General features: G+C 42.0%; 2 protein-coding genes across 3 annotated transcripts; one reads left to right on the forward strand and one right to left on the reverse strand.

The window, feature by feature from the left end:
• Positions 1–30,780: 30,780 nt before the first annotated feature.
• GOLIM4 (golgi integral membrane protein 4) lies at positions 30,781–58,879 on the reverse strand. Of its 2 annotated transcripts, XM_042881101.1 has the most exons (16): positions 58,640–58,879; positions 46,708–46,782; positions 45,881–45,930; positions 45,023–45,076; positions 44,363–44,513; positions 43,101–43,183; positions 42,596–42,679; positions 39,638–39,802; positions 38,968–39,300; positions 37,800–38,038; positions 37,260–37,339; positions 36,687–36,796; positions 35,564–35,731; positions 34,772–34,840; positions 32,992–33,072; positions 30,781–32,646 (listed from the first exon to the last, which is right to left on the reverse strand). In XM_042881101.1, exons 1-16 carry the CDS (start codon positions 58,824–58,826, stop codon positions 32,485–32,487), a joined length of 2,091 nt encoding a protein of 696 aa, XP_042737035.1. In that variant the 5' UTR covers positions 58,827–58,879; the 3' UTR covers positions 30,781–32,484. The 2 variants fall into 2 exon arrangements, with proteins under 2 accessions (XP_042737035.1, XP_042737036.1); XM_042881102.1 differs by lacking the exon at positions 42,596–42,679.
• Positions 58,880–83,752: 24,873 nt separating this feature from the next.
• Positions 83,753–243,214, forward strand: LOC122185341 (multiple epidermal growth factor-like domains protein 6). Its single transcript, XM_042881036.1, has 35 exons — positions 83,753–83,841; positions 97,110–97,244; positions 97,522–97,631; positions 98,776–98,880; positions 171,730–171,852; positions 189,052–189,174; positions 197,938–198,060; positions 201,160–201,282; positions 203,373–203,510; positions 205,652–205,774; positions 206,205–206,327; positions 207,022–207,132; positions 209,035–209,166; positions 210,527–210,655; positions 211,007–211,135; positions 212,084–212,218; positions 213,071–213,205; positions 213,450–213,575; positions 215,232–215,360; positions 217,516–217,647; positions 219,487–219,615; positions 221,666–221,794; positions 225,950–226,078; positions 227,005–227,133; positions 227,814–227,942; positions 228,089–228,217; positions 229,098–229,226; positions 233,502–233,630; positions 234,599–234,724; positions 235,181–235,309; positions 237,075–237,203; positions 237,422–237,550; positions 238,193–238,318; positions 241,042–241,170; positions 241,658–243,214. Exons 1-35 carry the CDS (start codon positions 83,753–83,755, stop codon positions 241,735–241,737), a joined length of 4,353 nt encoding a protein of 1,450 aa, XP_042736970.1. The 3' UTR covers positions 241,738–243,214.
• Positions 243,215–258,192: the final 14,978 nt, after the last annotated feature.

Consider the following 258,192-nt stretch of genomic DNA (forward strand, 5'->3'; position numbering starts at 1 on the left):
GTGGTTCTGTGGTGTGTGTACGTGGATTAAATACACAGGAGGAAGAGTGAGGAAATGAATCTAAACAAAAGCATAAATTTGCCTTCAGAGGTGATTCTGTATGAGATCAGCTACTGCAGAGAGAGGCAGCAGGTGAACTCATTCTGTTTCAAGCCAGAGTGTTGCCTTTACTGCATCCTGCTCAAAGCTAACCTGTTGGCTGGAAAGACTAATGCACAGAGATGGTGTGCTGCCCTTGTCAGTGATGGCAGACACGTGCTCTGTGAAGTACTGCCAGCAGACTTGATGTCAGAACTGGAGCAGAAAGACAGCATTAGGTGAAGTAAGGTCGTCTTGCCTTTTGAATATGAGAGCGGAGAACACCGTCTCTACCGAAGCCAGTAGGTCTGATTTGAATTTGATAATTGTATGTGTGCTTCATGGATGTAAAATGCTTGTTACTCAGAATTCCCCATGTGATGAGGCCAGCACAGCACTCACACTTATGTAGCAGCAGGTACAAATACATATCTCAAGGACAAAGCATTGTAAAAACAGTCTAAAGAATGCTTAAATGCCCCTAGTGCTGCTGAAAGGTGAATGTAGCATAGCCCTCAGGACTGCATATTTTCCTTCCTTTCCAAATTTCTTGTATCTCTGTGAAATCTTTATGACAATGTGATACAACAAGTATATTCTCTGACTTTCACTGCAAGCACGTTTCCATTGAATTTCATTTCTTTTGGCAGGCCATGTCAGTTTCTAGCTACATCTCCACATTCTTCCTGTAAGAGAAGTGCTAAGGGAAATAATGCTTTTTCTCCTTGCTTCTATCATAAGGCTGCCATTTTTTTTTTAAGCTGAAAGCAATTGGGAACAAATTATTAACATTTGCTGTGTAGAGTTGCACGATTGATGCATTTTGAACGAAAATGGAAGGGTCTTACTGTGCTTTTCTCTATGATTGTAGAAGGCTCTGTTTTCAGTTAGAAAACATCTTTATTATCCTTGCAGGCAGTGAATAACAAGGCTGTCAATTGAAGCACTTTTTTTTGACAATAAGATAGTGAAAGAATACAGATTAACAAGATCAGAGATATCAGGAACAAGTTCTGCCTGCTCATACCCATTCAAAGGTCTTGGTTCTGTCTCTGGTGTCTGCGAAGGCAGTTGTCTGAGTTTTAAACAACCAAATTATATGTCTCACTTAACTGCATTGCTTTGTGTGTTTTTGTGTTCTTTCAGTCTGTTCTTCACATGTGTAGGGCTAGGTGGTTGTTTGCATTTTGTCCCACAAACAGTAATATCGGTGGGAATTGTAGTGCAGAAGAATATCCTGTTAGCATTAAAACCAAGGAAAGAAGGGGTAGGAAGGGGCTTTGAAAGAGATACATTAAGGTCCATTTACACTGGAATTCAGTGATGTCTGTGTAAGAGTAGTTATACCATGTTCTCTTGTTTGTCTTTGCACATTACTTATGAGTGTAAAGATGTGCATGTACGCACACACTCAAATGTGTGTGTGTATATATATATATGCAGATACACATCTGTAAATACACGTATACAATGGATTGGCTGTGCAGGTGGATTTCTGTAGTTTAGTTCTGTGGATGCAGGCACAAACATGTTCAGTATATGAATAAAACAGATGTTCATGGGAGGCAGGAATGTACTGGGAGGAAGGGAGGGAAAGGTGCAAAGTATTTCAGACAAAAGTCAGGCTGTGTAGTATGAACAGCTTGAGAACTGCTGGCACTGATGATGCCAGACTGAAGAAGTCAGATGTATTATGAGTAGTGTTCCTATTCCATGCTTAAACAGATCATGTCTGTTTATCCTAAATATCTAACATATGATGAAGCAAGTTTATTAAAGGAGTGCTTTAGTGACTCCTAAGTATTTCCTTATTACCTGATCTATGTTGCAGGGAGTTTGTGATGCGTGAAGCAAGATGATTTTTTTTGATCTTAATTCAAGCAATCAAGCAAATATACAAAAACAGCAACAAAAACCATAACTACTTGCAGTTGGCAGCAGTAACATAAATACAATTTATGGCAATTTTGTGGCATCTGCAATGAAGGAAGTTGTGCAGGAGAATAACCAGAGACAGTGGTTAAAATGACAAAGTGCAAGAGGAAGCTTACAAGACTGCAACAGGAAATTGTTTATCAAAATTAATTTAGAGTGATTTTTCATATGATTAAAATTATCTGATGAAACTCACGTTCAATAAATTAGGAAGCACCTAATGAATGTTGTATTCCATTGGGATTTGTTAACAATTAACATGTGAAAAGATGAAGCATGAGATTCGTAACAAAGATGTGGATGGAGGCAAAGGGAACTGTCCTTCTCAGAGTTTTCATCTCTGGGTGGCTCCATCATGTGTCTGACACTGTTTTGGCAGTTTTGGATATGACGTTTCAATTTGTGAGAATTAGACAGCAATGGCATTTGGACAAGTCAAGGCTGACAGAAAGCTCATTAAAATGGATGGCATTTGCCTATCAATTTCAATGAGCTCTAAACCATGGCCTCCATAAAAGAATTCTTGGTTCAGTCTCTTATAAAAAAAAAAAAAAGAAAAATCTGGCAGATACTTTTTTCCTTGTCTGCACATACAGGTTTAACTCTGCCCTCGCTGAGTTCCCTGGCAATGCTCTTAGGGGCTAAAAGGTTAATCATAAGCTTGTGTGCACCTGTGGGCTAGGGATGCAGTAACTTTGTTCATTATAAAAAGCTGTGTTTGGAGGTTAAAGTGGAAATATCCGTTGTTTCAGTGAGAAATGTAATAAGAGAAATCATTACACTTAAATGAAGAGGAGTACTGCATGCCACTGACTTCACTTGGGATCTGAGTTTGTTTTCTCTTTCATACAGCCATGGATAAGATGCCAAATGCAAGAGAAGGCAAGAAACTTCAGAGAAAAAAAAAACCTCAACACATTACTTATACATGATCTTTCTTTAGCGTCAGAAAAAGTCAACTTCATCCATAAATTCTTGACTGACATTTTATGAGAAAAGCCCAATTCAATCGTCTCCCCTAAAACTGAATAAAAACGCCATTCTTCATTCCGTAAGCATCTCTTTCTATGATCCAAAAACCATAAAATCAATGGAAAAACTCAATCTTTTGGCCAGATGTTGTCACCGTGGCTTATATAAGCTCTTTGTTTTTCCAGAAGAGAGGAACCAAATTTCAGTGGTGTTGCTTGGTTACAGCTTCTCCAACTCCCTTGGAATTCATGGCTTCAACACCTTGGAAAAACAGGCATATATTGTTTTCACTTCAATTATTTATGCAGTTAGTTGTTGATTCCTTTTTGTCTAACCCTTATGCACCATTTCACGAACTCTGCTTCTCCCATCCAAGGCTTTATTTTGCTTTTCTTGGCTTTTCCCTGTAAATGCTCTCCAAGTCCTATCACTGGAAGTGAGGCAGTTTATTGGAATCCCAGGTGGGCAGGACAAAAAGAAACTTGTTGCCTAGGTAACCCGATGAAATAACCAGATAGTTTGTTCAAGTATGCCTGCTTATGTGCAGGAACACAGATGAGCATATATATGCATTGAATATTGCTTTCCCTTTCTACTGCTTCCTGTATCCATTCAGATCACACTAATTAAATGCTCAAAGAAATTCTCTCAAACATCCAGCATGAATACCATGAATTCCTGAAAATAATCAAACCAGCCAAGATCAATATAGAAATTTAACTTTCTACTGTACATATAATAGCATTAAATTCTTAGATCTAATTTTGCTGGTGGATCAACCTAATGGTCTGTTCTCACTAATCAGTATCAAGCTAACACTAAGTAAATTAAGAGATTTACATGAAATTATGTTGAGAAACTGATTTTTAGATGGTGTGGTGCCCTTGCATCAAAAATGTTATAACGAAGCAATGTCATTTAAGTGTTCTTTAAAGACTGTTAACATAATTTCAGTTCAGAAGAAGTCAGCAGTTTAAGTGCCCGGGCTTTAAAGCCAGATGGCTCCTCTGTTCTGATCTTAAGGAAGTTGGTCTCTGTGATCATATACGGGTGCTGAGCCCACTGCATAAGCAGAATTTTTTGCTCTTGACTGCAACAGTGTCAGGATTTCATGCTCTGAGCACTTCAGTTAGTTCTGTGTGAAAGGGAGTGGGATGATTTTACTGCCTCTCCCTGACACTTTGTCTGTCCACTCTGTTCAATTAGACTGTGAACTCCCTGGAGCAAACTCTGTTTACTGCCTTCTGTGGTGCCCAGCACAACAAGGCTTCTCGTGGCCTACAGCAGCCATGATATCTTGAGTTGTTTCTGCCATTAGTCAGGTCTCAGGAGGGGACAGGTTCATGTATATTTCAGCAGAGCACCAGCTGGATCTATTGGACACACAGAGAAGAGTCAGATCAGTCACGTGCAGGTAGGAGACGTGTGGCTGAGGTGGCTGCATGCTGTGTGTTTGCCCCACTCTGCCACTTTGAAAACAAAATTACTGCCGAAATTGGGCAGAGTGGGAAAAGCCATGTCTTTCTGCAGGGATGTTTGTGCTGCTGCAGTTCTAGGCAGAGGCACGTTGTTGTGCACAGGTGGTAGGGATCTGTAAAACAGCGCTTACAATGGAAACGCTGACATCACCTTAACGTGTCATTTCAGGGAAAGAGCACAGATATTTTTTCCTGTGCTTTATGAGGAATGCATTTGCTGTGGAAGTTCTGAATCCCATTAGACTGTGATGTGGACTAATGCCTTTCATTTTATGTAGAGTTAAGTAAGAAGGGCCAAAATTACTGTCTTGTCTAATTTAAAAATGAAATATTAATTTCTATTCTGAGCAGGTAGAGAAAAGATGTGCTTCAGAGACTTGAGGAAACTCTCAATATCCTGTCCTCTGCCCACCCTATAGTAAGGGTGGTCTGTGTAAGATCTACATTTTCCACAAAACCTATGCGGGAAGGTTATTTTGTTAAATTTCAGATAATGAATTGACAGTTCAACATTTGGGAATTTCATTATGACAAAAGAGAAGAGGAAAGAGAATTCCGAAGGAAAAAGAGGACAGGAGATGCATTTTCTGTGAAGAAATTGCAAGGTGGGAAGACAACCCTAGAAGTCTGTGACTATATGGTACTTTCCATTCAATATCCGTGGGCAAAGAAGTTTACTCTGTAATTTTTTTTCACATTGATCCTAGTCTATTTATCCCCTCTCCTTGCAGTAGGATGGTTAGGAGCTCAAGTGAGGAAAAAGCCATGTCTGCAGAGTGGGAAATGCACTTGCAGATCAATAGAGCATGATGGACTGCTCTATTATAACCTTAAACAACACAGCACTGAAACTTGGTTCCCGTAACCACTGCTAAGAGTCAAAAAGCTGTCAGTAAACTTCAGCAGGGACTAGTCAGCATCCATAACTATACTGAGCTGCTGCAGTTCCATCGGTGGCATGCTGCCAGCATTTCCTTTCGGCGTGAGAGAGTCAAAGGAACGTTGTATCAAACACATTTTAAAGTGAATAGCTTCGCTTATTCAAAGGATGTGTAGCTTTCAAGTTATAATGAAAATTTAATATAGAAATAAATCCCAAACTGATATGTAAGTTTCCCTAAGGGGAAGTGTTTTCATTCTCAGATGCAAACTCAAAGAAGGTAGCATGGAAGTTCGTGTAAAAGAAGGCTGAGTGTGTTCAAGCGGTGCAAAGACATTTACTAGAGAAGAGGCATGTCATAAAGACCTTTAATGAATGGCACATAAAATATGAGACTCTCTGAGTATCTATTTTGTTTTCATCTGGAGTTCTGGCATTGTTTAACAAACTGGTCAACAGCCGTTAGTGAAGGAGGGGACCATTTCCACAGAGGCAAGCTAACGGGCAAAAATGTGACAGTAATTTGGAAAAGTGAAGTCACGGAGTGAGCACCCCTGAGATTCATCTGGGTGATGTTGTGACAGGGATCCCCTGCCTGCCTTCAGTCACCTTCTGGAAAGGCAGGCAGCTCGGTGACAGCCACGAAATCAGCACAGGAGTTTGTTTGGTGTGCTTAAGAGATCAGTAACAGCCGCTCCTAACGTGACTGCGTTGCGAGGTGACAGTGTTTCCCTGGAGACACTGAATCCATACGGCCCCAGCCCGGGCCCTGGCAAGTCACCTCTCCTCAGAGGGTGCTGAACTACCACCCTGTGCAGGGGAAAAGATGGGAAGATAAGCACTGGCTGTGCACCAGTAGCCTTATGCGAGATGCGAGGACTTTATGCAGCAGCAAGCCATGTCGGAAAGGTAGGAGGATGAAAGAAGAGAAGGGAGTGCAGCCATTGCACAGCTGCCTTGACGTGCTTTGACAAGAAAGATAGTGTTACAGGATTGAGTGTCTTTTTTAAAATGTACCAACCTGCGTTGCTGGTGGAGATTGTTGTGCAGTGAGAACAGAAAAAAATGCTTTTTTTTCTTGGTTCCATTGGATGATTACTGAAAGACAAAAGGTGTCTCAAGAAAAAGGTGTAATTTATTATAAAAATGTGCAAAAGACACATTGGGATGTGGTGTTTGTATGGCTGCAACTTAAATCCATGATAAGCCGCACGTAATGTTAGTTAATTTGCTAGGTATGTACAATTATGTGGATAATAACTAATTATGTTAATTGCATCTTTTTAGGGGGCAGTTTTATGGTGTGTAACGCAACATAATTAATGGTACAGTTAGCAGCATTGTAACTGTAACTCACAGGTGTTTGTCACTAAATTATGCTCAAACTGCTTCAAAGTGTTGGATTATGTCTTATAATGCCTATAAAAATAATTGAAGGGCAATAGAGTGTGAAAACACAATGTCCAAGTCCTATAGAATTCTAAATTCAAAGGGTTCTTTTAATAAGCCTTCGCATACAAGCTACACCTGCTACATAGCAGTAAATTGTCTGCATCTTGAACAAGGCACAGCCTGAATTTTGAGTTTCTTGGTTTTAAATGCCTATGCAAACTGTATTTGCCAGTTAACCCTGCAATTCATTTCTGTTGATCAGCTTTGGCGTGTGCAATTGACTGAGACAACGTAAATAATGGGTGTTTGTATCGTGCAGGCAATGAGATACGTGTCCCAGTGGTTGGGAGATCCATCACCACCTCTCTCAGAGTCTCTGTAAAATCAGTGGCTCTCACCCAGATATAAGAATTCTTCACTTTCTGAGGGCTTATCACCCTTTCCTTACTTCCTTTTTCTGAAAGACGATCTTAGAATCCAGCAGATTTCAGTCCTTCATGCGATTCGTGTTTTTCACTTCCATAGTGGTAGAATGGAAAGGCCTTGGAGCACTTTGCTGTTGCATAGCAATCTGAGCAGACATGTTGCTCGGAACAGGAGCACAACACCTTTCCATCACGTGTCCTCTAGCTGAGCTAGACATCAAACTGTAGCCATCACCAGATGTGTTCCTACTGTGCATGTCTGCAAAAACGACACAGCCCTATTTCTTGTTCTCAAATCTTGCTGACCCAATGTATCAAGAGTGCTGATGATTTACATGGAAATTAGTCATTGTTTGGTGGAAAGCTAAGCCTCCTGGGGGCTCCTGAGTCCTTAAAAGTGGTTGGGGGTAACACTATTGGAAACTAGACCAGATCCCAAAGCTACTCCAATCGCCAGTTGCAAGAGTTTCCTCAGCTTACATCATCTACTGCTCAATATCTCACCCATCCTCATGCGTATACTTCTCACCACTGAGCTTTCCAGTTGCTGTTTTCCATGAGGCTACATCGAACATGTGCAGGAGTGCCTAGAATGTGTCTATATCAAGCTGCCAGTTATAGCAGGAGAAAAGTCTTCTGACCGACAGTCCTTTCTTAAAGACCAAATACCTAGAATAATACGCAGGAGGGATCATTTTCACTCTGAATATCTTTTGGCAGTGTATCTTCAGAAGTACCACAGCTATAGCTTGTCAGAGTATTCAGTGGACTTTTAATATATTCTACTCTTGAAGTCAACTGCATTAGAAAATTCAAAATTCGGCATTTTGTTGCCTATGAAAAATTTGCTGAGACTTCAGTGGGGCTGAAACAAACCCTTTTCACTGACACGACTGGCACTGACATGTTGATAGCTGGGACTTTCATTAGTAAAGATTTTTCCTGTTAGTTTTTCGAGTTTAGTTTTTAAGTTTCATCTCCAATTGTCTTTTATGGGATTCTTAAAACATAGCTAAGTGTCTCTGCTTAACAGACATCATTGATGCCTCCCTACAGACCCCAGGAAGAGAGAGAATGGAGGAAGGTTATTGCCATTGAGGGTTTCCATTACTGAAATTAATTCCTCTCTCATAAGAATTTAGATCTATGATTTATGATAACCGCCAATTTCTCACTGCAGGCAAAGTGAGAGGAAATGACTCAGCCTGGACAGACATCATGAATCTCATTTTTTTCCTCTAATGCTTGACATAATCTGGTGCGCTGCTCCCAGAGGTGTCATTGGAGATTCATATCCAGCCAAAGGGCCTCACCATCAAGGCAGAAAATTTTGTTGCTTTCATGCATTGTGTGGTCTGTAGTTGTTTGGAATTGCATCCTGCCTCATTCATTGCAATTTCTTTTACATCAATTGTACAGCAAAATGGTCAGGAAAACAAAGAAAGGAGCAAAAAGCAGTGTTGCCCTTGCTCCCTCTGAAAGATCCTCTGACATAATGTTAGGGTATTAAACTCAGTTTTGAGATGAAAAATGCTTCCTTCTGCCACTTGTTCCAATAAAAATCTCACCGCCCACCTGATTTGAGAAGTGTTATCTATCACATATTGATTCTGCAAAGTTATGTTTTATTTTCTATCACTGACACAGAATTTGGTGAGTGGGCTTCTGCCAAAATATCAGAATAGAAATCATCTAGCTACAATATGTTCGCCCACATTCCAAGGGACCAGCAATGTGTACTCGTGCCTCGACAGAGGAGGCAGTGAGAGGAATGTTTTGGGAAGTCTTGTGATTCTCAACAGTTACTTGAGTGCATCCTAACTTTTTTTCCCCCGAAAGCTTTGAAGAACAACAGAACTTTTCTTTGAATAAAAAAGTATTTTTCTGTATTTCTCTGATGTGACTTTGCTGAATGCACAGGGAAATGAAAGCAGAGCAGATACCAAGAGAGGACTACATATGAGCTCCCCTTCTTTTCTTTTTTGCAAATTGTAATTCTGTAAATCCTCTTTTCATAGGGTTGCTGTGTGTGAATGCCTGGTGACTTGCAGCACTGTACTCGTATGAAAATGGCCTATGTGAGGATGATCTCTAAAAATGCCCACCTACATAGCTGTTCTTTTCAGAAATGCTGAGCATGCTCTGCTGCTTCTCAGTCCCTTGTGGGTTATCGTGGCTGCCCTGGTTGCTTTAAACAACAACAGTGCAGAGAAACCATAAAGCAAGAAGGGAGGAATAATTTCACATGTCAGTACTGTGCTCTGCAGTCAGCGTGCGCTTCCAGGCAAGAGGCAATGTTTGGTTTTGATGATGTTGCAAAAAGGCAAAAGTGTTAGGAGGTCAACGCAGTAAGTAGCTACATGATTATTTTCCAATGAGTCTGTAATGCTAAGTTTTAACCAGCATGCTGTTTAGCCTGTCTTTTACACTCGATATGAAACTGTCATTACCATCCTCACTAGACCATTTTAAAGCTGCGTTTTTATTCTCCGTTTCTGCTCCCGACTGTAATTGTTTTAATGATGCTTTCTGACAGCTGATGCTTTCAGACAAGCTCTCGCTGAGCATGTACACTAAAAGTCAAATTGTAGTGCTGTAGGCACACACTAAGTTAAAATTATTTTTCTCAAGCATTCCATGGTAAATTTCTAAATTGCAGCTGCCAGTCTGCAAATTATTAAATATCTCTGAAGCGCACTTGCAGAAATTGCACCATTTGGAGTTTGTAAAACACACTTTTGGAGGTGTTATTGGGCATAAACTGGCAAAGCCTATACACACACGACCTCAAGATATACAAAGTTTTGCTCTTCTTTGAACTTTTGATATTCTACTGAAACTTACTTAAAGGATTAAAATAAGCATGCAGCAGAGGAGTCATCTTGTCCTACAATCCAGATCCACAAACACAGGGCTATGCAGGAGAAAATGGGACGTATTGTGATCGTAAAGGTTAGTGTTTTCCAACAAACTGCTGCTTTTATGTAACTAAATGGTATTTGTGGGAGAGGTTCCCTCTAGGTACCAGAGGGAAGTGCTGTACCTATGGTTTGACCAGAGTCACCAGGCTGTCATCTGGTGCCACATCCTGCCCCTCACTGTTCTGTGCCTTCTATTATTGTCAAATAGTTTGCATTTGTCTGAACAGAACCTGTTACTGGTTTAACATCTCCTCTACAGTTCTTCAGGTCTGACTACGAGCAATCAAAAGTTCTGTACATCCTATTCAAGCTGCTGCTCCATTCTCAGTGACGTACACACTGTTTCATCAATTTTATCACCAAGCAGAGGATTCATCAGGCAGAGCTGTGACTCAGGGCTATCTTCTCCAGTAAGTGTTTGCCTTATCAGTCTGATTGCAAAACTACAGATGAGAGACACTGACACAGAGTAACTAAGACTGAAATCTCTTCTTCACCTTTGAACCTGTTGTGTTTTGCTTCCCTTATCTCCCAAAGCTGGATCAGGTCACAAGACTATATGCTATGATGTCAGCATTGTCAGGGACTTGACTCAATGGCCCAGAAGGCATTTGAGAACTGTGCATGGGACTGGGTGCAATGGACAAGTATGTGATAAGTCTTAAGGAGGCTGTATGCATTTGCTATAAAATGTCACAGCCAGTACTGCTCTGAAAGGTAACAGATATTCTGTGTGCAATATTTGAGGCAGTGCATACAAGTAATCGTGACTCCAGAAAAGGCAGTGGTAAACTGCACCTAAAATGTGAATCCCCACAGCACTACCAGCTGCTGGATGTGTGCGTAGCTCAGCTGTAACGGGATGGAAAATGCCCTGAAAATTTTTAGTGGAAAGGCAAAATGGGCAGAAACCTCATGTTCTCTAACGCTGTGGCAGGTTTTCCATGTTTAGATTGAATGCATCATTTGCCTTCAAGATATTTTGTATGTGAGATGGTCTATAAATATGATTTCACACTTACGCATGCAGAAATTCATGCCATTGTATCCTCTCTACCGTGTGTCCTTTTGCTGTTAACCAGATGGTTTTAAGGCAGAAGACGGTGAAACCATGTATGAATGTTTTTGCTTCTGCAGTAAGGCCAGAAATATAAGACAGTACAGTGCCAAGAACTGGAAAACATTACTGATTCTTTTACTTCTTTGTTTTGCCTTTTTTAAGCTTCCTTCTGATCCCTTCAAGTACCTCAGCTGGCATGACATAGAAGAACATGATGTTCAAGGAAATCAGCTTCATTGTCCCCGTGTGAGAGAAGGTAAAGAGCAAAAAGACACGCATGGGTTGAAGCCTCATCTCTATTCTATTGTGTGCCGTTAAATGTTAGAGATGATGAAGTGGGGTATACCGCTCTTTTGAAAAGAGGCAGGATCTCAGCCCATGTTGTACGTCTTCACTGTTTTTAATTGCTGGGAAAATAACCTTTGTATCTTTGAAAACAGGAAAGGGAAGTCAAAACTCTTAATTTAAAATTTTTCAGCATTGCAGTGTTTATTATTACCTCTCATAAAATCTCATTAACGTAACGATACCGTTCTGAACACTAAACGTATATGCCAGACAAGAAACCAAGAGTGAAATCCAGTCCTGCAAACAGTGGCATACCTTTTATTCTAAGGTTAAATTGGCCCAATTACAATCTGAAGGTGTAATCAAACACGAGGAATGAAAGGTGAATTTTAAAACCCAGTGTTTATATGTTCAGGGCTGAACAATGGGAAAACATTCCAATCTGCCCTTTAGTTGGAGTTTTAAAGGTATGCATAAGCTGTAAGGATTTTGATAGACCCACTGACTTTTTGCCTTCAGTAACACAAATAAGTTTTTGATAAGGTTATAAAGCCTATTTGTAGACGTTGTCAATGACTGGCAAGCTGGAAACATAATTCTTTCTCAGTACAATTAAAGTACAAGTGCAGCTCTCTTATGTAATCTCACTTGAAACATGCAAACAAATACATAGAGTGTTTAGAACTCAGATGCCTGTCCTGTGCACAACCATTTAGAAAAAAGCTTTTATTCTGAGCTCCAGAACAAATGTCAGTTATTAACCACATGCTGGATCATCACGACCTTACATTGCTTGCTGAGTAATGGGCCCAGAAATGGCAGAACAACTTCACATTCATTTACTTCATGGAAGCCTGGAAACCTATGCACCTATAACACTAGATATATTTCTACATTTCAGGTATAATTCCCAGGCATGTAAGTGATCTTTTAGCAAGGAATTAAATGCTGGTTCCATATCAAACCTACTGTTGTAAATCTTTTCTTTCTGAGCAGGGCCTTGTGAAGAAGAGCTATTTTTCAGAGGAGAAGAACATACCTTGAAAAAAAGAAAACAAGTAACTGACACAGAGAAGTGGCAAAAGAAACTGCAAGAGAACTGGGAAAACTGTGCTGTAAAACTTTCTCATTAATTCTTTGCACTATGGTAGTAAATAAGGCAAAGTAGTGAAGCACTGGCTGCTCCTTGCAGTTAGTCAATTTAAAGCTCAGGTTGGCACCACAACACTTTAAACCAGAATGTTTTCACAAAATGGAATAAACACTGGAGAACATTGTAGTTTGGATTTTTGAACCAACTCTGCTCTGGTGATAAAGCTCTGTGCTCAGGCATTTAACAGCTAGTTAAATCCTTTGCCAAAAAATTGATGAGTGAACTGCTAAAGAATGAAGTGGTTCCATTTCAGCTCATCCTCTCTATCCTCACACCAGTCCGAGCAGTTATTCTGTCTGGAGGTACTGCATTATTGCTGGCTCTCATCAGCAATAAGTTATAGCCTCTCTGAGTTCAAGGAAGAAGTCATGTAGGAACTTACTTACACAGTGTTCTGGTTCTCACCTCCCTGTGCACAAACACGTGATGGAGAATACCAGTGTTTGGCTGATGCAGAGCATTATTTTCCAGATAAGATTATATATTGAATGTATAAGCCGTGATCACATAGTTGTGCACGCACACATCCCCAGTCACAGAGAAAAGAGGCACCTGAAAGAAAGATTCACATGACTGAGGGGGATGGGAGGGGAAGGTTCAGGCATAAAATACTGTGTGGGAGAAAACAGAAAAATAACGAGGTAAAAAAGTGAAAGATTATAGAAAAGACTGTTGGAGAGTGGGTGGAGGGAGTGGACCAGTGGAGAACATGACTATAGAGAGAGATGGAGACTGCTATCTGATTGGCAAAGCTCCAGCCTTTCCCATTGTACCGCTTCAGGTGACTCTAACTTTCATAACATTATGCAGTGCAGTGCTGTGACTCAAAAGGAAATTTGGCACCGCCGTTTGTTTTTAATTGGTGGAAGAGCAGCATGATAAAATAGATTGACCTTTTAAGGATTTCTGACATTCAAAAGATTTAATAAAGCTACTAAAATGCAGAGAAAAAGTAAGTCTCTTCTATTTTTTTCCCTCGCCAGGAGCTGAACCTCTCATTTCAGGACCTGGGTGATTTTTACCAGGTGGAAAACTCCAGAAGGATTCTCCAAAGATTGATACGGGTCGAAAAACTTTGGTTGGTGGACAATTCTTTGACAGACCTAAGTGCCATACGGTTGCCAAGGTAGACAAGATGTCCTGCTTATCCTTTTTTGTATTATAGATATCAGAACTGTTATTTACTTAAGTAAAGTCTGGAGCAAACCCTTGAAAACTGATTAAATATGATATTTTGGGGATTATTATATGGGGAAAACATCACTGTATTTCTATTCTGAATTCACATTATGCTGAAATTGAAGATACTCAGTAAAAGGTGATGTCTGCTTTATTTCTGGTGGATAATGAATTCACGAGTCTTACTAAGTTCAGTGATATTTTTGCTAAAAGAGATCTTGTTAAACAGTGAGGATATGGTGAGAGGCCAGGTGTTAAGATTGCAACTATTTTACTATGCATCCATTGCTATTTTGATGTCCTGTGCCTAAGAATACTGAAAGTTATAATACAGAGAACAGGAATAATGATGCATCTTTTATAAAATATAATGAAAGCTGAAAGTGTAAAGTATGGGGATCTATCTTGCAGACCTTGGTTAGCAAAAATAACACAAGCATAAAACAAGTGTGAGAGCAGGTCCTTCAGAATAAAATTCTTGTACCCCTTATTGGAAACTCTAAGATGCTATGACTTCAGGTAAATGAAGAACCATCCCTGTGTTGACTTACAGGTATGTACTGTTATAGACGTGATCAGTGATGTCATATGCTTTGTACTTTACAGATGCAGAGAGCTAAATGTCAATAAAAACTACTTTACATCCTTCAGACAGCTGCCAAAGTTACCTCAGATTCAGCACCTGTCACTGGCTGAAAATAACATTATGACACTGAGTGGAATATCAGACTTGAGACATACTCCGCTTGAATCCCTTATACTCAAGAGGAATCCCTGTGAGTTTCAAGAAAGCTACAGGCAACAGTAAGTCTTACCATCTCATGCACACTTGGACATTCACACCCTTGTTTTATTCTTCCCAGCTGATTTTGACTCCAAAACCCTGTTGCTAAGAAGAAAAAATTACACTTAGGTCAGAAAGGGTAATGAAGTGCATTTCTTACAAACTCCAGTGATATGCGGAGTTGGCATATCTTCCAACTACAATCGTTGAATCTAGTCAGCCAGCTACAACTGACATGGGTGATATTTTTGAGATAAACATATAAACATGTTCTTTAGAAGTCCTTTCTTCCTAGAAAGGTAAAAAAAAAGTAGGAACATCTTTGATGGAAGCTTTTCTGAATTTCCAGTAGGCTTTATATTTCAGTCTTGTAGACGTTCCTTTACTAATGTGATGGTAATGCTTGTGCTTTTAAGCATAGATAGGCAGATATCAAAGTGCCAGTTAAAAGTTACATTTGAAATAATGAATTTCACATTTTATTTACATATAAAAGATCCAGAGGAAGAAACACTGAAGAGCACTTTTTAACAATTACTATTTCCATGCCCCCAGTCCTACCAGCGTTTAAGTCAATTACACGTACATAATTCTGGCACTGCTTTCACTGGCAGTGTTGGAGGACAGAGAGAATCATTTTCAAGCACTGATAAAGCCCTGACACACGTATTGAGAATGAGAGAATGAGCCCTGAAATCCATGCTCACCTCAGAAGCTACAGAGCAAATGGCACAGCATGTGGGTTAAGGCCCTGTGTAATAATGCTTTCAGGAAGCATTTCAGACATGATTCTTCTTCTAAGGAAAAAATGGAGTGGTCTTAATGACCAAGATCAGCAATACTGATATGCTGCTTGAAAGGAACGGTATAACAGGAGGTGCAACCATTTATTTCTCTTTGGCACCATGCCCACAGAAGTGCAGAAACCTTTGCAGAGAGCCCAGTTTCTCTATCGCAGGAGGATGAAAGTTGAGCTGTGCATCTTGCAGTGTGAATCCTTGATTTTCAGCAGTCCAGGAATTTCAGTGTAGGCCAGCACCGTGTGCTCTCTTTTACAATTAGACAGCTGGTTTGGTTCTACTCCATTCAAATTGTAGATTCCCGGGGTGCTTTCCAGAGTTTGATGATATAAAAATTGGACAGCAGAATGAAAACTGAAATTTATAAATTAGTTCTTTACCAAATAAATTCAGCAACAAATGCCAAATCAAGGTTTCCATCAACGCAATCATATCTGAATATCACTGAATCCGCTGATTGTTTTTCATCAGAGCCTACTTCATTTGCAAGACCTCAAAGATATTTGTCTCAATTTCTATTATTCTTTCATCTCCTTTTCAGTGTATTCTCCAGTTTGCCAAATCTGAAGGTACTGGATGGTGTCCCAAAACTGCCAGAGGACTATTCACCCCCAGATACCAGTTTTTTCCCCAGAATGTGCACTGTACTCTAGCACTGTATTTGTGTGGGATCACAGCTGCGCTAGAATCACCTTACTTAAAAGAATCAATAAATTCTGTACATGAAAACTACTCTTTTTTGGGGCATTGAATCAGAAATACTACTTTTTTGAGCGTGTTCTTGATACCACAGTCATCAAGTGAGTATTGATAACTGGATTATAAATAAGACATGATGTGTATGCTGAATGTCATGGGTTTCACATATTTAAAATATTGGCTGACTTTCTGGTCTAGGAACTCTGTGTAAAAGATAACCCACAATTATTGACTTGCATTGCATTCACCAAACACATGTCCAACTCTGGACCACGTGTCCATTCTGGGAAGTGATGCAGGGATCAATGTCCAGGTTGCTAAGGGAAAAAACTGAACAGAAGAACCACTGACAAAGTAGAGCACAAAAGAGGAAAGAACTCTGTCAGCTGATTGCTGGTGTTGTGTAGGAATGTCTTACCATTTACTAAAGGTTCCTCTACCCAAAGCTACAATGAGGAAAAAGAGCTGTAGGAGCACAAGAGGGATTTGTCATGGCTCCCCGGGGTATCTGAATGCAATTATCTGTGAGAGGTGCCTGTCCTTGTCTTTGATTCATTTCCTGCTCAATTTTAGCTCTTCTTCCAGGCAGCTCATGCTGGTGCACAAATAGCTATGTCCTTAATGGCTCAGGAAGAGAATGACAGAGTCCTAGAAAATAAAGACAATTAACAGAATTGCCTAATTCCAGAGACAGTCGATAAATTCTCTGCTGTGTATTGGCTGCAAGCACGGTTTGGTTCAATTAACAGAACGAAGAATAATGAGCGCCCAGCCTTGCATGTTCTGAGTGCACAGAAAGGCTGCAGCTCAGTCTGTGTTGGATCAGGGCAAGAGGAACAGCCTGGGAAAGTACAGCTCTCCTGCAGCTGAGCGATCCAACCAGTCCATCCCAGCAATGCACGACCTAAGATCACACGATTCTGCTTGTGTAATAGTGTCTAGCTCAATGTATGTCCTAATGCTGTGCAAGAAAAAAGGCTGTGGGCTGCTGCAGAGAGGTGTCATGATGAGGGATCACCTTGATACAGTTCGACAAGCTTTCACAGATCCAGAGAAGAGGCACGGTTTCCACAGAAACAAGAAGGCATCCAGGGCTCTGAGACAGGCAAAGTAAAGCTGTGTGTGCTGTGCGAATGGGGCCAGAAGAGTGTCTTTCCCACAGAGAGGTAAAGAGCAGAGAAGTCGAAAACTCTGAGGAGTTAGGCTGGCATGCTGTCTAGAGTCTAGAGATTAACCCGAAAATAGGATAATACAGCGATCAACATAAAACCCAACTGCTGTATTTGGAAAGTGTGAAAACAGGACCTTCTCAGCTGAGGATGGATGTGAGAAAGCACCACCTCTGAAGGAGGGGAGGCCTGGGGGCCGCCGCTCCCACCTTACACCTGTAATCAGGAATGGGTTGGTTGTCTCCATTGAATTCCCTCAGATCTTTGCTCTCGTGACCTGAGCCCTGGGTCGGTCACAGGCGGAGGAACAGACACTGATCTGTGATTTCCCGGTGGAGAGATGGTTCCTCCCTCGTCATTTTTCCTGTCATTATTTGAGTTGTTCGGGCTTTGCAGTCCCTGAGGATCACAAGATGATATCCCGGCAGTCCTGCTGATCTTATTTAAAGCGCATCCAGGAACAAGAAAGCACTGGTAATGTTTGAGTCACTTTGCTGCAATGAGATTTAAATGAGATGTTCACTATCAGCCATATCACATGGGAAACTGGGGAGAAAGAGCAATTGCATTCCAGCTGTTTGGCTGGACAAAAGCCACAAGGCAAAGGAAGCACGCTGGATGCGTTTCAACATCTCCAGTCAGCTAGAAACCCCAGCAGCGAGAACCTTTTGAAACTGGCCAAACCACGGATAAGTTAATACATATTTTAGGCTCTAAATTAGATTATTACTGTCTAGCTTTCTTTTTCTGCCAAACTTACGTTCAGCTCAGCTTTGACATTCCTTAAAGGGAAGTTCTAAGCCTGCCCCATATCGGTGTCCCAGGCTCAGCACCGCTGAGGATGGATTGCATGCCATGGTCAACACTTGGCTTGGAAGGATTTGCTGCATCTGCTATGAGGAGAGGAGATTGTTTTGTTATTCTCTTATCTCAAAAGATGGGCTTTTGGCTTAGAACATGTAGGAATCATGAGAAATACCTTACCAAACCCAAAAGGAGATGGGCCAGCAGCAAATTGGGTTCTCCTCCCTTGTTCTCCACAGTTATGTTATGGAATGGTCTAATCTAAACCTAACCTATGATTCTGAGAAAACCTGGCAGTAAAGGGACAAAAGTAGAGCTCTTATTTCGCTTGAGCTTTTCAGATCTCATTTACTGCAATTACACTCTGAAATCTAGAATAATAGCTACCACTTTGGAGCCAGCTGTAATCTGCTATTTCTGATTATCTCCAAAGCTTCAAACCTGACTTTTCATGAAAAGTTAGCAGTTTTTCCAAAATTTTGCCTAACATTTAGGAGAAATGCTTCCTGTGACTTCAGAGCTCCAGGAGTGCAGCTTTATTCGGTGTGGAAGGAGGGAAGGGGAGAGGGAAGTGCTTACACACCAGTGAGCAGGTTACCAGAAGGGGCATGGTGAGGCTGCTCATTTCTGGGAAGAAGAACACCCCCCCATTTCCCTCGAGGACCTCTTTCTGAAGATCAGTCTATGTTCATTTGTGTCACCCTTTCCTTCCTGACGGATTAAAATCAAATGCCTTCTCCTTTGTGTGATGCAGTTTTCCATCACTGCCATTTAAATTTTGCTCCTCAGTAAAGAACCTTTATCATTTTCGATGGTTTCCTGGCTATATCAGCATTCCAACTAAAAATGAATTTAGTGAATATACAGACTGATATTTTAATCTATCTGGATACGTGCATGAGACACACAGAGGCACATCGGCAGGAAGCATGAGTGGAAAAAAAAGCTATTAAGATGTCTCTGAGCATTCATTTTTCATTTCTAATCTATCATCCAAGATACATTTGCTTTGGAATGGCCAGATATCTTGTTGCATTATGTGACTGGACGCGCTGAAGATAAGGAAAGAAAGCCATTGACAACATATGCTTTGGATAAAAGCAGTCATAAAAGCAAATGTAACAAGCATACCAGGGACAAGTCAAGCATGGATAGTAACAAATTGAGAATAACCAGAAATTTCATGAATAGTCAAACTACAGGAAACTGTGCAGTCAGCCCTGGGGAGTGAAATCCAACCCCCTTTTTTTTTTTTTTTTCCCCCTCCAGAGATCATTTTGCTTTTATTACGTGTTAACATGTTTCTCACTTCTACTCTATGTGCAGTCTGTTTCATTTGTGATGCATTACTACACTTACTCTTCTCAACCTGAGCTCTGAGCCAGTTCAAGGATGTTTCTGTTGAGATGAACTGACGATGAAGTCAGACATTCCTCTGATGCAACTTTAATTTTCTGTACTAAATGTACAAAGCTCCATCTTTCTGAACACAAGAGAAGCCAAACAAGACTCCATCTGCCCTGGGGGCTCCGAGCCCTTTTTCACCCCATACTCAGCTCTCAGCATTACACATCTTTGAGCTTCATTCCCTGGGGACTTATCCTTCATCTTTCTCCGCGTTAGCTCAGTGTGGCAGCAAAAACCTTCATCATGTTGGTCTGATGCTTCCTTTGAGCATGATACGCCAGCCTAGGATGCCTTTGGTTGCTCAGGATGCTGTGAGCTTTTTGTTACATCTCAACCCCAGCTGTTTGCCTCCTTCACCATATCCCCAGTTCCACCTTCAGCTACACCGCTGTGCTTGGTGTGTTTGGTACGGTGAAGACAAAGCAAGAGTGTCGGTGGAGCAAGAAGTTCTGTAGATTTAAATGCATCAGTAGAAGAATTGGAATAAAACAGGCCTCCATCCTGTGTGAGCTGTCTCTCATTAATCTTTCAGAGCTTTTGGTGAGTTTTTTGTGGCTGATTTAGGGCACAAGAGTATTAAAGAGTGAGTGCAATCTGGAGGACATGTAACATCAACAGTATCTAAAGGCAGGTTAAGGAGCTCAGACCTGCTGCACTTCACTCTGTTTAATGTTTTACTATTGATTCTAACTTGAAGTATTGGCATTCTGTTTCCTCTTCTGGTTTGGTTTAGTTTTTTTTTAGTGTCTTAGTTTAAACATGACAACAAATACAACTCCGAAAGCACAGCTTAAGTTCAGAAAGTGTAGATCTGTGCCTGTAGAGAAATTGGAATATAACATCAATTTAACTAGAGAGAGAAGCAGTCAAAGGGGTTGTCATGCCCTGTGTGGTACATAAGTGTTCTAAGTAGCTGAGTGCCTAATTGTTATGATGGTGATGGGTTGATGGTTGGAATTAATGATCTTAGACATCTTTTCCAACCTCCACGATTCTGTGATTGTATTTGTCAGCTTGAACGTGCTGGACTAAATCTGAGACAAATTTCTCTCCTGATACAGTCCTGTTTATTGTAGTTGGATGTGTTTATCACACAGATGTCTGCCTATTATTGAAAAGGCCACAGCTGAGCCTATCCTAAACCTGCCTTTCAATTCTAGGTCGTCCTCACATTCTTACTGAAGAGTAATGTTTGAGTGTTGGAGGGGTTCAGGTGCTGGCTGCAGGATAATTTCAGCACAGCCTAGGTGAGCTTATCAGGACCAACCTGCCTGAGTCCATACCCAGGAGGTGGGCAAAGGCTGGATATGTACTGAAGAGGCGTTTCTGTTCCACAGTGTAATGCTTTGGCAGCCCAGAAGATGTACTGCAGTGTCTTCTTTGTGATGGTGATGCAGTGCCCAGTTATCTTCTCACCTGCGACCTCAGAAGTACCTGAAAAGGTAATGTCTTCTGTTGTATTAACAGTGGGAAAAGTTTAGATGAGTAACTAAAGCCTCAGATATCCCAAATACCTACAGTCACAACAAAATATAATGTGACACAGTAAGTGTGTGTGTATTTAATTAACATCAAGCAGCTTGGAAGTATGTGCAGCTGGAAAGGGCAGCTATAATGCAAGAACAGGATCAAGGCCTTAGGAATTTGGGGTGGACTGGTTAGTAAATACATGGAAATGGTTATTTCTGAAAGAAAAAAAAATGGTATTTTTGTAGCTAACTGCAGGGGAAGGTATGATGTGACAATATTAGGAGAAAAAAATATCTGAGTTTCTGCTTCTAACGCAGAGCAGATAAAGGGTTATGATGTGAATGGACGGTAGGGAAGGAGATTGCAGGGGTTGTGTGCTTTGTGTAAGTGCTTGCTTGTGGAGCTCCCTGTGCTCTGCTCTCCCAGACTCGTTGTCCTTGCTGAAGTTCCTCCTGATGGTCTGAGGACAACTGCCAGCACTCAACTGGAAGCAAGTAAAGAGGCAGTGTGGTGCTAAAAAAGGTGAGCAAATTATCATGCACCTTCTCATAGACCATAAAGTTTGGGTTATTAATTACTGAATGTGACTTTGTTGGAAAAAAGCAGCTGGAAAACAAGTTTCTTTACAGGAGATATATTGCTGAAGGTTAGCATTCTCCTGGCATTTATCCGCTTTCCAATAATGCTTTCTGCTTCCCAACATGGGACAGCGTGCTGAAACACCCTTTTTGGCCATTGTGCTGTGAATTAAGGGTGCATTTTGTGCTCTGCGCGTATCGCTTCTTCTGTCTGCTGCAAATCTAAATCTTTCAGAAGCAGGCTGCTGCTGTGTTCCCATTCAATCTCCGTTTCTTTTTGTTTCTAAATACAAGCTGACTTTGGAGTGAGTGATTTCTGGGCTCAGGAAGCACGCTGTGGTAAAGAGGTACATTTGTGAAGCCTTTTACCTGGGAGAAGTTGTGCCCTGGGAATAACAGATGGCTGTTCCTGTGCTGGTGATGGATGGCCATGGAATCTCTTTTTTCAAAGCACTGCTAGGGCTGGAGTTCCCTTAGGAGAGGTCTGAATTAATCCTTCTTTCTCCAGCCTTCCTGTGTAGTTTTAATTAAGTTACAATTCATCACTTTCTTTAGAATAAATTGTTTTTCTAATTTACTTGGAGATGCATCCTTTAGTCTAAGATAGGGCTGCACGGATGGATGGTGTGCTATTTGCAGCAGAACCAAGGTACAATCTTTCAAAGAAAATGAATGGGGTTTCTCAGATATGCTTAGCTCTTGTTCTTGTCTAGAGACTGGTGAAGGGCAAGTCTGCCTATCGCCAGCCCTTTCACAGCTCATTCCCAAAGCAGGGGGCTTTGCAACTCCCTCAGTACTAATTGTAGTTACTCGCTATTAAATCTCCTTTTATTACTTTCAGGGTCTAACTCTGTTCTGACAAAACACAGTGATTGGAAGTGAAAATATTCACAGAATTGGCTTACCTGTTAGACAGATATCTCTGTGAACACCAGAGATTGACATAGCAATTAATATTTGGGGGGCTAAATAATATGATCTGAATTCTCCAACAAGGAGAACAGGAGAGAGCAGAGCTGCAGCTGCCAATGAACTGCAGTGCTATCGTCAAAAGTTGAAACGAATGAGAAAATAAAAAGATGTTTTTTTCTGTGGATTGAGCTACAGCAAAAAGCAGCACTGATTTCACAGAGAAGTGCTGACTTTTTTTTAGCAATAATAATCAGCTGCAATCTGATGCTCTTTCTTTCCTCTTTAAGCCCATTGGGTCTCCCAGTTGACTGCGCTGTCAATGGCACGTCTTAGAATTAACTAGATGTTCCTCTTAAGGGTATGCTGACTCATCCTGTCTTCTGAGTGGTCTTTTCCAGCCTTAATGAATCTATTAGCACCTATCATGATCTGTTCCTACCAGCTTTGCACAGTGATGCTCATCTTCAAATAAAGCCATCTCAATATCTCCATTCCCTTGTTTGGGGGTGGGGGCGGGTGAGCTCTTCCTGTTGCTGGTCTCGTGGGTGCGTTGGTGGAATTTGTTGAGGATGGCATAAGGCAACTTGTGGTGCTTATGACGGGAAGATTGTGGTGGACCACTGCAGAGAATTGGTGGTTGGGTATGAGGAAAGATTTCTTCTTAGAGTGATGCTGCACTGACACTGGCTGCCCAGGGAGGTGGTGGAGTCACCATTCCTGGAAATGATCCAGAATCATGGAGATGTGGCACTGAGGGATGTGGTCAGTGGGCATGGTGGGATGGGTTGGGGTTGGGGTTTATCTTAAAAGGTATTTCCCAACCTTAATGATTCTTACTAGGAAGGTCAGATCAGAGGATTGCTCAGGAATGGGCCTCTCTGGTCCAGCCTCACCCAGAGAAGAGCAGGTCCTGTGCTGGAAGGACTTCTGGTGTTGTAGCTGACTGACGTGGCTCACAAATGATCAAGATTCATGACTGGTTACACCTGGGATCTCAATTTTCATACAGTCTCTATATTAACAAGTATATTACATACAAACTGCACCGTGTGCAGCACTAAGCTGTGACTGGAGAGCAGTATTTAAGTGGTAATGTCAAAGAAATACAAAGAATAGGCTATTTTGCTCAGACATCAGCTGACAAGCTGGAAAGGCATTTAAGACAATTTTACCCACCACTTTTTCTTGATGAAGTGACAACCAGTGTAGGCTCATCATCCACTCAGCTGCCAATGGGGATCACGGTATTATACACAGGGAAACGTATTTATTATAGACTGGTCTGGAGAGCTTTTGTACTTAACTTGTACTACATAATAGAGACTCCAACCTGCTTTATTATCACACAAAGTCTTCTGTATTTCCTAAGCTTCTCACAGTAAAGCACACACATATGTATTTTCTTCATTGAGAGACACCAGAAATCCCACTTAGATCACACAGCAAAACTAAACAAACAAACAAACAAATTTATTGCAGGCTTAAATTGAATGCAGTAATACTGAGAAGGCATTTCAAAGATGGTGAAGCCCACACAGAAAAGTTACTCAACCAGCAGCTGCTGTCTGAAAGAGCAATTTTAAAGTATTTCCACATTTTTCATGCTCTTTTATTTGACCTTTAGTTCAAGGCCATCTGTGCTGAGCTACTGACTTTTCTTGATCCCCTGAGTGGCTGCTGAAGATAGGCTTCAGTGTACATAATGAGGAACAAAACCTGCTTTTAGAGCTCCCCTCTTCCAGATAAAGTGCGATAAAACTAATTTAGCCCTTGAAGGAGCAAGTCTATTAGGCTTCTGATAGCTAATTTGATTCCTGATAATTTATTGTGCCGCGTGAACTGGGAAAACAGATTCAAATGTCTTTTGGAGGGCAGTAAGAAATCATTATCAGGAAGAAATGCTATGGAAGAAGTAAATGGTTGAAAATCAGGTGGAGATGGATGGAAACGCCTGCCCAGCTGGGGCTGTGTGTGGGTTTGGCAGCCTGAAGGAGGGAGCTGAAGGCAAAAGCAGCGTCTGGGGAGAGGATAAGGCTAGGCTGGAAGGGAAGTGCATTCGTGTTTTGGGTTTATTTGTTGTCTTGAGACTTTGGGAGCTCATGTTTTTCACTGTCAGATAAAAAGATCTCCTTTGCGCAAGGAAATTAGAAGAGTAGGTGGTGAGCCCTAAATCTTTTTTTAATTTTTTCTGAACCTCAGGGATTTGTGTAACTTACTTAATGCTATCTATCGTCCCCATGGACCTTTATCTCTAGATATGTCCACAAAGTACTAATTTGTGTAGATCCCCTGTTGGCTTTTACTGTTGATGGATCTGGAGGATGGCAGTACGCTCCCGAAGTGAGCAGCCAGCATCAAAACAAGCCATTTGTATGGTAATCCAGAAAGAGAATTTATTGGCACATACTCAGCGTCTGGCATACGAGGGCAGAGAAATGTTCTGCCAGCAAGCCAAGGGAGCAGCAAAGCTACTCGTGTTTGCAGGACACCTTGCATATTAACATGTATTTTCCCTCACATTCAGCCACCCCAGCAGCTCAGTGAGTGCAGCACAGCCTCCAAACTCCCAGTCTTTCAAATATGCATCTTCTCCTCTCATAATGTATTTTGTAGCTCTGCAGTTGCTGCCAGTCTTATTTGATGACTGCCATGTGTTAAGAATTTTCCTAACACAAAACCAGCTAGCCCCATCTTTCTGCTTTGGTTAGGATCTGGCCTGGGACACAAATTTCAAGGCACATGGGAACCCTGGTCCTGTTTCAGCTTGTTGCTATGTCATAAATTTTATTTGTTTTCAGGCACGCTGCCTCCCTTCTCTGTTCCTCCTTCTTCAAGGTGGAGCAGTGACATTATTAGTGAATAATTTGTTTGCTTGAAGCATCCAGCATTGTCCAAGGTGGACATTGGGTGAGCCCCACACCTCAGGCATTTGAGCAGCTTGACCAAGCAATGCCATGTCCCCCCCTGTATCCCCACATACTGCAGTGTGAGCTCAGCCCTCCTAGACTGTCAGGTTGGTAGCATCGCATCCTCACTTATGAGCCATGAAATAAAGCTCATCTCCCCAGCAATTTATTGCCATGCTCTCCCATTGATTTTTATGGGAACTGCCCAGTGTGTCATCTCGGCATGTAATTGTTTTCTTTCTCGGACATCTGTGATTTCCAGTCCTTTGTTTAACGGCTCAAAGCCTATGGAGCATTCCATGGTATTTAGGTGGGAGGCATTAGCATAGCATGGTTGCTTTAATGCTCTTACATATTAATCTTTAATATGTTCTTATTGATCAAGGCCTTGTAAGACAGCAAAGTGCCAACCCACTCATTTATAGAAACAACAAACTGAAGCAGAGAAGGGAAAATAACTGCAAGTGTCAAGCAGTATTTAGCAGCAGAGACACAAACACATTTACTCTGATCCAGGAGCTGTGACACTCAGTTCATCCTTTTTCCTTTTGAGGTCTTTTTCCTTGGGGTTGAGGTGTCAGGACTGCCCGTGCAGGGGCTGCATCCCTCCTGCAGTGTGCTGCTGGGCTGGGGAGGTGCAGCCCTGGCTGCCCTGAGCCTTCACTTACAACCAGGAGAAATGTAAAGGATCTAAATTAGATTCTAGGGTTAAAAAGCCCTAAGGCTACTTGTTAATTTATGAGGGTAAATTGTTGGTAAGATTATGTGAGCATGTGGGAACAGCTCTTGGGGTCATTAAAAACAAATCCAGATTTATCAGCTGCTCAGATGTCAGTAAGCTTCCCTTACAAGCATGGACATCGTATCCTGTGAGGGAGTTAGAACGGGCAGGAAAGGTATCTGCCTTTGCTAATGCAATATTAAAGAGAAATCCTCTCTACTTAATCCTCTTATTAGGTATTGCATTACGTTGGCTGTTGGCATGCTTGCTGTCAGTAGGTAAAAGCAAGTCCTGCAGTGATCAGGTTCTTTCTGAGAGCACTGTAAGTGTTTTGTATAGCGAGAGATGGCACATTGATCCATTGGCATTGACGTTATATGAGAGATGATACCCATATGGACCCAAATCTTGTGAGGGATGGGGGACAAATACCTAAAAGTCTGACTGTCCTGCCTTGTGGAGGATGGGTGAGGTCAGTGGTTCCACTCTCTGGAAATGGGGCTGTTAAGTATTGGCCTGGTGACACAACATGTGAAAGAGCTTTGTGGAATCAGAAGGAATCAAAGTCCCTTCGCGAGGGTGGATGCTTTCTCTGTGCTTTTCTTGTGTGCAGTAATTCTGCAGGTTTTAGAGGCAGGGAGGCATTTGGGGTCTGAGCTCTGTCAGCAGCTGATGCTCTGCAGTGATATGGCAGCTTATGGTGGTGCTGAGCTCCTCTACAGATGGGGCATTAATTGGCGGTTGAATGATCAGCAAACAGAGACTGAGAGAGCTCCGCAGTGCCCTGAGCAGCCAGACTGACAGCTGCCCAGCTCCTGGACACAGCCAGCCCAAGGAAACAGCATTGGCAAGAAAAATACCATCCTTGCAGGCAAGTAACCAGAAAGCAAACTTTCTGAAAGCTAAGATCTGACTCTGTGCTGTACTCATGTTGATTTGTTCTCTCTGCGAGACGAATGAAGTGCAGAGCTCAGCTGCCTTCAAGCAAGCTGAGATCATAGAATCATCAAGGTTGGAAAAGACCTCCAAGGTCATCAAGTCCAAATGATACTGAGCGGCGTGAGCAAACAGCAGTGAGGTTCTGTGTCAGTGTGCACTTGGCTGTGGGAAGTTCTAATTGCCAAAAGAATTAGCAGATCATTGGATTTGCAATTGATCTGTGTCCACATGAACCAGCTGAGCAAAACATGGGTTCATCATACAGAAAAAGGCTTAAAATACAGGCAGGCCATGGTAGGTTGTAAACCTTACATGTGTGATGCTGTACATGGGGTCAAAAAATATCATGTCTTTAACACACCAAGGAGAGCCAGGTGACTCTTCTGGAAAGCTAGGGCTTCTGGGTCCCCAGAAGTTTCCTAAAATACAAACAATCTCTCTTTTCCCATGCTTTCCCTTCTGATTATCCCTTCTTTCCTTCACTCCTTGCAGCACTGATTACAATTCCTATATGGCAGATGTCCCACTAGCAATGCAGGTGAGATACGCACAGCTCAAATCTGACGTTTGGCTGAATCTAATGGTGCTGTTATCTGCAAAGGTCTTACATCTGTGGCGCTTGGTGTGTTGGGGGAGATCTGAGGCAGCACTTAGATCTCGCCATCCTCGGACACCAGTGGCACGATGCTCCCCAGCCAGCTTGTGAATTAATTTCCTAATCTCATTTTTACACTACTTGGGCTATTTTGTTCCGATAACAGGTAACAGTACAATTTGTTCACTAATTAAGGCTGCCTTTTCCAAAATGGCATCTATGACATTTTGCTAGGCTGGCATCTGGCAGTGTACAAAATTCCCTGTGAAGTTTAACCTTTCATTAAAGCTAACCTTCTTTATCTGCTTCAGTACATGGCTGGGTTCTTAAGTGCATCTTGCAGACAAATGTAACACGGTCAGCTTTGGCATGAACAGGGGCCCTTGCAGCAGTAGAACTGTGCTAACTTACTCCTGTTGTCAGCCAAAACCCTCCCTAAGAAGAAAGATGTTTCCATCAGACACTATACAAATTCATAGTCAAAATCAGCAGGTTATAGAGAGATGCCGGCATAAAATCACACCCAGAGGCGGCTCAGGACCTCAGTTCCATCCTTGGGAGATTCTACAAGCGTGCTGGAAGAAGCAGTGAGGGGCTTCCAGTGCTCACAGCTTGCTGTGCAGCTGGGCTCTGGAACTGAGCTGAGGAATCAGGGCAGTTGGATTCCCTTTCTCAGCTCAGTTGTGCTGCTTTGCCTCTGTTTTTCCCTTTAAGGCAAGGTTTGATGTTTTTTAAATGCTTTGAGATTTGCAAACAAGCTTTGAGAGCCAAGTATTCCAGTGAAAGGAAGGTGTTTTCAAGGAATCGCAGGTTAAAGACAGTAACACTGGTGGATTTTCTGTTGTGTGTTTTAGCAGGTAGCAACAAGTGATGGCGCTGCTCGTGCTGTCAACTGAACTCCCAAACGTAACAGAGCTGGTGAATCCCTCTAACATGCTAAAGCTCTAACAAAAGCTTAAAAATACATTATTCATGGATACCGGAGTCATATAACTGCAGAAGTGATAATGATGAGAAAATAATGAATAACTTTGCATCTGAACCTGTAAGAACTGGGGAAGGGAAGCCTGGTTGGGGTCTGACTGTGTGTCAGAGGCACTGGGCGCCATTTTTTGTCTTGGTCTGGGTACTTTGCTCCAGGTTTCTCAGTCCCTTCACTCTGCAAAGATTTCCATTGAAATAGTACACATTTATTTCCTGCTGGGAGCAGAATCAGAAGTTCGCAAAGTAAACATGTTTTATGTGCTCAGACTTGAAAAACTGCATGAAGGTCATCAGTGATGGCTCTAAAGCTCCTTTGTCATGGAAACGGGCAGCAAAAGCATATAGAACTTGTCAGAAACTTGTTTGTACTTCAGTGAGAATTGTATCATTTTGTTTCATTTTTAATCACAGTGAGTTTCTACAGCTTGCTTTAAAGCACAGCCGGCTCGCCCTTGAGTAAGCCTGAAGTTAGGCTGCGGTCATGGCTTTGGGGCAGGCAGATCCATGCAGGGCAAGTGCAGTTTGCACACTGCTGCTGCGTTGCTCTGCCCACACCTGGCAGCAGCCTCCAGCCTGCATCTGGTCCCAATTGCAGATGTTCAGATGTTCAAAGCCCCATGGCAAGGGGCAGTCGTTGCAGTGAGGTGAGTGGTAGAGCAGTCAGATTCCACCTGAGTCACTGGAGGATCTCTTGATCTACAGAATGAATCCTGCTGAGTTTTATTTTTTTCCATTGGGTGTGGGGTGTTTTTTTGTTTGGATGTTGTTTTTTTTTAACATATTTTATGGCTAGAGCAAAATCCTCTTGGCTGCTTTCTCAATTTATTATTAGGCAGGAGGAGATACCTTGTGGTGGCTCAAAAACTAGCAAGTCTGCCTTTCACCTTCATAAGGCCCAAAGGCTGCAGCTGCGGGGCATCTGCAGTTCATTTTTTCACATCGATCCATTAATTTATTGATCAGCAAAGTAGTCACTACTCCCTGTTATCTCAGAACTGTGGGGATAGCAACGAGGCAAGCATTTATATTCACATACACACACTGCGTATATTCACATACACATGAGACCTCAGGGTCTGGCACTGAGTGTTGTGCACCAGGAAAGGGGACAGAATCTGGCAGCTCAGGGTGCATGGTTATAGTTGTGTGGTTTGTGTTTATGAAAGCTTCTGGAAGTCGTGGAGCGATGCTGTGAGCAATGCCAACCTCCAGCAGCTGGGCTGGGAAGCCCTGGGAAAGCCCCACCACGCCGTGCTGTAGTGGGAGCTGGGTGTTACGGGTTGCACAGTGCTGTTGTCAGCTAAGGCTAAAACCCTATTCAGATTGTTGAGCTTTGGTCAAGTAACTTTTCTCTGGAGTGAATAGGCTCTTGGTGAAGGATAGAACAAGCTTTCATTAAGACTTTCTTGGCCTACTGACAGTAAATGTGAACTTGTTTTGCTTGCTGAAGTAAATATTGCATCTGCTGTGTACACTGGCTCATACAGCACATAATAGGAGCCCTTATTCTGCAGCTCCCAAGTATGGGCAGAGTTTTGTTGTCGCTCTGGACTTCTGCTGGAGTGACAAGTTAGCCAAGCAAAGCCTCACAGCCTGACAGAAAACAAAAGGGCATCGTCACAGCTGCTTAATAAACACACTGTGCCCAAGGGCACTGGTGGCAGCATGGCCCAAATTCCAGCAAAATGGATAAATGCTCATTTAACTCCATTCATCAGCAGAAAATTGCTCAAGCAATTGCTTTCTTGACTTGGGGAAGAGAGCAGCAGCTTATTTCAATGTGAGGACACTATAAAAGTAGAGGTAGTGTAGATCATTTGCATCTGCAGATGACTTTGGCTCATTCCACACTGTAGGTAGATAGATGAGTCTGTGTCCTCTGCCTCTCCAGCAGCATTAAAGCTGTCGTATACATTCCGTAACAAGTAATGCTGCTTCCATTAGAATAAATGAAGTATATATTGTGCAAGACAGAGCCCTTTGTGTTCCCCTGTTAAGCTTGAGTTTAATATTTGTACGTCCACCTCCATAGTCACAGCCTCAGCCTTCTGCCACAGGGTAATGAAGGAGCCACAGGATGAGGGAGGACTCTCCTCCTATTTGAACACACAGTACTGACTGGTTCCTACACCACAGCTTGGGCAGAGGACAGCTGGTCGTCGTCTTTCACTTGATAGAAAGGTTAAGAGATGCTGAAGTATGAACACATCACTTCACACTTGTGAAAAATCAGTGACCGTATTCCAGCTCATTGACTGCAGTCAAGTTTTATTATGCCTCAAATAATTAAATACTGCAACAGTGACATTAAAAATACAGGCCAATTTACCAAAATAATTGTATTCTGAGGATTATGTACATATCATACATTTTACAGTATCATGTAAACTTTTTTTATACATAAGGTAATTCTGATTTATGGTAATTAAAAACCCGAAGTACTTGCTGACAAAAATATTCCTATGAAACATAAGCACTGTGTCTGAGACATTCAGGAAAATTACCGAGAGTGGAAACCAACTATAAAACAGAATGTAATTGAGTTAGTAGAAAAATGAATTAAATTACATTCATATCAAAAGTTAAACTAAAACCATTGCTATGCATCGTTATTTAAAAAGGGAAAAATCCCAAACCCTCTCCTTTTATATATTAACACACACTTCCTAAGGGGAGCTACTGCGTGCCTCATTTCCAGCAATGGGGCATGGCCTAGGAAATCCAGATTCCCACTCTCCTTACAACATATATTAAATAACCAGGGTCTGTACCAATACAAACACTGTATATATTCATGCACTGTGATTATGTTCATCGTAGCTTACACCAAGGCACAATTTTTGCATCATTCCCCACCCCTTTTCCATTGCACCCAGGCATGCAGTGCTAGAGATGCTTGCTGTTCAAAAAGCTTCTGTGGGATTTGTCACTCATTTGATTTTTCACACTAGAGGACACAGAAATCTTTCCAGCTTAAACTTAAAAATAAATTAGTTCAGCATCTGGCATCAAATCACACCAACTCATTTTAAATGCCTTAACCCTCTCTCCAGTCTCCAGAAAGCATGTCACGAAGATGATCTAATTACAGCTGGTAGGTCACATTTTTAATATATTAGCTAGGATGACAAAATTGCTCCTTCTGTAAATCTTAATTCATGTGACAGCTGTAGTGTTTTGATTTCTCATGAAGGATCATCAAGTCTAAATAGGTTCCCAGCTCGCATCCCAGCATAGCACCGTTTACGTTATCTGCTATGTAGTGCATGTAATTGAAGTACCTAGGTAATAAGGTAATATTTATTAAAACAAATGCATAATTTAGCTGTATATAAACAGCTGCCAAAATGAACAGCTGTTCACCTGGCTGTATTTTGAAGGCTTGTAAAACTTGCATATTTTATAACTGTCCTGCATCTGTAAGAGGCTTGGTCCCATAAACAGCTGGGCATGTGCTCATCTTCAAGGATTTGAAGAATCTCATGAGATCATAATGAATGAAACTACCTGTGGGCCTTCAGGAGCACTGCAGGCTGTGCCTCAGACAGGTAGCTGGCCAGCCATTAGTCATGTGAGTGGTGTCAAGGGAGACAGAGCTGGACTGACTAATGCTGACTGGGCTTAGGCACTAGAAGTATTTCTTCAGATGTTCAGTGTAACTGAAATTAGACCAAGTGTCTGTCAGGCTTGGATGAAGTGGAAGCGTATTACAGATTGGCCTCTTAAAACATGCCCTGAAGGATGAAAAATGAAACCTGCATGATGGCTACTTATGTACATCTTTAATAGAAAAGAAATCCTAATCTAGAGTATCAAAATACTGTATTCATATAAACATATGAGAGCATCTAATAGAAAAGTAAAAAGAGTAAAACACAAACTTGTTTTGGGACTTAAATATCCCAAAAAAGTTTTTCTTAAAATCAGGAATGTGTCTGCTACCAAAAAGTGAGGACTACATCTCCCCTCGTCTCCGTGTTTTTGCTGCAGCAGCTCCACGTTCCTCTTCCTCCTCTTCTTCCTCTTCATAATTTTCTTCATGAACTTCCTTCTGATGGTTGTTCTCATCTTGCATTTCTTGCTCTTGATCCGTTTCCCCGTTATTCTTTTCATCTCCCTGATTTATTAAAAGAAAAATAATCAGATTCCGTGAAAGTGGCAGTTTCCTCATTCTAGGACAATGAGAGGTTAAGGAAAAGAAAAAAGGAAGCAGCTGGAGTTGTTGTTGCTGTTCTTCAGGCATAGGAAAAGCTTTCCAAAGGTGTCCAAGCACCAACCGTGGACATGGAAGTGGAAGGGTGAGCAAAAGTAAGTTCAGGTAAAGTGTGAAAATTCAAGGTCTATCATCTGAGGAAAGTTCCAAGCATGATAATGCAATGTCACTGTGACACAATCACAGCTGTGCCAAGTGTTTAATCCTCTCATGTCACCCACTGAGTTTATGGGTTTACACAGCACTTACATTTTCATCATTTTCACCATATGGCTCTTCAGCATTGCGTTCCAGTTCTCGTTTCTTCTCCTCAGTCAAATCTTCCTGAATCTGAAGAGCACAGAGCTGTTCAGTACGTTTTAGTCATCTTTTTTTTTCTTTTTTAAAGTAGCCTGTGGCATAAATGTGCTCATCTTCACAGAAGAAAGATTTTTAAAAAGAAAGGGCATGGAGAGGTTAAAGGAAAGAAAGCACAAATCAGGAAACTGCTCACAACTGCTCTTGGAAAACTTCAGAAGAGTAAACAGGGATAGGCAGTGAAGAACAATCTCTTTCAACCCTGTCCTCTCTTTTCTGTCAGCACTTTCCCTCACTTCCATGTCCTTTCATATTTAGGTGCAAATTACAAAGAAGTAAACTGGATTTTCTGTTGAAGAACTGTAAGCTTTTGTGCACATACTCTTCAAATGGTGACCTACAAGTTGGGTATGATGCTTCCCTAAGGCCTTTCAGCTCCCCCAGTGGAAAACAGCCACTTCACATAGCTGGAAAGTATTTGCTACTCACTGCTGCCTCCTACCCCTGCCACAAACATCAACGTGAGTGCTACTTCCAGCAGGGCTCCCTTTCACATTCTCCTGAACAGCAGCAGCAACAGCCAAATTATTTAGCTTTTCTCTCCCTCTCTCTGTCAGCCTTCATTGTAGCAGGACAGTGTGCTCAGCAGTTTCTCAGAGCAGGAGGTGAAAGCTGCTCGTGAACGTCTTGTTTGGGGTTAGCTATTGCTGCTAGCAGATGAGAAGCCATCAAACCTGGATCACTGAGGGATATTTTAAACAGATTTGAACAGCAGCAGCATATAATATTTCAGTCAACCTCATACAGAAACTATTCCTAGTTACAGCATCTTACCTCATTCTTGATTACCCATTCAGCTGCTGCTTACAATTAATGCTTCCAGTAGGCACGCTGGTTCTAGTCCTTTATGAAACATGCATCAAATTATTTCCTGTAGCCAAAGTAATTGCCAAATGCCAGCCATTCCCAGATCCTAATGACTGGTTTGATTTAAGTACTGTATTTTGAACTGTTGATTCTAAGTGCATCCCAGCTAATCCCCATTAGTGAATAATGAATAGCCGTTTTGTAAATCATTATGTATGAAGTAGAAAATAGCAATTGATTAGGTAAGTACTGAAGAACTGCAGAGCACATTACAGGGTAGTGCATGTTAATGGGCATGCCATTCAACACATGAAGGGAAAGTTCCCTTCCCTTCCTTTCATTTCTCCAGCTCAAAGCAATGTGCAAACAGCTTCCCACCTATTTGACTCCACCAGCAGAGCAGTAGGGGCTAACTTGCAATCCTTAGGAGGAGCACAGATAAATCAAAGTCAGTCTTAAACAGTAAATAATTGAGCAGGAAAGCAGTTTGCCCAGAACAGCAATGTGTGATTAGAGGTGCAGAGTTAATGAGGTTTGCAGTGACCTTCAAAGGGCTCGAGATTTGCAGGATTTTATCCTTGCATTGCCAATGGCCTAATCTTTTCAATTATTTCACAATTAATATTGTGTTACATGGAAGGCTAACAAATCACAGCACATAAGCAGCAATGACACTAACTGTGTCTGTGTCCACCAGTGCACAGCAGAGTAATAGCAAACACTAGCAAGGTTTCATAAAGTCAGAAACTACCGTTGGCAACGTGCTTTGGGTTCATTTTGCAGTTATAAAAGATACCAGCCTTGACAGTTAATGAACGTTTGCTATGCTATCTGATCCACATATGCCTTACATCTGTTTTCTTACCTCTTCCTCGCCCTCTTCCTGATACTGCTCATCCACATTATCTTCCTGCTGGTCAGGATTTCCTGCCATCTGCAGAAAGATCATGTGAAAATTCAGTTTTTGTGTACGTAGCCATTAATTTTAGAAGACAAAGGGTTAAAGATTCTTGTTCTAAAAGTGAAAACTTCACAGAAAGGCGTAGAAAAAAATAATAAGTTACAGAGCATTCATTAGCATTAATGATAGCCTGGCTATAAGATTTAGATTTGCCCTAAATTAAAAGATAGACAGCAGAATGATTATAATAAAAATCATTTCATAAAATTAAGCAATACTTCCCATGCTAATCAGGAATGAAATAGTCCCACCAATAAAGACCAGTGCCATAAAAATACAGCTTATCTGTGCCTAGAGGAGCTTACAGTTAGAACACAACTGGAAGGTGCAGCATTCAGTGGAATGGCCACAGAGGTAAAGGGATGCCAATGCTTACAGGTGATTGAGTGCTGATGGCATGGAGACAGCACAGCAAGGACAAACAAAACAAAAACACTTTGGAGACTGGATGAACAGGGGCTCTAGCAGTGCTTTGTGTGAAGGTCATTACAGAGGCCCCTCAGAATAAGATTACAGAACCTTGTTGGGCAAAGCTAGTCATGAAAGACATACTGGTGTATCACCAGGAGTAATTTCATACTTTCACCTACGTATGGTTTAAAATGGATCTTTACATTTGGAGCTGTGTTCTCTCATCAAGCAGTGCTGTGCTGCTCTTACAGAGGACCCACAGGTGCTTTCTTTCCCTTTACTGACCACTAGGTGTTCTTCCACTCCAGGATGCCCTTGTTTCTCACTGTTCTGCTTGTGCTTCTCATTTTCATCTGGTAAATTTTCTTCTCTCTCTTGTTCAGCCTCCTCAAATTCATCTTCTCCCTGGTTGTTAGGGTCATCAGCAGGGTTCACATCTTCCATGGCTGCCTTCTGTATTTTTCAGATATGAATGTTAAATACATATTCATTTAATTTCACAGCCAAATGCCATTTTACTTGAAAGCTACCTTAGCATGAGGTATGTTAGAGCCACATAGGCTGCTGGACTCTGTTTACTGAATATCTGAAAACTGACACAAAAAAAAAAACCCTAAAAATTTAATGTACACAGCTTAAAAGAGATGAGATCTTCTGATACCAGTCTGTTTTACAATACTGACCTCATCTGTGTTTATATGAATGAGAAGGAAAAAAACCCACAACGTATTTAGTCTTCACACTTTGCCATTCAAAAATGAGCATTTTCTTTCTGCTTTTCATTGCAGAAGTCTTTCCAGTATCTTTATAGCCAACAATATGAAGGTCCTCTAAAAATATTTACTATACCACTAAATTTGCTTATGGGGTGGGAAGGAAGGATGACAAGTTTTATTTTCCACAACACTATAAAAAAATTGAACTTGGGGAAGACATGATACTGATTCTCCTGCATCTAGCTCTCTGAGCAATGCATGCAGTGAGTGCTTTCAGTGCTGAAGTTCTGTTCTCCTTTCAAGAACTCACGCTTTGTGGTACCGACAAGATTTTGATCTAGTGACCACTGATTCCTGTGGAAAGGCTCCAGCTGGTTTCAGTGGTGATTAAGTTGGCTCTCATTCTCTCATCTAATCAAAATGTCACCAAATCCTTTATTCTACCTCATGCAGAGATCAGAAGAATTTACAAAAGCAACTGCCTTCCAACTGGAAAGCTCTCTTTCACTTCTTCCCAAATTAGAAGCAGCAACTTTAAATAGATCTCGGATGTAGTTTCAAACTGTCAGACTCGTCTTCCCAGCAGAACTCTGCTTCACCTTATTTCTGTAATGTGTAATTATGTTAGATGAGACTTCTGGGTTTTCATTTCAGTAGCAATTGCAATCCATAGCATCTTAATTCATACTCACTGGTTCATCAGCCTGATTTTCTCCTTGATGTTCTGGTTCGTGCTGCTCATTTGCATTGTTTTGATCCTCATCTTCACCTTCATCCCGGTGCTGGTTATCATGTTCATAAGCTGACAAATTTTTGATATTATTGTATGACTGCAGTTTCTAGGTAGCCCTTTTAAAGAGAGTTGTCATATAGCACCTTCCATGGGTGCTTTTAGCAGTAGGCAGTTTCTTCCTAAAAAGCTCACCAAACAGGTAATGCCAACAGAGCTGTTTTACTTGTAGAAGGAAACTAACACTAAAAGATCATTAAATTTCAAGGCAGCAAAGAAAATCATAGGCAAAGCCATATATGCAACAGAGACTTAAAGGCCTGTCTAAGGAGCTTAAGCAAAAGGACACCTTTCCTTTCAGAAATATGGATATGATCTTTAGTAAAACCTGTGTTTCAATCAGTTCCAACAGTGTTACTTGAGCTTGGGGCTTTAAACTGCTTATTTTTTCTTTGTTTATATTTCATCTGAATCTGAGCTGAATGTGAAATAATATCAAAACCTTGCATGAAAGGCAGTTCAGAAGGAACCTTACCTCCTTCTTCTTCCTGAATGCCTTGCTCTTCTTCCCCTTGCACAATATCATGGTCCATGTTATCATAACGAGCCTGCTGACTGAGAAAAGTAAATGCAAATTCATTATTTCAGCTTCAGAAAGCATTTTAGCTTCAAGAAACAAACAACCATACCTCATCTCTGCCTCTTCCAACTCCTGCCAGAATGTTTTCCAGTCTAGCTTTATATTAGCTGTTACTTTTTAGCATCACCTTTCCTGAAAGACAATGCTCTTTATAGAATGAGCACTCCCTATGCTAACTCCTGGGTACTTTCATTCCTACAGATTTCAGAGGCTTCCATGGTGAAAGGGGAAAAAACAAAACAAAAAACCAAGCAGCTCCCACTCTTAAAAACAGCAATCAGATTTATCCACAGAAAGGAAGAGTCGAGGCTAACTTGATTTAATTTCAGTACTGGATTTGCCTCTTTTCAGTGGTGCTGTGGTGGATGCCATAATACCCAGAGCACAGACCATGCAATGCACAGTCCATTACAAACATACAGAAAAGAATTTAACCTCAGTCGGCTCTTATAGAATTTTTCTCCTTGCTCTGCCTCTCTCTGTAGCTGAAGCTCCTTTTCTTGAAGCTGTTGCTGCCTTAACAGCTGTGTTTGCAGCCTTTGCTGGTGCAGCGATTCCTGGTGTTCCCTGAGCTGATTGGCTTCCTCTGCTCTTTGGGCTGCAAGCTGTTGCTGCTCCAGTTGCTGTTCGTAGGCTGGTTTGTATCTTTTTGTGACAGCTTTTGTCGGTGTTACCTGCCAAAGAAACGTTTTAGTCATAGGTTAAAATCCTATATTCAGTGATCAAAAGCAAGCACAAAACTTCTGACATCAAAAGTAAGTGGGAAAATTAGGCAGATTCTGTACGCAACGGAGAAAAGTTTAACAAAGTTATTTCATTACCTCTTGTCTTTGTTTAAATTTAAATCAGTTTTTTGAACAGATTTTGAGAGTTTTGGGGGTGTTTGTGGAGAACGTGGCAAAGAAGATAAAAACTGCAGGAAGCCACGCTTTTCCTACTCATAAATATAAAAGAAATCAGTAAAACGTGTATTCCTCTAGAGATCTGATCTAGAACATAAATCCAGCACTCAGTGGTTTTACTTAGAGCTGCACAGAGCAAGACCTGCCACTGCTCCACACTGATTTCCCCCATTTTTTGGTCTTGTTCACTTTGCAGTTTAAATTGCCTACTAAATGGCAGTGAACACTGGGATGGAAATGTGCTTATAGAGGGAAATTGTATCTGAAAAGGAAAGTCTGCAATTTGCTGAGATTCACCAAATTAGTATGGCAGGACACCTCCTCATCAAAGTGCTGATCACGATTCCCTTCCAGCTCAGGCTGTTCTACAATTCATGCTCATAAGCATGATCTACTTTCCATTATCTGCCACAGGCTTCAAATTTAAAATAGAACATTGGATTCAAAATGATTGCTCTTTTCTTCCACCTGTTGCTCTTTATCAGCAGAATTGATGTTAATTAAGCTGCATTTGGCAAGCACAGCAGTGAGTGTGTGCTGATCCTGTGCGTGCAAGTGCTTTGAATCCCAAATTTTCTATAAATGCTACACCAACTTTACCTGAGAACAGGCAAGTGAAGTACCAGGACCAGCGATGGCAAGCGATGCCTCCAATTAAACAGTGAATTAATTGACCAGTAGGTAAGAAAAGCGCTCCATACCTCTGATGGAAGACGTTCACCCAATATGTTGGTTTCTTCTTCTTTCTGCTCCTGTTTCTTCCACTCATGCTCTTCTGGCACTTGGTCCTGTTCCTCTTCTAAGTGCTGAGGCTGACCTGCCTGCTCCATTTCTTCCTCTTCAAGTTCCTTTTTGCGTTCTTCTTCAGCCTGATCAACATGTTGCTCATCATCCTCTCCAGCTTCTTGTTGCTCCTGAATATTCAGTTCTTTGGCATGCTGGCCCTCGTTAGCCCTTCTTTGTAGATGAAAAGACTCAGCTCTGTCATCTCTCTCCTGGCTATTTACTTCTTCTCTCTCTTTTGGCTTCTCACTCTGAAAAACATGTAACATTATACGAGTGCAAGATATTATAGATTTCATATTTTCAGGAGAGCTAAGCACCAGATACAGACACCTTTATTTCCACCTGCATAGTGAAACTGTAGTCAGGAGAGCCAACTGGCTGCCTTAACACATGCTACCCTTCCTGCCAGAAGGTATCAATACCTGATTCTTGGCTCTGCATACCTAAACAAGTTGTTACACAATACAACAGCATCATCAAGTAGCCCTATATGTATGTTTCCAATGGAAGTTAAGCACGTAGCTAGTATTTTTACTAAATGGAAACTATTTCCTACGGCTTGTGCAGCAAGTCAGTGTTTTATACCTCTTTATGCCCTCCAGCCACAGCTTTGTGGTGTTTTGGGAGCTCACTGTGGGGAGATGGCGGCCGCACCTCCGCCTGTTCGTTTGCTTCCAACTTCTCAGACTGGCGGAAACTCGGTATTTTGTTCAGCGTGTCCTTCAGCTGTTTGTATTCCTCTACCTGGGACTGAAGTCAACACATTAATTATGCCACGTCCAAATCAACTTCTTAATAAAACATAGTGAAAAACACCAGAGTCAGCTTGCTGGCAAGATATACGCAAGAAAGACTCAATATTCACATCACAGCAACTACTAGGAGTAGCAGGGATGAGAGCTTTTAAGAATGGTCGCTTCCATGCGCCTAACAGCACTGATTCATCATCATCTTTTCAGCCAAAGTGCACGTGCATGCGAAGAATGTTGGAAAAATCCCCATAGGACAAAGATGAAGATTTGTTTTTTTCATGCCAAGCAGGAGAATTGTCAGAAGGAGACGATGCAGTTTTCTTGGCAGACTAAAGCGAGGGAAACAGAGCACCCCAGCTTCTTTACTGGTAAAAAGCAGCACAATTCTTTTAGCACGTATACACATCATGAAAATGCCAAATCCTCACCATTTAGACAGGTGTTACAAAAGACAACAGACAAGATACAGAACGGAGGCAACAAAAGTCACAGAACACCCTTGGCAAAGAGAGTAAGGAAAAAGAAAAAAAAGACCAAATGTAAATTTCTTAAGTCTTTCTAAAATGTAACAGTAGGATGTATTCTGATTTGCAGTTTAACTCCGTATAGGATCAGAATATTTTCCTCTAGCCTTGAAATCCAGCATGAGAAGCAAGACTGGTTGCTGCCTATACAATAGGCATAGAAGAAAGCTTGTCACACAGTAAAACTTATTGAGAAATGCAAGATTTATAAAAGCTGACCAACTGCTTATGAGAGGCAGCGCCCCACAGCAGGGCACCTCTGTTGCTCCATGGAGATGGAGGAAGCATTTACTACTCTGAAATCTGAAGTGCATTTCACAAGTCATTTAAAAACTCAGCTTACAATCTGGCTCCTGTGTGTGTGGTTCAGTGCGTTAAGTGGTATCATAGCAATCAATAGTACAGCAGACAGGCACGATGCATCGATGAACAATGCATACTACAGAACAATATCCACAGTGCTACAGATTGACATGATGCATTGCATTACAGCTCCGAAGCGAGGCGCACCTCGAAGCATCCTCAACAGACTAAGGCAGCCGTTAAAACAGACGGGTCTAAAAGCAAAGCAGAACGCACAGTAATTACTTTCACCATTCCAGAGGGATACTTCTCTTTCCTGATTAACTGTTGGAGAATCCAATATGAAATTTTAGAGGAAAACATAGTATTTACTCAACAAAAGACAGATACGTAGGTCTTTGAGTTTTATTTCTCCCCCTATTTACTGACCACGCAGAGAGACCAACGCACTGGGATATTGAAACTATGCATGTCTAGATCAGACTTCAAGTGCTCCATCTCACCATACAAATCATTCTAAGCTGAACATTGTGATTCAAGGCCACAGCCTAAAAGGTATTAAGGCTGGCAGAAAGGCAGGATTTATAAAAATGTATAAAGAGTCTGTCTGGCTGTTTGAGCTATGGAAAAGGACACAGATTACAATGCCTTGAAGATTCAGGTCACAAATACATTAGTGCTGCATTGACTACTGATGCTTAATGTCTAGAATACACCTAGAAGCAGCAGGGTAATTTACAGAGCCGCATTTCTAAGCAATAATCCCTTGTGCGCCTTCTGTAGCTGATATGCAGGAGAAACTATGTGAGTGTGCTGAATACCTTCTGTTCTGAAAGGCTACAGGAGATCCTCCACTTGAAGGAGGTTCTCCACAGGATAAATGCCACATTCTGCTTACAGACAGAAAGGCTTTGTGTGACACAAAACTAAATCCAAAAGCAGGAGAAGTAAACGGAGCCTCCCTTTGGCTTTGGTAGACCTTAACTCAGGCTCTGGGTCTGCCCTGGGTGAGTTTCAGTTATCAGAAATACATAGCAGGTAACTAACGAGGACAGTGGGAACAGAGCTTACAGTCAGCTTCCAGCATGCTCAATGTTGGAAATTAAGTATCCTTACACAGTCTAAGAGAGACTTTCCTGGTCTCTCCCTGTCTTTTGAATATCTGCATGCAATGCACAAAACAAAGAGAACCCAAAAACCTCAAGTCCTTTTAATGCAACTCATGATTTTGTGGACCTTGAAAAGCACTCAGATGAAGAAAGTTCAGCCAGGAACAAAAGCAACTTCCCACTGCCTCACGACCTTCCCCCTCATCTTTCACCAGAGCCTTCCTTTCTCCAACATTACTCCCAACTTCCAGCCCTGTGACCTACACAGGTCGTACAGCTGACTGAATTTGCCATAGCCTAGCAAAGTTCAGGCTACACGGGCAGTTCATTTGAAACCAACATCTAAGACAATGCTGCTGATTAAAAAAAAAAAAGGAAACTAATTTGAATTTCAGATGGAGCTTCTATATCTCCATATATATGCCCAATCTGTCTTGCACTGATGTATATAGCCTTACTCGTACAGGAAAAGAAACTTGATTAGACATCAGCATCCAGGTCTTTAAAAGTGATGCATGTGAAAGTCAGAGAGAGATGTTAAACTACTAAAAGTTCTATCAGAGAAGACAGAAAGAAAGGAATTCTCCAGCTCCCAGAAGCGCAGAGATTCTCACCAATAACACATGCACTCTGGGGCCTACAAATACAGCTTTGTATCTCCTCAGAGGCCTGTAAGTTGCTGCAGCTTCTTTAAAGCAACCCTTAAACTCATGCATTTCTCTGCAGTGTGCAGCACTGTGCTAATTACAAATTCCCCATGCGAAAGGCTACATGCATAACGTTACAGTCAGCTGAACTAGGAGAAACTAGCTGGAAGGAAGGTTAGAGCTAATACAAGCTGCTTTCCTTTCTGACCTGTGCAGCAGCTAGTGCACTCTTGTGGTCTTCCAATGTCACTACAAGCTGGTTGTGCTGGGACAGTAAGTTCTTATGCTGTTGCTACACACACAAAAAAACAAAAAGAGCATGACATGTTTCACAAAGTTTATTCTAAAGGTAAGTCAGGAAGCTTAGGGGGTTCTGAACTACGGAGATCACTTGATGCAGTTCAAAATGCAGCACTGTCTTTGGCAAATGCACAATCCATTACTTACAGTCAAATTTCCCATTCAAATTTCTGCACTGAACACTTGTCTTCCAATTTAGTCTCTTAAGTATATATAAACATATATTTATTTAAAATGATCATGTTCCTTAAGTGCAGGTGGCAAAAGACAACAAATGCAGTTCAGCCATATTTCTCTCCCTTTTGCCACATTAGAGAAACTACAAGTCTTTGCCCATTTATTGCTATTAAATCTTGGGCTTTTTGTTCTATTTGCTAATTGTTCTGGCACCCCTCCTTCAAAAGAAAACCTACCTTTACATCTTGCAGCTGGGTATGAACATCTTGGTGAGCTTTTCTCAGCTGTCTGTTCTCCTCCCGTAAATTGTACAGGGATTCTATTTAAAAGAAACAACAGAGGTTAAACCCAGTTTAGTATTGTAACACTAAAGCACCACAACAGGAACTAACTACAAATATTCTAATATATTAGGATCTACACAATTCCAATATTAAGCCTGGATTAGCAAAAAGGTAGGATTTGCTTTCCTTACACCTCTCACTTATCCTATAAAGAATCTTACATTTGCAAGCAAAAAAAAAAAAAAAAAGCATAATATTTGGTTAAATTTTATTACAGTGCACCCAGCCTGCAACTGGAACTGTGCATTGTCATTCATTCTAGGGACTGCAGATGGCAAAATTCATTATGGTAATCTGAATCTTTAAAACGCAGAGAGGAAGCCACCCTCCCCTCTTCCCTCTTCCCCCACACTGCATCTGGTGAGTGAGTTTCATTCCAAAGGACTAAGCTATTATTTTGGAAGAGGTGCCCAGATGGCCAGCATATTTAAGAAGCTTTACGTTCTGGGCCCAGGGAGAGGGGCTTCTCTTCCCACTTCTTACATTATGTTGATGTGGAATACTGCAAGCAGACACAAGCAAGCTCTGCCCACAGTCCAAGCTGTTAGGCTGCGGTCCAGCTCAGCCCCAGAGCTTGCTGTGTGACTTCACTGGTGCAGAGCCAAGGCAAAACTAATACACACAGCCTCTGCCTGTGAAATACTGTGCAGACAAACCTGCAGACAGCTCCAAAATGAACTCATGTGTTAGTGACACATGGGAGAGAGTGGCCATGATGGGGAGCCCCTCATCCTTCTGTTTTATGCAACTGTATAATGAGGATTGGAGTGTTCTGCAAACTGCAAGAGATCTTTTCAATAGGAAACTGGGCACTAAGTGATAAAAATGAACACCTCATCTTCTAAGTATGCAGGTGCAACGTTTCAGAGAAGCTGAGAAATACAGAGAAAAGCAGATCTGTGAGAAATGAGGTACGCGAAGGCCCTTCATAAAGGGGCACAATTAGATCTCTGATAGAAGTGACAAAAATCATTAACTTCCTTTTATAAAGAAGAGATTTCAGAAAGAGGCCACAGAAAATCATAAAGAAAATGTAACTGATCGGTCTGACCCAGCTTACACCTCCTAATTAGTGAGAACAGACATTGTGCCTGTCTATCTCACATCACACAAAACACGACCGACACACACTTAAATATGGGCAGCCAATATACCCTTCAGCTTAGAGATCTCCTGCTCTTTTTCCTGCTGCAGTTCTAAGTATCTCTGCTTGTGATCACTGAACGTCCTGCTGAACTCTTCTCCTTGTTTTCGGTGATCTTCCTCAAGGTTAGCGTGCTGCTTCTTTAGTTCTTCATGTTGACTCTGCAAATACCAAGTTGGACACCTGAACAGCTCTGTATTAGCATATCTGGCTAATATTGACTTTGGCAGTTTATTGAATAAGTCTAAATGAATACGAAGCATTCATAACAGGAAGTTTATTACTCCAAGCATGCAGCCTGCGGATCCTCTCAAACACAAAATGATCTCTGTGACGAGCAGCCTCCTTTTCTAGGGCTACGTCACCTCACCCAGCAGTTGCACTGTGCCACAGGGAGCTGCTGAATGTGTCTGAGAAATTCCTTAGATGCCAAACTATGTGAAGTCTGATAAGTCCCTGCTCCATACAGGCAATTGCATTTGAAAAGATTACATTACCCAGTGGAAAGCCTGATTACTAAGAACCACAGTAAATCAGCTTTCAGCAGCACTGCTGTACAAGGAAAGCACCATCAGTGTGCTGACATTCAGGAATGAGTTGACTGAGGCCATACACCCTTTAAGCTGCAGAATACCAGTGTCCTGTGAGACTGGACAGCTCGGTCACCCACCTTCAACATCTGGTGCTGGACACTCAGTGCACTGTATCGGCTGTTTGAATCTTGCTGTAAAACAAACAAGCACACATTAGTACTAACCTGAACAGTACTGTCATTCTCCTAGCCTCAATACATGCAGTTATCCAGGAGTCATAAACCAAAGGACATAACATCATCAAGAAACAAATTAAGCTCTTCACTTGCTTTGAAACATAACAAGTGTGTATGTACGTACAAGCGTGTATATGTAACTATTACTACTTACTGCAGCAACTATGCATTTTTATGTCTTTTACTCAGCTCACAAAGCTCTCCCCACTTTCAGCCTGAAGCCTCCATAAAATACTAGCTCTACAGGTCTCTGGGTCCTGCCAGTGACAGCTTTCCTTCTGCCATTTGGTATCTAAAACACTTTATTGTTTGGGTTTCTTAATGATTTTATTACTAGTATTTATATGTGGTTTCCTGCTCAAAGACCATTTGTTAGAGTGCTGTCACTGTGCTGTCACTGTTCTTTTCCCTGTGGACTGAGCAATTTCTAACACCTGAGAGATTTCTAACACCTCTTTACTCCCCTGTCCCTTTAGAACTAATAATAGTGTTTGAACGACTATAATATAAACAGGAGGATATTTTCTAAAGTAGTTTTCTGGAAAGGTATTATTACAGCTTATTAGTTATATCTCTTACAGCAACTCACATAATTAAGAATGGCAGCGGAGAAACGCAGTGAGAGCTCCTTCAATGAGCACTTGCAAGACCTCTTTCTTTGAACAGCTGTAATTGCAGAGCACTGCCTTTTTCTTGCAGCCCACATAGCATCAAATATTACTGAAATCTCAGAAGCTGGTACTAGGACTGATGACTTACCCTTCCTTTATTTAGGGTTTCCTGTGCTTCTAGTTTATAAACAAGAAAATCTACAACATAAAAGGAAAAACACTCATTAAGAACAAAACCAAAAACTTTGGAATCTGTACTTAAATAACTTTTGTGTAGAAAAACTTTCCTACGAGCAAAATACAGTGCAGTTACAATTTCCAGATCTTCAGAAACAGAGGAACTTAACAAAATGCTCAAGTGCTGAAAAAGTATTTTCATTTAAAAAAAAAAAAAAAATCAGAAATAAAAATATATTTAAAGTATTTGTATGAGGTACAGGGGCAAGAAGTTCAAGGCCACGGGCACAAATCTGTCACACAGCCTCTCTCAGCAGCGTCATTCAAAAGGAAAAGGGCATCACGTGTGATTCTGTGATTTTTCTATCGCAGTAAAGAGGCGTAGTTTAAAAAGTGAGAAAGTCAAGACCAAGCTGAAGTATAGAAATACATTTAAAAAAGGTCCTTTTGCTTCAGTTTGGGATTTCACAGTGACAAATTACCTCTGCACATCACGAGGCAGCTGTCCAGCAGATGGCACCAGGCAGCCATCAGGAGCCCCACCAAACCACGTCATTGTTGGAAATGCTCTCAACCTTTGCTACAGCAGTTATTTAATTCATTGAGTCATCAGTTTTAAGAATAACAGAGACTTACATAGTTTGCCATGCTGTGGTGATCTGTAACAAGTCCTAAAAACACAATCTGCAGATCTGGTCCTACTGCTTTATTAAATCAGTAATTCAAGATTGAACAAAAGTTACTTTTTTCTTAAATACCCAACTTATCACAGAAATAAAGGGAAAAATGATGTTTTACCTTCTTTTGCTTTCTTATGTTCAAGCCTTTCCTTTTGCAGTGATTTTTCTAATCTTGATCTGTGCTCATATACAACTAAGAAGAGAAAATTTGTACACAGTTCAGTTCACAAGTGATAGATGCAAAGAAAAGAAATCCAACCCCTCCCAGAATATTCCACACACAATGTGCCCAGAAGATACAAGTGGAATGAGGTCACAGGGTGAAGGGCTGCTTACAACACTTGACCTTACGTCTCTGCATCTGATATTGAACCCAAAGTTTGGATCATTTCCATTGCATAGCCATAGAAAGCGGTAACTATAATTCATTTGTTTATGGGGAGTCAGCTACAGTTGTTCTACAGGAAAGCTACCCAATCCGTTTTCCTCCTAGGGTACAGACATACACATTTTCTCATTCTTTCCTTCTCTTCTGCCTTGTTTGTAAAGAGATGAGGACATAACCAGGACAGCCCTACCCCAGCACTGCCAACGGAGATCCTGCAGCATACAAATGGCCACGGGAGGGAAGCGAGACGGACGCACAAAGCAGAATGGCTCTGAAAGGTGCAGCAGCACACTAGATTTCTGTTTAACCCTAAGACGTGGAAAACTCAAGATCAATCCCTAAGTTCTTCTGAAAGCTTGGACAACTTCATTTTCTTTTTAATTGTAGAGCCCGGATAACAGTAGGTTTGCACCACGTGGCAGCCACAGAATCACAGAATCACAGAATCACCCGGGTTGGAAGGGACCCCAAGGATCATGTAGTTCCAACCCCCCTGCCTGGCAGGGCCACCAAACATCCACATTCAGATCAGGTTGCCCAGGACCCCGTCCAACCTGGCCTTAAACACGTCCAAGGACGGGGCATCCACAACCTCCCTGGGCAGCCCGTTCCAGGGCCTAACCACTCTCCTAGTAAAGAACTTCCCCCTAACATCCAACCTAAATCTTCCCTCCTTCAACTTAAAACCATTTCCCCTAGTCCTGCTGTTATCAGCCCTTTTGAAGAGTTTACTCCCCTCCTGGGTGTAGGTTCCCTTCAGGTATTGATAGGCTGCAATGAGGTCACCCCGCAGCCTTCTCTTCTCCAGGCTGAACAAGCCCAACTCCCTCAGCCTGTCCTCATAGGGGAGGTGCTCCAGCCCCCTGATCATCTTAGTCGCCCTCCTCTGGACCCTTTCCAAAATCTCAATGTCTTTCTTGTACTGAGGGCTCCACACCTGGACACAGTACTCCAGATGGGGCCTCACAAGAGCCGAGTAGAGAGGGACAATCACCTCCCTGTCCCTGCTGGCCACCCCTCTCCTGATGGAGCCCAGGATCCCATTTGCCTTTCGAGCTGCCAGAGCGCACTGCTGGCTCATGTTCAGTCTCTCGTCCATCAGGACCCCCAGGTCCTTCTCTGCCGAGCTGCTCTCAAGGACCGCTCCTCCCAGCCTGTACAGGTGCCTGGGGTTCTTCCGGCCCAAATGCAAAACCTTGCACTTTGCCGTGTTGAACCTCATCAGGTTCACCCGAGCCCAGCCCTCCAGCCTGTCGAGGTCCCTCTGAATGGCATCCCTTCCTTCCACCGTATCAACCGCACCACTCAGCTTGGTGTCGTCAGCAAACTTGCTGAGGGTGCAACTCTGTGTCACAGCTCAGCACCAACAGACCAACGGTGCCATCCCTTGAGAGCTGACACAAGCAGACCCCTTCCAAGGAGTGCACACATGGAGCACGCAGCATTTCCTTGTCACTGTCCCCAGCGACCTGTGACCCTCAAAGACCACCTGAGGCAACTGTTTGCTTACAACATTCCAAAAGACAGTTTCAGTTTATGATTTTATCTAATTGGTTTACTTAACAAAAATGTATTTCTAATTTGCATTTGTCAAAGGAATTGTACAAATTAAGGGAACCTGTGATTTTTCCTTCAAAACTAGGAAACTCATTTGCTGAGAAGTAGACCATTGGCGAACATAAGCCTTCAACAGGAAGCCTCAAATAGGGATTTTTATCTTGGCAGCCACAGAAAACTCCTCTTGCACCTTAAAAAGCATTCGTAATTCCAGCAAGATGCATTCTGCAGGCTCTTTGTCTCCTGGCTTATCTCAAAGTGTTTACATTTTGGCTTAGGTGACAAGGATTGATTAGCAATCCAGCTTCTATCTCTGCTTCGCTATTCATCATCCAAAGCCAAGGGCATCAGTCAAGATGAACGAATGTATCGACATCCTCTGCAACAAAACAAGCATTTAATGAATATTCACAAAGTGACCAGCAAGTAAGTTTCCAGAAAAGAAGAAAAAAATGGCACCATGACAGTAATGGTTTTATCTGAGCACTGGAGATCGTGAATGCTGAACTGCATTGCGAAAGAAGCAGTGGTTGTAGCATAGCAACTCAGGAGAGAAATGAAAATCCATCATGGTTTCCCCTCCCACGCAATCAGGAGTGGAAATAGGCTTCTTGGCAATTAGACCAAACCACAAATGGATCTGGAGGTAACATTTCTCACTGCACTGCTTTGTCTGCAAGCGGATCTGCTTCAGCTCCTCCCGGTGTTTTAACAAGCGTGGGGAGAAGCCCTGCACAATAAAGCCATAATGATAAGGGCAGGAAGAAAGGAGAAAAGGAATGCCACATCTCAGCTTTTAGGGACCACATACTTTGTACCTTTCACATCCAATTTTGGCTCTGCTAAGCTCTGGCTGCCCTGCCTTCACACGGCACTTCAGAGCAGTGCCATTAACGTCCCTCTGGGTGGCACATCCCTCTGTCACTTCTGTGCTGAAGCCTTTGAAACACTGGAACAAAGCTCACCGTGTCCTAAAATAGCCTTTTAGAGGGCCGAACAGCAAGTGAGGAAAGGGCTGAGGGGAAGTTCCTCTCCTCCATCACCTCCTACTTAATTTGTTGGTTTAAACACGTTCAGCAACACTTTTCTCTCATCCACAGCAAGGTGATCTAACCTCAGAGAGCAAAGCCCAGCAACAGAACCAGCGAAATCACAGCTAACTAAGACATCTTCTATGTTTAATAAGGAAATATTTAACAGTTCTTGAATTAAGACTTAAGACTTCTCCACCACCTTCTTTTCTTCATAAGGGGAAGAAGCTCACGATGTTCTCAGAAGCTTACATCACCACGACCGCTGCTGAACGTTAATTGCAACACAGGAGTGGAGCGCTCTGATGAAAGCAAGGTTATTTAATATTCATGGTTGGTCCCCTCTGCTTTGCAGTCAAACTACTAAGAAGAATACGCTGTTATAGGATACATAACAACTATTTCCAGTTTGCCATTATCGGCAGTTTTTCAGCTATGTCACTTTGGTATTTGGTCTGCCAGAAGTACGACCTGAGAGCATCCAAAGCACCCCAACTCCCATCACCTTCCACACTGAGAAACTGAGAATACACTGGGATTTAAACAAACACCATTCGACAAGTCTTATTAATTGCAATGTTATCATCTCTTCTGTAATTTTGCAGCCTTTCTCTGAGCTTAATGTCACCCTTAGTTTAAAACCAACAGATTCCAGTAGTCTTGGCAACATCCAATGGTATTTCATCTCAGACCGTGGTGGAGCTGAACGGAACCAGCAGAGCGTGCCCTACCACACTGGCACATTCCTAGCAATGCCATGAAGGTCTGTACAACACAGACATTCATTATAAAAATACTGTTACATTTCCAATTCTCATCACTGCAAGCAGAACTATTTAAAACACGAACCCATGCAAATTACTTTTCTGTTCAGAGAAAACCTATTTCAATTAGACGAGTGAGAGCCCCTTCAATCCGTACAGATTTTCTAGTCCAACGACAGTAATTAAAATTTAGATCTTGGATCAGACTTTTTGACGCTCATGTTTCATGCTGGGAGAACACATGATGAATACAGCAAGACTCTTGGAGCCTTGAGTTCTGCATGCCATGAAGGCAGCGAATCTGGCTTCAGACAGCGAGATCTGCCAGCGACCGTCTGCCCAGAAACATCCTCCTACAGCACAGGGAGCTGCTGGATGAGCTGCCTGCCACTGCCCTGCCCTACTGCAAGGGCTGGAGTAGAGCTGCATAGGCTTCCAACATAATAAACAGAAGAGTTGTATTTTGTACCGAAAGCAGACAGCTACAATATACCAAACAAAATATCCAAGCCATTTCATTTCTTATGCCCCTGTATGTTTTCTGTTTTTAATTTATAAACAAAGAGCTGAAATAGAAGCCAAGATAATGCGGAGCTGATCGTGCGTGAAGAACAAGCATTCTTCTGGCTTAATTACCGAACAGTTTTGTACACAGGCAGGGATGGACTGCTCTCATTTTGTTCACTGCAAGCCACAGCTAGTACAGCGTGCAGTATCACATTTATATTCCCTTTTCTCCTACACTCTGCAGCTTTCACACGTAAAGAACAATCAGATAACAGCTTTGTCAAATTACAACCAGTTCCCACAAAGGACCAGAATTTCTCCTGGCAACTAAACCATGTGCTGCTAATTGTACTTAGAAATAACCACTGCCTTGACCTAATTCTCCAGTCATTTGTGTTGTGCGTGGCATTAATGATTCTGAGAAAGCACTTTGTATTTAACAGTGGGATCTCCTGCTTCCAGCTCTGCAAAATCCAACTCAGTCCCTGCTGTGTTGCCAGACAAGAACCATCACTGATGCTCCCTGTGGAACCTGCCCTACGTCGGGGGCTTTTACCAACCTCTGTATGTTGAGTGTGGAAATGGATTAGAAAAGATATCAGAACGAATCGTGATCAAAGTTCAAAAGCACTCTGGAATGTATGCAGGCTTTAGATAAGGACATGAAACTTTTACAGGCTTATCAAACCTTCAGCTTTGCATCCTCAAATGGAAAAGAGGAAAACCTAAAGCACAACGTGCACGAGTGCTGCACATCTTAAAGGTTTTGCTTGCATGCAGTTGTGAAATGGGGCAGTGCTGGGGAATTTGGCACACTAATAAGAGCTCACCCCAGAAAGACACGCTTCTGTTTCTAAGAAATAGTTTTGGCCTCCGTTCAACCATCAGGATGATGTGAAAATCAATTTCCAAACTGAAGTAAACATCTAAATTAACAGAATCCTATTTCAGCCTGCCTCATGTGCTCTCTTAGAAGTAAGACCACCTCGAGGAAACAAAAAGGTTTGAAAACAAATCCCAAGCAAAAACCAAGCGAAGAGGTGGGGCGAGGGAAGGTATTTATCATGTTGGAGCAGCGAACATTTATTTTTAGCAGCAGCTATTCCAGTTTGAGAAGGATTATTAAACATGATTGAACGTTTAATCCCTAGCTGCCAGGCTCCAGACATGACTTTTATTTGGAAAAAGATCGTATTTTCCATCCCAGAGGAGATTTCCTGTACACTCCGAAGATTTCTTCCAGCCTTTCATGCCACACATGGCTGTGACACACGCAGTCACATTAAGATCTCACCTCCCATATGGCATTTCCTGTACTCTTGTCTATGCTGAAGTGGTTTCGTTAGTTCTTTTGTTTCGAGTACAAAACCTGTTTAGTGAATGTAGACTTACATTTTTAACTTTATTTTAATGATTGCATTTGTAAGATTTCCTTCTGCCACGCACAATTACAAGACTGTTCAATTCCTCTGCTGGTGAGTTGCCTGAATGCTGCTCAAGTTATCCTTTAAGCCACACGGGATGGTTAGCAGATGCCCTTGTAGAATAACTCCATTTCTTTGTTTCCTTTGTGTTTTCTTCCTTCCGTTATTCTGCCATTTCTGTCACAACGCAGGAGATCCCTTTGTAGAAAACACACAAACACACAGAAGAGCTCCAGAGACAACAGCTTCCTCCTTCACGTCACCTCTGACTGTCTGGCTCTGCTCATCCATCTTTCAGCTCCAGGAAACAACAGCCGGTTCTTGCTCTCAAAAATCATTTTGGCCTCCTTTCAACTTTATGAAGAAGTCCAGTGATTCTAGTGGCGTTAAAATCCTATGTATGTATATTTTCCATGTACATTTTTTCATATATATATATATATATATATATCCAGAAATTAGCAAAAACTGGCACTGAAGAGAAATGCTGTCCATTACCCACACAGCCCAACTATCCCAACTGACACCTACATCTGCTGGTTTATCATAACGGAACGTGGCAGAACGTGACACAACAGCTGTAATTATCACCTTACAAAACTGCTCAACCACTTCCTCCAGTTTGTTCATGAGTGCTGTAATGCAGGGGCCAGGAGCCAGCTTCAGGTGGATGCTCTGAAGAACTGCATACAGAAATGAATTGTTTGAGCCAGTGGTTCGTGATTTGTTTGTTATTTGTTAAACAGAAGGTCCCTATAAAACCTTAAAATATGCATCCAAGTACGAGAGATTAACTGGAACACTGACAACATCATTATTCAGTGTGGTGGCATGGATAGGAACAGATGCCCCCAGGAGCACGAGCAGGCTGCACTTATCTGTGATCGCCCCTGGCAATGACTGCTGAACACGGGGACCTGAGTCACCATAGGGAAACGAGGCCAACTTTGGACATCTTGGAGGAAGCAAAAAAAACAAAACTGTGGAAGAGGAGATAATATAGTTGCAGTTTTTTTTTTTCCTCAGGAACTTTGGTTTATTCTAGATGGCCAGAAAAAGAACAGAATTGCATCCAGCACAGAAGACTTGTTCAAAAAAAGAATGCTCAAACAGACTGCATTCCCCGGCACTGACCTCAGCCTCCATGGCATGAAAGTCATGCCTTTCACTCATTATTAAAGCAAACAAGAAACCCACCAACACAAGTCACCCTACAAAAGGTGAAAAGATTCCACCTTAATCATTCTGCATATTCTTTTTTTTCCCCAGTAATTTCAATTATTTAAGCTTTCATTACAATTAAAGCTCAGAACAGGACTGACATCTAGCAGAACAGATTTGTTATTTCTGTGCAAGGATCCTATTGCAAAATTACTGAACTATACTAGCCACAAATTGCTGCAGGTATCTTCACAGCTATATAAGAGATGCTACACTGAATACTCAAAGCTCAGAGTGGATGGAAACTATCATGCAGTCGCCCCACCCAGATACACTGACTGAGTATCCTGTATCCAGCTCAGCAAAAACATCCAGCCCGACGAGACAATGTGTCTGGCACATTATATGTAAGACATCATCTTACAATTGTAACTGAACCTCTCCGGGAGTGTGCAACCTCAGACATTAACTATTAAAAAAAACTGTCAATACAATTGCAAGTTCTTTTCCACCCTCTTCCACTCTTCCCACATTGTGTGCTTAGCACAGCAAGCCATCACCTGAACTATGCTGCTGATGCATTCTGCACACGTATGTGCATCTAGCTGCTGTGGGTCTGATGAAGTTCCAGCAGGTCACCTCCCAGGAGGGGCCTCAGTTTAGGCTGAGAGGCCCAAGAAGCACCGAGGAACTCCACTGGCTTTTCAGCTGGAGCTTTGCAGTACTGGATCAGACAGTTTTGTGGAAAGCCACACGTTGGCTGCAACTGTGCCAACTCTGACCTCTGAGTTCAGAGCCCCTGCTGGGTTGCTGCCCAAGATTACAGTACATCTCAGACTGCAGATAGCCTGAAGGCAGTGGATACATTAAGGCTCCAACAGAAAGATAAGGAAAACGAAGGTAGTAAAAGACACTAGATTTATGCTGTCATTAGGATTAGAGATTAAGACAGATTAAACAGATTAAAACAGTACACAAGGAATTACCTAATGCCCAGAGGATGCAAAGACAGAAGTTGGGAGAGCTAAAAACCCGTTTGTAGATGCATTAATCTCAAAGCAGTCCAAGATACGATCAGGTTTGTCTACAGCTGTCAACACATATCTGTTTCAGCAATGAAGCCTGCTCCTATACAGTCAGCAGCTTAAGACTTAGTTTGATGGCATCTTTGCAGGAGGCAAACAGTATCAAGTTTTGTTTTTATCATTTTAAGAAATATTAAATAAGATTGTCTTCATGTTTCAAATACATTAATGCTCTGAGAACGAGATTTAAAATAATCAGCTTACCAAGATCATCTTCTCAGCAGAACACCTCACAGATAACAATGGCTTTGGGTTTTCTTAGCAGCCAAGAGATTTTGTTTCATCTCAAAATGTAGCCTCTGGTTAATTCCCAATGTGAAGTAGCCCTACTTTCTCCTGCCAATCAGAACTTTGTTAGGAGGTAAAAATGCCAAAGTTTGACATTTTCTTCCATGGGGTCCTGGCGGATGAGAACCTGGACGTGAGCCAGCAGTGTACACTTGCAGCCCGGAAGGCCAGCTGTGTTCTGGGCTGCATTAAAAAGGGGTGGCCAGCAGGACAGGGAGGTGATCGTCCCCCTCTGCTCGGCTCTTGTGAGGCCCCATCTGCAGCACTGCGTCCAGGCCTGGGACCCCAGCACAGGAAGGACGTGGAGCTCTTGAGGAGGGTCCAGAGGAGGGAACTAAGATGATCAGAGGACTGGAGCAGCTCTCCAGTGAGGAAAGGTTGAGGGAACTGGGCTTGTTTAGCTTGGAGAAGAGAAGGCTGCGGGGAGACCTCATTGTGGCCTTCCAGTGCTTGAAGAGAGCATGTGAACAGGAGGAGGAATGGCTGTTTACAAGGGTGGACAGTGATAGGACAAGGGGAATGGTTTCAAACTGAGACAGGGGAGGTTTAGGTTAGATACGAGGAGGAAGTTTTTCACCCAGAGGGTGGTGAGGCACTGGAACAGGTTGCCCAAGGAGGCTGTGGATGCCCCATCCCTGCAGGCATTCAAAGCCAGGCTGGATGTGGCTTTGGGCAGCCTGGGCTGCTGGTTGGTGACCCAATGTGAGCTGTCTGAAGGCTATGCCTAAGATCCAGCCTCTAACCAGCTAACCTTCCCATGCTGCTCACATCAGCCATTGCTCCCATCACAACCTGCCCTTATTTCACGAGCACATATGCTTCTCAGCTGAGTCCCACAAGCTGCAGACACCTGAAAGAGCAGAACACCCGACAGCAACAGCCATATGCACCGCTCTTCAGACCAGTGCACACGCTAAATGATTTTGACACCTCTTCCAGCATCACTTTCCAGCTATCTGTACATGCCGTACATTCAGGTCGTTTTCTTCTCCCCTGGCTGTACAGAAGACTCAGCCTGCTTCACATGCTGCATTTATAACGCAATACCATGGAAAGCATAAAAATGCAAGACTGGCTTTTCAAGCAAAATCAGAAAACGCTGCTCTGTCAGGCATGAAGAATTGGCAAGTACCAAAAAGAAGCTTCCTATCACCGAGCATAGATTAAAGCCTTGAAAAAATGTGCAGAGAGAAAAGTGTAGAAGGCACAGCAGGGAGCAAAGAGAGCCTACAATTCAACTGGCATTGAAATCTGATCAGATAAACAAACTTAGGAATCACCTATGCTCCTTTAAGCATTTCACAGACCAGCTCAAACTTCACCCAGAAACCCCAACAGTGTTTCTCTTCGTGCAGCCAGGAGAGCAGCTCTTCTATAGGCCCAATCAGTCCCAGCTGAACCCAACCAGATGCAGAGGACAGACAGTATTTCACTGCCATCCCAACATCTCAGCCCAGCAGCCCTTCCGCCAGCCCAGCAAAGGATCCTCAAAAGGACAACTCCAGAAAGTTGCCTTTTTTCCTTTTTTAAGTAAATAAAAGCCTACTGATGAAATGTTTGCTCAGGAAGTACAAGTCAGGGGTTCAATTCTCTCTTCTGCTGGTAATGAGCTTTAAAGTCTTATTCAATCACCCAGAAAAGAGCAGAAAGCACTGAGGAATCAGCCACTGTGAATACACCCACTCTCTCCCTCCTGGCAATGCAATGCAAGTGAACCAGCCCTTCCAGCTACTTCCCATTTAAAAGATTTTGGTGCACTCTTCAAGACTCAACGTTATCTCAGAGAAACCGATTATGTCACATGGAAGAGATAAGCTGTGTTGCTCTAATTATAATGCAATTTTCCTAAAAGAATAATTCAAAAACAATCTCTCTTGTGTCACAAAGGACGGCAAAGAGATGTAGCTTTGGTCTAGGGCCGTTTTTGTTTAGTGACAGAAACACTGTTGACTTAAAATCCGGACTATTTACAAGTTCAAAGCGCAGTCAGATGCTGCACCTGCAAACACAAGGTTTTCTGTTAGCACGTCATGTTGTTTGCACATCCCTGTTCAGAACTAATTCCCTCCTGTCGCTCCATACGGAAGAGTTTAACAAAGCGGGAAGCGTTCAGAAATAGCTCTGGGTTTTCTGTGCTTGTGAACCTCCAAGTCAACTGGGCAGAGCCCCGAGGCCTCCGTGCTGCCACCACTAACAAACCCCTCCAGCAAAAACACCGAGGACGACCCAGAAGTCCATTCCAGAGTGCACCATACAAAATCTACCGGGATTCCTCCATGAACTGGCTGGGATAGCTGACGGTACGTTTCAAAAGGGGAACACACAAACTAACAGTCTGCATTTAACCTATATGATCCAAAGCCCATCTCTGTTTGCTTAGTTTGTTGCATGCTCCTCTTTGGCATTGCCAGAGCAACAGAGGAAGCTAACTTGTTGAATTTTAACCCGAGAACAAGATGTTCCTGTTTCCCCTTCAAATACTGTTGGCAAATATACAGAATAGCAAAAGTAGCCTTTTAGCCCTCTGCCACATACCCACCTCCCAGCCAAACATGTACACCTCGCTGGCAACTAAAATGAAAAGTTTTAATTATTTTTTGTTAGAGCGTTTCTGCTTGGAATTGAAAAACAAAGTAATGGAGGCCTCAGGTCACAGCTAAATACATTCAAGTTACAAACCATCATAGGATTATTCTATTAGACTCTTAATTCTGCTATCTCTGTATGAAAACTACACACTTCTAGGTATGCTCTTATGTCTGCTCCCACACAGACAAGTCTGGTTGAAGATCACCCTGAAGTTAAGTAGTGTTACAGTTGTTAGAGTAGTTCATTCATCTGTTTTACACAATTTTGAGGGGAAAAAAATCCTAAAGCTTTCTGAAACCTGGCTCTGGACTTTGTATGTGTTGGTCTGATAACCTCGCACTTCACAGTTAGACAGGTGCTGAGGTGCTGCACCCCCAAGAGTGCTGATGCTTTGCATATGTATTTGCCTCTTTGCATCTGATTCCCGCATGTCAGAGATCAGCAGCTTTTCACCAAGTACACAAAGCCCACATCTAATGCATCCTTAAACCAAGCTGCATAAGAACTTGCATTTATGCTACAGCTTTAAGCCAAGAAACTCAAGGTTGTTTCATTACCCATATAATTTATTTGAAATTTACACTCAAACTTTTTTTTTTTTTCAGGGAGTAAATTATTACAACATTCCTCCCTCTGTTGGAGCTATTTCCATGTTACCTGTCCTCCTGGAACTACAGCTTTGTGCTTCTGCAACAGAACAGTCGGTAAGCACCACAGAACACACCTGCACATAGTAGGGGGGGTTGAAACTCCATGGTCAGTGCAGTCCTTCTCAACCCAGGCCACTCTATGATATGATTCTATGAATAGAACAAGTACAGCTGGGACAGCACAGAGGCATGGAAGTCCCAGAAGTGGGGTGTTCTGTGCTGCTGAACAGCAGCATAGCTGCCTTTTTTACTCATGCCAACTTCAGTGTGCCGTGCGTGCCTTTGGGATTTGCAGGCACTCTACACAACGCATGGGAGTGAGGGATGCCTGGCTGCCTTCCTATACGACCTACTGCAGAGAACCGGCTTTAGCAGGGTATTGGACTCACGATCCCCAGAGGTCTCCTCCAACCCCTACGATTCTGTATCAGAGCTGTCTGATCCCGCTGGAGCTGGGGGGTCTCACCAAAGCAGGGCAGCCCCAGAGCCGGCAGGGAGAGGAGGGAGGGAAGCTCCCCAGGAGCAAAACTTGGCAAGCGGTGGGGCAGCGGGAAGCCAGGCTCACACGGAGAAGGGGGATGCGTGGCCGTAGGCGGGCAGCAGTACCTTGTAGCTGGGCCGACAGGGACTCCTGGTGCTGCTGGTACTTGAGCGCCGTGGCCTCAGCCTTCCGCAGCTGGCTCTGCAGCTCGTAGTACAGCATCGCCCCGTAGATGAAGCCGAACACCACGGTCAGCAGCACGAGAGTCTGGAAAATCCGCTTCTGCTTTCGGGAGCACATCCCGTTGCCCATGTCCCCCGCGGGGTCCCGGCGCCCCCGCCCCTCACGGCTCAGCGGCGGGAGGCGGCGGGCGGCGGCGACGAGGCGGAGACATCGGAGACCCCGGGTCCGCGCCGGGGGGGTGGGGAGGAGGTGGGAGCGGCCGGCCGAGCGCCTCAGCCCCGGGGCACCGCCGCGACGCCCCGGGCGGCCTCGTGCAGCCCGCGGGCCCCGCGCCTCCAGGCGGAACCGGCCCGCATGCTGCGCCGCCCGGGCGGCGGGAGGGGACGGCGGGAGGACGGCGGCGGCCCCCGGCGCTGCGGCTGCGGGGCTCGGGGCGGCTCCCCGCTCGCCTCGGGCGGTCCGGCCCGGCACCAACGCCACCTGAGAGGAACAAAGGAAACTTCCCCGGCCCCGCACTTACGTGTCACCTCCGCTCCGCCGCGGCTCCCCGCCGCGGGATCCCCGAAGGAAGTCCCGCTCCGGGCGCGGCCTCATTGGGCCCGACCGCGGGGTTCTCCCCTCCCTTCGGAAAGGCAGCGCCGGAGCGCATTGGGTGCGCGCGGTGTCCGTCCGGCCCCGCCGGGCGCTCCGCTTCCCTCCGCCCGCCCCTCACCTCACGGAGCGGCCCGGGGCAGCGGAGAGGTGGAGGGAAATGAAAGCTCACGAAGCTGGGACGGAGCTCCCGGCACCGATCCTTAACCAGAGCTGGCAGGACTGGGGTTCTGTCTGCTGTTGTATTTATTGCAAATTAAAAAGAAACACCCTGCTCGCCTCAGGCTGAGCTGAGTGTAATAATAAGCCAAATTATAGAGTCACGGAGTCGTAGAATGGCCTGGGCTGAAAAGGACCACAATGCTCATCCAATTCCAACCCCCTGCTTTGTGCAGGTCGCCAACCAGCAGCCCAGGCTGCCCAGAGCCACATCCAGCCCGGCCTCGAGTGCCTGCAGGGATGGGGCATCCACAGCCTCCTTGGGCAACCTGTCCCAGTGCCTCACCACCCTCCGTGTGAACAAATATCAAAGACATGCTCTGAAGTTATGTTTCTAAGCACATCCAACTCGTTGATTTGTGTTTTTCACACAGGAATAATTCTGGCCTTAAAAGAAAGCAACATGAAAGTGGTTTAAACATTTGTTATTCAAATATCCCGCATATACCAATAATAGCAGTCAGTACCACAGGCTGGTGTGACTTCTGCTGGAATGCATTTCATGTTTTTATTTGTTGCCTTTTAATGTAGTGGAATACCTTGCTTTCCTAATAACAAGATTGAAGATTGATGAGTTGAAACTCGTGAGTTGGGCAACTGGGGAGTTATTGTAAATGCTTTGAAATAGTGATACCTAAAAAAAATACAGCATTTTCTTTTCCCTTGCTTTTAGGAAGCTTCCTGAAAGTCTCCGAGTTACGTGTTGAAACTTTGGTTCGAAACTAGGAGTGTTTCAAACTGATCCATTTTCACTGAATATCCATTACTCCCTCAAATTAGTCGCAGTAGGCTTCATGGTATCCCCCAGAATGCAGCTCCCCTTCCTCTCCCAGAGTCCTTCAGACACATCCTGCACTCTGCTGCTTTGCCAAGTCATTGGGATGAGTACAATGAGTACAATTCTTTATTTTTGGACTGAGACTGAAATCTCTGAAGGTGCTTTATGCTGCTATACTGCAGTTTGTTGAATTGTTAAACTTCTTGGGTGTCCACTTGTTGCCTACATTACCTTCTATAGGGCCACCTTTAGTTTTGGTGGCTTTGTGCTGAGGAATAATTAATTGGCTATCCAGCAACTACATCTGCACGCAGTAGTCACTTTTGGTTATCATTATGGTTTATACCCATTGAATAGACATCGTAAATTCAAGAGGACACTCAACATTGTTATTTAAAAGCTATTCCAAATATTTTAATTGATTATGTGGTAAATCTAATTTATCTGCTTGTAGAAATTGGCAATATCATTAACAATTGCTGTGCGGGAAAAAAAAAAAAAGAAGAAGAAAGAAACGAGGGCTTCTCTGCTTTTTTCTAATCAAATATTACCTACATTCAGTAATAGCTGTGATACATCTCATCTTCTGCTCATGTAAATTGTGATTCTTCATGAGCAAACCAATTAATTAAAATGAAGAATTTATTGGGTGCCTGGGACCATTATGTGAAGCTATTAGGCAAATCTGAATTGGAAGTCCCAAAATAGAAAGGCTTGGACTTAAAAGAGACTGTAATATATTAAAATTACATTAGTTGCTAGGAGAGGAATAACGTTACTTTGACTAATTACTAAGTTACTGATACAATCAAGGAAAGAAGGGCTGTGGTGCTTCCTGAGCCATGTTGTACCACAAGAAGCCGGCTCAGTGTGCAGCAAGGAATTTATGGTAAGACATTTATGCACATTCTTTTTTTCTCTCATTTTTTAGCCTGGTTTTCTAAGAAAATGAGGTTTATGCAATCAAACCATCTGTCCATTTCTCCCTTGTAGGGCCAAGGACTTGACCAACTCATTGGCCAATTTCAGATAGGTTTAAGTGGGACAGAAAAATGTTGAGCAAAATTAAGCTCCTGCAAGTTTGGAGACATTAGAGGAGGGATATGTAAAGAATAACCCCATAAGTGCCCTAAGAGAAGGAGAAACAATGTGCTCAGACTCAACTGGATAATGGAGGATTTACCTGGAGGAGGGACATCCAGTTTCTCCGGAACACGGGTTCTCACTGTCAACCACAATGCATGGGAAGCTCAAGAAGGTTGGCCATAAGAGAGCTGCGCTTTTTACTCTTGCCCTTTTCCTTTGATTGTTTTTCCTCTTGCTGCAATTCTCTTGTGCTTTCTTTCACCTTTGCGCTGTCAGTCTTGACTATTTTTGTATCTAGGGATACCATTTTCCTAATAAGAATTGTTCAATGGAGAACAATGAGTTTTTTCCTGAATGACCCAGTGAACACAGCAGTGAAATAGATCAGACAGCGGAGCTTTATTGTTTTTTTTAGTGAATTGGAGATCTAAAGTTATACAAGTGTACAGTGAAAGTTGTCCTATGCATCTCACAGCCCAACCATTTAGTTGCCAAAACTTAAGGAATGTACTGGCAAGGCATATGTCATTGCTTCTCCAGCTACAAAGCACATTCTGACTGCAGATTTTAGGACCCTTTTGTCCTGTGACTGAAGCACTCTAATGTGTAACAAGATTGTTTTAACGCTCAGTGTCACTTGTTAGTTGCCAGGAACTGAAGAAACAAAAAGGTTGGACTTCAAGAAGTGGTTGCTTGTGGTAAAATTGAGCTTGCCCTTGTGTGAGGTCACAGTCTGTGATGTTAGGGGAAGTCACCAAAACCAAGCTTCGTGTATCTGTCTGTGTCTGAGTGTCCGCCTCAATAGCCAGGTGAACGCTGTCGGTTGATGGAGTGATCTGAAATGAAGACAAGGGGCTTTGTGTTTTAATACAGACAGTGCTGTGCTTCTTCATATGCAAAAATTACACCATTGGGTATCCCAGACTGGACACCCAGTTTTAACGTTTGTTTTCTGGTGCCTCAGTTCTCACTGCAAGACCTGAATACTGACTGCTTGTAGGAAAACACAGGAATGTGAGTCAGCAATCGCAGAAGCACTCCTTGTACCATGGTGTGCCCTTGTGCCCCATTATTCTCGAGCTGACTGCTGCCATAAAAACTATTCAACAGAAATAGCTTATGACAAATATTAGGACTCCAAATGAGTTAAAAACCATTTGTTAAATCACTAATTGACTTTAGGCAATGGTCAGATGATCCACCTTATAAGAAACTTGCAGTTGAAAACCCCAGCACTCCTGAGGGCTGGCATTTTCCACAAGAAAAATAGTAATATTTGAGCGGTGCTGGTAATAAGAATGTTTGTATGGTTGAAGGGATGATATTTTAGTTATTAGGCACTCTCTGACAGCACGTTATTTGCATAGCACAGAAGTGCTGCGAGGCAGGGATCTTTGTGTGCTTCGGTTCTGTTGTGTTTACACTACAAATCAATCTGAACAGCTAAGTGAAATGCAAACAGTGATAATGCTCAGTCTGACTCAGGCAGGTGGATGTGCTGTGCAGTGAGAGCAGCTGCACACAAAAGATGCACTGTGCCTCCAGTGAGTGCAAGCAGGCAGGAAGAATTTCTTAGGGGAGCACCGTGCAGATATAAGAAGCATTTTGGCACAGCAGCCCGGTGGTGTTACTGTGTGGAAGTGTTTGGTAGTGTGGGGAATCCTGCTTTCTATCTGAATGATTCTGAGGGAGCAATGGGTTTCCTCATTCTACTGTTTCAATAGATAGCAGTTGGACGGTCTGTTTTATGAGTTAGAGGAACATGCTGAACTTGGGAACAGTGACTACAGACATGGGTGTTTTTCTGATACACAGTAATCCCCAGTGATGATGTTTTCCTGGTGCATTTCCCATTGGGCTGGCCAGACTGGGAGCCATGGCAGATGGAGGAATAAATAGTTCAGTGAATTCTGAATTTTTCCATCCCCTGTTTTTTTTCCAGTCTTGTCAGACGAGTCTGTTTTTTTCACCATCTTTTGTTTTTTTAGTGCCTGAATAAAAGCCAGAGTCTGATATCCTACAGCTGGGAAACAGTCTGACCTTGCAGGAAAGAGAAATCTTTGGCACTGCAAGATAAGGACAGTGAGTGATGAACTAATGCATGTGTCATTGACATTGGTATCTGTGACAAGTTTGCTTTGTTTTAAGGACCTGAAATGGCACTTGTAAGTAGAGTTAGCATAGAACTGTTTATATTCTAGAGTTAATTCGAGGAGAGAAAACAAGCACTCAGGAATCTAGCTATAAAATCTGAAGACATGTAGACAAAGAACTTTAAGTGAAACTAAAATTCACTCGCTTGAACGGCCATGTTCACCTTCATTTCCATGTTCACAGGAGTGCCATCTCCATTAGTGATATTATCTTGGCCTCCCAGGTCTGGAAATAGATAGTTTTACTTTCAGGGTTATCTCTGGAATACAGTTTTATTCACTTCTAGTTTTGTGCAGTTCAAATGCACCAGAAATGCACTCAGCAGAGGTGCGGTGGGGCCAGCAGTTCCCTGCAGCATGGCATGAGAGTTCCCTGCAGCACAGCACTGCTGTCCCCGTGGCATCCTGCTGACTTCATGGGTAAGTGTTCCAGTGTTGTTGGAGAGCTCAGTGACGACTGCTGCAATTTGTGTCTTCTGGTCATGTCATCGTGGGTTATTTGTACTCCATTTTATAACGTGTATTGTGAGCTTTCTGTGAAGATGCTGCATAGATTCAGCAAAAGGTGCACTGAGCAATGTGGATGTAGCATAACTTATTAACTGTGTCTCCTGCAAGCTGCATCTTCAGATCCCTTGCTTGTCCCATGTTTTCAGGCCCCTTTTCTTGAGGTTTTGCAGATTCTGCACTCTCCCACACACTCCCAAAGGAAAAAAAGCGAGAGAGAAAGAAGAAAGCTGTGTGCATTTTCCAGAATCAAGAACTGATTCACAGAGCTGTCCTAAATTCCGAGGACCATGGTTGGCTCTTTCTATTCCTAAACCTATTCTCAACACCAAACAAACAAAAAGAAAAAAAAAAAAAAGAAAGCAAAAACAAAAACAGCCCAAACAAATAACCATCAACAACTCTATTAGCATTTCATGAGCTTATTTTGTTGGATACCTGCTGGCAGTTCCCACTCACTGCCACATCAGCTTTCCCTGCAGCTCTCCCTGCAGTTCTTCCTGCAGCTCTCCCTGCCTGCCCCGCTGCAAGGAAATAGGAATTCCCACAGAGGTTGGCTTTACTTTGCATACACACGTAAGTGAGGCTAACAAAGCCAGGAGCCTCCAAGAACCTTTTCTATGAAGGTGCTCCTGACAGAAGTAATTAACAGTTACACCAGGCAGGTTCTTGAATTAGTGTACAAATGACATCAGAAATTGATGTTTTTGTCTGTGAAGAAGTGTAGCTTGCTGTTTGGCTTGGGTCCATGCAGATCTGTAAGCTCAGGAAAAAAAGATCCCAGGAACTGTTTGGTTTTGCAGTGATTAATCCCGATGAGCTCAGTGTTTGGAAATGCTGCAAAAAAAGTAATATATATATATATATATATCTAATAATAATAATAATAAAAAGGGGAGAGAAAACCTGGAGCAAAGCTAGGGAAACACATAGCGGGTGGAGAGGGGAATGTCAGAGAGTCGGTGCCACCTAGTGGGTGCTCCAGGAGGGCCAGCACCATCCAGGCTGCAGCATCCCTGCAGGCATTCAAGGCCAGGTTGGATGTGGCTCTGGGCAGCCTGGTCTGGTGGTTGGCGACCCTGCACATAGCAGGGGGTTGAAACTAGATGAGCTTTGAGGTCCTTTTCAACCCAGACCATTCTATGATTTTAAGATTCACTCCCCAGAAAAGCTGCACACAGGTCAGGCCTTGAGATTAAGAAATCATGGATGAGGATGTGACTGCAAAGAAGCATCAATAAGCACCAATAATTCAGGGGAAGGAATAGCTGGTGGGCTGTAGGGGTGACAAAAGGGAATCAATGAAATCCCTTCACAGCCACTGCAGAGCTCTTTGCCTGCAGTGTGACACACAGCCCAGCCAAGGTGCTGCTGGGAGTGGCAGAGGAGATGTGATGCAGTGTGCATGTGTGATTTATTCATCATCATCTGCACTGTAAGTGCTTGGAGGCAATGGAGCTCGTAACGTTTTACAAGCATTTACACAGCACATTTACACTGCGAATAAAGAAGCACTGTGGCCACTAATAAGAACCTTTGTGTGGAAGTACTGCATTATAAATAACAAGCCTTTAGAGTAAAATGTACTTGCTGGTGTTATCAGCCTTAGATGGAGGATGCATATGATGTTCCTGAAGCTTTCATGCCAAGAGGTGGCTGGGTGGGGAGGGGAAAGCAGAGAGAGAAAAGCTGAAATGTTGTATCAAGGAGCATCTAAGAACATGGAAAAATCCTTCTTCCTCCCCACCAATTGAACACTTGTGAGGAGGGTTTGAATTGTGGGCAGTTTGCTTTGCGCCCATACAGAGCTGTGCTTACCATACACGAGGCTGATACTGGGCAGAGAAAAGAGATACCAGCTGCCTACTGGGACAGATGGCTGTTGGCAATCCACTCGTTTCAGCACATACCCCAAATCCCTGCAGTGCAACCCAATTCCCTGCTGTTTCTCTTTAGATATTTTGTGCTTTTTGGAGCCTCGCTTGTGCTCACCTGCTAGAGAATTGATGGCAGTAGCTGTACATGCGAGTCGATTGCAGCATGTTGTAACTATTACTCTTCCAATGGAATCTCCTTTTCAAACCGAGCCCCGTAGAAGTTCCCAAACTTATACACAGCAACCATAAAGAGCCTGGAATCTTGCTTTGGCTGTTCTTCTTGCATGTTGCATTACTGAAGAAAAAGCCTAAACACATAGGGAGGAAGTGACACAGACACATTGCATATGATGAGGGCACTAAGCGAATGGAAAACAGAAAGCAGAAATTTGGCAGAAGCTGTAGGAAGATTAAAGTACATCTGGAATAGAGCTCTTTTTCTCCAAGGGGTTAAAGAACCCAAATGACTGAAAATCAGAATACATCAGTGAATATTTTAGCTATTGAATACCAGCAATGAAGAGAATTTATTCCTCTTCTCAGAAGAGAAGCACATCATGTGATGAGTATTACGTATATGAGACAAAGACTGGAATGCCTGCAGATGGTTGTTGGTTGACATACTGGTTCTGTTAAGTTCACCATCAGATTATTGAACATCATATACTTAAGATTTCACTTTTACTTTCTTCTGATTTCACAATTTAATATGTGATCCCTTTGTTTTTCCTTGCCTCATGACCTGATGTATGACTAATGTCAATATGCAGCGATAAAACTTCCTGTTAGAGTCAATCCTGAGAAACTCCAGTGATTTTATTGTCAATCTGGACTCACACCAATGCTACAGAGGGGATTTTTTTTTTTTCATCTTTATTTCCACAGTAAAAGTAAGAGGCCCCAGCTGAAATACAACAGCCAAGCTGCGTTTTGGAGCAGTTTGAAGTGCAGAGCTGGACCTGTAGCACGCCGTCTGGATCTTTTTCTAATTAAAATACTCTTGGTCTACTGTTACAGAGCTGAGGAGCTTTTGATGTCAGACGCTTATTTTTCACTTTTGTGGGGTATTTTGAGGGAAGAGGGATGTCTGTGCTTTGGGGCCAATAAATGAAGTTGGAGAGGTAGGGTATAGTAAGCATAGATGAGATTGCATTGCAAGATTTTTGCCCGTTCCAGAGTTGTTCACTCTGAAACATGGAATTTTTGCTGCATTTATCACACTGATATTTGGAAACGTGTTACAGAATGGGCTGTCTGAACTTTCCTAGGCTGCCTTTTTTCCCTCGGGTCAGCGTGCTCCGTCTGTGAGGGCTCCATTCGTGTGTTCCAGAACAAATACTGAAACTTGTTCAAGAAGTTTTATATGATTTCCTGAAGACACTGGGATTAGCGAGGATGGCCCATCCTCTTCATCTGTCACTTACAGCCAATTATGCAAACATTTGTCTACGAATATCACAGACACTGAGACTGGTCTGAAACAAAGGAGGATTTTCTTTTCACAGAAAGTGATTTTCCATGTTTTCGGAGTGCGAATCACAGAGCCACAGAATCATAGAATGGTTTCTGTGAATAGCATCTGAGATACTGTGGTTCCACAACTAAGTCTGAGAGTCTGGATGGCCCTCCATAATGCAACTTTTGGGAAAAGAAATTGTTTAAACGTGATGGTTGGGTTATTAACTGCCTTCTCATGTCAACTCTCTGTTTATAACTGAGATCCAGAACATGCACTGATGCTCTCCATCCTGTCAGCATGTCAGTGGCAGTGAATGGAAACCTCTGTGCAAATCAATGGCACCAATGAGTTCATGCTTGCAAGAAATCGGTTCACTTTTTGCTCAGACAAGAAGCCCTCACTGTAGCACAGTCATGTAATACATTAAGAAGGAACAGTGTATTCATCTGCCAATTTTAACACCTTGTAATGAGAACATATACCGACAGAAACATGTCTTATGAATAAAGTGCTGAAGTGTTCTGACTCCCAATTAGCGCAGTTGTGCCTGCTGTTAGGTTGGTTTGTTGTCCTGATAGGTTGGTTGCTTTAACACTGCTCAGATGGGATTAAATGTTAATTTTCACATTTATTCGTTGCAGTTATGGATGGCACTGATGTGTGAATTTCTCAGCAGGCAGAGTAACCTGCTCACTGCAGAAGAAGCTGCTCTTCTTGACTATGGAAGGTGCTTCTCTCTGACTGACACGAGGTTTTTGGAGTCATCCTGCATCCAGGCCTTGGGGCTGAAGCTGGTATGAGATTCTTCCTTCCTCCCCTCCTTCCTGTTAGGCAGACTTAGCTCTTTAACTATGAATTTTTACAATTTATGTTCAATTTGCCCTCTATGAATCCTCAACAACAACAGCATGTGTCCTGATCCAATGTCCTGCCAAGTAGAATATGACCCTAAGGAAAAAGCAGGCAGACTTCTGCAAACCCTGCTTTGTGTGGCTATTCTCTCAGTGGTGTTTCAGACCCTGAGGTGTGCAGGAGAAGCGGAAGCCGTGTGGATCTCCTTCTGTCACAACCTCGATCAGAGAGAAAGTGCTGCTCAGTAACCTCTGTGTAGATGATGCTGTAGGCTTCCAGCCTGTGTCCACCAGATGGCACCAAGTTACTGATGCATGTAAAACCTTCTGCCGACTGTGACGGGCACTGCCGTGGTTCTGGTTCGAGTGGTTGAAGTGAACGAGACGTGCCTTGGCTTTATCTTTGCCTCACTTTTCTCCGGCAGCACTAAGTCCTTCTAGAGCTGAAGCAGTCTGTTTTTGTTTCAGACTTACTGCGATGAAAAGTTTTCCTTTGCTCTTCCATAAGGTGACTACAGAGATGGAAATAAAGCCCTGACACACAAAGTTCCTGAAAACAAAAGTTCTCTAAGGAAACACGTCTTCCATGGGTATACGTGAAGGTGGTGGGACCTGAAGGACTCTTCTGTTTGTGTGGATCTTTGTGAGAGGCTCTTTCTGCCTATCCTACCCTTCCACTGTGGCAGGGCACTTTTGTTGGAAGCCAGTGCCCTCACCCACCCCGGCTCCCTTGTTCTCTTGTGTGTCGCAGGCTTGCTATGGAGCTGAATAGGTTCTGTTCACTGCAAGATGCTGTGGTGTTAGTGCTTTCATTCTGTCAGAAAGGATTCTTTTCTAACAGCTTCAGTCAAAATTCTGGCTTAAAAAGCGCATCTGGTTTCTGTTGACTTAAACTGACTTGCACATTTGGAGATGCATGAAGTGGTCACCAAGGCATGCTGTCCTCAGAGTGTGGCTGTTTGGTACACACATAAGTAAAGCAAAACTTTTGTCTGTTGTGATCCCCCTATCTGGGCAGATTCCGGCATTTTATGTGGGCAGTGTGACTGAAGATGTTAGCTACCCAAACCAACAGCATTTAATGTTCCACAAAGTAGTAAATACGCTCTTCTTCCACGTGATTTGAGAGTAGGTTTTGTTTAAGAGAAGGAAAAAGGAGTTGTGAAGTATTATTTCAGAGCCAGTAAAGGGATGACAAATAGCAAACAGAAAAAAAATCCTTCCCCAGTTTCATCAGAAATCATCACAGAGTCCAAAGATGTTTACTATGCCACTAAATAAGGAATTATAACAGTATGTTAGCGTTCGTCTCAATTTCCCAACAGCTAATCACTTTCATGTACTAGTTACATGCCCTTAGAAAAAAGGAAGAACATTCTACTCTACTACACAAGGCAAGGACAGCAGGACAAGCCTCAAGCTATCTGCTCCGAGCATCCTGTCTGTGCTCTGAGCACCCTGTTCTGCTCCAAGCATCTTGTTTCTGCTTCTGATTTATTTGGACACGTAGCATAAATGCCTTTTGCTTCTCTCTGAATTAGAGATGATTTTTCTCTTCTTCTTCCCACGCATTATTTATTTACACTGTAAAGATTTTATCTCTCACTATGTATTTTTTCACAGCTGAGCTCATCCATGTGGGTATTCCTAGATGTTAATAAAATAGAAACGACACTTGACTTCCATGATTTTTATTGATATTTTTTCCCTGTCTATAAGATTTGGGAAACTTTTCCAGAACTTTTAGGCAGACTTTGCCAGAAGGTTATGAAGTGTTTGAAATCACCAGGATGATCACATCAGAGCAATGCCAAGTACAATGTTACAGGGGAAGCAAGTCAAGGAGTGCTAGTATACAGCTGATGGAAGCTGGGCTGTGTCCCTGGCAAGCCTTCCAGCTTGCCCCTCAGCTCTTCATCTTGTTTTCACTGCCCTGCTATCCTTACTTGTGGCTGAGTTGACTATTTTCAGTGCAAACTTGATTCACACAGCCCCAAGTCAGCACTGCAAGTGAAGCCCTTTGGTTTATGTTGCCTCATTATTTTCCTTCATGGCACACCATGACACAGGGGTGTTTTCGCAAAGCTTAATTGAAACCAACAGGTAATTGTCTGACCTGCACTCGTTAGAACTGACCTACGAGGTATCACTTTAGAAGACTTGGACTGCCTGTTAGCTTGCACACAAATATTTATGGCAAATTGCTTTTAAACCTATAGTAAGAGATTATTTCTTCCTCAGAATTTCACCCTTTAAAATCCAGGTTTTACTTCACAAATAAAATTGCTTCTGTTCATTTCTGTTGAACAGAAATTTTACTACGGCGTGGTCCCACATTGACCAGAATTGCTCCAACTGGGGTGTAAAGTCCATGGAGAATCCATGGAGATTCAGCAGGGCAGCTCCAAGCAGAGGCTTTGCTCACCCGCTCTTCTCATGAACAGCTTTTAAGGGAAATGTTTGTGGAGGAAAAATCCCACTAATTGTAACTGCATCGAAAACATATTTTTCTTTTCAATGGACATCTGTTGTGCTAAAGAGAAAATAGGGCTTAGAAAATACTGATGACTCTGTAGCTCAATATTATTTTCTCTGCATGTTCTCAGAACAGACCATGTTTGTCAAAAGTTTTGCTAAGCATTAGTAAGTGTTGATGTAAGTACAATATGCTGAAGTGTGTTTGTAGAAATCACATCATAATTCATAGGAATATAAGCACAGGGCATCCACAGCAATCTGGAGTTCACAGTGCTGGAAGGGAACTCTAATTGTTAGAAGAAATTATAAATGCTCCTGGAATGTAACTTCTGCAGTTTATTTCTCATCTCTAAACTCATTGACGGTGCTTTATTGGCAACTGAAGGCAAATCAGCAAAGACACGAGAAATGTGTTGAACAAGGTCAAGAACACTTGAAGGCAGCAATTTCTTTCCTTGATGATGTAAAGCATAGACATTTCAGCACCTCCGTAAAGGTCAGGATGATTCAGGGTCAGCCTTTAGAATGCTAGCCTTAAAAGAACCATAAACACAGAACGGCCCAGAGCTTTCTGGTGCTCAGCCACTTTATAGCTGATTACTCCAGAATGAGCACGGGTCGGCAGCAATCATAAAAAGCCCTGCTGGCTTTACACCTAAAGGCATGAAAACTTTATGACGGGTTTTTTGAATACCCATTTTCTCTGAATGTTGCAAACGTGCCAGAAAAGCTCTGTGCATCAAGCAATTTCTTCAGCATCCCGCAGTTAAAGACAAGTGGCATTTCCTACAGCCTCTGCAGACACTGAGCACAGCCCCGTTTCCTGGAGGCATTTTTTTGGATATTTTTTTGTTGTGTTTGGGTATCATAGAATCATAGAATGGCTTGGGTTGGAAGGGAACTCAAGGACCACCAAGCTCCAACCCCTCTGCTGCAGGCAGGGCCACCAACCTCCCCATTCAATACTAGACCAGGCTGCCAGGGCCCCATCCAACCTGGCCTTGAACACCTCCAGGGATGGACGGGGCATCCACAGCCTCTCTGGGCAGCTGTTCCAGCACCTCACCACTCTCACAGTCAAGAACTTCCCCCTGACATCCAACCTCAATCATCACTCCTTCAACTTAAAACCATTTCCCCTTGTTCTGCCATTATCTATCCTTTCAAAGAGTTCACTCCGCTCCTTAAGGAAGGCTCATTTCTTTTGCGTGCTCTTTCCACTGTGGAGATGTAGCTGTGTGTTGTCCATCTTCTTTCCTACAAATGGCAACAGGAACAACAGAAACCACTTCTTAACAAATGTTAAAACGATTCCCCAAATGCTACAGGAATGATGCAGTGTTTACACGATTGCACTGTGGTACATATATTTAATTGAAGTATCCTAGGAAAAGGTTGGTCGGTGAAGTGTGTTGAAGGTCTTTTATCTGCATGGATGCTTCACTTTGTCAGCTTTGATTTACTAATCTGTGGATTCTGGAGCCCTACCTAAATATTAATGGGATCGCATCTGCCCCATAGGGCCACGGTGCTAAAGCTGCAGTTTGCTCAGCAAAGCTGTCATCCTGAGCACTAAGATCAGATACATTCTTGGCATCCTGATCTGTCAAAGGCTTCAGATTAGGAGTTTGTTTTACATGGCTAAGGCTTATCAAACAAAATCACTGCACCAGGGGACGGGTGGAAATATTCACATTCTCTCAAGTTTGGAGTGGCATATCACAGCAGAGAGTGATTTCTAGAGAGCAGTAGTTTATTATGAGTTTCTTTCCCATCATTAGGCAATCTGAGTGCTCACATGGCCTTCATGAGTCACATCTCGACTCATTATCTTGGGAAATAGACCTATTATTTCTGAAAGCCACCCAGTCAATAAATTAGCTTGGAAGAAATGATAGTCCCAAACACCTTTACAATAGATTGCTGTCATGCTTGCTTCCTATCAAAGAGAAGCCTGAATTTTTGTGGTGACATATGGATTAACTGAGCCTTCCCCGCTGCGAGAAAACAAAAGACAAGTGGTGATGCATGGAGCAAGCTGATCTTAAAAGAGAGACATCAACAAAGGAACATGACAGCATGAAAAGACGGAGTACAGTCTGCTGTCCACATTCACAAAGTCACCCTGTTGCTTCAGCATACCTCTATTGTCTATTTTTTCCCCTCAAAGTAGGTAACAATGTACCTTAATTCAAAAAACCTGCATCTCAGCCAGAAGGAAGAGATGTCAACCAGAGTTCCTTCTGGTTTTGCTCACACGTTTGTGCTCGCCACTGAGCTGCAGTCAGCTCACACAGCATCAGCAAGGAGTCGTTCACCAAGTGCAGCTCCTGTCTTTGCTCTGCCTTTCATTTGTTCTTTCACATGTCTGAAACCACACTGAAATTTCAATGTGATGCAACGGAACGAGCTGATCTGAGATATTTTTATTTCATTATTTATTCATGACTATAGCCTTTTACCTGATGTACTTGTATTCGTTGCATCAATTTTACTTAACTCTGATGTATTTAAATAGCTCGCTCCATACCATTTAATGTGACCTTGTAATTGCCAATTATATCTTTGTGGTGCATCTTGTTTCTGGATAGAATGTAGAGACACAAAGCAGCTGGCTCTCAGCTGGTGTAGGACGGTGGCTCTGCTGGATCACATCATGTCTTTCACCAGGCACTGAGGATCAGTGGCTTGTTGAATGGGGGAGGATGGAAAGCCCCTGTTTGACAGCAGAAGCGACACAGGAATCCGTGCTGGGTGCCTGCTGGGAGTGCAGTGACATGAATTTTGTACTTCCTGAAGTGACTTTTTGAATTTCACTTTGGATAAATCACGATCATTAACTACTCCTCTTGTTCAGGTGAGCTGTATTTGCATGTTGATGTTCACCCCTGAAGGATCCGAGATTTTTTGTTCTGGTTTCTTCAGTAATAAATAGCATTTTCTTGATTTCCATTTTTATTGAGAAATAGCCATTTTATTTCCTCTCCCTTTAAAAGTATCTCTGTTCTCTGAAATACAGCATATCTGTATGGAAAAAAAAAGTCCATTGTAGAGATTTTGTCATACTGATTGTTGCTTTTAAGTATAATTTAATCCTCAAAGAGCAGCTATCAGAGCTCTTTGTCCACTGTCCTCTTGCCATTGCTATCCATAGAAAGAGACCTTTGAGGAAAATAAACAATTGGCTTTGCTAAATCTTCTCCAGACTGTCACAGCACAGAACTGGAGAGCTTGACCCATCCCTCACTGATCCCTGTTTCACTTGCCTTATTCCTCTGGTCTGTTTTTCTAGAAATGAGCAAGGGAGGCTGCAGGGAGTTCCTGCTCATTGCCTGCACCTAACCATGGGATGCAGGAGCAGAAGGAGCCTTGGATGACCCCACTTCCCTGCCCCTCACTGCAAACCTCTGTCTTGAGCCCACAAGCTGTATGGCAGTGCGACTCTGATGGCTTTCATATTTTCTATTCGTGCAGCCACAGCTTTCTGAGCACTGGCTAACACAGGCTGTATTTAAGCTCAGAGGGAGGAGAGATTTAGGATGAGTTTTGTCTTCTGTGTTTCTGTTGGATAATCTAAATGGCTTCCATATAGATATCAGCAACCTTATGCTGAATGTCCATTTGTTTTCAGTGCAGCAAGATTTCATGCTGCCTCTCTTTTCAGAGTTAAACAGCCTAAAGCTGTTTTGACTGCATTTACAACTCTTTTCATGACTCTTTTTAGGTCACCTGTGAGCAACGAGAGCAAGAAAATAAACCCAAAGTCCTATTTCAAATGTTGTACTAAGGGACATGGTTTACTGGGAAATACTGGTGGTAGGTGGATGGTTGCACTGGATAAACTTGGAGGACTTTTCCAGCCTTGGTGATTCCATGATTTTGTTTTAATATCTGAACCTTCAAATTCTGGTTCCTGTGCAGACTTTCAGCTAAGTGAAAGCAAGCCTTAAAATGAACAGAATATTTTATCCATTAAAAATCTGTCTGAAGACTATCACTGTTGTGATCCCCACCTGAAAGAGAAGAAGTAAGAAATGTTCTTCCAATGCAAAGATTCTGGCTCAGAAGTGCTCCAGCAGCCAGCGTAGCCAGTTCAGGAAACAAACTGTGAGAATTAAAAGAAAATCAATATGAAATCACTTTCCAAGCTGGGTTTTAGCACATTGCTGTAATTTCTGGTGCTGGGAGCAGCATGGGGACCAGCAACCAGGCACTGCTACCCATAGTTAAGTGACCCAGGAGGAGCAGCAGATCAGCAGAGCCATCCCACTTTGTCCCTATCATGTCTGGACCAAGCTCTGAATGTCAGTGGCATGCTGCCCGGGTTCAGCTTACCAGCTCTAATAAAAGCTAATTGATGTTAAGTGAATGTTGTCTACCATATCAGCTTTATGAAATTAAATGTTTCTCTCATATTTTCCTAACCAGATTTTTTACTTGTAACAGTAAAAAATGCTGTTACAAAGAGTGAAGGAGTAGGAATGAGATTTTATTCCTTTATAGGAAACAGTATCCAGGTCAAAAGTACATCGTGCCCGAAATCAGCTCTGCAATTGCTGATCAGCCAGAGCTTTCCCTGCATGCCTCATTGCTGGAGGTGAAGGTCTTGTAAAGCAAATTTAGGAGGCAACTTAGCTGATGTTGCATGAAGATGTTACAGAACCTGCCTGCTTCTCCTGCTCACCCATAGTGCTAACCTTGGTAGGTGTTATTTATATTACTTATAAATATTATTATATTATTGATATTATTCTCTTGAAAGCATCAGTCAATGAATGGTTTCAAGAGAAGTGTTTTAAAAATATATCTGGGCCTCGCTTTTATTCAGCCTCTGGGTGTTTCTGTGTGATCTAAAGGACAAACATTGCTCTCTTCTGAAGGGGAAAAGTGACAGCATGCTGGGATTTGGGGGTCAGACTGCCTGTTATTGCTGCTGTTATTTATATTAGCATAATGATAAGAATCCCTAAGCAAGGTCCAGGATTCTGTTGTGCCCAAACCAAAACCAAAAGATGATTCCCGCTTTCAGAAGGAAAAGGTTCATTTGTTGGAAGTCAGCAAACCTTAGTTAAGTTTCCATCTTCTGAAGCTATTTCGTGTAGCTGCTTACAGTAGAACCTCATTTTTAGCACATGAATTACCAGAGAAAAGATCATTGTGCTATTCTTGTACCTGAGGCTGCAATGCACCATGGTTATGGTGATAGGATTCTTAATTAAAACGCTGAAAAACAGCCAGGAACACAGGACTGAAAGGCATCACCTGGTGACCAAATCCAGCTCCCTGTTATCACACAAAAACATATTTTAGAATTTGTTTAATTAATTACAAAGTTCCACTGTTTAGCTCGCTTTTTTTTTCCCCTTGTTTTTCCAACTGCTTGCATTAGGAAGCTATTCTAGACACTCTTGTTAAACGCTTAAACATTCCTTCATAATTTCCTGCTTAAATATATATGTATGGCTAGTTTAGCTGCCTTATTCTTTTGCCAGCATTGTCTTTTCTTTTTGCCAACATTCTAGCTGTGTCCCTGATACTTATCCTGTCCCACCTCCTTTGCAGAGTGCTTTAAGAGGTCAGACACAGCGATCCATTTCTCTGCCCCAGCAGAGACATGAACAAGCCGTTTTAGCAGCAAACCAAAGTCTACCTGTGGTATTCTACAGAACTGTCTGACAGTTGATTCCATTTCTTTGTGTGCCATAGCAAAGCTTGCTGTTAGCCCCAAGGTGTACCACCTAACATCTTGTTTTTCCTGATTTCATCCTGCCAGCCTCAAAGTATTCTTGTTTTTCCAGCATGATATTCTTATTCTCTTCAACAGCATCTCTGAGCTTTTTCACCAGCAAACGCAATGAGGCCATGCCTGTTGCTTGTCCCATGATGCAGACAGCACTGCTTTTCTTCCCACCAGGCTCATTCCTGAGAGCCTGGACTTCCCATAACTGAACTTCCCATAACTGAAGAGTTCCCTTCTGACCTCCCCTCACAATCGCATTCTCCTTATCTTTTCATGTTCTGTAGGCTGCTTGAGGTCAAGGTGATGATGCTCCACATGCAAGAAATGCTTCACTGAAGCTGTCCAGATTAGAGTTTGCATCTAAAAAGCAATTATAAAAGAAGAATGTTGATTTAATTTGGCATGATTTTTCCTCATAATATTTTGGAATTTGAGTCCATGAACATTTAATTATAGGATCCCTGAGAAATAGCCCTCAGAAATTTCTGATTTTTAGACAGGTTTTGAAGTCAGTCTAAAGCACCTCTAACCAATGACACTGCCTTGTCCTGCATGTATCTAGCTGCTTGATTTATTGCTTTCTTGAAACTCAAATTAGTAAAGCAGGTTTGATCTACAGTACTTCATCCACTCAGCGGTGACTTTGTCGGAGCAATGACTGCACTTTGGGCCCTTGTCTATTCTTCTGAAACCCTTCTGTAAGTCTTTGAAGCATTGCAGACCTCTCTGGAAGTCAGAAATAGGAGTGGGCATTGCAGCTGGGAGTTCTGGGCATTGCAGCTGGGAATTCTATTCCAACACCGTTTGGTTGTGGTTGGTATGATCACAGCGTGACCTGTTAAGCTGCAGATAAACAGCCATGCAGGCATGTGTGAAATACTTGATTGCCACCTTGGTGCTGCAGCCCTGTGCTCGCTGTTTGAGGAAGCTTGGTCAGCGTAATTCCCGTACACGGAATGATTTTATTTGCATTGAGCAGCAAATAGTGCTGATGCTAATATCTGTCTCCCATGAGATTTGAAAAAGAAAACTTATTAAACCGTTTTCAGTTCATCAACTCCCCATAGACAAGAATGTGAAAATCCTGCCTTGTAATATGTAAATACCAATATATATGTGCACAGCAATATCAGGCCAACTCAACGTATTCAAAGAGCTGCTCAAGGATACTTAAGATTTCTTGAGAATAAAGGAAATGAAAGCCTTTTTATGTACATAGTTGTCACAAAGAAGAGTTCTCTGTGCCTTTCATGTAGCCACGCTTAGGAAAACAGAATCCTTCTATTGCCAACTTTTTTAATAGTTCGTTTATCTTTTCAAGAGATACTGGTTGCTAAAGGATAGGGAAGGATGGAGGGATGCTTGCAAATATCTTGTGCGGGTTTCCCTTTCCTCACATCTTTGATCTCTTACTAAAGGCAACTGAGCAGCGCTGTTTAGAGAATATGTGAAGGAATCCGAGTTTGACTCATTTTGATTAAAACAAACTCGAAGGGATTTTTAATTGTCTAGATCCTGTGGATCGTTGTTTTATGAGATGGTGAAAGGGACCAGGAGGAGGGAAGGAGGGGAAGAACTTCTTTCTATTAAAATATGAAGTTATCTGAATTTTAAATCACAGTATATTCTAAGAAAACTGAAAATAAGGGTCATCTCCTGTGGTTGCTACTCATTCCAAATCCATAGTGCTGTCCTCAGGTGTTAATATGAAAAGATAATCATGAAGCATTCAAATGTTTTGTTTAGATTTTGGATTCAAGTTTCATAACTCCCATGAAATCCTCCTGATTCCTCCCACTGGTCAGTGAGTTCACTGCATTCACCTTGGAATGAAAAAGCACAGGCAAGGCTCCTTGAGGCCATACATACGGCATCTTTCAAAGGCAAGAAAAACATGAAGAACGAGGAAAAAGCTCTCCTCTTTCATTTCATCCTTCCCTCCTTCTTTCCCTCCAAGCCACTACATTAATGAGCTGTCTGACTGATTATTCAGTCAAAGCCTTAAGAGATCAATGGTGACAGCAGCCAAGCAGATAATTCAGAGGGAAAAATGGCCAAGTACAGCTCTCACATCTCAGAACGAAGTGTGATCTCGTTGTGTCAGCAGAACCGAGAGGAAACTGATGCACGGTTATACACAGAGATGCACTGCGGAGTTTCGATTCTTCTGTGACAAGTTGTGTGAAAGTGCATTCCTGGGATTTCATTAGCTCCTAATTGGAAGCAAACCCACAAAAGTTGTATTCCTTTGAATGCTCCGTATTTTCGGCAGCAGCGATGTGCTCAGCACTGTGTCAGACAAAGAAGAAAACGCAGACTTTCCAAGGAGCTCACATCTGAAATATGTGAGCAAATCCAAAGGGACGGGGAAACCCTGAGGAGAGCTCTACTTCTGAGCACTTCTTGTCTTTGATTTATTTTGCAACTGCATTTTTGGCGATGCAGATTAAAGTTACCAGTCCCGACATCTGAAACCAAACTGCGAGGAGGCTGCCTACCCCAGAGGATAAATTAGAGCTCTTGAAGTATTAGCGCTGGTTAAGACAGTAGTTCACATACAGGAGTTCCTGCAGTGTTGTTACTGCCTGCTTTGTGGGGTTGAGTTCATCCCTTTGTGATCCCAGCACAGCCCTGGTGCAGCTGCACTGTGCTATGAGCTAACAAGAAGTCATTATGCAAAAGAGACTGATTTCATTACACTTTTTTTATTATTATCATCTTTATTTTTTATTTCTCTGTGGCAATCTTCCTAGAGAATAACAGAATAACACTTGGAGACCTCCTACCCCTCAGATAGACCAAAAATAGCTGAAAATCAGATGGTGTTGTTTACCTGCCATCGCTGGGATGACCTCAGGGTGCTCGCTGTATTTCCTCACTTGATGAGCTTTTAAACACTCCTAGCACGAGTTCTCCAGATTTGATTTCAGGGAGCGCACAGCACGCAGGTACCCTGCTGCATGTTGGAATGAGCTGCTGGTTCAGCTGTCTGCAGATTTACGGGTGGGTAACAGGATGGCCCAATGAAATTAAATTGGTAAAGAATTGTTAAAAATTGAAAAAAAAAAAAAAAAATCCAGCGTTTTCTCCTCGAAAATGATCTGTAACGTTTGCACTGCTCTGTGAAACTCTCAGGTGCCTGCACCCCCATTCTTTGCATCGAAATGCAGCTGGGATAGTTCTGCTGAGCCTCAGATCCATCTGGCCCTCACCTGTGCAGGGCAGGGAAGATGCAAAGTCTCCCAGATGTGTGATCTTAATCTGTGTGTGTGTAAGTACGCTGGATCAGTCGCTCATTGGAGTGTCATTACTCCAAATCCAGAAATAGATAGAAGTACTCCCAGTTGTTGTTGCCTGCCAACATAAAACATACTTTAGGATTATAATGTCAATAGTCAGTTCTTGCTGGGGTTTTGGTTAACTAATGTTAAAGTGAAAAGCTAAGAGATGAGGTCAGTGGCCTTTATATAAGTAATTGTGAACGTGGGTAACATTTTATTTTCTCCATCAGATGTAAGAGCTCCCTACAGAAATACATACTTGACTTGAATATCAATAGATTTCTACTTATTCTGTCTAAAAGAAATACCTGTTAATATTTTCTTTCCTTTTAGAGAGGCTGTACTGGGGGTCAAACTTTGTTTTTCATCTGTTTCAGCCCTTCCTGCCCTCCCCTCAGCCCGAATACTGAGCATGAATGAGAGCACACAGTTCTGTTATTTGGGCAAATGGGAAAGTAGAGCTGCAGCTTGTCAGAAGGATGGGGTAGAGGAGAGCATAGGATGGTTTGGGTTGGAAGGGACCTTAAGGATCATCTAGTTCCAACCCCAGATGGGAGATAGGCAGGATGGTGACAGCAAATTCACACCCAAACCAAAACTCTCAGTAGGAACGAGCACTGCACTTCAGGTAGCACTGTTTCAGTCAAACATGGAGTTAATTCTTCTAGTTATCCATTCCCAGACAAGTGGTGATAATCAAAACTGTCTGTGAGCGCTGTTAGCAGAAACTTGCTGTTATGTGATGTAGGGAAAAATATCAGGGAGTGACACAGTGCCAGAAAGCTATTGGATGTTAAGGCCCAGTGCAACACCAAGTATGTATTTATGCTCTGCTTTTACTTCCTGTTGAATAAAATAGTTTGAACTACGTTTTCTCACCTTACACAGCTGCTTTAGAGAACGTACTTCTGTAATAAGTCCATAATTAGGATTATCTGTGCAGGCTAGATCCTCACTTACTGCAGATTAGTGCTCTTCCATTCTTTGCAATGGAGCAACGCCAATTTGTTGCAGCAGAGGAAGCTTCCAGTTGCCTTAGTACACTGCTTCACATCTTTGAGGGCATTAACAAACCTTCTTTAATTCAGCCTTGCATAGAACTTGCTCTGTTTGGCCAGAACCAATTTAAAAATGGACCTAGTCTAGCACTGTGTTCCTATGAACTTGTAAGCAAAAGGAATCCTTTAAACATCTTCCATCGACGAATTAAATTTACAGAGCTGCCTTTCTTCTGTCAGGTGGTCTGGCTCTGTAGGCCACCTCTGTTTCCTTCTTAAATTTCAGGTTAGCCACAGACATACAAATATTGCTGTAATTATATCCTGGTTCTTACCACTTGTTGTGGAGGAAGGAACTCCAGTGAGATAGCTCAGAGAGGAAATATTTACCTAAAAATGTTTGTATCTGTAGAGCTGACTGCGAAACGTGGAGAAGAAAAGAATCACAAACCGTAGGGAATCTCAAGGTTAAGAATACGAGTCGGAAAGAAAGCATTCTGCATTTTTCAATTAATAAATCCTCAAAAAGGCTAAAGGTTAATCAACTGATGTTTTGAGCAACACAGCAATCAATACGTTTATTTTTTTTTTAATGTCCATTGGTCACGCTGGTCTGCCTTCCAGTTGGTGCAATGAAGGCTGCAGTCCCACTCTGAGACTCTTGTAGCAAAGTTCAGAAGTCCTGAGGATGCACCAGTGGAGAGTTTGCATCCACAAACAGGTACCATCTCTGCAGCTGGTTCTTTCCCAAGCCTCTCTCTCTCTCTCAGCATCCCTGGTTTTCATCTTGTGCATGGGAATTGAACAAAGTCCAAATCGGTTTTTGGAACAATCCTAAATCAGGGATACTGTGAAGACAAATGGTAAATGTCTGTTACCCCAGCTGCTAAGTTAATTACTGTAATGGGAAACATCTTGAGAGAAGCATTGCATATGGTTATTAGCAATTAACCCACCACTCCAAAAATCACAATTCCTGCTAATAACAGAACACAGCACAGCCTTTCTAATTACGGTCTCTGCACGAGAATTTCTTCCAATCAGAAGGGGATGTTAAATCCTGGAACTAACTGCGATTTAAAAAGGCTTGGAGATACTGAGGATTGGGCGGAAAAATGGAAATGGCACGGGGCGGTGTGACTCCGAGCTGTAGATGTGCTCATTCACACATCCACACTCGGGGAGAAACGGCAACTTTCACAATGTCTTTGAAGGAAAATAATCATCAATGAATGCTGATGGGGAGAGAAACACACTTCAGAATAAAGACGACAGTATGAGACTCCACGAGAGATGCCAGCTTCTCTGCAGAACTCATGGATCTCCACTCTGTTGTAAGCAATACGCCGTTCGATAATGCTTAGCAAAGGGCTGCACCTGAAAATGTAAGAACGTCCTGATCAATGAAAGAGGAGAATAATGGAAGTTACGTATTTTCCATCTGACAGAAAGTCCTGCAGTGCTACAGGAGGTGTTCTTTTTCTGACAGCTTTTATTCCATGCGATTGGCTCAGATTATAGCTGACCTGCAGAGTCGCCTGGGGGAAGCAGGACTTTGGCTGCTCAGTTCCAACGCTGGATTTAATTTGTTCCTTTCACCACTCAGGAACAGAATTCTTTCGCCAACACTGCTTTGGTGGTGGGCACGACATAGTTGGTAGGAATCAAGCTCAAAGATACACCATTTTGTAGCAAATAAGTTTCGTGGCTGATTGCATCTGGTTGGTCCTGGCAGGGCTGTGTGATGTAAAAGGAGTCACTAATTCTGTGCACACCACCGTTTTTCCCTGACGTTTCCCACTGCTCCCACCATAAGAACTAGAATAAACGAGTTTGCTTTCATGTCTGCATTGTCTGTATCAGGCCTGAAGATTTAACCGACTTGGGCTCAGTCAGATCAATTATCCCAATGGGCTTTTGAAGCTGCCTTCACAAATGCTGCTTCCCTGCAACTCTTACTCATGTGAACCGTCCCATTAAAGTCAATAGCCCTGCTAGATATTCTCAATTAAAACACGGCTGAGAACAAAACATTACATAATATTTGAAGAAGGGCACATCGAGCAGACTGGGTTTGCGTTTCAGTGTGGGATAATGTCAGTTCCTAAAGCCTGCATGCTGTCCTGTGCTGATCACGAGGGGCTGCAAACCACTCCATCCACAGAACTCAGCTGTATTCCACCCTTTGCCCCCACATGAAGGTTTCATCCACTAAACAGCCTTCACCAAGCGAGGCAATGGGAATTCTGCACTTCAATAGCCCCTGTTTGCATGCTGCTCTTCTTAGTAACTGGGTGCAGTAATTACTGTGCATCATTCGGTGCCATCACACACAGATTCAAAATACTGAATAATTCTTAATGGTTTATTGTTGAGTTCCTTAAGATAGAACAAAAATTAAATACTAATTTACCTCTCTTGGAGAAACCAGGGCCAGGCAATCAGATCCTTTGCTACTTGGCCATAATGCCATCCTGAAAGTGGTCCAAATCGGGATGATGACTCGGGACATAATTAACACTCAGCTCTGAGATAATGAAGGTCTATTATTTTATGAAGAAAGATTTCCTGGGCTTTAAGAAATAAAATGATTAGAAAACGATGTGCTCTGCGGGAGGTAATGAGATTAGCCCGACCCAGGGTCCTGCGGAGCTCCAACTGCTCCAGATGCAAGGAGGGGAGGGGAGGGGAGGGCTCAGCCGTGCGGTGCGGATCTCAGGGTACAATTCTAAGGTCAGGGAAGGGCTGCGTGTTTCCTTGCCACGGTGAAGAAATCTCTCCGCCTCAGGAGTTAATCGGGGACAACTTAAAACGAGATAATGGGGGCAGGGCGCTCCGAGCCCCACAGCGAGGAGCCGAAATGGTACGTGAGCATAAGGGCTGTGCGAGCCCGAGGGGTCCGCGGGGCTCCTCGCCGGGGGGCTCTCCGCTCCCAGCCCCGGTGAGGGGCGGGCTGTGGGCCGGGCCTCGCCGCCCCTTTATAGGGTTTGGAGGGTGGTGGGCGGCTGCTGCTGAGAGGGGCGCGGAGCAGCGCGCGATGGGAGCGGTGTGGCTGTGCCTCGGGCTGGGCTGGGCGCTGGCGGCCCGAGTGAGCAGAGCGGAGGAGCCGAGACTGCAGCGGGGCATGTGAGTGATGGCTGGGAAGGCGCTTTGTTCGAAGGCTCGGGGGCAGAAAGTTCGGGTGGAGACCCGGAGCTCTCCGGTGATGCTCTCGGGGCTGAGGTTTTCTTCTTCCCGGCGCTGCTGGGTGGCAGCGCTGAGCCGCGCGCGGTGCTGCTCGCTGCGGGAGCGTTACCTGCGGGAAGCGACGGAGCAAACCTCAAAGCCGCCCCGGGTGCTGCACGGACCGCGTGCAGGCGGAGCTGAGTGCCGTAGCAGCTGCAGCCCGCGGCAGTTGGCGGTGCGCGGACACAAAGAGCCGCACGCACGGCTCGCGGCGCGGACCGGCCCTCCCTGAGCAAGTTTGTGAGGTGTTCTCGGAAGTGAGCGCCCTTTGTTTCGGAATGTGAAGCGAAACGCTTATCTTTCCGGACAATTTCTTGAGTAGGACAGCCGGAAACGTGCACGGAATCCCACGGACGAAGTTTTATGCTCACTGTAAGTGGAAATATGATGGCTGGAAACTGTTGCGTGCTTTGTGTGGAGCGCTTCCCCCTGCAGAGCTCCCCTGCATTGTTAGCAGATCGCGGACGGCCCGTCCTCCCCACCCCCAAAGCGCTGAGAGCCGTCCCGAGGTGTTCCTACCTCCATCCCTGCCCTCTTTGTTCCCCCTTCTATTTATTTGTACTTCGTACTCCGTTCAACTCCATCCCACTCTCGCAGAATTCACTGGCTGCTTTTTGGTTCTTTCCCATTACTTCTCGCGTTGCAGAAGTGAAATGTCTGAGTCTGTCGTGCAACGTGTTCTCAGGCTGTGTCAGGCTAACACACATAAACGGCCTCCAGCAGACTCCTGGTAAACCTTACTCCATTTTGTAGGGCCACGCTGTGTAGAGAAGTCAGGTTAATGTGCTTGGAGCTCTCATGGAGTTTCTTTGAGGCTGCTTTCTCTTTCTATAAGCAATTCTTCTCCTGGAAGAGCACCGTTGGCCCGCACAGACCTGCGGTTGCTCCATCACTAACAGTGGTGATCCAGAACTTCTGATGCTGGAGGCGGTGCCAGCTGTGAATTGCCCGAACAAATTCTGTTGTAAATGGCACCACATGAGAGTATCTGCCGTTGTGTCAGAGCCGTTGGGAGCAGCTGTGCAGAAAAACACGGACCCTGCCCCCCAGCAGTGCCCTGAGTGCTTTCACAGGTGGGATATCCCTGCAATCACTCTAATTAGCATTGCTTTTGTTGAGTCAGAGCGAGTGTAAGTATTCCTCTCCTCCCCCTTTGCCCTGCTTAGAGACTTTGGTGCCCTCAGAAATACAAGAAGTCATTGCCTGCCCAGCTTGCACTGCCATGAATCATTCTGCTGTTTCAGTTTTGTTCTTTTGGCGTTGATGACTTGTGGTCAATGGGATAAGTACAACAAATGCATCCCTTGGCACATTCTGTGCTGGGTGCTTTCTTCCTTGCCATTTGCTGCTGTTTTGCCTGGGATCTTATGTGGCTGAGGGTAAGAAAGATATTTCTCCTCATAATTGTTCTTGTTTTGCTGCTGACTTTGAGTGTTTACTCCTAGCTAGAAATGCACAGGGTCTGTGTGCATGTTGGCTTTCTGCTTTCAAGCCCCCTGAGGAGGCATAATGCAGAACAGATCATGGGATGACTAACTCCATCAACCATATTTCCAGACAATTAGCCCTTGATGGTCTTATATTAGAACTTAGAGAACAACCAGGGTCCAAATACACATTTTCACTAGAAACCATGGCATTTAGACCTTGAAATGAGGAGTCAACCATCTCTCATCACAAAAAGCTTGTTGTTAATAGTTTTCTCTGCTGCCGTAAGCCCTGTGGTTTAAAACTGTGGCACATCATGACATTTAAGCGGTGATGTGTAGCTGTGTAACGCTGAACTTACATTCAGGATTGTGCCTAACAGAAAGCAGGAGTTATTGTGGGTCAGGGCAGAAATGGGAACTGAGACCAGAAGGCTTCAGCTGCTGTCAGAAGAGGAAAACCTTTCTTCAAGAAGTATTCACTGTGTGTTTTAGAAGTATAGATGCTTCCCCACACAGAGCAGGAGGAAGGAGTGGCTATGAGGCGAATGCCAAGGCCCTCACTTTGTGCACTGCTTGGGATCTTCCTTAGCAGGAACTGAGATGTGGCTCAGTGACTGGTTCCTCCTGCTCCCAGCTAACTGAAGTGAGGGCTGCTTTGCACAAAGTGCAACCTGTCCCCTTGCACACTCAGCCCAGTGCCGTGCTCTGTGGCTGGGCAGGCCCAGGGTGGTACATCAGGGGTCTGCTTTGGTTTTAAAGGATTTCACCACAATCTTTAAAACCATTTTATTCCTTTTTTTTTTCTTTTTTTTTTTTTTAATTCTCAGATGTTGCAGCTGCATATCATCATGCTACCCATAGGCAAGTCACTTTGAGTGCACCTCAAGGAACACCTGGATTTAGAGCTGGATTCCTGCCTTAGAAACACTTTCCAGGCTTCTTTAATTCTGCGTAGGCTCCTTGAGATAAATCATTCCCGAAAAGCAAGCTGTAACATTCAGCTTTGTATTGCATTGATACAGTGGTCAAGTAAACTCAGCCCATCTTCTGTAAAGGTGAATGTGTAACAATGGTAGCTGTTGTTGCAGTGCTTCACTGGTGGTTGTGGATGCTTTCAGAGTAGTGCAAACTGCAACCCTTAATTATTTCAGGCAAGTAGATGCAATTAAAAAGCTGAAGTCTGTGTTGTTGAGGACTGGAATGCATTTCACTGTGACTAGTGGTGTACAGGGTGCTTCCATACGAGAAGATACATTTAGATCCTAATTGTTGTTTGCACTGAATTTTAATATATTTGCAGTGACGTGCAGTTTGTTTGGCTATAACAAAGCAATGCAAGTCTTCCATGAGGTGTGTGGTGGTACAGAATCACAGAATGGCTTGGGTTGGAAGGGACCTCAAGGATCACGAATCTCCCAGCCCCCTGGCACAGGCAGGGCCACCAACCTTCCCATTTAATGCTAGACCAGGTTGCTTTGTATAATTTTTTGTGGAGCCGTGTTTGGGAGCCTGGAATTCTGTCACAAGGCTCTCTGGGTGATAAGGAAGAAGGCTGTGTAGTCATGTCTTGGTGAGACAGTATCCCAGCATATTTAGATGGTGTGTTGGGTTTTTAAGCTCCAGCGATGCCCATTTGCAGTTGTTGAGAGTTGGTTTGTGGGGCCTGACGTGTGTTCAGGTTTGAGAGCTGAAATAAAGCAGTGTGGTACAATTCCCTTCTGCTTCTGTAACGGAAAATCTTCTGCTCTCAGAGATGGCTGTTTTTAATCCTGCTGTCCCTCTTCAGTATCCAGTAGCGGTTGCTAGGAAAGAAAATAAATATGGAAGGGTTTCTCATCTTTGTGAATATGAATGTCACGCCGAACGAAAAAATCAGCTCTGCCATTCTAGCTGCTGCACTACAGCGTGCTGCCAGCAGATCGAGCTGTGCTGGTCGGCTCCCTGACAGAACCACAGCCACAAAAAGTTGGCGTGTAAAGCCTCTTTTCAGCAGAATTTCTGGAGGGAAATTAACTTAGAGTTTAGGCTTTTTAACAGATAGTGAAGGGCTCTCTTTCTGTACCCTGGTATGTTCACTGGCTGGAGGATGAAAAGAAGTGGATGACCGTGATTTTCTGAAGTTCCTTGCCCGAATTATAACACTTTATTCAGGAGGAGAATGAGATCAAGATACTTCCATCTGAACTCTGGCAGTGGAAATACGTGGTCGTAAAATCTGATAGCCTGAAGATGGTGTATTTTTGTAAGAGGGAACTGATCTGATTTACTGTAAAATATTTCCTGGTTACATCAATGCCTGCTTTCATAGGGAGATCTAGAAACTTGCTACCTGTGATCACAATAGCTTATATATGTATGTGTATACAATTACAATTGTTTGTGAGGGTGGGCAGTGATAGGACAAGGGGGAATGGTTTTAAACTGAGACAGGGGAGGTTTAGGTTAGATAGATATGAGGAGGAAGTTTTTCACCCAGAGGGTGGTGAGGCACTGGAACAGGTTGCCCAAGGAGGCTGTGGATGCCCCATCCCTACAGGCATTCAAGGCCAGGCTGGATGTGGCTCTGGGCAGCCTGGGCTGCTGGTTGGTGACCTGCACACAGCAGGGGGTTGGAACTGGATGAGCACTGTGGTCATTTTCAACCCAGGCCATTCTATGTACACATAGTATGAGCCTTAAGTCTGCACGTTTAAGGCAAAGAAGCCATTCCTTCCTCTCACTCCCAATGGGATTTGGGTTTAAGCTACTCTTCAGAAACACACCCTAAGGAGGGGAGATCTTGTCAGCACTTCTTCAGGTTTAATTAAGTGTCATTCTGAAATGTTGACGTGGCTCAGGTATTTATGCACACATCAGTCACAGTAGTGGAAAACCTGGTCTGACTCCTCCACAGAACCTCGGTGTTGGAAAGGATGCTTTGGATCTCAGAGAGTTAACAGCCCATATTGCAAAATCATGTTACTCACCAATTAAATACCTTCCCTCTTTGAACACAGTTAATGGATTTCCTCCTTCTGAAATCCAAGCCTGTTATTGCTTATGTTCTCTCTAAAATGTATTGCTTTTAATTTATTTCTGAGGAGAAAGAAATTTCCTTTCATTATTGCTGAATCAAAGCTTTTGAAGATTATGTACTGAGCACACGCAGTCTTGCTCTTTTTGCTTTGGGTTCCATGCTGCTCTTGGTTTGAAAGTCAGCATTAATTGTTCTGGGAGTGCACTGAAGACTTTCCTGCCTCTACAGTGCATGCTTTCAGCTGTGTTGGTTGTACAAGCTTGTATTTTTTGGTTGCCATTGACCTCTGGATGAGTGCTCAATCCATGCATTTGAAAGAGGAGGGTTAGAGGAATCTGAGTGCCAGAGTTCCCTTTTTTTGGATTCTTTAGAGGAAGTATCATGCCTCCTTCCTTTAATAAATCAACAGCAGCTTTTGGGCAGCAGACAACACCATGCCCATACCATGTTTTTTACATGGAAAATATATCCCAATAGCTCAGGCTGTGGCTGAGAAGCAGGCTTCTTGTAGTGCTCCTTATGGTTTTATAACAGAAAATGCATCTCAAATCACCCTACGCTTATCTGTTTTGTGCCTGGTCTTTTTCAGCCAGGCTATTCCTGCGTAGGAAATGAGTTTCTGTGCACTTCAACCCTTCACACCAGTCTGTGGTTCTGCCTCTGTGTGGCTGCTAATGCTCTGCCCACCTGACAGATGCATCATCAATTGCAAAACTGCCTGGTGGCAATCCTGCACCAGTGGTATCAACCTCAGTGTTTGTCAGGGCTAAATAATTGGGATATTCCAACTCTTAAGATATCAGCATGTAAGAATTGAAGTTTTCCTGCATGTATTACACATTACTTTGGAAGTAAGCTTTGAAGAAAAGTGGTTTAGTAAAAAAATCTGGCATCCTCCATGAAGGAGATGGCTGAGACCAAGGTAGTTTGACAGCAGTGATGCTTTCTGCTGGCTTCACTGGTTTCAGTGTCAAGCAATGCAGCATTCACTGTAAACAAAATCTGAGCTTTTCCTCCTCCTGGCTCAAGTGGTGTGATATTTTTTTTCAATGGCTTTCATTTTAGTATGTTAGCATTAGATCCTCCTGTGCTTTCTTGCCAAGAGAAACTTGAGCGTGCGTACCTGGCAGACTTGATGGGGTTACTTTTACTATTCACTCTTCTGCAGTGGAATGATAATTGAGCCTGGGTGTATTTCAAGTGAAATTTCATCCAGAAGTGCCTGCTGCTGCTTCGTGCCTTCCTCTTACAGCCGACTTCTGGACAACTGTGTGCTCTGTCTTAGTGCTGTGTACATGCAAACTATCTGTTAGCCTCCTCCTGTCTGACTTTCCTCATGGTTTGTTGTTAGACTGGAGCTGGATCCTTGAGGCACAGGTCCTTGAGCTGCTTGGAAGGCACTGTGCTGCTGGAAGGGTTTCTCAGTGCTGCTCCTGGATGCTGTCCTTTCCAATCTCTTGTTTAAAAATAAATAGCCCCAGCTTAGAGATGTGAGGAGGTATGCAGAAGGCAGTTAGCAACGCACAAGCCAACCACAAAGAAGACCAGAGGGGTTAAGGAGATGCTAACAGGTCATTTTGCAATTATTTCCTATTTGGGTAGCAAACTCTTCAGACTAAGCCTCACTCCAGCCTTGCTGTGGGATAACCTACTGTTCTGGGTGCACTACACAGCAATGTGCTCAGCTTCCCTGCACGTGAATGGATGTGGGTATTAGGAGTTCATTAGAGTTGCATGCTGAAGTGATGATGCTACGTTTTTCCATCCCCTCTGGGTCTGTGCTTTACCTGATGTCTTACCTGATCCTGCAGAAGCCAGCCAGAAAGTAGCAGAAAGTGGGAAACTGGGTGTTGCTGGGAATATTTGGTTCTAGTTCAAATAAATAAAACAACTCCTTGATTAAAGATGCAAAAAAAAAAAAAAAAAGAAAAAGTAACTGGGCATAATAATCAGTACATGTTTATCTTCTACATTTCTTGCTAAACAAAACAGATTATCCTACCCTGGGGGAAGGAGGAGGATAGTTAAGTAGAAGCTGAAGGACAGGCGCTGCAGCCTGATAGCAGTAGGAACTAAAAATCTTATTGTTGTTATAATAGTTGAGTGTGTAATTAATCATCTCATATTGATTTGCTTTGCATCTGGATGCGGTGCACAAAGGCTGGAGGAACTCTCGTGTTATTTAGCTGCTCCATCTAATCAGAGAGAGGATGTGAATAAGACACAGCAGTGCATTAGTAACCCGTGGGGTTAAGAGTCTTCTGTGGCAGACCTGCATCCACAGATCCCGAGCACAGCAGTGATAATGAGACCTAATCTAAATGAGCCCGGTGCTCCCAATCTATATCCCAGAGGGCACATAAACATCACAAATATTGATACGGGATCAGTAGAGAGCAGGGATTGATTAGCGGTCAGGGGAGCAGGATGCCCTAATTGTCTCTGGTAGTGCTGATTAATTTTATCTGAGAAATATGGGGAAATGAGCCTTAAAATAGTTGAAGGGTGGAAAGAAGAGCGTGTGGCAGTTTTTAAAGGGAAGAAATGTCTCTTCTGTCATTCCAGTCTTTGTGGACTATTGTTGCTCTTAACCAAAATATCTCCATATACAAAATTTATAACTATTTTTTGATTTGCTCTTTAGACCTTTTCATCATTTACTTCCTATCTTGATTTCTGCATTTGGGCAAAATTTACTTTTTCCTTTTCCTCTTGAGTTGCTCCTTATAACAAACCCTGATCGATATCCTGTTTGCACACAGCATCGTAGTGCTGAGCTGTTCCCTTCTGGAGCACAGCATGCTTCTGCAAGGCTCCTTCTGGAGCACTCTTACAGAGGAAGCTGCTGGTTCTTGTGCTCAGGTTGCAAATTCTTCAGCTGAGGCCATGCAGTCTGCGATGCCTTGCATGTAGGAAGATGTTAACAGCCTTCTGCTTTAGTGTGAAAGTGATGTCATTCACTTGGTCTCTGTGGCAGACCTGCAATCAGACAGCCAACGTTTTTTACTTCATATTGTTTTGTCTTAATTGCACTGTTGAAAGAAACCTTCAGGGATATCTGAATGTCTGTTTGCTCTCTCACTGCCATTGAACCGATCCAGCTTCAGCTTTCTGGTTTTTAAGCTGGGACAGGGTAGAAGGTGGATTGATGGAAGGAAAGGCTGACTTCCCTTGTCATTCAGGGGTCCAGGTGTTAGGGTTGTGCTATGCAGACTAAAACTGTCATGAAGACAATGTACCTTCTGGAATGGCGAAGCTGCTCCCATGTGCTCACTTGTCTTCCTTTCTCTTCACCCCTTCTTCCCCCTATGGAGCACACATGCCAGCAGTGTGCAGAAAGCTGCCTCCACGCTCCCAGGAGCAGATGGGCTGTGCTGGTAACTGCTCTTTCCTTGTTACATGGAAGCAGTATTGCACTTGATCAAAAGAACCAATCTATTGCTATATGAGATTACATCTGGTTGGGTGATAGCGTGCAAAAAAATAACTGCTCTACTATCCTTCCCTGTCTGCCAGAATCATGGGCAGGAATAAAACCAGTGTAAGTCACTTTGGAAATGGTAAATCTGGTGCTTCTGTCATCCATCCTCTGCCCTGAGTTGTGGGAACCCTGTGGGTCTTTCACTGGGGAGCTTGTTTGGGATGCTGCTGAGGTTCAAATGCCCTGAAATGCTGCTCTGTTTTTTTTTTAATGCTTTAGTCTGTGTCACCAAGCCTACAATTTTTTTCTTTTCCTGCCTTGTCCCCATGCTGTTCCCCTTTACTGCTCACAAGGTTAGTAGTTAGAATATTTAATCTTAAATTGCAAGACTAGAAAGGCTGTTCTGAGTGGAAGCTGAGACTTGTGTAGGTGCACGCCTTTGGGATTTGGTGCCTTCAGGAAAGATGCAAATGTTGTGGAATAAAACTCTTGGGATGGATGAGAGCAGAGTGCATTGAGCTTGTGGCTCACAGGCAGCCAGTGAAAGGCACAAGAGAAGTGTGAGTGTGCAGCAGAGCTTCGCTTCAGCCTCAGTGTGAGATTCAGGGGTGCCTTGAGCCAGGTTAGCAGTATTCCTACTTCACAGACCTCCACGTGGTTGATTATTTTGACTTCATTTTTTTTTTCTACAAACATGTATATTCCCCTTTCAAAATGTAAACCCAAGAATGAATTATATTCCTTCTGGAGATGCTTTTAATTCTCTGATCTTTTCCTGTTGTGCAGTGGCTCTTGCTTCATGTTGATCCAATTATCTGTTCATTGGAATCTTAAGTCCTGAGCTGTGTGTAGGGTGCCTTTGTTTAAAGGGCAGACTCTTAATGCAAATATTAAGCTAGAGCTTTCTGGCTTGCCTGACTCAGACTGAGGAGCTAATAATAGCCTTGGTGTTAGTCTTGGCTAACAGAGAGCACTGGTGTATAAAGGTGTTAAGGGATTGGTGTATCAATCAAATCAGAGAGCATAATAGACACGTGTTTGGTTTATTTTAACACTTAAACTCCCATTAAGAAATATTCTGAATGCAATGGACATGAGAGTAAAAGTGGAGTTCTCCTTGCCTAAATGTACCTTTATAGAATCACAGAATGGCCTGGGTTGGAAGGAACCTCAAGGATCACCAAGCTCCAACCCCTCTGCTGCAGGCAGGGTCACCAACCTCCACGTTTAATACCAGCCCAGGCTGCCCAGGGCCCCATCCATCCGACCAGGCCTTGAACACCTCCAGGGATGGACAGGAGATCCACAACCTCTCTGGCTTTTCATCCACTGGAGCTTCATTTTAGTCTTAGGTGGCACCTATCGAGCAGAGAGCCTTAACACATGACTAACTGTGTTTTGTGTGGTACTTCTGTTCCAGCAGCTTGCTTGTTTATGTGTTATCTATCAAAGAGCAGTGAGACAGAGGGCTGAACTTCATGTGTTGTGAGCTGGGAGCTGTGTTTGAGGAGGGGATGTGTGTTGCCCCTGGTTTTGCAAAGGATTCCATGTTATGCAACTGCTGCAGTTGAGCTGCAATGTAGCAGAGGTTTCAATATTTGCCTTTACGTTATCCCAAGGGCATGCTGGGGGAATGGCTTGCTTTGAATAAATCTTAATAAGCATTTGACTTTATGCTGCTGCCTTTCTTTATTCTGTGAGTGCTGTTTGTTCCTATTAACTGTATCATAGAAGTCAATACAGCCATTCCTGGACACGTGGCAACAGCACACGAGAGGAATTTATAGGATGGGCTCCATCTGTCATTACAACAATTGTCAGCTTCGTTCTTTTATTTATGGAAGTGTGGTGCAGACGAATGTACCTTTATCTGGAAATTTTTAGGCAATTCTAATAAAAGGAGATATGCATGAATTATCAGTACATGATGTTCCATTCACTAGAGGGAGAGTCATTTTAAAAAAGCCTGCTAAGTGAGACATGGTTGCTAAGTAAGGCAAGGGTTTTATTAGACCAACTGACGTAATGGAAAAAGAAAGCAGGCAAGATTTTGGGCATACAAAGAGCTGCTTTGGATGTGAAACAAACAGCAGACTGTGCTAAGAATGGGCTGAGAACAATTGCTTTGAACTTAAACTAAATACGCTGAGTGCTGAGGTAATGTGAGAGGAAGGAATAGCTGGCACACATGGGCTGTTGAGTAGTGGAGGTGACATGGAAGCAGAGCAAGGGTGGTTCCAGGAGGAATTAAGGCAATCTGAAACTACACTGCTGTCTTCTGCTTTGCTTTACAGTGTTGGCAGGCTCAAAGAATAGGAAGCATGGAGCCATCTAACAAACATCAATAACTGCAATCTCCCCACGGAGGAAGAAATATATGGGGTAGTGGGGAAGGGATCTGAAGGGGCCATGTTCAAGAAACCTTCTCTCAAGAACCTTAGGGATGGGATGTGGGGAAAGTGATGTGTCTTAATTCTGTGTCTTGCACTCAGTCAGCAGCAGAGCTTAAGTTCTCAGAGCTGACAGGAATTCTGTCTCCTGTGAAGAAAAGGACTAAAAGGTTCTCTTGAAAGCTGGGGGAAGGCCTTGGGGGGCTGATGGATCTTTCTGTGTTCTGGTGTGAGTTGTCTGGTGTGCTGTGGTTGATTGCTGCAGTCTGCAGGAGGATCCACAGTGATGGAAGCATGTATTACGTTCTGTGGAAGCAAGAGATGGAGGTTGTGATGTTTTCATTTTGGGAAAAAAACTGAAATATTATAGTTTAGGAAATGTCTGTTTAAATGGTCGCATTGCAGATGGTGTGCGTTGGTCCCACTGAAAGTGTGGTTTAGGGTAATGGAGATTTGCAGCTACTTCAGTGCCGGGGGGAATTAGGTATCTTAGTTCAGGGGACTGCTTTTTATCAAGGTAAGTTTATCCAGGACAAACGTACTATTTATGCCTTTCTATCATAAGATAGGCAGCCTACATAATGAAAGTCACGTTCAAAACTGTGCTCCAGTTGTCCAGTCTGGAACTATTTGGTTGTTTGTTTCTTTTTATTTTTATCAGCAGCACCTTTCACAGACCTGCTTGGGTTTCTCGTTCAAGGTGTTTTGCATGACTGTAGACCCCTTAGTGTTGAGTCTTTTCCAACAGCAGTGAACGGGTTGCTGCTTTTCATGCCAGCTGGGGAGATATCATCCAGCAGTACTAAAATGGAGAGGGGGGGAAATGATTCAATTGTGGTGCCTGATCTTTCAGTTCTTATATTGCTTGCCTTAGGTACGCCATAGTTCTGGTTGGCCTCCTTGTCGAGAAGCTGGCAGGTTATGCACTAGAATGGTGTCAATAAGATTATGATTTGGCAACCGAACCTTGGTCTGTTTTATTGAAGGTAGAACAAATAAAACCAGTGCTGATTAGATGAGCTGGCGGCTGCTCCTTCCTCTTGTTCTTCTGGTAACCAAAGTCACACCTGACACTTCTGCTACACTGTAAAGTGGCTTTGATCTAGGCAGGCAGCTATTTCCAAGTGTTTAACTCATTGGTAGAAATGACCCTGCTTATAGGATTTTCCTGTTCTGCACAGGCTTAATTTAATGATGTTGGTAAGCTACCTGAAGACCTGCAGATGAAAGATCTACTTCTCATTAGAAAAGCTTCATTGTGTGGTGTTCAGACATAACGAGGCTGCAAAGTACTTTGGGGCCCCAAAGTAAAAAGCCCAGTAAATCCTGAAAGAGATATTGCCAATATCCAGTGTAGCTAATGATAACTCTAACTGCCAGGCTGCTGTTGGGCTAGAAATATTATTTATTGCATTAATGGTGAAAGCAAGTTGCTTTCTATCCATTCTATCACAACCTCACGTTTATGCCTCTGTCAGCTGACAGTGTGTATTCTTCATAGCCTGACCAGGGCCCTCTCAAACTGGAAGAACTCCCCTGTTAGCTGTGTGGCACACCTGCTACATGTTTACAAATGCTAAATGAGAACAGATATACAAAGTTCATGGTTTTGTCTCTGTGTTTTGATCGTAGAGGTTTACATTTGCAAAGGCTCTGTGGCTAGAGCTCACTGCTCTAATGGAGCTTAATTATTACATTAGCAGTCTGCATGCTATTCCAGGAATAGCTTTATTTCAGTGTTGCTACACGAGACCACTGTATTGAAAGTCACCAAAAAGAACTTTGTAGCTTCAGCTGGACTTGGTATGCTCTATGCAGAATTATTTTCTGTTATTCAGAACTTTCTAATTTACACCAGGAGTAGAACTGAAGCAAGGCTGGCAGCATCTCTGCAAAACCCTCAGTCCTTTTGTAACCAGAGCTTGGTAGCAGGGTGAGGATTACATACCATCCTACAAAGCAACACTTTTGCTCTTGCTGTTTTTGGTATCCTCAGCAGGGAACAGCTATGCTTCCTCTTTAAATCTCATATGCTTCCCTGAGGAGGTAGATAGCAGAGGGGGGCTCTTACAGAATGCCCTTTTCCCACAACAATTGCTTAGATACATCTTATCTGCACTTGAATCAATGGAGCAGCTCCCATTGAATTGTACAGCCTGAATTTCATTGTAAGTTTTGTTCGGTTTACATGCTGTTTTCTAAGGCAGAATCTGTTTCTATTATTTATACTCAGTCTGGCTATCTGGTAGCTGCTCTGCAGAGGTCAGTGCCTGTTCCTACCCTGCTTTGTCAGCTCGATAGTGGTTGCTGTGTGCTCCATAAGGAGCAATGGGGCTCCCAGCATTTCTAGCACAGGCATGGATGGCCTCAAGCACCTTTCAGGCTCCCTCACCTCAGCCATCAGCTTTTTTGCTTACCAGGCACCACCCTTTGTCAGCAGAGCCTCATCTGAAAGACCATTGTTATCTATGGACAGCAAAGAGTGCTGAGTCATCCATCACATCCTGCTCAGGCACTGCAGGTCTCATTTTCTGGGAATGAGGTGCAATTGCATTTTGCTGGCCTAGCTGTTCAGAGGCCAGCTCTTGTGCAAAAAAATTGCTACCAGGATTGTGTTCCTGCTCGTGGCTTATGCAACCAAAACAGTAATGAAATCTTGGCTCTGTTCAGGTCTGTGACACTTGCCAGGCTGAATTCTCTGGGCTGATTTGTCAGGTGTTGATGGGTGCTGCTCTCTTGTTGCGATCAGTTCAAGGTGGAAAAAGTCACAGATCCACAGTATTTTTAGTAATGTTTCTAACTCTTAACTGTTGCAGGTAGCTTAGCTTTCTGTATGTTCTTCTCAGATTTTCAGATGTTGCATTGGAGAGAATGAAATGTGGTGATTTTTCTTTTCTTTTCTTTCCCCAAAGGCCAAATGTCTGCCCCGTGTTGGAGCTGGTGCTGGTGGGGCACCAACAGCCATGTGTTCAGGCCTTCAGCCGCATGGTGAAGATGTGGAAACAGGGCTGCACAGGGAGGAGGTGGTGCATGGGATACGAGAGGAGGTAATTAGTGATACAAATGAGTTCTGGTACTGACATTGAAAGCAGTTTCTTTGTACTTTGAGAGTTCAGTCTGTGTAATCTCCTGAGATATATGCAATTTGGTTATGGCCATATCACATCTTGCTGAGTCCTTAAGTCTGTTACTGGGTGGAAAATGTGACTTGAGTGTTTTGGATGTGTCATGGCCTTCTTGACTTATCAGTAGCAGAGTACAAAATTGTGATTTAAAGCTATGTGAATAAGCTGACTTGTTCTCTCGAACTGATTCTCTTTGAAGGTCTGGTTACTACACTGTGTACAAGCAGGTGTACAGAATGGAGCACCAGACTGTCTATAAGTGCTGCCCTGGGTGGGCTCAACACAACAGCGAACCTGGCTGCTTGCATAGTAAGTTGATGATGGCAAAACTGTGACAGAACAATGACTGAAGAGATCATATCCTTGGGCCTTTCTGCATCTTCTTTCTAGAAAGATTTTTCTTGCTATTTATAACTGGGAGTTCTAATTATGAAGAGGTGATCTATGAATGCAGAAGAAGCTGCAGTTATCTTTCCACCCTGAGGTTCTCTATCTGATGAGAGCCTCTTCCTATCAGTAATTCTTAAGCATGACTGGATGTTTTACTGAAACATGGAATTGAGTTGAAATGGTTGGGAAGCACTTTGTCCACTGTTAACAAGACATCAGTAAAAGACAACAATCTACTCACTGTTTATTTTTGCTGCTCCTTTCATCAATGGTTGTGTTTGCAGTTTAAAAGCAAGCATCTGTTCCTATGTATCTTTAATCTTTCTACCAACTTGAGGACTGCATTCAGAGATTGCTTTTGTTTTTTTTCTTCTTTATTCTTAAACCAAAACAAAATCCAGCCACCTGAGAGCCTATTAGTGTCTGTGTGAATCTGCATGTTTAGTGTGTGTTTCTTCTGTTGCAAGAAGTCAAAGGCATGCTTATAATCTTCATATTAGTCTCTGGCATAAAGGAATGTCACATATTTGAGCACTGGTGGCAGTACAGAATTATTTTCTTCTGAAAGAGCAGCTGAGACTTGTTGCAGATTGTTTAAGACACAAAGGTAGCCACAGTGTTCTTTTGCATTTGATACTCTTAGCAAATTTGGCTCAAGGAGGTGGAATTTAAGCTGTTCTAAGTGAATAATATTCTGAGTTGAAAGAAAGTACCTTCATTTCCTCAGATGTACATAACATCTTCTAATACCCTGGTGTTGTCTGCCCACTGCTGCGTTGCCCTTCAGCAGTTCATCCCTTCTGTCATTCTACATACTTTGAGTCCTATGAAATTGTTTTCTACTTTTGAAGTGTCTTCAGGTAAAACCACGTTGCCCTAGACTTATTTTCATTAGAATTAAATTTAATGCTATCAACATTATAAATACAGTTTCTGATTTTTAAAAGACTTTCATTTTATTTGGATGTTCTGTTGTAGTAGGCTATGAAAAGAGGAGGTAATTCTGGAGAATCCTTGGCACAAAACAAGCAAAACCCACTCTGCTTTGTTCTGTTTGTTCTAGTGCTGTGTGCTGCTGACACTTGCTTCAATGGAGGGAAGTGTTCTAAAGAAGGACCTCACATGTGCCATTGTCCTGCAGGATTTCAGGGTCCTCGCTGCCAGTATGGTGAGTCAAATATCAACCATTGCAAATGCATCTGTGATGAACAGTGTTGCTCCCTGTTTGAGTAAAATGCACATAGAGGAACACTTATAAACAGAAATACCTTGTTACCGTTGGCTGTTGTGATTGGGGCAAAGAGTGTCAGACATGGCAATTTCCTTCTCAGCCCTGTTGGAAAAGTCAGCAAGCATTATTGCAACAGGTTTGTGTTTTCCAGGCCCTGGTCATAGAGAACATTTATTCATTTGTAAGCAAACAATTAAATAAAATGCAGAGCCCTTCACAATGAAACTTCTGACACTAGGCTGCAGGATTTCAACCTCTGCCTTCAGTGTTACTCAGCTAAGCAGATCCTAGCAGTGGTACTCTGTATGGGCAGGAAAGAAATACATGAGTTTACACGTAGCTTGGTATGAACCAGTGTGACACCAATGGAGATTGCTTTGTTATGTAGAGCTGCTGCTTCGAGGTAAGCAGGATTAGAATCTCTATGGAGCCCATGTAAGAAGCTTTAACCAAATGCGGTATTTCTCAGCAAATTCTGAACTGTCTTCCCTAGACTTTTGAGTCTTCCTTCTGTTGTCTGGAAATACCTACAGCATTAAAGCACTTCTAACAGCAGATTATGTGGTCGTAGCACGCGGATAGCAGAGGTCAGATTTTCGGCCTGAGATGAGATTGTGCAGTCTCTATTTCACAGGTTGGTGGCTGCGGACACTGCAGAAACAAAGTGAGGCATCCTGCAGTCCTTGCTCTTTGCAGTCGGGTGGAACTTTATCTTGGTGGCTTGTCTGCTTTCTATTGATTCCGAGGGTTTGAATGGAATTTCAGCAGTCATCATTTTCAGGTTTATACAGTAGCTGCTATCGCAGCCTGGCAGGAGTGCGTTTATAAATTAAATTCTGAAGGGAAAAACCTCTCTTCTGAAAGAACATCACGGACATTTCACCTGCCTAACAAAAGTAAGGTAATTTAGAGTGCAAGGCTTCTTAACCATTGCAGGCATCTCCAGTCAGATGATTGTGAGGCTCATATCATATTTGTTGCAAACAAAACTAAAGAAAATGTTCTGTGGAGCTAGCAGCTTTAGCATCTGGGCTTTTTCCAAGGGCTTTTTATTGTATTTTTCTGGCTGAAGTTGGAGCATTGCTGTTTTAGGTAGCCTGAGTTTTAACGCAGCTGTGTTACTTAACTGTAGCACATTGCTTTTTAAATGGTCATTAAATCTCCTCTATCCTCCCTGCAGCTTTACTGGAAAATAAATAATTTTCCTTCCTACACTTAATATACAGGACAAGGTGATCTACCAAAGGCTTTAGCTTTGAGGTTTCAGTGAATCAAATGAGTGTCAGACCATAATGTACAGTTCTTGAATATAATCTAGATATGTTAATTGCAATGGTGTTACACTATGGCATCCTTTCTGGTAACTCTGGTTATTGGCCACTGTTGGTGCTGTGGCCACCTCTCAGTGTCCTGTTAGAGGAAAATCCATTAGCAATTGACGACACACTCATTTGATTGCATTCTGAGTTGTTGCAGTATCCCATCTGTTATCCCTTCAGCCCCTCTACTTACCTGCTTTCTGCTGTTCAGCACTGACAGCTGATTTGAAAGTTTAGTATATGTAAGTGTTCTTCATGATCACCGTGCTTGGCATTGTGTTCCACAGACAACAGAGAGAACACTACTGAAAAATAAAACAAAAAGAGGAGAGTTAATTAAAATTAGACCCCCTAAACAAAAAACAAGCAAGAACAACAACAGAACACCCACACAAACAAATGGAAACGTTTCAAAACCTTCCTGATCTGTTTTCCTCTGTTGCATTTAACGTTTGCCCCTAAGTTTATTAGTAAGTAGGTCATCCTCCTGGAGATCCAGCTGCTATGTGCTCTGCATGGTCTGTCCCACAGAAAGTTTGTGGCAGATCGTTGGGGATGACTGACGATGGCCCCCTGCATCACAGCAATGTGCAGCAGAGGTGATTATTCACAACTGTCACAATCAAATCTAATGACTTCTCAGGGTGCTTTAGCAGCCTGTAGCACAATGTTTTTTCTGATTAGATGCTGAGAAGGTTATGATTCCTGTAACAAACTCCATGTAATTGTGACTAGAAGAGATGCATTACTGCATCTCTTGTATACCTCAAAGTTTTATTATTTTATCCACACAAGCAGCAATAAAAACTTAGTAGGAAGATTTATGAGTGAAATGGTTGAGCTCTTCATATAGCCATTACAAGGATTCAGTAACAGATTGAGCTGTCTCTCTCTTTGTCTGTTGCAATTTGTCTTGTAATAATAGACTTATATCAATTACAATATAAACTTACGAGCTTTTTTTTTTTTTTTTGACTTGTTCAGAAGTTGAGATTCTCATTTCTCTTGAGCCCAGAAAAAGGGACAGAAAACCTGTAATAATAATTAACAAAACCCAGCGCCAAGAATTAAATCTGCTTCAGTGCTGGTTTCATTGTTATTTGCTAGCTGTCCTGGTAATCTCAGGCACCTGAGCTGGACTTAGAAATGAATTAATTTGATTTAGCTTTTTTAATTCAGCCTTGGAAGTTGTATTTGGACATGCAGCTAGTGAGAGCATTCCAAGTTCTACAAACAGGAGTAACTTCCCTCCTTGTACAAATAAAAGTGTGCAATGCGAAAAATAAGGATTAGTTTTGACTCTTAAACTGAGATCTGATGAAGAAAGGCTTATTGCTTTTTGGAGTTCCTCCTCCTCTGATATTAGTGCACAAAATGAAGGACCAGGCTTTGTTGATTTGACCAAAGCAAAAGCTTTCCATTACAATGACTTTGCAAAAAGCTACTGTGACTGGCAAGGTGACCAAAATTGGGCATCTCTGAGAAGATGGGTATTTTCAGATGTTTAAAAACAGGCATGAAACAACCAAGGCAGACTCCTCACAATGTGAGATTTTCTGTCTTAATCATTGGAGAAAGGCTGAATGCAAAGATGGAATATTCCAGTGTCTTAGGACTCAAAGTACAGATGCTTCAATTTCACAGTGCAGGACTTGCTGTAATGCAGGTGAAACTTAAATTCTTTACACTAGCTAATGTAAATTGCTAAATATTACATGCTTGGGAAGCAGTGTGGTCTATGAATGCAGTGCTTGCCTGATGTATGAGATAAGAGCTGTTTTTCACCTGTCACTGACCTTGGATATGAATTCAATAACTTTGGCAAATTATACCGCCGTGCCTCAATTTCTTTGTGTGTGAAGTGCTGATAATAATAGTTCATTTCTTTGTAAAGTGCTTTGAGACCTAAGTAATTAAGCATGAGATAATAGCATTGGAATGTGTATATAGAGGCAGAATGTCCACTGCACGGTTAGCTAAAATGAAATGCTTATGTGATGGATATTTATCAGTTCATTGACTAGCTGTCAATCTATTCCTTGACTTCGGTCACACACTATTAAGGTATTGAACTGTATAAAGATTTTAGTAAACAACTGTGAGCACCTCCTACTCTGGATGGATAAGAGTTTGCGCTACAGAACTAGTCAAAGAAAACACTTTTTATAAATATTGAATGAAATGGTATGAAGCCTGATGGATCTTCTTGCAACTTAAGAATACTCTTTCATGGTGAATGTTTCCTTCTCTATTTCTCTAGTAAATATCTCTAGGAGTTGCATGATGAATGCTCTTCCTGCATAATACTCGTCTCTTGGAGAAATGCATGTTTCCTTCTGTGAGACTGAGGACCTGGATAAGCTTTACAGGGCAGTATATATATATATCCATAAGGCTGTGCTACTCATTTTGCTTCTTTTTGAAATCACTTAAAATGGTAAAAATCAAACCTAAAGTGCCATGGATGTGTCCCCCACAGCGATGCCTTTAGATTTCATCTTTCCCAGTAGAACTACATCATATTTGTGGTTTTGAGGGTAGATTAATTCTTTGTCTGCTTATGTGGTGCTGTTGATTGCAAGGCAGATCTAGGATCCAAAGCCCTTCAAAGTAGTGAAACTTTAAAAATATGCCTTATTAAAGCACAATTGCAGGTAGCAAGGTGTTTCATCAGATGTTCACAGTAGACTTTGGCATGTCCTTTGTGCTGTGTGAGCACAGGGGAAAGGAGCAGCACAAGGAAATCCCTTTTGTTGGTGCTTTGCTGCCTTTCCTTGTGTGGAGGTTGTTTAGAATCCTTCGAGGGAAGGGACTGACTGGAACTGAAGGACAGGGATACTCAGTTTTTCAGTGGAGCCATGCAGCAGGCTGGACACAGAGCCAGCTCTTGCCTTGCGATGTCACAAGCTTGGCACCTAACGTGGTCGCTCCTACTGACAGTGTGAGAAGCAGTGTTAGGTAGGTATGTTTATTTAAGTATTTCAGAATGCTTTTTCCTGTGGGGGAAAAATGGTGGATGGAATTTGGCTTTTTCTAGTGCACAATCTTAATTTATGCTTTATTAGTGCAAATTTGGACAGGCACAGCATTAAAAACTATATGCTGCAGGCAGTTTTATGTAGTTAAAGTATTAGCAAGAGAAACTATGCTGACATACCTTTGGTGTTTAAAATTAGTATATTAATCAGAGCAGCTATTTATAGTTAGTGAACTGAATTGATTGTTTTTTCCTGCTATATCCTACACTGCTTAGAAGTAATTGATCTCATCTTATGTGCAGGAAAAACACTGTCTTGCTTTCTCAGTCCTTAATTAATTTACCAACTTGAACGACGTTTGAGACATGATGAAGTCTTCTGACATAACCTTTGAGCAGATTCTCCTCTTGGTGAAAAGTTGGAGAGCTCCAGCACATCAGTGACCTAATTGCCTTGAAAATCTCTGGATCAAATTTTTAATGATTTCTTATTTTTTTTGCTTTTAAACCTAAGCCTTAATATAGCAAACACAAACCTCGTATCAGCTTTTTAAATATTTTCAAATAGGAAAGAAAACACAGCTTTATTTTTTTTCCCCTATTTAAGATCCATCTTTAATGTACAGTGTGAGCTCCTACATGTAGATTCATAGGAAGTCATCTTATGACAGTGAGTAAATGCCTTCTGTTTTCGATCCTGTGGTTACATCCCATTCTCTAATGTCTTCTCTCCTTTGGCAACTGATAGATAGTCTGGTACTTAAAACAGATTGTGCTTTGAGTAATAAACTATATGCATATATAGTCACAAATTAATACAGAGGTAAAGTTGGACTTAAATACAAAATGCCAGGGCTGATTAGAAATATAGGACAGAAATGAGTCAAAAGTTCTTCCGTGCAGATGCTTTTGAAAGACAACTTTACTGCACAAAATAGCACAGAAGGTCCAAGCTATCCGTTATCTCTCAAGGAAAAAGTTATGGATGAGATAAAGTGACATTATCTGTTCTATTGACAGATAGCTGTTGATTCAGAGATTTAACTCCAGTTGCAAGCAGGACCTCATAAAGGATTTAAAAAGCAAAAGCGTGGCTTCCTCCAACCTTTCCATTTCTCCTTCTTTGCCCTTTCCCTGCATTCACTTCTCTCTTTGCATGCATCTCACCTTCATCTTTGCAGTCTTTGGGAACCCCTTTCTGCATTGGGAAGATATGAACCTCTACAGGTTTAAAAAAAAAAAAGCCCTTTAAAAAAAGCCACTAAAAAGCTTAGAGATAAAAGCTTTGTCATTTTAAAATGGGGATGGTAAAAGCAAAATCACAACTGGCTTCCACCTAGGTATGACAGGATGTAATAATCAGCCCATCTTGCTGACATGCCTGGGCTTTGCAGCCATTAGTGCTAGCGGCAGGCAGGAGGGAACAGCAAACAGATGTCAAAAGTAAATGAACCTAAGTATAACCACCTGAGAGCAAATTCACCTTTATTCTGGCTTCTGTTGGGCTTTCTCACCAGTCCTCAGATGTGATTGGGTTGCTGCGTGTTTCCAAAGAGGTACAAATAGCAACTCCTCACAAACGAAGCTTGTCCTCACAAACGAATGAATGTTTTACTTCCTACCTTGGTGATGTTGTTCTGAAGTGTTTCTGCCAACTGCTTCTATTTCTGTGCAGTGTTTTTTCAGAAGCTTTCAGTCACTTCTTCCCAAAAGCAGAGACTTCCTTGAACAGCACTTAAAGGGCTGTGAATGAGAGAGTCAAATTTAGGTAGCTAACTTTTTTGCTGACACATGAATATGAACCATTTGACTGGAAAAAAAAAAATTACAACAAAGCTATACTCTAAAAGTACATCTGCAGCTATTTAGTCAAGATTGGGCTATCTGTAAGTAATGTTAGTCATGGGCACTGGGCTTTGGAGATGATTTTGCCCTCGAAGGAAGCCCTGTGGTTCAGTCTGCCATACCTCACCTGCAATTCTCTCAAACTGGGTATTGATATTTGCTGTATTCTGCAGTCTGTGTTTTAAGGCTTAAGAGTAGATCAGTTAATATGTGCCCTGCAGGAAACTCCTTCCATCCTGTGTCCTGTCCTTGGGTGTCCTACGAGTGCTTTTTTGGGAAGAGCTATCTGCTCTGGGCCATCATCTATCTAGAGTTTTCTTTTCTTGGTTTTAATGACTGCAATAGAACTCTTGTAAATAAATACAATTTTAGTCATTTAACACATTCTTTAGCGCTGATGTTTATTTCATCTAAAAGAGGCAAAAGAGTTAATTACATTGTCTAGAAACAGAGGCAGAATCTTGCCAGCAACCACTCAGCACTGCTGCTCCCTTCGATAGAACTGAACTCACAGTCCTGGCAGCTGGATTTAATTATAAGTCTGCAACCCCGTGGTTTCAGCAGCAGCTGCTGAAGAATGGATAATGCAAGTAGCCTTCAAAGCCATTCACATTAGAGATAAAACCTTGTCATTCACAGAGACAGCTGACAGAACAAGTATTAAAATGAACAAAGATTTCCCCAGGGAGGTTGCAGTGCGAGGTTTGTTTTTTTTTTGTCTCTCTGGCACTTGCTCAGGTATGTCAGGTATGCTGTATTTTACCCTGTTTCCAAATATGCAGCTATTCACAAACAAGCCCTAAAATATCCGATCACCAAACGCATTGTACAGTGATGTGAGTGTTTGAGTGACTTCCATACAGCTGAGAAGTTGGGGTTAAGCATGGGTTGTGTTATGAGCCCTCAGTTAAACGGGTTTAAAAGGAAGCAGTACTGTGTCATGTTGTGTTTCTGTGGCATTCCTGCAAGGCAAATGCTTGCTTGACACAAGAGTAGGAAGAAGGCTAAACTTCTGCCAAAGGCACTTTAACGTTTTCCTCTTTTGTTTTTGATGTAATCAATGATATGTCAGTAATGGACTGCCCTGACTCACATTCTGTAGAGTCTTAGAATCACAGGATGGCCTGGGTTGAAAAGGACCACAATGATCACCTTGTTCCAACCCCCTGCTGTGTGCAGGTCACCAACCAGCAGCCCAGGCTGCCCAGAGCCACATCCAGCCTGGCCTTGAATGCCTGCAGGGATGGGGCATCCACAGCCTCCTTGGGCAACCTGTTCCAGCGTGTGTAAATAACGCAGCTGTTATAAAAGATATCTTCTTGTTTTTTTGTTGACACTTTCCAGTTCTCCTAGAATTTGATTTGAGTGTTGGAAAACTGTAACGGGAATTTCCAATTGCCTGGGAGAAAGTAGTAGTTTCCAACCCAGATGGGAACAAGAGCAGCTCTAAGTGACGTGGAATTCTGTGTTTGGTACAGATCATAGGCTTGGTTTCAAACCTGATTGGTTTGGTACCACTCAGCATGATGTCTTTTACATCTGAAGAACTAGAAGTCCTTTCTCCAGAAAGGCAAATCTGTCACTTCATTAGATTTACACATTAACTGTGGGTGCAGTAAGTTTAACTGTTTGTACTTAGGTTTCCTCTGTTCAGAAGGGCTTTCTGCTAGAAGGATTATAGTTGTGCAGTACAAACTCAACAGCTTACAGCCTTCAGCTCACTTCGGATGCTCCCTGTTGTCACTTTCCAGCATCACTGATCACAAATCCTTCCTGATATGACTTCCCATGCTCTCCTCAATGTTGAGAGGATTAATGGTTTGGAATACTGGAAATCTATTTTTATTTTTCTGACTAATGTGAAGCTCACTGTTCTCTGAAAATAAGCTGTGTTCCTAAAGTATGTTTTGCTGGGCACGCAAACCTACAACAATAACTCACATTCTATATTATGTGTTTCAAAGCTATCCTACACAACAATTTTTAGGCACTTTCTTAGATCCCTCTCTCTCCTTTTCAATAATAGCAAGCTCTGAAATGCAGGAATATGCTGCTTACTGAGCATGGCTTTTATTTGTCTGGACAGGTATCTGTTGTTTGTGCTTTGTCACCTCCTGCAGGGGATGAGAAGGCTGCAGATAAAATGTTCTCAGGAGATGGAAGCCCTCTGTTCCCGTGATTCTCTGAAATTCTGCCATTTCTATTTCTTGTCTCAGTCGTCCTTCCTGTCTTCCCTGTTTGCTTTTTCTCGTGTCCTCACCGCTTCTGAAGCCAGAAGTTGTGACTAAAACTTTGCATTCAAGCTATTCAAGATTGTGTTCTGCTTCTTCAGCAGCTTTCTAATAACCTGTTCCAAGTACAACCAAGGTGGGTAACGTCAGCTTTGTTTAAGGGCCACCTGCCATTCTTTTTTTTTTTTCTTTTAAGCTGATTGAGGTGTTCTGATGGCATTCATCACTTGTAGGGTACAGCAGTAAAGGGAAAGATGTCAGTCCTATCCTTTCACAGAAGGCTTATTTCTAACTGTTTCCTTTTTTGTAAAATCTAATTGCTTTGGGTTCAACAAGAATTCATGGGCAATTGCTTCTCTCACCCATTCTGCAATACAGCTTTTGTGTTCAGGGTTGCTGGCCTGAATCTGTTTTCTTTCATGGTAATCTCATACCGTTTGGAGCTCAGGAAAGCTGACAGGATTTGGAGGAGGCAGTGCTGATCTGTTACTGTTTTACATCTTTTACTTCACTTGCAGATACTATAAATCCTATTAATATACGACAAAAGATGAGTGATGATGGGCTGGGGGTGAAGTAGACCATTTCAGTGGACACTTCAGGACTCATCTTTCAGCTATCCTTCCATCTCCTTTTTCTACACAGCTGTCCCTCAGCATGAAATGTACCTGCATATAAAAATGTGATTTTGTTTTCCCTCACACCACCCCTCCCTTTTATTATTTCTTCTAAATTCCAATTTTGCATTTATGCTAGAAAATAGAAGCTATAACTGGGTAAAAAAAAAATCAACAGTGAAACCCAATATGTTAAGCCTCCTGAATACTTTTTTCCTCATCTTGGAACATTGATGGATATATTCTTGAAACTGTGTAATGCTTACTGAACTGAATAGCCTTGTTTGCTCACCTTGTCACTGACATGTAGGTGATGGTCTCAAAGCTTGGCTATAAAGTACATCACTTCTGCATCTTTGCACAATCAAGGAAGCTGAGAGTTCAATTCAATCCACTCTTCCCCGATTTCTCTGCTTAGTGGTTAATTATGAGCTGGAGAACCACTTTTGAAGGTCTGGTTTAAAATTTGCTCTACTAGGTTTTCACATAGCTTCTATATGAAGGTATTTGGGAATTGAATTTGGAATTATTTATGACTCTGGCATAGTAAAGGATCAATCTCCATTTGTGGTCATTTTACTTCAGTTTTACACTGTGTCTGAAGCTCATCAGAGGGCACGCTTAACTGTGAAATAACTGCATGTATGAACAAGACTTGTTAAACTCTTTGCCTGGAGGGCAAATTCACCTGTGGTATGGCTGTATATTCGGTGGTTGAAGTGGATTTGTACTTGACATCTCTAGAGACATCTCTAGAGAACTCGGTTACAGTTGATTTCGTGTTCCATCCCTGGTTTAACCAAGCAAACTTGAGATGGAGGAAAGGAGAAACTGTGGGTGCAGCTCAGCGTTGCTCTCCCCATCATTGCTGTATTTCAGATGGCTTTGTGCAGTGATCCATTTCTCGTGGCAGTTGTTCATTATCCTGCTAGCCCCTTGGCATTATCACTTATTCTGACGTGCACAATAAAGCAGAGTGTCTTCTGATGAACTGCTGGTGTATGTGATTAATATTCTGAATTTTTTTTTGAGGGGGCTGTGTCCCCTCAAAAACTAATTAACTGTGCTAAAAACATTTTCTAATGTTTTGTCATAATTTCTCAAGAAAATTAGATGGCAAATAAAACCTGAGTTCACCAACAAATGAAATGTGATCAGTCTGTAATGGGATGTGAGCAACATGTTGGAGGTGAAGGGGAAAGCTAACAGCTGACTTAAAAAGTGTGTGAAGCATAAAAACACACTGAAATTTCACAGGAGATTTTAGGTATCAGCCCAGAAACACTGTTCAAGCAGATTATTTGGACAGTATGTGTCTCTTGACTTCACATGTTCAGTTAACCAGAAGTTCTTGAAATAAATATTCTCTCAGTGGAAGTTTTCCTTATCACCTGGTGTATTGGTCTCATGGCCTGTTTCTGCATGTTTGTTTACATAAAGCTTTACAAAATGCAAACTTGGTACCTGGATCTTTCCTTTCTTTGTAATAGGCATATTGTAGCACCAAGAGGAAAGTGCCTGCTGGAGTAACACTTCCATGTTTATAAACAGATGAGAATATGAGAATATAGGGCAGCATGGTGCCGTGGCATTCAGAAATTGAATGCTTGAAATACAGTTCATTAGAGTGAAGGTCAGAGCCCAGCTGACCCACAACAGTTTGTTTTGTCTGTACAGCTCACTGGGTACAATGCTGTGAGTTTCTTTTGGTCTTCATCTTAATGCAGTTGTTTAGTAACAGTCTCCTGACTTATTGCATTGGACTCATTCCCTTCCAATATAATATTTCCAGACTTAGTATTTCTAAACAAGACTTTTTAGTCTGGGAGGCTCACTTTCATGTCACCATTTCAAAGGTTTTGTGGGGTCATTATTAACTTTATCCAGTGCTAACAGGAAACTTGTTAGGTTCTTAACAAGCAATGATGACAAACGTTTGCCTACAAAATGTACTATCTGTCTTGATAGATGTGCCAATTTTCCCATAACAGTAGTAACTGTAGGCTATGTGAGGGTGTAACTTCATAGCTGTTACGCACTGAGCGTTGTTTTTGTCTTGACCAGTTGGTATTGACTAGCAGAATAGGTCTAGACAAGTTGCCAGTAATGAAACCAATTTAAAGCTTTCTCATCTTGCTGTTTTACTTCATTGTAGCATACTTTTAATGGTGTGATTTTTTTTTCACAGACCTTTACGGACATCTTCAGTAATCTTTTTTTTTTTAACTGGAGATAGAGGCACTCCTGACCCTTTCTGTCCAGTGACTCTGAACTGATGTCCAGTCAACCTAGAAGGGTTGAAGTGTGCACCAGCTCAGGCAGAGAGGATAAATAGTCTGGGTAGAAGCAAGTAAGGGAGCTTTTCCTTAAGTGAATAATGATGTTACTTGGTACAGAATGGAAGTTCCACAATTACATAAATCAGGGGCTTTGTAGGCAATGGGAACAGCCTTGAACCAAAGCAGAAAAGTAGGGAGAGCAGCCAGCAGAGTGGATGATTGGTTAATATGTATTCTTAATATTTGACTGATTATCTTTTCATAGATTTTCTTTTTCCTGACTGAATCCAGGAAGTTGATGGTTTCTGATGCAAACTGAGGTTTCAAGTCTTGGCAGTGAGATGCAGCTACAGCCATCTAGTCCGGATTTTGGCCCAATGACTTGCTGTACTCTGCCCATCTGTCATCAGCATCCTTCCTTCTGCATCAGAGTAAAACTGGGAGTTTGACTTCAGAATGCTTGTTATGCCTGGTGTATCACTGCTCATGACAGTTCTGATGTACTTGTGTAGCAATTAATGGTAGTGCAGATTATCTTTTGGCACTCCTACATTTCATAACTTGTCGTTCTATACATAGTTTAAGTGAACTAAATACTGAATGTTAGAGATAGTGAGGGCTGGGACTGCAGAGGCCTGCACAAATAGCCTGAGAGAAAATGTACCGTATTGTAGGGTTGGCCAGGCAACAGTACTTCACTTCTGTGATTATCTTCAAGTTCAGAGTGGTTTTGCTCTTGCTTTAATCCAGAATGTGTTGCCAAAATTCAAATCTATATGTACCTGAAGATCTCTGTTGTTCTTCTTTGAGTATACGTGCAACTTCATCTCCTCTGGCAGTGCTGAATGAACCCCCAATGGTCTTTGTCCCTTCTATTATTCTCATGGATGAAACAAAAGACCAACCTGTTGCCCAGCATGACACGTCCCCAGCTCTGCACATGCCTGCAGCTGGGCTATCTCAGGGCCTGGCCAGCACAGCTCCTAGATCCAAGGGATGTCTGTCTCCCAGCAATGTCCCAGGTCAGACTTACAGAAAGCCCTTAAGATGGGATCTTGTTATTCTCTCTGTTCTTCTCTAGCGTTTACTCCTCCTTGTGTTCCATCTATTTGTTTGGAACTCATTTGCTTTCTGTAATTCCCAAAAAGCTCAACCCACCACAATGCTGATCTCACTTCAGCCTATATGAATAATGACTCTGAAGTTTCTGTTGTTTGTTCTGCAAAGTGACGATTGTTTAAATGCAACTTTAGATTCACAGCTCAATTCTGCTCCTGTTGATAGGAATGTCAAACTTAGCTTCTGTCAGTGGAAGGAGAAGTGGGCCCTTTCCTCACATCTTAGGAATGAGAACGCTCTCACAAGCTATTGCTTTATAAGAACAAACCATTACAGAAAACCTCTTTGTATTTTTTCAGTGACCAAAACATGTTTCCTGTATTCAAGCTGTAATAAGTTACAAGTTGAAACTTGCAATACCTTTGCTGGTTTTACTGAGGACTGCAGCATATTTCCAAACTGTTTTATAGGTGTAATGTTTCAGGATTTCACTTACTGTACTCTTTAAACTGAAAAATGTCTGTGTAGAATTGAGCTGTCCCAAGTCCAGCTTGGCAGCTGTTCCACTGCAGACTTGTACACTTCTCATTTTAAATCCTGTTGATCGAGTTATTCCATATTCCATTACAGATTTCTCACATAAATGACTTCAAATCTCAAAGAGGCTGAAACAACCGATGTGGCGGCCAATTCTGGATTGTGATTTTTCTGATCTTTTTTTCCTTTGCTGACAGTGAGTGCACATGTCAGTCCTGACTCAGCGACTGCCCTCCTCAGGCTGCTTTTTCCTTTGTGCATTAACAATATCAAAGCATATAACATCGTCACCTCAGCCCGGGTTGTTTTTAGTCTTTCGGCTTGACAGACTGGGACCATCCAGGCTTTGACTTAAAGTAGATGTTTAATGTAAAAAAAATAATGGCTTGGACTGACTCATTTCATTTCCTCTGTCATTATTGTGTGTGACAAATGAAAAAGCCAATAATAATCTTTTCAGGCCATTATTTAGACAGCTTTTTCACAAACTTTGCTTAATTCCTTCTCTGTTTTCTCTCCTCTCGATAGAGGGAGAAAGGACAAATATTAGATGTGCTCTCCTCACTTTACCACTTGCATAGTGAGCAACCACTTCTGCTAAAAGTCACTGTTTCTGTCATAGGGTAATTTACATAAAAAATGAGCAAATATTTTTTCAAAATATCTGTCCCTCTTAAATATAAAAACTGTGTCAATATTCTTCCAGAGAACATCGTATGGGGGAGAAAGATTTTTTTTTTTTGTCTTTGATTTGTTGATTTGATGCCTTCTTTTGCAAAGGGGAAATGGGGTCTTAGAAAGATATGCTTTAGCAGAAGCCATTTCAGAAAAATGCATGTGCATCTCTGCAGAAAGCTGGTGATGGATGACACTGAACTGAGTGATTGATTGGCACTGTGTTGCTTTCAAAATAAGTTCATGAAAAAATGAATTCTGCTCTTTCTAAGTATAATGATACTGGAAGAAGCTGCTTGTAGACCCTCTCTGAAATTCACTTCCTCTTGATTTTTTTTTTTCTACCCAAGTGTGTCAAAGTGGTAATTCTGTAGTTTTGTTCCAATTTAGGATCACGTGAGATGCTTAGTGAAGGTACTACTGTCTGATATTTGTGGCCCTGCTGTGTGTACACGTTGTCTGTCAGCAGATGCATAAATTTCAATGGAGGTCTGTGTGTATGCATATATGCCTGTCACATACCAAGGGGAAGAGAGAGTTGTTTTCCTAGATCTGTATATCTGATGACTTTTGATTCTTTTAAACCGAAAGGTCTTAAAGCTAAGGAAATGGTATTCCTCTGCTTTGCTTATATAGCTTAGTTTGCATACGCACAAAGTAAGCTCCAAGTGCTAGATGAGTTCACTAGTGCTAACCAGCCCCTGTGCATCCTGCATATGTACAACGGCATCCCTTTAAGCTAGCCTCTCTTTCCAGTTACTATTCTGAGAAATTCCTCCAAAAAAGAACCTTGTAACGTTTCAAGCAGAATCTTTCTTCAGAGGAACTGTTTCTCAGCCAAGTGTCCTCTAAGGCCAACGTTTCAGCATGAGCCTGGACATCAAAATCTAGACACCATTAACTGAAGGGCCCCAATTACTTTAATTGACACAGGCACATCTGAGGAGAAAGGCTGTTTCCAAGGTTACCACAATTTAACCTATAGCATTACTTCTTACGTATATTAAAAAGTCACTTCTTCCTCTGAACTCCTTTCGTGTTAGAAGTCAAATAGATTGTAGGAAGGGAAGAGGCTTTTCCAAGCACTGGTAAATGTTGTCCTAAGCAAAATGATTATTGACTTATGTAATGCTGTTGACACTTTGGTTTGCTTGTGGTTCACTTGCAAAGTATTGGTAGTTTGACTAGCTGTGAGTGAAGGGTTGCTTTCTGGATCATTGGGGGGATGGGCACTGGCTTTGTGCTGGAGCTAATCACTCAGTGTTGTCCCCTTTCCTCTGTCCTGCAGGCTCAAAGTTAGGCTCTAAAGTTCAGGAATCATACTGTCTGTAATTCCATATTTTCTTTAATAGCTTGATAGAAGAATACTGTCTGCAAGTAAGCTCAGCCATTAACTTTTTTTGGTGAACTTTGCTCCTAAACTTTCCTTCGTTTCCATCATTGTAAATCAGAAGGAACCTTAGCAATGCCAGTCTGAGTTCCCTTCGTGTAACTGAAGGGATAACTGGAGTGCTTGAAAACCAATCAGCAAATTTGGCAGAATCTATGCTCAAAAGGAAGGGGGTTTTCCTTTTGTGGAAAAAATTGTCAAGTACCCAGTTTGTATGTCATGGAACAAGTGAGAGAACCTGGTTGACTTTTGCTTGAGGCCTCGTGTGCATATGATCCAGCTCTCACTGCATCAGATGCTGGTTGGGCAGGTCCAGTACCGCTTACTTCAGGTTTTGGCACACCTGCATTCCTGCTCATCCGGAGGGCAAAGCAGCAAGTGGAAACCTTGTTACTGCTGGACATAAAATAAGAGAAATTCCATGAGATTCCCCGAGTAATTCTATAGCTGCAATGAGTTTAGATAAGGCTTGGTGAGACACACAGGGATAGCAGGTTTTTATGCTCATCAGTCAGCTGTGTGAATGTGTAATATTTGTTATGGGCGTGCTGTCGAGACTCTGTAAGACTCCAGTGAGGAATTGTTTGCAAGAGTGGTTCATCATAAATTTTGTCATGTATGAGTGAAAACAATTTTTTCTTATTAGACAGAACTGAAATATACATGGTTCTTATCCAGTGAACATCTTCTTTTGAAGCCTTTCTGGATTATATCTGCTTTATTAATCTACAGTCATTAAAGAAAATAAAAGGCTGTTCTGAGTCTGAAATCTTTTCATCAGAGAATTGGAGAATGCCACAATAGGTGTGAGGAACTGCAGATGAATTTCCGTTCTGGTCCATGGCTCAGGTGTTTAAAAGAGGAAATGGTATATGAGATTAATCTATAGTTCAGATCGTTGGCAAAGAGAAGAAGCAAGAGCAGCTTCTGAATAGCATAATGAAACTAAGGTGTTTAATTTTTTTAATATCTTCAAAAAGTGAAGCCAGCTCTAGGCGTGCAATTGCTGATGTAATCGTAACCGATGCAGATGTAAGAATCACCACAACTGATGTGTTTGGAGCTGTGGGACAAGTCTTTCCTCGCATTGGTTTTGTGGAAAAAATGAACTTTTTAGAATCTTTTAGAGCTCTGAATAGAGAACTCAGTTTGTCAGTGTTGAACTGGATTTTCTAGGTGCTTTGACGTGTAGTAGGAGGCTTGTGTGTAGGGCTAGGCAACAGCCAAGCAAAAAGACAGTCCACGTCTCTGAATGATGAAAAAGGCAAATGGAACATTTGGAAGACTTACAAAGGAAAGGTAGAGTCTTTTATTTCTCAAATTAAATGCAGTAGGAACATTCTCTATTAAATGAATTTGCTTCTTCATGGTAAAATTCAGTCACCTCTTTTTTTTTGTTGTTGTTGTTCCTTGCAGAATGGAGCACTTTTAATACATTGCATGTTAGATCAACTCCTTTAATTGAGTAGGTGTGCAGTGATCGTCCTCTATTTTTAAGGTGGGTCCTTGTCCCGGCAAGGTCGGTCCCAGCAAGGAAATGGTTTTGAATGCCTGAAAATGCATTGGCCAGAAGATGACTACAGCAGTGCAGCCACGCTGTCTGCACTCTTCCTAGTGGTCTAGTCAGAGGTTGGCAGGAATCCCATCTGATAAACTGCCACAGACATAACACATGATGTAATCATAACTTAAATTGTTAGGAGGCCAAAGAATGTTATTTATTTATTTTTAAATAGAGTACAGTTGTAGCTGGGTTTTCCAAAGAATACTGTAAAAATCTCATTGCCAAAAAAACAAACCCGCAACCAAACATCAACAACAAAAAAAATCTTCTCCTGGACTTGGAAATGATTAATTCTGAATGGAGCGCTTTGCGGTTTTTGGACACTGCTCATCTCAGCACTGTAAGCCTCTCTCTAGCAAATGCATTTGAGCAGCACACAGACACGTGTGTTTCTACAGGCACGCTCTAGGAATTGCTTGTCAAATCCATAGAGGCTGTGTAGTCATTCAATGAGACACCTCCCTGTAACAAATCAAGATTTCTCTGGTTCCAGTTTCCCCCCAAAAAATCACCAAAACACGTTTGGACTGTGGAGTTAAATTACCACCACTTGTTTTGTTCCAACATATTGAAAAATGGCATTAAATGCACTTTTCATCGTTTTTCTCCTCATTTACATTCAACTGCTGCCCTGGGATTTGCCAAAGATTTTTCATTTTGCTATTTCTCCACCAAAAAACCAAAGTGATGGAGTAAGTGGTTGTACTGCAGGATGGTCTGGAGCTGAATCCTCAGCTCCCCTCTGGTTGATGGAAAAACTCTCACTGACTGTAGTGAAACTGAATTTTCTTCCTAAAATCTGTATTTAATGATAAAGAATAAACCTCTTTGTTTTCTCTGCCGCCTTCTCTCCCCTCGCTTGGCTTTCCATCTTTGCTCATTTGTATTATGTTGAAATACTCCAGCTTGTGTGTTGTAGCAAGTTTTGTTTTGGGTGATGAAACTTTCTCAGAGATTCCCGTGCCTCTGGAGGATTTCTGAGCGGGAGCATTCTTCTACAGCAGGGAAAGGCAGGTACTTGTCCAAGGCTTTCACGTTGTCAGCCCAAGTTGATATTTTGCCTTAGTAGATCTTATGAACCTTCATTGGTGAGCACTTGCCCTGAGCAAGTTTTTTATTTAGCTCTTCAGCTTTGACTAAAATTCAAAGGGAATATTTTCCTGACTAAATACGAAACCTATGAAGCAGTCATTTGTCCTGTTGAAATTAAAGGTGATTTTAGCTTATGCTGCAAGTCCTTAAATAGTTGATAGAGCTGCTGGCTATTTTTGCCTGTAGTATTTTACTTCCCCTGCTAAAACTTTTGCGTGCCTTCTTTAAGGAATTCATTGTACTTCCAATGGTCAACAGTTACTTGAAGAAACCAGACAGCAATGTTTTCTAAGTCTGCACATAGTAAGTAAAACACAGCAGCTGCTTTTGCAAGCGTTGTTCTTCTGTGAAGTCCTGGTTTTGTAATGCCTCAGTAAGGAGGGAATTGATGCACTGCTTCTGTTGTTAGGTAACCTCAGCAGACAGATCCTACAAAGATGCACATGAAAAGACTCCTGTCTATAGATACTGCTTTGCTGTGGTTGTATTTCTACAACAACTTGAGGGATTGTTAATAGATGTGATACAGATGTTCTTTCCCTCAGCCTCTCTCCCAGGAATTGGGCTTCTTACAGGATTTCAGTCCATTTCCTAGGCAGAATAAGTGACGTTTTCAGATAGATTTGAGCAGATACATTAAAAAAAAACAAACATTGATGGCTCTCAAATTGTCCAGCGTGTAGTTTATTTGAAGTAGGGATTATTCCTAACATCCTGTAAAGGACCGTCTTCTTTAAAACATTAAAGCATTTCTATTTTGAACTGTTCTTATAACGTCTTCCCTTCCTGTGTTGTTTTCTTCCTTCTCTTTTATCTGAAGATTTGAAACTTGTTGACGATACTCCAGGCTTTATGCCCACTTTATTTTATTTTATTTTTATTCTTGCATTGCTCACCATATAGAGTGCACAGTCTGCTTCTGAAAACATCACTAATGGTGCTTTCCTGAGATATGTATTTCATGGGATCATGAAACGCAGCTCCTGATCCCATTTGTTACTACCAGCTTGTTCTTCAGGTTGTCAGTTAATTAACCACTCCTCAATTTCTAAAATAAAACTGAGCTTGTCTTCTAATGAAATATTTGACAAATGCTACGTAGGTACACCGAATGAGGAAGGGAAGTCATGGGAAAGTTTTCTGCTTCAGTTTTTACAGTTCTTTGAATAACCTCTTCAGAAAAAAAGAAATACCACTGAGGCAAATGGTGAAAGACTTTGCACACTGCAGCATCTTCCTGTTTGTTTGCACTGTTTATTGCTTATCTTGTGGTTTGGTCACACCAATGGCCCAATGGAGCTGTCAGATTTCTGAAGGCAGTCAGTGCTTCAGTTTTGTTTTGGGAGAGCTGTGTCCCTGAGTGTTCATACAGGGTGAGGGACAACATAGGACAATATGCAAGAGGGGACACTTGCCTTCATTTCTGTCCTGTGGGTAATGAAGTCTGACATCTTGACTGATGGAACAAAGCTATTAGGGACCTTGGAAGTATGGTAAGGCAAGAAAATGTATGCTTGATATTGCAGAGAGGGATGAATTTGCAGGGGAAACAGCAGTGATATTTGGCTGTAAATACCACTGCTGGTTTCACAAAGCCTGTACACATAGCAACAGGGAAACTGCAGCACTTGGGACCAACAAATAAATAAAAAGGATGTGATGACGTTAAAGCAGTCAACGCATAAAGACAATGCATGCCTTCCACAGAGGTGCAGCCATGCAGGTGAGTGCCTCTGTTGAAGCTGGGAGGCAGAGCAGAGCCCTGCACTGCGGTGCTGTGGGTGAGCAGCTGGCTTGGTGGTGTGGTACCCAATAAGTGAGAGGAGATGCAGCACGACTTCCTTACTGCAGATGGCACCCGGACAGAAAGTGGGGCAGCCCTGTTTTGCCTATTGCAATTTAATTCTTAAAGAAACTGGAGACTAGCTCATTAAAGCGTTCAAAACAATTTGTTAATTAGCTTATCTGTTCAAAAGGATACACCTAAGAGAGCATGGAATAATTGGACTGGAATAACTGGAATTCCAGTTTCCATGGAGAAGCAGATTCAGAATTTTAAATCTAAACAAAAGCATGCAGTGCACTAGCTCCCACTTCAAGCATCTGAGAGATAGAAAAACAAAGCTAGTGGTAAACCAAATCTCAAAGCAATTCATTTAACTGGAGAAGCTGCCCCAGGGACTTAGATCTTTTTCTGGAGGAGCTTCACTACCAAATGTTTGTTCTCTTTTTTTAGCTGCAGCAGGGTCAGTCCTACCATTTTATTTCTCTATCTGTATATATTTTGTTGGTGTTGCAAAGAAATTTTTTGTTTTCGTTCACCCACGTTTTCAGTTTGAGAAAAATGAATCCAAATCAGAACTACTCATCTTCTGTGCGTCATCATTTTATTTTCATATCTTTTTTTCCTAGAGCTAAAATATACTTAGCCTCAGACCTGCGTGGCTGATACACTCACCCTCCATAAGGTTTCTCTATTTTGGATGTCCACTGAGACTTCCAGATAAATTGAATTGACCTGTGCAGCTCTCTGCCTGTTTCTCTTGCCTGATCCTCCTCTACAAGACATGCATACAGATTGGAATGAATGTGATTATACGGGAAAGCAAATCCTCGTTTATAATTACTTTCACTTGCTACTGCTTGGCAATAGAAAGTTCAAAACTCTTTTTCTATTCTTCCCCTAATGTGCTGTGTTTTTTCTTTTTTTCTTTTTTCTTTTTTTTTTTTTAATTTTCTGCAAGAATTTGTTTAAATGGACAATTGTGTAGACCAGTGATTGTGCCATGACTGGTTTGGAGATAGAATTGGTTAATTGAGAGCTTTGATTGCACGCCTAGTACTGCTGTTTGTTCAGGAACACGTGTACGTTTTTGCAGCTAAGGAAGACTCTGATCTGAGTGGAAATAATAGCTCAGTGTTTTGGTATTCTGCCTTATGATCATCAGCTCTACAAAAGCAGTTTTCCCATTTCATGTACTGCCTGTGGGAAATTTGTCTTTGTCAGCAGTGTTCCTCTGCTCTCCATACCCGAGGATGTCTTTTATCAGGTGCTTCAGAATTATTCTTTGCTGCACAGGAAGTCTCAGAGGAGGAATTTCTCCAGTCCTTTGGGCCAGGGATGTCTTCCCTCTGCTGCATTTCCTATCCAGCTTTTGCAATATTATGCAAACCTTTGCAAACTGAGAATTGTAACACCCTGTAACCAAGAGGGATGTTCACAACTGTATTTTGCCTCTTGAAGGTGTAAATAACAAACATCAATGATGCAATGTCTGTTTCACGTCTGCCAATGTATGCCCTCCCCTCCTTCCCATCCACCTAATTTAGTTGACGTTCCACTAAAAATGAAAAAAGTAAGGCCTTTCAATCTAAAATTGATGCATGTCTGTCCTGTCTGTGTTGCATTTGAATCACTGCTGAAATCCCCATCAATTTTTTCCCCTCTGTCACTTCTGATAGCGGTGTGTTCAAGGCAGGTTTTGTATAAGAAATTTAGGAAATCACTTTTTAAGAAAAAACACTGTTTGCTAGGACAAGATAGTTCTGTTCTTTTCCTGCATAGAGAACACTGAATTATTTTCCTTTTCAAGCAGCTGCCTGCAAAGTGAAAGGAAATGTTAAGTGCTACAGATAGCTAGACACAAAGCGAGGTGGGACGGGAATCTGCCTGCTGCTGCTGCTAGCAGCGACAGTGACACTGATGGCTTGTGGCAGTTTTGCTTGCCAGACGGAAATATTTCATTCATCACTATCTGTTTCAGTTTCTCACAAAGAATAGGACTGGAATTCATCTCTTTTAATCGCTGTTAGCGGAATTAATAGGTGGGGAGTCAAACAGCAGCGTTGAGAAGGCTGGTAAGTTTAATGCTTATTTTTAAATAATGAACTTACATATATGGAAATTAGACTTTTTTTTTTACCCCCCTCACCTTATCTCAATGTGTAATCACAGAGCTCACAACACCCATTTAACCATCTGGCACTTACAGCTTCAATACCATTACCCATTCCCCAAACTTGAAGGCTCATGGGAATGCCTGCAAGCACATATTAATAATACATTTTTTGTCTGGATTGAAATCATTTGTAGTGTTCCTAAAAGAGGAGGTAAAATTGAACTACTAAGTCTGTCTAATTTCTCTGTAGTGCAGTGTTTTCTTCTTGCTTCAGAGAAATTTGGAGATGTGGGTTTATCTAACATGAATGTTAGCTAAGCAGAGGTGCAACTAGTTTTTCTATGCCTTCTTGGAGAAGAGCATGCTATTTTACAGAAATAACTAGATTGTTGCAAGGTGCAGTGTTTGGTTGGGCACTTATCTGACTCTGGATGTACAATGTTAATTTTGTTTGTGTATGGCTTCGTTCTCCCTAAGCCTTGACTACGGAATGTCTAAGCCTCAAACTTGCTCACAAAGACCCTACTCCCATCTTCAGACTACATTTATTATCAGCAAAGGCTCCCTGTAGGCATTACACAGAGCAGTCACAGTGCAAATCCTAACTGCATATAAAGCACGTGTCCCAGAGCAGGAGCAGAGAAGCTGAAATTCCCAGCCACTGGTCCACTAACATGCCTCCATCACGCAGTCACTGGTGGGAATCCTTCCCAGCACAGAGCTGTTTGTTCCTGCTTTGGACTTCCAATAAGGCAGTATGTGTAAATTGGATGTCAGTGTGGTGAGATATTCGCTGAAATCTGAGTTGAAATCCTTTAAGTGTGGAAGTAATATTAGGAGCACAGGACTTAGAAACCTGTGATTTTCAGCAAGTGTAGAATGAAGCCAACCTAACAAATGCTGATTCTGATTATCTGTGAGTATTTCTTCTTGCTGTGTCACAAACAATGGTGCTCTGAGCGCTATACATATTTAGATACTAAAAGCTGTTTCTTATTAGGCAGCTTTATTCTCTGAAAATATTTTTTTTTGCACCAAAAGAATTAGTGAAATCTCAGACCTCCCTGCTTGGTCATAAGCCCTCTCCTCTTCCACCACCTCCTTGCAATGATGCCTTTAATGAGACTGCAGTTCACATCTGGCTTTTAGTACTGTGGATGTATGACAGAACACAAAGGGTTCGTTGTCTAAAAGTGAAGACCTGAGGCTGATAGGAAAGCTGTAGGAGTTGAAAGTGACTCTAAACAAAATCCATTTTAAATGAATTCAAGTCTTCAAGAGTGCTTCTTGTATATTTTGCATATCAAAGGCTTTCTTTTCTTGTTTATGATAGTTGAAAACCATATAGGCCATGGGTTGGTATTTTGTCTTATTTTACTATGTGGATGTTTGGTTACTTCAGGGTATTCTGTCAATCTATTTATCTGTTCTATTTGTAGAGAGACAGTGAATCTCTATTCTCTGCTCAGGATCTTTATGTTCATACCGGACCAAATATTGCTGGTTTTTGCAGAGAAAACAGCAAAGCGTTCTGTCTGGTAGGCAGACCCTGCTGATGAAGGTTGTGAACACAGGACAGCTTCCAAAAGCCCTGAGGAGGAGGTGATGGGGCAGTCCAAGAGAGCTTTAGTGGCTGATAGGTCCAAGCTGTTGTGAGTAAGGGGCTGTGAATCCTGCAAGCCAAAACCTCCCATATTTCGGAAAAGAGTGGGCATTTTATAAAGCTCTTTTTCATCTGCAAGCAACAGCTGTGGAATGACTTTAATGGTAATCTGTAGCTGTGAAGAAGGTTATGATCTTTTGCTGTCCAACAGAAGGTGCTTGCACAAAGCCCCTTTTGCAAAAAGAGCAGAAATACATTAGCTTCAAAAATTACAATTTTTATATCTTGTGTTTTTGCAGAAGTTCACCATATGTTAAGGGAGTGATATAGCAATATATATTGCTAGGGCAAGCAAGGGGGCTCAGGAGACCTGGCTCTGCTTTGGCTTTGCTGTAGAATTGTTTTGCATAGTCTGCGTTAGTGCGTTCTTTTTTTTTGCTTTGGAGCATTGTTGCTTTCCACCTCCTATCATTTCTTTCACATTCATTTGAATTACTTCATAACGGGGATGGTTTCACCCTGCCATGTGGTCTCATCTGTGTCAGCTTGGATTTTTCCCCAGATTACCTGTTGCTATTTCTGCAGCTCATTTAGCCACGCTGCATCTGGTGGCTGAGTTAACTGGAAGCTCGTGGGAGGTGCTGGGAATGGCAATTTGCCCTGCCGTGTAGGCACACCTCAATTGCTTTTGTACAGGCTGCTACAGCTGAGATCTCTAGATGATACCATAATATTTGTGCTGTTTTTAGATGGGCTGGTTGAGATTAAAGCAGCTTGTGTCTTTTTGTACTTTTCTTTGGTGCCTAACGTTCCTTCTCAGCATTACTGATTTCCTGTAAAGAAATCAGTGTGGTGGTTCGAATTAATGGTATGTGCCCTCTTCTGTGAAGCCATGAGATTCTGGAGAAACAGGAAATTTGTGATTATGAAATGGCATGTATTCCTCCTAAGAGTACACAGAAAGTCATAGAATCACAGAGTGATAAAGCCAGCTCTGTTTTAGGCAATGTTTCTCTTTCCCACATAGTCATTCAGGCTGGAACTTCAATGAAATTAGGTTAGAGCTGAAATTGGAAGAGAACAGAGATTTCTCCCATAACTAAGTCTACTTTTTTCTCTTTGAGTGTTTTTTGTGTAGTTCCACAGTAGGATTTCATATCTCTACGTGCTTTCAAGGCAAGCAGCTTTTAGCTGGTCAGCTGGAGTTAGTCAGTGTGCCCAAAACAATGCGGTCCTCAAAACAGCAGTAAGGTTTAGACTTTGCATTGTGGTGTTTGAATGCTCTTTTTGTGTATAACCCTCAAAAGCAGGCAGAAAGTCTTCTTTCCTCTCCTCCCTTCCAGAGGAAAAGAGGGAAATGAGCACAATGAACTGTAGTAGCCACTGGTTCAAAGAGTGATGGAGAAACAATTTGTAGTTGGGCTTGAATAAAACACAAGCAAGTTAATTTTATTGCAAAATTTCTGTTTTTCACTGACAAGCAGCTGCTGGGCACAGCCTGGAGGTCAGAGCGAGCCGGGTTGGCAGCTGGTGGGGAGCACGGGTGGCTGCCCTGATGTCTGCCTGTTGCTGGGACAGCTGTTGGGCTGTCTGGTTGGGGTTGGTGATCCCAAGCCAGGCCTGGATGGGGGATTACAAGGTTCAGGTGTCCATGTGCTCTTGGATGCTTACTCTGCTGATTTTGAGGTTTCTGATATATGACAGACAAGGCCCTGGAATTTTGTCTTCTGGGAAGTTTTGTTTGTGTTGCCTTTTGTTTCACAGAGGTTGATGTACTTTTTGCTGTTTTCGTCAGTAATGGGAAGTTTACAAGACTTGATTCTTTGTAGACAGAGCAGCTCCTGTGGTTTGGCACCTGAATCTGTTCCAGAGCAAAGAAGATCTGTCTTCCTCTTTGGATTTGGTCAGAATATTCCAGGAGCTTTCAGTCTAGGCAGAGAGAAATTTAATAGTTAATATAATCAGGCTTATGCAAATGAATCTTGATCTATTGTTCTGATGCCTATATATATATTTTTAAGTAAATGTTAATAAATGGCTGAGAGCTCCAGCAAGACCAGTGTTTTGCATTGCTTTCCTTTACTAATCAGGCAGCACGCAGTGCCTGGAAGCATGCTGATGGTTTTCTGATATTCCTTTTCCTGGTGTGCCACACACTGCACCACTCGTGTTCTTGGGCAAACCGGCACATATGCTTTATGTTAAACAATGTTCCCTGTGTGTGTGGTTGGTATAAGCTGTCCTTCAAATTAAAGATAAGGAGTTTCATCACCTCTGGATTCTGAACGGTTGCCTTTGTGACACATGGCATATTGAGAAATAAAGCCAAGCAACTAAACACAGGAAAGATCTCTACTGCCTAAGGGAACCAAATACAAGAAAAGAATTACACTGAAAAGCACAAGCCTTCATATTTAACAGACACCAAAAACTCTACTTTCTGTGGACAAATTGTTGTTTTTGACTGTTTTCTATTTCTAGAGCAGACAGAACCCTTCCTGGCCAAAGCAGTTTTCACCTTCATTCAGTTTCTCATTATGTGACCTGATTTTTTTTCCTGTTAACCTTTCCTGCTCACACAAGGTTAAATCTTCAGGGATGTTTCCCTTTCCAACTAAAGCTCTGGTATGAGGAAAGCACAAAGCGTAGCTTAATCTGTTGCAGCTCCCCAGTTAATACAAACTCTGCAGAGATTGCAGGGCTGGCTGCTGAATTGCTTTTGCCTACCACTTGTCTGAGAGGTGACACAGTAATGGTTTCTAAATGCCCCCCCAGCACCTGATCTCGAAGCACATGGCAGATTTTGGTGGTATAAACTTTGTGATAAATGAGAGAAACTGGGGCACGTTGGTGTTTGGGGATTATGGACGTATTTGTGGCTTATTGAAATGGCCATAATTAAGCAGAATTGCCCAATCTGAGGTTATTTTTTCAGCTCCTATGTTGCAGCTCGTGCAGGATAAAAACTGCCTTCGGCAGATTTGTATTTTGGTGGAAATCTGCCTGTCTTCCTGCAGAACTGTCAGCTGCAGAAACTTCGTTTCTCAGAAGTGCTGGCTTCCCAGATTGTTAGAGAAGGCAACTGTGTAGGTAAGCTTGATGTATTCGAAAGCGTGGCTTCTGGGGATGCAGGATGTTACCCACTGTCTTCCAAAATTCAGTTAATTCTAGAAGATGGATGTAGCTTTCATCAGTGCTGTGGCTGAGCATAAATTCAGATATTTATTTGAGACTTTTTGGATGGAGTGACGTACCGTGTGGTATAAATAAGACCTTAACAAGCCTATCTGAAGCAAAAATACAGCTCTTCCCCATCCCTTGCACTATCCCTCATCCTATTTATTTCTTTTCTGAATCTTCATGTTCAAGAAGAAAGAGGTCATCCACTTCCTTGAAGCTAAAGAGAAGTGCAGCGATACTTTCTCCTTCCTCCTTAAGAAATTCACAACGTGGAAAGAAATTCTGTGGGGAAACCAAACGTAAGCATCTAATACTTTATGAAGAATGATTTCTCCCCTAGGGTTACTATTTCATGTTTTTATTCTAATAGATCTTGTTAACCAATGAGGCAGGTAACTCTGTCCCTACTTTCAATGACTGGTTTTCAACAGAGCACAGCTGTTCATCAAGTTGAGTGCTTAATTATTGTTCCCTAGGCCATTTACAAATATACCCTGAAACAGTCTATCAGTGCAAAGATTAATTGAAGTCATTTTGATGTCTGGGGAAAATCTGAAGTCATTTTGTTCTCTGGAGAGAATTTCAGCAACTTTTCGTGATGTTCCCTGATCTTGTGAGTAGGATCCCAGAAAAGTTGTCCTGGACTCATGTTGGGGTTGTCATGTGTAACAGACAGCATTTTCTTTTTTCTAAGCTTTAAACAGCCTGTCACCATTCCCAAAAACAACACACTTTTGCTCAGCAGCTGATCCAAAGCCTGTATCTCAGGCTTTCAATCAAACCCTGGCTTGCTGGTTTGTGTGTTTGGCTCAGCTGCTGCTTGTTCCCTGCTGTGACTCAGAGGACCAAAAGAGCATCCACTTCACAGCCATCAACAGGCTGCAGTAATGAGAGAGAATGGAAAGACAGTTATCTCTGTTTTAACAGCTAGAGAAAGTTGCTTCATTAAACCAACATCAAAAAATACCCTCTCAAATAGTCTGTGCCTACATGCTAAGCAGTTGGCGTCCTGGGTAAGGTTTTATATGTAATGTTTATCCAGCTTATCATCAGTGACTTTGGGCTTTATGAAGAGTTTATGAACTCCTTACATGTAAGAATTTCTTTGTTTCTCTCATTATAAAAAATACATTTAAGCGTAACGATGGAGATCCTCAGATATTAGAACACCTACTGGTAGCAACTGGAAAAATATTGATATGCATTTTATTAAAAATCATTATTTTCCTCTTAAAGAAGCATGTAAAGGTATTAGTCACTTGGTGCCCATTTTTGTTGAGCCACGTAAAGCTACATTGCAGGAGGATGACTTCCTTTCCATGCATTAGCATAAGACAAATATAAAATGAGCAATAACAGGTGGAGGCAACAGATTGAGGGAGCACAAGTTAATGATGATATCACTATAATTAAAGTATTAGCAGTGGTTACTTTATGGCGACTGCTTAGTTGCTGTCAGGAACAACCTATCCAGCTCAAAACACAGATTGAGTTAGGTGAGAATGTAGCATCTAGTGACAGTTACAGCTACAATCTTGGCATTCATGCAAACACATCTTCTTACTGGATATAATAATAGTTCAAAATCACTATTCCACCTCTTCAAAATCTGATCTAAAAGATGGACTCGGAGCATCTAATCTTGTAGTCGTGTGTTTGCTCCTAACCCGTGTTGCTTTTGATATGCATTTTTAAAAATCCTGCAGCTTTCTGTGTTTTTGGGGGAGATTGTATTAAGGCTTAAATATTGAAGTTTTAAAGAGTTCTCCCTTCTGGGCTACAATCTTGGAGTCTATGTTTCAAAAATTGATAGAGAGACAGAGGGAAGTCGTGTGTCTCTGGAACCATGCTGAGTTAAACTCTCCTAAGGCAACAAATGGAAGGTGAAAGGAAGGCACCCATTTCATCCTTTTTTGGGAAATATTGAAGCGTGTTGCCTGGTGAGGAAGCTTGATAATAGAGGGCAAATGTCCCTGCAAGTGTATTCAAGTGTCTCAAATTTGTCCAGACTTCTCAGGAGGAGCTGTTTTACCTTGAGGTAAAGCATCAGACAGAGGAATAACACTGAGAATGCTATGGCCATAAAAACAAGAGCAGCTTCAAGGCAAGCACCCGATTTGAGATATTGGCATAAACCAAGTTTTCTTGCAAAAGCTGCAAAAATGCTTAAATTTCAAAAGATGTGAAGGCAAGCAGCTCAGGGTGAGGAGCACGTGGACTAAGGTAGAGGAGGTCTGAAGTTCTCCTTCTCTAAAGTTCCAACATATAAAATATTTCTTATTTTAGTCTTTGCCCTCGCTAAGATACGCCTCTGAAGCAAATGCCATTAAGAAGATGAGTAACTTCTCAGTGTGCTGAGAAATGCCCAGAATCTAATAAAATTTGGGAGCTTGTCCCCACCAGGAGGTAATTGCTTTAGTCCTCAAACAGCTGATCTGCGTAGAATAAATGATTGGACCAAATACATCATTAGCATATGAAATATTTATCCTAGCTCTTCCTAAAATAATGACAATGCCTGGAAGAGTGCAGTGCAGCTGGAATGGCCGCCTTAGTTTGGCTTCTTTGCTTCGAAGAAGTGCTGCTGTGCGTGCAGGATGAAGGTGAGGGACCAGGAGAAGCCCTTGGCAGCAGGTGCCCATTAATCCCTGTGGGCTGCTCAGTCCTTGCAGCTCTTCCAAGGCTCCCAGTGCTCTGATCTGTGCCTTGTCCTGCTGCAAGCGGAAAACAGAAGCAGCTGGGAAAAGAAATATCCCAAGTTTTGAACTTATTTTTTTTCCAGAAAAGGGTACGGAAATGTCATATACAAGAGAACGATTTAATAGGAAGAACTCCTTGAAAAGGCAGTCTTGCTGATTTTTAGCTTTGTAATAGATCCTTTTGCAATGTAAGGTTGCAAGACCTAAAGCATGTTTTCCTTACTCAGAATATTTCATGTATTAATAATTAAAGTTGGATTTCAAGGGACAGCTGGGCTTTGATATGCAGCTCCTCTGTTCTGCCTCTCCCTTTTTTGTTCATTAGAGACCTTTGGAGTGAGAGAGGAAAAAAAAGAGAGATTTGCATTGCCCTTTTGCTTTGCAGGGGGACCGGGGAGTTTTTGAACTGCATTTACAAATTCATATTTTCATTGGAGTTGCTGATTGGATTAGCAATACTGCTGGCTTTATTATTATCCCTGATTAGAGTCAGAGCACTGGGGAGCTGACAAATGAAATCTGTCTGTAGTTCACCCAGCACACACTGTTTAATCCTGTTGATTGCAAGGCTTACCAAAATTGTTTAGTCACAAAGCTAGTTCTGTAAGTCGGCGAGGAGAAAAAAGGTAAATAAAAGATGACTCAGGAGGAAATGAGTTTGCAAATTATGTATGCTTACATAGCCTCCTTCAGCAGTCCAGAAAATCAGGGTGTTAGAGCTCTGAATGACCTTTCAGTCATCTGGTCTGCATTTGTACTAATGCAGGATTATTTCCTATGGTATATGTCTTTTAAGTCCTTGCAGAAAGGAGATCAAGTCTGAGTGCTGTGCCAGTGAAAATGGACTTGGTAGCAAAACAGAAGAAAAAATGGTACATATTTCATTATTTTTTTTTTTTAGTCTTGTGCCCCTTGGACCTCAAATCTCCTAAATAGAGAGCAATGAAGAAATTATTCTGCTTCCATGAAAGTTTTTTTGTTTTTTTTTTTTTTTTTTTTTTGGACCAAAAGACCGAATAGAGTAGTGATTCTTTACTAAGAGTACTAATAGCAGACAAGTAACTAATCAGCTGTTTTTTTGGTTACAATCTTTGAGGTTTGAGGTTTGGGGTTGTCATTTCTCTCCAAGAGCCCTGTGTATGCAGCCCTCCATTGCAGGCAGCAGCCCTGCTCATCTCCTACCACCTCCAGCCCAGGAATGAGGCTGCAGTGAAATTTAATGGCGATCCTTCTGGTCTGTGGTCAGAACAGCTGTAGGGCTGGCAGAGCTCGGGGCAGGGCGCAGGTTTGCTGCTCTGAGCAGCCCCTTAAGAAAGAAGTGGAAGGATTTTCAAGTCCCTTGGTTTGTGAGCTGTGTGCTGTAGTTATGGAGGACTAAGCAGCCCCAGGGCAAGCCAGAGCTCCACAAGGTTCCCCACTTTGGAGTGGTTTCTCATCAGAGCGCTGAGGCTTGGGGGGTGATGGCACAGAAGACATTTTGCCATGTTCTTTCTCATGCTTGCCATAAGCATCTGCTGGCTTCTGTGATGGTGAAAATGTTTAAAAAAGAAACTATCAAAGAGAACAGGACTCTGATTTTTTTAGCTGGTTTAACTGATGGATTTGCAAGACAACCCTCAGTCAAAATTGTACAGAGGTGTAATTCCTGTGAACATGTTTATGTGGTGCATCCCAATGACTCAATGCGTCCCATGCTGCTGAGAATCACCCTGCTGCTCAGCAGAGAACGTTTCTCAAGTCAGCCTGACTCAGGCAGGTGTCCCAGCACTGTGCTGGGTTTCCATATGCACCATGCTTAATTCCCTACAGCCACCTATTTTCTTGTATGATCATGGTCAGCTTATGACTTCCCTCGTTCAAAAGCATTCTGTTGGGTTCCCTCTTTGCACAGTTACAGTGGGAACTGTTTCAATGTTTGTGCTCCTGGAGTGAGCACCAAGTCTGGTTTGTGGTGTCCTGCTCACAACCACTGCTTCAGGGGCTGGATTTTTTGGATTTATTGCTTAATTCAGTACAGTAACACTGGAAACCTTCTGTTAGCAAATGCTAAATTAACTTTAGACTGTAGAAGGAGATGATATAAATGAGATGTGATAAATCAAAGCATGTAATTTGTACCGAATACTCTTGGAATGAGTGTTGTGGCTTTGGAAACTAGATACTACAATTTCAGAGTGGCAGAAATATGTTTTGGTGAGAATTAATTCCCAAGTAACAGAACTATGTTTGTCTACTCAGCCTCTCCCTTTCCAAGGCAGCATCTGGCTTATTTTCCTTCTTCATTTTACATTTGGATGAGGTCTGGATGAGAAAACTCATGGCTGTACAGCAGCTGAGCAAGGGATGCAGTCCTGCCGAAGTCCCTTTCTAGCTCTCAGTTGCTCCCCATGCTGGTTTGTAACACGGATTATTTTCCTGTAGATCCAGTTAACAGAGATCAGTGAGTTCAGGTGGGAGTGGTACTGGACCTAAAAGGCTCTCCTCCCCCCTGCTGCCTTTGGCAGTTCACGTTTTCAACTCTTCCTTGTTAAACTTTCTTACTCTCTCACCTTTGGGGCCTTGGCTTCTGCATTTTTTTAGTACATGTAAAATATGGTGTGGTGCTCCAGTCTCATGAAGCAATGTTTGGGCTGCCCTGTACAGCAAGTTAATTGTGTGATCACCGCGTGGTTTAAACGTCTGCTTTGGGTTTGAAGCAAAAATGCTGCGTAATTGCTCTCCACAAATTGTAACTCACACATGGGCTGGATTCTGCCAGGCAGATGTTCTTTTCATTGCCCAGCACGCTCCATGGCTCTGACTCTTAAGTACTGATGCAAGCAGAACATGCTCAATTAGCTCGATTGTCTGTGGCTAACCATTATGGCCCATGTTTTGTTTCTAGGTATGGCTCTGCAGTAACTCCCGACAATTTTCTCATGCATTCATTGATGTTAGACCAGCGAACCGAGCCAGAGCTGCAGCACGTGACAGTACAGAAATGCTGAGGGAACACAGGGTGATAGAACGGCCTCCTGACACTTGGGCATTGATAACATTTACAGGGGGAGGCCTGCGATCCTCCCAAGCCAATGCCACCTCTCCCACCAATCCATGAGCAAAGCCCTCTCCAAAATCTTGGGCTTTCAGTAGCACGCAAGGCAGGTGGTGATCAGTCTGGAAGCATTGTGATAGGGCACAACTCCAGTTGTACTTTCAGAATCTCTCCTCTGAGACTCTGCAAGCGCTTAATGTTCTTAGGACTACAGAGTAGATCACTAGAAATATTTGGAAAGATCTGGTTTTGGTACTTGTAGCGCATGGTAGCATTTTTCATAGAATCATAGAATGGTATGGGTTGAAAAGGACCACAATGATCATCTAGTTTCAACCCCCTGCTGTGTGCAGGGTCACCAACCACCAGACCAGGCTGCCCGGAGCCACATTCAGCCTGGTCTCGAATGCCTCCATTCCTCGTCTTCCTGCTCATCATTTCACTAACTAAACAATTATATCTATTTTTTCCTGATTTGCAGCACATATTCATCTCTAGTCAAACGCATACTGCCTTCTTGCATATGGACTGCTTCTGCTTGGCATCTCTTCATTGGTCACTGTGTTCTTTGAGATTTCCATTACCCTTTTAAGTGTATTTTAAAGGCAGTGCATCTGGTGTTCTGCTGGGAAAAAAATGTAATAAATCTTTTTTTTTCCTTAAAGGTGATTGAAGGTGATCCATCACATTATCCTCAGTCTTCTTTCTTTCATCTATCCCATAGCTCAAATTTATTTATGTTTTATTCGTGTTGCAAAATATTCCAAAGTGGAAAAAAAAAACCCAAAAAACAAAGGAAGAGTTTACTCTACGAGCTTGGAAAAATTGGTACAAAGAAACCCAACTGTAATGTTAGTTCTTAAAGCTTAATTAAATCAGCTCTGATCAGCAAGTATGAGGGATTTCTGTCCATGGTGAGGCAGGAATTGCTTTCAAAGGTGCTATGGTGGGTCATGACTGTAGCACTGAAGAAGAGCCTAATCTTGTATGGAAGAGGCAGAGAGGAGTAGTAGTGATGGGATTTGGGTGCCTTGAGCCCCAGACTTTATAATTATTGCCATTCTATGCAATTGTTTGCCATTAAACATCTAAAATCCAAATGTGGGTGCTCAATTTGTCTAAATTTTCTCTAAGAATTCAAATTAGACTCTTCTCCCCTTACTTCTCTGCTGCTGATTGCTGACAAATTACTTTTTATATCCCTTTGTCACCAATGTAAGGAGAAATAAATATCCTTGAACACTGACTCTTTACTGCATAGGTGGGACCATCTGCTTTTAAGTTCACTCTGTTGTACATCAGATCCTGAAGATGTCACAAATGAACGTTAAAAATAGGAAGGCAAATGTGGTGTCTGAGGTCCACATCACTCATAGTTCTAAATAAAGCACATTTTGAGCTGTAGATAATAGCACCTTAAAAGCAGAGGAACAGCAGAAAGTGTGCACATAGGTGCATGTGTCTTCTGCAGGACGAGGTGCTACCAGGACATTGGAAAACTCCTGCTGCTGAATTAAGGAGTTATTAGTAGGAGTTCAGATCTTAGAAGCTGAAACTTCTAAGTATGGTATGCCAACCCTGGGGGTGCCTAAGGCCATGGTCTGGGCAGCCTGAGGTGGAGGTGCAGCCAGGCCACAGCAGGGATGGGGCTGGTGGGCTTTAATTTCCCTTCCAACCTAAACCATTCTACCATTCTATGATAAGTACTGATCACACTTAAGAACACGTATGGGATAATTTTTCAAGGGAAATTAGGGCAAATGAATAATATCTCGTTCAAGAATGGCCTCCAAACTAATTTTAGGAGCCTAAAAAAAAACAAGTAGCTCCCAAGGTGCAGAGTAAAGCTGTAAAGTGAATGTAGCTATAGTTGACAGTCTGAGAATTCCCACATGGTCAGCCTGAAATATTGTTAAATTAAGTTAAAGTTGTCTCATGATAAAAATTGATATTTTTTCTTCTCATTGGAATTCCTTCCTTCGGGAGAAAGCAAACACATATCATGTTTATTGTATTTAAAGCATGCACAGGCACCTGGAAATCTGACTGGTGGATTAAAATGTGTTAGGGAATAACAGAGTTTCATTTCTGATCCAACCATAACTTTCATGCTGAAATTGATGTGGCTTTTGGGGAGATCTGGTCTGACTGTCCTGGGCAATTCTGTTACAGAAAGCTGCAGCTGTGCTGTGAGGGAAGGTCTGATCCATGGTTCTCATTAACACGAAGCAGTCTGAAATGTGGGCAGGAAAGAAGAGATGGAAACACAGCAATTCCTTGGAGCATGTTGACATTTAATATTTCAAGATAAAAGATGATTTTCAGTAATGTTATGATACATCTTGAGCCTCACTGGTGCTATTTGTCTTTGCATTACAAGTCATTAAGGATTGCCTATAGATTAACCCGAGTTCCATGTGCTCTTCTAAAACATTGAGCTCTTCTGAAATCTGTTATCAGGATTGTCCTAATACAACAATGAACTTGTTGTGGCCAAACCAAACTGCACACTACGCTGCAGTATCTTGCACCCTTCCATCCAAAAGCTTCTCTTGACCCGCTGATAAGAGTACAAAGGATCCAAGAAATAATTTTTATAGAGGATCGTACTGTGTGTCATAAGAGCTACACTAATGAGGGTTGACTGAGATTCACTGATCTTGGAAAAGGCAGGAGAATAGCTAATTATTTCGTGAAGGTAAATAAGTAGGAGATGAGATCCTTGTTTATGGGATTGTTTTGTGATAGAAGAACACAGCATCCCCCTGAGGGCTTAGAAGTGGGATAGAAAGCATGCCAACTGGTTGTGCTAAATGGTGATGGTAAATGCATGGAATATGAAGAGATTGCTATCAAATAATTCAGATTTAGGATTGGAAGAAAGCTCGTGGGCCACTGACAGAGCTCCCAGCTAACATGAACAGATGTGTCTTATTAATTCCTCTGTAAACTTTTTAAGCAGTTGCTTTAAAAAAGACTGATGTGCTCATATTTCTATCTTTGTTGGATATCTTGCTGTCATGAAATATTTTTCAGTGCTGTTGTTGTTAAACCATCTGGCTGTGGATGCAGAGCTCTATTTTTTTCCCAGGTTTTCCTTGTCTCTTCCTGCTGGATTTTGGCTTTCTTGTTTAACAGCAGACGTAAATCCAAATAAATGAAGAGCTGAAGGGCTAAAACACTGTTACTTCTCCTGTTTTATGACCTATGCACAGGCAGCTCTGATTTATAGCATAGACAGAACCTTGACTGTTGTGATGGAAATTCTGCTTTTACGTTGTGTTTAATTAAAATAAACCTTTGAGAGCACAAAATATCACAGATCTTGGATGACTTCTGTAAAATCCATCTGGGCTTTGTTCAGGGAATCAGCAGAAAAAGTATGAAAAGAAAAAAAGAAATCCTATTGCTTTCCCTGCACAATTTGTCTGCCTTCATCCCCATGGGAATGATTTTCTCTACACAGAGTTGGCTGCAAAGGAAAGTGTTCTCAGGAATTGGGCAAAGCAGACCTCTGATATCAGAGCTGAAAGTGCTGTGCAATATCCATTTTGTTGTAGAACAGGACAAAAAAAAATCTTAACGCTCTTAACCAACTTCAAAGTGGAGAAGCTAAGAAATGTTCTATTTCTGCTTAGACAAAAGAAAAAAAAAAAAAAAAAAAAGGAAGAAAAAATAAAGCAACTTCATGCTAATTGGAAAACATGACAAAATACCTGTAGATGAGCCTGACCAGTCCGTGGCACTGGGTGCTACTGAGGAATGAGATAGCAGTAAGTCTGGGAAGGGAGACAATGTGGGAATGCAATGCTGCAGTGTTACTGTAGAACAAAAGCAGGTGACTACAGGAATGTCAAGTAACAAAGAAGAAAACAGGAAAAACCTAAAAGTATGTTTAAGTAGAGTATTTATAGTCAACTGTGATGCTTTATTTAAAAATTTAGACATGTCGCTGCACACGAAGTGCAAAATACTACAAATAATTTTAAAAGGCTTGATTTTTTGTATGACGTGCATGGCCACGAGGCACGACTGCTCAGGTTGTGGTTTTCTGTTTTGCTCTTCAGTGATTCAGCTCTTAAATGCTGTCACTGGACGATCACGGCTTCTCCTGGCTTTCTGACGGCACTCTTGTTGCATGAGTCAAGCACGGCTTGGTTCTTCATCAAATGGGCAGCAGCCAAGATGCAAAACACAAACTCCTTTGTCAGTGCCTGCAAAGGCTGATTGTATCAGCGTGGGGAAAGGCAGTGGTGGGGGGAGGGGTTTGCTGACACCTCCCCACATTCTGTGCTGAGTGAGGGTCTTTCCTCTCACTTTTACAGTCTGGTTCAAGAAGTAGAAGAAGTGGCTTGGAGGTCTCTTATCATTTTTGGTTCCCTTTTCCTTGGGTTAATGAAGGTCACATTCCTCTCTGGCATCGTTACACTTTTTAAATACCTACGTTTCTGTGATCGATTTTAGAAATGTCAGCTTGAATGCAGGATGAAGTCCTTTTGTTGTCCTTTTGGATTTACATGTTGATCTGTTGTGGACTGAAATTACGCTCTCAATTTTCCTTACTTTCCTTACAAGGTGACTGTAAGACCCCCATCTCCACCTCCCCACCTTGGTTTGAATTGCAGCTCCAGCAGTTCACGTCAATATTAGGTGTATCTGCTTCTCCTTGAGCAGTTGTGAGAACAGAGGAACCAACTGAATAGTGATATCAAGTGCTGGTGATGCTATTTTCTTTCCTGGGGCCAATTTGAATCACTCTAGGTAAATATTTTGGTGCGGTACACTTATACATGGTTTCTATCAGCTTCTTAAATATTTACTTACATTTATATTTCAGCTTGAAATATTTATTTGAACCAGAATTGGCTCTAAGAGGTACCCCATAACAAAATTATTTCTGTACTCAAGGTTACCTTTGGGTTAAGCATCTTGTCTACCAACCTGACATTGGATCCTCTTCTCACAAGCAGACTTCCCAAACAGTAGAGGAGGAGCCAAGCAATCCCTGCAGAGGGCTCAGCACAGCAATCAGTGGCAGAGAGGAGATGTCCTTGTGGACACAGCTGCCCCATGGTGCCACAAAAACAGCTCGAGGCTCCTGGGTCACACGCCATGGGGAGGAAAAGAGGATGGTTCCAGCTGAGTATTGAGAGAAGTCTGATGGGGAATTTAGGTGCCTCTGTGACCTCATATTGACTCTTTCTCTGCAGTATATCTGCTAAGTTAAACCTTTCAGTGCGAGGGTGTGTGACATGTACTTTTCCCTATATCAGATGAATTACCCTGATGAGAATTTCACTCCAGCAATAAATTTTGCCCTGTGCCTCCCCCTCCCCATCTCTCCTTCCTGTTATGTGCGGACTGTACATCCTGACGTTCCCTTGAAGTGCCTTTACAAACGACTGAATTAATTTTCTTTCGTGACTCCTGTCCTGTGCACTGGCGGCGATTCGCAGTGGTGGTGGAGTTGTTTTTTAGCTAATGACTTGTATTTGATATCAAATGCCCCATTTTAAATGCAAACAAAACATATCCTGCCAAAATGAAAACAAAGCGCGTTAAGCAAAGAGCAGGCACACAGGGCTTGACAGATGCTCAGAAGTTATTTTTTTTCTCTGTGAACTCTTGTCAAAGTCTAGAATTCATGAAAGCAAAAAAGAGCCTTGATTCACTTCGTGTGCCCTCGGGGCGTATAGATGGCAAAAAGATTTAAAATTCTGATATAGCAGCTTCAAAAAAAAAAAAAAAAAAGTGGCATCTGAAATAAATTACTTTCACTATAGACCAGCAAGTGAACTTTTACACTGAAATTATTCCTTTTCAACTTCTGCATGGTGAGCAATGCAACTGTCTCAAGCCATCGGGCACCAAGCAATCTCTGCCTTCCAATGCTGGCAAGGGCTTGCAGCAGCTGTCAGACTACTGTCTGCTCCCTGGTATTGATCATTTGACTGGAAAATGAAAAGATGATTAACGGCCTGGTATTTAATAGGGATTTGTTCTAAAACAAGGCAAAAGCGAGATGGAAGGGATTCCTGGTGGAAATTACCCGGAGATTGCGTGTTTCACTTAACTGCAAATTCGCTTCCCATCAATCGTAGCACTTCTGTTCCATATTAAATGGATTTAGTGTCAGCAAATTTTAAAACAATGTCTGAAGTGTCTAATGAGTTTATAAGCCACTAGAGAAGATAGGATGCTTTGCTTGCAGCATGGAGCTTAATTTGATATTCAAGGTCAGCACATCAAACTTCTTAATCAAGACCATAATGAGGAAAACATTTCTACTCAAGCAAAGGAGCAGAAAATAGGAGCGGGACAAGAATGAACATTTTACATTGCTGATGAACATGTTCTTGTTTCAGACTCCTGCCAAAGCTTAGCCAAAACTCTTAGACGTTCTCCTATTAAACTAATTCAACAAAATGTAGAGAAATTACCTTGTCTTCCAGGGGACTGGTAAATGGGAGTGAAGCCTCGTCATTCCATTTTGTTAACGAGGTGACAATGTTTTGGCATCCTACATTTCAAATGGAAAATCTGAATGCTTCAAGATTTAAGGCATTAAGTTTTGCCCCAACAGAAGCTGAGCACAGGGACCAGGAAAGCTTTGCAAAGGAGCTGGGAGCTGCTCTGGGAATTAGCAAAGGTATTCTGTTTGTATTAGCAAATGAAGATAAGGACTGCTCAGTTCTATAGCAGCAGAGTTAAAATCTCAGTCCTCAGGGCACTCTTTTGAATGGAAAAAGTCTGATGCTTTAATAATTGTATTTATATGGCTGATAACGGGAATGGCTTCTGTTTGAGCTAGCTGATGACCAAGGCTTGGAGCAGCGGCACTGTAGCACTGCTGCTTTCTGTGGGTGCTGGAGGCATCGCCCTTCAGCAGGGTCCTTCAGGCTCCGTATCTCCAGATGACATAAGCAGAGTCTCCAAAATTATTTCAATCTGAGATACTGTCAATATGTCATCAGCGGCAGCCTTAGTGGGGAGTTTTAAGATTCTTTCCAGCACATAATGGATATATCTGTTTAAAGAGCCCTTAAAATTCTGAGGAGATAGACAAACCCAGCAGAAAATCAATACTGCGTTGCTAGTGGCTCTATTACTTATTAATTTCAAAACATCCCAGTGCACTCCTGTGTGAATATCAAAGGGGAGGGGGCTGTTATGAGACACTCAGGTTGGGTAAATATCTCTGGAAGGTCCATCAGTTGGACTCTGTTCCTTTGGAAGTCTGAGCTACATTTGCACAATTTAAAACGCAATTTGGGTATATGGTGATATTTCCACAGAGCTACTTTTCTTCCTAGTGCTTTATTTATTTTTTTTTCCTCTGAAAATATTATGGGTTTGTTTTTTTTTTTTCTAAGTATGTAGGCCTTGAGTATGATCTCTGTGTCAATGGCGTTCTTTAATCTTGCCAGGAAATGAAACAAAGTGAAATGTCTGATACACAGAGAAATTTCCTTTCATTTATTAGTCTGATGCATCTCATAAATAAAGATTTAAGAAAACCTGTTTCAGTAAGCATACTTGTATTGAGAATAAATCTTTTATCACAGTACAAGCCATTATTGCTCAGCGTGAGTATCCACTATACATTGGCAATAGCTTGGGGCAGCTTTTAAATGGTAAATCTTGATTATGAAGATATTAAAGCCTGGCACTATTCTGAAAATAAGCACATAATGATGATACCTTCTTACTTGCAGCTCTACTTTCTGCATGTATTCATAGTCCAACCTGCTAATGGAAGAAACTAAAATAGATTCTGCTTGCTCCTGGTAGCTCTGTAGTCAGCAAACTCCTGGAAATGGGAGTTGGGCTTTTCTCAGGGCTAAGCAAATCCACCATACTCATTAGGGAAGGATCTTCGTGACCTGTAATATATTCCGCAAGGGGGAAAAAAATCATCAAAGTTAGATTCAAGATGAAATTGCCAGGCTAATGGAAATCAATGAAAGGAAGCCCATAAACCAAGCATGGGAAATCTAGAGATTTCCTGGGAATCTGGGGATCTCCTGGACAGCTTTTAGAGCACCATTTTTATAAAGAAAAACAGCATTTCGATGTTCAAAAATTAATGTCATTGGGGAAATCCTCTTCCTTCCTGCAAAAATGTACAGTCATTGGGATTTTTTTTTTTTTTTTTTTAATAATGTTCTTTATTTGAAAATTCAAATCTGATATGCTGTGAGTTCAGTGGGCAGTCAGCAGTATACAAGGCCAGAAAGGAAAACCAAGCCCTGGACTACAGGCTGGTTCTTCTGCTGTACTCCTAGGAGCCATGTGAATGTACCCTCGTGTGTTTGCTGTGCTTTTGAAACTGGTGTCAAATACCAAACTTCTGTCTTCTCATTTGAATTAGTAAGGCTGGGTAACCCAGGAGGTGGAAATCTGTTCCAGGTGGTTAAGCATCACTCACTGCCCTTGTTAGCCCCTGAGCAGCAGTGCCTTCTGGTTTCTAATTAATCTGAGTTGCTGATAGGCACCTTTTAGTTTTTGTAAATAGGTAGCAAATTATTTAAATTGAATTTGTAAAACGTTTCTGTGTATTATGATTCTCTGAGAACTTTGCAGAGAGAGGTGCAAAGCTTTCACAGCAGGTTTCACACCTGTGGGCTGGTTGAGATTCAAGCCTTAGGGCTCATTCTCATCTGGCATTAAGGAACCTACTTCTTCCATGTACAGAAGTGGCAACTTGATCTTTAGCAGTAAGCTGACTGTGCTAATTGATGGCTTTTAATGTGCATCTATCCAACTGATATATAGCCCTCATCTTACACCATTATCTTCCTCCCATGTGATGCAAGTGAAAGCAAATTTTTAGAATTTTTTTCTGTCTATATACAGGATTTAAGCCTTATAGAATAAAATCATAGTGTGATTTGTAAGACTTTGTAATGGAGAGGAAACTGCCCGTCAGGTTTTTGTATTAATTGTTTCAGTGCTGTTTAATTCCTGTGGTTGAGGTAGCACTATTCTTGCTTGGGCTTCTGTGCTTGAGGTGTTGTTTATGTAGCACAGGTACAAATTCCATCTGGACAGCCTTATGTACTATGCAGGCACTATGACTTAAGATACAAAAATAAAGTATTGAAAAGTAGTCGAATTTGATTCTAAACTGTCTGGCCAGCCAAAGTCAACAACCAGTACAGAGAGAATGGTGTTATACTTTGAAATAAAAACATTTAAGGCACTGAAAAGGATGTGATAGCAGCTCTTAAGGACCATAGTCGGAGTTTGATTCTCTTGAGTTATTTTCCAGTCTAATGAATCTAAGCAGCATGGCTTTGTGATCTATTCATGCGTTAGTATATGGAAAATTGTGTCCAAATCATGCATGAATTTGGCCAAGTTTTGTCCAGGAAGAATGTTTACAAAATACTCTCGCACAGTGTTCTGGTTTAGATGGTAAATGTACTGAGGTGTAAGCATGGGCTGGCACAGAACTGGAAGGAAATCTCTGCTACCCTAAGGATGCAGCATCACTATGGGTTGGCTCTGGAGCTGGGTCTGCTTTAAGAGAAGGAATCTCTCTCTCTCTCTTCTGCTTTTCTGAAGCAGATGCAAGGAGAAAGGCCACAACATGAAGAAAATTTACAGCAAAAAGTCATGTACATTTCTACACGTTACCACATCTCCCTGTGAAATCTAGAGAAAATGTGTTTAAAATCTTCCAAAATGAACACTTATGTCGTGCTCAGGCATGGTATTGCTTGGTGTTTCAAATAATTTTTTGTAGTAGTTTTGATTATATTTTAATTTTTTGAGTTGAGGTAAAAAATAAAGCAGGAAGGCATGCACTAAAACTAGGATTTACTCCACTTAGTAGCTTCTCTGTAAGAAAGCTGTACCTGTTTTATGAACTGAGTGATGGGGTGTGGATTTAGGGCTCCTATGGGAAAAGCAAGAAGTGGATGTGAGAGAGGTGTATGCTGTAAAAGCAGGAAACTTCAATTCGGGCATTTCCTCTCATTCTTTCAGCAGCAATACTCATTTGTTCTGTTTCACCACTAGATTGTGCAGCTGTAAGTCCGTACTGCAATTTATTTTTGTACTTGGAATTCCAATTGACAATTGTAAGGAATTTCACAAAGTGGGATTTGATTTAGCATACTTTTCTGTAATATATTTGAATATGCAAATGCTGTGTTCTAGTTTATGGTAGCAAAATCCCTGTTAAATACACTTTTATCTTCCTTCTCACTAGAAAAGTCGTTGTTATCTGAAATATACTACCACTTTTTTGAAGATAGAACTTATTTAAGATCTTTTTTGTTTTCAATAATTTATGACATATAAATCTTTGCTTATAACTTTATGAAGCCTTCAGGCTGGAGGCATTTTTAGAAGAAGAGTTATATGAGGCAGTCATTTTTATACGCTCCTAATAAATGGAACTAGGCTAGGTAAGGGTATAAAAAAGTCAATGCTTAAGAAGTAAAGACGTGAAGGCAGTAGATTGCATTTCTATTCTAGTCTGAATAAGAAACAATGCACACAGAATAAAGTGATGAAGCAAGGCTTGACTTGCATTTGAGTACACAGCAAATTCTGTGAAAATTCTTATTTTCAGCAAATTCTTGTATTATTCTTTTAAGTAACCCAAGTAGTTTCTGTGTGTCAAGCAGTTACATTTCAGCACAATTGTTTATCTTACATTTCAGATATGTAAGTACCTTTTTGATCCATGTTTGCAGGAAACTCGATTCAGCACAGAGATGAATTGCAGACGTAATTTTTCACCAAACAACTCTTTAAACTGTATTGATTGTGTGAAGCTATTCTTCCTCGTACAAATCAGTGCATGGGTGCACAGACTGAGGTACAGAAAGTGACAGAAAGAATGGCTTCACCCAAGGGATAACAGGGTCTGTGGCTTTATGTTCAGTCCTGCACCAGGATATGCGATGGGCACTTGAGTGCTTGCAACAGGAACTGATGCTCAGTGACTGTGGCAAAGGTAATTACACCTCTCTCAGGGCTGACCAGAGAGCACTTGAGACCATAGAGCTCTGAGTTTATAAATATGGGTCACATTCCATACTTGCGTATTTTTATGTTAAATAAAAACAGCCACAAACCAGGAAAAATAGAAGCTTTCACCCAACATGCTCTGCCACCCCCAGGGTCTACCAGCTATTATCTCTAACAAAGCCTGGATGTGTTTAGAAGAAAAAGGCCTGAGTTGCACTTCATAGTGAAAGGATGAATTGCCCAAAAATTTGGATGAAATCTGTCATCTGTCCTTCAGGACCTTCTGCTCATGCCCATGGTCTGCAGCATGATGTTGGGATTGCTGTGGTAGAACTCAAGGCTTGTGGTGTTCAGACATAGAACAGAAATGAAAATGAACTTATCTTCATGCAAAGTGGTGAAAAAGATAAAAAAGAAAAAAAAGTGTATGATATCTACACACTCAAGGACTGAAACAATGTCACCAGACACTGAAGTTCCCCAGTATTGGACTGAAACTGTGTCAGGGTGCCCTGCTGGTCAGTGTCTCCCCAAGCCAACGCTTGGTTCTTACGATGGAGTGAATCTGAGACACTACCTGGAGAGAAAGATTAATGTGTCAGTGCTGGCTTAAACTGTCAAGCAGGTAATATTTCTTGTTTTTTTTTCTAAAAAAGTAATTACTACTGAGGTAAAGGATGGGCTTAGGCATCCAGAGGTTTAAAATGACATGAAGTATTTGGTGCTGCTATTATGAGCGGTGATTTATCCCAGTGGATCCAGAAGGCTGGTGGAATAAAAGTATTCCTGCATGCTGTTACTGCTTACCATGCATAAAATCCCTCAAAGAGAAATATCTGAACCGTGCTGAAGAATAGCACTGGAACGAAACCAAGTATGGGTGGTTTCTTGCAGCGTATGAGTTCCTTCTTTCATTCTGTTTCTGTTTTCTCCTTGAAGATTCCAGTAAACTATCATTAATATTTACACTGAAGAACTCCGTTTTTAGAATTGTAAACTGCTGACCTATAATTGAGGTGTATGCGAGATTGTTTGGCTGGTTGCCTTTTCACAATGACCGGTTTCCTTGTTGAGTGTGAAAACTAAATGCCAGTGTTTAAGTCACAACTGCACCTCGCCAACCTTTGCAGATAGATGCACAGGGCTCTCCTTGAGGCGATGTTGGAGCCACATGGCATAAAGCAGTAATTGATGGGACTGATCTGCACATGAACTCTGCATGGTGTAAGATGTATAGTGGTGAAATTGCAGAAGCTGCGGTAATGAGGCAAGTTGTATTTTAGGCCGTTTTGCTAGATGTACACTGCTGCAGATTGCCCTGCTTTATGTTATGATACATAGTAAAAGGTGTCCAGACATAAACTCGACATTTTATCTTCAGTTTATTTCAAATCGGCTTCAAAAGTGTTCAGTATTTTGGAACAGGGATTTTATCAGAAGTACAAGTTGTCTTTTATGCACACTGTGCCAAGAAAGGGGCATAAACATATATATATATATATATATATATATATATACACACACACATTTTTTATTCATTTGTTTTTTACTTTTTACGTGTTTACTTGCTTCTAAACAAAAGTTGGTGGCATCTGGAACATGACCTGTAGGTTTCTTGACACTTGGACTGGATGATCTTGTAGGTCTTTTCCAACTTGGTGATTCTGTGATTCATACTGACTTCCAAGGTGACTTCTTATACATAACAGAACAGGTTTCTAACATATTTGAAGTTCTTCAAAGAAAGAAAAGAGATTACTTTTGTGAAGTAGCTCTTAAATTAATGCATGTGATCTTGCTTAATAGCAATGCTATGATCTTGCTTAGTAGCAATATGCCCATTTCCGAATTTGACCATAATTCTTCTAGCAAAAGGAGACAAAGGTTTAGATATACATATAAGGCATCAGACTCAAAATTTCACATTGAGTTATATTACTCCATATCCAATATATTTCAGATTTGACATTTCAGTTTCCCTTAATTCTTGACAGGAATCACTACTCTCAAAAACGCCTTTCCTTGGCTCTATGTGCTGAGAGGTGCCTTCCTCTGTTTCCATCATGGCAGTGTTTGGCACTTAGCACGCAGCTCCACAGCTCAACCAGGGGCTTACGATGCTATGGAGAAGCATGTCAGAAAGCCACCACATCCCATAGGCCATACCAAATGGGCCTTCCTCTTCTGGCTTTGTCAACCCCTATCACAGATGTATGCGGGGTCATGATGTGAAAGCAGAAAAACAGAAGAATTAAGAAAACCAATAGTAAACTGACTGAACTAGTGTGTGTATCCCCTAAACGATGGGCAAAGCCCATACAGGTCCTCGTGTCTCCTCCTCTGTTCCTGCTTTCTCCCCACTTTCAGCCATGGAAGTGCACATTTTGGGTCTGGATTTCTGTGTAAAAATTAAGGCTAGCTTGTGTTGCTGGAGATCAATGATCTGCCAACCGGGGCAAGGAATCAGCGCATGGCAATCGTGAGGGGGGAAAGGAGTGGAGGGCTGCTAGTGTTTGGATCAGAGGAGTGGCTGGAGCTAAAAGGGTCATGAAATTTATGCATTATTGACAGAATAGCTGTAACGACTCCTGAGGAGCTATTATACAGTGATATGCGATGGCCTACGTTGGGGATGATTTAATTTATGAATCATTTCCATGATGGATTGCCTGTTATGTCAGACTGGCTGCTGCACTGTGTTCCTAATTCATTATGAAAGATTTTATGCAAAGTAATTGCTGTACAACAGCTACTCTTCAGAATGAAATAATGTGAATGTTTTTTTCCCTTCCTAATAGCTCAAGCTTTTGTTCCTGTTATGAGCAATGTTCAGTTTGTGGAGGATCATCTGGAAAAGCTTTGCTAGGAAGCAGAGCTGCTGAAGAGCAGAGTTTCTGAAAAGGCAAATAGTTTTGCATGTTGAGATCTAATCTTTCAGGTTTCAGGTTTCCTTCTGTTTAATGGAATCTCGTGTTAACTCACACATAGATCACATAGTGGAATTCCTCATTCACAAATCCTCTAGAGGAGTGTAGGAGCTGGGTCTAAAATAGCTGAGGTGAAATTTAAAAGCAATGGATTTCTATTATTTTGATTGTCTTCCCATGCAGTCTTCAGTGACACTCATCATCTTTCTCTGCCTGTCTCTCCCCGCTGTGCAAAATAAAGGGAACATTCCCTTTCTTGCTTCTTCCTTAGAGAAAATGAACAAGTCCTTTCTAACAAGCAAAACAACAGAACTCATTTCTGCAAAATGAGGAGGACAGAAGCGGAGGTGAATTCGGAAGGCTCGGACAAATGCCATGCCCATCACTAACTAGGATGCACTTTTTGTCCCAGGAAATCACAGCAGAACAGAAGAGATCCAACTCTTCTGACACAGTGATTTCCCAGCCCAGGATAACAAACCAGGTCCTGGTCACAGGGGAGGCATCTCTCCTTCTCTTCTTTCAGCTGCAAGCTCTTTGTGGCCATGCACTCTGGCAGCAGGCAGTGGGAGCCCAGCTCTGCAGGCGTGGGGGTGCAGGGCCTGGCAGGAATACTTGTGAGCCCCAGCACAGGGAGTTGCATTAATGTGGTGCACACTTAATTTATTCTGCTCCTCGGGGGTCGAGTTGCAAGTCATTATTAAGAGAGAATATAAACACAGAAATCCAAGGCATGGTTCCAATAGTTATTATTATTATTATTATTTTAAATCTTAATTCCTTCATTCTGCTTTCTTAATTCAAAGCGTGGCTGAAATGGTAATATATTCTTTTGGGAAGCATAAAAATGGATTCCTCTGGGTTAAAAAAAAAAAAAAAATTCAAGCGTGAGCTTAAAAATAACTCAAGTGATCCTTTTTCTTTCCACTAATATATGCTATTTTTAAAGCCTAGAGATGAAGTCTTCAACATTCCTGTTTAATAAATGGGTGAATATCTTCAAAGTGCAATCCTAGAAATATTGTGAGAGGGTACGAGCACCTCTGCCTTGGACAAGATTGATGAGGTTAGCCTGACTGGCAAGTGTGCAGTTTAGATGCTAATAGAAAATAGGCTGTCTTGCAGGGAGAAAATACATTGCAGAGTAAGTGTGGAATGTTTATTAGTCCCAATAAAGTGCAGTGGAGACGGTACGAATGATGTAAGAGAAACGTTGTGCAGGAAATATAAGTCATTAGATCAGGCATATGTGTTTCTTGGCCAAAACCCTTTTGTTTTATCATCAGTCTGTAAGGAGCTGGTGCAGACAGGCGTCGCGCTCATCGCCATCCTCATGTTTTGGGTGCTGCAGGGAGCAGCACTCCACCAGAGCTGCCCCATGGCTCCAGAAATCAAGGGTGGGTAAGACCTCGTAGGACAACTGGCAGGCGACCCATACTTGGTTTCAGGGGCTGTGTGGCTGTCGTCAGCGTTGGCCATCTCTGCGTTCGCAAACATCAGGCTCGCTTTTTGTTGGTGAAGGGTGAAGCTCTCACCTCCCTGGTGATTGCACTGGTCATAAATCACAGAGAGGTTTTGTAGCATGGCAACTAAAACCAAAATGACAATATATCCCTGCTGCACAAGGTAAATATGAAGCACCTCGACTTCATTGACTTTAGCATCTTTGTGAAGTAAAAAGGAAAGTTGTTTCACAACTGTGACTAGCCCATTACTTATGAATTCATCCTTTTTTTTAAGTTTTACTATTACTCTAGTTTTGGAGGAAGAAGGGAATCACATTTTTGGGGCTGTCCCTACTTTTTTGTCAAAGAGTAGAAGATTCCAATTAGGTTTCCTTTTTTGAATTCTGGCTTTATACGCATCCCTTCAAATAGAACAAGAAATACGGCAATGACTCTAAGTTCTTTTTATCTTCCCTACATAAACCTCTTCATTGCTTAAGCATGCTGGACAAACCTATTGAGTTTTCATTCACCACAGCTGGGAACGTACCCAGATTTCCATTTGTCCTATTAGAATGGAAATTTCCAAAGAATGCTGCCCTTATGAATTGCAGGTGAATCAGGGTAAAGCCGGCAGGAAACAACCAGAGCCAGAGTAGCTTGTCCAGTGCCATTGAGGAGAAATACAGCAAATCCATGGTACTGTTTCTCCTGGTAGTGAATCTGATTGTGTTTGTCTGCGTAGGTTCTGCTTTCAGTTACTCTAATACATCTCAGATTTGGTGTTCTTCAAAACACCTGGCCAATGGGCTGGACTGAGTAATCAGCACTTTGCTACATAAAGAGCATTTGAAGTCTTGTGCTTTGATTTTGGTTTGCCTCCAGGTACACAGAAGCATATGGATAAAGGACGTGCAGACAAACATAAGCCTCTTTTATATGACCAGTTGTTAACAATAATCTTAAAACGAGCCACCTGCTCTGAGTATGCCCCAGAAGTCACCATCAGCATCTTTTTAATCTGAAATGCTTAGAAATAAGAAAAACTCCAAAATGGTACTTTGATATAAACAGAGAATTCATGCATTGGAAGGCTCTGGTGAAGAGATTTGGGGTTTTTTTTTTCCTTTAAAAAAAGAAAAATTCTCATTTATGTATGCCATTTATCTTTATCCTTCCTGATTTGCATACTGGCAATGAAAATAACCTGCTCCCCCATTATTGGAATAGGCTTTTCAAGCCTGTTTCTTTTTTTAATTGCTCAATTTCCTTCTGGCATATAAGACAGAGTCTTTATTTTTTTTTCTTCATATTGTGGTGTAATAATTTTCAGATACATGCTCTTCTAGGAATGTACGGTTTTCCGTACTATATTTTTAAAGCTGATTTACTGTTTTTCTTTTCTTAGCTTAAGGGTTAGAGGCTTTGGGCAGATTTTAAAGTCTGTGTTTGATCTTTTTTCTCCTATGAAGTTGACAGTTCACGGCAATCAGAGCGCTTTATCTCTCTGGGCTTTCTGCAAAATAAGTATCTCTTTATGTGAAAGTATATTTTTACATTTCAAACGGGGGCCATTTCAGAAATGCTTTTTTAACTTTTTAAAACAATGATAATGGTAAGAGACGATTCTTTCAAAACACAGAAAAAACAAAGTTCATTCTCTACCTTCCGTGTTATCTCAGTGTGGATTTTGCTGTTCACTGGGATGAAGGCAGTGCAGTATATGCGTTTTATAAACCCAAAGCTGAGAGCAGTGGCACTCAGATGTGAGCATAGATGCTGGTCCTGCACACAGCACTGGCTCTGAACACGTGCTCTGATTTATCTTGGGAAACCATTTCTGATTATACAGTAGGTGGCTCTTTGAATTGGGCCCAGTAAAAGGATTGTGTTTCTATTTACCAGGAGAACACAAGTTTGACATTCTTCGTTTTTCTTTGGTATGCTGATGCCTCTTTCAACTGCTATTAAGAGAGCAGATCTGCTCTTCAATGTGTGCACACAGAAGCCCTTTGGGTTTGGATGTGTAGTAATGTCCTGCTCTGCATACTGCTCTATGATGGAAATGCCGGAGGAGATGTTGATTACTGTTGACTGTGAGATAATACATCATAAATGTTGGGTATGGAGATATTAAAATTACATTATGTTAACAGCTGTTGTTATCTGTGATACTTATGGACCATGGGTAACTACAACACATCTGAAAGTGCTGGAAGTACGACTCCATTTTAAAAGATTTTTGTTTTGGTGAAGAATTGCTGGTAAGGGCTAACCCCATCATCTTTTCCCAGTGAAAAGAGGGAGAAATTTTGTGCTGCCTAAGTGGAAAGCATTTAACCATGCAATTAGCACGTTCATCTGGAGGCACGTGACGAAAGGCCCAAGAATCCTCTGGGGCATGCAGTGCGAATGCCGATGCATTAATTAAAATCTCTTTACATATGTCATTACTCTGCAGTTGGATCCACATCTATCATGGGGCCATCTTTTTTCATAAAGTTACTGTGTACACATACAGCAAATGATGTTTATCTTTTACAGAGCCACTTTCCTTTGGAGGCACATTAAAGCCCGGAGGCTCCTGGGTTTATACAAAAGTCTCAAGCTGCAGAGAATCAAATTGTCCTTCCTGCAGGGAGACCCTGAGACACCCGCACGTTGTGCAGCGTAAAAGCAAGTCTGTTTGGGTTGTCCATCTGGTCTCCTTTCTTTGTTGAAACTATGAAACTTGCAATGTAAACACCCAGTATAAATAGCCCAAACCAAATGTCATCTATAAACTTTTTTTTTTTTTTGCATTGGGCTTCATTGTTTAAAATTCTCTGGAGTGCAAATTCCCAGACTCCTTACGCCTGGTGCTGAATCAGCAGATGCTTCCCTTTCATCCTGCTACTATGATCCATCCCACCAGGCCCAGGTTTTGTGGTCATTTTAGCTATTTTCTGTCTACTCTTACTCCTGCTGTCCTCTGCTCTTCTCAGTTACTCTCTTTTCCACTGTATTCTACCCCAGTTCTAAAATTTACTGGTTGGGACCCCTAAGCCACATGAACTTAAAGCAAGAACAAATGTTGGTGCCTTGGAATCCACATCCCCACCAGGACCAGCAACCAGGTAGTGATGTAAATCCATGGGGCAGATTTTGGGGTAAGAACACCAGCTGTCATGCTGCTCGTGCCAAATCTCAAGGGAGATTGCAGCTGGGAGGCATGGCTGCTGGCAGCTCACTCAAAGGTAGCTGCAAGCACCACGCATCCCTTTGCTCCTGTGTGCCCCAGGTGGGGAAGAACAGAGTCAGAGACACACATTTTCAGCTGTTAATAGGCTGTAGTTGGCTTGGCAGTGCCCCTTTAAGCAAGCCCCTCACGAATCCTATGTTGCTATATAAAGTTTGTAAAGTTTTCCCATTCGATTTGTTGTTGCTAGGTGCTGGGTGTTGTTTTTTTTCTAGTGTGCTTGTTATGAAGAAGCCTTCAGCAGGATAAGAATATTTTATAAGGTTAGAAAATGGTGTTAAATGTTAATTAGCAGTTGCATAATCCCAGGTGGCATCCTCCAACATGCACTCGTCAATTTTTAATGAGTGTCACTCGTGCACATCAAACTCAAAATTAGCTTTCTTTCCCAAGCACTGTATTTGATTTCCACACTCGCTTCCCCTCCCCTTCTCCTTTGATGTTACTGACACAATATATCATGCTGGCATTTGCTTTGGTTTCATCTCCAGTGCATATTGTGATGTAGCTAGTTAGTTTAGCTGCTACATATACACATACTCATATTAATGGAAGCGTGTCCTGGCTTCTTTTTCTTCTTAGGTGTATCATGTAGTAACTTGAATAAGGGAAATTTGATGCAAAGGCATTTCAGCTTTCAACCTCAGAATTAAGAGATATGCTCTCCCAGCTTCTCAGAAGGTAGCTGAAGGTGACCCAGTGACTTGAATCACATTGCATCCACTGAAGCCCTAATCAGAGGTGGAAAGGATATTTAGCATCCATGTTTATTCTATATGGGAATGCCCTCTGACAGCGGTTGGGTTTGGGTTTTTTGGAGGAGAAAGGTTTTCAAAATGAGAAAGTTGCCAAGCCCAGCGGTGTCTGGCAGTTGTGCATGTACAGATGCAGTAACCTCATGATTGTGACTCTTGCACTGAGTCATTGGGTGCTCTCAAAGGAATAATGGTGTTACTCAAACAGCTGGTCTCAGAGAGCCCCCATACACAGGATGGATGCAAATAAAAGGACAAGCAGGCTGAGTACAGTCATTTGAACTTCTACAGAGTCTCTTTTGAGTCTCTCAGGTTGAACAGGTCTGTAGACTCAGGTCTGTTAACCAGCCTGTATGGAAATCATGGACTGACTGAACAGAAGATTGGAGAACTGAATTTTTGTTGCTGATCATTTCCATTTTTCTTCTTAGACTCCTCTTCCTTTGCCCCCATCTGCCCCTGTTCAAAGCGCACCATTTCCGTCTTTGCTTCTGATTTTGATCACATAAATAATTTTCCTTTGGTCTTCATTTTGCTTTGTTTTTTTGTTTGTTAAGGAAGGAGCTCTTCCAAGCATTGAGATGATTGTGTTTTGTTAAATGGAGTTGTTAGCTCACTTGGCAGGAGGCTTTGTGCAGACTGTGCTTTGATTTCCCCTAAGAATACCATGTGTTTGAAACATATTGGCTTCTTGACACCATAGTGCCAATGACCTCTCTTTCCAATAGAACAAACTCAGCTTTAAATTATTTTTATTAATCAAGATTTTATCTCTTACCAGAGATTGACAGTTTTCCAAAAGCTTTTTGACAGCTACTGTTGCATGCAAGAGGTGAACGAGAATTAGCGATTAAGAGTCACAGGCCTGATTCCTGCTGTTACTTACTGCAGTGTAAATTGGGAGAAAGCTCACTGATCCTCATGCAGTTACACCAGTGTAAATGAGATTACAATACGGTTGTGTATCCAGGAAAATGAAAATGTCATGGCAATGACTTGTGTCCAGCTTCTGAAATAAATAGATCCAAAAGTAGTAATTACATTTTGCTTTCGCCCTCTCTCGCACACAGACAATTCTCACCAAATTTTGATGATCTGTACTGAAAGTATAGATGATAATAAATACTTCCACACTCATTGCTGGTTTGCAAGAGTGATGTAGCCTCTTAATAAGAAGAAGGCGGCGAGATGATGATACACAAATCATTGAGATGTCAAAAGGCCTCTATATTTTCTGAAAGTTTTCTGCTTAAAATATCTGTTTTTTTGTGTTCGTTTCTTCTTTTTCAAATTACAGTAGCAAAAGGAAAAATAAGAGCACATTTTTGTTTCGTTTTGTTTTGCTTTTCTCATATCTCAGCACTGTGTAGGTGCCCCAGTCACAAACAGAAGATTGGTGCAAACCCTGACCAAGGAGGGAGTAGGGATAACCCCAAATGGTGCAACAGATGCTGACTTCCTTTATGCTCTCTAGTGAAAGCAAGGATATAAAATACTCCAGTGTCCTAATAGAAACATATTGTGCTTTCATTTCAATGTTCTTATTGTGTGGGAGAACTTACAAGAACGTTCTAATATTAATTAAACCTTTCAGATCTTTTGTAAGAAAAAGTAATCCGTTCTAAGAGGAATCCAGCTCTTGCTACTCCTGAACTTGTAGCCTTTCTAGAGCCATCTGGAAACTCCAACGTGGTAGATGACTTGGAGAGAGAAACTAGTTTGAGTTTTTTCCAGTCTGGACCAGAAGTTGGATGTTCAAAATTTAATGAGATAGCTTGCTATTGTGGGAATTGGCACCCCGCTGGAATTTCTTAAAAGCTTTGAATAATAAGCAGTATCTATTAAGACTGAATTTAGGCTCATTTTGATACTCTGTCCACATTCTGATTTTCCTAGTTAGTTTTTCAAGGGATTTGGACTGCTGTCCGTTGAAGCTTTGATGAGATAGACACCACTAAAGAGGCTGGGTATTTCACACTGTTTACATTGGTAGGTTATTAGACAAAATATCTGTTCACTCTGGAAGACCTCCAGTCATTTCATGTGAATTTGTCATCAAGCACGTCCTGCCAAGCCTCCCAAAGGCAGGCTTAGTCTTCTGTGTCTGCTGAGCCAGCTGCATCAGCCTTAAAAGGTTGTCTGAACTCTGACTCAACCTGGGAGAAAAGAGCAGAAAGGTGTTTTCAGTGCATTACTTCTCGGTCTGTTTCCTGACATGTAATTATATATTTTCAAACACACATACTACAGTACGTGAAACCTATTCATTTGGAGGGCAGGATTTTTTTTTTCCCTTGCTATTGAATTACGGTTTACTTAAGGTAAGATATTCTGCCTTCCAAGAGACAGAAAATTGGTTATTTCTGCCAATATTTGGAGTTATAAGCCGTTGCTTGAATTTGATGATAGCATTAATCCCAACGTGTAGATTGTTATGCAGTTAAGGACTGTCATATCAGCTCTAACAGCCCTTGGTATTGCTTCAGGCCATTGAGCAACAAATTGTCTGCAACGAATAATTTCTTGACATTCACCCCCTCCCTTTTTGTAATGAAAGGTATTATATTTAACATTATGCTGTCTTTTGTTCGGTTGTCACCACCAGACAATGCCATCAACCCTTCAGTCTATATAATTGCCCAGTTATTCCCTCTCTTGGTAATATTTCTCAGATAAGATGAGATCAATTATGAAGTATTTTGAAGTATTGTCAGTTTTGTACTTTTTGGTATAGTAAAGTTCATGAAACGCACATCTGTGCATTACTGTTTTTCTTAGTCTGTGGCAATTTTTAGGACAGACAAAAACAGATTAAAGTCTGCTTTGAGTGTCTATTTGCATGTCAAAATGAAGTTTTGTAAGTTCATATATCAGCTTAGAGAAAGTTGTGGCGCAGGAGGAATGTGCCAGAAGATGGAATTACTGAGGAAACATGTATAGTTATAGGATAAAATTATTAAATAAAATTGGGGATGTGAAAACATCAGAACATAACCTTGTTTTGAAGTCAGATATGTCATCTTCTCAGTTGCATTGTGTCCAGGTCTAATCTACTCACACTCTGACTCTAGGTTGTGTGGTGGAAAGGGAAATAAACCTGTTGTTCTGAATTAATTTATTCCCTCTTCACAGCTTGTTCCACCAAAAAGAGGGATAAGGGCTTTTTTAGCCTCTTTCCTTGAAGTTTAGAGAAAAAAAAGGAAAAACAGTAGGTACAAGATCTCAAGATGTAACAGTCTGGATGGGACATCATGGCATCAGCAGCATTGAATGATCTTGCTGTATCTTACTGACAGGTGAGGTCCCTCCTGCTCATAAACAACATCCCTGTCTCTGTACCCCTACGTGGGTACAGGTGGAGCAAATGCCTTTGATTTCATTTTGCTGCCCCATTGGAATTAATTTTGTCTCTCTGTAAATCAGCTGAGAGCTGGCCCAAATGCATCCCTAAAAATAGGCTGAGCAGCTGGGAGTAATGAGCAATTACACTGTGTAACGTCCATTCACCTGGAAGTGGGAGCTCACAGGAGTATAATGTTATGACATAAGGCAAGAAACCTGCTTGGTAGGTCTTTTATTCTTCCTTGGCCATTTTATATAAGTATGGTTTAGTATTAACATTAAATAAATGTTGGATTCCAGCTATTGTAGTGATCTGCTCTAGACAGGTATTAGTACCTTGTTAGCACTTGGGCAGGGTGAAACTTGTTAAATGCCCTTTCTCCTCCAATCATTAAGCTTGGAGAACCTATAAGGCCTATAGAAAACTTCAGGGAGAGATGGTGTGATGTTGGTACATTGGTGGGGAGGTGCTGATTGGTACTGCCCAAGGAATTTGCCTCCAGTGAAAGGTGGGTTGCCTTTTTTATCCCCATTATCAGGAGAAGTCGTGCTTTAAATTCCAACTGGCTTAGATATGTGCAAATTTGTTGAAAGCTTTTGGTGATGCGGAGAGTAACTAGGATGTAATTTGGCTCTGCAGAACTTGAAATAGGAAAGCGAGAAGTAGGGGGTCTGCTTTCCCTTTTAGGGTAATGTATCAGAAATAACTGCTGAAATTAGTGAGCTACAGAACTGTAAAATTTGGAGGAAGTGAAAAGCAAACAAGTTCCATTACCATTTTACTTGTAAACTCGATATATCTGATAAAGAAATCATTTAGAAATAATAAACATGCCATTTCTACAGTCACATTTCAGAGCAGAACTACACTTCAAGGGCTATAATTGTGACCTACATTCTGAATTAGTTGATAAGGCTGACCCCCCACGATAATCTCAAATTAAAATCTTATAAATTACCACTTTCTGGTAAGTAGGCTTGCTGTTATCATTTCAGTTTGACATTTATTCTTTGCTGTGGGTCACTGCTTTATTACTGTAAGAGCTTTTGGCCAAGTGCTGTTCCCAAAGCACAGGAAAAACGTTAAAGGTTAATTTCTTGCCAACTGTGAGAAAATGTTACTTCTCATTCATTTGGTCTTGCGTTACTGAATTTGCATTCTTTTTATAGTATGTGTATTAGTATGTAGCTAAAATCCCTCACAGCAAATCAACCAATAAATTACATTGCATTACAGTGCAGTAATGAATTGCTTGTCAGTTGGTTTCCAACAACAATAACAGGAACTTTTCTTTAGTGCTCTTAGCCAGACAATTAACGTATTCTCTTGTGGTGTAACTCTGAAGTCTGTGGAGTAATGCCTGCAGAATATTTGGCCCAAAGGTTGTAAATACCATAACAGTTGTTTGTCATATCTTTATCTGAATATGTCTTGGGCTGTAGAATTGCATTTAAAAAAAAAATTATAGTGAGAGCAAATGTTTGGATCTACTGTGTGCTGGGTCTTCAAATGGACAGGCAATTTCCCTGGAAATGAGCAGCTGTTTCTCAAAGGAAAAACAATTCTTGAATGGCCAGCACAAGGCTGGATGGGTTAATACCTGCCAAAAAGAGCTCAACAAAACATTTATTCACCATGTAAGCTAAGTTCTCCTGGGATTTGATGAGAGGATGCATGCGGTGGATTTCTTGGGATTTACTGGAACATGAACCTTCAGGTGGTGACGAGCCCAGAAGGCAACAAGGGTGATGCAAATGGATAATTGCCCTCTGAATAGATTGTATTTGATGTGAAGTTAAAGGTATTAGTGTCAACCTTCCCAATGGGGACATTCTTCAGAGGAAGTGCTAATTATCTCCATGCTCATCTGTGATCCAGGAGAAGTAGGTGAACTAAAATGTCATAACTGCGTGTTGCCTGGGCGAGGACTTTTCCCCATGGAGTTGAGGTTGTCCTTAAAAAAAATAAAAAAAGTGGAGTACAATGTGAGATTAATAGCAGTAAAGATATCCCCTCACCCATATCCCTTTGGTATCACTCAGAGGAATTTGGCTGTGTGGAATAGGAGGGAAGGAAATATTGACACAGCTCTTTACCAGACAGAAATGATTAAAAAATGAATCATGGTTCACAACATGCAAGTTATCACCAGTGCTTCCCCTAAAAAATAGATTAATAAAGTCGTGGCCTAATTAAATCTCAGGTCTTTTTTTTATCTCCTTGCCCATGTGAGGTTGACATTTTCGGGACTTCACCATCCCAGGGTCTCATGTGCCTTGTGTGTGGCTGTGGAAGCAGGTGAGATGTTTGCACACTGAGTCACTTAAGTGTTTCCCTTTTGCACGAAGAGGTAATTTGACCAATCAATTAATTGCTTACTAGTTGTTACTGCAGGTAGTTTATGCTTAGGATCAGGAAACATCTGTGCGACCTCTCCTGAGGTTTCTGTCACTACTCTACTGCCTAGCTTTAGTTCTCTCCAATTATTTTGGTGATCTTGCGTTCTCCCTTTACTGCTGAGTTTGGAGACTCCGGTAAGCAGGAAATTAAATGTGTAACCTGTATGCATGAAGAGCATCCATATCTTAAAGGCTTTGCTTCATTTTGAACTTACTCTTACAGCAAGAGGAAGGTGAGCAATGTATCAAAGATTATCCAAGGTTTGCTTTGGTGCCAGTTGATGGTTATTTGTAATTGAGGGTCTCCCAGGAAAAGCAGTCAAGTGACATGTGCATTCTCCTGGTACTGGGGGATTGCTGTCACTCATCCCAGGCCTAACACTAGTAATAGAAACCAAAGGGGTTCATCATTCCCAATGCTGGATGAAGTTTGTTTGAAAAAATAAATTTGATAAAATACTTCCTAAGGTGCTACATTGTGAGGTGTAAGGAATATATATACATAGCATGAAATTCACATCTTCATCTTTTGTGGCTTTGTAAGGGTTAAGATATAAGTTGGAGCATTCTGTGTGTCCCAATTCACTATATATTCACTGTGAAGGAAGTCTGACCCTTTGAGACTTTTTTCTTCTCCAGTTTGTAAGTACTCCCACAGATACTCCCTGTATTCTTTCATCCTGATTCAGACTCTTATTTTGAGTTAAGCTCATTGATGGCTGTCTGTGAAGGATGTACTTGCTGCTGCCCATCTTAAAAAGGTATTTGAAGCTTGAGCAATTCCCCAACACGCACTGGTTCAGAAACATTAAGGGTTTCTGAATTGGTTCTTATTTCATTTGCAGTAAAATCACAACTTTAATCTTTCTTTGGGGAAGGAATGTATTCAACAGTGATTGGATGAGAATATGGATTTTAGGAATAGATTTTTATGGTGATATAGGTATGAAATACAAGAATTAAAGAAGCCACTGATGTGCTTATAATACCTTTAATATTAAATAGAAGGGGCATGCATTCCTCACAGAGCTAGTTCTCTTTTCTGATTCTTGTTCATGAGTAAAGAAATGTCATTGGTGAGGTCATTTTGGAGTAAGTTCTATGGCTTTCCTCTGCTTTCCTTGTACAAGGATGTGGTTTGGTTTTGGACTTATAAACGAGTTTTTTCTTATGACTCCATTAAGTGGAGAAGATTTGATTGTGATACACCTTCGCTTTTGGACAGCTTTAACATTATATACATCTTCAACTTGTTCCTTGCACACACCCACAAGTCAGAATTTCTTTGCCAGTCTATTTGACAAAGGGGTCAACTTGATTGACCGTCTGACTGAAGAAAATCTTCCCTTGTTAGCCTATTTCCTTAAACTGTCTAAGGATTTAGGAACTAAGTAAGGAAATACGTGGCATTGGGTCATCCAAGCTTAGTGCTGTAATTCAAACTAGGTTAAGGAATGAGGAAAGGACATGTCATGAGCCTAGAATTACATCACTCTGATGACCAGTTTATCAGTGCGGTTTTTTTTATTGCCCACTGATGCTATGCTTTGATTCTAAATTTGAAACATGCAGTTTCAAATTTAGGTGTTAATGAAAAATAATCCTTTTTTTTTTTTTTTTTTTTTTTTTAACCACACTGGTAATTAAATCTGTTAGTTAACTCTGGTTTTAAATCTTTGTCTTCACCCTATTCCTGGAAATAAAGTCAATTCCAATTTTGTTTAAGATTATACAGAATTTTGTTAGGCCGTGAAGGGACAGGGTTTCCTTACTTTCCTTGAAGTTTTGAGCCCAAATTCACCATAATTGAAATGGTGTTCAGATTTACTTTTAAAAACAATGAATTGAAAATTCCATTCAGTTGCTGCATTAAATGAAAATAATTCTTAAGTGAAACAGATTGCAAAATAGTGACTTGTGGAATTTTGAGCACTAGTCTCGTAATTTGTATTGGAAAACAGATGTACCCTCTCTGCCTTCCCTTTCCATTCCATTGCATCACAGCTCAGATTAGGTGTGTTATCCATCATTCAGTAAGGGCTAGAGCTGTATCTCTAAAATGCTGTACGGAGGTGAGACTGCCACCTCCTGCGTATTTGTATGGTACTTCCATCAGTGTATGATGGAAAGTTGTTTAAGAAATGCAATATGGTCATTTCAAAATCTTATGCCAGGGGAGAAAGCAAATGTTTCTCTGCAGAGTAAAGGTAGGAATAGAAAATGGCCAATGGAGTGGATTAAGGGGAACAAGGAGGAATTCCCTTCTTGCATAGTTCTACTCAGTTCTGCAGTTCCTTTCAATCCCTTGCTCTGGATGAGTGTATGTACTTCACTGATAGCAAACTGTATGAATTTGTCCTCTAGGTAAACACATTTCTGTTTTAAAGAGTGGTGAAATTGCTCCAAGATACAAGTAAATGACCAAACGTGCTATCAGCTGCTGGTGTAATTTTTGGCTTATTGATTTTGGCTGCGATCAGATACAGCACATATAAAGCCAGACAAGGGAGGCAGTGGAAAACATCCTCCACTGGCATGGGCTGACTGAGTAACACAGCAATTTTTCTACTGCAAATTCTGGTCTTTTAAATAGCAAGGATACAATGGACAACTTGAAAACAAGCAAGAATAAACCGACAGAAAAAGCTAAGGAGTTCTAGCTACAGATATTTGCTGTTAAGGCTCCTGAGATACAGTTCAACTGACCAGATTGTTGCTCTTCTGTTTGAACACACAGTAGAACTTTTTGAAAATCTCTTGTACAGGCATGCTATTTCTCTTTGAGTAATAACAAATTGCCAGCTTTTATTTCATCTGTTGTGTATGCAGGGCAGCAGCATTACCATGCTAAAACTAAATAATTTTCCCTCTATTTCCTTAGCAGCATTCAACATGGAAAAACAACAAAAAAATAGATTTTCAAACAATTGAATAATCCTATTTCCTTATGAAAATATATTTATATATATATTTATAAATATATATATATTATATATATTATATAAATATATATTTTATATATATTTATATATATATATAAAAATAAAATAAGGTTTGTAGCACACTTTAGTGCTTTAGGTCAAATGCGCTTAATGTAAGCATAAGTAAAATAATAGCTATTGTAATATTTATGTAAGAGACGTTTTGCTGTGTGCTGTGTAGCAGAATTGTGACTGTTTTATGGAGATTCCTAGATGCCAAGATTTAATAATCTTTTTGATTTGTCACTCTGATGGAATGAAAGAGCTCAAAATACAATTTTCTAATCATTCTTAGGAAAATTAGAAATATATGGCAGATTAACAAACCAGCCATTCATCTGTTGGGTTAAACATACTAACAAGATCTTAACAAGCCGTGTCGTCTTTTAACACATGCAAAGGACCAAATTATCTGCTGAAAGACTGACATTATGTAAATGTAACATTTGCTGGACCTCTAAACCCTGTGATTAAATTACTGTCTAAATTATTCTGCAATATGAATGTCACCTACAAAAAGAAAAGCTGAAGAAGAAATGGCTGTGACATCTTCTGCATTTGCAGTATTTCCAGAATGAATGTTTATAATGAACAGTTTGTATATATAACTCAAAATTGTAATGAAATAAGAAAGACAATGGAAGGTCTGATTGGAGTGAAACTTTACATAGGGGAAAATTTATCACAAGATTTCAGCTAGACTTCCTTAGCAGAAGTATGAGTTAAGAGGGGAATTTCGGCCTGTAATGAGGGCTTACCACGAGAGACATGCACTCCTCCTTCCTTCTGTGAATGCACAGGGCAGTCAGTAGCAGGTAACCAGCTTTCACTTAAGATTTCATGAGAGACACATGGATAAAACAGCAAAAACACAAACAGAAGCGTGCTGAGACACTGCAAGTAATTATGTCCCTGAAAAGCCACTTTCAAACTGTGTTCTCAGCAAATAGAATCAGAGGCTTGAGTTGGAAGGGACCTCAAGGGTCTTCAAGCTCCAACCCCCTTCCACATGCAGGGTCACCAACCTCCCCATTTAATACCAGCCCAGGCTGCCCAGGGCCCCATCCAACCTGGCCTTGAACACCTCCAGGGACGGACAGGGCATCCACAGCCTCTCTGGGCAGCTGTTCCAGCACCTCACTGCTCTCATATAGTGATCTAATAGTGATCTCGTGCAGAGCCAACCGATCGGTTAACATGTGATGTATCATTAACTCTTGTGAATTATCTTTTTCATTTTCTGAATGACTGAAATATGAATATCTGGAGGAACAAAAATCCTTCAAGAAATGGAGGGATAGAACGTTCTATTAATCGGCTGCTTAGTAAGCCTCCACAACACCAAGAGGGACAAGGCAAGAGAACAATTAATGGAGCCTTGCTGTACACCTGTGTAGTGAGTGACTTCTGTGATTACACAGCACCAGAGCCCACAGAGATGGAGAGCTGATGTTCCTGTTCCCTGAAAATCCATAAAAGATGGTTTGTCCCTCCCTTGGTGTCTCCTTGAAGCTGGGCTTGGAAAGCAGTGGTGTTGAGGTGCTTAGAGGGAAAATGTGGTGTCCATCTTGTTGAGAAGCTGGAGATTTCTCTAAAAATTCAGCTTTAATTCTTTGTTGGAGCTTTTATTCTGTGCAGGAATTTTTCTTCTTGCTTGCTCATCAGTGAATGCTTAAAGATAGGTGAAAGGAGAAAAATATGTCTTCATTTAACTGAGGCAAGATGCTATATTACTGTTTTTAGAGTGGTTAATTTGAGCTCATGCAAAGGAAGACTGATAGAGAAATGAAGATTTAAAGAGTGGTGACAAGGGAGAAAAGGCAGGTATTTTTGGCAGATATTTTTATGTGCTTTCAGATGTTCCAACCAAACCACACTTTCTTCACATGAAAGTCTCTTGATTTTTGAGATACCTTGTTTCATTTGTGCTCTTAGCTGCTAGGTACTGAGAATTTCATTCTGCCCAATAATACTTTGGAGTGTTTGTTCAGAAGTCTATATGAGAAGAGCATACCCAGTGCTGGTTCTCAACAGATGGATTTTCAGGGTCCTTTTTGCATTAGTCTTGTGTACTGATCGGTTTTCCTTCAGGATTTGTTGTTACCCCAAGGGCTGGGATCCTCAGCACCTCCCCATGCTACTGTGTAATCATGAAGACCAGTTCCAACCCCTGGGAACTCTCAATGGGACTTCCCAATTCTTTTTGTACGTTTTTGCTGTGATGACTAAAAAACTGAGTGTGAGCTCTGTACCTGCAATGCGTGTTATCTTTTCTTAGACTGCTTGACAGCAGTATTTTGCTGACAACCGCATTCATTTGCTTGTGTGCCATTGCCTCTCATATCATGAGGGTATCAATTCTATGTATATTACTCAAATTCTGAAGAAATCCAGATGTAATTTCCAGCTTAGTAGCATATTTCAATGAGCTGAGCTATTGTGGCACCATTTTCAGATGAAACAAATCTCTCCCAATCCTATGCTGTTCATGGAAACTTCCCTTATCTCCCTGTTTTCCCTCGTGATTTCATTCAGTGAGAAAGGGGATGAAGGGGACTCTCATTCAGGTAATCCTGCACTGAGCCTACCTGACTCAGCATACTGATGTTTGCCAGTTAAATTGGATATTACAGGGTTTTCTGCTAGAAAAATGCTTTTTGGTGGAAAGCCTGGAGTTGAGCTGGTTTCCTTTGAAATCTTTCTGTTTGTTGTATGGGAAAGAAAGCAGAAAAGTACAGGGGGAACAAACTTCTCCCCAAAACTAGGAGAAGGCTGAGCAGGGGAATCTGACGAGGGAATTTGATGAGGGAATCTGGCTTTCTTTGCCTCCAAGATTTACTTCACTTTTGGTTGCAAAGGAAATATTTCTTTCTCCTGTTCCCCTCTGCCCTTTTGGTCAGTATCCCATAAATGCACCAGCAAATAGTCCCTGCATTTTACTCTGTAATTAAAAATTCGAGAGAAAGAAAGAGAAGCAGGAGAATAATTGGAATGTTCCCTGTTTTTCCAATTTATTCATATTCTGGAGAAATGGAGATGCACAGGAAAATAAATGAGTTTGAATGCTACGAGAGTGAGGGCTGGTCCTATATTTGATTCTTTCTGAAATGTATATTGCTCTTAGTTACACCATAATCCATGGTAATAGAAGAGATTGGTTACTTCTGGCACAAACTTCAGTAGGTTTTCAATATCTTGCTACTGAGCCTAAATTACTGTAGGTTTACAGTTGTGTAACTGTAAACTGAACTTAATCATTAATTTTTCAGCATTAAAAAGAAAAAGTAGGCTAAACTTCAGCTATAGATGAAGTATTTAAAATAATTTCCCAAAGCCCTTCATAAATATGACATTGATTCATTGATATACAGACCATTAGCAGTTAGTCTCCTCTGTTCATATATCATTTCAATTATCTCTAGACTTCTCCAGGGTCTTTGACAAATGGGAGACAATTTGCATTTTGTACATTAATGACCTTGGTAGAATTTATAATTCTTTTTCCCCCCTTCTTATTGTTATACATTAGCATTTGAGAGGAAAACCCCACTAAACTTTGGATGGCCAGTTTGTAACTTGTAACCAGAAGTGGATGGCTGAGAGAAAGGGGAAAAGGAAGAGCTGTCAGTCATTCCCCCATACCAGCTGATTTGCACAGGAGGGACTTGCTGGTCTCTTACACTAGAGGAGAGAGAGTTCCACATCTCCGCCCTTTGGAAGGGGCAATAATGAAGCTTCTAGTGGGCCAAGAAGGTGGTACAGTGTACAGAGAAAGTTGAATTGCCCACTAATTGTAAGTCAACTTGATGGATACTGCATCAGTTCTGACCTCAGAAGTCCCCATGGCCAGCTGTCAGGATTTGGGGGCGATGTGTTGCTTTTTTGGGACTCTTGTGTAGTAGATCCATCCCTTGTGATAAACATGTGGTTGCTGCCATCCCAGGAATGTTCTCCAGCTGCTAAAAATTCAGCATTACCATCAGTAACGGAGTGTGATACCTCAGATACCAGAGCCTTTGCCTTTAAACAGTCACTGCAGTCTCTCAGGCAACATTAGATGGTGACTGTTGGCAACTGCTATGATGTTAGGAGCAACTTGTTTCCAGCTAGATCTTCAGAACCATCCAAAACGCTACACTAAATGTGCTCCTCTTATATATCACACTTTCCTTCTGTGAGTCAGAACGATTTTTGGCTGTCTTTTCCATGCAAAAACAGTAATTAGGCTGGTTTAAATGTGAGGAATTTATTTTTTGATTGGAGCTGAAGGGTGAAGTTGCAAATGTGGGATGTGAAATATCAAATTCACTGATGCTCACACTTAGGAGGAATGGATGCATGCAGCAAGACAGGTCTTGGGTCTCAAGAGCCCACAGTGCAGTGTGAGGGAGGCTCAGGGCAGGCTGTTGTGCATTGGTTTCTTCTGATGTGCATCATACTACTGTTATTCCACGTGCTGGAGAGCTATCAGCATTTGGCTTGAAGAGAGTTGGATAAATCAGAAGCTCTGAGTGGCCCGTAAGAATAAGTGAAAGATGAAGGTAAACATATTATAGATTTATTTCATCACCTTCTGAGAGCAGGACTAGGCCTCCAAATAATACATGGCTCTGGAATATGTCTCTGTTTGCCCAGGTTGCATGCTCTGCACACAGATGCTGTGTGGATGGCTTTATTTCTGCACAGCCTGCATGGCCATGCTTTGATTTTTCCACCCCGAGCAGTTGTTGCCCTTTGATGTCTGTTTTTAATTTGTTGAACATCTATAATAAATCTTAAGAATATTAAATATATTTCTAATAAATATTCTACTTAAGAGTATTAACTTGAATACTGTGACCTTACTGCTGCTGACAAAATACAACTGGTTATCTTAAAACCAGTAACTTGATAGTTGTGTGCTGTTATTTGAGATTTTACAGCAGTAAACCCTTTTTAATAGTCAGGAATGTGAAAACAGACCTAATATTTGCAGGGAGAAGGGTGAAGGAATGGATGTTTAAAAGTGTAAAAGGATCACATGTGAGAAGACCAATTGGATTTGTGAAGGCAGGAGTGTTTTGCACCATCTCACCAATGCTTTGCTGACAGCACAAATGTGAATTTCTTTGGTTATACCCCTGGAAAAAACAGGGTAGTGGTTTGGACATGGCTTGTTTTCAGTCTTGCTTAACTCCATCCCCAGGCTCAGGTGTCCTGCTTGAATGCATCAGCAGGGATTCCTGTTCAGTACAAGGGTGCTCACCTCACTGCTGGTTCTGGATATTTCTGGAATATTTAGCCCCCATTTAGAAACATTTGAGGCAGCTGTGGCTTTCCATCAAGGTGCTGCACAATGCTGCTCTTAGGAAACCTGCCCTGCAGGAACACTGAGTAACAGCTAATGAGCACCCACTTGTGCCAAATAAGCAAGAGGAATTTGGAAGACAAATTAGGCAATGAGGTCTCTGGGAATAATGACTTCCCTGGGGTTTCTTTACAAATTAAACTGATGAAGATTTAATCATTTGTTTTTATTTCTGTGGATTCTTTTGCCCTTGACGTGCCAGATCCGTTACAAGAAGGCACTGTGAGTGAGCACAGCTAAGTGGCAACGACGTACGTCTGTGCAGGCCAAATGGAGAGTTCTCATTTATGCTCGTTATTAAAGGGGTGACCTGGTTGTATGGTCGTGTTGCAGCCACCCAGGAGAATAATTACAGAAAAGTTATTTTCCATAGTAGGAAAAAGTGAGATGGCTTTACAACCGTAGCTTGCAGAGGTTATTTGACAAGGTAGCGAGTAATTCTACATGGAGAGATTTTGGGAGTCTTGTAATAATGAAAGACAAAAGACAAGAGGAAATATTCAGGAGGAAATAAGAAGAAAGAAATGTTTAATGCAGAAGCAGAGGCGTTGTCATTCATTGCTGCCTGATCTAATCCCTAGTGATGAGCAGAGCCTGTCCTACCAGTGATAGACATTGAATGGCAAGGACAACTATTAAGAAAAGAGAAGAAAAGAAAATAGAACTTTCCAGTTAAAACTCAATCATCATTCTAATTCTAAACCAGAAGCCTGGCATACACCTGTTCCACGCTTCAGTTATCTGTATCTTCATACGCTATTCTGGCTGGCAGGAGCTTTTTTGTTTGGTGGAGGAAACAAATGGTCCCAAGCGTTTTCTGGAAAGGTCTCTGTGTGCCACCTTTTCCAGTACTGTGTCCGCTTTCCTACATGCATACGAGGTGAACTGAAGTTCCAAATTTGCAATTATTTTGTAGGACTGAAAAGAAGGAGTTGTGCATTTGCTTCTGCCAATCCATTCTTTTCCTGAGCACAGGAAAATAAGAGAGACAAAGCTGGAATAAATACTTTGCTTTACATTTATAACGGTATTTTTCCTTGTTGCCTTTCCTGGAATGAGAAAAAAATAACCATGATTTAAAGTTCCGTTATATTACTTGGAATTCCTTTTCCAAGGAGGCTGCTCTCAGAGGGCCCCACTTGCTGCTCCCGTATCCTGTTGCCTTCAGCTCGCCCTGCTCTGTTGTCACCACCTCTGCTTGCTGCCATGTGTGGATGCTGAAGTAACAGCATTGCAGGCATCTAAACACCCAGTGTGTGCCACTGCTGGTCTGGTTGGCTCTGACCCATTGTTACAGGCTTTACCTGGAATCCAGAGTACTTATTTCTTTCTGAAACTGCTGCACAGTGTTCTCTTTATCTCTGCTTTTGTTACTTCCGTGCTCAACTTGCAGTGCTCTACGCAGGAGGTGACATCTTAAATCTCTTGAAAATAGAGGTTGAGCAGAAGGTGCCTTCACATTCCTGTCGTGCTTCTTTGATGTCAGTGCTGTTCACCTCTGAGATTGTGTTTGTTCCTGAAGATGTTGGTGTTAGCTAACCTGTAGCTACCTTTGGGTTATTTCCACGTATATGTCAGTTGTCACACTCCTGCTATTGTGGCCTGAGAACCCCAATGGTTTTACATAGCCTTGATTATCTTGGTTTTGTTTTTTTTTTTTGTGTCAAACTATTTCTTACCACTTGAGATTAATAAATGTAAATGCTAAGCTTTTAGCAATGACCTAGCTTATCTGCTTTTTCTATACAAGTGCAGTCTGATGACCCATTTTATGGGTGATAATGGGAAGGAGGGCATAAGGCAATAGTTCTGCATATAAATTTTCTTGAGATACAGAAGATGGAAGCTGGACAGCTCAATGGAAAAAAAAATAAAAATACTGTGAACATCTCAGCCTTCATTTTTGATCAAAACCTGATTTTCTTACCCATGAAACAGGGGGTGGAAGGCTGCCAGATTGTCCCAGGGTCGAGTTGCTCTTTGTGAGCTCCCCAATAGGCTCCAGCGCTTGGCTGGAACCCAACACCTAACTGGTGCCTTCAATTCCTGCCAGAAATTGAGTCAGTGAGGCTCCCGAAGTCTCAATAATAATAACTGCTTTGGAAATGATCTTCACAGAATGTTTACCTGCCTGCAAGTTAGATAAGGGCTTATGTCGTGAAATCAAACCTCCAAAGTTCAGAGTCTTTTCTCCTGTTTGCATGCGTATAGCCACCGCTTGTTGGTAATGGAAGTCAGATATAGCACAAAGAGAAGGCGTTTGTAACACAACTGTGTTTTCAGACAAAAGCAAAGGCTTTTAAGGATGTCACTGCAGAGCCCTGTATTCTTTCTAAAAAGGCTCCATTTTGTGGCGTGTAAAGTCTGAGCAGAAAGAAATCCATCTGAGAAGAGCTCTGCTGTAAGAAAAGATACATTACAGCAAATTAGGCTTTCTTTTATGTTTTGCTCATAACTGTCATAGCACAGGAAGGCAAACTCTTGTCTAATTTGATAAAATATCTTTAATTGCAGCAGTGCTACTCGCGGTTTGGGCTGGGTGCTCTGTTTGTAATCATAGCTCTAGTTGTGCTCCACAATCATCTCCAATCACATCCAATTAGCAGTCGTTAGTCTGTTGTTGCTTAATTCAGGTGTTCTGAGATGTTCAGTTTCATTATTCGTACCTCGTGTGCAAAATTGAAGTTAAAAATGAGTACTATTACGGGATTCCATTGTACTGACGGGCTTTTTTCCTTTCATTGTAGTCATTCCTGGTGGTGTAGAAAACTTCATGTAGGTCCTTCAGTTAACTTTGAGGAAGTCGCTGCTCATGCTAAAGGTGATTTCATGAAGTGGGATAAAAAAAAATCCAAGCAGTGTTTTTTTTTTTTTCACCCAATAGTTTGGTTTGGAAGTTATTGTTGCAAAATAGCATTGAAGCTTAGGAATGTGAGAAGGAAAAAAGAGAGTGAAAGAGACCAGCCGTGTGTGTGGTTTTGGAGGATAAGCAGTAAGATTTGGAAGGACTATTAAATGCCAGGTTACAGGATTTAGTCCTGAGAGCAGGTGTTGGAGTGGGCCATCTCCATCTCAGAGCACACACTGAACATTTCCTGATCTTGCACCAGATTAACGGCAGGTTGAGCTCAGCCGAGCAGCCCTGGCCAGTGCCTTGCTTTTTTAAAGCTGTTTTTTAACTTGCTATTTAAACTCTAAGCTTGGTGGTTTCTTTTTTCCTTTTACCAGTTTTTATTCTGATTTTAAAGGACTTATTCTTGATGCGTGCAAGGGCAAAGCACTGATGCATCTTTTGGCTCTTTTCAATCATCAGCGTATGATTTTAATAAGAAAAAATTAATACTGTTGATGTATGTCTAACAAGGAGTTTTATTTATTTTTTTGTTTGGTTTCACATCAAGATTTCCTGAGATCAGGGTTTTTTTTAATGATGCAGTAACAAAGGCAAGCAAGCTCTTCAAGGATCCACCTCCCTGGGGAAGGGTGGGCCACGAGCACAGCAGATAAATTGGATGGTTGATGCTCTCTGTGTATAAGAATGTGACAAAGGGCTGGAGATGTATGCATGCAGCAGTAATTTTTCTCTGAGAAAGGGAAAAAAAGATGTCTGTATAAAAGGAGGTGCTAACTGGTGGAAGCACAGGTTCGACAGCTGGGGGATAAGGTGGCAATGAGGGAAGCTCTCTGAGAGCTGGCTGGAGCCTTATCTATAAGTCTGTGCCAAACTCAGAGAGGTTTGCTCTACTTATTGGGAGCTTGTTAATAACAGCTCAGATTTACAATGCTTCATAACAGCACAAGAAGAACTATTCCTCCAGTTATTGACTTTGTGGAGAAAGGAAACCTAATAAAGCATAAGAGTGCTTAATCAATACACGTGTAGAACCGCGCCTGGCTATCAGAATGAGCAGCATTGTTTTCTATTCAGATGATAATCTATAGTTTGCGCTGGAAGTGATGGATGTAATTTATGTTTTCAAGACAATTACTGTCCAAAGCTGACTGTTATATAGATCTTGCATGAAATGAAGAAAAAGAGAGATGCAGGAGCTGGGCGTGAGCATTGTGCACTCTGTGTGTAACGATGCTGCGTTGCGTCTGTGTTCACATGAACTGTGCGATGTCACAGCACAGAGTGGCCTATAAAGTTCAAATCAACTTTCCCAGGCTTCAGGATTTATTCAGACATATGGTTTTGGTTGCAGACCATCTGGGCTGCAGTTTTAAAAGCAGTGTCTAAAGCCTTGTGGAGTTACGCATTCTCTGCATCTCTTAGCTCTTTCGAATCGAATTATTTAGATCTGTAAATGAAAAGTTGTCAAGTGTGCATTATAATTTGGAGGCACTCGCCTGTTACGCCTCCTTGTAAAACAAACAGTAGCATGCATGCCAATGTACTTCTTTGTTCATGTACCAGGCACTTGTCTATCCTAAGATACTCATATAGGTGCGTTTAAGTTGCACTAGATATACTTACGCTCTCATTCAGTACATTGATTTTGTGCTGCAGTGCTGGCAGGGCTTTCCCTGCCTGGTGCAGAACTTGAGCAAGCCTCCATCCCTGCAGGCAGGGCAGGCTTTGTACCTCATTGCTGTGGAAGACGCTGAACTCTGTGCTGTGCAGCTCAGCAGCCCATTCACAGTAGAGGTGTGCAGGGCACAGAGTTAGTAATACTGCAGGTCACCTCTGTTAGGTCTAAATTTGGAATTACTAGTGAAAAACTTCTTGTCCAGTGCTTGCATTTATATAAAATTTGTATTTATTTGTGGGAAATCCTGAATCATCTCAACTTACCTAAAACCTTGGTGAAAGTTCATTTGCTCTGGAGCTGGGCATGTTTCAGGTTTGCTCTGCTTTGGGGTATTGTGGGACAGTGGCATCCAGCAGGAATGCAGATGGCTATTGGGATCAGCCCTTCTCTGTTCAGCACATGGCTCTTACATATATTTATTTGAGCAAAAGTGATCCATTTCAAGACAAACAGACATGCTCCTCCACTGTGAAGATATCAAATATTTGAGATTTTTGAACAAATAAATCCATTTGTACGTAGCGCGGTTCTGTAATGCCTCACATTGGGAGTATGGGACATAGGGATATGCCTACAATCTCCATCCATGACTGCTGCTGATTTAAAATGCAGCGTCATTTTTTTCTCCACGTGTGGCAGATGTCACATGCAAGTTAATATTAAGATCATCCAGATGTTTGCTCTTTTTAATTTCTTTTTTCTTTAAGACTTCCCACTGCAGGATTGAAAGCTCACATGGAGCACATCCCATGGATAACGTTTTTGTGTTGCAACATTGGATCTATAAATAAATGTGAAAAATAGCGGTAGAAAGCATCACATTTATTTTTCTGAGGTGCCTACAGCATGTCATTACAGATGGATTGATAGTTCTGATAACATTGAACTTTCGTCAGCCCCAGCCTGGCAGACTTGTTACATGTCAGAAATTTCCTGTCGTTTTTCTTGCTATCCAAAAGGCAAACATATTTGCAACCTTGAATGACATTGAACATGGAAAGCAGACAGAAATTTATCATTTGACAGAATTGTTGTCATCTTTTCCTTTTTTCTTTCCCTTTTTTTTTTTTAACTGACAAATCTGTAATCATATAATATAAAAAGCAGTAGATATTTGGTGTATAAAGCAGTGAAGAAAACAAATATTGGGGCAGAGAGAAGGAAATAAGGGACACAAGATGAGAAAGAGATGGAAGGACTTTGTTAGTTAGGACAGCAAGTGCTGCTACTGGGGCAAAATGTCCAGATGGGTCACAGGTTTTAATGCTTAATAAGAAGATTCCTAATTGAAAATAAAAATGTGTCGCAATCAGGAGGAAAAACATTTTGTACATTAATATGCAACAGCACCATACACTTCCGTGTAAGTTATTATTGTGAAATCAAGGGGATAATGATTACTCATCTGGAAAGGTTTACTTTCAGTGCTTTGGATGAAAATACTGGTATTTTCCCAGTTGTATATTGGTGCTAATCAGTTGGGTTGTGCTTGGTAGACCACACGATGTAATGTTTATGTCAATATTTTATGCTAGGAGATCATGTGGTACTGTGGATGCTGAACTAGAAAACATGAGTTCCTTACATAATTTTGTTTGCAAAAGAGAGAATAAGAGATTTTACTAGTTTTCAGCACTATTAGTGCTTAAGATGTGGAGTGGGGTTACTGTGCAGCTTATCACTGTTTATTACCACGAGGCATATTGAGATGTGTGTTATTCAGAAGGAGAAAATCACTTAGAACACGTCCGCTTTGCCAGCCCTCTGCGCGATGCTCGGCGCTGCCGTGCCTTCTTCCTGTGCTTTGAGGAACAGGACTGAGATCTGTCACTTGTCATATGTTCTCCCAGCTTCTTGCTGAGAAGCAAACAGACGAATGTCTTATTTTGGTACGGTTTGTTTTTGCATTTCGGGGTGTGCGAGTGTTTTTCTTCAGAAAATTTTCTCTCTAAATCACCAAATCGAGAGCATCTTTGCTGGCTTTGTGTGGGATAAGCTTTGGGTTGTTGTGTAGCTCTGACATAACTGAATATTTTTTACTGTAGCCTGCCAGTGTCACTGGGGGTGAAGAAAGTTTTACTGCATTGCACTGAATTTAGAGCTGTAGAGTAATGAGGTCTTTGAGCTTATGCTGGTCCCAATCCACATTGTCAAATGTTGATGTTTCTTTGTATGTTTGTTGGTTTGGTTTTGAATAATCTGAAGCCTTCCTTAAAATTTCTTTTCACTCTTTGATTTTTAACCAAAATCTTAAGCCAATTAGTAAAATTGATCTCAAGTTCATCAAAGAACAAACCTTGGTAAACCTTAGTCTAAACCTAAGGACTGCTGTTGAAAGGTTCTCATTTCTCTAGGGTATATATAGGAAATTCATTCTTTCTTATTTTTTTTAACATAACTTTGTATTTCTTTTGGACAAAATCTAGTTAGATTTAAAAATTAAAACAAAGAAAAAAAGAGAGGAAAAAAAATCCATATTTCCCTATTGGTGTTGCAGTGTCTCTCAATGAAGTAATTGCTTCCATTTGTACAGTCAAAATATTGCTTACCTTCTGTTGCTTAATCATCCTCCTCCCAGTTCTTTTGCTCTCTAACCTGAATGCTGGTTGACTTTGCAACTTGCACTCAAGCAAAGGAGGAAAGTTTCTCCCATTGCGGGTTGAATTGTGAGGCACAGTAACACAGATGGGAGTAGAGGTGACCAGAAGAGTCCTTATTTATTTCTCAGTGGCTTTCTCATTCTGTAGAACCAAAATCATATGCAGTTGTTCTTAAATAAGCATATAGAATCTGGTCACAGCCCCTTTTACTGACCACCTAATCTTTTTACTGACAGATGTAAACGAGTGCAGCACTGAGAACGGAGGCTGTCAGGACCAGTGCTGTAACACCATTGGCAGCTACCACTGCAAATGTCCAGCTGGCCAGAAACTGGGGGAAGATGGGAAATCGTGTGGAGGTAATGTGCTGTCCTGTGCCTTACTGCTAGTGAGGAATCACAGAAGGTATTGGAAAAGAAATAGAAGTGCTAGCTTTTATCTGGAGCCAGCTCAAGAGTGTGCATTCAGAGCTGTTAAGAATACCGATCGTCTCATGTCTGGATTATAAGGATATAACTCTAAGAACACTTCAAAGGGTTGTGTTTTTTTCTTTTGAAAAATGGTTATTGCTTAACCTGGATTGGTTGTGCCATGTTCTGATTATGGAATTTCCATCATCAGTTTTAAAAACCTGAAGAAAGTGTGTATGTTTTATAGCATTTTGTGTCTCTAAAACAAAATGGGTCTTATCAGAAAATACATATACATTTTTGCATTTCAATCACAATTCCACAGCTAGAGATTAACAGAATAAAAAAGGATTTAAAATCACATGCTACGTAAACCCATTTGTCTTCTTCCTAAGGGAAATAGGAACCCAGTTTCTGCATTATGGGGTAAAATTTGTTCTTATGCAAAGGTTTGACTTTCTGTAAAACTGAAACATCACGTAAGCTTATGTTAGAATGCTTAAGGATTCATCAAAGTCACATTGGTAAACATGGAGTGGATGTAAAAAAAGCCCATTGGATCTGTTAATTTGCAGTCAATCTACAGTCATTTTATATTTATCTACAATCATTATATATGTATGTAATAATAATTTTCTGATTTTTCTCAAGAGGAGAGATGTTAGGTACATTTTTGTGAGCCGTGTTATCTCTTTACAAGAAGCCTCTGTTGCATATCTCACAAATTCCTTTCCTCCACGATTTCGTTTTACTATTGCCCTTTAACATGTTCCTTAGGACTTGTTGCAAAGCAATGTATTTCTTACCTGTGATCACACTCCTTATTTTAATTTTATGATTATCCATCTCCACTCCTTTTCTTTCCTCAAGAAGTTTCGTAGAAATATTTTGCAAGGTAAGCTATCATTCAATATTGAGCTTGACAATGTATTTTATTTATTTGTATTTATTATTTATAGATTATTTTATTATCATAGCTTTTCACTATGGTCCTTGGTGCTTTCTTTTTGGTCTTTTGAGGGCTGAAGCTAGAAACAGTATGCATGATTCCCAGATCCCTGCTACTTCAGCTCAGTCTTCCCTTGCCCTCTTGGTGGCCAATTGGTGATGCTCCTGTGCTCCTGTGAGCCAGTGTATGGCTCTGTTTGTTGATGAATACTGACTGCAGATCTGCTTAGAAGTTTACCAAAGCTTGTAATTTTCAAAAGCAAGGGTCCTATTCATTGTAATCCTAGTTGTTCAGCGTGTGAGAGTACTGCTTCGGTTAACGTGGGTTTGTATCAGTTAGATTAGTGTTCCTCTGTACGAATCTGCTATTCTTAAGATAGTCTTCAAATTCTGTTATTTTGGCATTCTATAAAAATTTAGAGCTAGAAATACTTGATTCATGTGTTACATAGGAATGGGAGAAGAAAGTACTGTTAGCCATTTTGAAGCCTCTGTTTGAAACCTTCTAACAAAAATGGAAACGTGCAATGAGCTGAAGCCTCTCAAGTCATAGATCAAGGGGAATGCAGCAGTGATGATAATTGCACCTGAACTTTTGTGGTGCAGGTAACAACAAGGAGCATATGGCTATACTTGCAGCAAGGCACTTTCGGCAAACTCGTAGCCATCAGATTTAGCAATGTAAGTGACTCGAGGTTGAGGGAAACACGAGCTCCCAAAAATACTGTGTGTGTTGCTGGAAGGTGCTGATCTCTCAGGACTTGGTTCTTTATTGATGCAATGGTTCTGCAGTGCTCAAAGGGCTCTTTTTGCAGATGAGGGCAAAGCAGTTTCTCAGGTTAGCCAGCGTTTTGGGGGGGAAGAAGGCTGATAGTCTTTCTGGATAGTTACATTCTTTCTTTATAGCTTTGCTGTGCTTTATGTCAGCTCTTAGTCTAAACTGTAGCATTAAATGGCTGCGCTCTATTGTTCTGCCCCCATTATCTGTCTCGTGGTTGGTTTTATTTCACTGGTAACTGAAATGATCAATTGCTGTAGAGTGTGGGTTTTTTGTCAGCCAGAGTACAAACAAGGCATATTGTTACAAAAGCTCATGGAAGAAGTGTAGGTTTTATTCAGTAGGTCATTATTAGTGCAAAGATTGATCTTGTTTTTCAGAAACAAAATAGAGCATCCATCTGACAGAAAGAAAAGATGTCAGGAAATTACTACCAGAAAAAAAAAAAAAAAAAAGAAAAAGAGAAAAAAAAGAAATGTTGTTAGCTATTTGTAGCTGTTTAACATTGAGGAGGAGAATGGTGAATAAAAATTCACTAATCTGGCAACATAATGAATTGTATTACTGATTAGTCAATAATAGCTGCTTTTTGTGAGCTGTGTTAGGAAACTCAAGAGCCGAATCTGACAGTGGGTAGTTAATAGGAGTTGAGATGCTCAGCATCTCTACCTTCTTTGCCATCAAAGGTGTCCACAGGACACAAGGCTACATGAATATCAACAAGACAGCGGTACAAACAAGCATCATCCTTAAATAAAAAAAAAAAAAAAAAGGTTGCTGCAGTTAGAATTCAGCAAACCTAGCCTTGGGGTGGTTCTTTCTATAAAAGCTGTATGGGAAAGGGCCACACAACCCAGGGTACCCCATGCTGTGCCCCTTCCAAAACTTGTAAGGAATGTTTCTCACTGGTCTCTTATGGAATGATATGTGATTCATATACGGTATGTAACATCTTATTTCAGTGAGGGCTACTGGCATTAATAGGCAGTTACAGTAAGATGAAGGCATGTGCATCTATATGGAAATGCCAACCAAAGTGGTGAGCTGATTAGCCTTTCAAGACTAATTAACTACATGTTGTAATGCACCTTTAATCTCCAGTCTTTATGGGCAGAACTTAAGTTTTCTTATTTGACAGAGAAATATTTTTTGGCAGATAGTCACATAGGCATTACGGATTTTGACATAAAGCTCATGCTTGCCTCTCACTCTTCACACAGCCTGTTGAAATTAATGATGAAAGAGGATTTGGATTTAAATCTCTGCATCTTACAATAAATTAATATTTGACATTTATTAGTACATGGCTGAAGACCTTATTCTGTGTCCAATGCATCTGTAGCAGCATTCAATATTTCTGGGGGCAGCCTGGCTGATGCCAGTGAGGGAATTTGCTCAGAAAGTTGTAGCTTGGTCTGAGTGAGGGAGGAAAAACACATATTTGTATACAGAAATTGGCTCCATCTTTGTGCAATAGCTCCTCATTTCTTGGGCAGAAGTAACCTTGATTCCTACATGGTATTCTGTGATACATATAGTATTCTCTATCTGTATTGTATATCAACCTGAAACAATTTTACTCAAGCATCACAAAAAAAAAAAAGCAAAAATGTTATTTTCTAAACGTTAATACCATTTTTAAGCTCATCTATCAGCACAAGCTCAGATCTGTAAAGCGTGCTGAGGCTGGAGCTACAAATGCATCTTTTCACACATGAGTAAGCTACAGAAGTCAAATGAAAAATGTTGTGACCTTATGTTAACCTTCTTTGGTAAAATGTCATTTCTTATTTATATTATTGTGTTCTCATCTGTCAAGGCAGATGAACGAAGTCCTATGATTAGCTGTTGATGAAAAGAAGCTTTTATTTTACTGATCAGAACAGTATTGCAATCAGTGCAGCCCAGTCCCTGGGCATCCCTGGGGGCTGAGCCCAGCTCCAGAGCCTGGGCAGATCTCTGACCTTTGCAGGAGAGGCTCAAGGAATGGCCACCTTCAGAGGACGTGTGTGACTTTGCAGTGCCACTGCTGTTTATCCAAGTAATGTAATAGTTGTTGGTGTCAATCATTTATCTTGATTTCTTGTCTGATGGGAGCTCTCTAAACACTGCTTCCACAGGGAAGTTAATAGTTTGACTAAAAGGAATGGTGAAGGATTTGTTAAAGAAAGTGTTTATTAGGGCGACCTCAGAATTTATTTAATCTGTAAAGCCTGAGATTTTGGTCATAACTTATTCTTGTCAAATACTGTGTTTTTGCCAAAGAGAATGAGCACACTAATTCTGTATTTGGACTGGTTTCCCTGCCATCAAATCAATGCATCACGCTTCTGCTGTGTCCTGTGAAGAAACTGAAGGACATAACACTGTGCACCTGCAGAGCAATGCTGAAGTAGTTGTTTTTCCTTTTTATTCTTAATTATTTACTTATTTTAACTGAGGAGGAGGATGCAGTCTGTGGGAGGGATCCAGTGTCTTATTTCAGAAAGTTTGTGGTTTCATACTGCCGTGATGTGCAATGGCACAAAGGAGAACGTGGAAAAGAAATGATAATTTACACGAAGAAATATAGATCAGACTTGATTACACATGCAACAAGTACCACTCAGCTTGAACCCAAATCTTAGGGTAACCCAGTGAAGGCACTCCTTGATGTGCAGAAGCCACCCATCCCTCTTTATCTATCTCTACTTCAAGATTCTGTCCTGAGACATGGGAATAAAGCTAAGTCGTAGCAATTGCCCCACGGTTATCTAATTATCTGTGACTTAAAGACTATGCCCACTTAATGTCCAATTCAAAAGTAATTCTTTAGGAAATTGACACTTCTCTTTTTGTTTTACCTCTGGTTCTTTCGGAGGAATGAATGCTGGAGGTCATTCAACTGTCCTTTCCTGTGCACTCCCGTGCTGCATTAGGAGCCAGCCAGGATCGATAGATGCTGAGAGCTGTTGCACTCTCCTAGGCAAATAGTGTCATCTTTCTGCATTTGTCTCTCTGTGACAGTATTACAGCCAAAAATATACTCAGAAATAAGTAGGAAAAATTACAATGGATTCGTAGTAAAGGTAGCATTAATTGTAGGTTATTGGACTTTTAAAGTGAATTACCTGAATCCTGATTAATGGCGAGCCCAAGGCAGGCAGAAACCTGAGCTGAATTTTGGGTTGCTAATTGAAGGCTGACAGCACACAGTGAGTGCTGCAGGTTGGTTTGGTCACTGCCCTCTCATTCTGTGTGCCCCTCCAAACCTAATCCGCTCAATTACTCACACATGCCTTTTCCATCTTATTAAAATGTATCATATACTAAACTTAGCAAAATCACCCTCATTTCAGCTCTGACCTGCTTCTCTTCTGCTGGGGAGGGTGGGGGATGAACACAGCGCTCGAATTGAGCAGGGCAGACAGGACCAGAGACTTCCAGCCTATATCTTGAGTAACAGTGTGGCACTTTTAGCCAGGAAGAGAACCTGATACTCTGATAATCGATTCGTTTTAGAATTTCAATTGCATTGCATTACACTTTTCCTGATTCATGTTTGGCCATTGCAAAAATCTCCCCTTTCTAATTTGTGGGACAGAGAAGGCTGAGTGAAATCATGGATCCCTCGAGGTAGATGAGCTAGCAGCTATAAATACATCCATTGAAGAGTGCACTTGTTTACCCCAGGTGTGTGTGCTTAGTGGAGCCAAGGACACACACTGGAAGGTTTTGGTCACTTTTTAAACAGGAGTTTCACACTAACCAGTTGGGTGCAAGCAGGTAGAGTCAAGAGCAACGCCTTACCAAGGGGATCCAAAGCAACAACTTCAGTACAGGAATCCTACACAGCTCCCTGGGCAGGCTGGATCCCAGGTCCTATTCTCTTCTTTTCCATGGAAGACTTTTTTTCTTTTTTTCTTTCCTGACTGTTTCTGTTTAATTCAATTGCAGCATTTCAATAAGCCATTTGCATGAAGTAAATGCAACAAGCAGTTTAATTTTAAAATTATGTAAGGATGGCTCTGAGTCTTGTGTAGTTCTACATATATACATATGCATATATGCATTATATATTGATATGTAATATGTTTCCTACAGCACATCTTCTGCTGTGTTCCTAAACAGCATGATTTTTAAACAGCGTGGTATTATTCATAAAGCACAGAAAACTGGCACCTTGTTCTGCGTGTCAGCTATCAGATGAATTATTGATCACTGTTCTGACACGGACTGAAAGAGAAAAATTGTTTCTCAATGGCACAGGCCTCCCAGGTAACAGCAAGCTCAGAGTCCCAGCTCTGCTGCTCAGGTCCGTATGGCACATGAAAGCTCACAGTGTCTCATAGCTGGCTGTGGGCTCTATCAGCAGGGTGGAAGTACTGTCTGGAACCATAACTTGCTACTATCTTTGGAAAGAAGTGGTTGTGTAAAGTGCTGGGAGGATAGCAGTCGTTGCCTTCGTGGTTTTTCTGCATGCAGTGCTGATCTGTACCGTCGTTCATTTGTGCAGAATGCTGGGGGTGGTCAAACATGCTGCTGTGATAACTTCTCTTTGTGCCAACTGATGTACAAAGCTTTACTGGTCCTCTTTAGGCAGTGAAAAGATTGGAGGTTGGGAAACACTGTAGTATTTACTACACGAGTCAGGGATTTCATCTGTTTTAATTAGTGGATGCAAAGAGCTTTGAATAGTTAGACGAAAAGCACAGTACATGACAGCCCTATTATTGTCCAGACAAAATAAAGTAGTTAGAAATAATATGACAAAAATGATAGACTGCAGTACAAATATATTTTGAGGCTTTTCTAGGGCTCTGATTAGTTTATATTAGCTAGTTTTTGGTATTTGTGACTACCTCTGAAAGGCAGGTTACGGAGCATGTTAACGTTCCTCTGGGCTGATTGACAATAATTAGTTTATTTTAAAGGAAAGGAAAGAAACACGGTATTGTTGCAGCTGACTAATGTGAATTAAAAGCGAGGTAATCTGTTCTGCAATTACGGAGATACAATGATTGCTGCTGTCAGAGAAGAAAATACACTCATACTTTCAAGAACCATTGTGTAGGAAGAGTTTTGCAAGCCTGAAATTGAAGCCCTGTTCATGGTCTCTGAAATTACAGTTAGTAATTTTATGCTGAACTAAGAGTTTTGAATACTTAAATTATAGCTTGTTTGTAGCAAGGTATTTACCAGCAAATATAAGCATCTTATAAACAGCACATGAGTCATCTTGGTGTTGGTTTTGAGCACATCGAAAATGTAAATTGCTCCTGAATTACTCTTGCGGAGAGAGGCAAGGCTTGGAAACCTTCAATTCGTGTTTTAAATGGAAATTATAAAAGGAAAAATGTGCACATTTGCCTTTCAGTGGAGAGCATTGTGCGGGGTAACTATTGCATTCTCTATAGCTTTGCCTACAGGCTTTGTAAACAGCGATGAGCAGCAGATACAGAGATATGCAGAAGTACGGCTCCCCAGCGCTGTTTATATTCCTCTTTACAAGCATTTAATGTCATCTTTAATGGGGACAATAACAGAAATCCCACTTTTTATTGAAATGCGCCTGGATTTTATGAGCTATCTGATATGTCCCAGGGAAAAAAAAAAACAACACGGAACTTTAAAACAATTTGTGATAGAATCTAAAGCGGAAACCTGTCAGCCTCTCTGTTCAAAGCACTGGCCTGGAGGAAGCGATCCAGACGTGACTGTCAGCAAGATAGCAACTGCTGGGAAGGCTGCAGTTCCTTATTAAAAGATCAGTAGTGTGATCAGCATCGCATTGGATTACTTAAACTTCAATTACATGAGTACCTGAGGGTTTTATCTGGGATTTATTAGAAGACTGGCTTGAAATATACCTGCTGGTGGTGCATACCAGATCTTTGAAAGACCCACCTGAACACCTTGTTAACTGTTCCTATCCCAAAAGGGATGCAGTGTCAGTGGAGGAGTGTTTTGGGATGTTTGATGCCTCTTCACCTGTTCTTATGGAGGAATCTCTGCAGTCACGGCTAACATACGTCATATAGTGTCAGGAAGAAAATCTCTGTAATATACTGTCTTTTCCTTGCTGACAATTTATGTTTTAGAAGTTCAGTCTGGTGTTACGATAGCTCTAGTGGGAGCATTTTGAGGAGGCATCAAATGAATGAATGGCTGTAGAGCAATTTCAGTGAGCTGGATTTTCAGTAATAGTGTGGGAAGTACTGTGGTCTCACCTGGGGGATGAGATATGCTCAGCTCGATATTGTGTTATTTCTTTCCCTATCTTCAAATACTGACAGCACTGCAAGCATTTCACGTGTTGAACAAAACAGATCTGACTGGCAACTTCTCCACCCTAACCAATTATCACCAGGACTGACTTCTGTTCCACTCAGTTAGCAAGATGAGACTATCCAGGTGATGGCAGAAAGCTGCATCCCAACCCATGCAGGATGTTTGTCTCAAATAAGCATTTATGTTTCAGATGAGCAGAGTGCATGCACAGTAAGCAGGAAACATCAGATTATGAAGGTATTTGTAGCATTATCCTTTTTCTTGCATATTTTACTCACTGTGGAAAAGACATCTCTCTGTGTCCTACTGCAGTGAAGATGCTCACTGGGCACAGCAAGTGTGCATTAATGCTGCTACAAACAACAACAAAAAAGAGGTGTTCTCATCATAACAGTCCTTTCTCCCTTTTTATTCCATGACTGTTGTTTTTTTTCAGTGACGTATCATGCTAAGAGAAGATGCTGATGTTCCAACACAAACCTCCTTAGTACCTCTCCAATTCAAACCCGCACAAGAAATTTGGCTGCATTGTGCTGTTGCTTATTAATGCATCTCCTCATGTATATCCTTTCCTCCTTTGCCACCCTCTCACCTCCCAGCATGGCCTAACTGAATTGTGCAGAGGAATTGTCTTTAAAAATTGATGGCATGATGCAGTCCCACAACAAGGTGTCCTGCTGCTGTTGTGCCTCACGTCACAAGCTATTCCAGTAGCACTGCCCTGTACCTTCTGATGCAAGTGATCTCAAAGCCTCTTTCTTAAGCAGAAGTTACACAAGTGTTCAGCCCGCTCTGTGGCAGTGCACGGGCAAAATGTCCTCTTCCAAATTCACTGTTTACAGCCACTTATCCTGGCAGCAGTTTGTCACTGCAAGCCTACGTCCATCTACGTGGGTTTCATATTGATGTGAATTGGAGTCATCCAGTGGGTCTGGCTGCCAAAATATCTATTAGTGTAACCCAGCACGGAGGCCGGTAACCCTATCAGTCTTCCTTCTTGGCTGTAATTCTCTGTGACGTGTACTTTGATCTGAGATTCAGAAATGGATCATTCTTTTTTCATTAAAAAAAAAAAAAAGGGCGAGAGAAATGTGCAGATTTGCATTGTAAAAAGAAGATGGAAAGTATTTATTCGCTGCTAAATGCAAGCGTTCAGTGTAGTCTGAAGGCTGCCCATGAGAATTCAAGTGTTCTTTAATTCTATACCCTGACTTTCTTTCAAATCATCTGACCCCAATCGTTCCTTAAAGCTCACATATAGATGTCTGCGTGCGTATATTTAATGAGGAATGCCTTGAAACTCTAATTAGGGCTGCTTGACTCCAAAGCAGTTTACATATCACAGGCTCACACAGCTATCAAACAGATGCTTCTCCTTTTTTTTCATTCAGCTGACATTTTCATTTTCTCTGCATATTTTGAGGACTGAGCAATGATGTGTTTTGACTCCTGAGGCTATAGATGGTATCAAAATGAGGATTAGGAATGAAACTTTACCTGTCAGTTAACTTATTAAGCTTGTCCTCCACAGCATCTATGCTTTCAAATGGCCTGTTTATTGAATTTGAAATAGTTTTCATTCCTGACCTTGTTTAAATTGAATGGACAGTTCTAATTACAATCTTCAGAGTTTTCAGCTGCAACATATGGTTTGTATATAGGGCTGTGGATGAAGGGCTCTTGACTGTTTATTGAGTTAAACCACCACTAAATATCTCAGGAGAGACTGGTGTGTCAGGCACTGAAATTAAGCAGAAATCAGCAGTGCAGCTATTGGCCATTTTGTCTTCACATCCCTCTGCCCATGAGATCTGCTCCTCACTGAGGAGTGAACTGAGATGGTGGGACCAGGATAGGTGAGGAAGAACAAGTCTCTGCCCACCACAATGCGGTTGCATTATGTCAGTCTTCACACGAAAGACAATATTTAAAACAAACAAATGAACAGCAACCACCAACAAAACCAGCAGGCCCCAAAATGAATTCAAATTACCAGAGTTTTCATCAAATCAAATGGCATTCTCTCAAATTAGCCATGGGTCCACTAATAAGGTTGCATGCCATCTCACAGCAATTTATTTGTGCAATTATTGTCCAGTAAGGCCGGTAACAGATCAGGAAATTGAAATCAGGACTTGATTGGGTGAATTATTCCATCCATCAGTGCTCCAGGCGTTGTCTCTCCAGATTGAGGGTGACTGCTCTGGCTGCCCCACGTTCCTCCCTGAGCAATCTGTACCTTAGAGATGACTCTTTCCTCTTCCCTCTTTGAAAACTGTCAAGAAATCAAGAAATGCATCTCCCTTCAAACCTGAGCATAAATATGTATTACCCAACATGAGTAGTGTCCCATATATGACTTTCATTTAGTATTTTCCTCTGGTGTTCTCAGTATAAAGACAGATAAACGAGGGGTATGGGAGGGGAAAGCCAACCTAATCACAGCTTGAAGTCATTGAATCTATGAGGAAAAACATCTGAAATATAAGGCAAGATATCAACCACAGGGTAGAAAATTCCCCTCTTTGAGGTGACCGATTCAGCAGGGAGGTCTGAAGAAAGGTGACAGACTGAGAGTCAGTGAACCTTCTCCGGAAAGCTGTCTTTCTGTCTCTCCTTCTGTCTTTCTCTAATACCATTCATTTTCAGAGGAAGGTGAGTAATTAGATAACACGGAAAGCTTGTTTCCATGCATGACTAATTGGGTAGCCCTGCCGAAATAGGTGCTGGCTAAAGCTGCTTTGTGCTTAATCCCAGGCAAAGAAGAAATACTGTGCAAAACTCACTGCACTAACAAGGGTCCTCATTCAGTGTGCAATTGGTTCTCAGCGACTAAATTGGGTAAAGAATCTCTTAACCATCCCTTTTAACCAATCCCTTATCAGATTTGACATGCTCCTTTCAGTATGACTTGCTCAAGCTATTCCGTTAATTAATTTTGTTGCTTCCCTCGGACACCTGTGACTTACTGAAATTTAAGTAAGCTTCAGCAGTGATTTGAGCTAACCTGGCTGACTTTGAAGTGAAGCAGACAATGGATGCTCATATAATCCATTGGAGGGGCCAGAAAAGGGCAGAGACAAATGCCTGAGGAGCGAAAATAAAAGCCTGGGAGCGGCAGCAGTTTGAAATGACCCAGCTAACTCTACGGGAGCACATTTATCTCTGCTGAAAGCTGTTTCACTGAGGTGTTTTAACATCAGTTTCCAGTGGACCACTCAAGAGAGCTTGTCAGGTATTTATGGCATTTTTGGTGAAGTAGAAAAGAAAGTTCATGGAAGATTTTGCAACGTAAAATCTATCAAAAATTGCTCTCTTTGCAGCTCAGTTTGATTCAGTGAAACAGAAATAGGTTTTTAATTCAAATTAGCAGGAATTCTGCTTTTTCTTGTTGAACTTTAGACTTAAAACCTGTTGTATTTTATTCCTTACAGTCGGTGCTAATGTCAAACAACCTTCAAAGTGGAAAAATTGAACAAATATTTTTCTAGCACTAGGAGGTCCCAAACTCCTTGAATCAAACTTTCAAACCTCAAAACCCCTTTAATGGCCGTAAAGCAGGGGAGATCATTTTAAAAACTTCTGCTTAAGGAGCAAATCATGTCACGCTTCATAGTAAGTACATTTGTGAATGGATTCACACTGGCTGTCAAATTGCAGGCATTTCCAAACACAAGACGTGAGGGGAGACTGCGTGACTTAAAGGGAGCTGAATGTGTCATAAAATTATCTACTGACAGTGGTTCTCACTTTATGTTTCATTCTCACAGAATTAATTTCTGAATATCAGCTTATGCACCACTGGATATTAAGCCTGTTTCCTCCCCTTCTCTTAATTATATAAATTATTTAACTTAGAAACGTGAAAATAATGTATAAAATTCACTTTGTGAACTGGTGGGAAAGACGGTTTGATGTTTTCACTTCATCACTTGTGTGAGGTTTAGACATCCCTTGGATTCTACTAACCAAACCAGTGCAGCAGGATTTTTGTTAACTTCAATCCAGAAAATTCCCAGGTTAAACAGTTTGTGCACTTCTGGTAATGTTAAATGCAGCCCCTTTGTGTTTCTCATTGTGCTTCTTCACCTACTTCTCCCTGCCTCCCTATATCCCTACTGCACTGAATCCTCTCTGTACCATATCTGCACCCACAGAGCTCCTACTTCATTAGACTCTAAGATGATGCTGCAAAGATCAAATCTATAAACAATTACTGTAATTGTTTCTAATTAGAGTCTGACTTTATAAATTTAAAACTACTGACATAAGACGTTCTCCAAGTAGATGGAAGCAGGATTTTGTGTTTCCCTTGGTTACATCCCTTCTGGTGGGTTGTGGTGAATGGAAAATGGTGATGTGCACGTGTCATTCATTCCAACTGCATGCAGTGTCTCTTGGGCATCTGGGAACAAGGGTGCAGTTGTGGAAGCCTTTGAGGTATGGTGGTTTCCCTCAGTGGGAGGAATTTTCAGTATTTCTGCAAGCACTTTGAGATCTGACATAGTGGCCATTCTATCCCTGCACCACAGCTCAACTCTATGTGTGTAACTATAGCAGAGAAAGAGGGATGTGAATGTACCACTGTGAGAGTGGGGATGTACTGGCTGTGGGAGTAGTGGCTGTAGACATTTCCAAACAGCTCCCTTGGGAAAAAAAGGATTTAAAAGCAAAGAGGACCTGGGATGGCAAAAAGTGCTGCCTGACCCCAACCCATGTGCAGCCTAGGGTGCTGCAAATGGAAACCCACTGTAATGTGCAGCTGATAGGAGCAGGAGGGTCAGGGGAATGGAGAGAATCCTGCAGTGCTTGGTCCTTCTGCTGTCAGAACTCATTTTCTTCTCTTTCTTTGGGCTTTCTTTAGTTGTGTGTGTTATGTTTCCTAGTGTAAAAAGCGAAGCTGTTTGTTAGCAGGAAATTGATCTGGAAACACCTTGTTGTTGTTTTTTTTCTTCTTTATAAAAACAAAATTGGAGGTCCACTAATTATCTGTGTCTGGCACTGCTCTCTGTTTATTTTTAAGGAACTGATTGATCATTGCTGTTCCTAAAGATTGTAAGTAGTAATACAAAAACAATCCTGCAGGCTGTGTACAAAAGCCACTGATGTGATGACCTTGAATTCCAAACAGGCAATCACACAGCTTTAAATTGTTTGTAATGCAATTTGAAAGTGTGTTTAAATGGGTATTTGGCAGGGAAATCAGTCTGTTGCCAAAGCAGCTGGGGGCAGACTTCCCTGAAAATTAGCAGAGCCCCCATTTAGAAATGTGGAGGCTTAAAATCTTTAATGTTGTCAGTAAAACCTGCCTTGGAAAGGGCAAGGTGATGTGTCATTTTATGGGTTTGTGTGCCCAGCATCTGCTCCCACATTTGGAACTGGTGTTGTGCATCCCCATCCTCTTGGGTGTGGGAATGGGTAGCATGCAGCCATGCTGTGTGGACCTCAGAGGTCTGCCAGTTCTCATCCTGGCATCAGGTAGCATTGACTTTTGGTTTGACCATAAGACCATTCCCATTGATAAGTGGGTAAGTCAGGGCATCATCTCTGTGCATCCCCAGTAGGCTGTGGGCTGCCAGCAGAGATTCTCAATGGGAGATTTCACTAATATGCATCTCTGCCAAAACTCTTACAGCTGAACTGTAGGGTATTCACACACTGACTCTGCTTTTTTCACCCATCAGTATAATTCCATGTTCAAGGTAGTGCTGGGATGGCACAGATTTCTCATTTTGCTTCTCATTCTCAATCTATTGCTCCACTCATCTCAATGGATGGCTCTGCCTCTGTCTTCATAGAATGGCCTGGGTTGAAAATGACCACAATGCTCATCCAGTTCCAACCCCCTGCTGTGTGCAGGTCGCCAACCAGCAGCCCAGGCTGCCCAGAGCCACATCCAGCCTGGCCTTGAATGCCTGCAGGGATGGGGCATCCACAGCCTCCTTGGGCAACCTGTTCCAGTGCCTCACCACCCTCTGGGTGAAAAACATCCTCCTCATATCTATCTAACCTAAACCTCCCCTGCCTTATCTTAAAACCATTCCCCCTTGTCCTATCACTATCCACCCTTGTAAACAGGGGAAGTGTAGTTGCTTTCATCGCAGGGCAACTAGAAATAAGAGAGAAAAAGTGGCTTGAAATTCAGGTTATTTGGAGAAGCAGCCTCAATTGTAACCATAGGCAGTGTAGCACATAGGTATTTTAGTTTGATCTGTGGTAGAAATGAATCCAAATTTAATTATATAATAGAGTTGAACAGATGCAATCTCCTGTAATCCTGTGTGGACTGACTTCATAATTTTAGATTTCTACAGTTATTTCTGTGCAGAAAAAGAAATGGCTGCTTGTCATACACCACTCATATGCTTCTGGCAATGTAAGCTGTTGCTTCCCTGGTGTGTATGTCCTTTACACGTGTCGCTATTTTAATATAAAAGTGCCAATAGCTTACACCTGTAAAACTCTTAATTCAGCTCTAGCATTTACATTAGGTCTGCTTTTCAGCCTGCTTCCCTAGGAAACATAATGAAGATGTTTTTCTTCTGTAACTGGGGGGCAGAGTTGTTTCCTGAGACGTAGGTGGCACCAAAGGCTGCTGCTTGTTGCATATTTCTTCATTATATCCTCAGCACGTGGAAAGATCTTTCAGTGTTTAATTCACCATGCTGATCTCCCACAGAAAGCCCCAGAGGGGCTTTTTGAGTGGTTGGAAAAGAAGGAGGTGGGCAAAGGTTCTAGCCATGCAGGGGGCATGCTGACATTTTGGGACATTTGGGGATGAGGTTTGCAGAAGGGCTGTGGCCAGTGCAGAGGTCCAGGTGCTGTGCTGGAAATCCAGGCACCAAAATGCTCCAAGAGAGTCTAACAGGTGGGCCTAAGTGTAATTGCTAGTTTTGGTTATCTTGGCTATTTTTTCTCCTTTGTAAGCACTGATGTCCTAACGTAAAGCTGTGTTTGGTGCGTGGAGAAACTCCGCAGCTGACTGCAGCCTATAAAGGTAATACATTGAAGCTTGTAGTAACTGAGTTAATGGAGGTATAAATACTGGGATAAGAGGAACTATATAGCTCATCCTCTTCCTTCTTGTATTTCTCTGAGCCTTTTTTGTGTACTTTATTTCTTCGATACTCAAGACAAATGGTTTCTTGGTTTTGATTTCATCCTGGGATTTTTCAGCAGAGCGTTTCTTAACTGCATAACATCCAACAAGATGAATAACATTTTCTGTTTACAGTTTACATTAAAAAAAAACGAAACTTCTGTTTTGGTTTGTTGGTTTTTTTTAAGTATTCCAGATGTCTTCAGGCAGTAGGAAATGTACATAGTATACAGTCCAATAAAAGAACAAATATAGCAGGAGGATTAAAAAGTGGCACACATTAGCAAATGGTCTGAATTTCAGTGCTACTCAGCACCAGGACTTCATTTTAGGTGAGTGAAATTCACATGTGAAATATTAAAATTTAACTTGATAAATATGTTTCCTTAGGACCAGGATGTCGTGCATTTCCAAATCATCTTTAAAACTTCCTTTTTCATTTAATTTTGATTAGATTTTCTAGAATGGAATAAACATAAAAGCGTAACAAATGTAAACCATCGAAGCCAAATGTAAAGCAGATACATTGACAGCAAAAATATGAAAGCCAGACCTCTATACTCCTTGAGTGCAATACCAGGGGGGAAGATCCCCTCCTTGTGCTCTCCTTTCCATGCTCCACTCTATTCCACATTCCTGGCTCTGCTACCATCCCCTGCCCTGGCAGCAGCAATTAGCAGATGGCCTCTCCTTGTAGCCACTCTTGTCTTTCTTTCCGTTCCACTCTCCTCATTCACAGCTGTTTGGACGAGTGAAGCCTTTCAGGTGGTTTCAGAATGTTGATCTAAAGGGATGTTAAATCAGTGTGAATCTTTAAAAGAAAAAAAGTCACAGTAGGGGATACAGATACAGAGTGCAGAGGGGAATTTAGGGAAGTTTGGGTTTAGCAACAAGAGGGAATCTTCAGCGGTCAGCATGACTTGGCTCCAGCATTGCCCCTGGGTGAGATGGAGGGATGTGAAGCTGCTGTCCCAGGGGGCTGTGAGGAAAGGACAGACCCAAGATAAGGATCTGCCAGGTCAGGGAATGGGTAACTGGCCCTTATTTCCAGTGATTTCTGTGTCAGTTTTTAAGGTAATGGTATCAACATGCCCATCAAATGCTGTTTACTGTAGTGTGGTGTTGCAGAAAATATACAGAAACTGCTTATGTGATACTTTTGTAAGTTCAGTCTTGTGAATTATTGCTGAACATTCAAGTGTTTACTTCAACTTTTGTTGCTCTTTTTTGTCCACCATTGTCTTCCTTCTCAGATCAAGTGTTACAGCAGCTTTCTCAAGTTGATTGTCCTGGTTTCAGTTGGGTTAATTATCTTTCTAGTAGCTGATGCAGTGCTGCAGAAGGCAGTACTGTTGGGAACACAGCAATATTTTACTTGTTGCTGAGCACAGATCCAAGGACATTTCAGCTTCTTGTGCTGCCCTGACAGTGAGGGGCTGGGAATCATAAGGAGATGGGAGATGGCACAGCCAGCATAGCTGACCTCCTTGGGCAAAGCCCAAGGGACAGGAGTCACAGCAAATGTGGCACAAAAAGCACTTCTGTGTAATGCCTATGCTCTCATTGATTGGGAGCACGAGCTCTGATCTTGCACGTCTCTTTGCCATGCCAGTTGTATGTGCTTGTATCCTCAAGAAGGCCTTCTATAGGATTAAGGACCTGATGCATGAAGAAATCTATTTTCAGCATAATTTTGCGGTAGCCAAATGTTTGACCAGGGATACCTTCATACCCAGACGTGTTTAAATTCTGTCTTATCTCCCTGAACTCTTCTCTTGCCCCTGAGGAAACATTGGTGTCACAGATCATTCTAATTAGCCAGCGCTTCAAAAGAAGAGACCACAGAGATGGTGCCTGTGGGCACTTTGAAAAACACCATCAAAATTTCAATTTTCTTTGCTCTGTTTACAGTGTGGCTGCAAAATAAACCATTAAAAAAAAAAAAAAAAGAAAACAGCATCACAGTTGGAGCATCGTGGTTGCATTATGTCCAAGCTGTATGCTTCTCCAGGAGAACTGAACTATGTCTCTGCCATCTCTCTTTCTCCTACAGATGTGGATGAGTGTGCAGAGGTGAATGGAGGCTGCCAGCAGGGCTGCATCAACACCCACGGCTCCTTCCACTGCCACTGTCAGACAGGATACAGGTTGCACTCCGATGGGCGCACGTGCTTGAGTGAGTACATGCTGCAAGGCAGGATATATGTTTATCTCCTATGTTCTTGTAAAAGTGCAAGGTTTTGTAGATTTGGGCTTTTCTGCTGCAAATACTTCCACTCTTTCTTGGTCTTTTTTTCCTGTTTTTCCTCAAGAAACACAAACAGCAAATAGCAAAGCTCTCTTGCATTGCTCTTGTTCTGATCAATCAGTCCCAGAATAGATCTTGTGTATTTGGTGACAAAGTCAAAATAAAGCGTTGGGGTTGCCACCCTAAAGTTGGCTTTAACTTGGCCCACAGTAAGTGAGATCTCCATTAGACTGAACGGGCTGTGGGTCCTGTGGGTTTCCCAGGTGGTTCCATGAGCAGAGGGGAACCATCAGCTCTGCTGAGAACTATGACAATAAAGGAGAATCTCTGACAGTATTTTCCAGTGAGTGGAGGACCCAGAGCAGAGGCTGAACTTGTGAATAATGAAGATACTTTTAGGAATGTGGTGCTATGGGCTGGTAGCTGGAAAGGGAGTGATAAAAAGCTAACAAAATACTGAAGTAGTGTCAAGTTTGCACACGGAGGTCTTTTCTGTTTTCAGGAACTGCTTAAAAAGAAACCTTTCTGATTGCCACTTCTCTTCAGTCTCTGCTGTACATTTAATTTTTTAATATTTTTTAGGTAAGGCAGTAACACAAATTTGTCTGCTTTTAATTTTAATCGTTAGGCAAAATGAGAAGTATGCATGGGGTGGGCTGAAAACTCTTTTCCAAGGCATGTCACAGGAATGTTTTCTTGTGCTAATCTTTTTAGCTCACACAGGAGGTTCTCATGAATATGAATGAAGATGAGAGTTTGGATGTTCTGCTCTTGCTGCAGGTTGATAATGTGGGTGCTATGGATTTGTGATAGCTCCTTGTTCCATCAGTAGTTCTGTCTCCTTTCATCCATTCCTGAATTTAAATCTGTCTTAAAGGTTTACATCACTCCTGTTTGTCAGAAATATGTCTTAATCTGCTGCAGTCATGTTTTAGTAGCTCTGTTACAAGTCATACTGAATTCCTCTTCCTTTGCTCAGTGAGCAAAACCCATGCTGTACTTCTCTATGGCACAAAAGACAAGAAATGAAAGTCAACAACCGAAGAAGTTGCAAAACAAACCAATTTGTTCACTTTATATCATACTGAAGATCTCTCCTCTTGATCGGAAGAATCCCATTCCAAGCATCAAGGAGTAGAAAGCAGTAGGAAGAGGGATTATATGGTCCTAGTGATGTAGAACAGTGGTCATTTCTGTGTTTGCTGAGAAGATAAGCAGTTCTGCCATTAGCAATAAATGTTTTGCTTCTTACATTGGACTCCGGGCCCTGAAGTGAGAGAGGCAGAGTTAATTCTGCATCTTGCTTAGAAAATCCTCGTATGTATATACATACTCTCATTGTATTGCATTTAAAATAGTATAAAAGTCAGGTTGTCAAGTTCTGCAAAAATAATGAAAATATTCTGTCACTTCAGCAGAAGTGAACGTAATTTGTTTGAATTTTGAAGCCTGATTTCAGGTAATTTGAGAAGAACAGTCAAGTGTAGTCAGACCACATCTGCAGAATCAATTCACTCACAGTTTTGTCATTGTTTCTGTACTGCAGTGAATTCCCTTGGTTGTGCTTAAATTCAACCAAATATGTCATTCATTATTTCTTGTATTATCACAGCAATAAATTTACTGATGCAGCCAGAACACAAAATGAACTCGTATTCAGGCTGCAGTAATAACATTTTTTTTCTTAATTTAAGGAACTTAGCATTTCAGATTTGTTGGGTTTACTGCATACAAAGACTTTCAGCATTTTGGTAATGAACTAGAATTAAAAATGTGGCCAAGTCGGAATCTTTTCTTCGCTCTCTCAGTTGGGTAGAGAGTGCGTGAGGAGGCACAAGGGTGTGAGAAATAAATTAATTTAAGGCAAAAGCAAGATGTCTCATATTTACATAGAAGCAGAAGTGTATGAATTACAAGAGAAGAGAGAAATTCATCTCTCTCCGATCGGATATGAGCAGGTCTGACACAAAAGTGAAAGACGGGATGTTTGAATTGCTTTGCTCTCTCTGAATTGTCTAATTTTCAGCACTGGTAGAGAGGGAATTTCATACTAAAAATGACTAATGTGGCTTAGGGGGAGAAGTGATAGAGAAGTGAACGATAAATACAAAAAGTAGAGATTGAGAGGATTAAATGAGTTTACCTTTATAACACCCATAGCCTTCTGTGGGCAATCTGTAGCTGTTTGCTCTTGGCACTGATCGTAAAGCTTAGTTTTATGTTTTCCTAGCTATGAACATTAACAGAAAGTGAGTTTTCATTTTGGGAATGTAAGCATTGAAAAGCAGTTATTAAAAATACTTAACACAACGTTCAACTCAATATCTCAGAAATTATCAAAGAGCAACAGAAATAAATCCTGAGAGGAAAGACAGAAGGAAGTTGCTATCATGGTAATGGATGTACACAATACCGAGCAGGGAATATTGAGTTCCATTTCAGCTATTTAGACAGGAAACGAAAATAAACGGATATAATAAACTCTCATGTGCTGGAGCACAAGACAGATGCTAGCTGACGAGGACAGGGAGAAGCATTTCATATAAAACCATTTTATAGCCCAGGGATTTGGGCATGAACAGCTCATGCTGCCCAGGTGCAGGTGGGGATGGGGCTGGCATGGCCTGCTGCTCCAGATTCTACATTTTGAGCACTCATCTGATCAAGAGGTAAATGGAGCAGTGCACGTCTCCTTCAACCTAGTGCAGCTGAGCAGAACGTCTAACATTTGCAGCAGGGCTCATAATAGCAAGAGTATCTGTTCGAAGAATACATTAGAGGATGTAACAGCCTCTCAATCACACAAAGAATAAAAAGGGTCTGCGTTCTGGAAACGAGCTGTTTATTGGAGGTTATTATCTCCGCTACAGAAATTAGAAACAAGGATCCCTTTAGACAGGATTTCAGATGCACCCAGCTTACATTTCTATTTTGCTCATTCTTTCCATTTTTGGAAATCCTACGTTTCAGGGAGCAGTGTGCCAAAATGACTTGAGGGAAGCAGATTTTGGTACCTCAATGTCTTGGAATTCTCCCATACGTAGGAAAGGGGATCTCTCTTCTTCTAAGATATTCAGCCCACATTTGAGGACTTGGAAACCTGGTAAAGGCTGCTTTATTGTGAGGTTGCATGGGAGACTACTCAAGTTCTTTGCAGCAAGTCCAGTCCTCCTACTGCATCATCGTGGTGTGTTTGGGACCCATCTGTCCCTGGGGCACCACCAGCATGACCCTCAAAGAGATCTGAAGAAATCCGTTTGTCATTTCTCCTTTTCTCATGAGAAACTTATGCTTATTCTCCAAGGCAGGTAACTTCTGAAGTGGGTTACTATCCTCAGAAGTAAACAGCATCCAAGAGCAAAATTCTTTCTTGTTGAATATTTTGATGATCTCCGATACTTTGTGTTATGCCACAGTATGCCACATCTTTTACAACGCTCCTTTTCTCCATTAGCATTTTGTCCCACAAAATTTTGCTCAGTACTGAATTCATTTTTGGTTATATGTGCCAGGCTGAGCATTCACTACCAATTAGGCAATTAAAATAACCAAAGGTAACAGAGTCCATTTCTTCTGTTTGGTTGTCAGTGCCTTGACTATGCTAATGTCACGAATTTAACTTCATTAAAGTTTAACCAGCTGGTGTCTGGGAAGCAGAGATTCAAACAGAAAACATATTTATTGCAGCACTGGGCTGTGCTTTTGGATTGATGTAAATTCATTGTTTTCACTGGAATTTATTCTTGTTTGAACTCCAAGAAGAAAAAGCAGAACACAGGCTTTGGAGCCCAATTCATCTCTGGTGCCAGCTGTTATCTTTGATGTCTGCCTTGTGTAGGAAAGCTGTTGGGATGCAGTTTTGTGGAGGCTTTCACACACTGTGACTCTTAATAGGGGAAGTAACGAAGAAGGTATCTCTACAAATCTATAACCTTTGTTTTACCACACAAGTAGAAGTACAGTATGTCTGGTTACGTTCTTGTCGTAATCTGAGTTGGTGAAAAACATAGGCAGAAGGAGGCTGCGTGCTCTGACTCCATCGTTACTATCAATCTTCCAGCAAGGGTTCCATGCTCAGGGTTTCATATATTTTTTAGCATTATTTTAGGCAATAGCATGTTGAGAAATGTATATTATAGGTCAAAGCTTGGCTTTTCTGCCATGCAGAAACTAATTGTCTGCTAATGGATAGCATAGGGTGAAATGCCTCCTACAGCTGCTTTTGTAGCTAACATTTTCTGAATATCTACGAGAGATAACTGAATTTATACTAATATTAGTAACGGAAATGTCAGAGCTCTTTGCTGGCATCAGTGGGTCCAGAGTTTGATGCCTTCCGTGGAGGACAAAATAGCCTTTCCAGCCACTGATGGAGAGCATAATACATCCCTGCTGTTAGTATGGATAGATGCAGCCCTGCACACGCTCACACGTACGTGTGTGCAGCACAGTAACGGGTTCAGAGGACCGATCTTATTTTTATATGCAGTGTGCGGATAGGTGTGGGTGTGTGCTAAAGTGTTTTGGCAGGAAGAGAAATGTTTCTCCAGAGGCTGGGGGGTCTATGCTGAACAGAAAGAATATTAATTTGCCTGGGTGAAAGGAGAGGTATCTTCAGAGATGCTCAAGTCCACCTCAGTCCCTGTTGTTTATTCCATGTGTCTGTGCTACGGTCCTTCAGAGCCTGAAATGGGCGATGCCAGGGGGGCTGTTCTGTTTCCCCCTCCTTCCCCTGACAGACCCTTGGGCCCTTTGCTGCCATCAGATCAAAGAGTGGCTGCACTTCAATCATTTCTTCCTCTATTCACTGCCTTTGGCCAACATTGCGATGCCAGGCAGCCCTGTGTGTGCCAATGGAGTGACGCAGGGGCTGGGATAGGTGCTGCAGTGAAAGCTTGGTGAGGATGTAGGAAGCACAGGACCGTGTGCATTCATCCCATTTCGTATAATCGATGGTAAAAAGATTAATGTAGTTGAGGTGTGAAGTTTGCCTTCTTTCACAGTCACAGAGCTTTTGCCCTCATGGACTCCTGGCCACTCGTTGCACTCTGGCAGCAATGGCATAAGTGAGGAACACGGTCACGTTTTAATCCCAACATTCATTACTCATCAAGTTGTGTATAGAGTTGGCTTCTCAATTTTCTACTACATGATGTCTTTTCTTTATCTGATTTTGGCTTATCTCGCTCCTAATCACAGCCTGATTCATTCCTCCCCTTCAGGCTACAGAGCACTTGCAAGCAGAATAGTAATGCTACCTTTGAGTTTGATTGTTGCCTTTTTTTTTTTTCAGCAAATCCATCGTTTTTTAAATCAAACCTCCCCCTGCACCACGACAATCTCACACACATGGCACCCTTGGATGTGCCAGTGAAATATGGGTCCAAACTCGTGGATTTATTGTGCTAAAATTCCCATCACAAAACTGTTTCCATATGGCTCTGCTTCTCCTCAGGGCTTTTCTACGCTGTGTACAAAGTGTGAGTAAATCCTGCCGTCAGCTCCCATGGCATGCAGAGCTCTTGGCCTCAGGGTCTGGCCTGCGTGAGCTTCACCACCGGAATTCCTGAGCAATGGCTGTGTCTGTGGGTCAGATCTGAGCTGGAGCCTGTTGTTAAACTGCATGCAAGGTGATGGAAATTGAAATGGAGAAGCATAGCCTTTCCAGGAGAGCGGCTGTGGGCATAGGAAGGAAGATTTGTCTTGCAAGAGGAGCTTAGCTGGCAAAATGAAGGCTGAGTGGGATGCTTTTCTCCCATAAATGCCTTAAAGAGTAAAAACTTAGGGGAGAAAAGTGCTAGTTAAGCTGATGGACAAGGTTTTTGCAGAACAAATGAGAATAAAGTGGCTGTGAGTGCATTGGGTTGGCATTTAGGGCTGTCATCCCAGGGCTGACGCTGCAGCCAGGATCCTGAGAGGCAGCAGGGTGAAGCCTTCCCCACAGAGGCAGGGCAATGGGATGGAGTTGTGAAGAATCAGAGTGATGAGGTTGAAGCACCACGTGTGTGTGGATGGGATCTGTGGTAACACTGGTACTTCTGTGAAGGCACAGGGCTGTATGAGATCTCTGCTAGAGTGAGTTCTACACTGGGCTATCCAGGAGTGATGAGAATTTTCTCCTGTGTAAGGTCACAGTTGCCACGAGCAAGCAAACTGTGACAAGACCCAATTCTCTTTCTTTTGCTGTTGTAGAGTGCACAACCAGTAGGATTGTAGAACTAGACCTTGTCCTTTGCAGCCTGCAGTGAAGGTCTGGAAGGGTTCCCAGCACAATACAACACATGCTTTCCCAAGAGCATTGTTGCTGCCTCAAATCAGTGCCTTGGTGTGGCTTTTTCAGGTTGCCCAAGGAGGTTGTGGATGCCCCATCTCTGCAGGCATTCAAGGCCAGGCTGGATGTGGCTCTGGGCAGCCTGGTCTGCTGGTTGGTGACCTGCACACAGCAGGGGGTTGGAACTGGATGAGCATTGTGGTCCTTTTCAACCCAGGCCATTTTATGATTCTATGGTACGATTCTGTGTCTCAGGACAGCCTGGGAACAGATCAGTTCTGGGATTGTTTGGGGTTTTCTTGGTCTTTGTTTTTTGAACACGGCATTTAACAGCTTGGAATAGAGTTTCATAGGATGTAGTCTGTTACCCAATAATGTTAACAAGTCAGACAATATGAGACAAATGCTTAGAAGAAAGAACATTAATGAGATGTTTCTAGCTTTTCCTGAAACCTGCCCATGACAGCAAGAAACAGATATGTCAGAATGAAACAAAAGCAAGTAAAGCAAGTCAATCTGTAGTTGCTTTATGTTCTGAAAATCTCTTTCCTTTACGAATTTTTATCTTGTCTAGGGACTTCCAAGGCTGCTATTTTTTATTCAAATTACTACATTTTACTACCACGTACCCTATAATTTGTTGTTTGCTTGTAGTCATGTCACAGATTATTACAAGTCTTGTTCTCTGCTGTAATCATTCTCAAATTAAAGCTTTAGATGCTCTGAAAACCTTTATAATATGTAGGTTTAACAGATGCTGTGTGATAGTGATTTCACTTAATTTATCCAAATAATAATAATAACAAAGAATCAACAAATAATATTTCGTATCAGTCAGAGAAAGAGTTCTTGCTTGCAGCTAAATCCTTTGTAGACAGGCAGCTGTTTAACTGCAGAGCCAAGCTGTCAGCCTTGAAAGTGTCACATAAGATGAAGTGCTGCTGTCCCTTGAAAACCTATTTGCAACCTATCGTGCTGAAAGTCCAACAGAAAAATTCAGTTCTAAATCCTTAACTGTGATATTATTTTATGCTATCTTGTCAAATTCTCAGCCTGCACACTCGAGTGGCTGTGTTCTTGGGATGTCAGGAGGTGAAATGAGGAAATTTGAAGGTGTTCTGGGGCAGTGTCCTCTGTTGCCAACAGTGACATAAAATAGCACTGGCTACGTAGGTTAAAAAAGCAAAACTTGGAGGATGTGGGGAAAAAAAAATGCACCGCCATATTTAATGCACCACCACTGCAAAATAAAGGTCTTGTTCTCCCAGCACCTTCTTCATAGCTAAACATATATGTGTGTGGGTAGCCAATGGAGCAAAGTCTGGAAGAAAACACCTTCAACTGATGCTGGCTTTCTTTCCTAGTTCCCCTCTAGAAGTTACTCTGAATAGAACTTGATATGAAGGAGAAGTGAAGGAGAAGTCAGGCTGGAGGCAAGTGTGGAGCATTGGTCCAGTGTTTCGAATCAGTCAGTAATTAGTAAGAAGCTAAAACTATGTTACAGCATGAATTGTAAGGAAATAGCCTTGAGTTTTAAATGGTTTAGAATGCTGAAGGACTCATTTTTCAAAAACATCTCACAAATTTGCCTGCATGCTGTTATTCACCAGCGTGTCAATGTAACTGAACTCCAACTGGAACACCAGCTCTGTGCAAAATATCAGATTTTAGTATGAAGACTCTGGCTCTTAACCCAAATCATGCTGTCCAAGCAGTCCCAGTAGGCCAGTTTGTGTATGGACAAAGTCTTTGTGCAAACACATCAGTTTGCTTCCAGCAACCATGCACTTCAGAAATAAACACATTAACCACAGTGAAGTTTTTGAGGTAGAGACTTCTGCAGGCACTTTATAAATGTATTTTTAAGTACTCATCACTTAGAACTGCTTATCCTTGAAACTGCATGTTATTGCTGAATAAGAGTGAAAAACCTTGGTGAATAACATTAATGCCACGTGTTGTTAAATTGAAGGAGGTCTTCTGGTGCTCTTCAGCAAGTATTTTCTTTGGAGACTTCTACATATACATTATTCTTTGGCAAACTTCATGTTAAGTGTGCTTATGGGTTCAAACACTGGTGTACTAATTGCTATTGTTTAGAACAACTCTTGAAATTTACTCAGTTATGGTGAAATAAGGATAAAAGCTACTCTCCCCGTCCTGCTTACAAAGAGGAATACAACCACAATTTCCCTCATTTTATAGTGCTGCTGATCTATGGAAAACGCTGTCCAGGATCAGAGAAAATAGCAGACAGAAAAACAACGGATTTAACCATACCTCAACTTGTGTCAGATGTTTTCTCAGTCCAATCTTTCACAGTATCGTAATCTCAGCAGTGGTTGCAGCGATGGCAGGTAAGACTGTTCTCAGGCACAGGCGTGACCTTTAAGCTGACAGTGTGCTCTAATTGGTTTCAGTGATAGACCCCTGCACAAGTGGGAATGGAGGATGCTCACACATCTGTCAAAATGAGAGAGGATCTGCCAAATGCGAGTGTCACCCAGGGCATTATCTTTCTACAGACAAGAAGTCCTGCTTAGGTAAGAAACTGTGGACTCTATTAGAAGGAAAGTATTGTTCGGTGTTCTGGCTTATTGGGCTTTGAATTAAAAAGTTCTATTTAATTAAGTTCTTTAGAAAGTGAGTGGTGAGGTGCTGGAACAGCTGCTGCCCAGAGAGGCTGCGGATGCCCCATCCTAGAGGTGTTCAAAGCTAGGTTGGATGGAGCCCTGGGCAGCCTGGTCTGGTATCAGATGGGGAGGTTGGTGGCCCTGCATGCAGCAGGAGGGTTGGAGATTCGTGATCCTTGAGGTCCCTTCCGGCCCTGGACATTCTGTGATTCTGTGTAAAAGAAATATGTTGGAAAAATATGTACATGTTTTATTGAAGCAGCATTTCTCTTTGTGATACGTGCATCAGCCAGTAGTCATGGAGGGGCACCTTCATGATGGCAATTATTCCATGATCTCTTCAATCACTGTTTCTAGCAGTGGGATTTCACAGTGCTGTAGTGTTATTCCTGTAGTGTCCCTTTAAAATAATGCCCCAGATACAGCGCCTGAGAAATTGGTTCAGGTAACACTTTGAACCAGGTCACCGAAAACCTATTTAGAATTCAAAGCGCTTTTTAGCTGGAGAACTGTTTCCATATTCATAAAGAAAGTACTGTGAAGAAAGAAATCACGAAGTCTACTTTTTCCAAAGAGAAGAGCTTAAAAAGTTGAATTCCGAAGTCCTGCATTTAGGCTGGGATTTTCAAAGGGATCTGAAGCATTTATGACCTGAAATGTGTGGAAATTAGTAACCAGAATTGCTGCTTTTCTCTTCAATATGGTGCTTGGAAGCAAGAATTTGTCAGTTTAATGAAGCACAGAGCACCCGTGGACTTCATGATGTGCAGGTTTCTAACAGCCTTGTCAGGATCAGGGCACGCATTCAGTCACATTAATTTTAAACTCCTCTTTTTGAACACTTGGCCAAGATTGTACCAATACTGGACTCGTGTTATCTCTGTGGGTCTCTGTACAGGATGCTGATTGCATACAAAGTATTTTACTCAGCTGCCTGTAAACCCTTCCTTAGGGAGCACAGCGCACCTTGATGATCCCAGTCCTGTTGGGATGACTCATGTGTAAGGTTACTGAAAAAGCATTTTCAACACCAAAAAGTAGTTTCAAGTAGTGTAGCCTCTATGGTGACGATTAATTAGTGAAACAGCAGTGAGTTTGATAATGGGGTCAACATATTCCTCATTTTATCTTGAATAAACGTTGACAGTTCTGTTAATTTATGTATAAAATGAAGCACTAGATAACTAGCAATGTTACATACTGGAACAAATTTTCTTTCTGACCTCATGGCAACAGTCATGAGTTATTAGGCATCATTTCCTAACATGAATATACATATATATATGTTTCTCTTAGAAACTATTCCATGTTTTTTGCCAAATTCAAGCTGGTATCTGACTCTGTAAAATGAGCTAGAAGGAAATCAGGGCAGGGAGGTGTCATGCTTTAGCTATTAGCTGTGTTTACCAGATATGAAGAAATGAGTACGCCATGGTGGCTGTGGGATGGCTCTCCAGTTTTTGCTTTCTTTTTTGAAAAGTATAATAAGAGAAAAGAACTTTTCCAGCAACTGCCAACATTTTTCTACTTGCAAATTGACATTTTATGACAAAATAAGGAGAAATAATCCATTTTATTCTAAACAGCAGCTACACACATGGCCACTTCAGAGCAGCTGTCATTCATCCTGCAATCTCCATGGGTCAGTGTATGGTGTTTGCGTTGCCTGGGGTCTCTTTCTGCAAGTAGGCTGATTGCATTCGTAAAGCTTCTTGTGTTCAAGTGCAGGAGTCTGTGAGCATAGGTCTGATTACAGCACATATGGAGTGGAGCTGTTAGAAAGCTGTTTTCTGGAGTAAAGAGCAAGGAGCTGCATGCCTGGCAGCAGCTCCTGGACATGAGGTGCTCTGTCCCTGGATCGTTGCAGGGTATAATCTGCATTATGCAAGTGCAGTGTCAGAACCAAAGCAGGAGCAGGAGGTGGGTAGGCGTGTGCTGTGTCTGCGTGCAGGCTGGGGGTGTGCAGCTGTGCTACATGGCAGCACTATCTAGTACAAATAAAGTTCCCTTCCCTTCCACTGAGACTTTAGGAAGATATATGCCTTTAGTGGCATGTAACTCCCTGCATACAGCTCCTTGCCTTTTCTATTTTCTCCTCTGTGGAGAGGGGATTCCTCTCTGCAGAAGGAACTTCAGGATTTGTGGATGTGACAGAGAGGATCTGTCTCCATTGTACTTGCTGCCATTTAATCCAAATCATTTAACACTCAGGAAATAAATATTTCTTGTTCCACTACTTTGAATGTAATGGCTGTGAGGACCTACTGCTAATTTTAGGGTAGAAGGAGTTAGGACTTTTGTCTGCGTTCTTCACATGGCTTCTGTTACCATTGCTCTTGTTAGAGGAAATACAGAGAAGTTATGTTGGTTGCTCCAAAAGTAATGCCTTCTATTTGTTACCATGGAAACTACAGCAGATACAAAGAGCACAATTACACTGTTTAATAGAGCAAATTCTCAGCTACAACGCACTGTTTTTTGACATAGTCAGCACTGTGATGAGCTGATTGAGGTGCTTCTCATTGCACAGTGTGACAGCTGTGCACGGCCATCTGGATCATGTTGTCACTGCTGAAACACAACGTCCACTGCCTCAGTTTGCTCACATTCACCATTTGGTCTCCATAAATGTTCAACAAACATCGATGAATGTCAATGAGTGCCATACTCTGAGTGGAACATACCATCACCATCTGCTTCTGACATCATGAGCCAACATAATAAAATAGGAGGCATTACTTTCAGGGCAACCCTCACACATTGGCTGATACAGTAAATATGATGTCTGATGTAAAAATTCGTGGTGAGGGGCTCAAGGTCAGCACTGAGTAGAAAAAAACTATTATTTTGGAGAATAATGCTGTGAGTTCAGTGTTCCTGGATCCGTCAGATGCTGTCATTTGTGGACTCACATCAAGATGCTCTTTCCACTGGACGTTTGGAAACGCAGCCACGTGATCATAAGGCAATATTTTTGTTAGTGTCTTTGCCTTTCTCTCTGCTTCCTAGACATTGACGAGTGTGCAGAAGGGAAAGCCAGGTGTGCTCATCGCTGTGTGAACACGCTGGGATCCTTCACCTGTGCCTGTAATCCCGGCTTCGAGCTGGGGGCTGATGGGAAGCAGTGCTACCGTAAGTGACAGCTTTACAGCTCTGCCTTTCAGGTTGCCTTATCTGCCAACTGCTATGCTTCATTTTTAATTCAGTTGGATTAACACTCCCAGCAAAATAAGTATATGCAAAAACTCAAGCTTAATATTATTTTCTTCATCTTCTGCTATTGCCGTTTTTGCAGGTTGATACCTTCTTAAGCCTCTGTTCACTGACCTTAATTACTGCATTTCAAAGAGCAAATCTCCCTGTTGGTTTATCTTCAGAGCCTGGTGAATTCTATTCCAGCACCACCAAAATATTGCTGTTCTATGAAATGTATTCATTTCTGCCCTACCTCTCCCCATTTTCTTACATGCCTAGTCTGATGCGGAAGAAAACCAACATGACATTCTGCTCTTGTCTTCATCTGCATAGGTTTACTCATGTTTCTGCAGAGATTACTGACACTGTTAAGTAGATGCTTAAAAAGGGGAAATAAAACAAGATTTAGAATGAAAAAAAAATACATTGGAACAGCTAAAATTTCCCAAGCTAAAGTAAGTGAGCCCTGTTTTCTTCCCTGTGCGCACAGCAGGGTTTCCTAAGCTGCAATGCCGTCCTTGAGCGGGGGATTGGCGTGTTGGGAGGCGATCCCTGCACTGTCCTTAAGGGTAAGATTAGGTTAATAAAAGAGATGGTGTGGGAGAGTTGGTGTTATTATGGACATAACATAAGCTCACTGAAATGCAGACAAAAGCATGACCTGTTTTAGCAGAGCTGGGCAGTGATCATTCAGTCCAATATTACAGTGCAGGAACTTTCAGCAGGATTTCTTTAGGAAAATGCATGGTGTGCCAGAGAGTGAATGTGTACTTCAAGAATCTGTGTGTAAGAAATATTTAATAAGGATGAAAATTGCTTCGAAACTATCAATGTACATGGAAAGCAATATAATAATGTACAATATATCATATTTTTACCTCAGTGTTCAGCAGGTCTCTGTGAATGGGGATTCTCTGTGCCTTATGCACAAAGCTATGGAGCAAGCAATATCAACACAAACATTCTGCATATTTTTGTGATCAGGATTATCACAGTGTTTGAGCAATTCACAGTCTTTGTTTATTCTATCATTTCCCCAGCAGCATAGGGAAATCCGTGTTTTACTAATGAACAACTAAGACAAAGTAAATGGCAAAGATAATGCATAAAGGCTGGGTTTGTAAATCCCAACTTAGCATACTGGACAGCAGCCTAGATTTCTTTTCCCTGATGCAAACAATCACACAGTGGATTAGATGTAGCCTTCCATATATCTTCCTCAAATTGATGTCCTCTTCCAGGTAAGCTGAAAGGAAAAATGGAGTAGGATCAGTGCCACCAATGGAGATGTATCTATGAGGTGCAAAAGAGGGGAAATGCCATCCATCTGTGCCAGCTCTACCACATGCTGCTCTGAGCAACGTTTCTGGCTGTACAATGGCTCCTTTAGGGGCGTTGTTTCTCAGCCCCCCTGCACAGCATGGAAAATTCCTCTGTAGATTGCCTTCTAAGGCAGCAATAGGGTTAATTGAAGAGAATTAGGCTTTATAATCGAGCTTCTTCCTAAAGAAATCATTTCATGAAGTAGCTGGATAGGAAAGAGATGGATAGATGTTCCTCTTCCTATATGAAGGTTTCCACTGAACCTGACCAAAATGTCTGTGCCCAGGCAAGTGTGGGAGAGTGGGGAGATCTGTCAGGGTGAAGGGGACTGATGTCAGCATCGTGTTGTCTCCCCATTGAAGGGTCAAAGCCTGTAGGTTGTTGGCTAGATATCGGCCTCAGCAGTGGAACTCTGTGATGAAAACATACTGAATTTGTGCTTGGAAATCAACTGAAAGCAGCTTTTTGGAAAGCACAGACACGCTTGGTAGAGCTGACTCACTTGGTCTATTCGAATGCTTCCATTCCTCTGGGACAAGGGCAGAGCGTGCTGCCTATCTGCATAGTTCAGTGGCTCAGGGCTGTGATGTTTCTGCATGCAGGTGTGAGCTGGCTTTCTCTTCCTTGCCAGCATTTTGCTTGTTCTCCAGTGCCTCTCCACTTGTGCTCATTTTTACCATCCCTTTTATTTGTTTCTCCACAAGGCATTGAAATGGAGATAGTGGACAGCTGCCAGAAGGACAACGGTGGGTGCTCCCACGGCTGCGAGCACACGGCAACAGGGCCACGCTGCTCCTGCCACGGTGGCTATGTGCTCAGCTCAGATGGCAAGGCATGCACAGGTAACCCAGGGTACAATTCATGCTGTCAAGACCATGTCTGCATGCAGCCCAAGCAACACATTGCTGAGGCTTTGTTTTGTTTTCCTTCCCTCTCTAGCCATTTTGGGATGGGAGCATTACGACTGCATTGGGTTACAGCTGCATTAAGTTAGCTGTTTTTCAGCAGTGCTGCACGTGCAGACTCTGCTTTGTGCTGTGGAAGTTATTCTGTTTCCGTGCTTAGTGGTGAGCTGTGTGAAGTGTCACTTAGGAAGTGGAAGCCATAGAATTACAGTTGTTTTTGCTTCAAAAAGAGCTTAAAAATTCCTTCATGTTTTATATGTTTTTATGACAGGATTGTTTTTCTTTACAGCTTTTGCTACGCTATCTCGTTCTATTATCACTATGCCATTAAAATTTCAAGGAATAGACAAGAAGAGAGAGGGAAAAAAAGGAGCAGGCATTGTGGAAAAGAACAGTTAGATGGAAAGAGAGAGGCAAGGAGTGGGAGCTCTGGGGACAGCATGGACAAAGGTCCTCAAAGGAGAAAAGAGCAAGGAGGATGGATGGGCAGGGCAGGAGGAAAGCACAGCTCTGTAAGGGTGGCTGATGCTGGGGCACAAAAAATGAGAATATAAAGGAAGGAGAGAGGAAGGCAGACATGGATCCTGAGCCAATGAGTTGGGCTGAGAAGGTTCCTTCAGCCACATTCCTGTGCTGAGGAGGAGGCAGTGACTTGCTAATGGAGATGTCAATGTGAGAACTACCCTGCTGGCCACAGCCAGGGAGGGAGAGCAGAGGTCAAGGGCTTGGCAAGGCCAAGGTAGTGCAAAGCTGCTCTTAACAGCAAAAATTTCCTTCTTTTGGAGGCACATTTTGCATTCCTGCACAGACAATGGGCTGCTAATAGACCCCAGAGCAAGGTGTCATCTGACAAAGTGCAGAGAAGCTCAGCTTGTGACATTTCTGGAAAACACTCCATGTCCAAATAACCTACATTAATAATTTTTGTGCTGACCTCTTCACCTTGACTGATTAATTACATTTTCCTTCTCCTCTTTCTCCTGCCCATGCTTCCTAATAACGTTGGTGCTCTCTCCAAGGTTAATTGAGACACAGACCTTTCCCATCTGCGGCTCTTCGCCTGGGTAACGTTCAGAAATGTTTTGCAAACTCAGCATTGACAAAATGGCCTTCAATGGCCACTGAGCAGGGCAGCAGGCTGGGAGGGGGAGATCTGCCAGGAGCCTGCAGTCAGAAGATAGCAGCTCGATTCTTGAATCTTTGAGCTGGTGGTATGCACTTGCAGCCCTTAAGGCCAATGTGCCCTGGGCTGCATCAGCAGAGGTTTGGCAGCAGGGAGAGGGTTCTGCCCTCGTGAGATGCCAGCAGCAGTAGTGCATTCAGGCCTGGGGATGCCAGTGTGAGAATGACCTTGATGACAATGACAAAGAGGTTTTGGAGCAGGTCCACAGAAGGGCCACAGAGATGCTTAGAGGGGTGGAGCTTCTCTCTTCAGAAGAAAGATTGAGGGAGCTGGGCTTATTCAGCCTGGAGAAGGGAAGGCTCCAGGGATACCTCTTAACTGCCTTCTAGTACTTAAAGGGAGCTAATAAATGGGAAGGAGATCAGCATTTTAAGTAGTCTGATAGTGACAGGACAGGGGGGAATGGTTTTAAACTGAAAGAGGGAGATTTAGTTTAGATATTTAGGAGGAGATTCTTAATGCAGGGGGCAGTGAGGCCCTGGCACTGCTGCCCAGAGCTGTGGATGCCCCATCCCTGGAGGTGCCCAAAGCCTGGGCAGCCTGAGCTGGTGGTGGCAGCCAGCCCATGGCAGGGGTGGAGCTGAGTGGGCTTTAAGGTCCCTCCCAACCTAACCATGCTGTGATTCTATCATTCTAAGATCTAACCACAGGTGCATCTGTGCCCAGGGTACCTGTTATAGATATGTACCACATCTATGTATAGCAGAAAGCTGTCAGTTCTCAAGAGGCTACATTTGCACTTTGCAGGCTGGCCCCCCAGCAGCTGCGCTGTTAGGCTAGAGCTCTGTTAAAAGCAAACTGCCTTGCAATAGCTGCTTGCTATGTGTGTGCATTGCATTCTGATGCTGGGGTGAGAGTTCAGTCCAGCGCTGACTGAGCTGCCCCATCCTTGCAGACCTGGATGAATGCGAGACCGGCGAGTCGTGCTGCTCCCAGTTCTGCATCAACTACGTGGGCAGCTACGAGTGCAGCTGTAGAGCAGGCTTCCAGCCCAGTGCTGACGGCTGTGGCTGCGATGGTGAGTGCCCTGCACTGATCCCGCCCAGCTCAGCATGGTTTAAAAATGAAATTTCCACTTTGTAATGTTGGAATACAGTAAGCCGACATCCAGAAAGGACAGATGGGCCATGGGAGATGAATCAGGGACCTTTCCCCCTCTCTGTGCATGCTGTATGTGGATGTGTTTTAAAGACTACTTCTGCAAAAAGAGAGCCCTCAGAATAGCCAAAGGATCAACAGAGCTTAACAGCTTAAAGCAGCTGTTTTCACTTGAGGCAAAAACATAGGTGGAATGATCTCTTCCATGCTGAGCTGAAATGTTTTAATACCCTCAATAGCCCCAAAGTACTAAAAAAATTTGGTTTCCTTATGTTCAGAATAGCTCTGGCCCTGTACAGAGAGCACTTTCCCAACAGAGGCACTAACCAGCCTTTATGCCTGTTTATTAGATGTGGATGAATGTCGTCTTGAGAATGGCAACTGCGATCACGTCTGCATTAATTCCCTGGGGTCGTATGAATGTGCCTGCAAGGAAGGGTTCCGGCTGGGCGCTGACCGGCGCTCCTGCATCGGTGAGTTCCTGTTGCATCCTGAAGGGTTGGTCAGTATTTCTCAACTGGGAACTCAGAACTGGGATCTTCACAGGTCCTGGGATTTTGGGAGCCCAACCTGAGGTGTCCAGGTTCTGCTGTGATGGAGTCAGTGGCATGATTCTGGATTTCTGCCAAAGCAGCCAGATCAGCAACCTAATTTTATAACCTATGTTAGCAGCCGCTAAATTTTAAGCAAGGTTTGATTTAACCAACTGAAAGAAAGCCAGCTGATTTCCTATCACGGTAAGACTTCAGTTGTAGTTTTTGGAAATGGGCAGCCAGACTTGCTCTGTCTTTGTCATCCCCCAGATGAGTGAGAGTAATGACCTTCACTCACTGTGAACTTCAGGTGGAGAAAATTAAACTCCCATTTAAAATATGGCACAGTAACAGGGATGGTCTCATCTGAGGCCCAGGGTTCAATTACAGAAAATAGAGAAGTATTTTTGTTTCTCCTTGTCTCTTACCTTGGGCATCAAAAACAGTTCATATCCATAAACCAGAAAACAAATCGGCTGCAACACGATGTACCAAAGCATAGCTGGGAAGTCACCGAGCACCAAAGCACAAATGCAAGATGGGTGCTGAGGAGAAAGTCTGGGGATGCCATCCTAACCTTGTATGCATTGTGTGTCAGTGTTAGGAGGGGACTCAGCAGTGTCGGGCTTTGCAGGGGCTCCGGGGCTGCAGTTCAGAGGTGCCCCCCAGCTCCTGCACTATGTGCTCGGGGCCCTGCGTGAGGATGAGGATCAGCGAGGGGAGCTGACGCTGGTGCACAGAGCTGGTGAGTGCATGTTCTTATTTGTGAATTAAAAAGACTCACATGACTTCCCTCTGGAGGTTCAGATGCTTTGGTGGTGGCTGGGGCACGTTCTCAGGGTGGTAACTACATAGAGATGAGGCAGCAGAGCCCACGAATGCACATAGCCATAGGATTGGGTGCAGAACACCATGTCCTGTGCTGCTTCAAACTTTGCACCCTCTGCACTCTACACAGCATCAGTTTCTCCCTAGGAAATGGAAACCGCACCATAGAAGGGCTCAAACCCAACGCTAAACCTTTTGATGAGTGCTGATGGCTCACTCATGCTTGTTACATATGCCCTATGATTTTGGTATTAGCTCTAATTACTCATCTGAGGGCTGTGCCCTACAGGCAATGAATCAGGAGCTGGTCTCAGCTATGATCAACACAACCATTTAGGCCTCCGAGATCACATAGCATCCAGGTATACTCGACAATGCTGATAATCAATTAGGAAACTGGTAAATGAGATAACCATGGGCAAACCTCAACCAAATATTTATTAACAAGTTTTTGTATGTTTTATCTATGTTTAGCCAGACAAGCATGGGGATTTTTAGTCATAGTGAGCACCTGCTCTTTTTCTAAAGCTGAGGATTTACAGCATGTGATGGTTTGTAGGAAAAGGTGAGGAAGGAAAGAAACTCATGGCTCAGTAAGTTGTTTTACTTCTCAAATATCCCTGTATTTTTGTGCTGGAATCTATATTATTAAAAAAATATATATGCTTTAAATGATTAAATGGAGCAAATAATTAATGATTTTCTATAAACTAAATGACTTTCTAATGTAGAAGCGTGAAGTTTATAGTGGTAATTTGTATTCTTCTTCTGAAGTATGCATTTTCAGCTTGTTCCGAGTGGGAGCACTGAGATTCTCAATGCCTCTGCAAACCTGGGCGTTTGCTCAGCTTTAGAAGGAGGAACAGTCGGGTGCTGAGACTTTAAGGAAATCTGGCCCCACACAGAAAATTGCTGGTGAAAAGCAACCAGTCTGCTGACTTGCTGCAAGCTGAAGTAATCTGCCAGCTTGCTCTCAGATGTTTTCTAAAATCCCCTTCTAAAAAGGCTCCAGCCACATTTGTAAAGCCTGCAAAGCAATAGTCTGACCACATGGATAAGATCTTCTTGTCACCAATGCATTTTAGCTAAGAGGAACCCTTATTTTTCTCTTCCTTTGTTAACAGAGCCCACAAAGAAGAGTGTGTGCCTGTGTGTGTTCATAACTGGGCAGAGAAGGAGGGCAGGATGGGGAGGCACAAATGCATTTTTGTATTTCTTAGTTTTTCTGCCTGGAATTACCCTTGCTAGAACCAAGAGGAAACAAAGAAGTGATAAATGTGTATTATCCTTTGTCTTCCTAGAATAACTCAAACTATGCTGTTAAAAATATTGCTTGTCTGTGCTTTACAGCACAGAATGCACCTACTAAAATCACAGAACAACAAGGTGAGCCTCACAAGGAGAAAAGGTTCTCTCCCAGTAAATATTTTTTGTTGTACACAATTATTTTTAGCATTAGCACAATTTCAATTTTTCTGAAGGCTATTTGCTCTTAAAAAGTACTTTTAAATGCTCTTTGATGGGGAATCACAGTATTTAAGAGCATGAATTCCAGCTGCAGACCCAGTTTTCCTTTTATTCAGATTAAAATTTGAAGCGGAAAATTTGGGAATGTCCACTTGGGAGTACATTTTGGCACGGCTTGGTGATATTTGCAGTGCTTCCAGCATGAACGCTAATGACTTGAATAGGCTTTTTTTCTGATTGTCAATGTCACGCACGTTCCCTTTTGTACTTGTGCATCTGGAAGGACAGCTAAGAGCCTCCAGAAGTGTTTTGTCTGACGCTCACTGAGCCTTCTGCATTTTTTTCCTTTCAGTTTGCCTTGATAATACTTTTGGCAATGACTGCAGCTTGAGCTGTGAGGATTGTATGAATGGAGGCAGATGTAACAGTGAGAGCAGTGGCTGTGTTTGCTCACCTGGGTGGACCGGCATTACCTGCAACGAAAGTGAGTACAGTGCATTGAACTCGTTTGAAAGGCAGCGACTTTGTCCTGGAGCTGTGACACTGAAGATAGGGAGGAAACGGGAATAAACTGCTGTACTTTTAATCCAAGAAGCTCTTCAAGGAGCGCAGCTTTTTCACTTCCAGATCAACATTTTATTACAGTATGACACGTTAGGTGTAAATTGTGTGGATCGAGATTTGGTTTGTAAACACCAAGGGGAGCTGAAGGAATAGGAGTGAAGAGAATTGAAATGATGATTTCTACCTACGACTACTCAGGCTGCTATGTTAAGATGATTTTACTGACATTCATGGTGCTGTAGAGGTTCTAGAGAGATTACAAAAATTTCAGGACAGGAAATTCTTCAGTTCACTTCATAAATAATAATAACATTTTTGCTCTATATTTACACTAGATATCCATGCGTGTAATGTTTTGGAATTTAACTTTGGCATTTAGAGAATGCAGACTAATGGAACTGTGTTAAGCCATACCTGCAGTTCAACGAAGCAAGCACTGACAAGAATAAATACGACATCTAATCTGTATGAAGTAACCAAATGTGATGGCTTTCATTCTTTTTTCTTTCTTTCTCAAATGAAAAAAAAAGAATGGCGTAGTTCATGGGCTTAGGGTAAGCTAAGGAGCTGAGAAATCTGGAACTGTATTTCTATAATAATACACCATAGAAACCAAATGAAAATGGATGTGAAATGTCAAGTTTCTTAATGTACATTGATAAAATGTCAGTTAAGTCAAATGGCTCCAGCAACTGCAGTTACTCAACTGGCTGAAGGTGCAAACAGGAACAGTGCTCTATTTCACCACTAATTTTTTTTATTTTTTTTTATTTTTTGCACCGGAGTAATCAGAGCAATAAGAAGGAATGCCATGCTGTTGTGGACCCAATTCTGTATATGGGCAGCTGTGGAATTTTGGAGAACGTATAATTAAAAACACAGCATTTTCGTAATGGTTATTGGTGGATGGGAGGTGTTCAAAACATGCATTTCCAACTGTATAAAACTGTGCTGTATTTTCAAGCTTGGTACTTCCTAGGCAGTTGTTCTGAGCCCATGAATTGTGTGAAGCATACACAGGGGAGAGTATGGGTACCACACAATGGGTACTCTTCACTTGAGTTAATTTGGTTGTTTCAGACATCGCTTTAGAATCATCTAGTAAACATTAGGGGAATGTTTTTGCCCTATATAGAAAGACTATGACATTGCTCAGAGACTGCTTGACTACAGGGATTATTTTCTTCCCAGTTCTGATGCCTGCCTTCTCATTTTGCTCCATGTGGAGCACAGGGGCAGGATGTCAGGGGGCCCATTCACTCTTTCTGCTCTCCCTGCAGCCTGCTCCCAGGGCACGTACGGTGACGGTTGTGCCAGTACCTGCAAGTGCCAGAACGGAGGCTCCTGCGACCCCATCACAGGGCTGTGTCGCTGCCCACCAGGAGTCCAGGGGCCATTTTGTGAAGACGGTATGAGCTCCCTCATCCCGCCAGGTGTAGCGTGAGCCTGAGGCTTTGCCATCTCCCATCATTTCTCCCTGTCTGTCATATGGCGTGTGGTACATCTTGGCCACATGACAATAGTTTCCATTTTGTGGGACATAATGCAGCCCCGTGGAGTGCCTCGAGTGATGTTTGTTTAAATAAAGGCAAGAAAATGGATGAGGGAAAGCAAGGGCTTTGCTCCAGTGGCCTGTGCAGAGGCTCAGCCTGAGGCCATCAACACGGTATTTTCTGTAGCACCCTTCAAAAGAGAGCTGACCTGGTGTTCATTTAAATCCTTAACAACTGATGCATTGCCTGCATTTATTCACTCCAAAGGTTGTCCCAAGGGATTTTTTGGGAAGAACTGCAACAAACCATGCAACTGTGCCAACAGCGGCCACTGCCACCGGCTGTATGGAGCCTGTTTGTGTGACCCTGGGCTGTACGGACGCTTCTGCCACCTCAGTAAGTCCCAGCAGCCTTCCTGATCAGTTTGTGTAATGTGTGCACAGCATAGCAGACTTACAAAGATTCCACATGTGTCCAAAATGAGCAAGACTTTGGGATAGGGCTTGCTGGGTGGTGTTAGCAGGAGAGCTCACACTGGGGATGTTCATAGTCCATGAGCTCTGCAATTAGAGAGGAACAGAAGATGGAAGACTTCTCAGATACTCTGTGAGGCCCCAGAAACTCCATTTGCCGCCTTCTGCAGCAATTAATCCTTGCTGTAGGAGCTGAGGTTTGTTAATGTGTAAAAGTGAGGGCTATAGGGTGATTTGGGTTGGGCATGTTAAAGTTAGGGTTGTGGATAAGGTTCAAGTCTGATAATTTCATTGCTCACCCTATGGTCAATCAAAAGTCATAAGCACAAACTTTAGCTTTCCCTAAATTTGTGTCTCCTTCCCTGCGTGGATTTCCCAGCTGAGACATCCAGGATTTGTCCTGAAGTGGGAATGCTCATAGCACAAAAGCACAGCCGTGAATGCAACCAAATGTTAAATGGGAATAAAATGGATCAAAACACAAAAGCGTCATAAAACAGGCAGTCCAGTTGCTTTTCACTTACAGTTTTTGTTTGGAAAATCCATGCAAGATAGAAAATAGTTGCTTGATTTTTTTCTTTTGTCATGAAACTTTTGTTCTGGGCTATATCCAAATATTTTTCATTCCAAAACTTAACTAAGTTTGTGTCAAAACATTTCTGATTCTTGCATTTGCCACATATTGCTTGGAATGGAGTTAATTACTTTATATAGGAATCCTATGAACTGCATTTTACACACCCACACACTAATAGGCACTGCCATAGGAAAGTAGGCACTTTTCGCAGTCATTGCATCCTGCACAAGGGTGTGATTTCAGATAACTCATGCCTAATTACAGACCTAATGATTCCCTTTAACCTGCCTGCAGCCTGTCCCAGGTGGGCTTTCGGTGTGGGCTGCTCACAGGAGTGTCAGTGTGTGAAGGAGCACACGCTGGGATGCAGTGCACAGAACGGGACCTGCAGCTGCAAGCCTGGATATCATGGCAAGAAATGCCAGAAAGGTACAGCAGGAAGGGACGTTCCCCCTGTCTGTTTATTCCTTTGTCCTCTCTGCATGCCTCCTTCCTCCTCCCATGAGCTTTACTGTGCTGCTGCTAATGGTAAATTCATATTCCACTAATTATTTTGTCTCTGATTTTTCATATTGCGGCCTCTGTGAGTGCCCGATATCACAGAGCCTGCAGGGGCACCACTGGGAATGCAGTGCAACAGTGCTGTTTTTCAGCAATCTAGAAACCAAACTCTATTACAACTCTAAATAATGAAGATTGTGGGAGTTTTCACTTTTGCTCTTTTTTTTTTTTTCATGCAGACAGCAAATAAGTGGCAAAAACTGTGTTTTACACAAGGAGGCTCATTTGTAAATGGTTTGTAATGCTGGTTTTCCTTTAGCTTTCCAGGTCTTTGAATTCAGGTTATTCTGTGTAGTTTTGGGCATAGTTCAGAGAGAATTGTGTTCTGCATTCCTGTTTGTATGTCTCTGTAGGCAGAGCTGGAGTAAAGCAATATTCTCCCTCACAGTTCCTCCCTGGGCACACAGTAGCACATCGGATTCATGGCACTGCATCTGGGAGTTTGGTGAAGAATGGGAGTGATGATATTTCATATCCTCGTAGTCTAATATAGCCTCAAGTACTCTCATTCTGTTTCTGGGTTGCATTTAAGCAACGACTTCTTAGCAGTGAGTGTGCACGTGTTTAATTGTTGCTTCCACTTCATTATCAACACCTCTGAAATACGTGTTACAGTAGATTTTTCTGTCATGTTCTGCTGATTATTGTTCTGACTTCTGTTAAGTTTCTTTATCTCTTCCATTTCCTCACACACGCCGTGCCTTTACTTGCATTTTCCAGCATGCACACCAGGCTTTTATGGGGCTGGTTGCAAACTGAGGTGCAACTGTTCCACCAACGTTTTGTGTGACCACGAGACGGGAGCCTGCAAGCGTCCATGCCCGCCTGGTTTCCATGGAGAAAAATGCCATTCCTGTAGGTACTCACTGCAAGTTTCCCTGGGAGGTACACACTAGGTGGGAAAGCTTACTATGTACCTTATGTTCAGATGCAGAAGCTGCAGATAAAAAAGTACAGTTGTTGTTAGAATAAGACAGTGACGCTGACGTAGATCACTCTGTGCCAGCACAGCTCTGTTTAAAATTGCTATGGAGGGTGAATGCTGTTATCTTTCAAATGCTTTGCTGTACTAATCAGCTGTTTGGGTTTCCTCTGACAGCTTGCCAGCCCGGGAGGTTTGGGGTGGACTGCAGGCAGAGCTGCAGCTGCGGGGGAGCACCCTGTGACCCAGAGACTGGGCGTTGTATTTGCCCAGCTGGGAAAACTGGTGCCATGTGTGAGACAGGTACGTTCCATGCGGGGTTAGGGTAGGGAGTGCTTTGCTTTGGCAGAGAGGTTGAAGAGCTGGATTATGGCATTGTCTACCAAAACTGCTGCAACCCAATGTGCTTTGCTTGAAGTACAGGTAAAGGGTGAGTCTTGATGGAGAACTTATGACATCCACTCAGTGGGATTGCTCATAGAAAGGGAGCATTGTGCAGTTATCCTATCGTGTCCTCCCAACTCCATTAATAACAGTGATTTGTATGCTGGCCTGGGTGCACAAAGTGTGCCCTTGGAGCTCTTGCAGAGAGTTGGTGAATGGTTCAGGCTAGAAGATACATCTGGAGGTCACTCGGTCCAATCAGAATAGGACTCGGAATCAATGAAGGAAACAAAAAGGAATGCATTACTCTGGAAAACTGATAAAGGAGTGAATAAATTCTCCAGGACATTGCATTGCCAAGGGGTCAGGGGCTTCCCCTCTGCTCTTGGCATGGGAGGTGAATCTGGGTATGAAAAACAGGATGCCAATTATACCAGCTAGAAATGCAGCTCTTCAAAGCACCTCCTGCATCCAGCCCAGCAGAAATACAAATGCAACCCTCTTCTCCTGAGCTTCAGTCTAGATTTTTCTTGGCTGAGTGTGGAAATTCATTTTTCATATATACCCATATGCTCACAGTGTTACTGGATCAGAAACCAAACCACAAAACAGACATGCAAGGCAAGCTGGAAGAGAGCCTTTGTGTCTGCCTTTAGATGTATTCCTGCATGCTGCACTGTAGGGTTCTGTTGGCTCTTTCAGAGGGTTTCCCTTGAAAGCACTTACAGTCCACAGAGATAACATAATGCCTGGGTGAAAATTCAGCTTCTGATGTGGATTTTGCCTTCTTTCTGTTCTGTGAGATTTTTGTGGCATTAGGGACACTGACCCAAAATAAAGCACTCTGCAGCCTGAAATGTTTCCCAGGTCGAGTTTGACTATGTTTTGCAGACAGAGGCAGGTAACAGATAAACACCAAAGAAAGGCTAAACTGCATCCCAAATTGATGTTATAATTAAAGCCATATTTAGTTAGAAAGGCAGTATTAAATAGCCATAATAATTGCATTGTAGTTCTGATTGCTTGGTGAGAGGTGCTGAGCAACTGGCCCCATGGGTTATATAGGCAGCAATGCAAATTTATTGCACTAATTCTGTATTAAAGTGTGAGGATAAAGAGTGATATCAGCACTGTCTGTGTAGACCCATCACAGACCATGAGAATACCCTCAAGCCCCCAGTCTATGCTGCTGGAGCACAGCTCCTTCCTCAGCTGAGTATGTTGAGGCTGCCAGGACAGACAGACATTCAGGACAGAGTGCTTCATGCAAGGCTTCCATGCTGGCATGTGTTTTCTCCTTGTTCATCACAAAATCACCCAGTGCTTTGGAGATGATTTTTCCTCTGGCTGATACTCATGGGCAGAAGTATCCAAAAGGCAAAACTGTTCCGCTTACAGGATTCAGCCCTAGCCACTCAGTACACAAATTGCAGATGCTTCCTTCATTTCACCATTTTTGCTTCCTGGATCCAGCTAGTGCATGTTTTAGGGGACAAGCTGTTGCTGTCTTGTTTGAAAAGATCTGTGCCTGAATTATTATCTAGGCGAACTTGCAGTTTGCTCCTCTGCTTTCAGCCTGCCCTGTTGGATACTATGGACAAAACTGCCTGCTGCCATGCAGCTGCAGCAGTGATGCTTTTTGTCACCACATCACTGGGGAGTGCATGTGTCCCCCTGGCTGGACTGGTCACGACTGCAAGCACCGTAAGTCAAACACAGACTTGCTATCTATCACATGTGGTATCTCACAGAGACTCATCTGCTACTGTAAGAGCCAGCTCTGTTTGTTCTTAGCCTATTACGTTTTTTTTTTTCATAGACTTTTGCTAATCTTATTGCTCCTGAAATGGTGTATTTGTGGGTTTGCACAGCCTGGATGGATATAATCCTTAATTATCTAGGTTCAAAGTGTTGAAATAGATGGCCGATGAAGCACCAAGTATTGATATAAGCTCTTGTTTCAACACTGTGGATCCCTTCGCCCACTGTCGGCACTTTGACTGACAGTTCTGTTTTTCATTTCCTGCACATATTAGTTTAAAGATTAGTTCCTCCATTTTCACACTGTTTAGGGGAGATTTATCCAACAAGTGAGTGACATGTACAGTCTTGTGTCTTAAGGTCGCCCCCGAACTTGTGCATACAAATGCTGGGAGAAGCTCTGTTCTCTGGAAGAGCAACACATCCTTCCATTGACTTTAGCGTAGCTCTCTGCATTGGTGGCAATGTAAGAGCCCAGATTTGCCCTTTTTAGACAGCACTATTGGAATGCCAACCCATTCTGGTTGATTCTCTCCTTTTGTTCTGTTTACATCTTTTCTGCTTGATCTGTTACAATCCCTCTTGCAAAAATCCAAGAGAGCACAAAGCTCTCTCTAAACTTGAAATTAATACCAATTAATTGCAGGTGTTGACGGAAGTAAGTTTTGGATCTGGCTTCTCAGGCCTGATGCTGAAGAAAATTCTGGGAGAATTTGAAGCCTCCTCCAATTTGTGAATTTTAAGTTCAACCAGTAAGAAATACATGGAGCCATTTAGATAACTTCCCAGAAATCCTCAGACTGTCTAAAGAATTACGTGACCATGGCGAAGAAAAGCTTTTATTTATGTTTGGGAAGAGCTATGACAAAAGTTGTTTTGCAGAAACCTCTCAGTCAGGCAGCTCTTCAGCTATTGCAGCCTGGGCATGAAACAGATATTCAGCTCCAAAACCGTTTTTTCTGGTCCTAATTGACATATTCATCCTTACTCTTACATGAAAGGAAGGAGATGCTGCGCTTTGGCTGTGGCACGCTGTCATAATCGTGTTATATGATTTTCAGAACGAAAGCGGCGCGATGCCTGAACAAAGACGCTGAGGTTTCTGTGTCCACATTTCATCTCCCCGTATTTTGAAAAGAAATCTTAGTCATGCTTCCAGTTTTAGCTGTGCTTGTCTTAAAACAAGGGGTGTTTTTCTTTTCCAGCAGCCACTGTCAACACACAGCTGGGAGAGAAAAACTGCTTCAGGGTGATTTGCAACCGTTTGAAAATCTGCTATGATTTTCTGTAGAAACTCTCCAGACAATGAAGGCGATCCCATGAAGCTGAGCTTCCTTTTCCCCCTTTCCCTGTAAATTCTCAAGTATGGAGATCCTTCTTGTTTATTTTTTGTTTTTGTTGAGTTTTAGAAGAGTTCAGGCGCTCGTATAGAGATAGAGAGATAAAACACACGTTTCTCAGTAGAGGGGAAAAGAGGCATATATTTTTCTCTTAGGACTTTGCTTGTCCCTGCTTCCCTCCCATTCAATAAACGGTTTGTACTAAAATAAAAATATCCCTCTGCACAGAAATGAGGAATCCTTATCTGTCTTGCCAAAAGTCAAAGGCGAGTGTTCCAACACCAGGCACTCGAGCCTTTCGTACATACCTGAAAAAAGCTTAATTTTCAGAGGCAGCCCACTTCTGAGGCTCCCATTTTCTTCTGTCATTTCAAGGCCAGAAAGCCAGCTATTAGATTATTTGAAGTCTGAATCCCTGCCTAACACACGACAGCCAATCTCATCCAGTCACACTTCTGCCGAGCCCATTTCCATGTCCTTGACAAAGGCAGAAAGACACCCAGCTTTCAGGAGGGGGAGAAGCTACCTTCTCATTCAGAACTTCTGCAGGCGGCTGGCTGCTAACAAGTTACATGTTGTACAACCAGCTAATCCCAGTTATGCCTATTTTTGCTGTATCAGTTAACAGCTGATATTTTATCCCTACGAACGTCTCTGTGTTTATTTTGCATCCTTTCTGTTCTCTTATTTATAAGTGAAATCATCCCTCGGCCGAGCTCAGAGCTCGTTCTCAACATAAACACTGCTTTGCATTGCAGCCTGCAATAGCGGCCACTGGGGACAGCGCTGCGAAAACTCCTGTGCCTGCAATAACAGCGATGGGAGCTGCGATCCTGTCACCGGGTCCTGCTTCTGTGAGCCAGGATTCACCGGGGAGCACTGCGAGCAGAGTGAGTCTCCCTTTTGTCAGCAAAGGGAATTTGGAAAAGCAAGGAGCAGGAATTTGTCCTCCTCGCAGCCGCCTGCTGGGTTTCAGCAGGGTCTGATGCTGTCACTAATTTGGATCCCAGACAGGTTGTTTTCAGGCCTAAATGGCTGTTTTGAATCTTAGGATTTAATGTGAGTAATAAGATTTGATGTATGTTTGGTATGTAGTGTAAGGTTTTCCATATTGGTTATATTTATTTAGTTGTAGGTATGCATATCTTCATAAATGCTCTTTAAGACCAGGCATTGAGAAATGTTTTGTGTGGACATAACAGATGCAGGATCAAGAAGATTTAGGATCCTCCAATAATTAACAACAAGAATGTCCCATGGCCTTACCAGCGACCCAGGATCTCCACCAATCCATCTCCAGCAGGGGTCAATAGCAGATGCCCGGAGAGGATAAAAACAGTCATATAGAGGATTTCTGATACGTTTTCCCAGGCTTCAGCAATTTGTCATTTGGAAGTTTCTTAAAACAGAAGCAATGTGTCTATATTTAATACAGTTTGGTATTTTCTTCCAACTAATGTGCCTATTCCCTTTTTTGATTCCATGCAAACATTTGGTATCCACTCGTCTCATGGCAGTAAGTTGCATAGTTAAGCTATTTTGTTATTGTTGTTATTGTTGCTATTGAAGAAAATGAAGATTTTATCTGTTAAACAGTCTTACAGTAGCACAGAACCAGCTGCCAGAATCTCAGTAGTGCAGGCAGAATTATCTGCTGGTGTCACACAGAAATGTCAGAACAATTAATCTGGAGTGGTGACCCAAAGGCAAAAACCCTCAAAAGACTATCTTAGGGCTCTTATTGCTGTTGGCCCACAGGGAGTGAAAGGACAGCTATGGGAAGGCCGTAGCTGCCAACTCCACTTGTCCTTCTCTCTTGACCTCTCTAAAAATGCCATCTCTGCAGATAGGAAGCAGACAAAGAGCTGGTCTTCATCTTCTCTGACAGAGGCAATGCAAGCAGGAAGCCATTGCTTCTGACAAAGCTTTTGGCTACCCCCGATATTCCCTCTTTAGATTTGCTGTTTTCTTCAGTCTGTGTTTTGTTCCACTTTAATTATATGTATTTGATGCCTAGGCATCTCTACATTTCAGCTTGTCCAAAATATCTAATGTCAATTAGGCAACTGGCCCTGTTCTTGACTTATTTTCCTATAACCCTGGAAGAAGTTATTTTCGTTCTCAAGTGCTGCCTTTTCCTTCAGATAGAGAGCAGCATGCAAATCTTTTCAAACTCTTAACATGAACTGCTGTGGAGATGTAACCATTAATCTGTCCCACAGATGTAACGTGTTAGGCTGTCCCATGAATGTGATGTGTTTTAAAGCAGAGCCCGAGAGTGAATTATGCAGCTGTCTGCAGGAGTCCATCACGTTCCACATTTTCTCCAGCTTTCTAGGGAATGAGGATTTGCAGGAAAACAGAGGATATGGCTCACAAGGAGGCAGTGGGGATGGGAGCCTTCCCCTCCTGGCAGTGGGTGTCCCGGAGGACTTGGGCATGTTAGCAGTGCTAGACCATCAAGCAGAAAGAGTGGAGTTGCAGGCTTTGCTGCTCTCACAATCAATATATTTTTTCCTGAGCAGAATTCAGTCTTCTAACACCCTGACATTTTCCTAAACAGTGGAGTTTTAATAAACAAGCCCAAGGAGAGCACTTAATGATATCAGATGTAAGGCATTACCTTAACACCTCGAATCCTCTTTTGCAAGCAGTAAGAATTCATTTGTCTAAAAATTTCTCTCTGCTCCACCATTCACCCCGTATCTGGTTTGGATTCCTCGCTGCAGGATGTCCTGAAGGAAGCTTTGGTCCCAGCTGCAAGCACAGCTGCCAGTGCCAGAATGGGGCTGCGTGTGACCATGTGAGCGGAGCCTGCACGTGCAGTGCTGGATGGACTGGGACCTTCTGTGAGAAAGGTGATGTGCCTGCACTGCTCCCCATCCTTTTGTGCATTGAATACCATGCATCTGTGGGTGGATCTTCCAAGGGAACTCTTTAAGAACAACCAACCTTTCAGCTTAACAAATCTGACAGGTCATCTCCTATGACAGTTTGCTAGAGTTGGAAAGGACTGGATGGATTTCTTAGGGACGTTGTTGAGCCAGTTCGTGGCATCATCTAAGGAAGGCTGCTGCTGTATTGTGTCCTTGTGCAGATCATAAAAATATACAGCTTTGGGTGCAGCAGGAATAGCACATAGTCAGACATTCAAAAAATTGTTTCTTAATGATTGAAAGTTTTATAAGTGATGATCATTACATCAAACCCACAGTTATTTTATTCCAAAAACCTTATTAGCTAGTTTATGATGGTAGCATTAGAGGGAAATGGCAGCACTCGCAGGACCCTACTGCCCTCTGATGGGAAAGTGCTGCACAGCCTCCCTGCTCACATGGCAACATGGGGCTTAGTGTTTCCCTCCTATTCTTACTAGGGGTTATTCTATGAAACGAATATTCTTTCCAAGGCTCTGTTACCGAGCGCGTCTCATAATTCATGGTACCTACATTGTGACCCTTTTAAAAGTCACGCTTTTTATTTTAACCCTATTTTCATAAATTTTTCTTTTGTTCTGTTGTTTTTTTGCTCTAGAACACAGAAATTCCGTGTAGTGCATGAATACAGGGCTGTCATTCCCAAGAAAGACAGTGCACATCCTGTGACTCCTTTGTTATGTTGTCATAGGTATGACATCAGGAGCTGACAAGCCAAATCACCTGGTTTGGGTCTGTTTAGTTAGAAATTAAGTCATACTACTTGAGAAATATTAGTTGTGGATACATCAAAAGCACTGGTTTCTGCTGGACCGTGACCATACTGAAAAAGCAATGCTGTTGTCTGTGTGGTGTTCTGTTCATTTCGGCAGGAATCAAAAGGAGGACAAACTGGCTAAATATCCTTCTGCAAAGTAGGCGTGAGGAACAGGGGGAAACCTGGGTGATACAATTGGGAGAGAAAATAAAAAACAACCAAATTCCAGTTTCCAAATCAGATTGGACATAGCTTTTTAAATTGTTGGAAGACTGTAGAGGTGAAAGTAGAATTTTGTGCCTGTTGCTCATGACCTTGAGTTGCCGCCAGACCCCGTTTCCCACGTTTTCTTTCAGGCAGGCTGAGTGTTTGCTCTGCACTGATCTGTTTTACCTTTTCACATAGAAAATTACAGCTAGAACAGTTAGGTTGGCTCCAAAAAAGTGAAGGCAGAGCAAAACGTGTGGGTGGCTTACCCTTGCTACAGCTTTCCGGCACTTCTCCCAGGAGCTGTAGCACTTCTGTTTTTAGTGGCTTGGCTTCCTTTTGGCAGGGATGTGCTTTTTGCTGTGCTCTTGACAATCCACCCACATGGGCCAAGCCTGTGTGAGGATGCAGAGATGCAGACTGGAGCTGCCAAATTGCCTCGTGCTCCCAGCATACTGCTGGTGCTTCATCCCAGGGCTGGGAAGGCTTTTCCACCATCACATTGAATGTGACAATTTTGCAGCCTCCTAACTTTGAAGTCTTGGAGACGGCAATGTTTCCAGTAGCTAAAGGAAGCCCATGAACAGGAGGTAAATCAACTCTTTGAAAGATAATAGCAGGACAAGGGGTAATGGTTTTAAATTGAAGGAGGGAAGATTTAGGTTGGATGATCAGGGGGAAGTTCTTTACCAAGAGAGTGGTGAGGTGCTGGAACATCTGCCCAGAGAGGTAGTGGATGCCCTGTCCATCCCTGGAGGTGTTCAAAGCCAGGTTGGATGGGGTTCTGGGCAGCCTGGTCTAGTATTAAATGTGGAGGTTGGTGGCCCTGTTGGTGACTGGGAGGTTGGAGTTTGACCCCTGAGATCCCTTCCAACCCAAGCCATTCTATGATTCTATGATAATGTTTTCAGATCTCAGAGATAGAGAGGGGAGAAAAATATTTCAGCATTTGCTGAAATGCTAAAAAAAAAAAAAAAAAAAAAAAAAAAGGTTGTTTTGCAATTTCAGCTTGCCCAGAAGGATTTTTTGGGCTTGACTGCCACCAGGTGTGCAACTGCAAGAATGCTGCAGGCTGTGACCATGTCCTGGGGACCTGCCGCTGCCTCCCGGGCTGGAGGGGCGAGACCTGCGAGCAACGTAAGTACAGTGACAGCTGGGCTCTGCTGGGTGTGGGGCTGGGGGCTACAGGGTGGTACACACATTAGATGGGTCATCTTCCTGCCCAACAGTAGCAAAAAAATGAAACAATTAGCAGCGGTGCAAACAATCCACTTTTTTTTTCCTTGTTTTTAGCTGATGTTGGGACTTTTTCAAGTATTTTAGGCATCGTTTATTGAATAGCAGTGCTGTTATCTGACTGGATCTCAGCTTTACATTTTGAGAAGTATAAGGAGACGAAGTGTTGTGTCTGTGTTGCTCAGGTAGCTTTCAATTATAATGTGGCACATTGCAGATGTACAGTGTGGAAAAATGAGAGCTGGGACTGTTACATTATATAGCCAGGAGAAAGTAATTATAGAAGTAATTCCTAGAAAAGTTATTATTATTATTTTTTTTAAATGTCAGTTTCTTGGGTTTTCATACATGCAGATCATCCCACAGTATTGGGATTGATAAGACTTCTGTATGTCTGTGTGTATACCGTATAAAATTGGCTCTTCTGAGAAATTAGTCACCAAATTTCATAGGAAATGATAGTATTTTCTTTAGCTACATGGCATTACAAGTGTTTTCAGGTGTTAACTACTCAATTAATTTCCTAGTCTCACGTCAGGGTGATGCCATGGTCTGTACTTCCTTTTGAAAACACAACTGCTTTCTGAGCACTGTGCTGTAGAACTGCTGTCTGAAGCAGCAGTATACACAGACCCAAATTTTGCTGATAGTAAATGCTTATTTCCAAGATTTCTTTAATCCACAGGCTGCAGATTTCTGCAATAGAAAATATGTTTAACTTAGAAAACAGGGAGAAATGATACTTGCATTGAAGCAGTCTGATTTTCCACTGCAATATATCCAGCCCTAATTGAGGGCTGCATTTGCTCCTGGCATCTTTCCCTCATTTGCCCTCCACCACCCAACATGTCCCCCGAAAGGATTTCTCCCATAAGATCCCTGGCCCTTTTGATCCAGCAGTCTGTCCCTTTGGCCCTTCCCTGCTCTTTGGGCTGTCCTAGAGATGGGAAGCTTTCTCCTCTCATAGTTCATTAAATTCACTTAGGAAATACATCTCTTTGTCAGCGGCCTTGTGGCCCCTAGAAGCTATCCATCCACTTGCACTGCAGTTGTTAAAGCCCTGTGCCAGCTAATTTGTTTCTCCTTTGGTTTAAGATTGCAAATCCTACAAGGTCTCTTCTGCCTATAAGTAAAAGAGCAAGGTCAGCCAGCAGTGTGGTATGGCATCCTACTCTTTCCTTGGCTGGATGGTGCATCTCCATTCTGACTTTAATGCTGTCTGGTAGCACCTTGCACTACAGCAGTTATTACTAAAATAGATGGCAGTGCCCCTTTTCAGATCACCTGGTCGTGCACCCCTCCCTGTCCCTGCCTGGTGTTAATATTCACCCTACTCTGTCCTGGGGCTTGCCAGCTCTGGCAGCTGGGAGATCAGCATTTGTTTTCAAGTAATCAGATTGCAGGCAATGTGCTGGAGGATACTGAGGAATAATTTTGACATATGGGATTTGAATTGATCTTAAGGTGGCCATGCAGTGAGTTTTATACACTGTATCTAATTACAGGAGATATGGACAGTAATGCCTTTTGTTAAAGCTGCCCGACACTTTCCATTACAAGACCATGTTTTGCAGTTGCTTATAAATGATTTATAATAATTTAGGATTTCTCCCTCCTCTTACAGATGTGTTTGGCAATTGTATTTTTTCATGAATGTCCACCTGAGATATTTTAGGAATCCAAGAAAGTGTTCTAGATACATTACCAATGTTTGAGAACATTTCAGCTTCACTTTGAGTATCATGATGCCACAAAGATATAGCAGTGATGACTTGACACTTGGCATCTTTTTGTGCCAGAGATGTAATCTTCCCTTCTGCATACAAACTCATCCAAATTTTGTGACTTCCAAAAAAGAGGAGAAATAATAACAAAATGGTGTCACATTATGTATGGACGCTCAGCAAAGGTATTCTGCCCTTCTTTTTGTACAAAAACGCCTCTTGCTGAAGCAGCCATGGCTCCCCAGGACCTTCACAAGCAGTTTCCCTTATAGTAAACAGAGACCACGTTGGTTTTACAGATAGAGTACAGAAAGATTGGTTCTTCCAAGAGCCTCTGCTCAGAGGCACTGATAACCAGAGCTGTGACATTTCACAGTATGTGAACACTTGACTTTGCAAATTTCCTGATCTTTTAACAACATTTTGGGGAGCATAATCCATGGAAGCTGTATGAAATCCAGTCTTCTGGGCACCCCATTGAGCCTTAGCGCACATCTTTTTCCCCACGCTCCCCTACGCTTTTGATAGATGCTGACTTCCAGACTGAATGTTTTGGCTTCCAGTTTCGTTTGTTCCTCTCTCTGCATGTGAAAGCAGATTTTAAAGACTTTGAATGAATAATTTCTCCTTTCACGGAGGAAAGGCACTGAGAGGAAAATGTTGAAGCAGGAAGAAATGTAATAATTTAAGCCTTGCTGATGCTTTCCTTTGCACTCATCATAAAGAGAGGAGGAAAAGCCCCAGGGATGTTCGTACACTCAGTTGAGGAACTGTGTGAAAGTAACTGCAACATATCACTTATCTTATTCTTCAGAAAAGTGGTTTGATAACTAAGATTGTCCTAGAGAGAAGCTGAAAGAAGTTTGTTTGCACCCAGTAGAATACTTAAAGTTTTCTCCTCCAGAAATTTCTGCTTTCTTACTACAGTTTTCACTAGAAAGCTCTTTTGTCTTCATGGTAAGTATAACAAGAGCTTAGCACACATGCTCCAAAAACCTCACTCAAACCGCTAGTAACCAGTCAGGGGACATGGTTATGAGCTGGTTTTTCCTTTGGCTTGGTTGTGATATAGTTCTGGTCTGTATTGTGGAAATGTTTAGTTCTGCTCCCAAAACTGAGCCAAAGCTCTGTAAGATGGGCTGAACCCATCAACTAGAACTTGGCAATCAGGCAGTGTTTGCAGAACAATCTTTGACTGTGATGGGACTGCGCTCCTACACTTCCTTGTGGTTTTAATGTGGATGGGTTCCAGGTATGTGAAAAAAAATGAATTGTTGGGAAGCCTTGGGAGAAATGGTGTCTGTGAGAGCCATGTCTGGAAGCTGGAAGTCTTCAAATGGGAAGAGAAGGGCTGTGAATGGGTCAGATACTGTCAACCAAACGTGCTCTCACAGTCAAGATGATTTCACTCCTCCATCCTGTCCCCAGGGACATTTCCTCCTGCAGCACTCCATCATGATTCGCCAGCTGGCATCCTCAGAAACACAGAGGTTCTGGTGGAAAGAGATAGTTTGGGTGTGATCCTGGGAGATGTGCTATTCAGGGAGTGCAGGACACTTTTCTGGCTTGGGGATCTGAGCTGTTCTTGTTCCTACAGCACGTGCCAGCAGGACTGCAGGGAGGAGAGGCTCTGACGGCTCCATGCATGTGAGTGGGAGCTGCTTGATGCAGACACAGCCGTGCAGTGAGGCTCTCCAAATTCACCAACTCTCTCTGCACGCTGTGGGGGATGTTCCAAGAAACCAGAACAGCAGGATTGCCTGTTTTCCACCATATATCCAAACCTTCAGAGCAATGGAGACCAGAGAAATTTTAACACTGCCATTCTTCATGGGTGGCAGCACTGCAGCGAGATGGTTTTATTAAACTTTCACCTGGGAGCCAGCTGCTTAACTGAACGTGTTGGAAATATCACTCCTCTCTGACCAAAGAATGAGGCTCTGGGTGAGCTGGTGCATCCAACTGTGAAAAATGAACAATGAAAACAATGAAGTTGTCAGGTCTCTTACCAGGATGCAAATAAATACCCAGGCTGTCAGGCCAGTGGTGCTGCTGGACCATTAGTTCAACACAAAGGAATTCTGCAGGGCAGGGGGATGACAGCTGATCCATCACCCCAGCAATCCTACCCTTTTGTGGAAGTCTCCTCAGAATGTGCTATGATACATATTTTTAAGGCACATTATTTAGTGTCAGGGGTGGTTAATGCACAGACTTATGCACCATTAAGTTGTGAAAAGCATGTTGACAGAAGGCAATTTGCAACTGGCACTGGGTTTGTTGTGCGATACCTCCTTGGATGCTCACTGATTGGGGACTCCTCTCATTGCAGCATGCCAGGGGGACAGGTTTGGGCAGGGCTGTGCTCACACCTGCAACTGTCACAACGGAGCAATCTGTGATCATGTAACGGGGACATGTGCCTGCACCCCAGGCTGGGGAGGAGCCACCTGCCAAGAAGGTATGGCCAGGGAGAAAAGTCCATAAACCTCCATTTATGACACCAGGGCACACACTTTCTATGCTCTACTGTATTGTCCCATGCCTTTGACTGATTCATATCATTACGGTGTCTTCTTCCAGACTCAGTCTAAATCCAGAACAAGTGAAAGGCACTGGGAGCTGCAGCCTTGAGCCCAACTCCAGTGTGGCTTAAGGAAGAAGGCTGGCAAACTAAATGTCCTGGTTTGGTCAATGATGAGGACATTGTCAAGCATACCCTTTTTCTTTAATGATATGTTTGGAGATTTCTGTGTTTTTTCTTTTTCCTTTGGAAGGAAGGAGGTAGAAAAAGTGTCTGAGGATGGGAAAGCCATCCCCCAGTCACTGCTTTGACAGAGGGAGAATTTGCTCCTGTGAACATCCTAAAAAATCTGTCCGTCTGGCACATGCCAGAGAAATAGGCTCTGCCCATCAGTTCTGGCTGTGATAGGCATTAGTAAACCTGTTTAACTTAAAATTAGGTGAACTATAAACTGCTATCTGGCAGCTGTGGATAGCAAGATCAGTTGCCCATTGGAAAAGTAATTGTGATATAAGAGCACTGTACAGAGAGATGCTGGAAGCTGTGAAATCGGTAGCTCTAGTCCTTGGTTTCGAGGAAGCTGGTGGAACCAAGGCTTGTTTTCCATAGGTGTGAGCAGAAAGTCTTAAGGGCGTTTGGTGGCTTGTAGTTAGCTCACTTCATCAGGCCTGCTTTCTCCTGTTTCATTCCTGGAGCAGTGTTACGTTGTTACACCGATGTAATTACTTGCGAGTTATGGTCCCCATTTGTACCTCCTGCAGCACCAACAAAGCCACTGGGGCAATGGAAAGTGAAAGTTTGTGTCCTACCCATGTCCTCCTGCCCTCCTAACCCATGACTTTGCTGCTCTCTCCTCTCCCCAGCCTGTCCTCAGGGCTGGCACGGTGCCGGCTGCCTGCAGCGCTGCATCTGCCCTGGCCAGACTGCGTGTGACCCCGTGACTGGAGAATGCCAGTGTCCCAAGGGCCGGACAGGGACGTCCTGTGAGCTTGGTGGGTGTTTTCTCAGTCCTTTGGTACTCTTGTGCCTCATGTCACTGAGCTGTCACTGTGCTGTCTCACTGCTGAGTGTGAGGATGTGAGGTACGGAGTGGGCTGCAGGCAGAACTGCTGCAGCCATAATGGTTTAAATCACTCAGACTGCCCAGATTTAATGTAGTTTGTGCGTTTACATCTATGTAGATCCCTTAACAGCAATCTCACAAGCACTAGGTATCAGATGAGTGCAGTGTACATTCAGTTTCTCCTTTGGCACAGTGTGATTTTTGTAAGCCATGAACACTGTTCTGCTGCACTGTAAACTGCTGAGGGACACAAGGGTCACCTTTAACACCATGTAACACCTCGTAATGCCAACCTCACACCACTTCAGGCCTCACTTTCTCCTAGATCACTCTGTAGGGACCCATGAGTGTCAGCTCCCCCTCTGTGCACCTAGCTGTAAAAATAAATGGTGCTTTCATATCTATAGAGATCATCTGTATATGTACTGTAGACATCATTATGATTTTTCATTAATAACCAATGCTGAATGGTTTTATATTTTTAATATCTATTTCAATTACATTTTGTGGGCATGCAGCCTTCTGAGCTCCCATCACCATGCAGTGAACAAGTAACACACTGTCCCTGCTGCAGCACCAACTCATGCTCTCTGCTGCTTCTCCCCACAGCGTGTCCCCCAGGATATTTTGGAGAGAGGTGTGAGGAGCAGTGTGACTGCATTCACAGCGTGTCCTGCCACCCCCAAACAGGGGCTTGTCGCTGTGCCAGGGGGTGGCGAGGCAGGCACTGTGACAAACGTGAGTGTCTGTGGGGGACGCATCCCATAGCCATCTTGGGATCCTTGCACTCCGAGTTGGTTTTGATGGCCTGTCAAAGAGGAGTGGGGGGAGCAGCTTGGTGCCATCCTGCCCTGGTGCTAATGGGATTTGGTGTCCTCCTGCAGCCTGCTTGCCTGGCCACTACGGTGTGGGTTGTGCTCGGCGGTGCCACTGCCCTGCAGGCATCCCCTGCCACCACCTGACCGGTGAGTGCGGCTGTCCTCCAGGATTCACTGGCCATGGCTGCGAGAGAAGTAAGTCACAAGGATGCAAATAACTAAAAACTGTGGGGGTAACAATTAGTTTCTTCAGTGTCTAAGGCAGAAGGAGCAACCTTTGCAGCAGTGAAGCTGGACAAGGATAGGAGTGCGGTGCACAGCTGCGCTCCATATGCATATGTCACTCACCCAAATGGTTTGGCTGGTTCTGAACGTTGTGCCTGGTATGGTTTGGGCAGGTGAGGTTTGTCCTCTGGAGGTCCGCAGCCTTCTGACAGCCAACAGAGACTGAACTGGATAAATATGACTTCCCCTCCCAGTAAAAGCTGCCACTCGTGTGTTTGCTTGGATTACCTACAGATGCAGCAGTGCTCCTGCTGCCCCTCCTATCCCTTAATGTCCTCTGGGCAAGGTAGCCTGGACAGAGCCTAGGGGAACACGAAGGTCAGCTGTGCCTCTATTCAGAGCCACCACTAAGAACTAGACATGAGAAGTCTGAAAAATGGAAATGATGTCCTTGTCACCAGGCAAAGTGAAGCCCACAGAAATGTTTGTGCCAAAGCAGCTGTGCAAGTTTAAACTCTCTGCAAAAGGTAGAATGTCTTTATCCATATGTCTGGTCCCCGGTGAGTTATACTGTTATTTCAGTCAATTTTACCTGACATTTCCCTATGATTTTCTCTAGTGACAAGAGAATTGTATCTGGCCCTTGACAGTTGGGCACAAATTGACTGAACGAAACAAAATCAAGCGGTGAAGTAACCCCCAAGTAAATGCAATAAACCCAAAGTCCCGGAGGACGGTGTCGTTCTGTGGGCAGGGGTTTTATTCAATCAATTTCAGCTTGCTCTTTGTTTGAGTGCTATATTTACCAAGGCAAATTGAATTTATTGGTTTACGTTTCCTCTTTCCCAAGCTTGTCCACCAAACACATATGGCCAGAGCTGCAGCCAAACCTGTCGCTGCCGTGCTGAGGAGGACTGCCACCCCATCACTGGGCAATGTGTGTGCCACCCGGGGTACCACGGGGCCCTGTGCGACCGCCGTGAGTATCACAGATGGGATGCTCATCTTTTGGGGGGTCCCGACATGCAGGAGCGCTCAATTCATCTTGTCCTTCAGCACTGACTGAGACACAGTAAGCAGAGTGCTAATTTACAGTAATAGCTGTGCCTGCCTTGTTGCAGGGGATTTACTTTTTCCTGGGGGCGAGCGTGGTTTGCTACCTAAATTCTTTCTGATTTCACGCTGTGCTGAAGAACGTCAGTGTAATTCTCTGTGTGCACACTTCTCATCTTCAGCTACACCTGGATATTGATAGCTCTTTCATTTCAACACACCTTGGCCAAAACGTTTCCCGAAATCTCTGAGTGCTGAAGTCGGTACAAATGGTTATGATAAAACGACAAGCTGCGATTGGCAGTAAATCTAAGCGATTCATAAAGGCAGTTAAGTTGCAAGGCCTTCTGAGGAACAATCAAATTAAACAAATTGTTAGTCTGGATTGAAAAACGGTGAGCAGCGTAGAGGACGAAATGCCAATTGGCTGAATGCTCCATCATAAAAAATATTCCCAGATCCACATGCCTCATGCTGGTATTTTAGGACATCTGTGAAGTTGTTTCTGGTGGAATGTGACAACTGATAAGAAACATATCCCAAAATATCCAGAGAAAGGAGACAGTTAATTGCCTTTTTATTTACAACTTTAATTTTGTTTTTATTCTGTGCTTGTAATAGTCTGTCCTTTCAAGCTCAGTCTTTTTCTCTCAGGAAAATGCTGATTTTCCTTTCTTAGGAATTTAGTATGGCTGTGTTTGGGTTGCTTGGTTTTCACAGAGCACAAAGGGCAGCTGCAATATAGGCAGCTCTGGTAAGGGTTAAACTTGTGCGTTATTCTTTGAGCAGAAATGGCTAAGAGGCTCACTTTGGAGACAGACGTTTGTATTACCACCCTGTCATCAAAAGTTATTCTTTAAAATATAAATGTAAATGTAAGGATTGATTCTATCCTCCTTTGTACATCAGTTCTCACTGTGAGTGATTGAAATTCAGCCTTCAAAATCTAGACTAAAGCCATCTGGATCCATTATACATTAGATTATAATAAATATTATAGCAGAGCAGTAGTGGAGATCAACTATTTAACAGCATCATTTTAAAAGACTTAATCATGGTTAGCCTATTACCTTTAACGTAGTAATCTTTCAGTAGTGATTACTCGTGCATATGGTACTAATTCTCCATAGATTGTAATAAATGTCCTTATGTTTGCTTAGGTCCCTAAGATTTCGCTGGAGAATTTAAAATTTAAAACATTAATTATACTCCAGTTCTGTTACAGAAGAAATTACTTACAAAATCAAATCTGTGTTTCATTGCATTTGGAGGGTGTTTTGTCATGGACTTTGGTGCCACTGGGATCAATCTACATCATGTGAGATGTGATCCTTCAATGCATTTTGCTGTCCTACATAAATGCTCAGCAAGTTCTCAGTCATTATGAGTTTTGTTAAACTTTGACAGGAGAGGCAGTGGAATGGCAGAGATTCACTGAGGGAGAAAACTTGTCTGGCATCTATCATTTCTTTTTGTTATTCTCTCTTATGTTGTTCAGGCCAAGCCATAGAGAGACACAAAAATGGAAGGAAAGCGGTTCGTGCTTGAGGCTTTTTTAGCTTTATGTCAATGGAGTGAGAGGTCACGGACCTCACTCTGAAGCAGCTTATCTGACAACTGTGGATAGCTCGCGTGACTTTGGTGGAAACGCTCTTTGTTCCTGCCGTCCTCACTGCAGAGAGAGCTGGGGCTGCTCCAGGATGAAGAAGCTTTTGACATAATATTAAAAACAGCATAGGGAGCTGCTCCTGAGACGTGAAATGGGCTTCAGGCCAGTCAACATGTGGTTGGATGCTGCTGGAATCAGTTTCTGGCAACTACTGGTGTATTTATAGCACTGTGAAAAAAGGTTCAAGAAAATATCTATAAAAGGTGTAGTTGGCTGGGAAGTCAAATTTCCAGGAGCCAAGAGCAATGAGGCTTTCATGTTCTCAAATTTTGGAGTGAAGAGCTGAAACAGTCTCCTGTTTCAGGCAGGATCCTGAGGAAGCAGACAAACTAGCAATAAGGTTCCCATCATCTGTCTGTAACTCAGAGGATGGGCAGATCTACTGGAGTGGTGTTAGGAGCAAAACCCTGTGAGGGGTGTTGTCATGGGCAGAAAGACCATGCTACATCTCGAGTTGGGTGAACCCTGAGCCAGAAAGACATCACCAACCTCACCTTCAAGCTGCGGGTAACAGGATGCTTCCAAAATGTATTTCTGACGGTGCGTTAATAATAGCGGTAAGGAAAGACTTAGTGTATGTGGTTGGTATGAAAAGATTTAGGAACTATTGGTCATGGCAAAACCACCCAAACCAGAAGGGAAAACTCAGGAAATGAGCTAGAAATCTGTCTGCTTCTCCTGCTATTCTCAGAATAACATGTCAAATGCACAGGAAACTGTTAAATTAGAAAATGTCTTTATTAGATAACTGGTGGTTAGAGGCTAACCCTCTATAAATGGCAGGACTGCGTGTCAATTGCTGTAGCTGTCTGCATCGTTCTCCCCCAAAGCAGCAGCAGATGAGATGGCATTGGTAGCAGTCACGTAGCCAACAGTTTTGCCCTGCTTGTGCTGCTCCGTCTTGAACAAAACTAAGTGAAATGTTGCAAGGGTAAATAAATTGGTACAGGGGGAATTGCTGCATCCCCTTTTGTTAATGGAACAGCTCTTTCTAGTCTTGAGGAACAGCCCTGAAAGCTTTGCCAGGGAGAAGCCAAGTGTGTGGGAGTGTGGGAAACTGAATTAAAAAAGAGAAAAGCCAAATGATGACTGAAAGGAAAGGGAGGATGAAGAGAGAAACTCACTCAGAGTCCAATTAAATCATTGAATCAGGGTGTGCCCTTAGCTTCATTTCCATGAAATAGATGTTGCAGGGCTCACACCTCAGTGCCAGGGTTTGCACATGAAACAGATTTTCTGCACCAACAGATGGAAGCACTGACAAAGTATTCATGGAGATGAGAAGGGCTGAGGAGAGTATCTGCGTGTTGGAAAAGTGTGTATCTGTTTAGCCCTGATGATCTGCTATCCTGATTTGAGCAGAAGCCAATTTTCAGCTTTATTTTAAAAGGCATCCCTTTAAAGCGTTACCGTAAGCTCTCCTTCTCTATGGAATGGTTTGAAAAACCCAGGGATTTCTCCAGGCACTCAGACCATGCTTTGATGCTTTCAGAAAACAGAAAAAAAAATATAAAGTTCCTCATACAGAGATTGCAAGAAATCTGTTGCCTGGAGACGTGCAAATATACATTCAGCCAGATTGCCAAAGTAGCCATAAGCTTTCCTTTGGTGGAGATTAAGAGAAGGAAGAAAGGAGCAAAGAAATGTCATTCGGAGGCAGGGAGATGAATGCAACTGTTGAACAATGATTGCTCTAGAAGCACAGGCTTTTCACTCCTCTGGTATACTGAAAACTGGGAGAAACTCAAAGCCATATAACACTGGCTTAGTAGTCCATCCAGGTCTTGTGTTTGTTTGAGTGATTCCAAAACAAAGCCTTATCTTTCTCAGAGAATTTTCTGGCTTTGCATTTAAAGCATCTCACTCCTGTATCTACTTTCTGAGAAGGCATCACCTGAAATTCCGCATTACTGTCACACACATCTTTGAAGTCTTCCATCTACAGCTCACTAGGTTTGCCAGAGCACTGCAAATTCCAGTTTGGTGGTAAAGAGTAGATTATAGAGGAATCCAACTTTTGCTGCTTGAACATTTTCACAAGATGAAACTTGCCCACTTTCTAGAACAGCTCAGCTAAAACAAGAGCACAATGAGGCAATGCTGCTCATGGCTCCTCGTGATAAAGCAGGCTGCTGTTGCCCAATGGAAGAGAGACCAGAGCCCCATCTCCTTCCTCTGCCACGGAAAGGAAAAGAGAGAAAGTTGATTTGGTGTAGAAATCTAGGAGGAGAATCTCTGAAGACTTCTCTAGGAGAAGAATCTCTGGGCTTGCTTTTCTTGCTACCTTCAAGGATGAGAAATAGAAGGAGGAGCCAGTCAGGCTCTCTGGGGCTTTGGCTTGGAGTCAAAAAGAGGTCCTCTGCCCAAGGCAGCCATCTGCTTGTCAGTGCTTTCTGCTGATCGTCTGAAAGCAAATAGAGTTAGAAAATGAAAATCGAATTTTGCACGAAGGCAACAAAGGGCTTATGACATGAAATGTGAAAGTCCCAGCAGCAGCGTAGCCTAATTGCCTTTTTGTTTTCCTTAAAGCAGGGTGTCCAAAAGGTACTTACGGTTCAAACTGCCAAAAATCCTGTAAGTGCATGAATGGAGGCCATTGCGACCCAGTGTCGGGAACTTGTGATTGCGCGCCTGGTTTCATTGGAGCCGACTGTAGTAAAAGTAAGCCAACATTCATGTTCTGTTTCTTTCAAAAAAACAGCAGAGAGAATAATCTGCGTAAGAATTTGTCAGTATAAAAACAGACAGATTGCAGTTACCTCCTCCTTGAACTGTAAATCGGGATTCCAGCTTTGTAAAAATTCTCTTGCAAAATATTTTCCTTCTTTTCTGTGTGAGTAGAAGCAAGGACACTCATCCCAGGATTACAACCTACTTGCCCAAATTTGTTTCGAGAGCCAACTCAACATGAATTGCTCAAGTTCCTTCTTCCTGTCCAAAATTTCTAGGTTGAGAAATTGTCTCAATATTTTGTTTCATGCTACGGTGCCATTATTTTCAATAAATGGGAAAAAGAACAAGTTTTGTCATGGCAAAACTGGTAAAGGCTCCATGGCAACACTTCTCTATTTCAGGGCTAGATCATGTGGCTGAATTTCTGTGGTATTTCCAAAGTTAAGATCTCCTAATATGGATAAATATAGAGCCTTTGGGATTTCCGCTTGCTATACCTGTACCAACTACAGAGGTTTCAGTGCTAATCAGAGCTTAACTGATGTTTTATCATCTTCAGTCCCTTTCTGAAGCTTCTTTCAGCTTATTCACAGAAAGACAATGCTTTAATGCTAAGTAGTTGGTAGCTTTGCTCTTCAGCATAGGAGAGCATCAGTATTAAGGAAGGAAAGAAGTCTTTAGCTTGAAGCATGAGCAGCTGATATGCACACTTGCCTTACTGGGGGAAAACCTACTAAGTATTTCATGTGAAAGTGTAGGCTATATTTACAACTTTAAAAGAAAGGTTTCAGAGGAAGAGGTAGTCATGTCTTTGGAAGGGATTTGTTTTCATAGTCGTTTTGAAGTGTGTTAGATGGAACAAAGAGGAAGCCAACTCCCATCTATAGATCCTGCCTTCTTTGGAAATGAAAACTGGCATACCCAAGGTGTTTAACAGAAGTCTGTGTTTCCTTCAGCTTGCCCAGAAAATCGATACGGGAAAGACTGCGCCCTGTTCTGTGCATGTGGTAAAGGTCAGTGTGACCCACGGACTGGCAGCTGTACCTGTCCTCCTGGCCAAATGGGACCTGGCTGTCAACAAGGTAACAAAGTGGGACCAGAGCTCAGCTCGTCAGCTGGGCTCATAGTTGCAAATTAAACTCAGTGCCAAGCATTGTGTTTCCCACTGTGTTTGAAGCCAATATTGGCTTGATAATGCTTGCTGCATTTAGCAGGATCTCAACCTTGTCCCCCTGTTCCGCTGCCCTGCCCTTTTCCTACCCATCTCTGCCCATGTCTCACTGCCCTTCCACCAGCACCACTGCACTGCTTTCTGTGCAAAGATAAAGTCACTTCTTTCAAATACTGCAGCTCAAGCAGCATGAACCTAAAGATGGGGAAAGTGTTCTTACGAAACAGGGAGGGCGCTGTGAATGGATGCTACATGGGATACTCAGCGGGAAGCATGTGTTTGCATTTATTCCCTGTCACTTTCATCTTTTGGGGGGATGCTAAATTTATTATTTTTTTTTTTTCCAAACTTTGTTAATTCTCTGTAGTGTGTCCCCAGGGATGGTTCGGCCCCAGCTGCCGCCTGACGTGCAGCTGTCAGAACGGTGCTATCTGTGACCACGTGGATGGCAGCTGCACTTGTGGACTCGGCTGGACAGGAAAATCATGCGAGAAAGGTAATGTCCTCCTTTGGTAGTAGTGAACACATGCATTCGAGCAGGGGTTTGCAGGTGGCTGTGGGCCTTCAAAAAAGGAACAGGTTTTGCTTAATTAATCTCACCACCAGCTGCTTTCATCGTTGTAGCTTCTCTCATGCTGCCTTGCCCAAAGTTAGAGCTTTAGATCTCTTTTTAGAAACAGTTTCCTCTTGAGTCTCACTCTGTAATCCTTGTAAATTCCTTTGAATGGACTCTTATTTCTTCTCCTATCCAACTTTTTGTTCTTTTGTTCATGGGAACATTTTTTTTGTATCTTCTTTGAATTGCTCCCCCGAGGTCAGTAGAAGCCAGCATCTCAATCCCATCTTGTTACCTTCTCTCTCCATTTTCTCTTCCCTTTGGCACTGGACTGCAGTTAAACTTCTCACATATTGACTTCCTTGATGTTCCGGCAACATCTGTCCAAAACAATTGAAATTATCATGCTATCTTGTCCTCACTTCTCTGTGTCAGCTCTCAAAGCACACCGAGCAGAATGAGCACAGAGTCTTTTTGCGTGTCTTTTATTTCTTTCCATCTCCTGAAAGGCATGAGATTCAGAGCTCTGCTTTATGTATATAGAATAGCTGCCAACTGGAGTGATGATGTCAATACCACTGTGGATGAGCACTAAAATACCTCTTCCCTTCATCTCCAAATTAGTGCTGTTTACCAATAACTGGCAAACACAGTGTTGCATGGACTGTGAGCATCTCTGCCTGCTCCTTGAAATTTGTATAACCGTACCTGGGCTGTGTTTGGGCTGCAAACTGTGATGGGGTTGTGCGGATGTGGAACAGTGTCTTGTGTGCATCCTCTAGATACGCTTAAACAAAATGACTTTGGTATCCAACACTGGGGAGAGATGTGCAACGTTGCATAAAGGATGGAGTGCTGTATTGCTAGGAAGATCTTCATGGTTGTCTTTTGACATACATACTGAGCTAAGGGAAAACTGAATCTTTCTTTCCACAGCAGTGTGGTTTTGAGTCTGTTTTGACTAGAAATCAAAGACCTCTAATCAGGTATCTTTCTGGTGATTAGATATGATGTTCTCCAAAGACCTTATATGCCATTTGCAGTTATGAATCTGATATGTACATGGCCATGCTCTGTTAAGTCGGTCTGCACTGCATCCAGTTATCACTTCCGCAGAAATTATGCCCATATTAGTTATATTGACCAGTCACTTTTGCATGACATGGTTTTCGACAGTTTGAGATGCACTTAGTTCAGTACAAGTAGATATCTAGTTATACATGGAAAGTCTATGTGTGAAAAAGAGACCTTCCCTTTTTTATGAGGAGTTCAAATACTGTGAATTCCAATGATAACATGGAGCAGGAAAAGCTGTATGTTTTCTTTCACACTTTGTATGTGTCTAGAAGAAAGCATTGCTGTAGATGTAGAGGGTGGAAAAAGAAGATATCATTTATTATGTGCCTTTACAACACTTGTGGGACTGGAAAGGCTCAATATAAACAATATAGTGAAAGAAAATTGAACTCTTCAAACATCTATAAAGTATAAATCCTCATCAGAGTATGTAAATACATAATAATGGTGCAGAAATGCTATGTCTTCAGTGAGCACGACTGCATGGAGAGAAAGAAATTCACAAGCGTTCACCTGAGCTTTGCAAGTTACTATTTGAGCGTCATGCCTCAGCTGTAAAAGCCATCAGATTTTGGTGTGAGATGGGTGTTTTTCTTGTCCTTTTTCTCTGTCCACACGTGGCCAGCAGAATGTCTTCCTGGCAAGTATGGCCCCAGCTGCAGCTTGGACTGCTCATGCCAGCACAACGGCACCTGCGACAGGTTCACGGGCTGCTGCCACTGCCCAGCAGGGTTCTATGGCCGCTCTTGTGAGCATGGTGAGTACACACACCCCACACAGCCCCACCACCTGTCCTCCTGCAGGGACAAATGGGGACTCAGAGAGGTTCCTGTAGAGCAAATGGGATTACTACTGGCAGTGGCAAATATCAATTTTGCTGGCTCCCAAAGAAGGTAGCTGCAAATATAGAGGAGCTCAAACGCATCCATGTTTTTCTTCCTCCTGTTTCCTCACTTAACACTTTTCCTTTCTCAGGGTGCCCCCCCGGGTTTTATGGGCTGAGCTGCCTTCATGCATGTGCCTGTAAAAACGGAGCGAGCTGCGACGCCGTGATGGGGCAGTGCGTTTGTCCCTCGGGGTACCACGGTATCCACTGCGAGAAAGGTACTTACACCCACCTGGTTTAAAAAGCAAATAAACCACATCCTTATCTAAATGTTTGTTTGTTCAGAACCACTTCTTCCATATTTTTCACGTTTCTTGAAACACCGAATTTGTGATTGCTTACCTGTTCTGTAGCTGGGTGTTCTCAGTTCCTTGTGCGTTAACCACTCTGGTTCTGATTAGCACAGTGAAAGTCCCGGTCTCCACAGTGTCTTGCAGCAATGAGTTGCACATGTTGTTTATTAAGAATAAGTTTCTTTTACTGATTTTAAGTTTGCTTCTAAAATTCCAAGTAAGATTATTAAATTGATGCATGTCAGACCAGTTGAGTGTTATGAAATGGTCTTCTAAAGAGCCCTAATTAAAAATGAAAATAAGTGCCAGTAACGTTTTGGGACAGATTTACAAATACTTTTGATAAGTTGGATTAGATGAAACCAACTTAAAGAGAGTGCACATAAATATTATGCCTATCCGCTGCATTCGATCCTTCATTAAACTTGGCATTAGCACTGAGTTCAGCTCAGAGTTTACGAACTTTCCTCCGAGCCATCCTTCAAGCCCTGCTCTGGCTGATGTATTTGTTGTGATGTTGGTGTGCAGTTCTCCTAACAGGGGCATTTATGGGGCTCTTCCCTCCAGGCTGTGCCAGCGGGCGCTTTGGTGAGCAGTGCCAGCACCGGTGTGACTGCGGAGGAGCTCCTTGCAACCCAACCACTGGGAAGTGCCTCTGCCCACCTGGAAAGACTGGGGACAAATGTGACATTGGTAAGGGAGTATTTCCTGTGTGCTGGCGTGCAGTGAAACCCATTGTTTGGTCTGAGCACAACAGCAAAAGGACGCGTGCCAGTACAAAGTATTCAAGGACACACTGCTTGCAGCAGAGTATTCTCCTGCAGGTTGCCAGGTTTATCAGGCTTACTCTGATTTAATCAGTGTTTAAATTGATGCATCAATAGGAAAACCATGTATGGGCCAGCAGTAAAATGTCATGTCATGAGTGGCAACACAGCACAACAGGAAGGGCTCTAGGGTTCTGCGACAAGCAAGAAGGGACTGGGTTCCATGGGGATTTTGTCACAGGGGCACTTACAGGGTTCTTCAAAGATCTCAAAGAGTGTCTAATTTGAGGTGAGGGTGGTGGAGCTGCTGCAGTGCTCCTGGCTCTGAGAACCAGCAGTAGTTTGGGAACACTGACTCCAAATAGTGTTGCCTCACTTGCAACACAGGAGCTGTGTGCTTGGTAAATGGTTGGCCCAGAGAAGCAGAATTGTTTTGCAACAGGGTTGTAAAAATAGGCGAGAGAATTCTCCTGTGAAGGAAACCGAGCAAACTGTCAAAAGCATTGAGGGCTGAGAGGGCAGTAAGGACAGGGATTCTTGAGCCAGATTCTGATCTCAGTTGTGCTGGTGGAAATTTAGGGCAGTCAGTTAAGAGAACTGCACTTTTCTTTTAGCAAGTGTGAAAAGGGATGTGTGATCCCAACAAGCAATGTACAGGGTGGTGAGCATCCATGTGCTAACATTGAAGGATCACGCAAGGAACCACATTCCTCCCAATCCCCAGTATCACAGAGGGAGAATATTCTCCTCATCCTTTTGTTCTGGGATAGGGCAAGAAACAGCTCTGAAAATCCTGTTATTAATGTAAGCAAGAAGTCAAGTGAATTCTGGGAGCCTGAAGGCTACTGCAATCCCAAAAACTAAAATGGAGATTGACTTGCTTGCCAACCTGCACCATCATCTTGCTAGAAACTGAGCAGCCCATCCTCCTGCACTGGTGCCGCTGGACTTCAGCCACCCAGCACTCAGCACTGTGCATCAGAGGCCTTTCCAGTGCGATTCTAGCAGCAGTGGAACACAAGGGGGAAGCTCAGCACCGACGATATGAACCAAGGTTTTGCTTCTTGCAAACTCTAGGAGTCATTTTTATTTTTCTTAAATCAGCTAGGGTCGCCCCTGTCCATGAAAAGCTGTTATGGGGTAGGTTTTATTTGCATTTTTATTTTCAATTAGGCACAGTTCATCTGTGATATAACTGTGAGCAGCTGTGTCTGTGCAGCAGCCATAAAGATAAAAGGCCTGATTTTAATTTGAACTCTGGTAAAGCACCCATTAAACAGGCAAAATGTTAATTAAAAAAAAAAAAGAAAAAGAGAGAGAGAGAGAATATAACAGACTTTTATGGGCGTTCCTTTTCTGTAGTAAATTAACATTGCAGACTTTCAAACAGATGTCTTAAATACACATTGTTATTAACATGAAAATGTGGTATTACATAAATTAAAATCAGGTCCAGAGGTGTTTGTGGAGACCTTTTCTCATAACATTTCCTAATTGAAAAGGCCGAGCTCTGAGCACTTGGGGAGGGTTGTCCCACGTGCTGAGGCTGCAGCTGATGTGGGGCTGGGGGCTTGGGTTAACCCTGCAGTGCTATGTGAGAAAGGCAGCTTGGGTTACTTACAGCACTGTTGGTGAGGTGAGGGAAAGAAGGCTGTTGTGTGCAGGGCTCTCAGCACCCTGCCATGGGACATGCTGGGGGCTTTTCCTTCTTACCTGTGCTCCGCCACATATAAAAAAAATTACAATGAGGATTTGCCCATAAAATATATTTGCCCATCCTTTGCAGAGCTGGGAGTGAGACCTTTGTGAGTTTACATTGCCAGGGGGTAACTGAATTGTGCAATGTGGGCATGATGTACAAATATACCTAAAATGAATTAATTTCCATTTGGAAATTGCTTGAGTGAAAGCTCTTTTCTGCTCCACACTGATAGCCAAGCAGCCCCAAAACCTCTCCTTTTGTGCTGCCAGCCCCTGGGTGTATGCCAGGGATGGTTCCCATTTCAGGAACTTCTTCTGGTCAGGTGGGTCACAGTTTGGGTGGGCTCTGCAGCAGACAATGCTTGAGGATTGCAAGGTGTTCCAAAGCGTCATGGCTCAGTATTAGCAGATGTAGGTGTCAAAGCAGATTCCCAATCCCAAATCTGTACCTCCTGAGAGAAATACAGCAAAAGCATGTCATAATTTAGGACAATTTCCTATACAGTATACTAATAACTTACTGAGGCTTTTTTTAGTTTCATACTGATAAGCATATAACTTTAGGCAAAGTGAGAGTCTGGGTCAGAATAATTAACCTCATGTGAAATTATATGAAGGCGTTTTTTAAGAAACAATGTTATTTTCAGTTCATCTGTTGAGCCTCACAAAGCTTCCCCTAGTTTGCAGAGCTTGATGGAGGTCTGAGTTCTCACTGAAACCTGTGTGAGCTCTACGTTTTCTCCCAGTGAAAATCCAGGGATTTAAATATATATATTTTTTTTCCTAGGTAAACATCCTTAATTTCCCTCCTGTGCTTGCATTTTGCCCTGGATGCTGACCTTGGTCTGAATTTCTATTGCATGCACTTTCAAGGATGCTCCTCAGCGTAGTGCAGCCATCGAGCAGGGAAAAGCATTTATCCTCTAACAAACACTTCTGTCTTTCCAGGCTGCCGGTCGGACCAGTATGGCCCCAACTGCTCTCTGCGATGCCAGTGTGCCAGAAAGTCCCAGTGCAACCCATACAATGGGAAATGTGTCTGTCCAGCCACGTGGATGGGGCCAACCTGCAAGGAAGGTAACACTGGACATTGGCTGTGTTACAGACATTGTGCTTTGGTTGTGTGTTGAAGAGCATGGTGAAATAGTGGCTGGGTAAGAAGATAAAACATCAGAGGATTGATCTGTGTGGATGACAAAATGCTCAACAAAAGGTTTTCATTTGGTTCGTTTTTTGGTTCTTCATTTAGATGATTGCTCATTTTAATGATGCATAAGACCATGCAGAACTTTTCTCCCACTTATAATCTAAACATGGTCAGCTTGCTGGTAATGCCATGCAGTCCCTCCCTTAGTTTAAGAAATACTGTGGAACCTTCCATCTGAGGGACTTTTTTAATGTCTTGCTTGCTCTGCCTGCCTGTGTGAGGTGGCCAACATAACTCAGTCCTCTACCTTCCTCTGAAGGTTATCATTCATTAAATTATATAAATGTAAATTCTATGATTTATATTGCAGTATTATGTTATATAGACCTAAGGCTGCGTTTCTGCTTAATTCTCTAGGTGGCCCTCCAAAGCTTCCTTTTTATGAAGAACAAACTCAAGAAGGAGGGAATATTTTTCCGAGAGCTCTACAACAGTAACGTTTGGACTAATAAATGAACTCTTTTATATGCACAGAAGGTATTTGAATTTGGATATGAAAACAGGTATTCAATTCAGCCTGAATTGTACTGAAGTATTCACACTTCTTATGGAAGACTACAGAGGCCTTTTAGTAGCTGGTTCCTTTTAAAAAGTTGAATCTGTTTCATGTATTTATTCCTAGCCTGTTGCCTCTCCATTAGTCTACTTGGGACATTCTTTCTGATAAGTAGTATAATTCGTTGCTTGAAAGCTTGGACATGTGGATTTTTTGTTTTCTTTTTGCTTTTTGTAAAACCAGCTCCAAAGAGGATCAGTAACACACCAATTTAAAGTGAGCCATGGCATGCTAAATGAGCATTTAACAGATTATGAAGCTAATGCAAGTTCACTGCAAAATCACGTTGCTCAGAAACCAGTGGGATTCACCAAGTCTGTGAAAAACATTGTATGTTCTAGAAAAGCATCCAGTCTTAAAGTTACAGCTGATGAAGAATCTGCCACCATCTTTGATAAGTTATGCATTCATTTGAGAATACATATCACATTTCAAGTGTGAATTGGCTGGCTGGAAGGTCTCCATCCATATCTTGTTTGCATCTGAGGCTCCTTTCTAAAGAGCACAATGTTAACTGTCAGGCTCCTCTGGTTTTCTGTGTTCTCCCATCTCATCAATGGAGTTTTTCAGCAGTTTGTGAAGTCAAACTGTACAGCAGTTCTTGTAAAACTTTCTTACAATGGAGGAAGCTGTATCTTGGATGGAGAAAGTCGATAGTGAGGATAGATATGTAACAATAATCTGAGTTCTCTTTATGTAAAGGATTATAATGTGATCTTTACCACACAGTAATCTAATTATCAGCTTTAACAAGTCCTGATACCACTCAACAGCTGCTGTTGGTCACCTACAACAATGGCATTTTGGTGCTATTTTTGTCTCTTTAGACAGGCTGTTTTTTAATATAGGACCAAGTCATTATTAAGAAATAATATTCTTTATTTTAGTATTCTGAGTTAACAAGGCTAAAAGATTTCAGAGTAACTCTTAGTACTTCTCTTTAGATTAAGAGTTACAAAACGTGCTCAGTAACCTCTTGAGTCTTACTAAATCAGGGGTGCCCTTGGTTAAAGGCACCAGGACCACGGGCTCTGGCCAGGTAGCACAAGCTCTTCCAGGTTTTGTGTTCATGCTAGCATTACCATTCACACACCACAACGAATCGCAACTCCGCAAGGGATTTTTGTCATAGAAGAGAGAAAGTGGCAATAATTGAAGCTCACTTGTGATTTTGAATAATGTTTATGTTTGCAATTGGATAATGAGTATGTGAAGCAACAGTTACCTCTTGGTTCTCCTCAAGTCCTAAACCAGTATGTCTGGTTCGAAGCAAGTAATGCTTGCTCACCTGGAACTGCAATTCAAGCTGTGATCTTTTGGAAGCAATAAAGGTTTACTAGGTGTTTTTTCAAGCCTCATGGAAGTCTTATTGTTGTTATTCAAAACTTCATGGGTGTTGGAAGCCGTTCTAAACTCAGTAGAGATATTTGTGACCGCAACCAGATGAACCAACCAACTGTGCTTTCAGCCAGAAAATGTCAGGAGCTGGTTCTGAACTCTTGTCCTTTCTTTATGACAGTTCTGTAAATTGCAAAAAAAACTTTTCCTGATGCAAATGTGATAAATCTATTATTCCCAAACTAGTCTGACGTGAGTTGTTCTCGGCAGGATTTTTTCTGTAAGCTATGGTAGTTAAAATGTTCTTTTGGAGATGTGCTGGCCTAGGTCTGATCTCTAACTGTGAAACTGGGGCAGTTTCACTGAATTGGAAGTGTTTAGGTAAATCTTGTGCAAGACGATTAGATATCATCATAGTAACTGATGGAGAAAAAAAGCATCCAGGTCCAGCAACAGGCATCTCTTGATTTCAACTACGGATTTACCGCAGAGCCAAACTATAATAGTAGTGTAAGCACTGCCTCATATTCAAGATTTTTCATATTAAAGAATGAGATTGGATGAGATCTGGAGGTCCAGGTTTCTCTTCGGCCACCTCCAAGGTTAAATGAAATTGCTCAGAGATTCATCCAGTTGTTTCCAATATCTCCATGGATGGAGAGCCCACAGCCTCTTTGGGACCATGCCCTAATGTATATTTCATAACCATGATTTATTTCTCCTAGTTTCTAACCAGAATTTCCCACATTTTGACTTCCATCCACTGCTTCTTGTCCTTTCAAGTGCACCTCTGAGAAGAGCTTGGCTTTGTCTTGTCTGCAGCCCCCATGGGGTGGTTGAAGACAGCAGCAGACCTTCCCATGGTCTTCTCTTCCGAAGACTGAAGATACCCGGCTCCTTCAGCTCACCTTGCACGATGTGTGCCCCAGTTTCTTCTCACCTTACGGACCTTCCACTGGCCTTGTTACAGTTTCTTGGACGTAGAAGTTTTTGGAAAGATACTCAGTGTCTGATGTGGTTACTCAGCAGCTAATGCATAAAACCTGAGAGCTTACATTTTACTGTTTGACAGCAGCTTATAAAAAATACTGCCTTTTCTTATCTACATATCTAAGTATATTTATATGTGATTGGAGCAGCTAATCAAAGGGGAAACTTTTCTCAAGCCATATTCTTTACACCTGTGTACCTTGTTTACATTTTCCACAGTAACTTGATATTAGAATTGTAAATATGTACTATAAAGGAAATAAAAGATTTTGTATGAAGTATTATTAAAGAATGTCACCATTTTAGGTACATGATGAAACACGTATTTTAAGTGGTTGACACTGAGTCTGTGCCAATGAATCAGAGGGCCAAGAAGATCTGCTTGGGAAATACTTCAGCAAACTTTTTTTTTGATTGGAAAATGCCAATTCATACAAAACTATTCATATGCAGCAGTCTTTTTTATTAACTCCTTCTTCAAAATACTTCTTAATTACTTAACGTTATTGCCCTGGTGAAAGAAGTTTACTTCAGTTCCATAGAACAGGCTATCCTGATTTGGGTCTCGATATGAGTTTTGGTTCCAAAACATAGAATAAAGTACAACTGTATAAAACTACGAATCAAAATTATGTATTTCAAATATTTTAGCAGACTTTTGATCGAGTACTTTTCGTTGTCTTTTCTTGGTTTGCTGTATGTGAAGGTTTTCACTTCTCACAAGGCAGGGAAAAATGCTTACAGGATGTCAGAGAAAAGCTAAAGATACTCATAATTAGCTATTAAGTAATTTTACTTGCTTGTGATATGAATATTATGTTTTGATGCTATTCCTTTCTTCATATTAACAAATTTACCTTATTCTGTGCATGCTAACTTGTTTCTCTCAGACTGCGTGTACTTTTTGTAATGGAAAATCCACTAAATTATTATCCTAGTAGATTCATGTTATGGAAGGTGAGCTTAACTACTACTAAAACAATATAACTCCCCTTACTTTGTTCATCAGTGGAAGACTGTCGGGATGATAGCATCCTGAACATAGCACTGGCACTTGTTGAAAATGAAAGCAAAAAATTTCAGTGAAAATGCTTTTTGTGTTTAAATTTATGTCCGTCTTCCACTTGGTAAATAACTTTCTTGGCTCTGTGTCCCAGAGGACCTAAGTTAATTATGCTTTCTTGAAATGAGCGGTCTGTGTATTCCACTGTAGCACACTTGCACACACAGATAACTCCTTTCAGAAAGACATTTCAATTATTTTGAACATGCTGTTTCTGTGCCAGATGCCACTCTCTTACCTTGTTGTTCATTCCAGATAACTCCAGTTTGAGAAGAGTGGCAATGAGTTGAGTGTAACTCAGTGGGTCCGGCAGAATTTTATTCAATGAGAATTCATGAAACCAGAACAACATGTTTTAAGTTAGACTTCAGTATTTATAACACTATCCTCATAGGAAAACAATCAGAATTTTAAAAATTCCCCGCTTCTCCTGCCAAAAATTATTATTCTACTTTTATCCTTTTTATGTTGAAGAACCATAGCTATTAAAGTTTGCCCAGATTTCTTGCCAACCATATTATTTTGATTGGCTGCAGATTTCTGTTTGTGTAAGTAATAACCATCATAGTATCAGAAGTTGCCAACAGGACAAACATGGAAATTATACCTTTATGTCCTTTCCAGAAGAGCAAAAGACAGAGTTTGGAGCCATCGTGACTTCATGCTGTTGATCTAACAATGACAAAAAACAACGACTCTGTTAGAGATTTCTTTTTTATCGGAGCAGAATTCCGAAGAGTTAAAAAGAACTGGTGGAACCAGAAACCTCCATCATCCCATCCCTCTTCTTTTTTGTAGTTAAGCTGGAAACCTTCTCAAACCCGAGTTCCTGAAGGACTTTTCCTGTGTGTTGACCTACGACTGACTGCCACAGTGGTGCCCAGCAATTATTTTGCAGGGCCAAAGCTTTAGATTCAAACGCTATAAAGCAATTTTCAGTAGCAAGCGAGGATTCTCTGCTTTTAGAGTATGTATTGCTCATTCTATTGCTATTAATAAGCACATGCATAACAGTATTATGTCTATGGGTTTGTAGCCTTTTACAAAGAATATGTGGGGTATATCCCAAATCTGTACTGTACCCGTATCGTAGTGAAAGGATGCTGCTTTTCATGGTAAGATGTCATTAAATTTGCTCATTTTCTCCTTATTGACAGTCTTAGTGCAATAGAATTGTGTTATAGATGAAAATGTATTAAACTAATTTACATTCAGGGCAAGCACTTGGAAATCACATCTGCTTTTAGTGGTTTGTATGGAATAAGTAATGACCTTATGTATAAGTGGGTTTATATAAAGATCCCCGACCAGAGCAACTTGTCCTGTGACCGAGCCTGATAAATAGAGGTTTCTGGCACTCGGACTCCAGAGTATAAGAAATATTCAAAACAGAGCATAAATCTTGTTGGAAGAAGCTGGTTATGAAGTGTAACATTTCTGGAAGACTTGGGCATTAAGCACTTTGAAGGCATTTGAAACCGCACACCTGCAGGCTTCCATCAGACTTCTTGGACACTTCCCAGAGCCTAATACTCTCTGAACATATAGCCTTGTTCACCTTAAGGGTATTGTCTTCTCACATTGGCAGGAGCTAAAGGAACACATGGGCCTGTTTAATGCCAAATAATGCAGTAAGTGTGTGCTGTTTAATTGGAAGTAGCATGCTAAATTGAATTCAAAATGTGTAACAAAGGGGTGACAGTATATCAAGCTGTTGGAGAAGAAGTGGACAGATGTGGAGAGTTAGACCCTGGGAGAACAGCTTTACAGTCTTGGGCTTATATTTAAATTTCAGAGCAAACACTTCTTAAACTGAGCTCTGCAGTACTGGAGGATTTTGATGTATGTGATTTACTTCATTTTTCATACAGTTTTTAGTAAGGAGTAGAATAATTAACTTCATTTGGTTTGTCATCTTTTTGACATGTGTTGTAAAGATAGTCCAGTAATTCTTGTAACGTGTTCCATATTTTTTTTTTTTTTTTTATTAGAAGCAACATTTAAACCATTTAGAGAAGCTGTTGAAGTTATTGCAGTAACCTTCAGTCCCAGTGGCTGCTGTTAAGAGCTGATCAAAAGTAGACATGGTGAGTTAATGCACCCAACCTGTGCAAAGCTAGCGTTGGTCTGCATCATAAGCTTTTAAAAAAGATGTTGCTTGAAAAGTTCACGTATCCTCTTAGTAGATGTATGTCAGTGGGAATGAGAGTAATGTGACTGTGATGCTGGAAGCACTGCTCCCTGTCACAGTCCCTTCCACCATCTTAAGAAAATGTTAAGCCCATCTGTAGCCAGTACTGTTTATCTCTTATTTCAGCCCACTCTGAAAGTTCACAGAGTGATAGTGCAGTATTCTGTATGTACGGAAAGAAGGAAAAATAACAATAAAAACCAAACTGTCCAAAACCCAGGAATGATTTAAAAATGACTTATAAATTCCGTATGATAAGATACTGCTTTGTTGATTTCTTCAAGCATGGTAGTTAAAAAAAAAAAAACAAACACACTGCTCAACTCTGTTGTTTTATATAGGAATAAAGATGTCAGCAACTAGTCATTTAACTGTCCATGCCATTTGGCAGTATCTAGCTTCCTTCTCAGTAATAGCCCAATAAATCTTTATCTTTTAGTAAGCTGATGACAGCAAAACATCTTGAGAAGCTGCATGTGGTGTAGATATTATAGTTAATTTTTAAAATGCTTCACGCCACCATCTACAGGATGTTTTCTCCAGTCCAGATGTAACATCTTGGCGTAAGGCATATTCTCATGTCTCCCTCTAGTGACTCCAAAGACCTGATGAGATTTTAATTAGTTACTTTCAGGGCTGTGATTGCTTGATGTAAGAGATCCAAGCTAGTGCTTCTGCTGCCCAGAGGTCAAATTTTGATTAATTGATGACTGTTGTAAGCTACAACCTACCAGCATTGGTAGCAGAGCATGGTCCAACTGAGCAAAGGCTGCCCAAATGGAGCACTGATGGTCCTGCCTGAGGGCACTCTGCTTGTCCTAAGCAGCAGAAGTCCATCTGTTCATATGGCCCCAGTGCTTGCACAGACCTCTTAGCAGCGGTAATACAGAATTTGCAGGTTTCCAATTTGCGGAAGTTTCTGCGTTGATGTTTTCTACATCTGCCTACAACTCCTTCAGAGTTCTTCCAGAAGAATGAAGGAAACCCGCTGTGAAACTTCAAGGTTTGTCTCATTCCTGTGCTGCTCAGAAGATGTGGGGGCACCAGGGTTAAGTGAGTGCACGTTTCCTGCTCTAGTGGAGCCCCATTTGGGGTTGAAATACTGCACTGTTCGCACCAATTCTGTCCCGTTGTTCCAATTAATAAGAAGCTGCCCTGTCATTTCTTTGTTATTTTGTCAGTCTTAGAGTGCTATAAATTACTTACAAAGTGACTTAATGAAAATGCTCCAGTTTTTGCAGCTGGCGTTTTTTTTTTCAGCCAGGAATCCAGTTTTGAATGATTTATATGTCTTGTAAGATGTGCAGTGCGATTCCTTTCTGTACGTCATCAACAAAGAGTAAGATCAGTATGAGCAGAGGCTGCAGGGGCCATTCCTGCCTGTCGGTTTGCTTTTTTGTTTTTTACTTTTCTATTTGACATTTATGTTGTGGTAGCCAGTGTGGATCTTGGCCTTGCTCTACTAGGCACATGAGAAATCTGCTCTTAATTATTGCTTTAACCTTAAGGGTATGTATGAAGTACAGAACAGCAAGCATAAAAGCATCACATTATATATGGGATGTACTCTTGGGTAACGAAGGGTTGGATGGCTGCAGGATAACGAAGGCTGTGCTCAGGGTGCTGTTCTACTTGAACCTTTTGCTGTGCCCTATCCAACACTCTTTCCATCTCTGAAAGCAAGAAGTTTGACCAGACACCATCAAGAACTATTAGAACTGTTCACAGACACATTTAACATGTTAAATTTTTACAAGAACTAGTGAATTTGATCAGAAAATAGTTATTTTTGGCTGCCAATGTGGCAAAACCACTTAAAATGCAAACTCAAGAATGTGTTGAAAGGAGACATTTTGCCAGCACAGCTATTGTTGTAGCAAAGGTTCCCCTCTGATCCGGCGGGACTCTTTTCTCCACCATATATTATTCCAAAAGTCAAGGTGGAAGTCAAGAGCCTGGAAAATCGTTATGTCATTGAAAAGGGTGTTGGCAGGGTTGTTTTGGTTTGGTTTCTTGTTGCAAAGGTTTTCTTCAGTGGAGTGGCACCTGGCTTTTTTCTTTGCTGGACATTAACTTCTTCCTTTTGCACATTAGTTTGATAGTCTTGCGCCTTTAGTTCATAAAGTTCCATCTACAAGGGATAATGGAGACACATGATTTGTGGGCGAGCCATTACAGAATCATAGACTGACTTGGGTTGGAAGGGACCTCAAGGATCATGAATCTCCAACCCACTGCCACAGGCAGGGCCACCAACCTCCATATTTAATACTAGACCAGGCTGCCCAGGGCCCCATCCAATCTGACCTTGAACACCTCCAGTGTGTTCATTAGGCAGTGCTTCCAGCACTCTGAATTCAGTTTTTCACTTAAAACAAAACAAAACAAAGTATGCTGTAATGATGAATTTGTCGTCAATTTTCTATTAGCTCTGATTCCTAGCTACCCCCCCAAAAAAAAACCCTGATTTTTTTAAGTCACTCTTCAGTATAAATCCTAAAGCTTCTTGCTAACAAGGGAGGTTCTCCAGAGATGCAGGGCTGGTTCCCTGAGAGAACGCAGCAGGTCTATAAACGTTTGGGAAAGAATGATTTCACCAAACCATAGCAGCAGGAAAAATTCATTTAGTGTATATCTTGGTGAGTGCTTGTGCAGGCAGAGAACAGTCACTGAACACTCCAGGCACTGAAAAAGGGGCCCATCCACAGTGCACGTTATCTTGAATACATAAATGGTGCTTTAGAGCCCTGAGCTAAGGCAATCACGTGATAAGTGCGTGCCAAGTCATGTGAGATGAGAAATACATAGCAGCTGATAAAGGCATGTTTCATTTTGAGTAGGCATAAAGGACGACGTTGAAAACTGGGTTTCTTCCTGACTGTGCTGCCAAGAATACAAAGCACCACACAGGAGACTTTGAAGGTCCCTCTGGGAAAAATGCCATTACCAACTGAACTATGGTGTGTTGTCCAAGTTGCCCTGAAGGAATCTCTGCCAGAAACACCTGTTAACAATAAGGACTTGTTAACATTTCACAATTATTTTCCCAAGTATGTTATTGCTACGCTAGTTCCCAACACCAGAAAATTTGGCAAACATTAAATGCACACAATACTTCTGGAAACCTCTGGTCTGTCTGCATCTGCAAAGACCAAGATAAAGCTGTACCTTCAAGTCTGGTGAGGGCTCGGAAGAGCTAAGCTTGTATCCAGCAGGGAGGGATTAATGAAGCGTGTTGGGCACACATTTGAGATCCTCTGGGAACTTGTGCTGGGGAAGAGATGTTTGTCCATAAGTGAAAAATGATCTACTCCAGGTCCTCCTTACCATAGCATTATCTATCACAGACTAGTTTGTTTGCCCATCCATTGAATTCTCACTTTGGAACTATCCTTTTTCAGTTCCAAAGTGGGCCACTTCACTACAGATGAAAAATGGCCGACTTCTGCTTTTTACACCATTCCCCTGACATTGTGTACCATCTCTCCTCTACTCTATATGCAGAAAGAACAAAGAGTTCTGATTCCTAACTCCAGAAAACCATCAGTTCATGCCACTTGCAAATCAATGGTTTATCAGAGAATGAGCTTCTTCCTTCAACATGCATTTACAGAGATCTTTACACGCATGTTAGATTTCTGCTCATGAAAATCAAAGCTGTTGGCTTCTAAAACCAGTACTAAAAACCTGCCTTCATTCTTGAGTCTTTAGCTGTATTAAAAATACCATCCTCGGGCTTGATGCACATCCTCAGTGGGTATTTAGATGTAAGTAGATGCTTAAATCTCATCTGTTGCATTCAGTTTATGTGCTGCTGTTTAGCAGCTTACATTTCCAATTAGTGACTGGATGCTAAATGACACGGGTCCCACAGAACAGTTTGCACTGATGATGCATCTCTCCTAGATTCTCATTTGCTGAGTTTCACATACATTTCTTACAAAAAAAAAAATTCACAGACTCTGACAGACTGATTCATTTTGCTTGGGTTTTCCGGGGGAATAGGTGAATTCAAACCTGCTGAGATACAAGAGGGAGATAGATTTGGCTTTTCCTACACCTTGGGTAAGTGCTCTTGTCATCAAGTGAGCTGATGAAAGGAAACAGTTATCCATGGCTCTCCTCCCACCAGCTTATGAATTTAGCTTTCATGTTTGTTTGTTTTTATCTGAAATGAGCAAACTGGCTCTTTGCACAACTTTTCAGCCTTTAAAAATGTCTGTGTATCTCAGTAGGTGGCACCCTTTCTATTCCTTTATTTTCCACCAAAAGTCAAAAAGAAATCGGAGCTGAAGCTGATGAATATGTGAAATGAGTTCAGTAAAAATGTAAATGCATATTTGTCTCCTTAATTGAATATATTATATTGTGAAATCATTACTGTCACGGCACACTTTGGTTTATACGAACACTTAAGTAAGGAAAATATATAAACCCAGATTGACTTGAACAATTTGAATGTGATAGCAGACATCTGTGTTCAATAAGGTTACTTTGGTAAGCGGTGTTTAATATTTCATGTCAAAGTGAGGAGAGTAATAGAACAGGGTATTTTCTGAATTCTTAGATTGCTGAAGTTTATGGGACGGCGTAACATATAATCTGTCCTTTGTCAAGCTCACCAGAAAGAGCCCTACTGCAGCTGAAGATGTAACGTGCTCTAATATATATGTTTCTAGACCTCTCCCTGCTTGAGGAATTAATCTTGGAAGGTGCTGAGAGCCCTGAAGTGCCAGTGAAGTCAGTGGGATTTGAAGTTTCTCACAGCTCGATGGACAGGGATCCTTACAGGGGATAATTGCCCCGCTCCGTCCCCGGCCAGGAAAGCCTTTAAGCACTGCTTAACTTCTAGGATGTGAGGAGTCCTCTTAAATGGGGGTGAGTAACTCTGCTGAGGTAGTGCCCAGCTCCCGCCTCTGTCCTATTAACCTCTGCTGCTCTCTGGCCTGGGGAACTGCAAATGTGAATGCAAAAAGGTGAAAAAGAGGGAGCGAGCTCCTTGCCCAGGGCCAACCTGCCACCAAGGGTGAGCCCAAAGTGCCAGAAAACGAACCGCTGCCATACGATCTAAACTTGGAGTGGTGAAGGAGGCAGGTAGCTGTGTATGTTCATTTGCTCCACGCAAGGGACATACACAAATACATGGCTGGCTAAAGGACCCTGTTTGCTTTCAAAAAGTTCAAAGTAAGTGAAACTTTTCTAACTATCTTCCAAGTCTATTATTAACGAACAATTGCATTGATGTTTTTGGATGGGTTCGCACAGAATAATTCATCTACAAACAATTTTTTCTTTGGTATTTTCTCCCCAACCCCATTCTTTTGTATTTCAGTTTTAGGTGAAATTCTGTGGTAGAACTGGCCAAAAGAAACACTCTCCCAGGCCTTATGCTGAATGTCTGTCTGGACATTTTCATTTTAACTGCAGCTTGGGAAAAAAAAAAATGTCAACATAGTGTTGGCATCATTTCTAAATTGAAACTGTCCTTCCCCCATGATCAAATACATTATAAATGTTTGCTTGAAAGACACATGTTTATTCACCTCGTCTCTGAGAGAATTACTGTGTGCATAGGTAGTCACAAAACTGTATTGAAGAGTGAGAGAGATTTCCCTGGTAAATGGCTTTTTCTTGACTTCCTCTTAAGCATCTTAGTGCAGCTCTGCTGCAGCCTCTCTGAGGAGGAACGGTTGCACCAGGAAGGAAGGATTTTTAAAGTTGCAGATGGTTACATGCAGTGAGCAAATAAATGGTGTTTTTGCTTTATGATACTGGAGAGAAAAAAAAAAGAAAGCTTTAAAAAAGTATGTTGCACATAACAGTTACCATGATGAATGCTGTTCCTGACATGCCATGTCATTCCTTACAAGGCAGATGATCTGCAATCATTATTCCATAATATTCTTTTTTCTTACTGGTTTCTCAAGTGGTATTTTTGGTGTGACCTTTCGCTGCTCCTGGGTTTGATATTCGGATGTTGCTCAGGTACCCAACTGTGTCACTTTATCACCTGGTGCTTTCGTCCCATGATTACCAGTACAAGACTTTTTATGTGCAAAAACAATTTCCAGTAACGTTTTGTGCATGAGACTGTGGAATTGCTTTTCCTTGAATGTGGGTCACTTGGATGTTTGTGGAAAGAAAATGCAAAACAGGAGGGATTATAGCAGAAAGAAATTAATCAGGCTGTTTGTATGGCTAGAGGCAGGACTTCCCAGCTTTGTTCACCCAACTAGCTCTCCTATCCAATTAAATGTGCACTTGGCAGTCATCAGACTGAAAGACTCAATTTGCCATAGAAGCTGGAGATGGAAAACACCTGCTCAGATCATCCTCTATCCAGTGCAGAGCCATTTCCCTACAGGACTTAGGTCGTCTGTAAATTCTGCAACTGACATACTATATACAACCTCAACTGGCAACATCCTGTCCAGTGCTACACTTCATAAATCAGGCTTAGGCCCAGTAAATCGGCAAGGAAGAGCAGTTAGCAAAAGCATATCTCCCTTCCCAATGGCTTTCTTATGTTTCAAGGAATCAGTGGCATGTCAGAAATGATAATCTTACTCAAACACTAAATAGCATCTTGATAGCGCTGTGTCTTGCCAAGTGAGAGCATAAGCAAACACTCAGGTCTTCACTGGGGACTTGAGCAATTGCCCTCCACAGCCAACATTCCTCCCAGCTGTTTAGGCGCCTGTCATAGGGTCACTGCTGTTGTTATCAATAGCTGATATTGTTATTGCTCTAGCACTGTGTCATATTCTCATTCCTGGGTGGGAGGATGAGTGAAACGACGAATCCGTGCGTATTTGTCTCAATGGCAGCCTCTGGTTCTCCGTGTTTCTGTGGAAACCTGGCCCTGGTTTAGCTGAACTGGCTTTAAAATCTGGCCCTGCTATGGGTGCTGAGCACTTGGGGGAGGAAAAATATCTGGTTCTGAGCTCCACTTGAAAATCTGCTCCCAGATGTAGGGGTGTTTGTTTATTTTTACATTTAAGAGATGTAGAGAACTGCACCAAGATGCAGAATAGCACGACAAAAATAGTCTTTGCAAATGCTAATCTGCACCGACTGGCACTAAGTGGATGTGTATCCTTGTCATAAAGTTCTGGGTAAGTTTAACTTTTAAGAGGCCAAAAAGGAAAGATCAAAAAAAGCCTGTATCAGCCAAGATCATTAGTTTAGACTGCACACAGAGCCAAAAAAGTACAAATTACACAATTTCATCACATGTACCCATTACTTAACCCTTTCTGGAGTAGTCAAAACTCAACAGAAGTTGATGACTCCAGCGGGTAGAGGTAGACTTCATATTGGGTTGTGGCAGCTACTCCTCACCATGGACCTTTGGCCCATTGGTCTCAGTGTAGGTAACGCAGATGATGCAGACTTGTTACTTCCTTACTTGGTGCCACAAAGAGTATTTTGAGCAGAATCCCCTCGGCTTCTATTTGGAAAGAGCATGCCTTCTCCTCCATTAGATACAGATTGGAAGCAATTCTCATTAACAGCTGTTGCTTCTCTCTCTGAAAAAGGCCAGAGCACTACATTATTGTGTCTGTCTTACTGGGTCCTGGGATTAGGTTTTTGAAAGTGCACTTGAGATACCTGTAACAGATGGTGACATTTTCAAATATCCGCCATGCTGGAGAGTCTGGACTGTAATGTAGGCAACTGCCACACTGCAGTGACACTGGGGAAATAGCTGAAGTCTGGCTTACAGAGCAAAGATTAAGTAATATTGTCCAAAGTTTAATAAGGTTATCACAGTGGGTCTGGGAAAACTTTCGCCATGCAGTTCTCTACAGGAAAGACTTTGAGGTACTGTTAATTAAATGACTGCTGTGTTTTTACCTCCCATAAAATGCTCTAACTCTTGTAAAAGCTTTTTAGCTTGACAAAACATCAGGCAGAAATCCTGCCCAGTGTGCATGCTTTTGAGCCAATGCCTTGTGTAGCTGCTGTAGGCAGCCACAGCTGTGGTGCTAGCCCTGTAGCCCAACGTGCATCTGGCTGGACAGGTCCCCAAAATGTTTCCTCTGCCCTGGCTCAGCCCCACGCTTGGGCATAAGTGAGACAGTGGCACCAACCTCCTGCCTGATGACTTCAGCTGGGCAAAATGGAGAAGGTATGAAAAAACGTTCAGATTGCCATGAGTGAGAAGCAACACAACATCCGTATTGCCTCTCTTGTTCTTGGCATTGCAACAATGCATAGTTTTCTGTTGTCTCTGGAACCGCTCAGGCATATAATGAATGGAGTACCAGTGATTGGAAAAGTTCCTTTTAAGCGGATGTTTCCATTACTTTGTTTTCCTCCATAAGACTTGTAATGGTTTTTTCAAGTGTCAGCAGAAGGGCTGAAGCATCTCTTGATCTTGCAGATCGCATGTCCATGTGGACCATTCCAGGCACTACATGGAATTTTCAACACAATATTCACTTGTTCTCCAAGCTCTCAATGTTTTTATTATTTCATTTCACGGGTACTAAGAAGGAAAGGCTTCCAAGGTCTGCATTTTTTTAAGAGATTGCAGACAGTGATTCTGTTCTCAAACATGAAAAGTAAAGCTGATTTTCAGAAAAGATGAGGTCATCTTCTTCTCCACGACTCCAAGCAGACTTACGGGAGTTTGATATCTCTGAAGAGCTGGAAAAAAATGTTGGCTACTCCCTAAAATATCATCTGAACCTTTAGAGTTTCTTCAGTCCACGATGTACCCAAATCACAAGCATGCTGCAGCTTTAAGTAGCGCCGTGGTCAGCATATCTCAAATGAGCAAGAACTGGGATTATAAACCTACACTGAGTGCATCAGAGCAGAGATTTGGTCTTGAATTTTCCACACCCAAAGACCTAAATTCCAGGCTATTAGCAAGATAGAAACAGTTGTCAAGCATCTATCTTGTTCAGCTGGAGAGTGGGGGTAGACAGACAGGGAGGGAGGAGGAAGAGAGGAAGGGAGAGAAAAAAACTTGAAGATTTTGGCTTAATCCCAGTATGGAAACCTTTTCCCATTTTGATTTAGCTGAGAATAGAGCCAAGACTAGCAGCCAGTGACTTAGTAATGTAGGAACCCTACTCAGCAAACTGTCGAATCCTATACTTAAGTGTGCGTAAGTACATGATTTACGTTGAAACTTGCTTGTTTTGCTAAATTAGGATGGATTTAGTTGGAAACTTGAAGATTCTGTAGAAGCAAACCTCTATTTCCAAAGTTTTGGTCTTTAATTATGCAGAATACTTAGCAGCCAATAGACAGCCAGGTGAATACTGAAAGAGGAGACTACTTTTCTCCACCCTGCAATGATAAAACGTAGAATTTAGAGCCCACTATCCACGTACTCATTTTTTCTTGTCTGTGAGATGCAATGCAGATTTGATCACAGTAATTCAATCTCTGAACATCTCACATAAAACAGAGTGGTTGTATTCAGAAGATGGCTCTGAAAAGTCCCCAAAAGTCACTCCTACATTCAACAGCAAGCACAGGTGCTCAGTGGGAGGATGTTCTTGTCTCCTCATGTTGAAGTTGTTCTTCTTCAGCAGAAGCGTGCTGGGCAAAGTGAATTAGGAAGCCCAGAAAAGGGGCCGGGAATTTGGATGTTTGTACCATGAAGAAGAATATACATGAAGAATATCCTGTGTCTGATTTTCTTTTGTATCAGTGCAGTAGAGGAGTCTTGCACTCTTGTGCTTCCAGACATGCTTGATGGATTTTCATGAGCTCACAGAAATGTGAAGTTGGCTGGGACTTTGGGAGGTCACATAGTCAAGCTGCTGCGTTGATGCCAAGACCATCCCTGACATGTGTTTGCCTTCACTGTTATTGAAAACCTCTTCTCAAGGGACTCACTAACTCCACTCTTTTCATTAAGTGCTTCACGACCTTTGCAGTTAGGAAGCTTTGCCTAACATCCAAACCACAGCACCTCTGCTGAAAATGCAAGTGATTTCTTTCCTCACGAGATGCGGAGTTGATCATTGCTCTTTTCATAACCAGGTTTTTTGTGTTGGGAGACAGCTACCACGTCTCCCATGTAGAAAAAAAAAAGAAGCATCTTTTTAATTCTCTTTGGACTTCCTAAGCTTGATAGCTCAATCCTGTTATTCTCCAAGTCCTTCCCAAATCCTCCCAAGTCCAACATCGGGTGCTGCAGGACCTGCGAGTCCCAGTGGCCACGTGAGGTAGCCAGGTATCTGGTGGTACCTATGCTGATACAACAGCATCATTGTTCTCAGAGGAAAAAAATTGGCATCCAGGCATGACTCTCCCCCACAGAATCATAGAAGTGATTTAATATTTTAAGCTGTGAAACGTCTTTTAACAGTTTCTGCAGGGTGCAAGGGCACTTACAAGATAGCGCTGTATTAGTCACTACCATGGGCCACCTTCTGAATATTATAAACCTTAATTTACTTTTTTTATAATCTGAATGGATTTTTTAAGTGTATCTAAGGGAATTGGAGTGAGGAGAACCATTGCTTAATTCAGCCATTGCATCCTTAAAGCCAGATTGGAAACATGGAAACCATATGTGAGCTTTTAGCTAATAAAATAAAATGCCAAAATGTGCCGGCTAAAGCTATTGCACCCAAAATATAATTGCACATATGCTCATTTACTCACTTATAATCAAAACATTAAAAAAAAAAAAAAAAAAAAAAAAAAAAACAAAATGGGTTAAAATTTGTGGAATATTATTTTTTAAAATATTTTTTTATGTAAAAAATATGTGCGGGGTTTTTTAT

Source organism: Lagopus leucura, unplaced genomic scaffold, assembly GCF_019238085.1.
Source record: "Lagopus leucura isolate 7727_CA_CO unplaced genomic scaffold, USGS_WTPT01 Super-Scaffold_100029, whole genome shotgun sequence".
Lineage (NCBI taxonomy): Eukaryota > Metazoa > Chordata > Aves > Galliformes > Phasianidae > Lagopus > Lagopus leucura.

What these genes read in the sequence shown, in the direction of transcription:
- GOLIM4 (XM_042881101.1), bottom strand. Translation starts at nt 58,826, where the DNA reads ATGGGCAACGGGATGTGCTCCCGAAAGCAGAAGCGGATTTTCCAGACT. An exon ending in TGGCTGGAGGGCATAAAGAG is followed by an intron (nt 39,301 to 39,637) that starts GTATAAAACACT and finishes CATGTTTTTCAG; the next exon opens with AGTGAGAAGCCAAAAGAGAG. An exon ending in AGGAAGAGGGCGAGGAAGAG is followed by an intron (nt 33,073 to 34,771) that starts GTAAGAAAACAG and finishes TGTGCTCTTCAG; the next exon opens with ATTCAGGAAGATTTGACTGA.
- LOC122185341 (XM_042881036.1), top strand. Translation starts at nt 83,753, where the DNA reads ATGGGAGCGGTGTGGCTGTGCCTCGGGCTGGGCTGGGCGCTGGCGGCC. An exon ending in CCGAGACTGCAGCGGGGCAT is followed by an intron (nt 83,842 to 97,109) that starts GTGAGTGATGGC and finishes CTTTCCCCAAAG; the next exon opens with GCCAAATGTCTGCCCCGTGT. An exon ending in CGGACGCTTCTGCCACCTCA is followed by an intron (nt 211,136 to 212,083) that starts GTAAGTCCCAGC and finishes ACCTGCCTGCAG; the next exon opens with CCTGTCCCAGGTGGGCTTTC.